We start from the raw sequence: 288,358 nt of genomic DNA, 5'->3' as shown, positions 1-288,358 counted from the left end.
GTTTGATTATAATAGAGAAAGACAGTTTTTGTCTTTAGGGAGTCTGTACTTGAATAGACAAGAAAGATAAAAGAGAAACAGAGACTGAGGGTGAAATAACTCACCTAAGCTCATACAGCAGATCAAGGGCAGAGCTATATTTTACTTTACTTCTCCCTCCAAATGTTCCCTGTCTTTCCTTATATATTTTTTGTAAGACACTAAATTCATTCGTTGATTTTTAAACTCCATGTGAATTCTGGGCTCAGGAGTAGCGTGATAAACTCAGGGACTAAAATCTCCTCAACAGCTGCAGGAAGAAGTAAATTCAAACTCACTTGTCAAATGCAAGCCTACTGCTGGGCGCTCTGAGCTCTCAGGGGCTGTGTGTGGATTGTCTCCACATCACCCTGTCTGCTGATTAAGCAAAACACATGTGCTTGAGTCCATTCAGCCATTGAGACCCATAGAAAGCTTGTCATGTGGAAAGCTGTAGAAAAGCAGGGAAGAGGAATAGAGCCAAAAATCATATTTACTTCATATTTTAGCAGCAATTCAACTTGTTCTCTTCCAGACCATGGAAAGAGCGTATTGGCTTCTCAATGGCTGGCTCAGCAAGTACATTGAAAATGTTCCTGGACCTTCTTCCCCTTGGCTCCAGCCGACCATGGCAGCAAGACTGAGCCCATTCTGTTTACAGTATTTTAGGAATAGGGAAAAGCAGCATATTCCCTGGTGATCAGACTTTTATTCCCTTCGAGAGATGAATTTAGTGAGAAATATGTGTTTATAAAGAAGAAGATATGACTCATGGCAAGGAAAATCCTAAACATCTGACCTTGTCATATAATCTTTCCTATTCCTTAGTTTCATACAGCTGAAGACCAAGGGGGATTATTAAAGTAGCAGCAAGGGGGCAACTGGTGCCACAATTACAGAATTAAACAAACAAAATAAAAGTGATTTTTAAATGTCAGGATAATCCCCAACTGCTAAAATGCCCTAATCTTGCAGTGGAATAAGTTCTGTCACTTTGGGAAAAGGCTGTTTTGCTGCCTGAACTGTGCCTGTCACAAGCCATCAAATATCATCTACTTACCTCCACACAGAGGTCAGTCACATAGTCTCAGATCACTATCCTTTGTCCCTCAGGAGAAAGCAAGAGAAATCACAGTGCTACCAATGCTCACAGCCCAAAATAGCTTTGAGGAAAGTTACTCAAGTAATGCTAACAGGTAAACATTTCCCCATGGTCTAGATGAATGTAACCCCTTTTCCTATCCTCACATTCCTGCTAATCTTGCCAGAAAGGGAAAGGGAGGAATTTTTTCCAGGTTCCAGATTATGTCCTACCTGTACTTACAAGCAAGGCACAACTAAGAAAGGTGGGCCTTGCATTTTCTGAGGGAAGGAATCCATTCTAGTTACGGTCCTGCACCTGGCTGTGTCCAAAGCCTGATGCTTTAGAAGGTTGGGAAGGAAAGATGAGGGGAAAAACAGAAGAAAAAGGTTATCTGGACAGTCATGCTTTGGAAGGAAAATTTTTTTTTGTTGCTTGTTAAATACAAATAGATCAGTGTCCAGTTAACCAATTGACACCCTTTCAAATCCACCCCTTGATCAATCTTCTTAGTTTAGTACAAGATTGTTCAGATGAACTAACATAACACTTCTAATAAACCTATGTAGCTTAAAGAAAGGAGAGCATGGAAATACTGGAGAGGGTGTATGCGTGTGTTTATATATACATTATAGAATTGCATATATTTATGTGTAAGAGGTTTATGTGTCAGAATCTAAGTAAGTTTCATCTCCTATTTTCATCCTCAGATTAAAGTGTAGTCTATTTTCAAAAGTTTATTCTTAAAGTAGATTTTGGGTCTCTAACTTTAACAGATAAAAGGATAGAAATGTTGAGATGCCTCCTTATTATGGGAGCCTTTAAAGAGCAAATCAACCTAGCTTGTTAGAGGTCCTTGGATGGTCTTAATTAGACAAGATTTAATGCTGGGAGAAAAAATCTGGCTCCTGACAAAGCATGATGCCTTATCTTCTATGAACTTGACTTCCCATTAACTGGGCCTTCCCTAACCTGGATGTTGTCCACTAGCCCATTAATTGGCTTTCTCTCCTGCGTGACACACTTAGCACATTTCACACTAATAAGGGTTCAACAGTTCATTAACACTCCAGTTCGTGGGGCCTTAGATATTAATAGCAACAGAAACTTGTAGTACAAGTTTATTAATGGATTTAACATGAATATATAGTTAATGCCCAGAAACTGCATGCACATGCAAGGCAAACTACTTGAAGATACTTTTTTCTACTAAAAACTTAAAGTTCTAGCTTTCACTAGTTCTGATTGCCCAGAGCCCATGTTCACACTCCTTTACCCTGAGGGCAACTGGCTACAGGCTTGATGCATGAGCTTTGATTTTCACTACAGTCTTAACAGTGAGATGCAAGTGTTATCAGTATGCTGAGGACTTTGCATGGTTTTCTGCCCTTTCTGTGACCAAACCCAGAACTGAGCAGAATATTCATAGATCTAGAGCTGCATTAATTCATTCCAGGGCCAGAAGGGGCCACCAGACCCATACAAACTGTAGCTGGATTAAGGCATCTCTCTTCTGACAGATACCCAATTTCATTTGAAAGACTTCAAGAGGCAATGCATCCTTCACAAATATTGTTATTGAATAAGATGTTTCAATGCTTAACTAACTTCACTAATAAGATATTATGTCTTGATTTGTACAGCTTCGGTTTTCAGGTGCCGAATCTTGTTTTCCCTCTGCCAGCAAGGCCGAAAAACAAAAGCCTCCCTTCCATCATCCAGTTCTTTCTATGTACAATTCAGCAGAGTAGAGCTCATCTAGCTTCATGTTGCAACGTTGCAACTTTCTAATCTGTGGATCATTTTACAGGGATCCTTTTGAGTACCAGTATTTTTGCACTCTTCTTGACATGGGCAAGATAAGTGGGCAAGATAGATACTCTATAGTTATCACTGCTGTGTGAATAGAAACCACAGTTGAAGGGATTCCCTATTCATCCACTAAATTACAGAAATTCACTAAAGGGGGGTAGATTTAGACTAGATAGAAGGAAGAAATTTTTTACGCTGAGGGTGGTGAAACACTGGCACAGGTTGCCCAGAGAGGTGGTGGATGCCCCATCCCTGGAAACCTTCAAGGTGAGGTTGGACGGGGCTCTGAGCAACCTGATCTAGTTGAAGATGTCCCTGCCCACGGCAGGGGGGTTGGACTAGATGGCCTTTAGAGGTCCCTTCCAACCCAAACTATTCTATGATTCTATGATGATTCTATGATTCATATGTGTGGGATGGTTTTAATCCTTCAGACCACAGAACTGCACTGAGAGCTCACAGTGAGGTGAGTACAATTCCAAAGTCTTTCTTTAATTTATTTCTTTCCAGCAGTCTCCGGTTCTGCAAGTGTAATGTGCTTTCTCTGTTCCTGTATTTAATCCATCTGCATTACTTCTTCTGCGTCATCAAACCACTGTCAACTGCAGGTTTAACCAGTGTATATTTTCTGTTGCTGTACAGATCATTTATCATTTATCCTCACAACACCCTTCTGGAACAGAGATGTTCCTGTCCCATCTTTGGAAACTCTTTGAGGGAATAGTAAGAAATACTATGGCTCATAAGCAAAGAAGAAACTTGGTCGAGGTTTTATGTGACCTCTAGTGAATAACTGTGTTTTGCTTTGGATTAAGCGTAGCATTAGGTCTCCTGAACTGGGCTGCCTGGGCAAGATGGGCAGGATCAAAGAGGAGTTGGATGTAACCTGGAATCCAAATGGATTAATCCTGTCAGGGCTAATGTTCTTCTAGGTATCTGGCATTCAGGTTTATAGAAAATGTTCTAGCAGAAAGGTAAACACTTGGAGAGTTTAAACAGCTGAGTGGAGTGTCAAGATCTGAAGTCAACCTGGAACAAGGTTATTAAAACATACAAGGTTTTTGTGGATCTACCTTGTGTATCTTGATTTTATGATGGAGTTGGGAAGAAATCACATGACGGCTAAATCCACAAGAGGCAGAGTGTCTCAGGTGACTCAGTGTACTTCCGCATTAATTAATAAGAGAACCGGGGATGTCAGCACTGGACCCCTGCTCATTTCCACTGCTTAGTTGCTAGCTCACTCCCTGCCTTTTTTTGAACTTTTCCCGCTAGCTCTACCAAGGCCATGACCGAAAACTGTTCTCAAGTAGTTCATTAAAGAGTACTCCTAAAACTCAGTAAGAATGAGACCACTTTAAATTGGCTCCTTCTTCCATGTACAGGTCTTACATGTTATCCCAGCAAACTTTGCGCCCTCAGATACCCCAGAGCATGCAACAAATGCTATCCAGTGCTGTGCTATGAAACCTCCACTCTGATGGGCTGCTACACTGATCTCACATTATTTCAGAAAGCTTAAAAGGAAAAAAGAAGAAAAAAAAATACTTCTGTCTTTGGGCAACCACATAGGGCACAGAAGAGCTGGTAAGTAGTATGAATGCAACTGGGCCATACCACTTAACCTCAGTGCCAGAGAAAAGGTCCTTGCTCTTATTTTATTTATCATTATAGGTGTAACCAACTGTTTCCACGCAAAACTACAGAGGCCCACTGAAAAAAACTTATTCTTATCCACTTGGGCTGTTCCCCTGACCGTTTATGTGTTGACACCTCTCAGCAAGAGAGAATTCTCCTGTAGGGAATCTCAGCTTCATTTTGTAAGCTTTTGGTAAAAGGCGAGATAAATTATCCACAAAATTTATTGTTTTAAAGTGCTGCTAACAGCTCTCAGGAGTCTCTCTCGGCTCTGTTTTGGGCCACTTCGGTGCTCTCTCTCTCACATGCTCTCCTGTTCTCCAAGACAAATCCAGGAAAGCAGGATAGCCCCAAGAAGAGATGACCTAAGCCAGTCTGTGCCACTTTTCCTCAGGGACAGAGATCTTTTCCTGCCCCTTTTTTCAGTTTAGCAGTAGAGGCAAGGCCAAAAACCCAGAAGTGATAGTATACCAAAATTGTTACCTCTTACCCATATTAGTGCCTATGTCCCTCCAGTGCCACCATGCATCAGGATGTTCAGATCTCTAGCTACCCTAATTGTCTCCAAGCCTGCAGCATGACCTTCCCCCTCTGCCTGACCCTGGAGGTACTGGGGATCTGCAGCTCGTGGCTTGCCAAGGAAAAGGCAGGAGTGAATTGAGCAAGCACACTGACAATCTGCCTGTGGCTAAACAGAAAAGGCTTGGGTAATTAATAATTTATCTATGTCTGTCTGTTTGCACTGCATTCTCTCTCTTTACAGCAGAATGAGGACTTAGAGAAAACAGTAACAAAATGGAATTGTTTAAGTGGATGTTTTCTTGAAAGGGATAAAACGTGACTATGCTTCTTGCCAAGTTGTAGAGAACATTTCCACCTGAAAAGTAACCAGTCTGGAACTTCAGAAAGTTGAAAATGTAAGGCTAGTTTCATTCAGCTGCTGGGCTCCACCGAGGTCAATGAAATCAGGTGGATTTCAGGGCCACTGAGTCACATACTCAGCTGTGTCCAGCTTTCCACTGGGAAGGCTGTATTGTACATCATGGAGGCACAGGAAGAGATGTGTGCTTTGTCACCTTCCCCGTCAAGTGATGGATGTGCCAATAACATAATGGGACATGTAGACAAACATCTCATGACCAATGCTAACATTAGCTGGTGTCATCTGATCAGTGCATGTCCTTCTAGACACATAAAGCAAGGGGTGAACGGGGACCTTGACATGGTTTAACCCCAGCCGGCAACTAAGCACCACGCAGCCGCCCGCTCACTCCCCCACAGTGGGATGGGGGAGAGAATCGGAAGGGTAAAAGTGAGAAAACTCGTGGGTTGAGATAAAGACAGTTTAACAGGTAAAGCAAAAGCCGCGCATGCAAGCAAAGCAAAACAAGGAATTCATTCACTCCTTCCCATCGGCAGGCAGGTGTTCAGCCATCTCCAGGAAAGCAGGGCTCCATCACGCGTAACGGTTACTTGGGAAGACAAAGCACCATAACTACAAACATCCCCCCCTTCCTTCTTCCCCCAGCTTTATATACTGAGCATGACGTCATACGGTGTGGAATATCCCTTTGGTCAGTTGGGGTCAGCTGTCCCAGCTGTGTCCCCTCCCAACTTCTTGTGCCCCCCCAGCCTACTCGCTGGTGGGGTGGTGTGAGGAGCAGGAAAGGCCTTGACTCTGTGTAAGCACTGCTCAGCAGTAATGAAAACATCCCTGTATTATCAACACTGTTTTCAGCACAAATCCAAAACATAGCCACACACTAGCTTCTATGAAGAAAATTAACTCTATCCCAGCCAAACTCAGCACATTCTCCACCCCTTATTCCATACCATTTATGTCATGCTCAGGTCCCACACTATCCAATACAACCTTATTAACCACCCCCGCCCCTTCCCATCCTTTGATATAATACACAGATACAATTCCCTTAGTCTATGGGCCACCCCTGTGAAATGTCCATAAAACACCCATAAAAAATGTCTACAAAATGTCCATTGAGTTCATTTAGTCCATGACTTTGGGCTCCATCTGTGATGGTGGTCACTCAGGACAGGAGAGGTAGTGTGCTGCTTGGAGTTACTGGGCACCAAAGCCAGCTCAGGTCCGGTCACTGCTGCACTTGCACTGCTTCTTGTAAGGCTTGTCCTCCATTGGTTCAGGTGGTTCTTGCTACAGTAATTCCTATAACATGCAACTCAAATCATGGGTTACAACAGTTTAAAGTTACAATCTCCACCCCTGGTCCCTTTGGGCCAGGTTATAGGGTTTAACATTGCAATGAACTCCTCCCCTTGCCCCTGCTCTGGCTTGGACTTATACACAGACTGCAGTCCCTTAGAGGAGTACCTGCTCCAAGTGGAGCCTTATCTATCAGCCGCAATCTTAGACTTATCCACAGCCACAGTCGCTTGGAGGTGCACGTGTTCCAGTGTGGTCTTCTCCATGGGTCATAATGCCTTCAGAGATATACCTACTCCAGCGTGGCCTTACCCACAGCCATAGTCCCTTCAGAAGTAAACCTGTTCCAACATGGCCTTACCCATGGCTGCAATCCCTCCAGGGCTGTACCTGCTCTGTCGTGGGCTTATCCATGGCCACACGCTTTGAGGTGCTCCAGCATGACCTCATGCACAGCCACTGATGCTTCAGGGTGTACCTGCTGCAGCATGGACTTATCCACAGCTTCTCCAGCATGAGAGGTAATCCCTCAGAGGTATGCCTGCTGTGGCACAGACATAACCACGGCCACAGACACTTCGAGAGGTACCTGCTCTGGCATGGGCTTATTCACAGCCACAGATGCTTCGGGGTGTCCTGCTCCTGCATAGATTTATCCACAGGTCACAGTCCCTTTGACTCTAGTTCACATTGGAGATCCAGCCTGTCCAGTACAGCAGCACAGAAACAGCAGTGATGCCCTGGCCATCTGCCAGCCCAGGCGCATGGCCATTGCTGTTATCAGAATGTTCCCAGGCACAGTAGAGTACGATGATAAGCAGCACAGCAGTACAGCAAACAGCAAAAGCAAAAAGCAGCCACTAACGAGCAACCCCGTGACAAGCACAGGAGCCTGCCAATTAATAGCTAAACAGCTGTAACAGGTATAAATTTGATCTAGCACATTCCAATCAAACCTGTCATTATCTCGAACCCTTCGAGCTCCATGTTGGGTGCCAAAAAGGACTTGACTCTGTGTAAGCAGAAAAGGCCTTGACTGTGTAAGCACTGCTCAGCAACCACAAAAACATCACTGTTTTCAGCACAAATCCAAAACATAGCCCCATACTAGCTACTATGAAGAAAATTAACTCTATCCCAGCCAAAACCAGCACAGACCTTCAACAAAGGTGTAAGGGAGTAGGCTACAAGGCAGCAAAAGACCTCCTGCTTCCCTTCCCTGCCTGAGGAGCTTGCAGGGACAAGACACCAGGGATCCCACCACAGCTTAGCTGAGTTGTTCTGAGGCTTGGTCACCCCATCCCAACCTCAGCTGTGGATCATGCTGTGTGCAGGAATTTGAGTTAACTGGTGTCCTGGTTTCGTGGTTTCTATTCCCCATTTTTCTTGTTCAACAGGCCTCTAAAAGGTCAGAGTTGCCCCAGACCTCAATCTTACCTCATCTACAGCTGAAATCCTACCCACCCTCTAAACCTCCATTCCTATTTTTCTGCTTTTCCTTCTTCTCCCTCAGAGGAGAGGAGAATGAGAGAAAATCCATGTGTAAGGTATAAAGTATATGGTTTTTATTTATTTTAGCTTTCACACTATCCTCTGTGCAACTGTCTACATAAAACTTTTTTAAAAAAATCTTATCATTTCTCTCATCCCACCCAAACATACCTTTAAACTGAAATGTCAAATGAGTCGTATTTTTCTTCCCAACTGCAGACTCACTACTGCCAAAAATATTCGCAACACTTATGTAACCACTGTGTGGTTATCCGCGTGAAGGATTACTGCAGGTCTCTGTACACGCTAGCCTGGAGAGGTCAGTCTCCACAGACCCATTCATCCTGACGATGGCATTGCTTTGGCATGTGTTAAGAGCTCCTCATTTAAAAATGTTAGCTGATGCATTTTAATTTCCTTTCAGCCTTCCATTTCTCTCATGAAAGGCAAGAAGAAGGGACAAGTTTTGGGTTTTCCTTAATCCATTTCTGCAGCTTTCTTCTAAGGCATTTAAAAGGCTGCTACAAGCGTCTCTGTTGTATGCTTAGGGCACAGAACAGCTCATTGACTTGCCAAAGGCCACAGAGGAAATAAGTGGCTAAACTGGTAAATTAATCAATCTCTTTACTTCTTTATCTACCACCCAGACTCCATCTTCTCTTTCAGATCAAAATTAGCATTCGTTTGTATAATTGTTACAGAAAGATCCAAAGAAACATGATGACAGTGAGGTGTTAACATCAGTACCCAAACTAGGCGATGAAGTTTCCTTCATTGGTATTAAGCTGATATCAAGAATGATCTTAAGAAAAAGCTTTTGCTTTTCCAAAGTTTGATTTTTAGTTTTATTCTTTTGTTGTTGAGGTAAATTATAGGTCACCTAAAACACCCATTTTTTTCTAATTGACATTTGTTCTATTAAAAGAAAATAACAAAGGCATTTCTGCAGAGAAAGAGAAGAGGGTGAGGGCAGATACATTTCCAGAATTTTTCTTTCCTGCTTGCAGCATGTAGCCTGACAATTAATGTATTGTCTTGGGAGAAAACAGCTCCAGGGCTGAGGAGGAGTGTCTGGGATGAAATAAAGGTAAGTCAAGTCTCTCACACCCTAGTTCTGATAACTCAGCTGTTGTATACCTGCAATAAACATGTTTCTGTTGTGTTTACAAGGAAAGCCATGGCCGTGACTTTTTGAGGAGCTTGGTCTTGTCAGCATGCCTGATGTGGTCTAAGAATTGTGGCTAGGCTGAGTTGCTCAGCTTAAGCAAGAATTGCTCAGGGTGAGATTTCTCTTTAGTTACAGATGTTTATAGTGTAGGCATTTACTTCTGAACTCATCCCACGTGCTCCTTTTTAAAGCCAATGTGAGAAACGGGCACCTTCAGAATGTGGTTCATTTGAACTATTTGAACTAATTTTTTGACAGATTGTTCTCTGAGCTGATTCAGCTCACTAATGTGGAAGAAAAAGATCCAGTCACTTTTCCTTGGTTACTTCTTTGCCAGGTTAGTGAGTTAAATTAACTCACAAAGGGGTGCCAATAGAAGAGATGAAAATAAGGATGAAGAGAGGTAAACAGCTAGATTAGTGCATCCTGTTTCTTCAAACTGCAGCCTTTGACACCTAAGTTCTGTTTATCTCCCCATTTAGATGGGAATTTTTCTCATATATTTATGTAACAACATACCCAGCTGTTTCTACTGATGGGGATAAAGAGTTTGACATAGGCAGTGTTGTTTCCAAGTCAAATGAATGAGTAGAAGGTACTGAATATTGAAGTTTTTATAGCTGAGATGAAGGTATGAATGAGAATGGGGAATAGATTCAATGATAATACATACAAAATATGGTTGTAAATAATTTAGGTGTCTCTGAAAATGTAATTACACATTTGGCCTGTTTAACTTTTGGAAAGAAAGAGGTAAGGGACATACTGTAGGCTCAGAACCAGTCCTAGTCAAACTCTCATTGAAGACAACAGGTAAATTCTCTTTAATGTAAAATAGAGAATAGATTTGGAAAGATAAATATCAAAGCATTTGTTGACTGAATGAATATGCATTTGACAATTGGTTTATATAATACTTGTTCAGAATAAAACAGTATAATAATAAACAGACTACTTCACCAACCAAAGATGTAATATGGAGATGTAAAGATTTCATTTTTATTTTATATAGGAATGTAGGTTTGGGACATAGGCAGAGATAGACCTACGGAGTATTTTGCTGATGGCATGTCCAGTCTCCTCCATCTCAGCCATATCTGAGCTAACTCCAAAGAATGAACTACAATTTATGCAGTTCTGAAAGGCAGACTATGTTAGCTCCAGCTCTGAAATACAGCCACATACCTACCAGGCCTCTAGTTTACAGCTGGCAAGTGCCACAGGTCTGTAATTTCAAACACTTGAGAAACAAAATTAACACTGGAAAATTAACATAGGGATTTGTTCCCCACCAAAACCTACTTCAGGATTTTTTCAAGGCTATAAATATATCTAAGTAACTAAACCCAAGCCTGAAAAACATCAGTCTTGAAAGTATGCCTATTCACCTCTCTCACAAGGGTATTGGGAGAACTGATTTGACCTAGACATGTAATAGGCATCAGGGTTTCTAGAAAAAAGGCTGTATCTATTCAGAGTTCTATTACAACGAACTAGCTGAGTATGCTGAGAGTGCTGTTGTAATTTTAATAAAATTAATTTAATTTGAATTGGTAAGCAGTTGCTGAGAGACAGCAGTTCCCACTCCCACCTGTGAAGGAAACCAGATCTTAACGGAACTTTGCAAGATATATAAATGTTATAAAGACTTCATAAAAAAAGTCTACAAATGAGTTGCAAACCAAGCAGCAGAATGCTTGGATCGCGTCTTTTCCCAGGCTTGATTTAAGCTAATTTTGAAAGAAGCTTCCCATAAAGAAAGTACAGACTTTTTTAGATAGCAATACTAAAGTAAGCTAAATACTTGTAGTAGGCATTAGTCAGGCTTGCATTTAATCGGCTCCCCATTAAAGGTATACTTACATGAATACTCTTTGTCTGGATCTAAAAGCCAAGGCACGGTTGTGATGGGATGGATAGTTTGGATAGTGTGATTAATTGTACTGTGAGGAAATTGTATTCAACATAATCAAGAGGTAAATCTAGACTGTAAAGGAAGGATGCTCTAAGAGACCAGAAAGAAAGGAAGCATTGCCAGCCAATGTAACAGAAAAAATATGATAGATGAGATGACAGGCTAGGCAGAGGTAGAAGTTTGCAAAAAGGAGATGGAGAAAGGAGAGAAGACTTCCTGGGAAACGGGAAATTATACAGCTGTAGGAAACGGTCCCTTGAAATTATTCTTTTTCCTTCCTATGCTATTCTCAAATGGAAATGGCAGCTTTGCAGGAGGGAGAGTTACACTGAAAGATGTTGAAGGTGTTCTTCAAGGCCTTAAATTAGGAGAATAAGCTTGGACTGGTGGTAAAGGAGATGGTACAGAAGTCAGAAGCTGCTTGAAAAAGCAAGCCTTTCTTAGCCTGAGAGGTCCTGTGCCCAAGTCACAAATACCAAGAGACTGCTTGAACCAGGAGGGTGGGAGCTCCTCTGGAAGGGAGGAATACCTCTCCTGCTTGGCAAGGAAGCAATTCAGGACAGAGAAAGATAGAAGGAGCAAGAAAGAGGCTAGCTTTGCAGTCAAGTATAAAGCCACTTGCTCTAAAAAAGGCCCCAGCTTCCCACCTCCTAAGTCCATGAAGTAACCCCAGAGCTACTAAGCACATTCCCTTCTTCTGCCTGGCTCCCATACTGTGAAAACTGCTTTTTTTTTTTTTTACTTCAGTACAATTTCAGCAGGAGAGGTGGAACCTCTGTTTACTGGGAAATAGCTGCAGGCTTGGTAATTGTGGTTCTCCTTGGTAGATAAAAGATGTTGGGATGCACCTCCTCAGCTGTATAAGAGCCTAGGGCTTGTTTTCCCATCAGCAGACTACATGGACTGTTGATTTAGTGTAGAAGTCTGGGGAAGCTGTGTTGAAAAGGAGAACAAATATGACCACTGTATTATAGAATGAAACAAAACCAATGACGTCTTCCAGTCTTGAAAGACACTGCTGAGGGCATGTAGTCTGCCTGCAGTGGTAGCAAATGGTAGCTAAGCTCCCTAAGAAAGTATCTAGCTCTAGACAAAGAGCTTGGCATCTATTTTACTGCAAAGATCAGAGTCAATGTAGATGTACCTTTGGACACCAACCTACAGCCTGTGAACGCTGGTCAGATTTAGGAGCTTTCCTGTGACCCAGTATTGAGACACCCTCCATTGTTCTCCACAAACAGTTCTGCTTTCCTCATTGGTTCCCATAGTGTAGCTTCAGCTGCTCCTCACACAGTGCTCCTAAAAGTTGGGAAACCCAGTCAGAAGGGCTTGTCTCTCCCTCTAATGCAGGACACAAGTTTCTGCTCAAGGATTAGGGCACCTAAATGTTGGGTGAAATATCTAAGTCACTTTGTCTCACAAAGGCATTGTGACAATAGATTTAGTAATGACTGTGAGATGCTCAGGTAATTCGGAAGTAGGAACTCTCTAGGTGCTTTTAATAGCTGTGTTTTAAAGTACATCTCTGTTCCAATCCCTTTAGGACCCACACCTCCTGCAGCCCACTTCCCAGTGCAGTATAAGTCAGGAAACGGGCTGTGCAGCCGAATAGCTCTGGCATTGCCTCCCCTCATCAGCTGATGGCATGGCTCCTACCAAACCTGACTGACTCTCTTTGGAGGCTTTGGGCCAATGCCATGTCTGTTTGGGGACAAAGCCACTGCCCTAACACTTTCTTCTCTTAACTGAACAAACCTTCATAAAACTCTCTATCAGAGTGACACCTGGACCCACTACTGGTTCTTGTCTTGTTTCTACATATTGCTGTTGTTACATTTGTTTTAATCTCCTGTGGCTCCTTGTATTTGCACAGTAACTGGTGCCATTATTGCTGAGCTGTGTAATTACACAGTGGATCTCTCAGTAACACTAAATGTATAATTATGAAGTTCTCCAAAGTAGAAGGACAAAACAACTGTTCAGTGTTTGCAGCCAACGGAGTTTTACTGTATGTGCTTTCCATACTACTTAGTTTACTGCCTACTTAACTTTCCATAAAGTGTAATTAGGTTCTGGGTAAGGTTGGAAGACACATGGAGTATAATATATTAACTGCACTTCTTATTCATAAGAGTAACAAAGACTCTGTATCAAGTTAATGCCAACAGTTTCCCTTGGAAATAACACAAATAATTTGTCACTGCTCATTACTCTCACACTGCTATACCACTGCTGGCTTTTGAAAAGACAGTTTCTAAAATTATCCAGAAGAGCTGATTACTGGTTTTAGTATTGTAATGTTTAAATGGACCAAAACAATTCAAGATCTATGCATTTAACCCAAGCAAATAGAAGTGTTTTGTTTTTGCATTTGTCTTTCTGGCATATATGGATTGTTTTCTTTCTTTCTGAAGGATAAAGGGTACCCAGTGGAATAGAGAGAGCAGAGAGCCAGCACGAGGCCTCTGTTTAAGTGGGGTACAGACCTTTGTCTTTTGAACAGAGAGCAGTCTGACCTGAGCCTTTTACCAATGACAGGAATATTAGCTCTCTGAAAGCAGAGACAGCAACAGGGGTTAGGCCACATTGCATGAGAGGCTTTCACAAACTCACTGAGATTTCTCTGTCTGAAGGGACAAGCTGGACAAAAAGAGATAAAACAACTTCTCCAAGGTCACACACAACAGCCTTATAGCGGAACAAGGAATAAAAGTGAGATTTCCTAAATGCTGTGTTTGTGCCAGGTCCACTTGGACATGCTGTTTAGCCTCCATGTAGCCCCTCTAGCCCACCCCAAAAGAACACACACTTCTTTTGGTAAGAGGTCCTTATGAATCTGGCTTGATTCAACAATCACTGAACATTTTAATGCTTCCTTTGGAGACACAGCCAGCTACTCTCCATGCAGTGTTTGCACTCGGCAGGGCTGGAAGGGGGAACTGGTGCAGCCCCCGCTTGCACACTCACAAGACTGAGGGAGCTGATTAACACGTCACTTGTGGTTTGTCTGAATTGTAGGAATGTTCCTTACAACTGAAATGGTATTGTATCTGAATTCATAACTCTTCCCTCCCAAAAACCATGCCTGGCTGGGATGGCTGGGGATTCACTCCCCTCCTGTTTCACCTTAGTGCATAAGAGGCTTCATATACTGCGTTATCCTGGGAGCAGGTCAGAGGACAAATTGTGATGGAGAGACTTACTTCCTGCAATTTTGGAACAGAGAATGATCTGTTTAAGATATAACAGCTTTCCCTCTCTTACATTCCCAAGTGTGAAGGGCTGGCTAGAGCCAGGGCTCCTGCAGCTCTGTAGCAGATGCCGTAGGTGGGCTTCCCTTTTCCTCCTCCTTGACCTTGGAGCCACAGACTCAGCCGAGAAGAGAAGCAGGAGCGCTTTCTTGCATATCTGAATAGAGATGGGAATTATTACCCCAATGAGCTCACAGTACTTAGCCTCTTACAAAGAAAAATGACTTACACGAGACTGGATCTTCAGTCTCCAGTCCCGGTTCCATCCTTTTGCTCTTCTGACATGAAATAAGCTGACTGCTGAAATCTGGCCCTCTATTACACGAGTATCAGCCCAACATTAGCAAACCCAGGGGAGACTGGGGGAATAGCAACTGACTTTGAAATGATCTTTTCTAGTACAGAACGAAATGTTTTGTTGGACTATTCTGAGTTACCTGGTACTGTTCCACTCCAGGTTTCCCCAGCTGCAGTGCCTGCTTTTGCTCTATTAAATCACTTCACAACAATTTTGGAAGAAAGTGCTGTTATAAAGAGATGCCATTTGAAAATTACTCTCCTAAACAGTAAGCTTTAATTTTCAAAGCTGTCAATCTCCTCCATTTCATATGTGATAGGTACAAGAAAAGGTAAAACAGTAGGGTTTAGATACTGTTTTCTAATACTTTTCTTCAGAGACAGTGTATTTCACATTGGGCTTGTTTTTCCTCTTTCTTATCTGCCTTTTTTTCCTTTAAAAAAACCTTTTTACTTTCAGAACATGAATCCTTCTCTCTTTTTCCCATTGTTGCTTGTCACTTGAAGACTCACCCAAACAGAATCAGTGTGGTACTAGCTCTCTTTAGTAAATCCATGTTTCACTTGAGCTGAACTACCGTTCACTCATTTAAAGAGTTAAGCTTCAATTTGGCTAAGACAAGTTGATGACATGTTAAACAGAGGCATGCTGCAACTCTCCCCAAAGCTGCAGGAAATTCAGATAACAGACAGTAACTTCTCATTTCAAAAGTCTTCACATAATAATAATTTTTGATCCTGATAGAGAGAAAAAGTTGCTTAATTAACTCTCTCTGCTTACCTGTCTTCCATCACATTTGAGTATATTGTGTAGGACTCTACAGCTTTATATACTGCAACACAGTCTCATCAATAGCGATTACAGTTCCTTGCCTGTCTTCATATCTTTGTTCAGCAGTGATCTGAAACACAGTCAAAGCTGAAACAGCTACCAGCAATGGCACATGAGGACAAAAGAACAGCATGAAAGCCTTAAGTAAGCTTCAATACCATAACAATACTTCTCAACAGCATGGCCTATCAATATGAAGCTCTTAAAATGCAGTTTAGAATGCTGAATAATAGCCTTATCCCCACCAGCAACACATGTAACACTGAACTGAAGCAACTGCTAATTTCAATAGCTTCTAATTAGAGATGATTGACTTTTTGCATTAAAACCACTTTTATTTTAATAGGAGACTAATTGTTTTCTTCTGAAAATTATTTTCTTCACATACTTCTTTGGCTTTCAAAAGAGTCCCCACTCCAAACCCGAACTTATCATTCTTTTCTTCCAAGAATCAAATTTTATTTGAAAAGTAAAAATTTCTAACAGTCAATTTTAAATTGTAATTTTCTGTAAGAAAGCCATGTCCAAATTATTTTACCCATTTCTGTGTATTACAAGAAATCCTTGTTCTGAGGCAAGAGCTCATTGTGTCTGGTTATTTATTCCTCCCCAGGCATCTGAATTTCACATCCTCTATGAACTAGATGACCTTTAAAGGTCGCTTCCAACCCAAACTATTCTATGATTCTATGATTCTGTGAAACCATTACTGTTGTTAAAGCAATGTGTAGTGGGTTTTGCACTGCAAACTCTGGATCCTTTCATAGAGTTTGGCCTCACTCCTGAAGATTTATCTGTTTACTTAATTGTATAAGGTATGGCAAGTTCCATTTCCATCAAATTCCAGGCGAACCCCCACCTGGCCTCCCTCACCTTCCCAGGTGCCCTTACACAACAGATATAGGGCCCTGGAACTTGAAGGCCAGGCAAATGAGGATGTAGACGAAGGTCCATCCAGGAGGTTCCCTAGGGTGAGGCAGTCAGCCCCACACATTATGACTGCCGCTGCTAAGAAAGAAAGGAGGGTAATTGTTGCAGGCGATTCCCTTCTGAGGGGAACAGAGGGCCCGATATGCCGACCAGACCCATCCCACAGGGAAGTCTGCTGCCTCCCTGGGGCCCGGGTCAGAGACATCACTAGGAAGCTCCCTGGTCTGGTACGGCCTTCTGATTACTACCCACTGTTGGTTATAAAGGCTGGCAGTGATGAGGTTCCAGAGAGAAGTCCTGAAATGATCAAAAGGGACTTCAGGGCACTGAGGAGACTGGTTGAAGGATCGGGAGCACAGGTAGTGTTTTCCTCAATCCCTACAGTGGCAGGGAAGGATACTGAAAGGAGCAGGAAAACACACCTGATCAACATGTGGCTCAGGGGCTGGTGCCATCAGAGAAATTTTGGCTTTTTTGATCATGGGGAGGTTTACACGGCACCGGGCCTGCTGGCGACAGATGGAGTTCAGCTGTCTCACAGGGGGAAAAGGATCATCGCTCATGAATAGGCAGGGCTCATTGAGAGGACTTTAAACTAGGTTTGAAGGGGGAAGGGAATAAAACCAGCCTCACTAGAGATGAGCCTAGGGGTAGCATGCCAATGCTGGGGGTGAAATCAGTAGCCCAGCTCAAGTGCATCTACACCAATACATGCAGCATGGGCGACAAACAGGAGGAGCTGGAAGCCATTGCGCAGTGGGAGAGATATGACTATAGCTATGACTCCCAAGTAACTAGCAATAGGACGAGAGGAAATGGCCTCAAGTTGTGCCAGGGGAGGTTTAGATTGGACGTGAGGAAAAATTTCTTTACTGAAAGAGTGGTTAAACATTGGAAGAGGCTGCCCAGGGAAGTGGTTGAGTCCCCACCCCTGGAAGTATTTAAAAGACGTGTAGATGAGGTGCTTATGGACGTGGTTTATTGGGCATGGTGGTGTTGGGTTGACAGTTGGACTTGGTGATCTTAGAGGTCTTTTCCAACCTTAATGATTCTATGATTCTATGATTCTATGACTTAGTCGCCATCACAGAAACATGGTGGGGTGACTCTCACGATTGGAGTGCTGCAATGGATGGCTATAAACTCTTCAGAAGGGACAGGCGAGGAAGGAGAGGCTGTGGGGTGGCCCTGTATGTTAGGGAGTGTTTCAACTGTCTAGAGCTCAACAATTGTGATGATGATACAGTCAAGTGTTCATGGGTAAGGATGAGGGGGAAGGCCAACAAGGCAGATATCCTGCTGGGAGTCTGTTATAGACCACCCAACCAGGATGAAGGGGCGGATGAAGCATTCTACAAGCGGCTGGCAGAAGTCTCTCAATCGCTAGCCCTTGTTCTCGTGGGGGACTTCAACTTCCCGGATGTCTGCTGGAAATACAACACGGCAGAGAGGAAGCAGTCTAGGAGGTTCCTGGAGTGTGTGGAAGACAACTTCCTGACACAGCTGGCAAGTGAGCCTACCAGGGGAGGTGCCTCGCTTGACCTGCTGTTTACAAACAGAGAAGGACTGGTGGGAGATGTGGTGGTTGGAGGCCGTCTTGGGCTTAGCGACCATGAAATGGTAGAATTCTCAATTCTCAGTGAAGTAAGGAGGGGGACCAGCAAAACCGCAACCATGGACTTCCGGAGGGCAGACTTTGGCCTGTTCAGGACGCTGGTTGAGAGAGTCCCTTGGGAGACAGTCCTGAAGGGCAAAGGGGTCCAGGAAGGCTGGACGATCTTCAAGAAGGAAGTCTTAAAGGCGTAGGAGCAGGCTGTCCCTGTACGCCGTAAGAAGAACGGGCGGGGAAGACGACCGGCCTGGCTGAACGGGGAGTTCTTGCTGGGACTCAGGAAAAAAAGGAGAGTTTACCACTCGTGGAAGAAGGGGCAGGCGACTCAAGAAGAGTACAGGGATCTCATTAGGTCATGCAGCGAGGAAATGAGAAAGGCAAAAGCCCAGCTAGAACGCAATCTGGCCGCTGTCGTTAGAGACAACAAAAAATGTTTTTACAAATATATTAATGACAAGAAGAGAGCCAAGGAGAATCTCCATCCTTTATTGGATGCAGGGGGGAACATTGTCACTGAGGATGGGGAAAAGGCTGAGGTACTTAATGCCTTCTTTGCCTCAGTCTTTAACAGGCAGACCAGTTCTCCTCAGGGTATTCAGCCCCCCGAGCTGGAAGACAGGGACGGTGAGCAGGATGAACCCCCCATAATCCAAGAGGAAGCAGTCAATGACCTGCTATGCCACCTGGATGCTCACAAGTCTATGGGGCCGGATGGGATCCACCCAAGAGTGCTGAGGGAGCTGGCGGAGGAGCTCGCCAGGCGACTCTCCATCATTTATCAGCAGTCCTGGTTAACGGGGGAGGTCCCGGAAGACTGGGGGCTTGCCAATGTGACGCCCATCTACAAGAAGGGCCGGAAGGAGGATGCGGGGAACTACAGGCCTGTCAGCCTGACCTCGGTGCCGGGGAAGATGATGGAGTGGTTCATCTTGAGGGCACTCACAAGGCATGAGCGGGACAACCAAGGTATCAGGCCTAGCCAGCACGGGTTCATGAGAGGCAGGTCCTGCTTGACCAACCTGATCTCCTTCTATGACCAGGTGACCCGCCTCGTGGATGAGGGAAAGGCTGTGGATGTGGTCTACCTGGACTTCAGCAAGGCCTTTGACACCGTCTCCCACAGCATTCTCCTAGAGAAGCTGGCGGCTCACGGCTTAGACAGGTGTACTCTGCGCTGGGTCAAAAACTGGCTGGACGGTGGGGCCCAGAGAGTTGTGGTGAATGGAGTTCAATCCAGTTGGCGGCCGGTCACGAGCGGTGTTCCCCAGGGCTCGGTTTTGGGGCTGGTCTTGTTCAATATCTTTATCAATGATCTGGATGAGGGGATCAAGTGCACCCTCAGTAACTTTGCAGACAACAGCAAGTTGGGTGGGAGTGTTGATCTGCTCGAGGGTAGGAAGGCTCTGCAGAGGGACCTGGACAGGCTGGATCCATGGGCCGAGGCCCATCTTGTATGAGATTCAACAAGGCCAAGTGCTGGGTCCTGCACTTCGGCCACGACAACCCCATGCAGCGCTACAGGCTTGGGGAAGAGTGGCTGGAAAGCTGCCTGTCAGAAAAGGACCTGGGGGTGTTGGTCGACAGCCGGCTGAACATGAGCCAGCAGTGTGCCCAGGTGGCCAAGAAGGCCAATGGCATCCTGGCCTGTATGAGAACTAGTGTGGCCAGCAGGAGTAGGGAAATGATCGTGCCCCTGTACTCGGCACTGGTGAGGCCGCACCTCGAATCCTGTGTTCAGTTTTGGGCCCCTCACTACAAGAAGGACGTTGAGGTGCTGGAGCGTGTCCAGAGAAGGGCAACGAGGCTGGTGAGGGGTCTGGAGAAGAAGTCTGATGAGGAGCGGCTGAGGGAACTGGGACTGTTTAGCCTGGAGAAAAGGAAGCGGAGGGGAGACCTTATCGTTCTACAACTACCTGAAAGGAGGTTGTAGCGAGGTGGGTGTCGGTCTCTTCTCCCAAGTAACTAGCGATAGGACGAGAGGAAATGGCCTCAAGTTGCGCCAGAGGAGGTTTAGATTGGACGTGAGGAAAAATTTCTTTACTGAAAGAGTGGTTAAACATTGAAAGAGGCTGCCCAGGGAAGTGGTTGAGTCCCCATTCCTGGAAGTATTTAAAAGACGTGTAGATGAGGCACTTAGGGACATGGTTTAGTGGGCGTGGTGATGTTGGGTTGACGGTTGGACTCGATGATCTTAGAGGTCTTTTCCAACCTTAATGATTCTATAATTCTATTCTATGAAATTTCACAGAAATATTTTCAGTACCGTAACCTAAGACAGGATTTGATACCAGCCTGTTAAGATGTCCCAAAAGGTAAGGGGAGGTGATGACAGTATTTCAGGAGGAATTAAATAGGAGGCAAAAGAAATCCTGAAGAACACTAGTCAAGTGATGCTTGATACAAGAATCTTTTGTGGGTAAAGACTGAAAGATGTTTGAAAAAGAAAGGGCATAAACAAAACAGCAGAATCTGTACTCCCAACTACGCTAGATTTCAGGCTTTTTCTAGCAACACTTAACATCTTTTCTTGTCCCCAGTCGGTGTTTCCACCTTCCAAGTATTTCCATCACACATCTTTTGCTAGGTTAAATGATACAAGGGAAGACTGATCTTCAGGTTTCATGACATAAAACAATCCCTGCTAGGCACCAGGAATCAATGGTTCCTATTTTACCTTGAGATGACAGATGTGCATCCAGTTGCCTTGCTGGCTAGAAAAGGCTTACAGAAGGAACCATGTTTCCTGCTTAGCATGCTGAATAAACTGCTGTCTCACCATGAGATACAGCGGAAAACTGCTACCATTGCAGAACTTCTTCAGTGGAAAAAACAAAACTGGCCAGCAAACAGAAACTGAGCCCTGTGAAATGCAAGGTAATTTGTAGACTGGAAAAATATTTTGTCTTGAAGCTTGGCTTGCTATTTGCTTTTCATTTAAATTAAAAAAAAACCAAACCAGGCATAAGGCTCATTATCCTATTTCCTATTTATAGGTAAAGACTCCAGGTACAGAAAGTTCAGAGTGCCTTTAGTTGAGTTATAAACTAATTCTAAACTGCATGTGTCCCAGTTCAGTATCTAGTATATAAGACCTTTGTTCTTCTCAGGAATCTTCCAAAAAGACTAATGTCCTCGACCACAACTGGAGGAGAGAGGAAGAGGGAAGAAGAGAAGGACAAGGAGATTCCAGTTAGTTTCTTTATTCAATTCTAGAGATTCTCCTGCTCCCTTCAGTGAGAGAAAAATCTATTCCTAAACATATGCTGAAGACCAGATCAGACATGGGACATGATATTTATTTATCTGCTACTTAAAGACTGACAGTATGGGAGGTGGCTTCTTTTTTGTAGTCCTTAGTGAACAGACTGCAGCAATCCAATCCTCCCCTTGTGTCTCCCACAACTACCATCATCATAGAGAGAACAGCAGTAGTCATTGGTCTTTAGACCCCACACTGTGTTTCTATTCAGAAAAAAAAAGGAAATCAAAGTTCATAGTAATATTTAGATAGGAGATAACTTTTTTTTTACATCCAGAGCCCACAGACATCCAGGAAACACAGTGGAGAGGGCAATCCTCTCTCACTGGGTCAGCAGACAGACTGCTTTACTGGTCAGGGAAAGTTTAGACTGCTTCAACACAGTGTAAATGACCCCACATCATTTGTGAACAATATTATCCCATGGGGACATGTCTACCGGTCAAAAACATCTATCATAGAATGACAGGTCAAGTCAACAAAACTTATGAAGGAGAGATCATCATGAATATAAAGAGTGCAACTGCAGCAAGACTTTTGACTGGTATTGCACAGCTCACACATATCTCCCATGTCTACCCCTGTCAGCCCTGGTACCTGAGTAATTTCCCACATGGGAATGCTGTGATGTTCGGTGCTGTACAAACAGCAAAAATGCTCCCTTTGTCCCAGAAAAAAATCTTATTTTATTGTACCATTTGTGTTCTCTCCAAACTTAGCAATAGTACTTCCCCTGGCTTTGCTCAGGTTAGAGCAGATCTCAAGCCATGTAGGATCTCAGGACATATAATCAGAGAGAAGATCTAGTTGTTTAAACTTGACTTGCTATTATTAAACTGATCTAAGGCAGACTGATGCCAAAAATGGCTTCCTGCTGCCTGCCTCTCACTTTAGTCACGCAGTCCTGACTTCTCCCTTGGACTGGCACTGATTTGGCTGCATGGTGAGTGCAGGGTGTTATGAACACCAGAGGGATTATTTTCCATTAGATCAGCAAGCTGTTTGCCTCATGCCTCAGCTGCGTAATCCCCAAAGTGAAGCAGGATAGCAGCAGGACCATAATCCTGGCTGAGAAGGTGAGGAAGAGGTGGGAAAAGTAGGAGTGTGGAGGACTCCTTCATCAGTAGCACAGTGGGATCACATAAAGCCTAACGTGAAGCTACATTGCTGGTCTCAACCTGCTCGAAGCACATAGGGAAATGTTTAACCAACTTTGCACTCATGGTATCTAGGGCTTGCTTTACCTCCACTGTAAGTGCAATCCCTAGGCAGAACTAAATATACTCATCTGATTGCAGTACACATGATGTATCCTTTCAACATCCACCTCTTAGTAGTCTTTCACATTGGCATCCCAGAAAGGCACCACAGTTTTTACTTGCATGACCCAGAGTCCCTTTCCACAGGGAGCACTGTAGCATTTTAAGAAGAAAAAAACGCTTCGGACTATATGCTTATACTTTTAAAAATTCCTTTCTCTCCTGAAGCAATAAAATCTTGGGAAACAATGTTTATATATTATTTAGGAGTCAAACACATATTGAACTCAGTATGACAGGCTGTGTAAGCAATTTTAAAAACTGGTCCTATGAAAATGTATAGGGGCAAGAACTGTAGTTGTGTAAGGCCAATGGCTAAACAGCAAGAAGGAAAAGAAAGAAAAAGCCAGGATTTTCTTTTTTGGTGTCTCAGTAACAGAGGGGAAAGAAGCCATGCACAAAATCTGTTCAGTTTAAAATTTTTATTTGATAATATTTGTGGCATCACTTTTCAAAGGGAACAAGTCATAAAAAATTGAGGAAATTTAATAGATTTTATAGGTATTAAAATTGGGAGCAATTAGTTATGTCTAAATGTGCCTGAGTAAATGTTCTCCCTAACCTAAAGAAGGCTTGCAGTGCTGGGGTATAAAGGTCATTGGGGAAAGTAAGAACTAAGAATTCTCCTTTGAGCAACAAGGTCCTTGAGTAATCCCATATGCTACATGAATTGCTGTTAAAGATGAGAAATAACCAAAGAACGGGTGTTATTGCTGGAAGTGTGGGGTTTAGATGAAACAGTTGGAAGCTCTATTAACTGTAACAGAGCAGATGGAGCCGGGTAGAGTGCCTGGCTGAACAGGAACAAGATCACAGAATTACAGAATGGTGGAGGTGGGAAGGGACCTCCTGAGATCATCTAGTCCAGCCCCTTGCTCAAAAAAGGGTGAGAGAGAGCAGGTTGCTCAGGGCCACGTCCATTTGGGCTTTGAATACCTCAAGGATGAAGACTCTGAAACCTCTCTGAGGAACCTGTTCAGGTTCCTTACAGTAAAAAAACAAAAAACAAAAAACCTTATTTTTAAATGGAATTTCTTGTATTTCAGTCTGTGCCCATTGCCTTTCATCCTCTCATTGATCACGACTGAGGACAGTCTGGCTCCATCTTCTTTACTCCCCCCCATCAAGTGTGAGTACTCCTGCCACCTTTGCTTACCTTCCTGCACATCAGGATGCTCCAGTCTTGAGCTTGGAGGAGGTGATCCTTGAAAATCAAGCAGCTCTCCTTGACCCCTCGTCTCTTCAAGACCATCTCCCAGGGAAGAGCTGCCTGAAAAGGCCAAAGTCTGCTACCTTCAAGCCCAGGTTTGTGATCCTGCTTTTTGCCCTGCTCACCCCTCTCAGGATCCTGAACTCCACCATTGCAAGATCACTGCATCCAAGCTGTCCCCAGCTTTCACATCCCTGACCTGTTCTTCCTTGTCTGTAAGCATCAGATCCATCAGACCATCTTTTGTCATCAGTTTGTCAATCACTTGTGTCAGGAAGTTGTCAATAATATACTCCAGAAACATCCTGGATTGTTTGTGTCCTGTTAGGTTGTCCCTCCAGCAGATTATAGGGTGGTTGAAGTCCCTCATGAGGACCAGGGTCTGCAAACATGGGGCTTCTTCCCTTTGTCCAAAGAAGGCCTCATCTGCTTCTACCTGATTAGGTGGCCTGAAGCAGGCACCAACAACAATTTTGCCCTTTTTGGTTTGTGCTGTGATCCTGACCCATACTCTTGACTGACTCCTCTCCTATCCCCAGGCAGAGTTCCATTCATCCCTTCTGCTCTCTCAAATAAAGGACAAATCCCACTCCCAGCCTCTCCTTCCTAAAGAGCGTGCATCCATCCATCACAGGACTCCAGCTGTGCAAGCTATCCCACCGTGTCTCTGTGATCCCAACGAGATGGTAGTCCTGCAGCTGCACACAGACCTCTAATTCCTCCTGGTTTTCCCTATGCTGCATGCATTAGTGTACAGGCACTTCAGAGAGGCACCCACTCATCCTGTCCTGTTCCCAGAAGAGGTACTGAGAGTTTACCCCATCATCCTTTCCTGTAGGCACTTCTTTTTTTGTGTACATAACTTGGAGAGGGACTTCTTCAACCCTGTTTTGTTTTTTCAGTGTCTCCTGTCCAAATCATCTGTACCCTTTGCTTGCCCACCTGACCTGCCACTTTCTCACTTGGCTGTGGGCTGTCTTCTCCCTCCCCTGTCATTCCTAGCTTACTTAAGGGTTCAATAACTCTATGTAAGGTAATTTATTCAATCAGTGAGCTCTTTAATAAAAATTAGTGCTCAATCAATGAGTAATCCAGGACCAACCATGCACACAGTACCGTCTCTATAGAATTTCATAGATGCCAGATTCAGCCACCTGAATCTGAAAATAAGATAAGAGCCTTTCTTTATCCTTAATATTCCTTAATATAATTGGTTCCATTCAGTCTTTAGAAAACTTTGTTTGTTTTTGCAAAAATACATTGCCGTTGTGTCTCTACTATGCCATAAGGAACATTGAAAGCAATTCTAAAAACAGTGTGAAGCTGTTTTGGAAACATTGCTTGACCCACTCAGAGTTTCTGTTCTGAATCAGTTCTTCTCTCTTGTTTCCTGTTGTGAAGACCGACACCCATACCAGCACCACATATGCAGTTACGGATAAAGCTCTCCTTACATATGGACTTCTACAAGTGGCAAGTTGAGGGAATATGCTGCAAGCAATGAGAGAAATATGACTGAAAGCAGAGCAGTGTCCTGGTCCATGAGCAGTCATTCTGCTAAGACTGAGGTAATTCACTTCAAATGTTAAAAATTAGAAGGAAGTTTTGCATGTGGCCTTACAAATTCTTTTGGGTTAGACAGGAGAGTCAGTTCTTGCAGTGGCTCTTGCAGTTGACTGTCCTAAAGGGCCTTGATATATATAATCCAGTGAAAAGTCATCGTCACAGCAGAGATATCTGCTCTCAGTAAATATAATCGCTATGCACCCAAATTAAATTCCAGCTATCAGCAAATAGAGAAAACAGATTTTTTTTTTTTTTTTTTTACTGATCTATCTGTATCTATGGGACCTATCCTGAAAATATTTCAGCCAGAGGTTGAATGGGGCTCTCTCATGTGGACAAAAGTACTCATATGCTTGGATTTGGACTTAGATATTTCAGCAGAATGGTTTGATTTTTCAGGGCCTTTACTGATCTTAGAAATAGCTTGAAAAAAGTTGATCAAGTCTGAAAAATTCCATGCTTTGAAGACTGCAGTGGTCATAAAGGACCCAATCAGACAGTCCTTCACATGGAATGCTCTTGCATTTGTCAGCTATTGTCAAAACCCTGAAATATTCATATGTTTATACTCTGTTAATTATCATCCTTTAATTATTTATAACAACCTCTATCAGTTCCATTTACTGATAGAAATGAGGAAAAGATCCTTGCTATGCTGTGCTTTTAGTCAATTTGAACAGATAAAAAAAGGTGCCCAGGGCAGAATAGAAAGGAGGAATTATTTCTCATCAAGTCAGAGGTTGAATGAAACCTGAAAGGAGTACAAGAAAAAGAATTAGACCACAGGGCTGGCTTCTTTCGACAAAGGAATCTGGGGGCAGAAACTTAACTTGGAAGCAGTTCTGATAGACCAGATGGAGGGTCAGGACTATTGCAGTGTTGATTTCTCTGTTAACAATTTCTATGTGTGCACGAAGCTCAGACCAAGATAGGAGAGGGAAAAGAAGTCTAACATGGTAGGAATCATTTCATTTGTGCTTCATATTCATACAGACTGCCCCAGAACCAACCTGACCTGCTTCTGCATTTTTCAGATTGTGCCAAGGAGGACAACCATTCAGGAATGACCCTCAGAGACCTTGTTTTCTTTGTACTCTTCCTCCTCCTCCCAACTTACTTTCACTCCAGCGAAGGCTTTTCTGCCAGAAATCAAGTAAGGGACAATGGCATAAGTGCTCAGAGAAAGAGTCCAAGAAAGTGGCAGAGATAGAATGACTGTCTCCATGGTTATACATTCACATCTTTCAGCAGTTTAGGAATTCACTGAGCTGGAGATTGCATCTGGGCCAACATTATTGCTTTAAATGTTGCAATCACTTTTTATTGCTTTAGTCATTTATACATTAAAAGCCCTATGGGGTCCTCAGTGCTAAGTCAAAGGATAGTAACAATGCTTGCCCTTTTGTGGGGATGCAGCAGCCAAAAGGATGTATACCCGAGTCCCCAGCAGAAAAGAAACACTTCAAGGTAATATTCATCTGAAGGAAGGCTTTTAGGGATAGAAAAAAAAAAACCAAACAATGTTTTGCTGCTTCACAAATACTGTGCTTGTTACAGGATATAACAAAATGTTTAAGCAGCATATAAAACAATAACAGGATGCAACACATCATTATAGGAAAATATTTGGAACATAATGTGAAATTGCAGCAAATCCCATCCCTCCCACCACTCACTCTGTTCCAGCCATCATCATAAAGATATCTGCTCTACACAAAGGCAGTCAGTTCTTGGTTTTTCATAAGTGCATTAGCAGCCTGCACAATAATCTAGACCACATTTCCTCCCTAACACTATAGGCTGGAGAAAAGTCTACAGAAAGCCCATACTGCCTATATCAGGCCATGTCAAATTGCTGAAGAAACCAATTTACAGGATTTACTAACCCAAAAATAGATGCATTAAATATGTTTCTACAGATTAATTTAAATAAGCTTTGTATTAGCTACATCCTTCCTTTCTTAAAAATACCCCATACCACTGTGACTCCAGATTACTAAGAGCTGACTCTACCCATGTATAAAGAACACATTTTTAGCTTTTCCCCCCTCCTACCAGGAAAGGGGAGGACAATTTCAAGATAAACTTGGTGGTCTACTTCAAATCCTTTCTTATAGCTCAAAAGTCTTAGCAGTTAAGCTGTTTTGCTGTGTGGTACTAGAAGTGGGAGATTTGGAATGACCAAATTATACAGTCTTCCTCTTTGCATTTCAAATGTATCTGACTAGGTCCTGCAAAAAGCTTGTTATAGAGAGCTCGATTAATATGGTTTTATACTTTTTATGACCACTGACTTGTAATTATCTCTTTATTCAGTATCTCCAAAGCCATCACAGCTTTTACTCAATGCACAGCAGGAAAATAGATGCAGTAAAAATCAGTTACTTGGGTAAATCACAGAAGTGAGAGACTTCTTAAACTTCAAGTTCCAAAATCATCAGATTTAGTACCATAAAAGTACAGAAAAATGGTGAAAAACATAAGGAACAACTTACATATTAAGAATTACTTTTCAGTTGGAAAATTACATATTTCAAAGAAGACATGTCTTAGGTCTATAAAGCCAGCAGTGACATGGAAAAATAGAAACTGTGGAATGATTGTGCATTGGCTTTTCCAATACAAGAAATAGGGGCATTACATGGAAGAAGTCAATGGAAATTCAAGCACTGTTGTGTTTCTTCAAACAACATGTATTTTTTCAAGCTGTGGAATTCCTTACCCCAAGTTCTTGTGGATATTAAAAGATTATATTGACTAAAAGAAAAATCTGATAAATTCATAGAAGAAAAAGTCCTTCAAGGGATGATTAAATACAAAACACTGACTTTGGCTCAAGAAGTCCCTAAGTCAAATCTTCTAGCAAAGGTATTTCTAAGGAAGCGTCAATTGTCATGTTCTAATACCCTGCCTACACGTCTGTTACTAAAGGCACTATGACAAACATCACGCTGGATGAGGTAGACTTTTGTCTGACCACGTTTTGACCATTATAGTATTTTTATGTGCTAATATGGTTAAAGAAGTATGTAGTTGTCAAGATACCAAACTGGGTCCAGGGAATTAATACACACATAAGTCCAACATGAGACCAAAAAACACTGGCTAAACTGGGGTGTCCATAGCAAGGGATAAATCTCATCCCTAATGTTACAAAATCCATCACAGAGAAAACTGAAGGTCTTCTCCATTTAAAATTCTTCCTAATTTATTAGACAGACATGTACATCAATAGATGTTGCACCAAATAATTTAAACGGTAAGCTTTTTAAGTAGGATGCCCTCTAGAGCTTCATATAAAATGAATCTTTTTAAGCCTATTAGAGAAGAGAAAGGTGTATCTCTTCAGGCACTGTTAGATTTTGTTAAGATGTGGATACAAACTGGAGAAATGAAAAACTGAAAATATATCTAGGATAGAGTCTGTCAGGTAGAGATTTCTTAGAACTGTAAAAACAAACTTGTCTAGAAAAAATCCAGTCACTCATGCCCTTTTAGTTAAAACACCAGTAAAATATTTCTTTAGAAGGTTGCTAATGGGATCTGGAAAGTGAAAGCCCTGTTCAGGTAAACACTGGACACCAATGGAAATGAGTAAGACAAATAATTCTCTTTGCCTTGACTCACTTTTTAAAAAAATAAAATTGCCAGAGGACAAACTCTTGCAGCAATTTCTTGAGAATGATACCAAAACTGAATACCAGGAAGGAATTGAATGCCTGTGTCAAATATGCTTTTGCACAAACAGATTCCACTTAACTATATCAAAAGCCTTTTACTTAGAGAGAAGTCATCAAACTTCAATTATTTTTTTTAAACTGAGAGGAAACAAGCTTTCTTACACTGAGTAGTAAGTCACAGTGGCATTGGGACAACTGAGGGGCAACCTAATTGGTTCTATTTGATTTAGGCAAAAGGAGTGTGAAACCCAAATTTTCAGCCATATTTGCTGGATTTATGAGACAAATTTGGGATCTTTAGGGTTTTACTTTTGAAAGTACTCATATTTCAGGATATCACCACTTGTAGTGAAGCTGTTCAGCAAAAATTCAAGAGGAGTTAGAGCAAAAAGCCAGAACAAAAGTTATCAGTCATACCAATCACCAGTAGTTCAGCTCCAAAGCAGGATTTTCTTTTTTTTTTTTTTTTAGTTTGGATCGGCAAACTACTTTTCTCTAACCAGATAGGTTTCCTATGCTAATCCAAGCATTCTTTCACAAAGACAGAACTCAAAATTAATTCCTTATAGAATTATAGAGCCATAGCTATACAGATTTTTCATATGTAATTCAAATAAAGCAGTGTTTTTCTATCATCTCAATCTTTTCTTAACTGAGAATATTGATGAAGATGGGCTTTTTGCCTCTAGCCAGTGCAGCTAACATTGCTGGTTCAGTAATTTGTTAAAAGAAAGAAATTATTCCTAGAAAAAATACTTTTTTTTTTTTGACTTTTTGTTAATCAGAGCAAAATTTGAACTTGACAGAAAGTGCTGCAAAGTTATTTTAGGGTCAAGACTCGGGTTCTTTTATCCTTAAGTTCTAACGGACTCTTGACTTCTTGTTTTCCAGAGGCATGAGAGATTAGCTCCCCTAAGACTTTGGTTATCTCCCAGAATAAAGGAGCAGAACCATCCCTAATGATATTTGTCTGTGAAAACAGTCTGTATTGATTTTTTTCAATAAAATGTGGAATGAGACTTTCAAGTAAAGCTACACTTGTCCTTCAGAGTTCCTTGCTGTTCCAGCTGGGAATTTTGTCTAAAACACCCATGTGAGGTTACTGACAGTGTCAGGATTAACAACATGGTCAACTAAGTGTTCTAAAACAATTAAAAAAAAATTATATGTAGAAAAAAATAATTGTGGGAGAAAAAGGAAAAAATATCCTCTCAGAGCTTTCTAGTTATCTACCTGCACAAGCCCTTCCTTGTTCTTTGAAAGGGTACGTGTTTGTAACTTTTATGCTAAAGTCACCAGTGTAAATCCCACAGTCCCACATTCTTAAGAATACCTCTTGCAACGTCCATCCTGTTTGATTTTTTTTCCCTTACCACAACATATGGATGTGTTATATACTACCTTCTCCCTGAACACACATGCAACCTAACATCTTCCTTTGGTCATTTCTTATTGAAAAATCCTGTTTCTATTTGTCTGAATATTTTTCAGACAAAGTAAATTTACTCACAGTAAATGAGTTCATTATTAACAATTCTTATATTATCTTCACTTGCTAAGTCCTTGCTTATCAGTCCTTTAGTCTCTTCTATTTGGGTTAAGTCTTTGACTTGGTTCTAGTCAGCAACCTTGTATTCTACATTTCTTTTAGCTAAACTCATTTCCCGTGGGTCAATATATCAAATACTTTTTGAAAGTGCAGATAGATTAGATAGATTTCCTTTGCCTAGAAAATACATAAACTTATCAAAGATATCTATCAAATTAGTTTCATATGATTTACTCCTAAAATGTGTCCTGTTTATTCATCTGAATGGGATTAACAGGTTTTAGATTTTTACAAAGTCAGAATATACAAGCATGTTTTCTGTTTCTCCAGAAGACCCCCTCATATTTGCACCCCAATTTGTCTCAGCCGAATTCAAAAGAAGGATTTAGGCCTCAGAAGTATGAAGTTCTAGCAACTTTTATGACAACTGGTAGGTGGGATGAATATAGAGGGGACAAATCTATTAAAAAAATCCCATGTCATTGGATCTGCTTCCCCCAGAGCAATCTGCTCTATCCATGGTAACACATGTGTTAAAGCTCATGTTTTAGCAGACCTAATTGTCTCATTGTGCCATTGTGACTGTGCTGCTTCCATGCTTGGGGCAATGACTGGGTTGAGAACCTTCACCATAAAGAAATCCTAGAGTCTACACCTACACCCACACCTAACTTCTCCTCAACCGAGCTGCTTCTCAGACTATCCGAAAAATAGATTTGTCATCATTTGCTTTTTTAAATCAAGGACCTCACTTTCAGACTAACTTTTTCTTTTTGTCCTTTTTTTTAAAGGATTTCATTCAATGAAGCTGGATGAACTTGCAATCTCATCACTAGAATTGTAGTGTATGATTACCTAATCTATAATCCCATAATCATTGACTATAACCAATATTATATTGTCATACTTTCTGTATTGCCATAGCAATCTCCCTAGAAAAAAAATACCTTTAATAATGTGATCTTACGTGTTTGAGAAAGGCTTTTCAACATATAAACAATCATTTTTATGGATGTGGAAACAAATGTATCTGATTTTCTTTCATACTGAAGAGAATACTTCCCTCAGCTATTCCTTATATAGCTAAGGAACTCTAAGTAAATAATAATTTATTTACCTCTTCTTCTTTAAACTTTCTATATCCTCGTTCCCTTTGAAGGACTGTAGGTAGATTTCATAGTCTGTGATGGAAATGCAAGTGCCACATATTATTCAACAGTTTATTATTGCTTTAAACTAACATTACAAAAAGTTAAGAGAAAGAAGAAAAAGAAAGAACAACCCCCCCATGATCCAATTTAATCTGCAAGTGACATTTAAATAGGCAAAAAGCAAAGATATTATTTGATCAAGATTCAGAGATGATTTATCACTTCTCTTGTGATAAAAGCTAGAGGCTTTCATCATGTATGAATGCTCCATTGTGCTGGATACTTTACATAGCATAATGAAATATCAGGCCCCTTCACTCTTCCATATTAAGAATTTGTTAGAAGATAATGTAAGGATTGTCCAGATTATAACTCCCTATGCTAGAAACAAGTATCTTGAAACTTTGTCGACTTCAGTTTTAAGACTCCTCTTATTAACAAGGAACTGACATCTAATAAAACAAAAGACAAAAGGTAGATACTGACAGAGGAAAGAACAACAAGAAAAACTGAAGGAATCCTATAACAATCTTAGTACACAAGGCACTGACATTCATCTTATTTCACTTCAGATAGTTTAGACACCCAAAGTTGAACTCGAAATCTAAGGTTTTCTTCACAATCACAAGAAATCAGCATGTCTAGAATGAGATTCATGTAAGTCATTTCAATAATTTCAACTCTAGTGTGATGTGTATTACACCGTAAAAGTGCCCATATTTTTTCATAAAGCAAGCCTAAAATTACTAGCTCAGTGTCATGGTTTAACCCCAGCCGGCAACTAAGCCTCACACAGCCACTCACTCACTCCCCCACAGCGGGATGGGGGAGAGAATCAGAAGGGTAAAAGTGAGAAAACTCATGCGTTGAGATAAAGACAGTAACCGTTACGCGTGATGGAGCCCTGCTTTCCTGGGGATGGCTGAACACCTGCCTGCCCATGGGAAGGAGTGAATGAATTTCTTGTTTTGCTTTGCTTGCGTGTGCGGCTTTTGCTTTTCCTGTTAAAGTACCTTTATCTCAACCCACAAATTTTCTCACTTTTACCCTTCTGATTCTCTCCACATCCCATTGGTGGAGGAGTGTGCAAGCGGCTGTGTGGGGTTCAGCTGCCTACTGGGGTTACACCATGACATAAATATATATATAAATATACAACTTCAGTAATAAGGCAATTATTTATTGGCTAACACACAAAAGATGGCTAGAATGTAATGAGCTCCTAGCCTAAGCTTTAGTTCATCATTCCAGTAAGCCACCTGAATACTCTTTGCTGGCCAGGCAGGCATCAATCAGGAGCAGAAGTGGTGGCCTCTACTGCTCACTAAAGTATATTCTCCATGTTGCTGAGTTGCCATCTTCACCAACTCTGTCAGATCCTTGATTTTTGCTTTGGGATCTTATATTTTTCAATGCTGATGTTTTCCTCTTGAATTCTGCGAACAATCTCCCTCTCAACAACCCTGCCTCTGTCTCTAATTTTACCTTTGTTATCTTCCATGGCTCTGCTCTAAAGCCTTTCTCACAGTTCTTTGTCACAGCTTAGCAATTTCCTCTGAAGTCTGAGCCAAGGTTGTGCAGCTGGGCCACATCAAACCTCAGCCTTGGATCCTTGGAGCACAGAGAGACGAAGCCATGGGAAGGAGGGAAAGGTTACAGAGGGTTTACAGAGTGAAGAATATAGAGCATTTCTAGGAAAAAATTGAAAGGGAAAATGGAGAAGCTTTGTAGATGTACATGTGGTGTTTCTCCTATCTGTACAACATACCTTGGGTGAGAGAAAGAATTAGAAAATTTGAAAATGTAATTTGTTGAGGATGAGGAATGGTACCTTACATGGTTTGGGGTGGGAGAAAATCACCTGATACTACCTTTCACAGAGTAAGAGAGACTAAGAGACAAGAAGGAAAGGTACAAAAGAGAATTTGAAAATTAAGACCAAAAGCAGTTTGTGTTTTCTATGATGGAGAAAAGGAAATGACAGGAAAGAGACAAAGGAAAATATTATGTGGGTAGAATATGACCTTTGCTTCAATATATTGAACGTAGGAGGTGTCAGTGGAAAGATTGTTCCAGTGGTAGAAATGCAAACGCAGATTACATAGATAAGAGATTTTACCTACGAACAAAACATAAGTCTTTCAGATGCCGTGGAAAAAAGTCATCAGCATTGAAAGAAAGGCCTTTCCAAAAAGGGGGCCAACATACTGGACTCGTTGACAGTGAATATGATATTTTAAAAATGTCTGAGTTACTGAGAAAGAAGAGTAAATAAAAGAAAAGGTCAGTAAGATAAAGGATATCCAGATACTTCAGTTGTGATGAGTTTAAACTAAGAGATGACATTCATGAGGAGACACCAAAATGACAGCCTGAAACCAAGCACTTTCCTTTAGGTTTCATTGAAATCATAACATTGATGTGTGACAAGAGTTGTATTTCTGCCCTTATACAGGGAAATGCTTATGAACCTGCCTAACCTCAAATATGTTCTCACATCTCCCTTGGCACTATTGTCAACAATCTGCAACAGCTTGTCTTGTGATCCAGATCTGGGATTCAATGTCTTTGAGGGGACAATTCCTTGTTCATTTAAATAGCGCATGCTGGGAGGATGGTAGCAGGAATAGGCAAAAAACTGTAGAGAGAATGGACAAAATCAGGGCTTCCAACCCAGCAAAAAATTAATATTCTCTAGGTAATAGTTCTGCATTGTACTTTATTGCTGTCTAATTAGTATTCTTTTATCGTGCTTTATGAGAGAGACTGATGTGATTATACTTTAGCCGCATTAGTAAAAACAAAAAAAAGGAAGATGATAAGATTCAATTAAAAATTATGCTAATTTGATAAGATGGAAAATTGCTTATGTAGGGTACAAACTTATTACTAATATATATTGGCTGTCCTTAGGAAAAGTTTCACAGTGCTTATGAGTATTTATTTTACAATAGTTCATTCCACAAAAAGGAACAGAGAAGGGAAAAGAAGTCTCTTGTAAAAGCTAACACCACTCTCAATTTATTATTGAGTTCAACAGAACCAGTTCTAACAATAAAGCCTGGACTGGCAGTTTGGGTATGTTTAGCCTGCCATGCCACAGAGATACTGGAGTTCATTACGGACAAGCTGGTTTGCCTTTTAGGAGTAGGTAATATAACTGTCCAGATTGATGTGCCTTGTTTCTTGACAGCTCTGATGAGTCCACGCCAAGCACTGTGCTAATTTGGCTCTACTACATCTCTTTCCTTAGGCCTCTGAAGGTTTAGAAGCTTTTCCTTAAGGCAGTTTCAGGCACCACGCACATTTGCTGTGCTTGGAAGAATGTTCATGCTCTTGAATTGTTCTGCACAGTTTTAAGGTTTGTTTTTTTCTATTTATAAGTGAATTCATGTACACCCAGCAATAACCTGAGCCTATGACCTTGATCATTTAGCCTTACGTAAAGATGTGGTAACTCTGATATATTTCTAAAATAACTATATACTCAGAAACACACACAATATAGACACCTTGAATAAAATTAAACTACTTACTACTAATAAGAAGCAAGATAGCATGAAAGATATCTACGTGACACTCTAATTACTCAGTGTTCTGTAATTTAGACTTTACATAAAATTACTTTAAATATGCATTTGTAGAAACTTTATTTCCATTGATTCAAAGCTTATGCCTTAAATATTTAATCTAGGACATATTTGAGCCTGCACAAGAAATAAAAAAGTATGACCTGAACTAAAAACAGTTTTTCAGGTTTTCCTTCTGAAATAAAAATTTGACATTTTCTAGCATACTCCATTTCCTTCTGTTGCTGGTAGGAAACATTCTCCAAAACAGAAAGATGAAGGCTGTCTCCTTCCCACCTGCCCAATAGCCTGACTTTCATGCAGGACAAAGAGACTGTAGTTCCTTCTCTCACTGGGAAAATTCAAACGAAGGCCTACCACAGCAATATCCTGCCCATCAGGTGAAAGCATAGAGTGAGGATGGACTAGCAATCTCTTCTGTATGAGTTTTTCCACTTTGCACGGTATACCTAAGTATTAACACCAAAAAGGAAAAAAGAAAGAAAGCTTCTATATCTTTTTTGGAACACACACATACAAACCAATCCTTGCAAACCACCTGCAAAGCAAAACTTGATCTAGTCTCTGCCAGCAAATCGGGAGAGTATGGATTGGATCAAGTGGCATTTAAATCCATTCCAAAAGACCTGGAAGCCCAGAGGCTGTAGCACTTCTCCAGTAGCAGTGAGATCTTGTTTTAAAGATCATCTATGAATCAAAAACAAAAGAGATTTGAATTTAGATTTCCAGGAAACTGCTTTAACTTCTAGGCTACATTCCAAATTTTGGTTTATACAACCTGACTCTTCACATGAAACTATTTGAAGAGTGCAAACAAATTTGAGCATAGTCTCCGGAGAAATAAAGTACCTTTAATCAATAAATAGATTAATTTATAAGAAAAAGTCCAGTACTAGCCCAGCTGGGTAGGATATACTTCATTTAACTGAAATCATCTGAGAGCCAGATGTTTAACACCTCTAGGGTTAGTGGAGAGAGAGAGTTAATTTCAGAGGGCAATTTATCCTACCCAGCTTGGTCACCTATTTTATAACACTGTGAATCATACCCTTGAAGTGCTTACCAAGTAGCAGAGAGGAGCTGTTTAGACATGCCTCTTTTTGATGGCTGATGATAGGGAAAATGAATACTACAATGATTCTTATCACTGCCCACTTCCAATACTACAAGCAGTAGCTTATTCGTCCTTCTCCACCTGCAAAGCTGCAATTCCTGGACTTGTGTAATGGTCCAGGAACAAGAAAGAACAAGACCATCAGGGCCAGGACCAGCTGAGCCTGAACCATGTGTTCACATTGAGAGGGAGAAGCTGACAGGTGACAGTCCTGCAAAGTGGGACAAAGCTCCTGTCTACAAAGCTGCCCTGATATCTCAGGGGGATTGTTGACTGCCAGGAGGCCTCCAGCCTACAAATTCTTGCTGCTCATCCATGATACTGCCACCAATGACACTGCCAGGTATGATCTTGAGAATATCAGGAGTAACTATTGATGTCTGGAGATGAGGTGAAGCATCTCCAGTTTCTCTGAATTAGTTTTCGTTCTTTCTCTCTCACAACCCCTGTGTTACTAGGAGGAATAGGTCCCCCCAACATAGTCATCTAAATCTGGCAAATGTTTTGTTTCAGTTTCTGATTGATTCCTAGGGAGAGGCTGTTTCGGACAAAGAGATTAAGTTTGCACTGCAATTGTCTGTTCTGGTGGAGCTGTCAGTTGTGGCCATCACCCCAGATTTAGATAGCTCTTGAAGATCTCACTACTGCAGGTCAGTCCAAGAATTCAAATAAGGACCTTATAAAAAACTTGCTATAATTTGCCTCCAACTGCTAAGTCTGCATCTCTGTTTGAAGGAGGGAAGGCAACGGACATGGATTTCCATACGATCAGCAGGATTAAAATTTGTCTATATGTTCTTTTGTATCAAATTAAATGTCAAAATGTGATAAGGTTACTGTATTTTATTCCTGTCAACATCATTCTCAATAGGAAGGATTTCACTCATTATTTGTGGATTGCTGTTTTACAATTATATCTTAATTGACTTGATCACCAACTTGAACACTTAATATTACAGTATCATTAGCACATTTATTATTCACCTAAATCATACAATTACAGCAATTAAATTGGTTGCCTTTTAAACACTTGGTTCACTGATCTTTAATTAGACGTCTATGAACTGAATTACATGGAAAAGGTGTTAAATGTTACAATAGTAGTGAAGGGGTTTATTTGCCGTATTATACAGGACTGATTTAAATAAATGTCATATGTATTACAACATGCCACCTCCTTGATACTTCCTGGTTACCTACTGATTCAGAGACTACCTATTAAATAACATGGCAAGAAGCTTCATTCTTTTTTAAACCCGGTATAGGCTACATATCAAAGGAACATAAACATAATTAAGCAATTCAAATCCAGACCTTAACCTGCAATATAATAAATGTTTGGTGTTTTTTTTCTGTCATCCATTTTCACAGAAGGGAAGATCCTGATTTCATATTTACGGGCTATATGTGCATCTTTGGTCCCTGCCTACATCCTCCCAGATGTTATTTTTCATGTGTACTATTCTTCTATCTTAAGAAATTAAATTTCTAGTGTGGTAGGCAAGAATTTTCACTTTAAATACATAGAAAGAAGTACATGGTTTGGTAGGAATCTCTCTTTTTCCATGAATACACCAGCTCAGTGTTTCCTCTCAGTCAAAAGAGTAAGTTCAAGGAACAGAGAACAAAACAGGAAACATAATTATGTCACTGTATAAATCCATGCTTTGTTTATATCTTAAATTCTGAGTGCAGCTATAATCCCCTAATCTCTAAGAAAATAATAGAACCGCAAAACACTGAGGGAAGAACGATCAAAGGTATGAACCTTTGTTTCCTCCCATATGAGGAACGACTGAGTCACTAAGGGTCTTCAGTCTGGAAAAAGAGATTATTCAGGGGAGATATACTACAGGCCTATAAAATCATGAAAAGCATGAAGAGGTTGAATAAAAATTCATTATTCATTTTGTCTTCTAATGCAAGAAAAATAGTAGGAGCTATTAGTCAAAGTTAGCTGAAGCAAGGTGCAGAACAAACTGGAGGAAATGGTTATTCATGAAAGGGCAGTAGACATATGGAACCCCTTGCCAATGAATACGATGAAAACCAAAGGCTTCAGAGGAAACTGGAGAAGCAGTTGGAAGAGGGGTCCTTTATTAGACAGTGTAGAAAGCTGAATATTTTTAATAGGGAATATTTAAATTAATTTTTTAAAAAAAATCTGTTTTCACAGATAATCTAACAAAAAAAAAAAACAAAACAAAAAACAACAAGTAAACAAAACCAAACATTTTGCTAAGAAGCACCGTAATATATTTTGGATGCCTTATGTCCTACTTGTCCTCTTTGAAGCAACCTGTTTGGGCAAAGTAGGAAGTCTGTGACGCATCCTAACTTCTGTCTCACTTGGTTGTTTGGCTATCTAGTCTGAGACAGTCTGACTATGGAAACAGTCAGAATAGGGACACAGGACACCTGAACTGCGTTCCCTATAAACATTTCCGACACTATTTCTCAGCAGAGTATTTTTTGTTTCTCTGATGAAAGTCCATCTATTACAGAAAACGTGATTAAAAATATTCATCACCCTTCAGTCAGAATCTTCAGTTTATGATGTTTTGCTGCAAATTCAGCATTTCCAAAGCTCAAAAAATCTGAAGAGGTGTAGTCAGAAGCATGGGCTAATTTCTGAAATGCTGAATAATGTGATGTTCAAGAGACATATAGTCAGCCAGAAGCTGAGCTACAGTTTTGTTTTTTTCTTTCCATATTATCTTGAATAGTCTACTTAATCTACTCCGTTTCACCTCTCCTTATACAGAGTAGGGATAATATTTCACTATTTCCCATGGACATGAGAGGACAAAAATCCATTAATGACTAAGAAGTGTTCGGGTCTTATGTTCATGAGGATCATACAAGTGCTTAGCAGGATAATACAATATTCTGGCTGTGCTCTTTTAATGAAGCCATTAACAATTCACAAAAGCCAATGAGTTTTAAGCAATGAATAGAACTAGCAGTAGTTAATTTCAGAAAAGCTTTGATAACATTCTCAAGCTGCAAAATGAAGAGTATCAAATCATTAGCAGGGAAGTTAATTAGAAATGATGCAATAACACAGGAAACTTGATAGGTGAGATCATTATATGAAGTCTAGTGATACAAAAATTCTCAAAATCAGGTTAATCTTTCTACTACTGAATGAGAAAAGGAAAAAATTTGCTTTATTAAATTTCTTCTTGAGACTTCTGCAGGAGTACAACAAAAACTGAAAGATCACAAGAATGGTAGCTATGAGCAGGAGCACTTCCAAGAACCTCAGGGTACTTCAAGCTAACTTCAAGTAGCTCAACTAATGATACATTTTTCCACCTCTTTTTTCCCCAACTCCTTATAACCTTCACCTTCTTCAGCTTGGGAGGATATTCCCTACTAATAAGTCTACTCTCTACTGTGTTGCTTCAGAAAGGTCTTTATCAGATTAATCTTTCAACACCATTTTCCATAATCTGCCTTCTTCCATTGTGTCTATCTTTTCTTTTGTGTAGGGAAAGTCAAAACAAACTTCAAAATTCCATTTCCCTGTTTAGATTTTGTACTACAGCCTTCCTACCAAGACTTACAGACTATGCCTACGCTACCAGTGCAAAGAGGCCTATGAGCCAATTCCTAGCCTCAAGGGCAAGTGGTACTAATTAACTTGCATTTACTTTTGTTAGTCCCCTCTATAGAACGTTTTTCTTGCAGACAGGGAAAGTGAAGATCCCTTACGACCCTTTTCGATCTAGTAGTGCAGATGTGTCCTCTGCCTGAAAGTATTGCTGTTTATTTTTAAATAGTTCTTTATAGAAAAAAAAAGAACAAAATCTTTTTTATGAGCATATTCACTGCAATAACAGTACCTACACAAATGTAATTAAGTATATGCATGACCAGGCTTATAAAATTATATAAATTCTAGAAGATTCTTAGTCTTAAGTGGTTTATGACTCAACTGTGTACATTTAAAAGTAATAGCTTCATTAATATAAAAGAAGTGAGTAAAGTTATATAGCATGAAGATTTTAATTTGTTTCCAATAGTTTCATGCATTTTGGTATTTCCAAATTTGTTTTGGTTTTTTTTTTTTAAATTTCAGGTTAATTACAGATATGCATCAGATTCTACTCAGGTAGATAACTATCACTCAGTCATGTGAAGAAGAGCTCTTCAACATATTAAAAAAAAAAAAAAGCTTTGAATACATCGAGTGATATCTTCCCTTAGATTTAGACATTTCTTTAGTTATAAAAAGTTCCCTCAAACAACAAGTCACATAAATCACTTCAGAATCTGTAGATTGATCCAAGAAAATATTAAAAATATCAACAGGATTGAGGTGGTTACATGCTCTTGAAAATCTCAACAGAACTCAGACTCATCCCACTTCTTTAGCTACCCTGCTGGTGTTTCTACCAGAAGCTAATTCTCCCCTCTGGCCCATGTAGATATTATAATTGCCCTGCAGAAGTGTCTTTCTCTCTCTGTCCTAAGTTCCCTACTAAGATTTGATGATCTGATCCTGGTTTTAGGTACCTTGGTTATATATCTATGGTTAACTGGAAGGAAGAGAAACCTGTGTTTTCTTTACCTCAAATACCTCTATAGATGACTTACATTTGCTCACATTCACTTAGTTGGTTTCTCTAGATCCCAGCTGCAGCCATAACCATATAAAGGTATACACTTCCTTAAATAGTTTCTCTGTGCAGCAAGGTTTTATTTGACTTGAGATCTTTATAATGTCTCATCTTTCAGTTATCAATGTAAAGACTGGCATGGATGAACTGATAAGAACACAAGTGTGCTCCTGTCTGAAAGCGAAGTAAATTCACAGTGTAGTAATTCAACATGTGTAAAAGTGTGTGTGGGCTTATTTCCAGTACACAGTATTTTGGCAGTGATCCTGTCATCATTCTGAGCTGCTTTGTATTCTATCTAGGACCAACAGCTGTGTTTATGCATTTGCCTTCTGCTGTTCAGGGGTCACAGTGACAGGATGGTATTTCCATCTTTAAATATTGATGCAGAGTTAAGCTACCTAGTGGAGGTCCCAAATCTTCTCTTCCTTCAGAGTGAGGCAAACTTTTGGGAAGCTCTGGAGATGAAGGATATTTTTGAGGATATCCTTAAAGGGATTGCCATGCAAAAGTATAACCAGAAGTTAGGTGATGAGCAGAATCAGAAATCTTCTCACAAGAAAGTAAGAATGTGGTGTGCCGTAGTCCAGGGGTGCTCCTGCCGCCCACCCATATTGTGAACCAGCTGGCACAACCTCATCATGTAGTCTGGTATCCCTCATCAATGGGCAATCCAGGATGGTAGTGTTAATACAGACTTCCTCAAAGACCTCACTCAAACCTAATGCTCATTCAGTGTGCAAGTATCTGGACAGATACCACAGGATCCCCTAACAAATCCGAAATTACCCAACCACCCTCCTCCCATGCCTGTTTAAAAGCATGGTCTTCAGTCTCCCACAGGGTTTTCAGTTAATACTTTTTTCTGGTCTCATTAGATTTGAACTTATCATGAGTATTTTGCATTTCCTACTATGATACATGGGAAGTATTTAGTTATTGTATTTTCATGTTCAGTGGATAAAAACTAGTGTCCTTTGAGTGACCCCTTGTCCTCTCTACCCTTCGTCCCAGTGATAAAAACAGCTACCACTCTGCTGGATTTGCAGAATTACCGTGTGAGCTGTCTGCTCTTAGCAAGCTACTCGTCTTTCACTGACTTTCCCACCCTCCTTCATTTTACTGCTTCCACTCTTATTCTGTCAGAATAAGACAGGCCTGACTTCTTGCCTCAGGCAGAAAAAGTGGCTATCCCCTTCCAGGGGTGCACAGACATATGACTGCACTAGTGGATAACATCAATGCTTAGCTTGAATATTCGCCTTCACTTATTTGAACTACTATTTTCTATACCTCCTGAGCCCTCACAGTGATGAAATGGCTTTCAGTGTAATAAAGTTTTGAAGAGAGGCAAAGTGGAACCAGTAATCTGCCCCTTCCAAACCACTTTCTCTAACATGCCTGAAGTCCTGTCCTCCAACTGATGGCAATACAGAACACTTCTGAACCATCAGTCCAGGACACCCCTCACTGCCTACAATCACTGCTAGAGAGACTGTTGCATATAGACTCCATCCATGTGTGGATGTAAAATATAAAATTACTGGCTGAAGGATCCCCCAATCCTGGGTGGAAGATGGGAGAATGGTATCTCTAGGTTGGCTGGCAACCCCTGCCCCCCCAACAGCAAAACAAATAATCCTCCAACCCATTATGGTGTTCGGTGGTATGTAAAATGGACAAAGGACAAAACCAGCATTGTTATTTTCCTTGCTTGCACAGCACATCTGACAGCATTACAGCTCTCTAATGACACCTGAGCTAATGATCACTCAATCTCTGTGTCATCCAAGGAGGTAGAGGAAAAAATCAAAAGGATAAATGTATGGCAAACTCTCCACTTTTTGAAATTTGGGAATGGAGGGGATGAGAACTTTCTCAAGGCTGAGAAAGAGAAGGACAGTAGAGTTCAGGTCTACCCTGAGAACTGGTAGAGGTGATCTTTGTAATAGCCACTAAGCTGGCCACGAAATGGCCAAGAAGCATCTTGGAGTGGTGCACATGGTCATATGAAAAGACAATTTGGAGAATCATAGAATCATTAAGGTTGGAAAAGACCTCTAAGATCATCGAGTCCAACCGTCAACCCAACACCACCAGGCCCACTAAACCATGTCCCTAAGTGCCGCATCTACACATCTTTTAAATACCTCCAGGGATGGGGACTCAACCACTTCCCTGGGCAGCCTCTTTCAATGGTTAACCACTCTTTCAGTAAAGAAATTTTTCCTTGTGTCCAATCTAAACCTCCCCTGGCGCAACTTGAGGCCATTTCCTCTTGTCCTATCGCTAGTTACCTGGGAGAAGAAACCGACACCCACCTCGCTACAACCTCCTTTCAGGGAGTTGTAGAGAGCGATAAGGTCTCCCCTCAGCCTCCTTTTCTCCAGGCTAAACAACCCCAGTTCCCTCAGCCGCTCCTCATCAGACTTCTTCTCCAGACCCCTCACCAGCCTCGTTGCCCTTCTCTGGACACGCTCCAGCACCTCAACGTCCTTCTTGTAGTGAGTGGCTCAAAACGGAACACAGGATTTGAGGTGCGGCCTCACCAGTGCCGAGTACAGGGGCACGATCACTTCCCTACTCCTGCTGGCCACACTATTTCTGATACAGGCCAGGGTGCCATTGGCCTTCTTGGCCGCCTGGGCACACTGCTGGCTCACGTTCAGCCGGCTGTCAACCAGCACCCCCAGGTCCTTTTCCGACAGGCAGCTTTCCAGCCACTCTTCCCCAAGCCTGTAGCGCTGCATGGGGTTGTTGTGGCCGAAGTGCAGGACCTGGCACTTGGCCTTGTTGAATCTCATACAAGATGGGCTTCGGCCCATGGATCCAGCCTGTCCAGGTCCCTCTGCAGAGGCTTCCTACCCTCGAGCAGATCAACGCTCCCACCCAACTTGCTGTTGTCTGCAAAGTTACTGAGGGTGCACTCGATCCCCTCATCCAGATCATTGATAAAGATATTGAACAAGACCGGCCCCAGTACTGAGCCCTGGGGAACACCGCTCGTGACCGGCCGCCAACCGGATTTAACTCCATTCACCACAACTTCCATTTTCACGCCACAGCTTTGAGTAGCTACAGTTCTACCAATCTCAGAGATGCTTTCTATTCGATCCACTAGCTATGAGACCACTTTTTCTTTCCCATGTGGCATTAGATACAGCAGCTTCTGCATTTCCACCTTTGAATTTTACTTGCCAGTGAAATTTAATTATTTCTGTCAAGGCATTCCAACCCTCGTGGTTCCTCAACAGTGGCTACACAAAAAAAAAAAAAACAAACAAGCAGATGAATAAATATAAATTAACAGCACAGCTACAAAGTGATGTTAAAGAATAATTAAAAAGAATTCTGGGTTCACCCCAGGCCTCAGAACCGCACTTCCTTCCAGAGCCTTTCCAATATATCCCATACTGCATCACAGAAAAATCTTGCAATGCCAATGACACAAATAAGAGGGCAAAAAAACCACTGTGACCCCACCCACCTGGCAGGCAATTCATGCAACAAAAGTCCCCATAGCCTTTGAGCAAAATCAGTGCGAATTAATACCCTTCTTTGTTTCCCCAACAGACAAGCCCTTTAGAGTAAAACCTAGGACTATGTTCTGGAAACTCTTTGTTAGGTTTATTTTGTTGGCATGTTTCTTACAAGAGTTATCTTTACCAAGCTGTGCCTGTCTGTAAACACAAGATCTAAATGGCCATTACCCCACCTGCAAAAATAACAATTTTTGAGAGTTTTTGTCAACAAAGGTTTCAGAATGTGTGATTTTTTTATTACTCTAAAGATAAATGTAAAGGTTACTTAAATAGCATTTGGCTGGCTAATTAAAAATACAGCTCTGTCTATTTTTCAATAGTAGGCTGATCAATAGGATTTTGTTCACTCAGTGTGTGCGGGATATCTGGAGAAAGAGAGAGCATCATCTGTACAGTAAGAAAGGTCTAATGGACAGTTCAAAGGAAAGTACTGTGCCTGACCATCTGTGTGATCTTCAGGCTCTCATTTCACCTCTCTAACCCTCTGTTTCCCGTCCCACATTTTATTTCATCTCTCAGTCTAGAGATGTCTTTGTGATGGACTGACAGTGTGATTAAATAATGCCTAGGAAAACAAAATTTCTGTCTTGTAGAAGTCCCAGTATATTATTTTAATAAAAACAAGGAGTAACAATGGCATCTGTTATTAACAATGGAAATTCTACTGCCACTTTCCTTATTTCCCATGATAAAGTCTATATGTTTGTAAGTACTTCAGGGGTTTTCCACCTAAAACCTGAAAAATAATATCTAGGCTCCTACGTGACATACATGTTTTTTGAGAAATTATCCTAATTCCATTAATTCAGCTTCATTGCCAAATTTTGAAACACACTACCAGAATTGCATTCATTCTTCATTCTCTGCACTCTTGATCCACTAAAAAAGAGTTTGTGCACTTAAATAGTCAAGCATAATTTGTTAGGAGAGTTTTACAGGTCGTTTTGAAAATGTGACCTTTAATGCTGCTATGCTTTGGAGAAAAATGTCAAGTTTTTATGATTCATTTTTTCAGTTAGCATAAATTGCAATACACTGACAAGGAAAGATAAACTTTGACTGAACAAAAAAAGTCACATTTCCAAGTAAAACAAGTGAAGTTTTGCCTAGATGAAGGGGCTGTCAAGCTTTAATAAACACCCCCCCACCCCCCCACAACTCATCTACTGGTTAAATGAAACTGTGTCTCATGCTAATACTGCAGTAAGCTGTAAATCACGCATGCCAGAGGTGCAGATGGTTGTTTGACTTTAACCTGGCTCTACCAAAATTACCTTTCCAACACTTCCATTTTACAGAGCAGAGTTAAATAGTTGCTTATTAGGTTGCACGTGCTAAAGGCTAAATAAAATCACCAAAGATATAGCAATATTGATGTAGAGATATAAAGCTAGAGATAGATATTGGACCATTGTCCCTTACAGGCACATGTTCATCAATGGCAAAACTAACTGACAAACACTGAAGATAAAAGTTACTGGTTTGTTCAAAATAGATGGTACTTTTAGTCCTCTATTTTGTCTCCTCTGGTGACCAGAAACTTTTAAAAGTAACTACAGGAAGAATCCCATAAAGGGCAATTGTTAAGATGTGCCTAACACAGAAAGACTTGCTCAAGCCTGAGGCATTCTATGGAAGTCTAATGCCCTGAAGCATAAAGCTACATCTCTCATACATTTTTGTTAAAGCAGATACTTGCACCAAAAAAAGACACAGTATAAAGGTAAAGTAAAAATAAAAAATGTTCTAAATTTTCTCCCTGTAACTTTATTATCCTGCAGGGGTGTTTACTGAGAGGTCGTCTTGCTCTTCTCTGTAATCTTGCTGGCCACAACATGCCTTCAACACATTAAAGAGACATAGAAATTAGATGGCAGGATTGAAACTCTCACTTTTATCAGCTTGTGCAATGTGCATTTTGAGAGTGGTAACTTCTGTCTAGAAATATTCCTGGATGCTTAAAATCTGTGCCACAATGACAGGCAACCAAGAACCCCTGGCAGTTCTTAGCCCTCAGCCCTCGGCCCTCCCATGAATGCTTCTGTGGAGGACTCTACAGTACAAATACAAGGAGACTGAACAGTACCCCACATGCACATGTCCACATGACCACCTAATAAATGCTTATTTAGTCCCAAGTGTCTGACATCATATTTACTGCACATTTGTGACTGGCCCTGAGGGCCTAAAAACATGGTACAGGTACAAATCTTGGCCTGTCATTAATTCACACCATGGAGGCAATAAAATGGATACTATAGAAACCCTCTAAATATGCTGAGGAGAGGAGAAAAAAGTTTTTATCATACAGTGCAACATGTCAAACCAAGGTGAGTTGACTGTAACCTCATTTTTTTACACTTGGTTCCAGTCCAGCGTGAGTGTTCTCCAGGGCAGTGAACTGGTTTTGTGTATAGTTGCTCAAAGCTGTTACATGCAGGCTATTGTTTCAGTCTTTCTTCCCATGGGCTGCTCTGTTCATGTGGTGATTATTTTACCCTTGCTGTAGCTTAAGCATTTTTTGAGGCTAATTCTTCAAGCCTAAGAAGGATATCAGCCAGAAAATCAGGATTTCTCTAATATGTTAGTGCTTGCATATGTATATTTTTATCACAATATAAAGATAGAAGGAAATTAAGTTGTTTTTTTTCTTCACTCTAATCCTTCTCAATTTTTTTGCAGAGTGGGGGACATTGGCTTTTTTTCCTCATTGTTGCCATGTAACTTTCTTAAGAGGACTGTTTTATGGCTGCAGAGATTTGGGGTAATGAGAAAATTATTGTACGTAGGGCACGCATCGCAATTCTTTCATCCTGTCTCCAGCATTTGTCTTCCTGTCAAGCTCTTTGACTTTGAACAGGCTGCCCAGGGAAGTGGTTGAGTCCCCATCCCTGGAGGTATTTAAAAGACATGTAGATGAGGCACTTAGGGACATGGTTTAGTGGGCATGGTGGTGTTGGGTTGATGGTTGGACTCGATCTTAGAGGTCTTTTCCAACCTTAATGATTCTATGATTCTATGACTTTAAGGAGGTACCACAATCTTACAGACTGCTTCATAAAAATTAAAAAAAAAAAAAAATTATAATACGTTCTGTCCTGGTTTTGGCAGGGATAGAGTTAATTTCCTTTCTAGTAGCTGGTACAATGCTGTTTTGGATTTAGGATGAGAACAAAGTTGATAACACACCGATGTTTTAGTTGTTGCTAGGTAATGCTTACACTAGCCAAGGACTTTTCAGCTTCCCATGTTCTACCGACTGAGAAGGCTGAAGGTGCACAAGAAGCTGGGAGGGGGCACAGCCAGACTGGCCAAAGGGACATTCCATACCATGGGACGTCATGCTCAGTACATAAACTGGGGAAAGCTGGCCGGGGGGGGCCGCTGCTCGGGGACTGGCTGGGCATCGGTCGGCGGGTGGTGAGCAATTGTACTGTGCATCACTTGCTTTGTGTATTATTATTATTATTATCATATTATTATTATCATCATTTTATTTCAAATATTAAACTGTTTTTATCTCAACCCATGAGTTTTTCTAACTTGTGCTCTTCCAATTCTCTCCCCCATCCCACTGGGCGGGGGATGGGGGGAGTGAGCGAGCGGCTGCGTGGTGCTTAGTTGCCGACTGAGGTTAAACCACGACAGTCCTTTTTGGCGCCCAACGTGGGGCACGAAGGGTTTGAGATAATAACAGATTAACCGGAGTGTATTAAGGAACTTATATCTGTTAATAGTTATGAGTGGCAGGGTGTGTGGGACAAGATGGGCAAGTACCTAGGCCAATGGGCACCCCCAGTGTTTTGGAACTTCACCCCTGAGCAAGTGCAGAATCCTGAAAAGTTAGTAGAATATTTGGAAAAAGTATGCTGTCACCCTGGCAACTCCAGAGAGGTGCAGATCATTGCAACGTGCTGGGGCCTGGCCCATGCCTACCGAGCCCTGTTCAACACCATTCAGTGCCCTCAAAGGGAAGGGAAGGTCTCTGGCTCTGACAGTAAAACGACAGGCCCTGCGGCCACTCAGACCTGGGCAACACGCCCTGCGGCCACTCCGACCCCGGTGACAGGCCCTGCGGCTACTCAGACTCCAGCAACAAGCCCTGCGGCCACTCAGACCCTGGCAACAGGTACTGCAGCCATTCAGACTCCGGCAATAGGTACTGTGGCCACTCAGACCCCAGCAACACGCCCTGTGGCTGAACCAAAGAACCAGCCTGTGCCGGTATCAGTCGCCCCTGTACACAAGAAGAAATTTTGGAAGCGGAAGTCGGCTCGTTTAGTAAGGGAGGAATAAGCTGCTTCCAAAAGGGGGCTGGAGGAAGAAGTGTACGAGACAGATGACCCTGGAGAAGGGCCATCACGAGAACAGGAGGAGGAGAGCCGGCTGCTGATCGGGGAGGAGGAAGAGGAAGAACTCATAAACGAGGCAGTGACCACCCGATCTCTATCCCTGAGTGAGCTGCGAGATATACGAAAAGATTTCAGCCGTCGTCCAGGTGAGCATATTGTCACCTGGCTGCTCCGATGCTGGGATAATGGGGCCAGTAGCCTGGAATTAGAGGGTAGGGAAGCCAAGCAGCTGGGATCCCTTTCTAGGGAAGGGGGTATTGACAAAGTGATTGGAAAAAGGACACGAGTCCTCAGCCTTTGGAGGCGACTCCTGTCAAGCGTGAAGGAAAGGTATCCCTTTAAGGAAGATGTCATATGTCGCCCAAGCAAGTGGGCCACCATGGAGAAGGGTATCCAGTTTCTGAGAGAATTAGCTGTGCTGGAGGTGATTTATGATGACCTGAACAATGAACAACTATCCAAAGATCCAGACGAAGTCAAGTGCACACGACCCATGTGGCGGAAGTTTATAAGGAGCTCACCATCGTCATACGCCAATTCATTGGCAGTGATGACCTGGAAAGATGGAGAGGAACAAACAGTGGATGAATTGGCTAGTCAACTCCGGCAATACGAGGAAAGTCTTTCTTCCTCCCTCGTCTCGGCTGTGGAGAAACTGTCCGAAAAACTGTCCGGGGAGATCCAGCAACTCAGAGAGGATAGGTCCTACTCCTCACCTGTACGGACCAGTATCTCGGCTATTAGGAGTCAGCGTTCTTTTGCTCAAGAGAGAATATAAAGGGTACACATCACGGGGCACCCTATGGTTTTACCTGTGTGACCACGGAGAGGACATGAGGAAGTGGGATGGGAAACCTACTGCAGCCCTAGGGGCACGGGTACGCGAATTGCAAGGGAAAACAATCACAGAAAGAGGTTCTTCCAGGAAAATTGCTGCTCCAGTTTCCAGCGGGCAGTTCCCCAGAGAGTAGAAGGGCTGATCTTACTCCTGATCTTAATGAAGAAACTTCTGACTCGTACGTACAAGAAATGAGAAATGAGTGCTGTGATGAGGATTAGAGGGGCCCTGCCTCCAGCCAGGGGGAGGAAAGGGACAACCGGGTTTACTGGACTGTGTGGATTCGATGGCCTGGTACATCAGACCCAGAGAAGTATAAGGCTCTAGTGGACACCGGTGCACAGTGTACCCTAATGCCATCAAGCTATAAAGGGGCAGAACCCATCTGTATTTCTGGAGTGACAGGGGGATCCCAACGGCTAACTGTGTTGGAGGCCAAAGTGAGCCTAACGGAATGGGTGGCAGAAGCACCCCATTGTGACTGGCCCAGAGGCTCCGTGCATCCTTGGCAGAGACTACCTCCAGGAGAGGGTATTTCAAGGACCCAAACGGGTACCGGTGGGCTTTTGGTATAGCTGCCTTGGAGATGGAGGAAATTAAACAGCTGTCCACCTTGCCTGGTCTCTCGGAGGACCCCTCTGTTGTGGGGTTGCTGAAGGTCGAAGACCAACAGGTGCCAATCGCTACCACCACGGTGCACCAGCAGCAATATCGCACCAACCAAGACTCCTTGATTCCCATTCATGAGCTAATTCGTCGACTGGAGAGCCAAGGAGTGATCAGCAAGACCCGCTCACCCTTTAACAGTCCCATATGGCCAGTGCGGAAGTCTAATGGAGAGTGGAGACTAACAGTAGACTATCGTGGCCTGAGCGAAGTCAGGCTGCTGCTGAGTGCTGCTGTGCCAGACATGCTAGAACTTCAGTACGAACTGGAGTCAAAGGCAGCCAAGTGGTATGCCACAGTTGATACTGCTAATGCGTTTTCTCAATCCCTTTGGCAGCAGAGTGCAGGCCACAGTTTGCTTTCACTTGGAGGGGTGTTCAGTACACCTGGAACCAACTGCCCCAGGGGTGGAAACACAGCCCCACCATTTGCCATGGACTGATCCAGACTGCACTGGAACAGGGTGGAGCTCCAGAACACCTGCAATACATTGGTGACATCATCGTGTGGGGCAACACAGCAGCAGAAGTTTTTGAGAAAGGGAAGGAAATAGTCCAAATCCTGCTGAAGGCCAGTTTTGCCATAAACCAAAGTAAGGTCAAGGGACCTGCACAGGAGATCCAGTTTTTAGGAATAAAATGGCAAGATGGACGTCGTCAGATCCCAATGGATGTGATCAACAAAATAACAGCCATGTCTCCATCAACTAGCAAAAAGGAAACACAAGCTTTCTTAGGCGTCGTGGGTTTTTGGAGAATGCACATTCCAAATTACAGTCTGATTGTAAACCCTCTCTATCAAGTGACCCGAAAGAAGAACGATTTCAAATGGGGCCCTGAGCAACGACAAGCTTTTGAACAAATTAAAGGGGAGATAGTTCATGCAGTAGCCCTGGGGCCAGTCCAGGCAGGACAAGATGTAAAAAATGTGCCCTACACCACAGCCGGGGAGAACGGCCCTACCTGGAGCCTCTGGCAGAAAGCACCAGGGGAGAGTCGAGGTCGACCCCTAGGGTTTTGGAGTTGGGGATACAGAGGATCCGAGGCCCGCTATACTCCAACTGAAAAAGAGATATTAGCAGCATATGAAAGGGTTTGAGCTGCTTCGGAAGTGATCGGCACTGAAGCACAGCTCCTCCTGGCACCCCGACTGCCGGTGCTGGGCTGGATGTTCAGAGGGAGGGTCCCCTGTACACGTCATGCAACTGATGCTACATGGAGTAAGTGGGTCGCACTCATCACACAACGGGCTCGAATAGGAAACCCCAGTCGCCCAGGAATCCTGGAAGTGATCATGGATTGGCCAGAGGGCAAAGATTTTGGAATATTGCCAGAGGAGGAGGTGACGTGCTGAGGAGGCCCCAATGTATAATGAACTACCAGAAAATGAGAAGCAATATGCCCTGTTCACTGATGGGTCCTGTCGTATTGTGGGAAAGCATTGGAGGTGGAAAGCTGCTGTATGGAGTCCTATGCGACAAGTTGTAGAAACTGCTGAAGGAGAAGGTGAATCGAGTCAGTTTGCAGTGGTGAAAGCCATCCAGCTGGCTTTAGACATTGCTGACCGAGAAAAGTGGCCAGTGCTCTATCTCTACACTGACTCATGGATGGTGGCAAGTGCCCTGTGGGGGTGGTTGCAGCAATGGAAGCAGAGCAACTGGCAGCGCAGAGGCAAACCCATCTGGGCTGCCGCATTGTGGCAAGATATTGCTGCCCGGGTGGAGAACCTGGTTGTAAAAGTCCGTCACATAGATGCTCACGTACCCAAGAGTCGGGCTACTGAAGAACATCAAAACAACCAGCAGGTGGATCAGGCTGCTAAGACTGAAGTGGCTCAGGTGGATCTGGACTGGCAACATAAGGGTGAATTATTTCTAGCTCGGTGGGCCCATGACACCTCAGGTCACCAAGGAAGAGATGCAACATACAGATGGGCTCGTGATCGAGGGGTGGACTTGACCATGGACACTATAGCCCAGGTTATCCATGAATGTGAAACATATGCTGCAGCCAAGCAAGCCAAGCGGTTAAAGCCTCTCTGGTATGGGGGACGATGGCTGAAATATAAATGTGGGGAGGCCTGGCAGATCGATTATATCACACTCCCACAAACCCGCCAAGGCAAGCGCCATGTGCTGACAATGGTGGAGGCAACCACCAGATGGCTAGAAACATATCCCGTGCCCCATGCCACTGCCCGGAACACTATCCTGGGCCTTGAAAAGCAAGTCCTATGGCGACATGGCACCCCAGAAAGAATTGAGTCAGACAATGGGACTCATTTCCGAAACAACCTCATAGACACCTGGGCCAAAGAGCACGGCATTGAGTGGGTGTATCACATCCCCTGTCATGCACCAGCCTCTGGGAAAATTGAACGATACAATGGACTGTTAAAGACTACACTGAGAGCAGTGGGTGGTGGGACATTCAAATATTGGGACACACATTTAACAAAGGCCACCTGGTTAGTCAACACTCGGGGATCTGCCAATCGAGCAGGCCCTGCCCAGTCAGAACTTTTACGTACTGTAGATGGGAATAAAGTCCCTGTAGTGCACATAAAAAATATGCTGGGGAAGACAGTCTGGGTTATTCCTGCCTCGGGCAGAGGCAAACCCATCTGTGGGATTGCTTTTGCTCGAGGACCTGGGTGCACATGGTGGATAATGTGGAAGGATGGGGAAGTCTGATGTGTACCTCAAGGGGATTTGATTTTGGGTGAGAATAGCCAATGATCTGAATTATGTGATGTTAAGTACTAATTATAGTTATAATAGTTATACTAATAATACACAGATATACTAACCATACTAATAATATTATATGCCATACTAATGTTATTACAATAAGAATCACCCAGACTAATGAAGAATAACTTCAGTGAAACCAAGCAAAGCACAGTGATGATGGAACCAGAACTGACTTCAACATGAAACAATCCGACAACCACATACCATCTCCATTTTTCCCACCCTGGAAGATTATTATGACAGATGGAGCCCAAAGTCATGGACTAAATGAACTCACCGAACATTTTAGAGGGATGGCCCACAGACTAAGGGAATGATACCTCTGTGTGTGTGTGTGTGTGTGTGTGTATATATTGAAAAAAAGGGGGTGGTGATTAATGAAAATGTACTGGAAAATGTGAGACTTGAGCATGACGCAGATGGTCTAGAATAAGGGGTGGATATTGTCCTGGTTTCAGCAGGGATAGAGTTAATTTCCTTCCTAGTAGCTGGTACAGTGCTGTGGTTTGGATTTAGGATGAGAACAAAGTTGATAACACACCGATGTTTTAGTTGTTGCTAGGTAATGCTTACACTAGCCAAGGACTTTTCAACTTCCCATGCTCTACTGACTGAGAAGGCTGGAGGTGCACAAGAAGCTGGGAGGGGGCACAGCCAGACTGGCCAAAGGGACATTCCATACCATGGGACGTCATGCTCAGTACATAAACTGGGGAAAGCTGGCCGGGGGGGGCCGCTGCTCGGGGACTGGCTGGGCATCGGTCGGCGGGTGGTGAGCAATTGTACTGTGCATCACTTGTTTTGTGTATTATTATTATCATATTATTATTATCATCATTTTATTTCAATTATTAAACTGTTTTTATCTCAACCCACGAGTTTTTCTCACTTGTGCTCTTCCAGTTCTCTCCCCCATCCCACCGGGTGGGGGTGGGGGGAGTGAGCGAGCAGCTGCGTGGTGCTTAGTTGCCGACTGAGATTAAACTATGACACGTTCCTATTCAGCCAGTCTGAAATTTCCTACCAAAGAAAGTGCCGTCAAAAAATAAGAGTGCAGTGAGCCAGAAATATTGATTTCAAAGTGGCTCAGATTTGAGGAACTTTTAGTGGATTCAAGGCAAGATTTCAAAGAAACTATTGTTGAATTCATGGCAAAGATGACTTGGTTACATAATACCAAAAACTAAAAGCTATATGTAGACCTCACAAGTAACAACTAGGTTTACCTTTCTGTTGCTTTTTAGTTTTGAGAATGCTATTGGAAACAGGGTCAGGATACTTGAGTGAAACCTAAATTACAAAAGAAAGATAAGAAAAAAAAAATATCTCTACAGAACTAGAAGTTTCATCTTGGCTATGTCTAGCCTGCCATTAAAATGCTTTGCTGCTACATGAAAACACTCAGGTTCTTACTGAAAAGAACCAATTTTTAAAGACAAAGCATGAGTGCAAAACAAAATTGCTACGGTGAATTCCTCCAGACTTCTCTAGATTTTCCCTTTCTGTCACTCAGCTCAACTCATTCTAACATTATTAGTACTGTGAAATCTGTACAAATAATCAAACATCATATTTCCTAATTATCAATGCCAGGAAGAGTCCATCAGGAGTCACGTGAATGCAGGGAATCCCACTGTCTTTCTGTTTCTTTTAAGTTTCTAACAAAAGCTTGAAAACATACCCTAAACATATCTCGTTAACTCAGACAAGAAAGAAACTAGAAGAAAGGACAAAATGCTGTAATATACGTAGGAAAAAAAAAAAAAATCTCAATTTGTATTGCACTTTATGTAACATTCTCATAATTGGGGTGGGGAGGAGAGAAGGTAACTATTGATTTTTAAATGGCCCGGAATACTGCAGCTGGAAAAAGAGGAGAAGCAGGAGGTTAAAATCACTTAATAAATTCGTTGTGAGTTTGGCACAAGGCAAATGGGCACGAACTAGCCAGCAATACATTCAGGTTGAGAACTAGAAGATATTTTCTGCTAACAAAAGGAGTGAAGCTCTGGAACATTTTTATCAGAGGAGCTAAAAAAACGACATGCTTTTGAGGTAGGGTACAATTAGCTTGTAAATTAAATTCTGCAGTATGGCTGCCTGGGATAACAGCAAGCTGGCTCACATACAGACCTTTTCAATCTTCTGCCTGTAACCTCATGCTGACTCCTACCATTCCAGGATTACATCGTCTTTTTTGGCTATGTGGGACTCATCATGAAAGGTTTTAGTTTTTTATTAAAATTGGAGAGCAGGATTTGTACATAGAGAATAGGAATTGTTGCATGTTTCTGTATCCATCCACAGATGCTTGCGTGTGGACAGACTAGAGTACTGTACTGCATCTTCTACAGCATTTGTCTTACTGAATTTCTTCCTTTTTAAACTGTGGGTATATTTATGGTATATTTCCTCTAGAATTGTTTAGCTGATCCACTGGCAAAAAAAAAAAAGAAATAATCTTTTAAGTGTTACAGCAAATAGCATCCTGTCAGCTGCAATGTATAAATGAACCAGGAAAGAAAAGTATCTTCCTTATCTCCTCCACTTCAGGGCAATGCAAGCAGTGTGAGATACTTTTCTGGCAGAGAACAATGTAGGGACATTGTCCTAGGAGGCACAGACTTCTTCACAAAGTTAATATTTAGTATACTTTGACACTTTTATCCGTTGTCTGTAAAGGACAGGAAGTTTTCTTCCTACTCTACTAGCAGAGAAGTTGGGTTTCAAATTTCCAACACTAAACTGTGAGCATTAGATCCACCAGCTTTGGGCAAGCACATGGATTGAGTTTGACTTTGTGTGCAAAAGATGCTGTAGATGTGGACAACATTTAGCCAGCTCTGGATGCTCCTAAAATACTCCGGTTGAGAATTATATGCAGAAAGAGGCAGACGTTAAGAACACTGTTCCCATCTAAATTTAAGCATCTAGGATAGGAACTTAGGTGCTAAAGACTCCCTCTGTATTTAGTGGGAATAAATGATGTGATGAGTAGCAGAGCATGAAAGTTGCTATGCATACATCATGCTCATTTAGGATAGGTAATATATACCCTTATGCTGTTGTGCAAAAGACATCTACTGCGCACTGGCATTACAGTCCTTGCACTAGGACTATGAGCATGGTTAAAAGCTAGTAATAGAATCATAGAATCATTGAGGTTGGAAAAGACCTCTAAGATCATCGAGTCCAACCGTCAACCCAACACCACCAGGCCCACTAAACCATGTCCCTAAGTGCCGCATCTACACGTCTTTTAAATACCTCCAGGGATGGGGACTCCACCACTTCCAATATGAACACTAATCACTGAAAAGAGGTTGGAGGGGGGGGCACTTCATTGCCTGTAGTCCTTTTTCTCTCCCATTTGCCCCATACACAGTGAAGCCTTCTCTCCTGGAGAGAAGTACAGTCAGATCTTACAGTGTATCCTGATTAATGCAACCGCATTTCCAAATAAGTGAAAAATAGAGAAGAGGACCTAAAAGAAGTAGGGGTTAGGAGGAGTGCATTCTTGTCCTGTGCTCTCTCCTGAAAAGGAACTGATGAATCATGTCCAAACCAAAATCACTGTGTCCAAGCAAACACCACCACATCACACTCCTGTTCACCTATGGAGCATCACTCCTACCCACAGCCCCACATCAAATCTCTCTTGTCCCAAAATGCCCAGGTCCCAGGATTCCTGCCCCAGAGCTTCCCACATTTTCCAAATCCAACCCAGAGCCCCAGTACCTCCATCTTTATTTGTCCCAAGATCTCCACCACCAACCCAAATACCTTCCCCTCCAACCCTCAGTAACATAATACCCCTCCATCCCCCTGCTCCCACCACCCTGACCTCAATCCCTTCCTATACTGAACCCACACCCTCTCTGTGGCAAGCTCTGCTCCTCCCAGCCCCAGCCTTGCTCACATCTGCGGCTCTGTGGACCCAGGCCAAGCGCAGCAGCTGCCAGCACTTCAGATCTAGCACTGCATGCACATCTCCTCCTCCTGCCTTCTCCTGTTCCCTGCCTGCGCTCACCACTGCCCTGCCATTGCCTGCTGCAGCCTGCCAAGTCTGCCCCTTGCAAAGCTTCTGCTGGAAATTCCCAAACCCCAGACATGGGCTGCACTTGTTCAAAAATCTGCTTAGATGGTGCTCCAAGGACAGAAAAGGAAGACATATCAGGGAAACCCAGGCAGCTGATAGCTCTGCTCCTGCAGGGAGGCAGTTCTGTTTAGTAGCTACTAAGGACTCTTGTTTTAATAATAGAACACAGCCCTGAGATTTAATTAGCACTTATAGCAACATATGTCAGATAGTAATAGCTTTCAGTAGGCACTCGTGAGCATTGTCAGGACTGCAGACTCGGCGCCAGGGTGATTCTCTACTCCTGTTTGTGGTGATGTAAGTCCCACGTAACTTTCATTATTGATCTTGTTTTTCACTCGTTTCACTGAGAAAAAGAAATAAATATCTGGGCCAATTGTTTATCTATTCAAACCATACTGTCTGTCAGTTTGTTATCTCTTCCTGCTTTAGGTGATAACTTTCAGCTTTCCACCCCAGCCTTGGCTGTTGAATGATGAGTAAGTGGTAGTACTGATGCTAATCAATTGCAGCTCCTGAATTAAGATTTTATGGCTGTCTGTGTCAAACTGTGTTCTGCCATGCAGCAGAGTATGGTATCACATCGTTTTCTCATTTGTTCAGAGGTAGGAACCATATTCACTATCAGAAAATGTAATTAAATTGAAATATAACATCGCTGAGACCCCAGATTGGTTTTAATCACCAATAACGTGGTAGATGCTGTTGTTTATGTGAAGCTTATCTGGGCTGTACCATTGATGAGAAAACACTGGGCAAACAACAAATCAGGCATGATATTAGGTAGCTTTGTTATGAATGAGACACAGGAAAAGTAGTCAGGGGATATTTATTTCTCAAGGTGCATTTCTAACCTGTATCTTCACTGCTGAGCCTATGGGGGAGGGGGGAGGGGAACATTCCCCCAATTATGAATCCAACTTCTGTAGCCACTGCATGCACCTGTGAATGCCCTGCCAGACACTGAGAACTCAGTGTGTGAAGGACAAGAAAAAAAGTGTGAAAGGACTTTTGTGTGGCTCATTTCAGTCTGATTTTTATGTCAATGGGTGACTCTCAGAGAAAGAAAACCAGTCCTCCGTTTGGAAGAATGTGACTGAGTGTGCAGCAGAGTCCTGTCTTTAAAGGGGATATGTTGGTCTCCATGCCTTTTTTTTATTTTACACAGAAAACTGCAAAACATGTTCAACCTTCATTACTCTCTGAATCCAAGATTCTGATTCAGGTCCCACAACTAATTCCATTTTTCTTACTTGGCTTGTACAAAGCCCTGGAAGTAGGCTGGGTATTTCTATTACAAACACATCTTTAGAAAAAAAAATCTTTTGAAATGTTTTAGAAAGCCAGCCTTTTAGTTTCATATCAAACTGTTGTTCTGATCAGAACAAAGTTTCCTTTTTTTCTATTTTCCTTTAGTTCTCAGACTTGTAAATAGACAGGATCATTATGTGCGCTTCACTTGCAAGATATTGTTCCTTTCAGAGCACATGCATAAAAGGGGAACTTTTTCCTCCTAATTTTAATTTAATTAAAAGCCAAGATGTGTCGGAAGCTTTGAGCTGATCTAGTGAGAAGATGACTGATCAAGGATATGTTAGCACAGCTGCAGGCAGCAAGGTTACAGCCCTTCCCTCAGCTGCGAACAAAAGTGCAGGCAACAGGTTAAAAAGCAGTCTCTTGATTTTCACAAAACAGGTTTATTAAAACTAGTCAGGAAGGAGAAGACAAATAGGAGTTTGAAGACAATGAGATCTTAGAGTGTTCGAATATCCAGAGGTGAGTGGACTTGAATGGCCTGCAATCATGCAGACAAAAGAGAAGGCTGTGATGCTCACCTAATGACATTAAGGGGAAAACATGCTGCCTAGGTTCCTTAATCCTTATCTCATGCACCTTTCAAGATATTCCCCTCTCAGAAGTAATTTATCTCAGAGATTTCTAGAGTAATCCCAGACTACACCGACCATTCTTATCCATTTACATCTCCTCTGCAAACTGTGCACTATCTTACAGCTTCTGAAGAAGTTGCCATGATTCTTCTCAGCTGCACTGGCTGCCTCCATGCAAGCTCTTCATCTACGATAAATGTAACATGGTGCTTTTTCACTGAAAGTTGAATTGTCTTGCATTTGCCAAGACCAAGAGGAGTGTCATAAGCATTAGAACAGTTTTAAATGACTCACAATTACTTTTTAAGCTATAGTAATTTCATCATGTCTACACCTCATACTACTCTTTTTACTTAAGGATATTCGAAGATCTAGGCAACAACTCACTGGCTTTTCAATCTGAACAGCTATCTGAGTGACACACAGCCAGCATGAAGATAGAAGGTTCAAAAAGGATAGTAAATGATACTGTGAGGTTGAAAAATTCCATTCATCTACATTTTCTCTCTCTAGAAAATATCTATCTGGAATTTCAGTGGAGAACTTTAAGAACCATAGATGGCTGCTGAGGTTTGTCAAAAAATGCATTCACAAATGTGAAAGTACATTTGCTACCTCTGGCAGCAAATGGCTGGCGCTAATGCTGGTTAATGTGATTGCCTAAATGCTCTTAAGACTTTACTGGAGAGTTAGGATCTTAACAGGAGAAGTTAGAGAAAGTCTAACTAGTTTAATAAATAGGTTGAACCTGGCAAAAAGCTGCAATATCAGACTAAATATTGTAACTGTCCCTTCTGACCTTTAGATGCAGGAAATGTCATACTCAGGGTTACAGAAACTGCAAAAACTTCAAAAAAATTCAAACAGAAAAATCTGTTTCCAAGACCTCTCAGGCTCTGTACTGGAACAGGATCAGGTGAGATGAGTATACTTCCCCCAACTCTTTAAAGCAGTGGCTGGAAACCTATGTGCAAAGGTAATATGAAGAAAACTCCTGCTAAAATTTTAACAGAGAGAAACATTTTTAAATAAAGCAGAGTTATAGAAGACTGGGGAACTGCTTGTAAACTTCATATATTTGTTTGGAAAAGCCATCTGCAATCAACATAACACCTACTGACATATTTTGTCCTGATAATGTAGAATAACAGCATTTGTTAACAGGGCTGTCAAGCAGTGTGCCCATACTCAACTCGGCCATATCAGCTCCACCGACATGGCTTTTGACCATATCAGTAAAGGAATCAAAATCATAGGAAGCTGAGATAAATAGCACCAATAAAGCATGTTTTTACTCTTGAAAGTAAAAGTTTACTTTTAAAAGTTTACTCTTAAAAGTTGAAAAATTATTTTACAAATTTTGGTGTTTATTTTTCCAACTTGTAGGGTGTATTTGCTCTGTTAACAACAGAAATGCCTTTTTTTTTAAATTTTATATTTACACCTTGGCTTTTTGTTAACAGAATAGTTTATCCAACTTGAGCTCCAAAAAGTATTGTGTGTTCTTACAGGTATAATATTTAGGTCTCTTCTCCTTTTCTTACACCACTGTAGTTCCATCATCTTCCTTGGGACTATACAACTCTCAGAGAAAAACTCTGTGTTTGTGGAGGTAGTCACACAGCCCAACTTTGGGTGTCCACTTTCTGATAGCTAAGTTGGGAAGCCAGGCTTTCTAGTGAACAGAGAGAGAGAAGCTCTTCTAGGGGGCAGTTCAGACCATGTCCAGACTCCTGTGCCAGGGCACATTCTGAATTTCTAGTTCTGTTGCAGCATATTTTTCCTATCAGACCTGACCTGCTTCCCTGAATTTTCTTTTAAAAGAAACCAAGGCACCAAAGAGGAGAAGAGAAACAGAAAAGGAAATTCTTGTATCACCATTATGGTCGGTGCACACCCAGGGTGCACACAATATTAGGGAACGCTGTTGGGTTTGGTTATGAAGAAGTAATCTCATTAGATAGTGCATAGGCTTCTTGTCTAAATTGTCCTGTGGAGGAGTCTAGTATCTGCCTCCTACTGTTGTTTTTTCTGACAGGAACTAAAGAATATCAATATTATCTAAAGTCTCACACTAGGTCTGTGTCCCATTATTTATCTTTTTTCATGGAACAGACTGGAAACATTCATTAACACTAAGAGAAATATTCATTATTTTTATACCTTTCATAATCAAAGTGAACATTCATATGTATGCACAGGACTCTCGCAATTTACTTCATATCTTATAGGCACTTCTTCAGAGTATACAGAAAATTCACCAGACGAAAGTTATGCACCTACTACATCTATTAGTGTCTTACAGCCACTTTGAACAGGTGCTGTGTTCAGCAGCTATGCTGTCTAAGTTTACAAGCATTTTAATTCCATTCATCACTCATGTATCTGTTAATCCATGCTCTTTCAGCTAGTCTACCATTATTCACCATAATTTACCGCAATCCTCTTCTTAGCATAGATTTTACCCCTGCTACACATCAGTATTGTGTTCAGGTTGTACTCTACCCACCATCTAGACTCATTGCAATGGTACACGAGCCAGTTTCCAGACTGACAGCTGCTTGTCTAAAATATTATCTAAAATAGACCTCAGCTAAAAAACCCTCTAGAATATCCTCACTCAAGCTATGTAACCTCTACTTTGCAGTTGATGTTGATTTGTCAAGATTAAGTGCAAAAGGCATCCTGCTTTTCAACTGGCTGTGACTCACAAAACACCCCAGGTTTAAAACATCAGATTAGAAAGGTATCACACTGTCAAGTCATACTAAGACCTCTTTTTTGGGAGAGATTCCCAAAAGCAGTAGACTGCTTTCCCTAGTGCAGATGACAGTTAAAATGTTACAAGTCAGAAGAAACTTGTACTTTCTATCAGCTGCTGAAATGTTTAAAAAAACAGTGTCTAAGTGCTCAAGGTTTTATTTCCAAGGAGGCAAATGAATCTACCTTGGGGAACTGTATTCAGCACCTGTAAAGGCAGCTGCAAACCTACAAGACTGTGTGACAGCAGAGTCCTGGGCAGAGATGCAAGCACCCTTCATTTTCAGAGCATTTAGCTTATTTAAAAGTCTCCCCCACGCCCCCAAATCCTCACAGTTTAATCAGTTTATCAAACACATCCATGTACCTTGAAGCCAATCGCTTTTCCCAGTCACTTCAGCAGCAAACATATGGTTTCAGTTTTCTACAAAGCCTCTGGGGTATCCACGGTGCACTTTGCACGGCTGTCATTCCAACTCCTGTTCTGTCAACAGCACCTTCATGCTGGGAGTGCTATTTATGGAGATTCCTGAATTTTTTATGGAGACTCACACCTCTGTTTTGGCAGCAGAGTCACACCCTGAAAATTAGCAGTATCACAGCTGTCTTTACCAATTTGGTATATAATTTGCACAGGTGCTTTTCTTTGAAACAACTTTCCTTAAACATCAGACTGCAGCCTATTTGGATGTACTAAAAAAAAATGCATCTCAACATATATGATTTTGAAAGGGAGATCATTCTCCCCTTCCAATTTTTTTGGTTATTCTTTTTTCCAATCTCAAAGCTGTGTTCAACAGGAAAAAGAAGGCATTTATTTCATGTAAAGGTTGCTGCCATGCTCTTTCCGTACCCATGCAATAATCTTTATTGATAGAAACAACTACTAGTTCATTCTACCACCAGCTGTCCTGAAATCCCTGCACATACTACTCATCAAAATATCAAAGCATTCACACTTTAATACTTACATGAGCAAAAAAGTTAACCTTAAATTTAATATCCATTCTATTTAGGAAAAAACTTAAAGCCAAATATGTCTTAAGTTGTATCATTAAACTAATAATTTACAGTGAGTTTTCAAATGGCTCAAGACACCTACTTTTGGGTAAGTGATCTGAGCCCTAGTTCTCCACTGACTATAGTGGGAATATAGAAGTCTAGCTCACATTTTGACTGTTTCATTTAAGCAGTTTGGTATGATGAGTCCTATTTCAAACTGGATCGTATCCTTGACATCTTAGGCAGATTCCAGTAGAAATGGAAGATTTCAGAAAGTCAAATATTACAGTCCCTCTTCTTAGTTTGGTTTTTTTTTCAGGTATCTTTAGGTGGGTAAAAAAAGACTCTGCCAGCAGATTATACACAAGTTAAAAGTACAAAACATTTATTTATTGACTAACAGATAAAAAAGATAGCTGAGATTTAACTTTAGATGCTCACCACTGCTGACAAAGCACTTAAGGAATTGACCTGGCAACTATCAGACAGGCAGGGAAGGGTTGCCCTTTGCAGTTCCTTGGAAGGGACCTCATTGCTGCTGAGTTGTCATCTGCCACCAATCCCATCAGCACTGATGACACCGTGACTCTACCTAATAACCCAATGCTTCCTGACTAGTCCCCAGTTAGACCAGCTAGTCTGACTAGCATTCCTGGGGGCGGGGAGAAACTTGGGTTTTGTTTCCTTCTTTTTTTCCTGTCAGACGTTTCCATGTTGATGTTTTCCACCTTAAGCCAATTCCAATCTGGCATCACCAGTCCTAGCTCTGTCCATGATTTCACCTTTCTTATCCCTCTACAAACTTTCTCTGCCATCTGAGTCAAGGTCACGCAGCTGTACCATATCAGAGCTGGATCTTGGATCCCTGGTAGACAGACAGCTAAACTCCTAGGGACAGGGGCAGTTTACAGCAGGGTTACAGAGAGACAGTTACAGGGTGCCTAAGTCTGGAGGTCCCTAATAAACTTTAAATCTACGAAGTTACACAATTTTAAAACTCTGTCTGAAAGGCACCTATCTTTAGAAACCTGTCCATGAGCAGAAGTACCCTTGTGTGGACAGCTAGACTCTTAGAATTCCATTCAATAGCATAAATATAGGTTCCTACTGTCCTTTTCAATTTACAGACACATCCAGTGCATCCACAAGAGAATATCAAATATGAAATAGGACACTGCAATGTCTGAGAGGAGAAAGTTGAAGTTGCAGGGGAACCTAGAGCATCTCAAATGCCACTTGGCACCTTGGTTGGACAACTGAATCAAGTCCTAATATCTGGGATTCATCTCACCTGCTTTTAGATATCAACAATGTTGACATCCATATCTGAGTGGTCAACTGAGAGAAAGGTGCACTTTTAATATAAAAGTTGTCTGACATCTCTTAGGTATCTACCTTAAGGTGAGATGAATCATATCCTATAAATGCCTAATTTTTCTCATGTGATTACTTAAGACAGGTTATAAGGCCAGGTCAGATACGATGCTGACACTGTAAACTTCTAAATTAAGTGAAATTAAGCTCAGCTGCCACCAGTTTAATTGCAATACAGAGAGGAGGCAGAGAAAGAACAAAGTTCCATCTATGCTCTGGAAGATGACTGATATGTCAGGATTGCAGACAGGGGAAAAGACAAAAAGAGGATACATCTGTTTTTCTTTCTTCCTACTTACAAATTATCTTTAAAAAAATCCAAACTTTCTGTTTATTTTCAGCATCATTTCTGTGGTAACTTCTGATCTGTAGATAATTTGGTAATTATTAATTTTGTTGCTGAGTATTAAGAATTAAAAATATTTTATAGGTTGCATGTTATATTTCTGTTCCTTCAAAGGTTAAGCTTAAGATTTCTGATGGGAAAATTCCTGAATAAAAAGTCAGTGATTGATAATGTCCTATGATATTTGCTTAACATTTGTTACTTAAGCAAACTACATACCATATGCACAGAAATTTAGCACAAGAGGCAGAGGAAAATATTTGTGATAATAAGTCAGATTTCATTGGCAGGTTCTCTTTAAATTAACTATTGGAAAAAAGTTAATTATATTTTTTTTTAAATTATTGAAAGATAAATGCAATTCAGTACCTAGATCTTCATTTAGTCATATGGATACTAATACTACATCTCATAATAAGACCTTAATTTTCTCCTATACAATAATTAAAACCAAATTTGTTACTACTAATAATTTGTATCACTGGAAAAGTTGTGTTACTAGGAGAACCTGATTATCTTTGGTTCTTATAAACACCTTTGTCCTCAAAGCTGCACACTGACCTCAGAACTCAGCTGGTTGGTGGAAATTCATGAGATGATGAAATCACAAAATACATGGAATTGGTTATAATGCCTGGCACTGCTTGATCAAAGTGAATCTGAAGGCTCTAACTGATAATCTGAAGGAATTTTCACCTTGCCCGACATTCTGCCAACATTCTGCCTAATGTAGCTCAGGATGCTGTGGACCTTCTTGGCCATGAGGGCACATTGCTGGCTCATTGTCAACTTGTCCACCAGGATGCCCAGGTCCTCCTCAGTAAAGCTGCTTTCCAGTTGGTCAGTGCCAGCCTGTTTGTGCCTGGGGTTATTCCTCCCCAGGTGCCAGACTTGGCATTTCCCATTGTTGAATTTCATGATGTTCTTTTTTGCCAAATCCTCCATCCTGTCCAGGTCCTCTGAAAGGCAGTCTAACCATCTGGTGTTTCACCCACTCTTCCCAGTTTTGCATCGTTTGCAAGCCCGCTGAGAGTGCACTCTGTCCCATCATCTAGGTCATTAATAAAGATGTTAAACAGTATTGGCACCAGTATCTAGCCTTGGGGTACACAAATAGTGACTGGCCTTCAAGTGGACATTGTTCAGCTGATCATAATGCTTTATGCCCAGCAGATCAGCCACTTTTCAGTCCAACTCACTGCCTACTTGTCTATTCTTCATCAGTTTGTCAATGAGGATGTTGTGGGAGAAAGAGTTGAAAACCTTGCTAAAGTCAAGATAAAGAATATCAGCTGCTCTCCCCTCATTCACCCAGCTAGTCATCTCATCACAGAAAGCTGTCAGGTTGCTCAGGAATGATTTCCTCTTCATAAATACATGCTGACTACTCCCAATCGCCTTCTTGTCCTCCATGCTTTTGGAAATCTCTACAGCTTCCTGAGAAGGGGAAGAGGAGAGGGAGGTGCTGATCTCTCTTCTCCCTGGTATCCGATGATAGGACGCATGGGAATGGTTCAAAGCTGCACCAAGAGAGGTTCAGACTTGGCATTAGGAAGCATTCCTTTACCAAGAGTGTGGTCAAACACTGGAAAAGGCTTCCTAGAGAGGTGGTCAATGCCCCAAGCCTGTCAGTGTTTAAAAGGTATTTACACAATGCCCTTAACAACAGGCTTTAACTTTTGGTCAGCCCTGAATTGGTCAGGCAGTTGGACTAGATGATCGTTGTAGGTCCCTTCCAACTGAAATATTCTATTCTATTCTATTCTGTTCTATTCTATTCTATTCCATTCCATTCCATTCCATTCCATTCCATTCTAAATCGTTTCCAGGATTATTTGCTCCATCACCTTCCCAGGGATCTTGGTGAGGCTGACCAGCCTGTAGTTCCCTGGATCATCCTTTTTGCCTTTCTTGAAGATACAAGTGACATTTACCTTCTTCCAGTCTTTCACGGAAGTTCAAGAATTCAAGCTAAAATGGTGGGTTTATCTATAGTGACTAAAGCACCAGCATGTGTTCAAAGAGAAATCCCTGGCACAGGGATGGAGTGGACAGAAACATCAGTAAAGTCTCAAGCCATCTGCAGTAATTGTGTGTCAGGGTCTCATTGCTATTACTGCTCATCATAAAACATATGGTAAGAGCAAGTCAGGGCAGGGAGAGCAAAGTTCAACAGAAAAAGTCTGCAAGGTTAATCCGTGAAGATGAAGACTGGCATGTCACCCAGCTCTGCTAATTACCAACCCCGTTAAAATGCTTAACTAAGACTAGATGGGAATGCAAAACAAATGGAGGCTTAGCTTTAGTAGTATTTTTAACTGAAAACAAACAAACAAACAAAAAATCCAAAGAGCAGTTCTGAAACAGAGCTCATAACTGTCACTGATGCTTTCACAGAAAAATCTCACTGAACCTGTAAAAGGGACATTAATGCTGCCATCCTCCCTTTCCCGCTGTTTGTTCTCTCTGCCCTCTTCACCCCAGTTGTCCAGCAGAAAATTTAGTCCCTGAATCAATAACACACTTCTACATTCATTTATAACCCAAGTGCACCTTTAATTATCCCAATTAATTAATTAGTTTCTGTTACTAGTACAGTGATGACAATTTAGAGTGACAAAATACCCTGTTAAAGTATTTATTGGCATAGAATGCAATTCCAGAGGAACAGGAAGCTTCCTCTAGGAATGTTAAACTATACAAATTGTACACATTTTCAGGGTTATCACCATAAACAATCCTCTCACTTTTCACCAGACATGCAGAGATTTAAGCACTTAAACCTAAACAAAATACTATGACATTCAAATCTGCTGAATATCTGTTTTTCCCCTTGATATCTGGTGCTAATCCTCTGAAAATTAGGCTTTTTATATTAAGTCCTTTAAATCAAAAAGCAGAAGTGGGATATATTTCCCCAACCATCAGGAGACAGATATAGTTGTCCATGCAAAGTCATCTAGTAACATGTGAAGGCTCCCAGGGTATCAAAGACTTCTGCATGGGGCTGGCAGAAATGTCACAGGAGCTAGAAGAGATCTGTGCCCTACTAGACTGATAGCTGAAGGCAAAGAAGGATACACTTGCCTTTCAAATGTCAGTAGATGTGTGGACAAGTGAGTTCAGCCCCAGTTGTCCAGATATCAGAACAAAGCTGGTTGTCAATGCTCTTCCAGAGACACAGTCTACTCCAGAAGGAGATTCATCTTATCCTGTAACGGAGCTAAAAGAGGTGGAATGAATCATAGTGTAAGGTATTTCTCTCTTCTTCAGGAATTTGGACTACTAATTCAGGCTATATAATTAACGTTCAACCAACTAAATTTAGGAGATACTAGTCCTATTCAGTCAGTTATTCAGGACTTGATTCAGCTTCTCTAACATAAGTGTTTCATGTTGTTTGACATACCCCAAGGAATCTTGCCTGGTCTCCACCTGTTGCTCCAGAAGGACATGGTCTTCCTCAGGCCTCATCTGCCATTCGCATGCAGCTGTCTGGGATATCTCAGAGTCTTACAAACGGAACTGGTGCCTGTATTTAAGCAACCAAACCTGGACCCTTTTAGTAGGGCAATGGGAAAACAGTGCTCATCCTCAGTGTATAGAGAATTATTCACCCAACCACTTGAAGTCAGCATGATAAATGGAGACAGAATGTGTTGCGGGACTCTGAAAGGTGCTTATGCCCTTGGACTCCCCGGTCTAATCAACTTTCGCAGATCAGAAAATTATGCATGACATATTGAGTACTATCCAAGGAGTCATAAATATAAGCAGAACTAGAATTCAGATGTCCTGACTTCCAAACCTCTGTTAAAATATGCAGCACTATTCAACATGGACCAGATGCACTACTCATTAAAGATCTACACAGAGAAGATTTCCATTGATTTCAGCTATAGGTCTGACTCAATATGAGCTATTCCTTCCAATATAAATACTTGCGTTGTACCTTCAAAGGTCCATGAGGACGCTCGGGAAATATTCCATGCTGTATGATGATTGCTCTATCTTTTTGTTGTTTGCCTCTTGTTCTGGAGATCAATATTAGAGATTTGCTCTTGCAAGAGTTAAGAGCCCTGTTCTTAGTGATTGAATTACTCTATGCTAATCTACCCCCTTGAGCTATTATAAAAACTGACTTAACAGTGTTACCTAAATGACATTTGAATATGATGCAGCTGTCTGAATCATATTGTTATAACTACCTTTTGATTGCCAGAAAAACAATTCCAATCATTCTTTTACCATTCCCATTACTATGATGAAAAAACACCTCTCTGAAAAAAACCCAACAAAAAGCATAGCAAAGAAAAAAAAAGACTTCTAAAAACACTTTTTTTTTTTTTAAACTGGGTGATTGTATCCTTTAAACAACTTTTTTGCATTTCTTAAGCAAAGCTTTTGAATGCACTGCATTGACATTTTTCTAAAATACTCTTCTCCTAATCAGATCCAAATCCAGATCATTAATGAGAAAAATCACCATTAGTGTCCAAGTCATTATGGGAGCATGCATTCCCAAATTAAATAAAAAAGCATGACTACTAAGAGTAACAACTTGGAGAGACTTGTATCAAACTACTGTTGACTAGGAAAAATAGGCCAAACTATAAACTGATGTATCCACACTGTACATGCTGAGCTGAGACAAGTCCTCTGGAGATCTCTGCACTTGCCCCCAAGGACAGTATCGAGGACATCTTCATGACTAGAATGAAGGCTGCACAGACAAAAAAACTGAGCACCCATACAGGATGTTTTCAAAGCTCGCACCCCTGAAACGGTTTGTCTCCCTGTTTTTAGCCTGTTCAAATGAAATCACACGTTGCAGCACACCCAGACAAGCTGTCTGCCAGCACCCCGCAGAAAGCCCATAAGGCAGCTATGTGGACAGGATGCTAGTGGCAGGTGTGACATACCATCTGCACAGCCATCTGGAGACCACCCTTCCTCAGGGTAAAGGCATAACACCAAGGCCTGATTCTTCTTCCACTGACATGAGAGGGAATTTCAAACAACTCTATCAAAGTCACCGTCTACCTCCCCTCCATGAAGGTTTCATTGATGAAAACAGAATCAGGGCCCTGACCTAAGCTAGAGAGAAGGGTGCTCAGCACTCGGCTGAATTTTGAATTTTTCCTGCTATAGGCTGTGATACAGCAGCAAGGAAATAAAACCTAGCTGACAGAAAGAATTTATCAAGCTTATTATTAAATATTTAGTATAACCAGGCAAGGTGCCTGGAAAATATGCCTCCAATGCAAAGCATATGTACAGAATAGCCCCTTATTTCTAAAAATCCTTTTCCTGTGAAGGCAATTTCCAGAGTAACATCTTTCATCGGATCCAAAACAGCCTCAAACTTCTTCCTTTCTATTCTGGTCCATCTTTAATACAGCATTAATTAATATGGGATTACAGGATGCAGTGATCTCAGAAACAAGGATACTTTCACGGAAACTAAATCTGATGCTGGAACAAGAATAGCAGTAGTTTAGGAACATGGCTTTATTTCCTGTATATAATATAGTCTAACCTAGGATTCCTTTCTTCTGTATTCAGATCCTTTTAAAATTTCTCTGTGATACCAGTAAAGGAAGAAAATCTAATGAAGAATTCTTGCCTACAAAACCAATAAAAATTGTAATAAATCCAAAGGTTCTGATCCCATTTTTTTCCCACGTCCCATGACTGTTCAATGAAGTTATCTTATGGCAGTGATGCTGATTCTGTGGCACAAATGCTAGCACCAGTGCACAGTGCTCCTGGCTATGTCAGTAGAATCTAGCTGACTTAAAGCATTCATCAGGCCTATGAATAAATATTTTAATATAACCAGGAAAGTATGCCTCCAATGAAAAATGTATCTACAGTAACACCTTATTTCTATAAATCCCTTTGCCCTGAAGGTAATTCCCTGAATGTATCTTTCACCAGATCCAAAAAAGGCCAAAACATCTTCCTTTCCATTATTCTGGGGCTATTGTGGCAGGTGCATCCCACAGGACATCCCAGAGACTTATTCCATATATCATGCAAGACTGAGGAGCACCTTAGAAAGCTCTGGTTTCTGCTCCCCACTCTGTTGACCTGCTGAGATTTTGCCCCACTAGGGGATTTTGAACACCCAGATCTCAAAGACTCTAAAATACACTGGAAAATTAATGCGATGGGCATGTATGTTTCTAAAAGCCAGGCTTCAAGTTAAAGCAAGCACTTCTACTTCCTCTATGTTCAACCAAGAGAGACTGGCATTTTCATATATTCATTCAACCTCTCAAGAGTTGTCTGCCACAGGATGACTTATTTTCAGGAGAGGTTCTCTCATTGCACCCACTACTGACTTAGAGGAATTGTACATAACCAGTTAGGGACAGGTGCCTAACTTCTGAATGCATCAAGCTCAGTGAGATGATTCTCCAGTTATTATTCAAATTAGTTTTTTGTAGCTAACTCGGTAATGACTTTCAGGTTTGCTCCTTTGTTATGTATAAAGAGATAGCAGTAATTCTTGACCCACCTAATACATATATTAGACAGTAAACACATAATTAATGCAATCTTCCCCCTCCAGATTGATATTCAAAACCATCCTTAATTTTTCTTGACCACTTAGTTGTATCAAATAGCTTTCCAGATCTCTTTAGACTCACCAGAGTTCATGCAGAATTATTTCTGCACACAGGACCAGTGTCACAATTTTGAAGAACATCATTGAGTATTCATCTAATAACCTGGAATATTCTTCTCTCCCTTAGTTAGCTGCTCTATTGTCTCCCAAAATATTTTAAAACCTGAAACTGTGGAAGCTAATTCCCCACTTAAAAGCACTTTATTGATCATAAAGACCTTGGCACACGACAGCCACAAAACTTTTCTAACATGTACTAAGCTATATTGGCAAATCTGAATGCTGGCTGCATTATTCCGCTTTCTGCTAGTGAAATAAGCTACATGGGCAAAAAAAAAAAGGATGTTTTTGTTAATATAACTACAACCACATTAAGGGGTTTTGTTGCCTTGGCCAAAGATCGCACCTCATCACATGCCTGTTTATAATAGCTGTACAAGTAGGAGGTTGTAATGCAGGCATATGCATAAACAGGTAACGGACAGATGTTTTACTAAGAGACCAAATGTTAAGATATTGAGCATCCTCAGTTCCCATGAATAAATAGATTTGGCCAATTCATACAATGCATCTCTGGTTCAGCAAAGTGTCTAAGTACGTGCTTAACTTTAAGCATATAGCTAAATCCCACTGAAAACAATAAGAGTTAAATATGTACTTAAACGCATTATTGTAGAAAGACTGGATTACTCATGTACTTAAGGGCTTTGTTGTATCAGACCTTTTGGCCACCACAGAATTCCCAATTTCATCTATTGCATATCTGTATCCAACATTAAAATAGTCAGGTAAAACATTCACACAGGTTAGCACAACATACCAAAACTTCATCTGCATCCAGAGGGTAGGCTACACTAGCCTACCTGTGTTTCAAAGGGCACTCCTTGTATGTCTTCCAAAAGTTTTATCACAATAGCTAGTGATACCAATGCCAGGAAACTAAAACCTATAAATTTCCTGTCTGGTTAGATGCAAACTAACCCCCCCCACACACACTAATTAGTTTATCCATATGCAAATGTTACAGTTAAGGAGTATGGCTCTGGAAAGTTAATAGCTTAATCAGTGTATCAGAAAGCTAATGACATCTCCTGCCAGTTTTCTCAAAAATGCATTTCAGAGATATTAATGTTATTACCAGACTGATAAATAGACTTTATCCTCTGAGCTCATATGAAAGTTTAAGAGGGGGGAAGTAGAGGACTAGGAGAACGATTATATTTGTTTTATACACGGGGGGAATCAAGGACTATGCCATGGCTCCCCTTGAAATAAATTGTATTTGCTCTTTTTCCCACTTTTGGCATTTCCAGGTGCCTGTCTGTTTTTAACATCTTCTTCAGCCTCAATAAATTTGTTGAAACAAGACTCTGTCATACATTCCTTGAGTCACAGCTGAAAAATAAAAGTAATCCCTAGTGGGATAAATGCACTTGAGCTGGAGATCAGGAAAAAATGTATTAGTTTTTAAAATTGATGGTGATACACTTTAACAATTTTTTTCCAAGCTTGTTTTGTTTTGAAACTGTCAGAGAATGTTCACTGAATGTTTTGTAAGCAAAAGAACTTTCTCCTAAGGCTACAAAAATATTATTTTGGAAAAGAGATACTTTCCTAATGATGATTAAAAGAATCTGTGAATTCAAGGGAATCATTAGTTCAGATCAAGCTCTCAGGCCACATTTTCACCTGAGGAGGCATAAAATATTTGTTGTGCTGATTGCCTGAACCACCTCCCCACCAGGTCAGACATGGGAGGTCAGGCAGAAATGGCATTATCTTCTCACAGGGGCAAACACAGGGCTCAGGCATGAGCATGTTGTGCTTTTTTTTTTCCTGTTCATGTTCATCCCTTGCAGTCCCTCAAAATACCTGCCTCAATCTCTCTCCGTATGCACTCCCACTATCTTATTTTCAGGCATTTATTGGGCACTTGAGATGACAGCATATGAACCGCACAGATAGTCATGAACATTGCATATCTTTGCAAACCTGGGGTAGAAATTTTAGGACTGAAAAGAGTCAATGACAAAACAGACTGAAGAATTTGTCTAAGGACAATTTTGAGGAACTCCTGTTCTGCAAACAGGTCAGGTGAGTTTGGGCCTTGGCACACAGCACAGTCCCTCTGAAGGCTCAGGGCTGCATGATTATTTGGTCAAAATTCTGAACAACTTCAATGGGAGTGTTGTTTGAGCAATGTCTTAGAACTGGATTTAATTAGCAGTGCCTTATTGTCTAACCAGAGGTGGTGTGATGATTTGTATTCCAGACTTGAGCCTTCAGGAAGCTGACACACGAATCTCTCTTTTTTTCTTTCTATTTCTACTATCTTTTGCCATCATTTGCAGATGTTTTTTAGTATATTATGCATAGGCAACAGTAAGGTGGTCTTCTTCATAATCTTTCTTCTGTTTTATTCACTTTAAATATTGTCTTATTATTTGTTTCATCCCTCAGTGCCTCCCACATATTCAGCTGCTCCAGTTGTTCTAGAGTTGCTCCCTCTGTTGCAGCATTGCACCAGTCTACTTTCCATTCTCTTTTTTTTTATCCTAACCTATGAAAAAAACAATACCATAGTTATTTTGGAAAAGAGTAATTTCTTGAAGTTCCCAATATACCACAACAGATCTGTAAGGGATCACTGAATGAGTCCAAAACACTTATGTGAAGTAACACAGGAGTATTGTATCTACGTGAAAGGACAGGATCTCCCATTGTAACCCCTCTGTAGCAATGGCAAGATAGAGTTCGGCAAAACAATGAATTTTAAACATTAAATAATATGAGTATGTGTCTTCATAGTAATTTATTATAAAATAAAGGGTAGATTTTCATGACAGTACATCCAACAAGGTTTGAATATGACAAGATTCAACAGAATAATTAGTTTTAAAACCTACATTATAACAATATTTTGTATCTTTCATAAGGATATCATAAACCTATTAAGAAACTCCCAGTTGCTCTAAATACCCTCTTGTCATTCTCTTGAGTGTGTAGTTATTATTGCATAATATACCTGTTCCAGCTGGAGCTCCTGAAGTAACTATAGCTTTAATCAGGCCAGCTCTTAAACATCAGCTTCAGTGGGTCATATACACACATTTACTTTTTGTACGTGCTAAAGAGCTTTTGTCAGAAGCCTTTTGCTCAAGTACAGCCACATTTACACTCTTGGTATTGCTGACGTAGGTCAGTGCCAAAGCTGAGAAGAGTTTTGAATTCTCATCTCCTTGGAAGAAATTAATCTCATGTAACTTTAAGGATGAGATTCAATGCCAGGTACAGACAGTTGACTTCAGATTTCTACATCATTGGAGTCTACATGTAAGCTCCAACTACCATCAATATAGACACCTACACTTGATCAGATAGATGAATCACTTTCTAGACTCTATTGATTGTATTGACTGGAGAAGCAAAACAACTGCCTAAACATATGTTCCTAGTACTATTTAACCCTCCGTAGAGGCTTAGAAAAATCTGTACAATCCTGGCAGCTATGACACAAGATACATGGAAGGCATCTGTCATTGTGGAGTAAAATACAGAGGCCAGCTGATACCCTTAGTGTGTTTCAACTGATATTATATGCCTATGTGCATATAATAATAATTCTTGACTGAATCAAGATTTCCATTGACTATACACACTGGAGAGTTTAGAAAAGTGTATATCCCTACATGGGGGATATTTAAATTTAGGTTTCTTAATCTTATGCTGAATGCCAGCTAGGCTAGGTTTTTGTCTCCAACTCAGAATGAGATATCCAGAACTGGTGTCTTGCATTCCTCAGATTGCTATCTATCATGATATGGGATATGGGGGAAGGAGTGCTGAGACTGAGATCACATTACCATTAACTCAGGGTTTGCACTAGGCAGTCAGCCTCACTGTGTTGCAGAATCTTAGCAAATATATCCTGACTTTCTCCAGATCTTGTTATCCTGGCCTTGGTACTGCATTGCTCAGTGATGTTCTGGTCAGAGCAGAGCATAAGCAAAACTACAGATGGTTTAAGACTTCTCACTAGCATATGCAAAAATTAACTTCGCAGCCTCAAGGATAAAGACAAAATAGTTACTATGCACCTCTTCCTGCTCCTCTCTCCTTTAACTCCACTGTTGGGATGGTCCACTACCAGTCAGGAAGGTAAGGCCAGGGAAGACATTTGTGTACTGGGTTGTCCTGGTTTTGGCTGAGATAGAGTTAATTTTCTTCCTAGTAGGTGGTATAGTGCTGTGTTTTGGATTTAGCATGAGAATAAAGTTGATAACACACTGATGTTTTAGTTGTTGCTGAGCAGTGCCTACACTAAGTCAAGGACTTTTCAGCTTCTTATACTTCCCTGCCAGTGAGGAGGCTGGAGGTGCACAAGAAGCTGGGAAGGGACACAGCCAGGACAGCTCACCCAAACTGGCCAAAGGGATATTCCGTAACATGTGACATCATACTGAACAAAAAACTGGGGGGAGTTGGCTGGGGGGGGGGGGTGTGGCCGCTGCTCGGGAACTGGCTGGGCATCGGTTGGCAGGTGGTGAGTAATTGCATTGTGCATCACTTATTTTATATATTCTCTTATCATTACTATTATTTTCTCTCCCTTTTCTGTCCTATTAAATTGTCTTTATCTCAGCCCACAAGTTTTACCTTTTTTCTGATTCTCTTCCCCCATCCCACTGGGGGAAGTGAGCAAACAGCTGTGTGGTGTTTAGTTGCCTGCTGGGTTAAAACCACAACAGTCCTTTTTGGTGCCCAACGTGGGGCTTGAAGCGTTGAGATAACAACAGATCTGACCAAAACATGTTAAAACAAATTTATTATAAGCATTCATTATTAGGTTAATAGTCGCTGGTCATAATGTTGATTTATTTGCTCTCAGAGTTGTTGTGCTTGTTCTCAGAGTTGTTATCTAATACCTTACTTGCAGTACATGTTCCCTGTTGTGCTGTTTATCACCTCTGGGGGCTGGATTAACATTAGCATTTTGCTGTATTGTGTAACACTGGCTTATGATATGATAAAATTACTGGTGGTGAGACTAATCTGGTGTTTGTACTCAGCATTGCCATCAGCTCCATACTTTGGGAACCATCTCTCAGAAACTGTTAATAATTACACTCTTTACCTTTTCTTCTCAGAAAGCCAATTTATGGGGGAGAAAAGGGGGACACACTTTCCCCTGCTCCTTCACCTTCCCCTTCTCCTCCAGGCTAGTTACAATAGCACTTGAGAATTTTGAATATCCTTGGGATGTTCAAACTGGCACGTTCCTATTGCTCCTACTCCTGAATGTGGTTCAGGTCTTGTTTAAGGTTAAACAACTATTTAAGAATACCACTCAGAGATCTGCCCCGAGGCTGGATAGTTATGAGTGGCAGGGTGTTAGGGATAGTGTAGGCAAGTACCTATGACAGTAGGCACCTCCAATGTTCTGGAATGTCACCCCTGAACAAGTGCAGAATTCTGAAAAACTAGTAAAATATTTGGAAAGAATATGCTGTCACCCTGGCAACTCCAGAGAGACACAAATCACTGCAATGTGCTGGGGCCTGGCCCATGCCTACCAAGCCCTGTTCAACACTATTCAGTACCCTCAAGGGGAAGAGAAGGTCTCTGGATCCGACAACAAAACGACGGGCACTGTGGCTACTCCAACCCCAGCGATAGGAACGACGGTTACTCCAACCCCGGTGACAGGCACTGCAGCTGAACCAGAGAACCAACCTGTGCCAGTATCAGTTGCCCCTATACACAAGAAGAAATATTGGATGCAAAAGTCAGCTCGTTTAGTAAGGAGTTTTAGAAACTCCTACTAAGAAGGGGAAAGAGGAAGACGTGGATAAGGCAGGCTACTCTGAAGCACGGCCATCACGAGAAGAGGGGGAGGAAGAGGTAGAACTCATAAATGAGGGGGTAACCATATGATCCTTATCCCTGAGTGAGCTGCGAGATATGCAAAAAAATTTCAGCCATCGGTCCAGGCAAGCACATTGTCACCTGGTTTCTCCGATGCTGGGATAATGGAGCCAGTAGCCTGGAATTAGAGGGTAGGGAAGCCAAACAGCTGGTTCTGTTCCCTTCTTTCTAGGGAAGGGGGCATTGACAGAGTGATTGGAAAAGGAGCACAAGCCCTCAGCCTCTGGAGGCGACTCCTGTCAGGCGTGAAGGAAAGGTATCCCTTCAAGGAAGATGTCATGTGTCACCCAGGCAAGTGGACCACCATGGAGGGAGGCATCCAGTACCTGAGGGAATTAGCTGTGCTGGAGGTGATTTATAGTGACCTGAACAATGAGCAGTTATCCAAAGATCCAGATAAAGTCAAATGCACACAACCCATGTGGTGGAAGTTTGTACGGAGTGCACCATCGTCGTATGCCAACTCATTGGCAGTAATGACCTGGAAAGATGGAGAGGGAAAAACAGTGGATGAATTGACTAGCCAACTCCGGCAACAGGAAGAAAGTCTCTCTTCTTCACTTGTCTTGGCTGTGGAGAAACTGTCCCAGGAGGTCCAGCAACTCAAAGAAGATATGCTCTACTCCCTACCTGTACAGACCAGTATCTCAGCTGTTAGCAGTAAGCATCCCTATGCTCAAGAAAGAGGATATAGTGGATACACACCATGGGTCACCCTGTGGTTTTACCTGCGTGATCACGGAGAGGACATGAGGAAGTGGGATGGAAAACCTACCTCAGCCCTAGAGGCACGGGTATGTGAGTTGCAAGGAAAAACAATCACCAAAGAGGGTTCTTCCAGGAAATCTGCTGCTCCAGTTTCCAGCGGGCAGTTCCCCAGACAGAGTAGAAGGGCTGATTTTACTTCCGATCTTAATAAAGGGACTTTTGATTCTCATTTACAAGAAGTGAGTAACGGACACTATGACCAGGACTAGAGGGGCCCTGCCTCCAGCCAGGGGGAGGAAAGGGACAACTGAGTTTACTGGACTGTGTGGATTCAATGGCCTGGCACATCGGACCCACAGGAGTATAAGGCTTTAGTGGACACCAGTGCACAGTGTACCCTAATGCCATCAAGCTATAAAGGGGCAGAACCCATCTGTATTTCTGGGGTGACGGGGGGATCCCAACGGCTAACTGTATTGGAGGCCAAAGTGAGCCTAACTGGGAATGGGTGGCAGAAGCACCCCATTGTGACTGGCCCAGAGGCTCCGTGCATCCTTGGCAGAGACTACCTTCAGGAGAGGGTATTTCAAGGACCCAAAAGGGTACCGGTGGGCTTTTGGTATAGCTGCCTTGGAGATGGAGGAAATTAAACAGAGGAGAGGTCCCCCTCTCTCGGAGGACCCTTCTGTTGTGGGATTGCTGAAGGTCAAAGAACAACAGGTGCTGATTACCACCACCATGGTGCACCGGTGGCAATATTGCACCAACCGAGATTCCCCGATTCCCATCCATAAACTGATTCATCTACTGGAGAGCCAAGGAGTGATCAGCAACACTCGTTCACCCTTTAACAGTCCCATATGGCCAGTGTGGAAGTCTAATGGAGAGTGGAGACTGACAGTAGACTATCGTGGCCTGAGCAAAGTCAGGCTGCTGCTGAGTGCTGCTGTGCCAGACATGCTAGAACTTCAGTACAAACTGGAGTCAAAGGCAGCCAAGTGGTATGCCACAGTTGATATTGCTAATGCGTTTTCTCAATCCCTTTGGCAGAGGAGTGCAGGCCACAGTTTGCTTTCACTTGGAGGGGCGTCCAGTACACCTGGAACCGACTGCCCCAGGGGTGGAAACACAGCCCCACCATTTGCCATGGACTGATCCAGACTGCACTGGAACAGGGTGGAGCTCCAGAACACCTGAAATACATTGGTGACATCATCGTGTGGGGCAACACAGCAGCAGAAGTTTTTGAAAAAGGGAAGGAAATAGTCCAAATCCTTCTGAAAGCCGGTTTTGCCATAAAACAAAGTAAGGTCAAGGGACCTGCACAGGAGATCCAGTTTTTAGGAATAAAATGGCAAGATGGACGTTGTCAGATCCCAATGGATATGATCATCAAAATAACAGCCATGTCTCCATCAACTAGCAAAAAGGAAACATGAGCTTTTCTAGGCATTGTGGGTTTTTGGAGAATGCATATTCCAAATTACAGTCTGATTGTAAACCCTCTCTATGAAGTGACCCGAAAGAAGAACGATTTCAGATGGGGCCCTGAGTAACGACAAGCTTTTGAACAAATTAAAGAGGAGATAGTTAATTCAGTAGCCCTGGGGCCAGTCCGGGCGGGACAAGATGTAAAAAATGTGCCCTACACCGCAGCCGGGGAGAATGGCCCTACCTGGAGCCTCTCGCAGAAAGCACCAGGGGAGACTCGAGGTCGACCCCTAGGGTTTTGGAGTTGGGGATACAGAGGATCCGAGGCCCACTATACTCCAACTGAAAAAGAGATATTAGCAGCATATGAAGGGGTTTGAGCTGCTTCGGAAGTGATCGGCACTGAAGCACAGCTCCTCCTGGCACCCCGACTGCCGGTGCTGGGCTGGATGTTCAGAGGGAGGGTCCCCTGTACACATCATGCAACTGATGCTACGTGGAGTACATGGGTCGCACTGATCACACAATGGGCTCGAATAGGAAACCCCAGTCACCCAGGAATCTTGGAAATGGTCATGGACTGGCCAGAAGGCAAAGATTTTGGAATATTGCCAGAGGAGGAGGTAACGCGTGCTGAGTAACCTGCCAGAAAATGAGAAGCAATATGCCCTGTTCACTGATGGGTCCTGTCGTCTTGTGGGAAAGCATCGGAGGTGGAAAGCTGCTGTATGGAGTCCTATGCGACAAGTTGTAGAAACTGCTGAAGGAGAAGGTGAATCGAGTCAGTTTGCAGTGGTGAAAGCCATCCAGCTGGCTTTAGACATTGCTGACCGAGAAAAGTGGCCAGTGCTCTATCTCTACACTGACTCATGGATGGTGGCAAATGCCCTGTGGGGGTGGTTGCAGCAATGGAAGCAGAGCAACTGGCAGCGCAGAGGCAAACCCATCTGGGCTGCTGCATTGTGGCAAGATATTGCTGCCCCGGTGGAGAACCTGGTTGTAAAAGTCCGTCACGTAGATTCTCACATACCTAAGAGTCGGGCCACTGAAGAACATCAAAACAACCAGCAGGTGGATCAGGCTGCTAAGACTGAAGTGGCTCAGGTGGATCTGGACTGGCAACATAAGGGTGAATTATTTCTAGCTCGGTGGGCCCATGACACCTCAGGTCACCAAGGAAGAGATGCAACATACAGATGGGCTCGTGATCGAGGGGTGGACTTGACCATGGACACTACTGCACAGGTTATCCGTGAATGTGAAACATGCGCTGCAATCAAGCAAGCCAAGCGGTTAAAGCCTCTCTGGTATGGAGGACGATGGCTGAAATATAAATGTGGGGAGGCCTGGCAGATCGATTATATCACACTCCCACAAACCCACCAAGGCAAACGCCATGCGCTCACCATGGTGGAAGCAACCACCAGATGGCTGGAAACATATCCCGTGCCCCATGCCACCACCCGGAACACTATCCTGGGCCTTGAAAAGCAAGTCCTATGGCGACATGGCACCCCAGAAAGAATTGAGTCAGACAACGGGACTCATTTCCGAAACAACCTCATAGACACCTGGGCCAAAGAGCACGGCATTGAGTGGGTGTATCACATCCCCTATCATGCACCAGCCTCTGGGAAAATTGAACGATACAATGGACTGTTAAAGACTGCACTGAGAGCAATGGGTGGTGGGACATTCAAATATTGGGACACACATTTAGCAAAGGCCACCTGGTTAGTCAACACTCGGGGATCTGCCAATCGAGCAGGCCCTGCCCAGTCAGAGCTTTTACGTACTGTAGATGGGGATAAAGTCCCTGTAGTGCACATAAAAAATATGCTGGGGAAGACAGTCTGGGTTATTCCTGCCTCGGGCAGAGGCAGACCCATCCATGGGATTGCTTTTGCTCGAGGACCTGGGTGCACTTGGTGGATAATGCGGAAGGAAGGGGAAGTCCGATGTGTACCTCAAGGGGATTTGATTTTGGGTGAGAATAGCCAATGAATTAAATTGTATCCTGTTAATGGCTATAATATGCTGTATATCATCACTTCTGTGGTGGCTATATGCCATATCAATGGTATCACAGTAAGAATCACCCAGATTAATGAAGAATGAGTTTTGATGAAACCAAGCAAAGTGCAGCGATGATAGAACCAGACAAGCGCAGCGATAATGGAACCAGAACTGGCTTCAGCATGCAACAGTCCAACACCACACACCATGTCTCCTGCCCTGAAGGACTGTTATGACAGATGGAGCCCAATGTCATGGACTAAATGAACTCAACAGACATTTTAGAGGGATGGTCCTTAGACTAAGGGAATGATACCTGTGTGTATATATCAAAAGACAGGAAAGGTAGTGGTGATTAATTGGGATGTATTGGAAAGTGTGGGACCTGGGCATGACATAGATAGTTTGGAATAAGGGGTGGATATTGTCCTGGTTTTGGGCTGGGACAGAGTTAATTTTCTTCCTAGTAGCTAGCATAGTGCTGTGTTTTGGATTTAGGGTGAGAGTAATGTTGATAACATGCTGACGTTTTAGTTGTTGCTGAGCAGTGCTTATACTAAGTCAAGGACTTCAGCTTCTCATACTTCCCTGCCAGTGAGGAGGCTGGAGGTGCACAAGAAGCTGGGAGGGGACACAGCCAGGACAGCTCACCCAAACTGGCCAAAGGGATATTCCATACCATAAGATGTCATGCTGAACAAAAAACTGGGGGGAGTTGGCTGGGGCGGGGGGTGGCTGCTGCTCAGGAACTGGCTGGGCATCGGTTGGCAGGTGGTGAGCAATTGCATTGTGCATCACTTGTTTTGTATATTCTGTTATCATTATTATTATTTTCTCTCCCTTTTCTGTCCTGTTAAACTGTCTTTATCTCAACCTACAAGTTTTACCTTTTTTCCAATTCTCTCCCCCATCCCACTGGGGGGAGTGAGTGAACGGCTGTGTGGTGTTTAGTTGCCTGCTGGGTTAAACCACAACATGGGTACACAGGTGGCAGGGCCATGGCCATCCATTATTGTAGCTAGGAGGCTCAGTCCTTCGGCCTTCAGAGATGACGACATGTGGAGGTGCCACTGATTTCACTGCTACATATTATCTTCCTCCCTAAGAAAATGCTTACAATGTCTACATTTAAAATCTGGAAGAGGGACTAGCAGTGGACTTTGTGCTTGCATCACTGCTTACCCTTCCAAATCTTCCCTGTGAAACTCCTTATAGCCCTCTAAAAATGTCAGTTTTCTTTCTCTTTAGATTTTTAATTATTAGCAATTATTTCTTACACAAAAATATTAGCATAGGGGGAGTGGGCTGGAATCTTTTATCTATTCAAATACCAACCTTTTTACTGACATCTGAAGAAATTATGTCTCTGTTTTACCCTCGTCTCTTTACTCAGAAATTGTCTGAAAGAACTTGAGTTCCTCTGAAGCAGTTGCCCACTTTTGAACTCAAGTCTATTCTTTATCATATTAAACATTTCTGAAATGCTGCTTAATCCCCACCTCTTATCAAAATTTCCAGCATCTTTCCTACAGACAAATCACAGGCTTAGGAGCTCTTCAGTGTCTGGAGTTAATCTTACAGATATCTGATGTCTGGAGTCTGTCTGAAGCATGGACACAAAAATATGTTCCCTGCTGCAGAATCTGTTTGACCCTTTTGGTTGTCTGCTCTGTATCCTTGGACTTCAGCACAGACCTTTAAAAATAACAGGTGCACTATAGCTCCTGTAAAACAGGCTTGAGCTTCGATTTAAGGGAAAGGGAAAAACCTTAAGAATAGCAAGTCTGAACATTATGTGCTTTGTCCTGGGAAGTGGTTTTAGCACATGTTATATCAATTTAATATTCAGCGTAAGCCACTAAGGAACTGTGAAAATCCCGACTCTATTTATGGGGAAGCAGTATGTAGGGACCAAAGACTCTGTCCAGAATCAGGAAGGATTCACATGGGACTGCAGTGTATCAAAATTCAATGAGCTGTTCTCCCAGGGTGTTATCTGACAAATAGTAGGTTGGCATTCTGAGAACTTGTTACATTCACAATATTTTTTAAATTATTACTTGCATTGCAGGTGTACCTAAGAGGCTCAATGAGTCATATTTATTATCTGTAGTAGGGGTACATCAGAATCAGGTGTTCAGAGCAATCCATTCTTCCACTTAAGGAAATACTCAGTTTTAGTTTAAAAGTTTTTCTCTTCCCTTTTAAGATAAAAGATTGATTTAAGCATTCATCTCGGGATTGCCTTGAGCATGGCCTACTGTGGCTTTGGAAATACCCACCTTTGATTATTTTAACGTATGTATTTTATTTGTAAGATACTGGTGCAAAGAATTAATGGTGAACAAGCACCTTTTGCACTGTAGAAATACGAACAAAAAGATGCTCACTGCCCCCAGGAGTTTGTACTTGCACTATAGAAGAACAAATAGCAGGTGGATAGAAGCAGACCGGGAAGGCTGACGATTGAGCAGGATTTCTTGTTTACCTGCCAAAGTTCTGAGTAAACAACACTGCAATTCTTTCAAATGAAAGGCATAAGTTGTTATATTTTTACTGCCTTAATCTTGTTTGAACACATCCTCATACTTTTAAACTGCGATCAATATACATTTTTATTATGTTTCCATTCTGATATTTTAGGTTTCAAAAAAACTTATTTCTTTCTCCTGGTCTTATAACCTCTTATAACAGACCACTCACACTGGTTTGTTTTATTTCTGTGTTTATTAGCAAAACAATCTTTATGAACAACATAGTTTTTCTCTGAAAGGTCTATCTCTCCTTCACTACCTCATCCCGTTTCATTGTATTCAGTAAATCTGAAGTGCCCTCCATGTATAATGTTCTTATCAAAGTTAATGTTTTTTCACAGTACTACACTTTCTACTGATTTTTTTTCTATGGCTATTTCATGGTCTAGTTGTTCTTTCTTGTTATTGGATAGCCTGGTGTATAGCCTTGTTTATTTTCTAAACAAGCTCCCACCTTTTAACAGCCACTGTCAATTCAGTCCCAAGACTGAACAGTTAAACTGTGCAGTATTGTATTGCACACAATAAGGATAACAAGGACGTGAGCGACGTGTTTCTAAAAACAAACAAACAACCCTCTCAAGTAGTTATAAAAAATTCCATTATGCACAAAAATTTGGATTTTTTTTCTCTTAGAATTGAGCAATAATCACCTTATATGAATGCATTTTCCTTTAATTTTTTCCTGTGGTTGAGAAAGGCAAATACAGAGAGCAGAAGGTACAAGCTCCTATGAACCCAAGTCCCTTAATTAGGAACCCAGCATTCCTGATAACATCAAACCTTATGCAATAATATTCTGCTAAAAGAAAAAAAAGTCATTAAAAAGTTCATTTTTAGCTCTTCTTAATGGAGTTTGTTAGTGTTTGAGGAGTCTGTGACACGCACATGGGGCCCAGAGGAGATCCATGGCAAAAGGGTGGATCGTAACAGCAGAGACCCAGCCTGTTTGCCCTGTAGGACTATCATAAAACTGCGTGGACCTGAACCAGTCCATGACCGCTGACATGCAGGGCAGGGTTTAGTCCTTGTGCCTTTCTCATTTAGCTGTATAGACATAGCCACAGCATCTCCAGCTCTTTTCTCCTCTCTCAGCAGAGGAAACTCAATTCAATAAATGGCAAAGCAACCAACACAAGATGATTTTAATGATCCCTTCTGGTCATGATCTCTTCCTGATGCCTTCATAATGATCCTTACATCCATCAAGCTAAAAAATAATTCTGTAAGTAGAAATATTGAGGGGGATAACTAAAAATTAAACAATATTGACTATTTCATACCCATGGGGCAGTCTAAACTGTGACGGACTCATAACAGAATTGGGTGGCAGCAAGCTCTTTTAACTCCAAAACATTATCATCAATAGAAAGGAAGTCTGTGTATTTACTCTCTTTTCTAGTAACATATGCCTTAGGGATCAAATAACAACAGTCCCTTAATCACATTCTTAAGACAATTTCACCAATGTGTAAGTCATATACAACTCTTTCAATGAGGGATTGTCCTGGTTTCGGCTGGGATAGAGTTAATTTTCTTCTTAGTAGCTGGTACAGTGCTGTGTTTTGGATTTAGGATGAGAACGATGTTGATAACACACCGATGTTTCAGTTGTTGCTGAGCAGTGCTTACACTAAGTCAAGGACTTTTCAGCTTCCCATGCTCTACTGACTGAGAGGCTGGAGGTGCACAAGAAGCTGGGAGGGGGCACAGCCAAACTGGCCAAAGGGATGTTCCATACCATGTGACATCATGCTCAGTACATAAACTGGGGGAAAGCTGGCCGGGGGGGCCGCTGCTCGGGGACTGGCTGGGCATCGGTCGGCGGGTGGTGAGCAATTGCATTGTGCATCACTTGCTTTATATAATCATGATTATTATTATTATTGTTGTTGTTGTTGTTGTTATATTTCAATTATTAAACTGCTTTTGTCTCAAACCGTGAGTTTTCTCACTTCTACTCTTCCAATTCTCTCCCCCATCCCACTGGGGCAGGGGGAGAGTGAGCAAGCTGCTGTGCGGTGCTCAGTTGCTGGCTGAGGTTAAACCACAACAGGGATCCAGAATAAAACTGATATAACGGTTCCTGTTATATCCTTCTGAGCATTCAAAGTTACATTTTCTGTCTCACTATGTTTTCTGCCTCTCTTGTCATATACGTAAGTTGTCCATAAACCCATAAGATCATGTTCTCCTAGAGTGCATGCCTGCTGTTATTATATCAATTCTCCATAGCTCCTGGTACTTGCATATGCAAATTGTAGCCATGATGCAATTTTCTGTTGATGGACATATTCCTGCTGTTAATATCCACAGAAATCTTGATGCGTATCTGTTGTTTTATCTGTTGCCTCCATTCTATCATGTCTCCAGCCATATTCATTAGATTCAATTAGTGACATTCTGCCCTGTGAGAATCTGTCAATATAAAATAGGCACAGTAACGCTCAGAAAATTGTCAAAATAAATATTTTTTTAAAATAACATCAGATGACTGAAACCACAATAGACTAAGATTCATCAGTTCCTATGTACTTTACAGATCATTCTGCAAAATTCAATAGCATAAATAAATATATATAATTTAAATAAATAAAACCTATAAAATAAATAGAAAATATGGAAGGAATATGGCAGGACCTAACAGTGTCATTTAATCCATAACTCTACTTTAAGACAGGACTGCTGAAACTTAAACCTGTGTTTGATGGGTTTCAGCATTTGCTAGTGTTTATTTATATCTAGCATTTCTGGATGATTTCAGAATTTTCATCCTTCTCCCTCTGTGTGCCTTTCAATATTTCCATTCTTCTAATTTCACCTGATCCACATTCACCATTGCAGATGTCTCTCCCCAGAGTTTTCAGCCTCTGGTCAATTTTAAAGAGTGAACTTTTATTGTTATTGATTACTTTTGGTCAAAATTCTATTAAGAAATGGCAGAATATTTCTGTCTATTTCCTGGTTTCTTTCAGATGGTTTCTCTAATTTATTAAGATCATCTTCAATTTTAGTCTTGTCCTCTGACATCCAGTTCCTATAAGCTTGATGTCATCTGTGGATTTAATAAGCATAGCCTTGATTTGACTGTGTAATTTATGTCATTAACAAATCAGAGTGAAGGGAACTATGTTTGCAATTTGACAGGGAACAAGTGATAACTTTACCTGGTTATGTGCCACTCTACAATCTTCTCCAACAGTAATTTTACTTTTAATATGTCTCCCCAGTTCGCTTACAAGAATGCAGTGTAAGGCAATGTCAAAACCTTTAGTGACAAGATATATGATTATTGCTGCTTCTTTGTCTACATGACCCCTTATGCATTCATAAAATAAAATTAGATTGATTTTACAAGATATCTTCTCCTTGGCAAATTTATCTTTGCTGCTCCTCTTCTCCTTGTTATCTTCCAAGTGCTTGCAAGTAACTTCTGACTGGTTTAGATTTTTTCTAGGATTTGAAGTGAAGTTGACGTCTCTATAAATTTACATTTCATTTTTTCCTCCCTTTATACAGTTACACATTAAGATTGCTCCTTTCCAGTCCAGCAACACCTTATATGTCCTCCACAAGTTCTCAAAGACAACTGCTAATGTTTCTGAGACTGCTTCAGCCCACACTGCAATCAGGATCAGAAGGCCCAGACAAACTGAAAACCAAAATACTCTCAAACATGATCTGTTTCTGTTCTAGGTTGAGCTGTTATCCATTGTTGCTAATAATGAGTTTGCCGCTTGTCATAAGTAACCTTTATAATGAACAGTGAAAAAAAAACATCCTTTACCTTTTCAGTTTTTCTTACGCTATTTAGTGATAGCTATTCCTTTGCACTGAATAAATGTCTTAACACTTTCCTTTGGGCCTTCTATTGCTACTAATCCAGTCAAGGAATGATTTCTTGTTACCTCGTTCCTCTTGCTAGCTACAGTTCATTCTGCATTGTCCATTCTGATTTTGCTCCTACCTGCTCCTGATGCTCTGTATGTGCGCTTAATGATCTGTGCTTGCCTCTCCTTTATCCATACCCAAAGTTTAGCATGAATAAAGACTTCATAATTTAGCCAAAGGTCTTTAATATTTTTTCCTAACCTTTCTCTTCACTGAAATACTGTATGATTTCTTGGGAAACCACAGCTTCTCCTGGATTCATTTTTTTTTTTCTTTTATGAGATCTTCCTTACTCTTTATGTGTATCTATCAAAACCTCCTGGATTTAGAAGTTATTAGTGGCACATAGACAAAAAGACAGAGAGAAAGAGACAAACTTTAGGAAACTGCACTGGAAATACCCCTGAGGGATCCCTCTGCTCGCACTAAAGCCCATTTACAGGTAAGAATGCAGTCCTAGCCTACCTAGCCAGCTGAGTCAAGTCTATACAGTTACAGGGTTTCCTGCTGCTGCACTAACCACTTTGGAGCTGTGGCTCCCCAAAGCACTTGGCATCAACAAATGAAAACAGCTACAGCCTGCTGAAAACAGCATGTTCGATTTTGCATTCAGTGTGTAAACTGTAAGCTGGTTTTAACCATATTTTGTTACCCTTTGAAATGTTTCCTCAATAGTAGGTTGCACCATCTGTTGCACTGTTTGCCTGCATGTTTTGCTTGTTAAACTGCTCCCCCAGCAGCACACAAAAGAGGAGAAACAGTGGTGATACCTTTCAGGAAGATCTCTCTGTCCTCTGCCTACTTCCTCCCACCCCAGTGTTGCACAGCACACAACAGATGCTCCTCTAGTCCTACCTCATGCTTATCTATTTTAGGACCTAAGCCAAAGTCCACTATAAAACCTCAGAGACTTTAACATCTGGCCATCTCGTTCCTTGTGAAGTCTATAGGTATGTTTTACGTGCTAAGGACAGAACATCACACATGCCAAAGCAAAATGTTAAGATGAATCACCTCAGGGTTCACATGAGCTCTGCCACAGCTAGTCCTGAACACCCATTTAAATATGGGAGACAGTCCAGTGTTGATCAGATGTCAATAAACTTCCTTTTCTCAATAAACATACAGGCAGAACGATACTTACACCGCACTAGTATGTACTCTGTCTCCTGGCTAAATGCTGACATACTGTCATGACAGGAAGAATACTGTGTCTTGGTACAGTAATGAAGCAGGGTTTTTCTTTCCTTTCCATCAGTTGCCCTTCATCCTTAGTATCTAAGCAGCAGGAAAACCTTATATCAGCTTTTCTTCTTTCCTTCTTTCCTGGTGTGTTTATTAAACCTGAGCAAATAGCATGCAATGATTTTACATGAAATATTCTCTGAAATGTGTTGACAAAGCCTTGCACTATGCTGTATAATCCCAAATTATTAACTTCATGGACTGGATGAATGATGGGGAGAAGGGGAAATCCAGTGAATAATGCATTCAAATGTGACTGCAGAATGCTCTGAGTAAATTATGCAACCCAAACATGTTCAGCCAGCTCTGGTCTGAATAACATGACATAGTTTCCTTGTGGCTTTAAGCCACCCCAGCAACAGGGACCAGTGAGGAGCTGAACTCATTGAACAGGAAATGCTTTTTCAGGATGTACATTTGCCTTGAGAGAGCAAGTCCTCTGTCCCAACTCCTATCAACAAACTTCATCCTGCAGGAATACAAGACCTGAATATCCTTTACATAGAAGTTAACATTTTTTATTGTGCCAGCTTCTGCCCAAGGGTAATTCCCATCGCACGTGGCCATAGGATTGATGTGATACATTAATATGACTCTCTAATTTCTCCCTACAGCTGCTTAGAAAAGTAATGTCACATCCTTGCTTTTTCTTTAATTCCCAGACAAGAGACTGTCATGCAGACAAACATAAATATTAACCTGCTACCCAGTCGTGGACAGTAAATCAATTTTAAAAACTCTGCAAGGTCACCACAGTTGAAGCTTGATGGCAGCATCTAAAATATTTCTTATGAAACAAGATGGCATCTGACAGATGAAGGAGAGATGTCCATATATGAACTAGTCACTCTGGGCTTTCTTTGTAATAAACAGAGAAAAGCAGGTATTTCTAGAGTGAAATTAGTCTCATTCTGAGTAGACATTTGAAACAAATCAGGTTAATCACATTTGAAAATGCTTATTACTCTCCATTGGCTGTAAATGGAAGCTAAGATGACTTGTCTCTGATGCAGAGACTTAACATGTGCACACCTAACCTAGAGTGAGATGAATCCCACCCACAAACCTGGCTGCACACAGAGGCAGGTGCAGGCTCCACAATAGAGCTGTGTCATGTAGTGTGGGAGCACATACCACACCAGCTGGTACTAATGTTCCCTGAGCTTCCCTGGGAAATCTGTCCCAATTTTTTTGTGTCCAATATGGTGAACCAGATACCAAGAGAAGATCTGGCTTCTTGGAGTTTATTCCCTCCTCTACAAGATTTTCCAGGTGGCTGAGCCTCAATCAAATATTTATAGAACTAAATATTTGTCTTCTCCGTGGGAGGGAAACAGTAAAAGTACAGATCCTAATTTGTTTTTGCAGAGGGCTGGAAATAACGACAAACTGGTCATTAAAACTAAGCCTCTTTTTCTTTTTTTTTTTTTTCTTTCATTCTTTGCAGATGCAAATAAACTTTCCAAGGACAAATCTGAACCCATAAGTTTCTTTCTCATAAGAAGGTTAGCAGGTGAATAAGGTTGTTTCAGGAAATCTGCACTGCCTCTTCTACAGGAAATACTTCTTCAATTATTATCCATAGAATTTGGTAGCTCCCAGGAGTCCCCATCACTGAGCAGGACCCCACATAGTAGCATCTGCACAAACACAGACAAAAAAAAGGCCCTTTTTCCAGAATGTTGATGTTCTAAGGCAAGACACAAAACCAGACAACTTCTCTTCAGAAAGTGAGGTTATTTGAGATCCATTGTCTGTAAAAATACATTGTAGTTACAGCTATTTTAATTAATGAAATTACGTTAGGAGACATTCCTGAGCACAGGAACTCATCCTTCTTACAGAGCTAATACTTTTCAGGGCATGTTTTTGTTCCATGTCAACTGAGTTCATAACAAAAAAAAAGTCTGGGCAGGGTTCAGGTGGACAATTGTGTGTGGCCACCCTGTTTTGGAGAACAACAGCATACATGGTACAGATCAGTATTACCATACATTCCACATCAGTATCAAAAAGCAGTCCTAGGTATATTTTATTTACTAGAAATGACATAGCCTTATGTCAGCTCTTTATCAAGTCATTTGCTAACTAAAATACAGATTCTTTTAGACTTTCAAGAGGTGAAGAGCCTGTCCAGGAGAACATCAGTCATGGATAACGTAGGCAATTTCTTTCTCTTTGAGTAAGTGACCGCTTGTATTACAAAGCCACTCACAAGAATCCCCAACTTTCAAATTCTCAAGGAGATGAGCCACAGACATGTTGAAGACTCTTTTGCCAACTGCAGCCCCTCCTGTTGCATGCCATTTCCTCAGTGATACTGCTTTCCTCAAGGTGCAGCACTACAGACCTCTGTCATTCAGATATTGGTCAAAAAGTCCTCTGAGGAATATTTTTTTTCTGAGTCAGAAACTTGCAATTCACTTTTCTCTAGCAGTTCAATATAAGGAAAAAAGAGATTTAATAATCTTTGGAATAAGTTATTTTTTCTTCTTATGCATTTTTTCAGCACAGGCTATCATAGAACTTGACATAGATCTAAAAAGCCTGCTCCTACCAGCATATGAGGAAAAAGGGCTATGTTGTGACTATCTTCCCTAGTAGTCCCAATTTAGTCATCCTCACTGTCATATCATCTAGGTGAATGAGAGATTCAGTTCAGTGCCACCCACCACTGCCAGACACTTTCAAAAAATTCAGTGAAAAGATGTTATCACAATATGTAAATTAGATAGAAAACAGTCCAGTTTTCTCATAATATCTAGAGTATGTCGTAATTTTTCTAGGTCTCTAACTGGAAGTTTGGGAGTTTAGGAAAATGGATTATTTTGAAGATATTCTACAGGCTTCAGAGGAAAAAAAAAAAGAAAGCTTAAGTATGAGATAAATGTAGGTAGGACCTAACATTTATACGCTCATTCTTTCTACCCAACCTGCTGAAATGATAGAAACTAAATTATACTTTTACAGAGAGGTTTTTTTAAGCAACAAACAATGAATGATTGGAGAGGTAGTATCAGCAGAACTTTCATCATGAATGAATAAATTCCAGCTTATTCCAATACTACAGTAACAACAACCACCAAAAGATATAGAATATTGCAAGTCAGAATGTGGACAAGAAAGAGACCCTGCTCCCTTTTTCAGTTAGGCAGGGTGCCATTAAAAATCTCTTCCTACCAAGCCCCTTTTATGTCTGCAGAGGAGGTTCAGGTCAAGGATGTGTGCTTAGCTGAAAGATACTGGCATTGGTGCTGGGAGAGCAGAGAATAAAGACAGATGGAGAGTAGAAGAAAATTAATTGTTGGGTTCACCTCATCTAACTTCAGAGGTCTACAATGGTGAGTCCACCTAAACTAGTTGCCTTCACTCCCATTATAGTGAGTGGAAAGGAACAGACACTTGTAGGTACCAGCTGAAATTTGGGTCTGATTTACCAGCATGTCATGTCACATGAACCCCACCAGACTGATCAACACAATCTGAGCAAATGACAATGATTTGGCCAGCAGGGAGCTGAGCTAAGCAGTCACCTGTCAGGTTTTTTGTAGCCATCAGGGAACAGCACAGTTTAAGACATCATATGAAAGAGAAGAACGAGGTGCCATGATGTTCAGGGAAGCCTTTCCAATGCTTTTACAGTATAGCAACTGACACCTCAGGAAACCAAGGCACAGCATGGAGGATTTGAGCAAACAAAAAAAAATCCTTGTGTTGGCGAATGCAGATCTTGGTTTCTCAGGGGATTTTCAGAGAAAAAATACTTAAAAAAATTGAAGGACTACTATTCCAGTTCTTAAGATTTTTAAATCATGAGCTTGAAAAAACCACACAGCTCAACAAGCATTGGCAGGTGCCATGTCTGATTTCTGTTTAGATTTCACACTGTGCTTTAACTGTCACATAATGAAATAATGTATCTGTAAAAAGCTCATTGATTTTATTTACCTTTCTGACAAGTGGGAATTCAGTGCTACTTACCACCCTGTATTTGCATACAACCTTTTGTGGAATTTCATTTATTTTGATTTATGAGAGTCCTGAAATCATTTGACTCATGTTGATAGCGGCAAGAACAGATCAGTCACCATAAACAGTCCAAACTTATGCTAAAGAAGAGACAACATTAATTCCATCCAAGCAGTTTTATTTCAACTTGAATCATCTTTCCCAAGGCAACCCACACAGTCTTCACGAATGTCCCAAAGACCTTGGACTAAATAAAACCAAAAAATATGAGGAGATAGGACTTACAGTACCTTCCATTTTATCTCCCTCTTTTTTTTTTTTTTTTTGCCCTCAGTACAAACTGAGCATATAGAAAATTGAATTTAATTTAATTAAGGATTGGGGCATTCATGTTGCACTATAATTGTCAGGGAGCAGCAGGATCCAGCTGCTCCCTAAGGGATGGAGGCTGGGAGTTAAGTGTGATAACCATGGTGGGGAAGGTGCCCAGTCACCCCAAGGGGTCCCAGGGGCCAGGTGAGCCAAGGGGAGAAGGAATTGGGCTCGTGTCAACCCTGATGGATGCCAGAGTCTGTGCAGCACTGGGAAGGAGGGCAATGGAGGATTAGGATCAGGCCCAGTGAGGGTAACCAGGATCAGACACAGCCCTGAGATGGCCTGGCAAATGGGGATGGGAGTGTTGGCCCATGGCTTGGTGGGGCCCATGGTCAGGCAGGGCGGGACTGTGGGGAGCTGGAGACCAGTGTCCTGTGGTGTCACTGGGGCAGGGACTGATGGCCCTGGGGGCTGAAATGGGGTCCTGGGCTGTGGGCAGGGTGGGGGGAGGCCCCAGGAGTAGGCAGGGCCATTAAAGCCTAGCAGGGCCCTCCAGCTCCTGACAATAATTAAGTACCGTAACACTACTTTTGTTTATGAATAATTGGTCAAGTCAAATGTGTCAAGTATAGATTACATACATGTGGAAAATTGCTAAAGAAAGACTTTTTCTGACAAATGTCTGAGTAGCTAATACCTTATTCCTCTTCAGTACTGATTATATATTATCCAGGAGACTGGATATTCCCAACCTGCTGAGAGTTAAAGGTTAATGTTTTCTAACTGGGGAGAGAGGAGAAAAGTTCAGTTAGCACGATGCCATTTCTAAAATTGAGCTTTGACTGTTAAGCCTACTTAGCCAAATTCTCAGGTTAAATATAAAAAAGATTACCTTTTTTTTCACGCTTAGCCTTAAGTTGACAAAATCAGAAAATTCAAAGTCTGAATTGGCACTGTTTTCTTAAAATACTTCTGAAGAATTATCAGTGACACCTCTTCTTTGCAAGTTTTTTTCCACTTTCTGTAACCATTCTGACACCACGGGTGCCATGCAAGCACCTAGTATACAGACATACAGGGGAGAAGGGACTGCAAACACGTAGATTTGGGGTGTAGGACACAAGGCTGTTGCTATCCCTCAGTGCACTTACACACCAACTGCAGCAGTGGGTGGAGGTCAGAGGATCTGACCTGTAAAACCTGGGCAAACAGAGCACTGCTGTGGCCTTACACTAATATGTTCAACCAGAACAAATCTTTGCGCAGAAAGTCACCCTCTGTGTAGCTATGGGGAAGAGGATGGTGTTGTAGGATGGCTTGTAGCATTAATGTCATAGTTTTAAGGAGCATTGAATGCTATTTCTGAGTGGTTTCTTCTTAGGTAGCAAAAATGATCCTTTACTCAGAACTTTCACTTTTTAGTAGCCTACAGAGGAGATCTGTTTTGCTGGTTTAAAACCTGCAGAAGATGCTGAAGATTCTTGCCTTCAGATGATCAACTGCAGTGGGCCTTTGATTCGTTGCTTTGCTGGTTCTCCATTGAATGAGGGATTACAGCACAGCTGTGATGTGCTGCTGAACAGAAACTGCCAAACACCTGAACACAACATTGTGCTTCAAACTCAACCCTAACTGATGCATGAAACACAAGCATTTGTGTTCACACTAACCTCTTTATGCGTGAACCTCGCCCAGCACGTCACCAGTTTTGAAGGCTCACAGAGGTTTGGCATAGAAGGAGATTCTCCTTTGAAATAAATGGAATGACAAATTAACTCTGTCTGAAGAACCCCTTGCCACACTGAAGATTGCTGAAGCCCCACCTCTTCAGGAACCATAGACTGTTTCTTGTCCTTCACTTGATGTGATGATAATTATATACCTGTCACTTTACCTACTTCTTTTAGCATGCAACTTGCACATTTTCTGCAACAACCTACCACTTAGTTCTCTTCCACTTTTTAAATAGTGCTGACTGGTAGTTTTTAATTAAGACTTGACAGTTGAAATTTGCATTCCAAAAGCCAGCTGAAGGTGTTGGAATTGGATTGTCTATTATTTTATAATGTAGAGCATTCTACTTGCACACAACCCTATCTAGTGAGCATGTCCTTACCTGGACCTTCCTAGTTTCTAGAGACACTGTGTGCAAGGGTTTAAGGCTACTTCTCTGACAGCATCACAAATTGGCATTTTATGCTTTAATGCTTAGTTAATGGAGTATAAGTAAGCATGCTGAGTGATTTCTGTAGCTCTAAGAGGAACATTGTTCTTGTCTGATTCGTTATTCATTCGTACATGCCAGCTCACAAAATTGCTGTGAGCAGACATACAAACTGCTAAGAGCAGTTTTATCAGTTTCAAGATTTAGGGGAGAAGTGACCCAGGGAAAGACCCAAAGAATGGATTGCTACAACTTTTAAAGAGCTACAGTATACTCCTCAGTTTTTTGTAAGAGGCTCTGAGTCCTGCTAGAAGTTCTTGGCTTGACATGCACTTAGCTAGACAAATTTTCCCTTCATATCTATTGACTTCAGTAGATTTTGTGCTTGACAGTGGTATAAGTCAAGTAATTTCTGATTAGGTTCTGCAAGCTAAAGCTTTAAATCCACTCCAATTAATGCTTCTTTTGAAGAAATGAGGCACATGTGCTTAAAGTTAAGCCTCCAGCTTTTTAAGGATTTTCCATAAAATTCCACTGACAATTAATCACTGCAGGTATCTACAGAATGAAACACCTTGTGTAGACTTTATGACCAGTAATAGCACAAAATTGCAATTGTGATAGAATAGCAAAGATGGAGCTTACAACGTCACCTCTTCTGTTTGTAGCATGAATTACGAAGTTGAGAGCATTCCTTGTCAAATTCCTGGGCTGACAGATATTTTGAGAAAATGTAAATAACAAGTTCATGCAATGTATTTGTGAAATTTCTTCTTTTCACCTTATTTCCTATGGATTCACCTTCTTTTTTATGCATTCTTTCCTATGGGTGCTATATGACATCTGAAACACAACAGCGACAAGTATAGCTGTGAGGTTAGAGCGGAGGTCACACATCCAAACCAAGAAGCGGCTACTGGCTATCTGTAAAAGAAATACCACAGACAGCCTAGAAAAAATTGTATCCTCTGTATCACAAACCCTATTTGACTTCTTTATGTTCATTGTATCTTTTGGATCAAAATCCAGTAGAATTTATACTGTATGGCTTTTACAGCACTAGATAACGTTTGTTGGATTTGTTTCTTTTAAAAATTAAACGAACAGTAGCCCAGTTTATGTCTGGTCACTGCAAGAGGATTTCATAGCAGCAAAAGTGATGTAAATAAAATTACCAAAAAAAAATTGTTAATTTTGATGTTGCTCCAGGCACCAGAGCAGAGATTTCCCTGCAGCCCATGGTGAAGACCATGGTGATGCAGGTTGTTCCCCTGAAGCACATGGAGGACCATGTTGGAGCATATACCCACACTGCAGCCCATGGAGAACCCCACGCCGGAGCAGGTGGACGTGTCCTGAAGGAAGCTGTAGTCTGTGGACATCTCACATCAGAGCAGGTTCCTGGCAGGAACTGAAGCCTGTGGAAAGGAGCCCACGCAGGAGCAGGTTTTCTGGCAGGACCTGTGACCCCATGGGAGACCCACGCTGAAGCAGTCTGTTTCTGAAGGACTATACCCTGTGGAAAGGACCCATGCTGGAGCAGTTCATGAAGGACTGTATCCCATGGGAAGGATCCCACACTGGAAGAGGGGAAGAGCGTGAGGAGGAAGGAGCGGCAGAGATGAAGTGTTATGGATTGAACTCAACCCCCATTCCCCTGCACTGCTTGAGGGGAAACAGGTAGAAGAGTCAGGAGTGAAGTTAAGCCTGGGAAGAAGGGGGTCGGGGGGAAGGTGTTTTTAGTTTTGTTTTTATTTCTCATTATCCTACTCTGTTATTAATTGGCAATAAATTAAATTAATTTCCCCAAGCTGAGTCAGTTTTGCCCATGCTGGTAACTGATGAGCAATCCTCCTGTCTTTATCTCGACCCACAAGCTTTTCATCTTATTTTTTCCCCCTGTCCAGGTGAGGAGAGGGAGTGAGAGAAGAGCTTGGTGGGCAGCTGGTGGTCGGCCACAGTCAACCCACCAGATATACATAGTATCTATTTTACCTGTTTATGAATTCTCTTATTTTGTGAAGAGAATGAGTAGATCAGGTAAGACCAATGGAAAGAAAGAGGTTGTTCCTTCCATTGGAAGAACCTGAACGTGCCTGAGAAAAGTTCATTTTCCTACTGCAAGGTATGGCAAGGAGGAACAGAGAAATGCATGCAGCAGGAGTGGTGAACCAGCTGTTCAAGAGAAAGAAGCGTCTGAGAGGAGAGAGAAGCAGACATATCCTGGCCTCCATAGGGACAAAATAAAACTTTCTGGAGACCAGAGGAGACTGTGCAATATTTACTGCAACTCATAAACTCACTGAAGTGCCTAAGACCCAGCTTGGTGCAAGTACCAAGTGGGTAAAGAAGTTGTTTATACTCCCCTGTTAAATTTATTCTTCTGACCTAATCATGTTGAGCTTTGTCTGTGTGAAAGATTAAGTAAATATTCTGTAAGTGAACTACCTTTTTATGTTTAAAAGCCCTTTTGGTCTTCATTGGGAAGTTCACTGTAAAGGAAAAACAGTCTAGATGAAGCCATCCTAGAGACCTGGCTGACTTCGGTGCCATTACAAGCCTATTACCTCATGCTGACTTAGCACTCAGACCAGATGACTGAGTGATAATGTGTCCAGCTTTAGTCATAATTCATCCAATGACAAGTTTGACTTGGCCTTGGAAACCTGGAAGCCAGATTTAAATCTCAGATGACCCCTGCTCTGGCTGGGTAGGATGGCCTTTCTAGTGCACAAGGATGACAAAAGGAATAGAAAATCTTCTTCCCAAGCAGAAGTAGAAGTAAACTCTGAAATGGAAGAAGGGGATATAAAACCAAGTGTTTAATATGCAGGCAGCACAGATGGTGCAGAAGGCTGCAGTGAGCCAAGATGAATTAGCCTCCCCTGGCTTGTAAAAGAAAAAGAAATGCCACCTTTCAAACAAATCCTTCTGTGCAACAGCACCAGCCCTTGCAATGTGAATGCTGCCAAAAGCTTTCTCTTGGAGAAGCCCGGAGTTCATCAAGTCTTAAGCAGCAGCACTCTTTGGATTAGCTGATTCACCGTATGCCCGGGTAATAGCAGAATTACTGGCAGCAATAGGGTAAGCACAGCAAGATGGTCATACACTTTCTGAGAGGGCACGATGAGATCTAACACCAATGACTCAACCATTCAGCAAAATAAGACAGAGCTAAATATCATACAGGGAAAGAGCCTGGTTTGACTTCAGGTCTTACCTGGTCTTCTCCCCTAAGCTTTTGACAGTCAAACACCCATTTCTTCCCGCTGAACAGGTAAGACTTGACTGTTAGCTACAACATCCCAGCTAAATAATCTTTGTAGTTCTTTTGAAATCAAGACCCAACATATTTAAAGTAGACATTGTGAGATTAGGATGTCTTTAATAAATATCTTGGTTGAAGAAAGCAAGGGCCTTTAGACTGGTAAGTCCTAACAAAGATATTTCTCATCAGTCTTTTCTACACTTTATTGCCTGAGACTCATCTGGGTTCATCTGTGTTTGGGTTCATGTGTGAGACTCATCTATGTTTGTCCATATCCCCTGCTATTCTTCCACTCTTGCTCTTCGTGTTTAATACATCATTGCCCATCTTGGCTGCTGAGTGTAGGTGGTGTAAAGAACAAGAGGGGAACCACATCTGATGGGAACAGCATCAAGATCCCTCTTTGCAAATTTGAAACTGAGCTGTCAGTTGAAATTGTTGCCTTAGATTCAAGAGGACAAAAATTAGAGATGGAGAGGCTTCTGTGGAGATATTTCTTTTTAAATAATACATATCTGCCTTTCTGGGTGGAGAGTGAAGTTCCTAGACTCCTGGGGTGCACCCACCATTCAGAGGCACTGAGACAACCAGCACCTCACAGGTATGATTGGAGTGAGCTCTTCTGAAGACTTGCCGAGAACCTTTGATGGAAGCAAAACCTCTGAAAAACTGCATTACAGTTGACAGCTGATAGAAAGTGACTAAAGAATATTTCTGAGGACAGTTGAGCTGGTGATATTACTCTTTTGATCCCACAGGGCCTTAAACCCTTAGAAATCAAACAGTAAAGATCATAAGGAGCTGTGTGGGTAATAAAAATTGTAAAAATATTTGGGACGAGATTAGTAAAACCAGAGAGGCTTAAATGTATTTGCCTGGAGAGGAGGAGACTAAGGGAAGGGAGGATATTCAGATTATGAAGGTCATAGGGACTAAAGAGTTTCTCCTCTTAACTATGTTACATAGCACAAAGACAGCAGGACAGAGGATTAAATGAGAGGGCAGTCCATGCAGAAGAAACAGAGAATAAGTACTATATCCATCCTGCAGCCTCCTTCTGGAATTTACTGCCACAGGAGATCATTAAGTCAGGCACTATGTCCAAATTTTTTAAGGAGTTTGGATAAGTTAGTGCTTAATAATGATATGCACTGCCATGCAAGCTGATGTAATAAAATAGAAAACAACAGTTCATATTTAAAGATGTAAACAAGTCACCTGTGGTGGTCAGTAAAGGAATGTCTGTCCTTACACCTTGTGTATTATTGCATAATAGCTCAGATATTTTACTAGAGAATCTTATTTCATAGAGTCAGGTGTTCACCTTTGTCATGATACAGATCTAGAAGGACCAATGGCTTAATCTGCTATGACAGTTTTTAGGAACCAATGCATGATCTCTGTGGATGTAAGAAAAGCACACAGTAGGAAGGCTTAGAGTTGACTTCTTCTGTAAAACCTATAGTATAGTGCAGAAAAACAGAAGCAGGTACAAGAAGGTGTAACTCCACTGAAGTCTATTGCCAGGTGCTGAGGATCTAACCTGTTATATTTCAAATACCATCATGGGGTTTTATTCCTAGTGTATTCTTTACCTGTCGAACATGCATAATGGTAGGATACTTTATTTTGTAAATGTGACAATCAATGTCTTCTCCACATTTTGTAGAGGATTAAAAGCAGGAGCTGGAGGCACCAACGTCATTGTCAGATTTCCCAACAAGTCAGTCAGAGATAGCAGGCACTCTCTATTGACATAGCTCATCTTTTAGGTTCATCCTCCACATGCAATATTGAAAATGTTTGTAGCATTCTCAGCAGGTGTCATACCACTACTCAGTCCCAGGTTATAATTAAAGCTCATTATTTATCTGGGACAGGTAAAAGCAAAAATTAAAAATAATAGAAAAAAATCCAAAAACCAACCTATGCAAAACTCGTCTTCAGAACTTCTAGTAAACTGGAAAATTTTGGGCAAACTCTCTTCATTAACAGGAAAATGCCTTTCCCATCAGAAAAGTTGCTTCTGGTAGTTTTAGAGATAGCCTAAGTGCTAACACAGTTAAAAGGAAAGAATTAAGTTAATGGAAGAGCTTTCCTTCTCAAAGTTAGCTGATGAAAAATATTATAGTCTTTCATGGAAAACACTATATAGATATGGGTCTAACACTGAAATACAAATGCTGGGGTGCCTTGAAGAAGATTAATTGGAAAACCAGACATTTGAGTTTCATAGGAAAAAATATACTTCATGAAAAATATTTTAAAACTCCTAAAAGCAAAAAACATTCACTTAGTTTTGCAATTGTTTATTTCTTTTTAAGGGAACCACTGGCATACTTCTTTCAGACATCTTTTTATTTTTGTAGCTTTTTCTCCTTTCTCTCTAATTTGATTTTATTCTTAGGAAGGCAAGTAAGAATTTAGAAATCTTATTTTAACAACTTGACAATTGTTTTTGTTTTATTTTGTTTTTCAGTGTGAATTTAAGGAAAACTCAAAATTCTTTTTTACATTTCAAAGAATTAAAAAGTGAGTATGAAAATTTTAATCACTTCTGCAAAGCCTTTTTTTTGTGGCATGAGAGAAATATTTTTATGAGGATTTGCATGTCAGCTCTCCACAACACTGAGAAACATACCGTCTTTCTCAGAAGCCTGAGTACCTGAAAATTAAGGATAATTCCAATCCTTAGTTGCTTTGAGCAAGACACGATAAGCATACTCCCTAAATCGCAGTGTAGGAACAGCCAGCTTGGAATCAAAAGGAGACGTGGGTTAGAATGCAGATGAGCTCAATTTACCAATGTATTGATCTCACTAGAGTTATTCTGAAGTAAAACAGCAATAATGAATGAGGATTCACTCTTTCTTAGAGTGAACCTATTACCAGTAATGACTGGTACAGCTTGGGGTCTTGTAGTCTAGTCTCACCATCTTGCAGTTTAAGCAAACAACGGTTACAGCTGCTTTGATAAAGACTCTTGAGACGACCAAGTGATCAGCCAGGAAGTAAAATCAGTTCACCCAGGGAAAACCACAGGCTCTTGTCCACTACTACAGACCTAGGGAAGGAAACTGATATCACTAATGGAGGACTCTTCCTCTGTTTTTTTATAGACTGAATCAAGAGAAACCTGCTTCTAATCCTCAACGAAAGCTGAGATCTCCTTAAATGCATTATCTGTGGATAGTAACCTTTGGCTGATTCCCCGTACACACATCTTGCTTTCCTGCAGGATGGTCACAACTGCACCTCATTTAAACCTTTCTATTCTCTGGCAGGAATTCACAAGCAGGCATGGTAAAGGCTGCCAGGAGAATCTCAAATTCATTGCCAGTTTACAAATTGACTTTATGAGTTTCCTGATGCTTTCTCATCACCCACAAACAAGTCAAAACCGAAATCAATTGAAGAACTGAAAGCAAGATGTAATGCTCAGATCCATAACAGCATATTTCACCATTAGCTTTCAAAATGCTTCTAAAGAGGGTCAGAATTATCAGCACCATTTTACATGTTGAGAAAGTGAGGTATGAGGACGTGAAGTGATTTGCCTCATACAGAAAGCAATCTCACATGTCCTGAATCCTAGCCCAGTTCTACTGAAATTAATTCAGAAAGTCTTAGAGGTAAAGAGAAACGTTCAGATGTAGAGTCCCAAGCTGTGAGTTAATAACAGGAGAGAAAAAAAAAGAAAAAAGAAAGATACAGTAGCACTGAAGGAAACCTCCTAGTACACCATGTACCTAATTTGTTAGCAACAAAAGGTCAGGATGCTTCCTCAGCCACTGAATTAAGATATTAAGCTCACCTCAGTATACTGGAGCCATCGGCTACTAGCAGCATTTGACAACAAATCAGCCAAGCTCCACTGATTTATAGAGTAAACAAAGTTATGCACTCACTCAGTGGTGGTTTCTGTTCACCTCCAGACACACCCCCAAAATGGAGCCATGGAGAGCCTATGGAGGGAGAGGAGGGAACTGCATCTGAAAATTCAGATTTGATCCACCCTGCTAGTTGATCACTTGCAGTGACAAGCAAGAGTCCAAATCATTCAGAAAACACCAGAAAGGATTAGAGGATATAGACTCTAGCTTAGTCCTGTCATTGGCTTTACCAGCCTGGACCTTCTTCTCCACCATGGAGCAAATTATAGGATGGTTTTTCCACCTCCCATTGTTGCTTATATATGCAGCTGGTGATTACTGTCTTCCCTTTCAAAATAGAAATAGAGAGACACTTGAGCAATGCATAAACAGGCTGATGCCCAGAACAGCTGAGCCTTCCTCATGATAAGCCCAAGCTAATAAACCCTTCTGGGTGATGGGGCTCACTCACCAGACACAGCACCTTAAAATGACCCACTATTCCCCTTGCACAGTTTTGCTGTGAATTCAGTGCTGTGCTGTGAGGACTCTCTGGATGGGTCCCTGTGCCCTCAGGGGTCACTGAAGCATGGTACCATCACTTTTAAACACATAGGTAGCACTTGGGCTGAAAATGGCACTGGGGTCCTGATGAACTCTAGGCTAAACATGTCAGGACCATGCCCTGCTAGCTGTGAAAGGTAGCAACACACTGGGCTATATTGATATGAGGATAGCCAGTAGACTGAAGAAAGTGATGATTCTTCTTTTACTCAGCAGTCGTTACGCTGCATCCAGAATACTCCATCCAGTTTTCAGCTCTTCAGTACAGAAATGATGTTTGCAAACTGGAGGGAGTTCAGGAGATGCCACTGAGATGGTCAGGGCTGGTGCACTTGTCCTGTGAGGAGCAGCTGGGGAAGCTGGGCTTGGTCAGCCTGGAGCTGAGAAGGTTTTGGGGGAACCTACCATTTGGAAGAGGTTACCCAGAGACATTCCATCCTTGGAGGTTTTCAGGACCTGACTGGACAAGGCCCTGAGCAACCTGCTCTGCACTGAGCAGAACCTTGACCTAGATCTCCTACAGTCTCTTCTAACGTGAATCAGTTGTATGATTCTATCGAAAACAGTCACAAAATGATGGCCTAATGGATGAGGCTCTATATGTGTGATGACTGGGCTTGGTGGTCAGTTCTGCCACAGTTTTCTTGTGTAATCACAGACAAGTTATCTAACCTAAGATCCTGAATGACATTTAAGCATCTAACTCTTCTTGCCTTCCTCTCTTCAGGAGGAGTTCAGTGCCTAGGTAAGAGTTAGAAACCTATACACATTTGTGGAACTAGTTGTTCCTTTCTGTAGAACTAAGTTGAAAAGGCAAAATACTCCAGAAGATCATTGTGATGATAAATTGACTGATACTTTTATTAGAGTGATGGAAAAAGTCAAAGGATCTTGATAATAACAGTAAAGTTCAATTAAGTATTGTTATGCTGCAGGGTTGCTGATGGACAAATAAATCATACAACCTATAATAAAAATTAAAAAAAAAGCCCCAGACCTTCAATGTGTCTAAGTCACAGATCATAGATCATCAAGAAAATCAAAACACCCACTAGATTTTCCATAGTTTGGGTCAATCCCACCCACACCCAACCCTCTGTTTCAAGATGCAGAAAAATTAGCAGGTTGTTTCTCGTTATCAGGAAGGCCTGATAAAACTGACTTCAGGGGAAAAGAAAACAATCCCTGAATTACAGTTAAAACAGGCCAGCCAGCCCTTGAAAGATGAGAAGATGAGACATCACCCCCCTGTTTGTTTGGCAGGAAGAGAGAAAAACAGGTGATAAAGTGACGAAACTGAGACCAGAAATGTGAAGTATGCTCAGCATTCTGTACTTTAGGTTGAACTCAGATTCCCAGTAGACACTGCAACAATTGCTGTATTTAGTTCTGAATGATGCTTTGCTCCTTTCAGTTAGCTAGCCTGGCTTAGCAGTGTGCACCTCTCATTTCATCACCAACAGCTAAGCCCTGGCATCTTGGGCCAGAGAAGGCAGAAGAGAGTACTTAAGACATCACCTTCTCTGCAGCCCCTCAAAATGCCCCAATCCCTGCTGCTCTTCCCTGGCATATTGCGTGGTTTTAAAGTGAACATACAAACTCTGTGTGCTTTCTCGTTGCCAAGGGAACTTGATGTCTAAGTTATTTGTACCTAACACACTGGATTCTCCCTGAATATTTATAGACCTTAAAGAGGATCCAATTTTTTACACCAGAAACATGCTTCAGACAAGACAATTCTGAGCACAGGCCACATAGCTGATGTGCTACATTTATGTTTATTTATGTATTTGTTTTAAAACACATCCTACAATTGCGGTCCCTACAGTGAAATGACTGATTAACAGGTTTGGCAAATTGACAAGCCTTCACAGCAATTACAGGCAGGACTGGAGCTGCTAGAAGACCAAGAGAGCCTTCCAGTGTAGCCTCTCCATTTTAAATTAGGGCAAGGTTGTCCTAATTTAATCTTTAATGTTCCTTGGCACAGATTAAGCTGTCCACCACATTTATATGATTTTGCTAACCAGTTATTACTGATAATTGTTCCTAAAGACAGGTCTCTATGTTTTTATTTCTAGCTTTATCTGTCAGTAATACCTTTCCTACAGAGTTAGGTCCTTCCCTGACTATTCACCAATGCTACTGTGATTCCTTCCATACATGGAAAAGCATTTGCTAAGGAAGAGTCAGTAGCACATTCTCATTTTAAATCTTTTCTGCATGCCTTCAGATAAACCAGAGCTTGTTTTCCAATGCCTTGAGTTAAAAGCTTAAACATCCCCAGCTCTTGTTAACAGCAAACTGTAAGTGATAGGTATTTCTGACAGCGAGACCAGATGTTTTTGAACACATCTGTGAAGAATCAGCATTTGTCTGTGAATTCTGCATGCACAACAATTTATTCCACAAAGCCATCTCAGCTGAATTTCCTAGAAAAGTAGCCTGTAAAACAGATGAACTCATATATCTTCCTAGGTGTGATGTCTTTTTTGGCAGAAGGAGCACACTCTTCTATAACAGCAAGGTAAGATACTGCTGGAACTAAAGTCTGGCTATTTTTCATTCTGATTCTAGTTACAGTAGTAAAAGCCTTCATGGTATTTTCTTAAGAGTCATGATAAAATAAGGGGGGCCATATTTTTACTTAGATCAGCCTGTGCAATCTTAATTATGTGTAATGTTCTCTTTTGATTTACTGTGTGTTCTTACATATAAACAACATAAAAAAATGCAGGACATACACAGGAAAAAAAGAACAAAACATGGGAGCATGTGGCTGTCAGGAAAATATCTGAGTTTTATTCATTGCAAGTATAGAATCATAGAATCATAGAATAGTTTAGGTTGGAAGGGACCTCTAAAGGTCATCTAGTCCAACCCCCCTGCCATGGGCAGGGACATCTTCAACTAGAGCAGGTTGCTCAGAGCCCCGTCCAACCTGACCTGGAATGTTCCCAGGGATGGGCCATCCACTGCCTCTCTGGGCAACATGTTCCAGTGCTTCACCACCCTCAGCATAAAAAACTTCTTCCTTATATCTAGTCTAAGTCTACCTCCCTTTAGTTTAAAGCCATTCCCCCTTGTCCTGTCGCAACAAGCCCTGCTAAAAAGTCTGCCACCATCTTTTTTATAAGCCCCCTTGAAGTACTGATAGGCTGCAATAAGGTCTCCGCGAAGCCTTCTCTTCTCTACGCTGAACAACCCCAACTCTCTCAGACTTTCTTCATAGCAGAGGGGTTCCATCCCCCTGATCATTTTCGTGGCCCTCTTCTGGACCCGCTCCAACAGGTCCGTTTCTTTCTTCTGCTGAGGGCTCCAGAGCTGGACGCAGTACTGCAGGTGGGGTCTCACCAGAGCAGAGGAGAGGGGCAGAATCACCTCCCTCGACCTGCTGGCCACGCTTCTTTGGATGCAGCCCAGGATACGCTTGGCCTTCTGGGCTGCGAGCGCACATTGCTGGCTCATGTCCAGCTTTTCATCCACCAGTACCCCCAAGTCCTTCTCGGCAGGGCTGCTCTCAATCCCTTCATCCCCCAGCCTGTACTGATACCAGGGGTTGCCCCGACCCAGGTGCAGGACCCTGCACTTGGCCTTGTTGAACCTCATGAGGTTCACACGGGCCCACTTCTTGAGCTTGTCCAGGTCCCTCTGGATGGCATCCCGTCCCTCTGGCGTGTCGACCGCACCACTCAGCTTGGTGTCATCTGCAAACTTGCTGAGGGTGCACTCGATCCCACTGTCTATGTCACTGATGAAGATTTTAAACTGTACTGGTCCCAATATGGACCCCTGTGGGACGCCACTCGTCACCAGTCTCCATCTGGACATTGAGCCGTTGACCACTACCCTCTGGATGCGACCATCTAAGCAATTCCTCACCCACCGGACAGTCCACCCATCAAATCCATACCTCTCCAGTTTAGAGAGAAGGATGTTGTGGGGGACCGTGTCAAAGGCCTTACAGAGGTCCAGATAGACGACATCTGTAGCCCTTCCCATGTCCACTGATGTAGTCACTCCATCATAGAAGGCCACTAGGTTAGTCAGGCAGGACTTGCCCTTGGTGAAGCCATGCTGGCTGTCTCAAATCACCTCCCTGTCCTCCATGTGCCTTAGCATAGCTTCCAGGAGGATCTGTTCCATGATCTTGCCAGGCACAGAGGTGAGACTGACTGGCCTGTAGTTCCCTGGGTCTTCCTTTTTCCCTTTTTAAAAATGGGGCTTATGTTTCCCCTTTTCCAGTCAGTGGGAACTTCACCGGACTGCCACGACTTCTCAAATACGATGGATAGTGGCTTAGCAACTTCATCTGCCAGTTCCTTCAGGACCCGTGGATGGATCTCATCGGGTCCCATGGACTTGTGCACCTTCAGGTGCCTTACATGGTCTCGAACCTGATGTTCTCCCACAGTGGGCGGCTCTTCATTCTCCCAGTCCCCGCCTTTCCCTTCTGCGGCTTGGGTGGTGAGGCTCAAGCACTTGCCAGTGAAGACTGAGGAAAAAAAGTCATTGAGCACCTCTTCCTTCTCCGTGTCCTGGGTAACCAGGTCTCCCATTTCATTCTGGAGAGGGCCCACATTTTCCCTTGTCTTCCTTTTATCACCAACATACTTATAGAATCTTTTCTTGTTGCCCTTGATGTCCCTGGCCAGATTTAATTCTATCAATCAGGGCTTTGGCTTTCCTAACCTGATCCCTGGCTGCTCGGACAATTTCTCTGTATTCCTCCCAGGCTGCCTGTCCTTGCTTCCACCCTCTGTAGGCTTCCTTTTTGTGTTTGAGTTTGTCCAGGAGCTCCTTGTTCATCCATGCAGGCCTCCTGGTGTTTTTGCCTGACTTCCTCTTTGTTGGGATGCATCGCTCCTGAGCTTGAAGGAGGTGATCCTTGAACACTACCCAGCTTTCTTGGGCCCCTCTTCCCTCCAGGGCTTTGTCCCGTGGCACTCTACCAAGCAGATCCCTGAAGAGGCCAAAGTCTGGTCTCCTGAAGTCCAGGGTAGTGAGCTTGCTGTGTGCCCTCCTCGGTGCCCCAAGGATCTTGAACTCCACCATTTTGTGGTCACTGCAGCCCAGGCTGCCCTTGAGCTTCACATTCCCCACCAGCCCCTCCTTGTTGGTGAGAACAAGGTCCAGCACAGCACCTCTCCTCGTTGGCTTCTCTACCACTTGGAGAAGGAAGTTATCATTGACCTTCAAATGTTAAACTTCATAGTAACTTCAAATGTTAAAAATGGGTTATTTTCCATGCCATGTGGAAAAGTGAAAAACATAAAGGCAGGACCGTCTACAGATTCTTAGACAGCAAGACTCACTCTGCAGACCATATCACTCCAAATTAAAAGCTGCCATCTCTCCGTGCTTTATGATTTGAGAGCAAAGTTGAATATTAAGCAGCACAAACAACTATGTCTAGAATTAAACTTCTTTCACCCTTTCCATCATGAGACCGTTCCATCGTCTTCTAACTGCCAAATTTTAACACTACAGGCTTAAATCTCCATGCTGAGGTTCTGCCACAAGTTAAATAATTTTGAATTTTTAACTAAAACAGTCAAGCTATATCCAAGTGGAAAGTATATTTTCCCCATGCTTAAAAGAATAAAAAATGCATTTATCCTGCAACCACTTCACTAAGTTCTAAAACTTTGACTTAATGCATCAAGAACATGAAATTTTGCAGGGAAGGGAAGGGAAAAGTCCCAATATCAGAGATACACCTTTTGCTTCTTCTAGTTAAAATGAAAAGCAGGAAACAAGCAAGCAAACTGCCCGAGAGTTTCTGCCTCTGAAAAGTTTCCAAATTGGATTTTGTTTCAGTTTGGCAGACGCATTCTCCACAGATTGTGACTCTCCTGATCATGTTCCCACCGCTCCCAGCTTCTTCCTGCCATTAGATATTCCATACACTGGGCATGGCCCTCCTGCAGGAGCTGAGCAAGAGCTTTTCAAGCAGCCATTTGTCTCCTCCTCAGCAGCATGCCGTTGTAATGTGGTGTTTTCTAAGGGAAAATGAGGAACTGTATATTTATGCAATATACATATTAAAAATGTTAAGACCGTGAATTCAAACACTTAAAAGTTAGGAGGTTGTAGAATTAGTACTGCTTTTGCAAATCTTCATTCAGCCCCAATGTGTAACTCTATCATAGTAAGAGGGATTATTTAATCATGGTTTCCTGGGATATTATTCATCTAACTTCATGTTAACTGCCTAAAATACAGATGTCAAATTGAAACATACTGCTTTAATGGACAGCAAGACATTGGCATCACCATGGGCAACTTATCCCATACCATAACAAATGTCTACGGTATTTGAATAAATAGGGAATTTAGACACTTCTGAAGAGCATTGAGTCTACTTAAGTTAAGGATCCTTCTCTTCTGCTGTAAACATAGGAAACAGTGGGAATCTACTCCCATTCTGCCAAGCCCTTTTCCATAATAGCCAGATGGTTAGAAGAGAAGCAAGAGGTCCAGTAATTTCAGCTCCATTTAACCTGGCGGGACTGAACTCATATTGCTCCATAGATCATAGTGTTTTCTAATGCCAAGTGATATCCCAGATTAAAGTGTTCCTATTCATCCCATAGAGTTTGGCCTACCTGCATGACCCCAGTGAACTCAGAAAAACAGCAAGCAAGAAGACATTCGGAGGCTTATAAAAGGGATATAAACTTTCATTTTTCTCCCCAGGGCAGGCATTTTTGCATTTCAGTGGGTAGCTGAAGTTAGAAATTTCAGAGTAAGTAGGGAGAATCTTTATAAATATAGTTGCTTATAGGATTAACTAAAGCGAATTAGATTGCTTTTTGAGACCTCGGGTCAGTTCAGGGCCTAACCCTATACACGGGGAGGATTTAGGCATTGTGTAAGCTACCTCCAGTCATTACTAGTTATGCATACTGACTCCCTGCTAGTTACCTCAGAGAATTTCATCTTTTTCTACATCTCTGTTCTTGAACTCTTCTTCCTGTATTTCTCACAGAGATATGATAAGTGGAAATGCTTTCTGAAAGATTTTTTAGAATTTCATTGCAGTCTCTTCCTACTGTTGAAGGAGTAACACCTCAAGCTTTGCTGGAATATGCAGGAAATGCTAATCTAGATGCAAATGTTTGTGTACCTTAGTAGCAATTCATCCCAAAGCTCCAGTACCAAACTCCTGCAAACTTTAACAAATCTGATTTCCAAATGTGATTTATTTTGAAACCTTGATCCTAGCATGCAGTACTGAAATAGCTAGTGAAGGAGTGCAGACTCTGGAGAGTCTGAGATGTCTGTACCAGCCAGCTGGTGGAGGATGGAAAATAAAGTATATTGAGCCTGAACTTGACAGGCGAGTTAAGGTACTCTGCTATTTTTCTAATGACCTCTGAACATCCCAAATCCCTTTTCTGGAGTCTGTATCTTGTAGTGCTTTTTACAGCTACACTAAGAATTTTTTCTCTGGGATAAATAAAATTGAGCAGACAAAAGGGGTATTTCAAAGGCTGTTTTTTGTGTGTGGAGGGTGAAGTGAAGAGATCAGGTCAAATCTTTGCTATGTCTAAGAATTTTAAGATGTTCATATACCACCATTCTTATTGCAATCCTCTCTACTTCCCACACTAAGTAAGTTGTAGAAAGACTGTTTTGTGTCTTCTCTCTCTATTCCATGAAAGCAAAGCATATGTTCATTTGTTTAAATATATGGATTTCACAAGTTATAGATATGCATTTCTGGCAGTTCTGAAAAGAGGCTTCCCATTTCTCTATATTTTGCTTGTCTCTTCTTCCTTTCTGCTCTGAAGACAAAAATAAACCTTTTCTTTGGGAAGGAGAATTTTAAAAATGTGTCTGTTACTGCATAAACAAATGCCAGTGTTGTGTAACCATTCCATGGAAACTAAACAAAGTCATTTATTTCATCACTGTGTTAAGTACAAATAAACCCACATTTTAGCAGTGTTGCCTGTCTTTCACCCGAACATTCTTGCACAGTGGGATAAGATGTTTTCTTAGTCTATATCCATATTACTAAACTAAATAGGACCTGTGCATAAACTCAAGCCTTTGCACATGATTATCCACAGATAATCCACGTCCAAAGATAAATTCTTAGCACAGTCCCTTGCATAGTTTTGGCCAGGATCAATTTAGCATTCTCCCAAATAATGGCCTAACTCTTTCCAACACACCTTCTTATCCGCCAGTCTAGCAGTACAACAGATAGAATATCTACTTTGAATCTCAGCAAGTTTTTCTTTCTAATGAGCCTGGCAGTTAGGAGGTAGTGTAGAAATCCCAGTTTTAGTCCCAGGTGTACCACATACTCAGCGGATGTCAAAAGGCCATTGGAAGGATGCTGTGAAAAGTGCCTGATTGATTACTTGTTGAAGGGGGTGAAAATGTCATTTACTACAATAGGAACTGGACAATAAGCCAATGTCTTGCCCTGAGACTCCCTGTGGCTTTGGGAATTTATACCCTATACACTGGGAATAATTTCATTCAATCAGCGAACCTGCCTGCATGAATTCACTATGGCCAGAGTGCACCCTCCAGAGCATTGGGATCCGTGTACCCGAGCATACTCCTGGGCTGGTACTCTGGCAGGCATACTGGAGCAGGCAGGCCTGTCCTTTGGAGGGCTGGAGCCACCTTTGTGGCTAGAAGTCAGGGCTTGCAGAGCTTGGATGTAGGCTGGAAACTGCTTCTTCAGTGCAGCAGGGTCTCTGGAACAGGTTTTTCTCAGCAGTAAATAACTACCAGGCTTAAATATTTCAGTTTGTCATTTTGAAGTAACAGCATGCACCTCACTGCTATGAGGCTTAATTTACCTGGAACTTTGATTGCTTTCAGGGGAAAATTCAACAAAGGAAAATTGTTTTCCAAGCGTATGAAACACTGAGGGACTAATGTATTAACAGGGAGCTTTAGTTCACTATAGCTTTGGCAACGTGACATATAAAAAGCTGGGGCTGAAAAGGAGCTGAGAAATATTCTTAAGGGGAAATGTTTTTCACAGACCCCTGTCTCTCTTGGCACAAAAACAATATGTTCTAATTACTGAAAGTATGTAAGAACAGTCACACTTTAATGTTAGGACTGAAAGAGGCTAAAGAAACTCCAGTGGAAAGTGTGCTGGGTTTCTCCCAGGCGCTGCAGAGCATAAGTGTTCCATTTTTGTTTCCAGGCTTAATTCATGACATTGTTTTTGGTTTTCACTCTGAATCTGTGAAAAACCCAATCTCTGCTCAGCTCTGACAGTCAAAAATATCCCATACAGCAAACATGCCGGGAGAATGTATTTGTCTCTCTGATGGATGTATTAATCTGTTTTCCATGCGTCTTGATGCATTTTTCTTCTTTCTATTTTTCCTGGTTTTCTTATTCTCCCTCAAATTAGCCTTAGAATTTAAATTGTAGAAATCATATAAGTTTTTAATGATGCTTGACGAGGTGCTGGGAATTGCCATGGGGCACAAGCAAAGGGGCAGTGTCCTTTCAGATTGAACATGGTGATCAGAAGTGCTTCAGTAGTAACTTTTTCAGAACTAGTTGGGGCTTTTTAAAGTATTCCACCTGTTAAATGCTTTTTATTAAAATGAAAATAAGTACATCTAACAAATAAGCCCATAAAAATGTGAAGGAGAGGAAATACTGAGGTTGCGTATATTCACCACACTTAGGCATTTTATTCACATGCCAGTCGGCAGACTTTTCACTTGAACTCCCCACTGGAAAGGTGACATTGAGAATTGCTGAATGAACTCGGAATTTTTCCTGTGCAGCCCAATTACAGAACACCTGTGCTAAATCATGCTGTGCTGATTCACTGCGATCATTCATAAAGCTCAAGAGCCCTCAAAATGTCTCTTTCCTCATCTGTAGTGAGGTGGTGATGGTGGGCGAGTGGCTTCAGTATGAAACATGAAAGATTGCTCGTTCAGATGCTCCTAAAAGGGCTTTTATTTTATTTAATTTTCATGGCAGCATTTGCCAAGAACACCTGGGCTATTCCACTTGCCTCTCACATATAATTTATTTTTGCACCAATTTTTAACACCCTTGAAAGAGGACAAGAGCTGCTACTGGCATAATTGTACGTCATAGTTCCAAGTCAGTCTGAATGTCAATGGTGCTCCCACACCAGAAGAAATCCATCTTTTTCCCTGTGCTGCTTCCTAGAGAAACTTCCTCTGGATTTGCACTCGTACTGTGGAGCTCTGAGTCACCATGTACAAGGGCTAATGTCTTATTTCAGCCAGCTGATCTGTCAAGGCCTGTTTGCAAACTGAGAATGTGAACTCTGTTTGGAGAATCACTTATGCCTCACAACACACCTGTACCGCATTCATCCTAGAACAAAGAGACTTTTATACACCTCATGATGGAAAGAACATGACCTCACACTTCTGTCTGTAGAGTAGTGTTTTTCAACCTTTCTTTTCCCCACTTTGTGAAACCCTCAGAATTTTCCAATATAGCAAATTTGTGCTGTCTGACAGTACTTTCTTCAGCTATGTTTTCATAGCTCCCTTGCAATTAGTCCACATCCCTGCAAATCAGAAACTGAAAACCACCATCTCATTGTACTCCAAAATATTTTTTTCTTCACTCCAGAAGGAATCTTAAGTTTCCTGCAGGGAATATCCCCTGTAAAACAGGATTCAGCTTTGAAGTGTGCCATGCTCCATGCTGTTCCCAGCCATTCATAGAGATTAAAAAGTAAAATAGGATGCTGAGAGAACCTCCTTGGTTTTTTACTGCATGTTACTTGATCAAGTAAGGCTATATCTGCAACAATAGAAATTGCCACTCCAGAAAGAAAGTCCCATATCACAGGCCAAGTAGTACAGAATAAGTATGTTCATGTCATTCGTAACACATGACCAGTTCAGGTGAATAGGCCATGTACACCATGGCACTGAATTTGGTTTAGGTCCTATGTTCTAAAAATAGTTATTACTTTGCGGGTCATTTTCAGTTGAAGGTTCTCAGATCAAGAACAGAACAATGTCACAACCTGATGGACTGGTATATTTACAGCATGAAATCAAGGATGAGGATTATATGCCCCGAGGAGACTGTGGAAATGCTTGAGAACACAAGGCATGCTTGAGTAATATCAGAAGACACTACAGGGCTCAGAGCCAACAGACGACACAGTTCCAGCCATGTGGCTAGCAAGAGGGGTCCATAGAGCAAACTACCCCAAGAAAGAATAACAGAGTCATTCAGGTTGGAAGAGACTCTCATCTCTCCTTTTATAGTCCAAGTCCCTGCCCTAGAAGGGTCAACTATAGCACGTGTCCCAGGATTGTGTCCAGTCAGGTTTTGATTACCGCCACAGACGGAGACTCCACAACTTCTCTGGGCAGCCTGTCCAGGGTTTGACCACCCTCACAGTAAAAATGTGTTTTCCTGTGTTCAGATGGAGTTTCCTATTGTTTAAATTTGTGCCCACTGCCTCTTGTCAGTGTTGAGGAGTCTGGGTCCTTCTTCATTCCCTCCCATCAGGTATTTATACACATTGGTAAGATTCCCCTGAGCTTTTTATTCTCCAAGCCTAGAAGGCTGTTGGCATTCTTCACCATGAGGGTACCTTGCAGGCTCATGGTCAGCTTGCTGCCCACCAGGACCCCAAAGTCCTTCTCTGCAGAGCATCCTCCCAGCCAGTCAGCCCATTTCTCCAGCCTGTCCAGGTCCTTCTGAATGGCAGCACCCCCATTTATTTGCCACACTCCTCCCAGTTTTATAGCATCTACAAATCTGCTGAGGGTCCACTCTGTATCATCATCCAGGACATTAATGAAGATATTAAGCAGTATTGGCCCCAGTATTGACCCCTGGGGTATACCACTAGTGACTTGCCTCCAAACTGATTTTGTGTCACTGATCACATCCTTCTGTATATCTGGCTCTTATATAGGCCTCCCCTAGCACAGGCTTAAATGTTGTTTGATCCTCCCTAATCAGTGGTCAGCTAGAACAAAGGCTGCAGGCACCCTTTGATCAAGGACAGCTGACAGATTTTGTTAGAAACTGCTAGACCTACCATTACCTTACCCTTAGCTTTAACTGACAGCAGCAGATAATGTCCCATTCCTCTGAGAGGTCCCAGATCCTACACAAAGTGCCCAGAAGCTCAAGAAGATCTCAAAGAAGCAGAGCCTAGAAACTGCTGCACAAACTGGAGCATCTATTAGATGCATTCTGGACCTTGCTCTTATATAAACGTGAGAACAGGTTTTGTTTTAGATAAACTTTAGAAGAGAACCCAGGAATGAAATGATTTCCAGGGAATATTGACTATCAGTGAACCAGGAGCCATGTGTGAATGTTGGAGTTACATTATTTGACATTGGAGACATGCCCCGTCTTTTCCAGGAACAAAGGAGTAATGATCAGTCTATGAGCGCAAATGGCAAAAACACTGTAATCACACTGCAAGCCAAACTAGTACCTGCTATTAGGTCCTTTCCTTGTCCCCCTCTATCTGCATCCTTCATTTATTTATTTTTGTCCCAGATCTGACACTTTGTCAGTAATAGGGACATCTAGGAATGGAAAACCTGGTCCCACTGAAAGCTATGCCAAAATTCCCGAATTCTGCAGTTCAGTGTCAGGCCATCCCACCGCATTAAAGGAATTACTTTTTTTCTGCTCTACTTGCATTGTTATACTGCACCCATCACTGTGGAATCTCAAATCCTTGACCTGAGTATGGATAAAATAATTCTGAAGCTGTTTTTGAGAGCAATGAACTGAAAACAAAAGGCCCAAGAATTTTTGGAGGCAGACAGCGGAAACAGAATTTCTGTCTTGTGCCCTCAGGAAAACAAGAATTCAAAATTCCATGGCATGCTTTGAAAAGACAATATTCAGGGTAAGATATGTATTATTTGACTTTAGCCATCAACAATTCAGTGATGATAACCCAAGCAAGTAATTGGTGATCAGACTACTGTCAATGGAAAGTGACAGACACATTTATAGGAAAATTCAACTTTTCCACAGATAAGCATGGAAAATTTGTGGGATGAATAACTATGTGTAGATATCTCTCTCCTTTGAGTATAGCAAGAAAATATACAAGTAGCTTAGACCAGACACCTACATTTTAGAAAGCTAAAGTGAGATGAACATGCTTTGGAGAGATAGCAACATAGTCCCATAGGTTTTGTTTTCAATATGTCTTCAAACAAAGCAAACCTGGTCAATATTGGAACGGGTGACTGCTGTGGATCACAGAAGCTGCAGCAAACAGAATTAGTACTAAAAACACTCTTCAGGAATCATCACTGAAACACTATACCAAGTCGTTAGATGCTAGGTACTCTGTTTAAGATGAGCCATAAAACACAGGCAATGATCTTTTATGCACAATAAAAATCCTGTGTCCTCTTCGCAAGAGGAGTAGTGAAGTTGGCCCCCGTGGCTTGGTTTTCTTCCAACTGAATAATTGCATACTACATGCTACTTTTTCCTGCACTGGAGAAGACACTGCTTGCATAACATTGCTGTGCTTTTGTTACAGGCTGCTACACTTCAAGGTTAGGCTTCTTCACTGCATATGTCCTGCAGTAAAATCTGACCCAAGAGAAGACAGAAAACTGTAGACTCAACAAGAGGCATTTCTTTTTGATATTCTACTAGAGGAAGAATTATTGAGTGGTTTCCTTGGGAAACCATCTCCCAAATCCACTGGTCTCTGGGGTCTATATCACTGAAGGATTGACTAATCACATTTCTAAGATCTTTATTTCCTTCCCAACTCCTCCAGAAGCAGAGCTGCTGTTGGATACGTTCCTGTCACAGGCCCCAGTGACATCTGCATCAATTAGTTGTGCTTTTACAAGTATTAACTACAGCATGAACTTTGAAATTTTAGAAATCTGTTGTGCCTACAGGGTAATAAAAGACGAACCATCTCCAACATAATGTCTGTTCATCTCCTCAATCAAAATCCTATTGCCTCTTGACTATCTCAGACAGGAAGGGGAGTATCTGGGAAGTGAGAGGAATATCATGAAGACTGTCAAGAAAACCTTTGTACTTGCATTTCTCTTTTCTCCCTCCTCGAGTTGGTTAACGGTGAGGAGTGGACTTTGCAAGATTTGTTCCAGGATCTGTGGCTGAAAGGAACCCTCCCAGAAATATCACTCAGTCATTAATGCCTGCAATTCCCCCTTGTCTGAAATTATATAAAATTAATATAGGTTTTAGCCATTTCCAAAATGTGTTCATCCAATATTTAAGCTTTCAAAGTGATTATAAGGTTGGATGGGGATGTTCTTTGGCTTCTGGCTCTAGAAACCAGAAATACCACTGTATAATTTGAGAAAGAAAATCAGATGTTCTGATATATAAAACCCAGGCACATGTCTGTCTTTGAATAATAATATATCAAGGATCTCAGAATAAAATCTCTTAATAATTTAACCATCAACCCAGAATCTTCCATTGTGGATATCTGCCAAAAAGAGATAAGGGCAAGATGGATGTTCAGATACACCTTTGTACCCACTGATGTTAAAGCCACCTAAATGGATATAAACCATGGCTAGTGAGATTCCTATCTCAGCTCTGGACTGGTGGCAGTTTAACACAGAGGAGTCTGGTTACTGGGAGAAAAAAACAGCACAGGTCAGTGAGCAAATCACTGGTCTGGGAATTGGAAAATCTGGGCTGTATTCCCAGTCCTGTCACTGGCCTATTGTCCAACCTTCACCAATTCCTATTTTCCTTCTTTCCCCTTACACAGTTTCTTTATTTAGGTGGTAGAACAGAATTGAAGAGAGCACTTCTGTGCCTATGGGCAAAGACTGCTCCCTCAGCTGATTCTACTTTATCTAACGTAAAATGAACTTGTGGTCCTGGAGAAAGGGACCAGGCAGTTGCAATGATCAGTGGAGTACAGGATCCTTCTTCAGCTCCATCTCCTGCTCTGGGCCCATGAGTTTTACATTGCTGGCTATGTGGTCATTCAGTTTCAGCAGGGGAGTGAAGAAAAAAGATTATCTCCTGTTCCACCCCGCTACCAGATCCACTTCATGCATTGTTACCCCACTGAGAGGTTATTACACGGCTATGTGTAGCAGCCATCTACCAGCCACTCAGCAGTTACAGAAGGCAGAACTTCAGCTACCTATTACCAAATACATGACTTAGGCTCCTAAGCCAAGGAGCAGTGTCAAGCTCTGCAACTCAATTATATATAGCAACACGTAAAACATTTTATGTTTTACTTAAAAAAACAGGCTTGGCTTAGAAATCTAATTTCATGCGCTTTCTTTTGGGTATTTCCTATTGGATCATAGAGTGAAATTATCCAGTATGCTGGCTTTGGTATTCCCCTTCCACTGTCCTTCATCACCGTAAGTCTGTTGAAGGGACAGGCAGTAAACAAATCAGGTGTATGGCACAATCCCATAACAGTTATAGCAACACCATTAAGATAGCGGTGAACTGGATCATGACATGAGAACAAGCAGCAAGAGAGAATCTTCTTGTGACAGCTTGACTGTCAAAGCAAACAAATCTCATTGATTGCACTTTAAGTCATACAGGCAACTGTAAGCACAGGTTTTGGAAACATCAGCACCAAGAAGCCAGAGAAGGCAAGGGAATCAGATGACTCACATACCTTCATAAAAAGCAAGAATTTCTTTCCATAAAGAAGTTCATTGTTCTGCTGATTTGCTATGCAAATCACTGACTGTTGCCAAACATATATTTATATTTATATTTATATTTATATTTATATTTATATTTATATTTATATTTATATTTATATTTATATTATCTGTCTTAATTTCATTTTTTTTTAACTCAGAAGCTCATTCAATCCTGAAGTGAAATGTTTCATTTCGGATTCAAGCTTATTTTGGAATGAAAGTGGAAATCTGAAGCAGAACACTTCATCTTGAATCAAAGTGATTTAGCATGCCCTGAATGGCTTTTGCTGCTTTTTATATCTGAAGCTGCTAAAACTGAGACAACTGAGAAAAATATTTTAATGTTGACAAAGCTTCATCTTTTTTTTTCCTGAAAAATGGATTCAATTAATAGATACTGGCTAGTTTTATTAGGATTGCACACAACTATCGAGATCTATCCAGATACCTGAGAAAAATCGATTCCCATTGCTCAGCTCTATACCTGGAATTTGTGGCTAATGTGGACACAGCAAAAAATTACTAGAGAATTTCCCCTCAACAGGCACAGAGGCCCTTCTATATTCTCAGATATTGTTAACTTGCTTCTCATAGGATGTGTAACAGCAATTCAACCATTTCCAAAATAAGCCTTCTTTGCTTAGGTGCCACTCTACCTTGTCAGGTTGACCGGACCTCAGTTTTATCCTTCAAGAACAAGGCTAAAGAGGCAACTGCTCCTTAAAACCACCCTGTTCCAGCAGAGAAACCACTGACTATTTAGGTCCCAGTGCTGTTTCCTACTGTTCTCTGGGTGGCTCCAACCCAGCTCAGTGGGGCCTGACGAGCACTGCCAGGTCTGGTAGTAAAAGAGAAAACAATAAATAATTTCTAGGTGTGAGTGATCCCAAAAGATGCAAAAAGTTACAGGAGTCTTTCTAACAGTAGTCAGTAGCATCATCTATTTTTCCCATATCAAATAGCAGTTTGTTTGCTTGTTTGTAATAGCCTGGTTTGCTTGTTTTCCTGTATTTATTAAAATCAGTCGTTACAGGTAGGTTTTGGAAAGGGAATAACTGAACAGTTTGTGAAATAAAGGCTGAAACCCCAAAGTCCCTCAAGCAATGGCTCCATTGTAACAAATTTTCCAGTGCTGGAACTGTTGAGAGATGCCCCCTTCATTTGTATTTGAATAAATCTATCCAGAAGTGACATGAAAAGAGCAAATAATGGTTGATGGAGAGCAAATGCATTAGACAAACTCTCCCACAACTACACATATTAGTACTTTTGGAGACCAGAGGGATTAATCCACAGATGGTAAATTGTCTGACATGTATGCAAGCTGACAAGGATTTTCAACCTTCAGTTATTGTACTAAATAATTTTCTGTTTAATGCAAGATTTCTGCCCCTGAACTTTGCTTTATATTATTATTTGCTAGAGGACTAATGTCAGCTTCAGGGCTAAAGTACTTCTGAGACTGAAAAGTGCCATTTACAGCTACTGGTTGAAAGAGAGAAGATAAAATTAGAATCTGAGATGACTTCACTTGTTCAGGTGAAGTCACAAATCAGCCCTAGAGGCAGATACTCTGGAACAAAATCGACCAATAGAAAATGTTACTGAGATGCTCTTCAATCATAATTTCACCGCAGTCAGTACTGTAAACACCAAGCACACAGATGGCAAAGCATCAGTGTCAGCTGCGAACGCTGCCTGTAAGCTATTGGAAACACTCATTTTCTCATTCTTCCTTCCACTCTGGTGTAACTCTGCTGCCGCAAAGCTGACACAGGCCTGCGGGAGGGGAACCAAATTCACAACGGAAAGCCTAGGGAGCTTTAGTTTCTAACCACAGAGTGGGAGAGGGCTTGCTGCATCCTAAAATCCAGGTCAAAACAAGGAATTATTTCTATTTTCAACTTGTAAAGGGGCTAGCTCTTTGGGGAAAGGCAGATTGGACAAACACTTTGTAAGACACAGCTGCAGTGAATGAACCGTCAGGCAGTGAGTTCCCAGGGGCTCCGGAGGCAGATGCGTATGAGAACCTCAGAGGAGAAAAGGCAGTCTTGGGAGACTGGTGCTGCTAAGAGCTGCTGTAAATGTGAACCACAACCTTACATCTGTTATAAGGCTCTTCTGTTGTTCACACAGTTGGTGAGATGTCTTGTTGTTGTGTATGTTCTTCCCCTTAGGAAGGAGCAGAAATGCTCCCTATCTATTTTCAATTTGAAGTCACTTTGAACTCAAAATGGTCAAAGCACCCTTCAAAAGCCAAGCTCATCACTCACTATCTGCAATGTTCTTTCTTTTCATCCTACATGGAAAAAACAGCATGGACCGCTTGTCCTGAAGCTTTACAAAAATAAGCACTGCTGGCACCACAGCAGTGTTTGCTTGGTTAGCTAAAGGACTTCATAGCACAGCATACAAGCAGTAACAGGTCTTAACCTTACTCAGCATAGAAAGTGTGAATAATGTCAGCCAAACATTTATGAATCCAATCAAAATTAGCCTAGAGACAGCAGTCTGTTATCTGCTTGCCAGTAAATCTACTCTTTGAATAGGAAATAAATCGCTGTGATAATGGTACCATATTTTTTGCCATTTTTTGTTAAATCTTTCCTTTCCACAAGGGAATAGGTTGACTCTTCAAACTAAAACAAGTTTGCAGCAGATGCTGCAAAATATAGAGTGTGAGCTGACAGCCAAAGCTGCCTCTGCAGACAGATAAATGCACCTTAGCACAAGCAGCAACACTGAAGTTCATTTAAGGACCCAGCAAAATAGCTGACCAGAGACAGAGAGCAAATTTCAAAAGGAAAGGTAGAAGCCTGTGAAATGTCCTTTCACACCAGCATACGAACTGCTCAGAGGAAAACAAATGGATCATCAGGGTGCTTCCCACAGGTTTTTTTTGCTTGGCAATGTGTAGAAATGGTGTTGGAGGGATGACACCTGTAACCAAGCTTATGCCCCATTATTTGGCTGCCATTGGCTGGCTTGAATTAATCAGCCACTGAACCCTAAGTATAAACATGCACTTGGCCTCTGCACAAAAATAAGTAAAAAAATTGGCATATGCTCAGGTGAGAGCTCTGCTATGGCATGTTGAAGTAGAAATGGACAAGATTAATTCTGATGCAACCCTACCCAGTCTTCACTGGTGTCACCTCTTCTCGTTGTACAGCAACTTCTTATCCAGCACCTTTCCACAGTGTCTATGTTTAGGGTACGTGGCTTCCTTTTAAAGCTAGCATTTTGCTGTATTGAGGTGTTTTCAGGTGTGAAGGGAAGGAGAGGGAGCAAAGGGAGCTCCTTGCCACTAATAAACAGAATCTATTACCTTTGGCTCAGTTTTTTGTTTTAGTGAGATTATTCTTATCAACAGTACAGCCATAAATGAAACAGCTATACAAATAGGACAACACACTGCACTTCTGAGACCAAAATGAGCAGCAGAATGGGATTTATCTCAGCCTGGAGAGGCTTTGTTGCTGGGGAGAAAAAAACACTCATTTCAGTATCTAGATGTTATGTGGGGATTTTTTGCAAAATGCTCCTCCGCATGCTATAGCTCCACTCACCCTTTACTGCAGTGTGCTAGCAACAAAGCTTACTGCTTTCAGCAAGAGTAAAGCTTATGCTGATGCAAACTTTTCAGATCCACTCATTAATCTAGCATCTGGAAGCCTGTTAATCAGAGCTACAAGGTTACTTTAACACTCCCAGTGGCTTACACTCCTCAGCAAGACTTTCTATTTTGTGAAACGATTAGTTACTGACTGTGTTACACAGAGAAAGAAGCTGAAATTTGTTACTGATTGTGCTCTCAGCAGTCATCCAGTTATAAAGCAATGCACCTGGAAATCACTTGTCTGAAGTGCAACACAATGAAGGTACTAAGTCGCCTATTACAGCTCCCTTCAGTCCCAACTTGTGTTTAATTTTTAAGGTTATTGAACAGGCCATTTGAGACAATGTTAACACTTATTTCAAAAATCTTTGAAGTCTTCATCTTGAATGCCAGCAGACTCATTTGAGCCTGAGAAAGTACTGACATCACTTATAATCTCTTGAGGATGGACAAAAAACCCATGCATTTATGTTCATTCTTCCAAAGTTGTCTTTAGTATCAGCCTTTTGTTATCATTTAACTACAAAGCTAATCAAACCCAAAAAGGCAGACTAAAGGCTGTTTCTGGATGTTACTCTAGTATGATATATAAGACTGTTGAAAGAAACAATGAAAAAATGTAGACTGTTTTTTTCTGGAGCCAAACTGAAATTAGGATTTGTGGGCTAATCTAAACAAGACAGAGAAGTTGAGTGCTGTGGAAGAGAAATTTCCCCTGAAGACATTTCCCAGATGCACTTGGGCTTTGTTAAATAAAAGATTTTTTTTCTTTTGACTTAGTAGACATTCACTCATGTCCTGATCCAACGATTTCAGGAGTACCTTCAGACACCTTGCTGCCTTAGGACACAAGTGGTCTCAGAAACCGCCAGCATTTCTTCACCTTTACACCTGATTACAGACATATATTTTGGGCAATGGAGAAAGCATGCTCCTAACTCTAACAAATTAGTACCACAAGAAGGAGTTATTCTGAGAAAAACCCAGCACTGCCAAGAAAAAAAAAATGTAATCATGAAACACATTCTTGTAAATCTTCCCTAATCCAAAAAAAAATATTTCAGGCCCAATCCACAGCCGTTTCTAAAGCGAAGTAAGTATCTCCTGAGACAAATGGTTATCTGCGCACGGTTTCCCCAAAGCTATTGTCTCTAGCTTTTGCATCAAGTCTTCTTATCTTCTGGCAATTCAGGCACTTTAAGCAAGGAACATTATTCAGAAAACAGCTTTGAATAAGTTCTGGTCACATTCCTCTGCGTCATCACTCTGCACTTTCCGTCCTCTGGCTGCTTGTGCCTGGTCCTGAGAGAAAATCCTTTGCCATACAGCATTGCAGCTTGACAAACATTTTGGAGGGGAAGGCAAGGCCTTGGGACATTATAGTGTCTTTAAGAAGTAGAAATGAGCACTAGTGTGAACATATTTTTATAAAAATGAGGGAATTTTAAATGCAAAAATGTATTTTTATTAGATGAACAAATGCAGCCTTTACTCTAGCACTCTTCTTTTTGAGGAGAAAAACCCCAAAACCTCTTCCTCATCAGAAATCATGAAAATTACTTGTCTTCTTGTGAATTTTATATCTAAACATCAGGGTTTTCTCTGTGGTTTGTCAGCTTTTGGGGAATTCACAATAATAATAATTAAAAAATATTTTGTACTATGGGTAAATGCATAGTGCTATATACTATGTCAAAGTCACTCCTAACTATGGAATTAAGCTGGTAAAGAAGTACAGAGTAGGCATCCCAGCCAAAATGGAGAAGGGAAGGTGCATCAAGGAGCCCTCTGCAGAGAAAAAAACAGAGGGAAAACACACAATAAACAATTTCTAATTCCTGTATGTTAATATTAAGCCATTTATATTTGACTTTGACATGATCAGCAAATATTATTTAATTATTTATCTTTCTCTTTTAGAAAATGAAATATGGCCATTTTCCCAGTTAAGAAGGATCATCTGTAAATCACCAGTACTCAATCTTCCAGGGGACATTTCAGTTCCCTCCCATTAACTTCCCATTAACATCTCCTCCAAATATGAGTTGGAGGTTTTTTCAAGAAGCAAATTGTTACTAAAGGCCTCATACTGATTGACAGAAAAAGTGTAGTCTTCTCACCTGTCCTCAGACATTTATAACACAGCCATCAACATGTGAGCCAGTCACCTCAAACTATAGTCACTGGGAAGAAGCAGAGCCACTCAGATCCATCTGACTGGTTTTAGGACAGAATGAATCACACCCTATAATTTGCAGTTACTCTGCACTGAGTGCAAAGGAAGCCAAGACAACTAGCTCAAATGTATATGTCTACATCTGGTCAAATGAGCCCCTATAAAATTGTCCAGTGAGATCAGCAGACAGAAATTACTCCCAAATCTGTACTGAGATTAATGAAGAATAGTAATATTTCTACTGTTGTGTAAGGAGTGTATAAGGGGAGTATTACATTATATGGTCAAAAATTACAGGAAGGTTACTGGTTTTTATTAAAATCTAGAGGACAATAATCCATTTTGCAGTCACCAGTCTCTCCTTCCATTTGCTTCATATACATTTGCGACCCAAACCCACTTAATGTAATCCCAGGAACAGTCTTTCCTGCATCTTTCATCTCCCTGTGGTGTTGTTCTTCCTTTGTTATAATCTATTATGGAAAAACAGTGGTTAGAAAGGTCTTCATAGCTAACCAGAAACACATACAGAGACTGGAGTGGGCCCTGGGAAAGTTGTCTTGCACATAATTAACAACAGAGTAGGGCTGCCATCCTCCCTGACAGTTTAGATTGAGGAATTTAGTTCTTTATCTGAACGCATGCCAAAGACAAGGGATTTGCCAAGCCCCACACAAGATACAGGGAAAAATACACAGAAGGGACATTTCCCTACCACTTCAGATGTCTTCTTGCTAGGCAGTTCAACTGAGAATTGGTACATCATTTGGATGAAGCACACATGTGCCTTTAGGTGGCAAAATCAGCTCTTCTAAACTGGTGCTGAGTCACAGAGAAATAACATGACTTTCCTATGGCTCCACACACTTCCTCTGGTTACTTACTCAGTGCAGGCTACGGGGTAAGGTACTGGATGTAATCCCCCACTCTCCATGCGAGTATCTGGATGCTGAAACCCAGAGAGTGCCAGGTCATGTAGTTTTATGTCCTGTAGTTTCTTGCTTACAACCCCACCCTGCACTACCCCCACAGAAGTGTAACTAAAAGTAAGTTCTTCTACAGGTATGCCACACACAGCCAAAACATGCGGCCAATTCTATGCCCTGCTTCAGCTTTTCCCACAGATTTTTGGTGGAAAAACAACACCTGGCCTAGGTCTATTGCGGTGGGTGAGTCTTATTTTGTGAAAGTGTGTTTGGCACAATTTTTATATAGATTCTAAACCATATTCTTGAGTGTACTGAGCCATTAATGTCTTCGTCTTTTGGTTTTAGTACTTTACAGTCATAGCAGATGTTTAGAAAATTGTGTTCATAGGATTGGATCTGTTGCATCTGCTTCTTCTGATACATGCTGCTTTTCTAGCTCATTGCACTCTCTTTAAATTAAAAGAAAAGCCAAGAAATCTGATCTCACGCTTGACATTAATCAGAAAACAAAAAGGAAATGATGCTTACATGTACTTATAGGAACTTTTTTGTAAACCAGGACAAGAATCAGAATGAAAAAATTGCTCAGGTTCTCTGAATTATCATTGTTTATCCCTGTCAGTTCACTAAAAACACCATTTAAATAAGGAGAAAACATATTATTAAATGATGGTTGGGATTAACATAATCACACAACAATTATCATAGGAGGCAGGGTAGCCAAGTCAGCAGCAGCGTACTGTGGGCTGCCTTGTCTTCAGCCTCTTCTATGGCTTTGAACTCTGGGCTTCATTTTAGCTATCTGTAGAAAGGAGAGTAGGACAATTGTTCTTTCTCCTGCTGTTAAAGCACTTCTTTGATATCACTTGGTAATAATGATTTATAAAAGAGCTAGCTGTCATTACTGCTTTGTGTCCTGCAATCACATTCTGCATGCATCTGTTTCCCAGCTCTCCATTTTATCATTTTGGGACAAGTTTGCCTTGAAGGCAAGGGAGACCAAGGACCTTGTTTGTCTTGACTTGTATTTGCTCTGTTCAAATTGTCTATACTATAGCCACTTCTTGTGCAGCTAAAAGCATACCAGTAGTCAGTCACAATTCTCTGATCATGTGGAAACAACATACCAGAGAAACTTTGACTTCTCCCCACACAGGATTTACCCAGAGTCCTGCTGGGCCAGGAGACATCCCTTGGTAAGCCATTTCAAAGCTGCTTACTCTGAATCTTTAAGCTATGCCCTTTTGGCTTCAATTTAATGTGAGGAACCTAAGATGCTGACATTCTGACTTGCCCTGTGAAGGTACCCATCTCTCCCCACTGGTTATGCTCCAAGGCACTTTGTGTTTTATCTATATATTGGACAAGAAGATCACTGGGAGGGTATAGTCATTGATCTGTAGGTAAAACCAAATAAGATGGGGTTTAGACTGGAAACATCAAGCATCGCAGTCAAAATATATACAACAGGTGCCTATCAAAAAATACTTAATGGATGACTTCTGGTTCCAGAGATACCAGGTTGTTTCAGATTCATTCCATTAAGATTCTAAAAGTTAGGTACCTATTATAAAACATTTCTGTATACTTTGTCTATATTACTGGAAAATCAGAGGAAGCTTTATGGAACAATTCATTCTACCGTCTCAGAAAGCTTCCTTAAAATGAGATGGATAGCTCTCTGGAGCTCACTTTATCTTTTTTCCCCTCTCTTGTCTACAAAGGAAGCCTAAGAAAGATACTCAGTTGCCCACACATATGTATTTCATCCCATTTCAGAAACCCTAGATTATCTAAGACATCCATAAGGGACTGGCAGGTATGACACAGGATCTACAGGTGTACTTCTGGCACAGTAAAGAGAGACAATGTGAAATATCTTAGATCATCTCAACTCACAGAAAACACTTTGTATGTGGGCAGCTGAGCCCACCCTATATGAATGATTAGCTTGGACTAGACTTCTACCTTTAGATGGCTAAATTTGGGTGAGGTTAATCCTGCCTCCAGTGCTCAGTTTGGGTGTCTTGGGCTGGACTTGGTTGCACGCACAGTCTAGTATCATTTGAGATGTTTCAGAGTATCCTGTCTGGACACCAGCTGCCACTCCAGGACAGAGATCTTACGTAGGTCCTGCATCATATCTGCCAAACAACATATCCAATTACACTAGACACCTTTGTGTTAGCAACTAACTCAAGTCAATGTCTACACTGTCTCAGTTCAAGAGATTCAGTCCTCTGTTATCCAGGCCTACAAAATTTGGCTCTGTTTCAAAAAGAAGTAGCCAGGCATAAAAACTAGACATCTATTCTGCTTACAACCAGACAACATTTCCTATAGTATTCCCTCTTTTCAACACTGGGAGTATCTGTGTAGCCTGTAATTTCTGCCAAAACCCATAAAGTGCTATGTTTTTACATTTGCTTGCTGAAATTCAAAATGTTTTTGTGATGCATTATGCTTCCCAAGCTGTGATTCAGCATGAAATATAAGGACACAAGTATACTCGGATCAAAATGGCAGGAAATGGTCTCAAATACCTCTGCAAAAAGAACCTCCATTACACTTAATTTATGTATAAATGTAAGTAGAGAGGGACAGAAAGGACAGACATTCCAACAATGAATAGCAAGAGGAAAGAATGCTGGTTACAAGAGCCATGCTGTGGCTGAAGAAACAGAAAAGGAGACCCAAGCAAGGACCAAAGAGCAAAATGTGGAACTACAGAAAAAGTTTAAAAATGTATAAATAGCTGGGTGATGGAAAGTATCGATGTAAACATCCCCTGTAGCAAAGAAGGCATATGGACTTCCAGGGAGAGGCAGAACTGTACACAGTAAATTATGTAAAAGACAGGAAGAACAGCTGACATCAGTCTGGCATGTCACTGTTGAGCCTGGTTGAGGCTTAAGTGAATAACAAGCTTGGGTTATGCACTTTTCTTTTGATCAGCATTTTGGAAATACCACTGGAACACTTATATGGCTATTGGAAGTCAAATGCAACAAAAGTGTTAGTTCGGAAAGTGCTTTATAAAATGTCATGCACATGCTTACTATTGATAATCACATAAAGTTCATAACTAAGAGTACAAGTTCATAGCTAAGAGTACACTTTTTCTCAGTGCCTGGCACTCAGATGCTGTAGTCTGTGAGCACTGGAAGTTTACAGAAGAAATTAAGAAAGTTTATCCACAGAAATAATTTGTAGATCTGTCTCTAAAAGGTTAGTCCATAGATAGGAGTAAGACTGTTCAAAAGTGCAAGGTTTATTAAGAAAAACAGAAAGCCAAGAAAAGGAAAATATTCCAAATATCTTCCCATTTGGAAGCCCATTAATCTTAACATCGTTTCCCTCAATAAAATATCCCAATATGTCTTTTCTGATGCCTAGGCAAAAGTTACATAGACCTGATTCAAGTCATGATCAGTCTGCCCTACTCCCATGAACTCAAATTTTTGCAATAACTTCAAGATCCATGGTTGCAAATGTCTTGGTTCTCAGCGACCCTAAAATCTAAGGACAGATCTTTCAAAGTCACTTAGGAGCTTCTATATCCAACCATACTACCATGCTAACATCTATGGGATGTTACTGGACTTGACAGGAAAAGAATTTCTTATGCTGTCAATGCTTTTAAGATTTCACCATTTGGTGTTTTGGGTTTTTTTCCCCTCTGCTTCCAACTGGTATGTCAACAAAGTTTTTCTCAATGGTAAAGGGGGGAGAAGAGGATACAGAGAAAATGCCATGAAGCCCATTGATCAGCTGCTACTGATCCTACTGCTACTGTTCTTGAATGCTGTGTCCTCTGAATTTGCCCTGAGGTTGCTGTATCCTGAGCTGATTTATGAACAACGAAACCACTTTCCTCGGTCCACTGCACATTCTCAGGCCCTTCAGATCCCTTGTAAAAGCCAAGCCCCATTTCAAAAGCGGAGGCAATATCAGAGGTGTGAGAACTGACTACCTATTTCCCGGATGGAAATTTAGTAGAGAAGGAGGACATGACAAATTAGTACGTTAAATTTTTGCCTTCGGTAATAAGAGGAAAGGTTTATGTGACTATCATGAGATAAAGATGAGGAGTGGCCTCTCTAAGTGAGACTTATTTATTAGAGAAAAGAGCAATGAACTATGGCACAAAGAGACAGTCTTCACAGTGATCAACTTCCAACTTTTGTTTTTCTTGTTTACCAGGGTCCAAATGCCTTTTTTTTCCTGAATTTTTCTACAGCATCAGAGACACCTAGTGGCTGAAAAGCATAAAAGAAGGACATATCCTGACAGGTCCTACTCCTCCCTGAAATCCAGGAGGAAAGATGGGCCAGTCACCCAGTCCAATAGAGCTGAAGGAAAAGAAAACACTTTTCCTCCTGCTTTTGCCGCTCCCAAAATATGGAGCTGGGAAAAGAGAATAGAGGTGCGTGAATGATGGTACAAAGTACGTGTGGGCAGGGGAATGAGAGAGTACTGAGAGATATTGGTATCTTAGCCTGGAGTATAAAGCAACTCAACTGAACCCTGTGACATGTAAGCCTAAATCTCACTCCATTCCTGTACTAAATCTAATGCAAAACAAAAAGGGGTGTTTTTTTCACAGCCCTTGGAATTGTCAACATAGAACATGACTGGAAATATAACTCAGGTCATCAGCTGTTACATGGAAATCAAAGAGGTTTCTGGAAAAGCCAAGCAGATGATCTCTTGCCTACTGCTGAGAAAATCACCCTGTTGCAAACTAAAAAGACTGTAAGAGGCTGGAATTCAACACTTTGCTGGACAAAACAGGACAGTTTTCTTCCTCCTGCAATTCTGTTGAAATCAGGGAGTTATACAGCAGATCAATTTGGCCCAGTGTATTTCAATAACAACAGAATTGTTCCTGCTTAAAGAAAAAAAACGAAAACAACATGTAATTCAAATCTTGACTTCTATTATCTGTAGTTAAAAGTTTGTCTTAAAAATGGGCTTCCATTCCTGTGCATTTGCAATTCATGATTCCTAAGGGAAACCAGAGTTCACAGAGATGTGGTGCACACATACATCTTATCCCTAAAAGGAAGAGGTACATTGATAAGCACACAGTGCTTATCAGCTCCATGTGTAGATGAAATCTACAGACTCCCCAGGCGGTTTTGCTATTTAAAGCATACGGAGATTGTATAGAAAATGAGATAGTTCATAAATACAAGCACACACTTCTGTACATTTTCCTTTAGGCAGTTACACCCAGTCCATTTGGGATGAGATAGAATATCTGTTCTTTTATGTTGTGTCTAAGTTTCACAAACGTGTATACATGGATCATGACGGAAGGTGGATGAGTTTTCCTGACTTGCAACATTGTGTTCCTCGGTGTAGACTGGGTGCTCATTTTCCTTGCTGCTTCACCCTGGGATATGTGCAGCCCTTCGGGGAGAAAAGACAAGGGCACCTACCTGAGGATGCTGAGCCAGGAGAAACCTCTGGGATTCTGGGTGAGGTATGGAAGACACAGGAAAGGAGAGTCCCAGCTGAAAGGGAGCCTGCAGTACCCACAGAAAATGGGAAACCACTGAAAATCTTGGGGAGGAAATAGCCCTGCCAAGACTCAGAGGAGATGGAAAGCAACAGAATTTTCATAGGTCATCCTCATAGTTTGTTCCAAAATAAACCCTAACATTGAAGATTCAAAACCCTCCCTGTGTCTTTGGTATGCTCTACTTAAGGGTACAGTGAGGGTGGATGCACTTTCAGAGTATTGTACGCAAGAGGACCTGGTTCTGCCCAGTGTACTACAAAGCAGAGTGAGGCCATGGTGGAATGAATATAATGCAGCCCGCTTCCCCCAGCATAAGCAGACAGTTGTGCAAGGGAGGTAATCTAAGACTGGATCTCTTTCAGCCTCTCTGATTAGGCTTTAGGCATGCACATTATCTGTGCTTTCCAGAGAACAGAGGGTAAAATTGCCCCTGGCACTTTTCCCTTCTTCATGCACGCCGGGGCAAGCCAAGCCTGTAAGCCTATGTATAAACTGCAGAATGATTTGATACATTGAATCTACAGATTAATAATGAGTTCTAAGTTTTTAAATTAATGAGAAATATAATGGGCTTTTTCCTAGCCCAGGTGCTTTGTTTATTATTTTTAGAACTGAGGATTTTGTTTCATCTACCCAAATTATCCTCTAATTGTCTCAGTCTGATTACATATAAGGATTTAGTTCAGGTTATCAAATGCAACATCTCAGGTACCTATTCACCCTACAGACCAGCCTTCCAGTGGCAAAGATGCAGTGGCCCTCATTCAAAAAGCGTTAAAAAATCACTTGGCTCTGACGTCACCGTGGATGTCTCAATCTGCTTCTTCCTTTTTTTTCTAAATGCCTCTGTGTTCCTGTCAATACTATAACTGCCTCCCCACAATAACCATTATGTTCTGTCATGTCAGTTATCCCGAGCACCTGTTAAGCTGACCCATCATACAGTAACTCTAAGCCACTTACATCCGATTTTTTTGGCTGGTGACCAAGATGCTCCAATTGATTTTTTTTTTTACTAATTCCCGGCAAGATCAATGCACAACTGAAATTCAGTGCCACGTGACTCTCTTCATCACTGTAATCAGATAGCTGGCTGCAGCATGCAGGAGACACAAGGGCAGCAAACAAAAAATAGCCAGAATTGGAGATAAGGTATATATTATGCTGCAAAATGTTTCCATTAGCCAAATAGCTTTGAGTTTACTACACAGCGCTGCCTCCTCCAAACCAATACTCTCACTTCATACAGGGATTGTTCATGTACCAAGCAGTTTAATTTCTGTGCTGGTCTGTGCCTGTGTAAGGGCTCATCTTGCTTATCTATATCTGGGGACACAATTTGACTACATATAAGTAGAAACTTGCAGATACATGATGCAACATAACAAGGTACCTTACCCCTTATCTTGATCTCTTGATAATAACTCCCTGTTTTTCATCTCTCCAGTGGCTTCCCTTTATCTGTTGTGCTTTGAATCTACCCAAGGTACTGCAGGAGACAGAATCAACACTTTTCTACCTGATTTAACTAAGTGACAAAATTGCGAAAAGATGATGATGACCCTGGTTATTCCTATGTTAAAAAAGTAAACAGGAAGAGCATACAGCTTCAAGCACTGGTGCATGATCACCCATGCTGGCTAACTGTCGGCGAGCTCCTTGGCACAGTTGGGGCCAGTGTCCATGCCTCCAGACCACCCCTGGGAACAGTGAGGGGTAGCACAGACCAACCCAGTGACTGTTCCCACTCACTTGAATGTATGGAAAAAGTGACCCCCCTAGGAGAAAGAGTTAAGTCATGTAGCTATGAGTTGCCCTGTGCTGCTGAACCAGTCCTGGCTTATTTTATCTATTAAACCCAGTGCAGATGACCAGTATCAGTCCTGCCCAACAAACAATCCCTCGCTAGTCTGCCAGACCTCTTGAATAGAGCTAATGATAACTGATAAGGTTTTTTTTTCAGCTTGAGGGCCCAAGAAGCCTTTATCATTTATAATGTTGTTCTCCTCTTGCATTTATTCATTCAACTTTCCAAAGAACAGGAGCAGCCATATAAATAGATTGATCAGTTTTGAAGATGTTGTTGTGCCTCCAGTGTCTTTGGGCTATTTTCAAAATTCACCCCTGCAGGTTTAGGGCTTGAAGAGAGACTGAACAATATCTGACATTGCGTTTTTGCAGCAAAGAAGGAGTTGGGGTATACTAACTGTACTATGTAGCTTTTAATTACTCTTTTTCTTTTTAAATAAGGGGGCATGAATCATAAAATCACCCACATCCCCTTACTGAATGGCCGGCTCTAGGAAAAGTATTCATCTGAAGTCCATTGGCTACCACATGGCTACTTGTTTCCCCCTCAGCAAAATTAGCTATAAGATCAAAGCATATTTCAAACAACTGATAAGTGAAGCAGGCTTGTACAAAACAATTTATACCATCTGCTCTGGCATGGCAACCGTATTTTTGGCAAGCTTTCAATACTCCAGGTATCTGCCTAAACAATCTATGCTATACTATTTGTCACAACATTGCCCACCCCCTGTAACTGCGTTGCTCCAAATTATGTATCAGCAAAACCCTGTTGGGAATTTCCACATTTGCTTTGCTGAAATTTTCCATGTAGATGATAACACAGCCGTTCTTATAAGCCTATCTGCTGATGTTACTAGGAAAATAAATCAGATCAGGTCTATCTCAGAAATAAATCAAGTACACCAGCTGACACTTACAAACCTCACTGCTTTCATTAAATGTCAGCAGGCTTTTCACTGCTTTTGCTTACTTTTATTTAATTTTAAATTTTCTTATAAATTCTCTGTACTTAATGTCTTCCAAATCCATTAGTCTCCCAGTTCTTTGATACATAGTATATTTCCTCTGCAAAATCATACGTGGAGCCCTTGGGTAATATATTTTTCAGCCTATATCATAATATTCTAATTACTGTCTAATGGCTCTTCCTAGGAAAAAAAAAAACATAAAAAAGTGTAATTAAGCAAACCATCCTAAGGCCATACCAATCCTAGGGGTTAACACAAAAATATTCCCATATATAATGGCCTCTAAATTATCACCCAATGAAAATTAAAATGTAGCTTTTCAGAGAACTGAAGGTCATTAATCCTTGGTTACATGTAGGTTCCCACAATGAAAAAAGAATATAAATAATCATTCCATAGTTTATATTAAATTGCATATTGTACCAATACAACCAAGACTCCTCTCTTCAAATGAAATGATAAATATGCTCATAAGGTTTTCTCTTTAGCACACCTCAGCCTACAACACTTGCACACATCTCACAGAAATGATTTCCTGACAGATTATTTGGAGTGAAAAATATTAGCTCCAAGCTGTATTCAAGTGTGCCATTAATAGCTGCAGAGCTTTTTCAGTAATCTAATGATTCCAACATTTTAAAATTCAATTTTCCAAAACCTATGTTTGCACATTTGGATCACCCACTTACATAATTTATTATTTTAAAATTATGTTTATATACATCAAATTGTCCATTCATCAAGAGAAAAATGTCATATGAGTCACTGGGTACTGGAGTTGAGATTTTTTTTAAATAAGTATGTTTCTCTTGTATATGGAAAGTAGTATTAAGAATACTAAATCATCTTGTCTCTAGGAACACACATGAACTGTAAATGAATGAGGTAGGCAATTTTGCTTAATTAGAATCAATAGTATCATCCTTTAATTAAACAATATTGATTGCATTATGCAGAGGGCAGCCTTGTAGAGGATATGTTTTAATGTGATTTCTGTTTGACTTGCAAAAATATGTCGAGGGTCAAATTGATCTTGTACATGGAATATCCCATTCAAGGAGAGCAATCACTCTGAATTCATCTAGGTCCTTTCCATAAAGTACACATGAGTAGAAATCCAATGTTAAATCTTTACAAAGAAAACAGAAGGCTTTAACTGAGAAAAATGTGAGCTTTTTTATATTCCTCCTCCAGAGGAACTTCAGAGAAGTACGGCATCCTATTTTTTTTCCTGTTTCCAGTGTCAGGAAGATCAATAGAGGAGTGCATGGATCAGGAACCTCATTGCTTTTGCAACATCTCCCATACACATACCACACATGATTTCATGACAGTTCAAGGCATGGTATGATGAGAAAACAAAGTGGTCTCATGTGTCATCATTTTGTTTTAAGACCTGAGTGCAGTAGCTTCCAGCTATTATTGATATAAGAATGACACGTGGTCCCCAACGTTCCCATTTTCCTCTACACAGCCAAAGTGAAAGTAATCTCAGAATTGCAGAGTGCTGAACACTGAAAACATATTAAGCCACCAGTTAAGTGCTGAAACACACACCATTTCATGTCAATAACAGTGACAAGAGGAATGCTCTTTAAAAAACAACCTATGCAACTCCCAGACATTCCTTTACAGTAACCACCTAAGCCATACATCATGGGCAAAGTAGAATAAAAAATTGTGAAAAGCTTACTGTAAGCCTATCTATGAAGTCCCTGCAGACTGAAATTTAGCTGAGCTGTCCAGGGCAGGGAAAAAAGAGTGTAAGTATATATAAGTATGTTCCAGGAAATATTCAAACACCAAGGAAAATTTCATGTTTGAACATATGTGGTCACTAATCAGTAACTGCAGGTCTTTGCAGCAGCTACTTGTTCGTACACTGTAATTCTTATCATTATTAGTCATTACTAGAATTTCAAGGCTGTAAAATTCTACTCAAGATGAGACCAACATTATTTAAAAAAAAAATATATATATATATAAACATATACAAAGAGGCAGCCCTGGTTCCCAAAGGCCTTTTGGAAAAGAACTGGAGGAGGAAGGGAAAAACTGACGCAGAGAGATGAAAAGAGTCCCAGTCTCACAGTGGATTGCAGATGAAAAATCTTGCAGTCTTCAAAGTCCCAGTTTAGTGCTCTCAGACTTGCTCCCCTCCTTTCTTTCTGGCAGCAGGGACTAATACCTCAGATTTTGTCCTGAAAACACAGGTAGTTATGCCACCAGTTAAATGTGAACATGTACTAGCTTCTCTCATTACAGAGCCCATGTCCTATAATGGACACGCAAACATGCACAGACTTCCCCTCTTGGAGCACATCAAGAGTGGGGATCACAGACACGCAAAGCGTGGAGGCACATAGACCCTTGCATCTATGGAGCACGTATAGAGGATTTCCATGTGTCAGTGTGCACAGCATTACACAGGACAGTCTGTGCAACCCTCCGCTGCCTGTCCCAGTCCATCAGCAGAAATGATAACGCACACGCTCTCTGCACGGCTGGAACACGGCTGTGCATTCATGGACTGTAAGAATGGGCACCTACTTTATGTGGAAAACATAAAGGCCAATAGTTACTTCTGTCAATAAATGGGATAACAGTGCAGCATCCTCTCCATCAGCAAACAAAAAGGTGGTATGGGCGTGATCATCACGCCATCAGCAAAACAGCAAGGGCAGCAGTGAACAGAGATACCTCCGTTCATTTCCATGTATATATTGATTGGGAGTAACATTCAGGTCAATTTTTCCTCAAGTACTTTAAATTAAATTATATATTTATTTGATTGATCGCATTCTAAGTACTCTCCATTTCAAAGCTTCCCTTTCTGGGTTATTTTCCCCCAGCTATCATTAATACAATGCCAAGTCTGATGAAGCACCCAGTACAATATAAATACTAATGAGGTGTACTGGACTCACTAGTTAGCAGGCCTGTGGGGGGAAGAGAATTAAACATGTGAGTGAAACCATGTAAATGCATAGCTGTTATGCATAAGACAGTCTGGATGGTGTTTAGGTTTGGTTTTTTAATCCCTTAGTCCTTCATATTCCTTTTTCTTTAGCTTCGGTTTGTCCACATGAACCTTTAGGTTGGTACAAGCCCAGAAGATTTCTAGGTAGAAAAGCTGTTGCTGAGTTAGTTGCACAGGAAAATAGATGTTGCTCTTTTGCCAGTGTAGATAAGTCTTTCCCTACAATGGCATGAGCTATTTAAGCAGAGTTCTCTCTTACTGCCAAAAGCTAAGTGTATGGAGAGCTTGCCGACACAATTATGCCCATTAGAGACCAATATTTTCATGCCTCTTCCTGTCAGACAGGCAAAGCCTTGCAGAGTACAACTGATGCTTGTGGGAAGCCATCCTTCATGTACTCCTGCCGAAGCTCAGCTTGGTTTTCTTCAGCAAGGAATGATGCTGTGGCTCTGCAAAACCCAAACACAAAGAAGTGCCCTGGAAGGTGTTCAAAGTGGCTTTTAGTTCCCTGTGTGGCAGTGATCAGAAAAAATGAGTCCCTGCATGCACTCCTCACTGGTTACAAGAAGAGAAACCATCAGCCAAAAGCAATCTGAAAAAGTCCAATTAGACAAATAAGGTAACATTTTGCCTCTGTAATGAATGTGGTTTAAGTTAATCTATTTCCCTTTGGCTCTTACCTCACTAGTGTCCTACAAATGACCAGTAATCCCCTCTGAGCAGGAGAGGTGTTAACTAACAGCTGAGTAGCAGCGCCTTGTGAAGACAGTAAGATAATCGTGACTGACTGCTGATATCTTAGATATACTGATTTCCCAAAGCATCTCTTTACCTACTAATGAGGAACATATCTCAGTGATTAGACTCAAGTACAACATATCATTTTTTTCTTTTCTTTGATACAGATTTAGGCCAGGCTCCAAGAGAATTATTTCTCTGTACCACAGTTTCTCAACTGTTATTGTAATAACCCTGCCACCTTCTCACTAGTTTTCAGGTTGGATTAGCATACTAGGTGTACCTGTACAAAATCTGGCATAAAGAGGTTGAAGTTTCAACCTAGAACTGAAGGTGGTACTGTAAAATTAGACTTCTAAATGGCCGTAGAGAACATGCAAGTAAATCTATGGGTTGGATGATAATGTGGGTTTCCCCCCCGCCCCTTTTCTGTGTTGGTCCAGTTCTACTCATGGGAAACAGATTAGAAAGGTGCGCAGGGTACTTGTGAATGGTTTCCCAGCAGAGAAAACTCTCAAGCAAAGCATGAATAAGGTATTCTCCATGCTTTCAGCAAGCACTGATGTAATGACCCTATCATATAACCCAAATCAGTGAATTAATTCCCCACTTTGCCTGTTAAAAACATTTGTTCTCTCTTAGGTTCTTTGGCAAGAACCATGAACTAGTCCCCCACAAAAAATCCTACCCCCCCAAACAAAAAAAAAAAAAAACCACCTACAAGAGATGTCAGTCTCAGTCACCATACCATCTCCTTTTATTAACAGAGCCTTGACATGGAAGAGTTTTCTGGCCAGGCATTTTTCACACCCCAATAGGCTCAAATAAAAATTATTGCCAGCACAATGATTTAAATGTAAGATGTAACACTACAGCACTTGCCTAGCTTGATTTTTTAATGTCAGCTCCAATGTGTCTGACACATGCAAGACATAAATGAATATCCATATTTCTTTGGAATTAAAGGTTCCCTGACAACTCACGGTATGGAGCATACGGCAGTCCCGATGGGTCGTTACTGTGGACTGGCATTATTTTCACCTCCTTCATTCTTCCCCAGCCAGCTTTACTAGTGGGAGCCAAAAGACTCTCCCCGCTAACCTCAAGGGCAATTGTCTCAAAATATTTGATATAAATCAGTCTATGCTATATTTGCTAATTGCATTTGTCAATCTCCCTTGCCAAAATTTCCTCAAGTAACAGAACCATTGGCAATGAACATGGACATCTATGTATTTGGGTAGAGGGAATGTTTTTTACTGTGCATGAGCTAAGGGTTATAAATGAGAAATGATTCCTTGTTTCATAGAGTTGGTCCATAGAGCTGCCTCAGCCCACGCAGTGTCAAAATTGGCACCTTTCTCCTTTTTAAAATAACTTTTTCTGATGTATTTCTACTCAGCTTCTTTCTCCGCCTCCTAATCTCTTTGTTCAGTATTTCCTCGCAACACAGAGTCATCACACCATTCATCTGCATCAATCTGTCTGCCGCTCACAGACTTTGCTGGGTCTGCCTCATCAAGTGCAGTCACTAAATTCATATCTTTTTTCAAGTCAGTAATTGCCTTCAGCTTCACGCTGTCATTTTTGCTTGTGTTGATGTCTATTAGATTTTGGTCTACTGTTTCAGGAATCTGTGCCGGGTTCCTTGAGTCATGTAAACTCCAGCTCTGTCAGTGATTTACTGGCCCATCTTGTCTGAAGCTGTTGAAATTATGTTTGTGCACATACAATTTGCTGTTCATGAGAAAGTAGACATATCTAGCACCTGTAGCCATGTGCCCAGATTTCAAGCACAGGATTTATCTCCTCCAACTTCAGGGTGTGATTCAGTTTGAGATAAAACTACTACTAACTTAATAGGCCTGCATGTAGGTGTCTACATGTGAGGCCGTGTCCAAGTTCCTATTATAGCAGCACAGACTAACTCAATTCACTTGTCCTTGCATAAGCCTCTAGTGCTATCTGAGATGCCCTTAAGCTTTCTGTCTGGCTTCCAGCCACAGGCCTCGAGTCCCTTGTCAATATAGGAAGTAGAGTCTAGAGCAATTCAGTTTATCCGAAGTCTGGCTAAAGCCAGCGGGTCAGCTGAATTGCTTTTCAGGCTCCAGTGTAGTGATTAAATTTTCATTGACTAAAGCAGGAGCTTAGGCACTTAACTCACATGTAGACACCTACATGCAGGCATCTGAATTTAAATGTCTTAATCTGGAGCTGACTTCCACCTTACAGGCTCTGTTCAGTTGCCCAAACATATGGTGCAATTTGCAACGCTTTGGAGTGTCCAAATCATCCACAAAAGGCTGACAGATATGACACAAGCTACAGGAGTACTACTCAGAGCCACATGGAATACCCTGGGGCATCTCAGATGGCACTAGAAACCTACATCTAGGCTACTGAATGACTACATGTCTGCAATATAGATGCCTAAACAGAGCTAGTTGGCTTAAGCTCTGCATCTGATAAGGAAGGTGGGATGAGGTTTGAATTGTGCCTAGGAAAATTCAGTGTGAAGAAGGCATATTCAGAAAAATGAAAAGAAGCTTTGGCCAGAAACCCTTGGATATATTTGTCATCTAAAAATTAACTACCAAGCCTAAGCTAATTACCTAGACTCACTCCACAGTTAATACAAATATAGGTTCTTTCAGTTGACAATTTATACCACAGTAAGAGAGATGTCTAAATTAGACAGGACAAATTGCCCTCTAGAGAGGTCTATCACTCTCTACAGGTTGTGGAAAGAACCCAAATAAGTATCTTAGATACCTAATATTTAACAGGCTAATGCTGAACAAGATTACATTCTGCCTTTGCCCTTACAAATTCGTATTAATTACCCAACTCCCTAAGTGTTAAATATGTGAAAATGCTTTTCAGTAGGTGGAAATTTTAAGTATTTGTATAAAGGATGAGTTTCTGTTAACTGATTGTATAACATCTATCATTGTAAGGTAGGCGGCCAACATCATGACTTCCCCTTATAAATCTACTCTGAGTATATATACCTGCAATCAGTATTGCTGGTTTTGCAAACATTAGGGCTACTCAGTCACGGAATTCTTTATCATACACTAAAGATTTCCCTCTACAGAAGGACTGAGCTGTGAGGATTTGTGTTCACCTAACTGGCCAAAAAGCCACAGATGTATACACAGAATATAGCAGACAAGGTAGCATCCTGATAAAACCAAACCTTTGCACAAGAATGATGGGCCTTTCTCTTTTGTTGTAAGACACAGCCAAAGCTGCCCACCTTTCTCTAAACAGAAAAGGGAAAGATGAAGGACCTGACTTGTTAGTAAAACCAGCATGAGTCACCTGCTGTCCGATAAGATATCCTGAACGTGTTACCAATCCTGACCATAAATCTACTGTCTACATAAAAATAACAAAGAACAACATCCACTTGAGTGCAAGCTCCCAAGAAATGAAGTAGAATTCAGTCTCTTTGTGTGTGATGACAATTGCCTTCATCTTTTATTTTTTCCTTATTATTTTTTCAATTATATTATATGCATGTGTCAGCATATGCATAAACAATGCCTTAAATAATTTTCTTAAAGTAAACAGCACAGAATTAATAGATTTTTCAGGTTAAAATGGTGTTATTCAAAAGCAGTTAATGTGTATGATTTATCCATCACCTCTGTGTGAAGTCTTTGAAAAGGTTCTTTTGTTCTAAAGTTAGGGGGTGGAATATGAACAACCACAATAATGCATAGCAGTGAGATTTAAGGAGGAGACATTCAAACGGCATTCATCTAGTCACACTGCTAAAACGAACAAAGGGACTTCATCACTTGTATTTTCTGAATTGTGTTGTCAAAGGGCTAAGCCTAGAACAAATGTTCAGGCCCAGATCAATTTTACCTAACCTTAAAAACCAAATAAAAGGTAGATGTGTAAAGCAGGATTTTTCATACCTAAAATAGTTGTCTAGTCCAAGCTAATCCTGTACATGCTCTTTGCACAAACTGGGGGGAATGAGAGATTTCCAAAGGGCAATTCACCTTGCCCGAAACTGAATGTTTATTAGAAAAGCAGAATAGATCTCTGGTTTGTGCCTCTCTTTTTCTACATAACTACTTTAAACTTGATGTCTAACATTCAGATGAGCAAAGTTAAGAGAGAGAAGCTGCACTTACATTAAGTACAGTTCCATCTTGTGGGAATCTTTTTCCTTCCCCAGAAATATTTGTACATGTAGCTAAGATAATAAATGAAAGGCATCTAGCTCCTCCTTAAATTTTTCCAAGGCAAAACTAACTTAAACTAATTCAAATAGTGTCAAACTCATAATTTGATTTGATTACCTGCACTATTAGTTTGAAAGTTTAATCATTTGAACTCATTGATTCATTCTTGGTTGTGACCTCAATTTGATCATTGCTTTGTGCCACTTTTGATTAGCTTAGGGAAACTGCAATTTATTAGGCTTAGCAAGATGTGTAAGTGTATATTTGCTTGTTCATATTTTTTTACAAAGTCTTTTAAAATATTCACAATAGGCTTATCCATCTAAAATACCATATGGATCACAAATGCTGAGAGAATGCATTCCTTTGTTTAAGAAATTTGCGAACAACTCTGCCGTGATTCTAAATGAATGAATGATTTTGTTCAAAAACTTAGAACTTTATGGATTACAGCTGATATGTGCCAAAGTACAGCAGTGGATTATGGTCATTTCCACATCCAAACCTTCAGGGAGATAATCAGCTGAGAAAAGGATCAGGAGAAGAACTGGTCAAAAAGAAAACAAGAAACCCCACTACCCCCCAGAAAAAATCCTACAAGGCAAAAAAGACTAAATAGATTAAAACCCCAATTCTCATCAATTTTGAAATGAACCCTAGGAGAAAACTGATTTTAAAAACCTTTTAAAAAAGAAATCTCAATAAATTTTATCTAGGTTCTTGTTCTATTCTTAAGTTGTCATTCTCATTTTTTTCATGTTAATTGTGTATTACAGAACCAATTGTAACTCTAATACACATTGGAGATGGAGTTACCAGTGTTCATGACATTGAAGTGTAGTATCAGAGTGTATGCCATGCTGGCCAGAGGTAACTGTAGGAAAATAAACCCCTTTAATCCTCGTCTCCTACCAACGCCAGTAAAGAATAAGCTCCATTTATGGGACATCGCCAAATTTCTTTGGAAACAAGGGTGTTGTTCAGCATGCTAAGGCAGAGAAAGGAAATCAGGTACAGCAAAAAGCAACTTTGCTGAAGCTCACTGAGCTGTGAAAAGCAGCAGAAAAGAAATAAGCTGACTGTCACTCTCTGACACGCAAGGTTTCATTTCACCTCTGGAAAGCTGAAGTGGCCTTGCTGTAGTCATAAAAGTCTAAAGAGATGATGGAGAAAAGGAGGTAGTGCTTTTGATTCGACCAATACTTCTGGATAAAACAAACAAGTTTGGGGGGACACAGTATATAGAATATTCATTATTCCTGTTCCAAATAAATAGGAGCCACAACAAAGCAGTGAGGATTTAGGTCAGAGGATGCTTGAGACAGTGTCTCTTTGGGGCAGATCAGACATGTAGTTCTCGACCTTTCTAGATTTTCCTTCTATTTATTTCCTTTTTTTCCCCCCCCTTTTTTTTAATCTTTTTTTCCTTTGGCACTACTGCCTACTGCTGTTCTATCCAGTGAAGATGGAATTCGCTCTTTTATATCCTACTTGAGTCCTTGTCCAGCTAAAAAGTGTGATGGGCAGTACAATCAGCATCCCTCACAGGTTTCTTCCTTCTTTCTCTTGCCTGTCTGCGATCAGGTGCTCAACCTATTCCCTCAGCTATGATTTTCCCTTCCCCTGCCATCAAACATGTCTGTTCCCTAGCAGTCTTTGTTCTCTCTCTTTTTCACTAACCCATAGGAAAAACCAGTGACGCCCTACAACTGGGAGATCTATGATTACTGTGCACATGGGATTTTTCTCAGCTCTGGCAGGTTACTCCACTACTGCACCTGAAATCAGTGATATCTAGGCCTGATAGTCTATACTTCTCAATTTTTTGGTCTTAAAAGGAAGATTTCTATTACTGACTAATGCACTTTTATTTGGGGAGCAAGGAAGAGCAAGAATCACTGGGACTCTGCTAATGGCATGTCATATTCTGTTATTGTGCTGCACTTGTGTTAAGAACATTCAATTCCAGCTCCTGAGGATATTGGTTCCATACCAATGAAGCTAAAAATATTTTCAAAATGCCCATGGGGTGAATATTTTTATGTCCTTCCACTTAGATGAGGCTCTTTCAAGATGATGCTGACTCACACACAATATCTCTTGCATACTAATCAACGCAACAATAATTCAGGTCATTTGATTTCAAAGCATGTTCCCTAATGCGTTAACCTTTCACTGTTAACCTGCAGTATCCTTCTTCATGTGGCACAAAGGGATTGAACCAAGCAATGGGAGGATGGGAAAAGACAAACGAAAATTGAAACTAAAGGATGAGGCTTAGATTATTTGTATTACAATACATTTAGATGCAGGAATTGAATTCTGATATCCTGAGTCACAGTCCAGTAGTTTAATCACAAGGTTATCCTTCCCTTATGCTCCTTTTCTGCAAACAATGAAAGCTTGATGGCAGTGATAGTCCCTCCAACACTTCTCTGAATATTTACACTACAGGCAACCTAATTAAGCCTTTGTCCTGCTTATACATGTTTCATAGAGCCATATAAAGAGGAGAAACACCAACACGTCACTTCGATAACCAGCAACATCGGTTGAAAAAAACACATTCAAAACCAGCAGCACAAAAAAAAAGAGTTTGAAACTAATTCATCAACTGAAAGCCGTCTGTGTGAAACATTTGGGGAATCACTTCAGACACACATATATATTCCCAAATGTATTCACAGGTCAGTTGCACTCAAAAAATGGGGAAAATAGTTTAATGAGTTTTGCATTACAGCTAGACTGCTCTGCTCTACTTACATGTGTTTATGGGCACTGCCTTTAAAGCTTTTAAAAGTAAATGTAAAGGTTCTCAGTATTCAAAATAAGGATTTAGATGGTGGTTCTTGTATATTTTTGCATGGGTCAAATACATTCATTGCAAAATCAGATCAGAGTGAAAAACTTTTAACTCCCAAAGCAGGGGAAATTACAACTCAGTGTAGAGAAATTGACATCATGTAAAATTTGTCACATATTTTCTCCTCAACTGTGTTAAACAAAGGAGCTGAGCTTATAGGAGAGGGTTTCTACCAAGACCAATTTTACTTTGCTGGAATGAATAGTCCCATTCTTTTCCAAGTCAAATTCAGTGTAGTATTCAATTAGTGGTATTCAACATATAGGGCTCAGAAAAGTCTCCTCTGTGTTAAACATCCAACGAATGAGTCTATCTCAGGTTTTTCATGCGTTGCTGAGCCGATGGGGCCACTGAGCCAATTTTTTTACATATTATTTTAATTTAGTTTTTTCTGTGGAATATATTGAGGGCATATCTAGAGACGACTCAAATCTTAACAGTGTATAAATCTGTTTCCTTTCTAATTTTGTTTTTAGTAACTGATACTGCCTAGGTTTTGTATTTACCAGCTTTCCCTAGATAGAGGAAATACTTAAGCTTTTAGGGAGACTCCTACTTAGTGTTAAAAATTTATGTGTTAAAAGAGATAGCTGCTCACTATCAATTGCTTGGTTAGGAAAAAATCACTGAAACATCTTTAAGATCAAATTCATAGCATGAAATTAATTGAGATGATCCTAACCAAAGATGGCAGTGACAGAAAATTTTCATTTCTGGTTCCATTTTCAGCTTAGAGCCCAGTTCAACCCAGTTTAGAACAGAATTACCTTCTCCAGTTTTTTCCTATGGCTTAAATAGAGAGACTAAAATTACTATGCTCCTAACTTAGGTACTTCAGTTTTGTGTCAAAGTTATGTGGGTAAATCCAGATTTTTGTGGTTCAACACACATTGAGCCACAGAATCATAGGAAAGTGACCCCAAGATGCCTCCTAGTCCAATACTTGCTGCAAAGCAGGATACAGTATATCTAACACTGTGACAGATGCTCATTAACTGGTTCATGATGATCTCAGGTTATGGAGATTCTGCAGCCATGGAGCTGGTGAGGAGCTGGAGTTTACCCTTTTCCCAAGTAACAGCCCTCCTACATAATTCTCTGTTACAAAAGCAAAACTTTTTGTAAAATTTCCCACAAAATGAAATGCAAGTAAATTAATTCCAGGGTGATATAAATGTTCCATGAGAACACAAATCAAAGTTTCTATTCCAACTTCACCTCTTGCATTATGGGCATACATTACACTTAGACATAATATAGACATATGGAAATATGTCATTTTGTGTACATACATCTAAAATAACATTTTAAAATGGAAACAAAACCATTTGGAGGCAGACAATCAAAATGTCCTTTACTGAGATCATTTTTATCCTGTTTTCAAAATGAAATTAAATTAAAATGTATTTGTTCCTATGAAGTATTTACCTTTGCCAAATTCTGACAAGAAAAAGAAACATTTCCACTCTGAAGACATTTTTCAGCACAGATTTGATCTATCCATTGTCTTTTCTAAGTTCACATTTATGGCTGTCTCACAAAGTGCATAGTATTGCTTATAGCACCCAGAGTCACTTGTCAGGATATGAGATTCATTGTGCTAGACACTGTGTAACGTGTAAAACAGCGTAAAACTGTCTGGGCAGGATTCAGCTGCTTTTTTACAGGTTCCTAATGCAATATGGGACACCCGAGAGTGTCCTAAACACATGGAAGACCTGCAGCCTTCAGGAGCAGCAGCTGGAAGCCTGAAAGGATGCCGCTCTGGGCTTAAAATGATGCTAACCTCCTATATTTAGGCAACAAAATCTTACCCTCCGTGTTGTGAAACACAGAGTCTGCAAGAAACAAGGATTACAGGATTAGAAACTATGTATTTAGAAGAAGACAATGATAATAAAACAAGTACAGGAACTCTGGGAACATAAAAGAAGCAGTACAGCATCAAACCTAAGATCCAACTAGCCCATTAACCTCCCTTTGGCAGTGGTCAACAGTAAATGTTATAGAGAACCAGAATAAAACCAGGGTGAATCTACAGAGACACTTCCCTGCAATATAAGACTGTAAATGAAGAACTTAATATAAACAGATTAAATTGCAATCAAAACATAACAATCATTTACCTGTTCTTCTATGAATAGGAAACTTTGGATAGATTAACTGCTAGTAGTTTATCTTGAAAAGAAACAGAAGGTTGGCTTTGCTAACCAGTTCCAGGCATAAAATCCAGTTAACCTGACACCTCTGTGCACTGGAGCAGCACCGTGGCAGAGGACTCCAGTGTTGTCTTAACAGTGACAGCTATCAAAACCCCAACTGAGGACACAGCTAGGAACCTGTCTTTAGCATATAACACTAAGTAAATTTAAATGGTACCATGCCACACAGACCACCTTTCACATAAGTGTTAGGAAATATTGTGTCTTTCAAAGGCTTATGACATTTTTATTAATAGAAAATTTTATTATTCACACAAATATATATATATTTTTACTTAGGTTAAATATTTCAGTTTTATTTGAGTTTGTCCTTTGGAAGCTCTGGAACATTTTCAAAAACCTCTAAACTGAAAGTGTTTCTGGTGATCAAAATTTGGAAATAAATTTGTTTTTTGTTTTCTCTCTCCAGTTGTTGAAAACTAAATGTTTTGAGGTACTAATGTTCATAACCTTAAAAAACCCTTCCGCACCAAAACCCCATAGGATTGCAGTTGTAATTCTAATGTTTAAAATAAAAAATTCTTGTGACTTCTTAACTGGTAACTTCAGGACTGCAAATCTCAAAATAATTGTGTTTTTCAGGATTTACATGGTCTTCTGATGATGACATATCATATTCTAAAGACATAGTGCTTTTATTCTGCTCATACATTTTAAGAGCAAAATATTGATCTTGCCACAGAACAGTGATTTTTGGATGAAAGATGATGAAATGTTCCAGTTTTCAAATGTTTCAAAAAAACCCACCCTGCTTACCTTATGTCACTGCTGCTAAGTGTCATTCCATCAATCCTTTTCTCACTGCTCTGATTCATTGGTGCAACACTTCCAGCATTGATGGTCTTCTGGCTGAACCGGCTTCCCAGGGTCACCAGGGGTTTCATTCTTGCTCTATATCAAATTTGCTTAATTCACAGCTGGTAACTCTAGCATACACCTGGATGTCTTGAAAAAGAAGCAGCACATCACTGAGGACTGCAAGGGTACTAATTGACTTCTAAAATCTAATCCACTGATCTCCTCACTGGGCAAGCAGCTCCTCATCTGTGAGCAGTGTACAGCTAAGGAGCACCCGAGCTGTCCCTGCTTCAGAGAGGTGACAAGCTGGTAATGACAATATCAAGGACTGGTGCATGTAGGTAATTTCACAGCTTTCGGCCACATTGTGGGAAGGGCAGCCCAGGTCCTCCCTTGAAAAGAGGTTAAATATTGATAGACAGGGTTCCTCTGAAGTGTGCCATCGTTAATATCCAGTCAAAGCTATTGTACATGGTTGTACGCTTACAGAAGGACTCAGAAGACCAAAGTTTTTGACTTCTGATCATTTGCAATTTGTTGTATTAGCAAGTATGTCAGGCTCCTCAGTTTAATTGCATCAATGCTTTGAAAGAGAATTCCTGGTTCTACCTGTCATATTTTTATTAACAGGCCTACCACAGTGGTGCCTGGGGACAAACGACACATGGAGGTCTGGTGTTGCTGGGCATTGCACAGTCTCTGCCCTGACAAGAGAACAAGATGACCTCAAAGAGAATTCAGCAGAGACAAATACAAAGAAATGACTAATTAAGGAAAGAAATAGTTATACAAGGAGGGAGTAGTGAGAGAAAAGAAGGAAAGTTGGCAGAAGAGATAAGTGGAGAGTCAGCCTGAGATACAGAGGCTGGGGTAGGTGCAAACAGCCCATCGGCACCTCTGCACTGACAGTTGTTCAGATGCTCCACATTGACACCATTTGGGTCTACTGTTTACTGGTTCAGCTGGTCCTGTAGCTGCTTTTCCAGGCTTGAGCCTCCGACAGACACTTTTATGAATTTTCTTTCTCCAAAGTCATGAATTAGGTGGTGCTATGGGGCTAATATGAGTAGGTTTGCTTCTCTGATGGTGATGTAACATGGGAAAAGGTATGTAGGATGGGAGGTTGGCAGTCCTGTCTCTGAAAGCAGAAAGTATTAATTGAAAGTAGATAGTATTAATTGAAAGAGCTGAACTTTACATTAGCAGAGCTTATAACAACCATGTATTCTTAAGTATTACGTGTACTTACAGTAACTATTACCCCCTTACAAGCACCAGAATATAAAATCTCAGCTAAACTTTTCCCCTGGATGACCAGCAAAAAAAAAATTAGAGGCAAATAAGAGGAGAAGGGAGGGACAGGGATTAGTCTATGGGAAATCAGAAGCAGGGAGACTATTAGGGAAGAAAAGTTTCCCAAATGCTCCTTTTGCTTCTTGCACTTGAATGTAATCCACACTGTTGCTGAAACACCAGCTTTCTTTACAGATAACCCACAGGTTATATGCATGCAAATTGGTAATATAGAAGAAAGAATGTATTAGAAATTATCATGGCCAGAAGCTTTGAGTCTTTGGACACTGGAATTGAAGTAGAATGAACAGTGCAGAGCTTTTTAATAGATTAACCTCTTTTGTAAGCTTATAAGACTCCCTGAGAAAGTGAAGAGATGGCTCTAAGTTGACATCTGTTTTGGAAATGGATGGGATACACATCATGGAGTAATTCTCTCCCTCTATGCAGTAATGATCGTATATGCTTACAAAAGAAGCTGATATTTGTATGCATGAATGGATGCACTATCTATAGAGAAGTCACCTCACTTTTCATTTCTCAGTATAGATATGAGTCCATGGAAGCTATTAAATGTACAGTGGAGCTGGAAATACTTAGTGGAGAACCTTTTTTATTATACTGACATATGTGAAAAAAATTAGCTATGGAAAACTAATTTTTAAAAAAATAAAATTTTTAAAATTTAAATGTTTCAAAGTAGGGTTTTTTCCCAGCAAATTTGCTGTAAAAAAAAATAGTTCTTCAGGTGAGATCAGCTGCATTCAGTTTCATACAACAAGTTTTATTACATGGCTTTTCCTCAAGACAATCAATATATTATCTTTGTTCTGCTCCTTGTATGACCAAGAATAAGATCTCTGGCTTTCTCCCGCTGACTCCTTGTTGGGAGTCGGGGCCTTGGCAGTTCTGCAAGGCAGGGTACCTGCTCCAAATCCTGGCCTGGCTCACCTGAAAGTAGTCTGGAGAACAGAGTATGGATTTGACTGAAGTTAAAAAGGGATCTTACCTTCTCATTAACTGTAACAAATGAAGCCTCTTGTTTTTCAGAAGGTTATTCAGGGAGAGTTTTGTGGAAGATTTGAATAAGAAGCAAGATTTCAGCAAGCCTGGAGTAATGTGCCAAGAAGTCGGCATGCTGGGAACAGTCTCCAGTTGGGAAGTGCTCTGAGAAGGACTATGGGAGACTGACAAGGGGAATTAACTCCAGGTTTGGGGCTGCAGTTTGAGTGAGGGATCCAGTAAGCTCATAAAATATGGAGCAGGATCAGCACATAAGCTGCTTTGTATATGTGCAACAGTGGAAATTTAGGCATTTAACCCTCTTGAGTTAATCAGCAGCTAAGCAGTGGGTTTTGAGGGCTTTAGGTAGCTTAAGATACACATATGCGTCTCGGTTCATCAATGGAAAAAAAAAATCACAGCCGGTAATAAAGGAAATAAAATCCCATGTGCTTCTTATGTCCAGGCTGTCTCGATGGCATGGAGTTTTATTCAATCTCCTCTGGCAGGACTTATCAAAACAACAGATCGCTTTGGCTAATTAGCCAATATTAGTTAGAGAACTGTGACTTCTGTATTCTTCAAATAGGGATGTTAGTTGTGGCTGCCTGTTAAAGAAAATGCATTGCCCTGAAATTAGCAAACGTGCCAAAAATCAGCAAGTATATATATTTCTTTGACTTTTGGAAGGATAAGACACTGTGCTGCAACCCATGACACCATATGACAGGGCCAGCCAACCCTTCTATAAGTGGGGCAGAGAAATCTGTGAGCCACAACACACATCACCATTTCCTCACGGTGAGGAGCAGGGACATCTGAGGTGGATGTGGCAAGATGGTGCTGGACTCAGAATGGAGGCTGTTTCAAGAACAAGCCCACACATACCTGCTGGCTCACCTCCTCCATATGATGGCACCACCCTGAAGTCCCCATGCCAGTATGGTCTTGTCACCAGACATGTGAAAGAAACCTGTCATAATACCTGCACCTGACTCACTTGTGACTCAGGAGCAACAAAATGCTCCCCATAAAACTTCCTGTTCATGTATCTGAAAAGTCCATAGCACTCAGTTAAGAGTTTTAATAGTATTTCCCTTTCAGTTGTGGTTATATGGGAATATAGAATCATAGAATCATAAAATCATTTAGGTTGGAAAAGACCTTTAAGATCATCAAGTCCAACCATTAACCTAGCACTGCCAAGTCCACCACTAAACATGCTCCTAAGCACCACATCTGCACGTCCTTTAAATACCTCCAGGGATGGTGACTCAACCACTTCCCTGGGCAGCCTGTTCCAGTGCTTGACAACCCTTTCGGTGAAGAAATGTTTCTAATATCCAGTCTAAACCTCCCCTGGTGCAACTTGAAGCCATTTTCTCTTGTCCTGTCACTTGCTACTTGGGAGAAGAGACTAACACCTCACCGCTGGCCTCATCAGTGCCAAGTACAGGGGCACGATCACTTCCCTACTCCTGCTGGCCGCACTATTTCTGATAGTGTCAGGAAGTTATCTTCCACACACTCCAGGAACCTCCTAGACTGTTTCCTCTCTGCTGTATTGTATTTCCAGCAGACATCTGGTAAGTTGAAGTCCCCCATGAGAGCTAGCGATTGTGAGACTTCTCCCAGCTGCTTATAGAATATTTCATCTGCCTCTTCGTCCTGGTTGGGTGATCAATAACAGACTCCCACCATGATATCTGCCTTGTTGGCCTTCCCCCTGATTCTTACCCATAAACACTCAACCCTATTGTCACCATCATTAAGCTCTAATATCATTGCATCTACTTTTGTCTCAGACCAAAAATGAGAAAAAAGCCCCATTCAAAGAAAAGGAAGTTTACACAGTAACACAAGATCCAGAACTACAATAATTACCCCAGTACAGGTCTCTGAAGAGTAAAAATGAGACATCACAGAGGAACAGATTATGCCATGTCTGCATATGCTGGGGTTCATGTGTCTTCCTCTGAGGCTGCCCGTCCTGGTTGCTGTTAGAGGCAGGATGCTGGGCTGGACAGACCTGGAGTGTGATCCAGTCTGACAATTTCTGTGTTCATAAGACTACCAGATAGAGAAAACATATCTCATTTATTTAAACTACCTTAATTTTTCCCTTTCTTCCATGCAGATTTAATTTCCTTCTGGAAAGCAGTTACCCAGCTGTGGATATGAATCTGGTAATAAGTGCACAGCTTCGGTTCAAAGGTGATCAAGCACTGCTCCTATGTTTAAAGTAATAGAAGATGGGAAAGACAGGAATGGGGGTAGGTAATGAAGGCACTTTGTGGTGTTTGGACCAAGCATCCAGGGAGTACATGATAGCTGTCAGAGTGAAACAGCAAGTTCTGTTCTTCTTCAGATCGAGCCTTTTCAAAGCAGACACAGAAAGCATGTCCTTTCTGCTAAAAGTAAGCCAGGGGAAAAAAATCTAAGTAGCTACATGCAAAATCATTTCAAAGCTAATTTCACTCCCTCCTGTGTAACACTTTTGCCTTCCTTAATAACAGCAGAATGGATTCACATAAAACTTTATGTTTTTAAAATTATCACTCCTGCCTTTGAAACTGAGGGCCAGGTCTTCTGTTGAGGAAAATTGAAACAGCTACATTGATTAAATGCAGGTAATCCAGCTTGTACTGACTGATGTTCCGGCACTGGTTCACTTTTTTACAAAAGAAAATGCATATGGAAAACCTGGAAAAGCTCAAGGGCTGAAAATTTTCTCTTTGCAAGTCTTGCCATTGAATTTAGAAGAGCAAGGATCTCATGTGTATTCTCCAGTCCTTTCATTCCTTGTCCAAAACAAGTTAAAAACAAATAAAAAACAAATATTACCAGAAAAACAAGGCCAAACATTAAGTTCTTTTACTTTTTGGAATACATTTTTTGTTTCCCTTCTATCTGCAGCAAACTGTTTTGTAGTTGCAACCAGAAATCATAACTTCATATCTGAGCATGATGAGTACAAGGGGGCAGAGACCTGACTGAATCTGAGCTGGTTACTAGAGGTATAAGGGGGTCCAGGACAACTGCTGGAGAGACTGTAGGATCTGGGGAGTTGACTGAGACACCTGTCTGCATCTGTGTGTGTGTGTGTGTGTGAGGGGGGTACGGTCTGAGAACCAGCAGCTGGAGTGAGGCTGCAACCTCCAGGGCTCATGTGCCCAGGTGCCAGAAACTGGGGAGACTGGGATACAGGTTCAGCTACTGGGCAGACAAATGTCTGTGTGCATCTGCTGGAGGGATCCACATTGTACATATGTGTGTATATATATGTATGTATGCATACATATATATGCATATATATATTTTTGATGCATTTATTTCTAAATATATGAATTTATATACACACATATATATATTCCTCAGTATCAGCCAGAGAAGAGAACAGGATAAAACATTTGTGTTTGCATTTTTGTGACCACTGTGTTTTCTGTCCGTATTGGTCTTTGTGACCAACCATGTGTGCTTATGCGTGTTGTATAAAGGTGCTCTGTGTGTATGTGCCTGCTGGGAACCTGTGCTCAGCCTCACTACTGGTTGGTCCTTGGGCCATGGGGCTGCAGCAGCCTTGTTTCCGTTGGGCTATTGGATTCAGCAACTGTGCCTCTTGGTAGACTGGTGCTGTTCTGCAGTAACAGGTAGACCCAGGCAGGTTCCCATGCAGATGTGTAGGTGATGATAGGTTCTTCCATATACCTGCAAAGCCTCTGGGCATTTATTTCAAGCATACAGGTAGCCGTAGATACTTTCCAACAGATGGGGAGCAAGAGTCAATGTATGTTTGCAAAGAAAAGCAAACTCACCATCCTAGGAACTTACAAATTAAAAAGATCAAACTAAGGAAATTATTGCCCATTTCTAATCAATCAGATAGTGATACTAATAATAAAATATATATATACTACATCTATCTGTGTGTGTATAAGTAGCCTCCCTCAACCTCCCATCCACCCCAATCCTTCAAGTTAATGTTTTTCCTGAATTTCACCATCTCTGCTGTGGGTAGTTGACAAAACCTTCTCAGGCCAAAACACTCTGCTCAGTCTCTCAAACAACAGCAAACACAGTCGCAGTGTTTGAGCACTAACAATAGTTCTTCCAGCTCTACCTTGGTAATAAGCTTTGAAGGCAAGCCTAGGATCTTGAACAATAGAAGAGAAAATAAGATGTCAATTATCAGTATTCTACAGTATTAATACATTTCCTGTGCATTTAGGATTAATGTATCGTACACAAAACTACTGGTTCCATCAATACTTATAAAAACATGCACAGATTAACAGAGACAAAGTTCCACTTTCCTCAGAATTTACACATTATGAATCTTACCTTTCTCATCTGTGAGGCGTTTAGCAGTCTGAATTACTAGTGTATTACTAGATCAATCAATTATAAACATTTATGTAATGTCAAAGATTCACATGAGTCTACATAACCGCCTCACAAATATCCTTAAGAGCATCTCTACTGCAACTGACAAATATAGACACAAATCAAAATGGAGTCCATGTCTTGAAGGGTTTAGACTCAAATTCTCTTCTAATCAAGCAAAATTTCAGCTGAAAGTGCCCAATCCTTCAAAACATCTCATCTTTGTCACTCTGCAGCTTCCACCATCACTATTCCATAGGCAGCAGCTGAGAATTATATATCTGATTTTGTGCAATTAAGTGTGACTTCAGAATCGCTGAGAAGGAATCCATTTTCTGCTCAGCACTCCATGAGATTTATCAGTGAATGCATCATGTCCCAAAGCGCACTGCTACTGGGCTATAAAATATTCCAATATCTTATTAATAAAAGTTAATTGAATCTATTGTAATTTTCCTAGTATTCATGCAGCTCACTTCATCATTGATTGACAGAGATGAATTTGAAGATATTTAAGAGTTTCACAAGCAGATGAACAGCTATACCTGAATTATCATGAAAAAGGAATAGTTAATAAGGGACTGTAATAATCTTTCATTAGAAAATTTGATGTAGTAACCACTGCAAACCTAATCCTGTTCCCACTGACAGCAAAAGGAATTCTGCCTACAGATTCAATGCCATTTTGAGTTAAAAATGACTGCATTTTTTCCCAGAAGTCAAGAAAATTGCAATGAAATGAGATAAATATCAGTGAAAAGTCCGTCAAAGCCAGCTATAACTAAATCATGTGGTTGCTGAGTGACTCATACATTTAATTTCAAGGTAGATGATTTATAATCCAGAATTTTAGTTTTTCAGGGCTTCAGTAGTATCACAGGCACATTAAAGCTTCCAAAACTTGTGTGGGGATCAGTCCTACTCACCATCTCCCCACTTAACATCCAGCATCAGGATGCAATCACATCAATGAGTTATAACTTTGCCACTGTCCTGGGGCAGAGAGGACCCATTGCACTCACAAAACCAAGACAAAATTCCCATCTGAATGCTCTGAAAACTCTCTTTTTAACTCAAAACAAAACCACCACTTTGTATCAGAGAGAGGACATTTCTCTTCTTACAAGGGATTTCCTCACCTTATCATTGTCTGGCCCCATGAATTTGGTTTCCAAAACTTTGGTCAGTTTTTGAGAAAGTTTTGTTTACACGAGAGGGATGTGGCACCAAGAACCTGCCAGATGCATCCAGGACAGCTCACTAACAGCATGTATGCTGCATGTATGGTGCATAACTGCCCTTGAACATCTTGAAGATCCGGATGTCCTAAAGATCTTCTCAAGATGTACCCTGCATTCACAGGCCACCAGCCTAGCAAAACATGTCAGTTTTAGCTCAAACACAAACACTATACATCAGTGCCATGATCTCCATATAGGAGTTAATGATGGTTTATATCTGGTTTTATATTGCATTGGTCTGCCACTGCTAACATAGCACACACAGGACACTGCTAACCTAAAACAGGACAAGATAGCTAAACATCTCCAGTTGATCTTTTGAGCAGCGTTAAAGAGCACTGAAGGCACCAACCTCATCCCACATCACCCCTGCTTCCTACAACACCTGAAGGGATCCACTATGAGCACAATCCTGAGAGCACTCAGCTATACATCTCAGCTGTCACCAATAGTGAAAGGACAGTGTACCTCCAGGAAACAATCCTTGGGTTAAAGAGCAGCCAGCTCAGAGTCCAGGCAAGATCAAAGGGGAAATGCCTCAAAAAAGGAAATGTTCTGAAAATGTGTAGAGACTGTTGGGGCAGCAAGTAACGACTAGGCCAATGTCTATGTTGTGGACTGAGGTTAAGCTAATTCAACAGCATGTGGAAAACTACTGGGCATGACGAGAAATTGCCAGATGTGACAGAAAGCCATGTGAGAAGCTGGCAAAATCACAGGCAGAGCCATGAGGGATGACAACATTTCACCAGCGGGTAAGGGAGAGTTATGTGAGAGACAGCCAAACCCCACTGACACTGGAGGGGAACACCATGGACCTTCAAGGAATAGAGCTGGCAAGGCCTGGGAAACCACCTCAGCAACAGCAGGCTACACTGAGATGACCACAATAACAGTGTTAGAAATACCCCATTAGGATACAGATGTATCAAAATTGGGACCAGTGGAGAAAAGTGATTGGGGTTTTGAGTGGCTTATTTGGGAACAGGTCTGGAGATACAAGGGCAGCAAAAAGGAGGGTAAAGAAACAATAAATGGGATAATAAGACATGTAAATTATGGAGGTACCTGTCTGGCAGCTCTGTACCCAGTCACTACAGCCTGAATCAGGGCAATAACCCAAATGCACTGTTCTAACCATAGCATGCTTGTCAAACCTACCTGTACCATCAGAAGGATGGGTGAGAACAGGGTATTTCCACTGCTGTGTTGGTACACATTGGTTTTTAGTCTTTATCTTACACTCACAGTGCAGGGCATCACTTAATCCATTCCTCTGCCTCAGCATTCCTAAAACTCAGCTGTGCCTTTTGCCATCAAGAGGTGACAAAGAGGAGGGATAATCCTCAGTAAGTGTTAGGAGAAGCTTAATACCGCACCATTCCTCACGTGTTGCAGAAAGATTGTTAGGAACTGAGTGACATGAGAAGAACTTTGTGGAGAGGGTCTCAAAGAGCCAGTTCTGGCTAGCAGAGAAGCTTGGAAGAAAGAGACGAGCAGTGGAGCAGGATGACGTTAAGCTGCTCAGGGCATCCCTAGTGAGACTCCTTTTCCTGGGGTGTAGGGTATGGATTCACAGTTCATGCCTGGAGGAACATGAGTTCAAAATGTACCGTGTGATATTTCAAGCAAAAAGACAAGCAGATTCCCCAAATACACACATGCGCTCAGCATCCTGAGGTGGATTGGTTATTTCAGCAATGCTGATTTAACCAGCTAAACCAAAGTGTCTGGCTTCTTCTGCATATCTTCCAGCCTGTTTTCCAAACAGCATAAAAGAGCAGCTAACGAAACAACTCTGCTGATTCCCCGCTTTCCCCAGCCTCCATATTAGTCACAGAGTCTCTCTTAATAAAGGCAGTGAAAATAATTCAGCTTCCATCCTAAGCAAGTACTATCCTAGTCAACACCGAATCCTGCTGTAAAATTGAATTAGATCTACCTTTGTTTTGGTTTGTGTAAGGATAAGGGAGTGTTGATGCATTTGTAGCATATAAGTATTCTTATAGCGTATACATATATATATATTCTTGTAGCGTATACATCTTCTATGTATAAGTTTGGGTCTCCAGCAAAGTCCTCAGACTTCACCTGCAGCAAAGCAAAGGTTTATAAATTAAAACTGATGCCTACAGTACAGAGGAGACTGATTTAACTCAGGAGAGTTACTTATTTTTGTAAGTGTCTGCAGAGGCTGGCAATCATTATGTTAGAGAATACAAAAAACCCACACCCCCATTCACATCATCAGGATGTCCATTTTCTGCTTACAATATATTACACTGTAGTTTATTATTTTCAAATTATTGAAGGAAAGCTGCCAGTCTGTCGCGGAGGCTCACGTAATCAAATTAGGCAGGTGATACATTAAAAAATAAACTTTATTTTAAAAAAATTGTTTAGCAGAAAACTAACTAGAAATGAGGCGTCAACACTCCGACAACCACAGTAAACCACAGGTTCAGGGTGGTGTACAAGGGATTAATACTGCACAGCTGGCTTCAGAAACGAGGATCCAAAATGTGCACAATCACTCACCTATGAGATGAGGGCTCTCAACCTCAAGGAGTTTCCTTGGGCGGCGTCCCGACCCAAGGGGAGAGTCCCCGACTGCAGACCCGCTGCTCCGAGGAGGACCGGCTCCACTTGCCCTCCGGCGGGGCTCCATTGATACCCTAGTCGAATCTGATCTGTGGTCAGTTCTAACTGGCTGAGGGCCTTGACTTTCTTACCCCTCGCCCGAGGTGTATACGTGACCGTAATCACTGGCCCAAAGCGTGTGTGATGGTCAGCACTCGCCACTGTAAAGGCACGAAAGTAAGGGCGCGAAAAGTGAGGATGCAGCGGTCTTAATGCCCCCAGTCTTTGTCAGGGCGGGTGCACCTGCCACACAGTCCCCTGCTGCGTAGCTAATGAACTTACTAAAAAAACCTTACAGTTCTGATCAGATAACATAAATAACCTAAACAGCTAACTTGCTATTGAGTATGATCTGTTTATCTTTGGGAGCAGTTCATCTGAAGTTATGTCATAAGCTTAAGCCATTAGGAATATTCCAAGATCCAGAATTGTTAGTTCTATAAAACTGAGGTGCTGCTTCTCCATTTTCATAGGTACTTGTAAGTAATTTCTACAGAAATTAAAGGCTGTAACTGTAGAACAGGTGCTTGGAAACTCTGGACACACAGACACGAATTCCCTGGGTAGGTAAGAAGCACCAGTTGGGTGCTTCTCTTCTCAAATGCTTAGAAATGTTGTTCTGTACTAGTTTAGTCCCTCTTAAGGAAAAACCAATTTCAAAAAAGAGGGAACCATTTGAGAATGACTAAATAGTACCTAATACACCCAGACAGTTTTTCTATTATTTTCACTACATTTGCCCCCAGGACTTTGTTTCTCCAACCTGAAAGGCCAGTGGTCAAAATCAAGTTATGTTTGTGGAAACTGTAAGTGATTCATGTCCCTGTACAACAATAACCTGGGCAGGTTCCTTGTATGATGCAAAGCAGTGCTGATTTAACTCCTGAGAAACGCTCCTTTCGTGAGTAAATCTTATGAAGAAACTTACATTCAGCACTTCCCTCAGAAGAGTGAGTTAGATAAAAATTAAATTTTTTAAAGAGAAACAACTTCTTTCTGATGTAAAAGTTAATGTCCCATAAGGAATTTAAATTTAATTAGACTTATGATAACATTCTGTCTGTGGGAATATATTTCAGTGCATATTTTAAGGTACATAACAGGGTATACCTGAAGGAAAAGCTTTTTTCTATTTAATTTAATTTGGGTGTGCATACCTTTCTCTGCTGGTTTAGAAGAATAATATAGGGCTCTTTGTATTCTTTTCAAAGGTGATGTTTCTTTCCTTTAGAGTTTGAATTCGTGATCCAGACTCCCAGTCTCTGAACGGTATATTTCTCCACATTTAAAGCAGTTCACAACATTTCTATTAAGAAGGTAAACATAACTGGCAGATGTTATGTTGAGGAATGGCTCTAATGACTGACATGCAGACTGCTTTCAGGAGCTACGTCTGCAGCAATAAATGAAACAAGACCAGGGGAAACCTCGATTCCTGTCTCATGGCAGCCCATTTTCTCATTATTAGCATGCTCCTGAAACGGTTTTATCCACCTTGCAGTCCTCCAGCCAATGCCCAAGCATGGCTCAGGACATCACCAAGGCAAGAAACTCCTTCCAGTAGGCTCCATGGATGAGGCCAACTTGCCTTTGGGGAAAGGAGGGAATTCAGCTGTCTGGGTACAGGCTGTGTCTTGCCACTTGCTTTCCATATTAGAGCATGGGACTGATCAGGTTTATCTGACTGGCTTAGACACGTCCAGGTAGGGCCACTGACACCACAGGCTGTAGCTGAGACAGAGCTTAGCCAATTTAAGTCTGTTATGGGTAACCCAGTACTCTCATATGGATATGTTACATTATGGGTAACCCATACTCTCTCACTGGAGAGGGGTAGGTGTCTCCAAAGGACAATTGAAAGAACTTGCATTAAATGCTTAAGGGTAAACAACTTGACTACTGTGTCATCTCATTTACGTGAAGGGATGTGAGCTCTGATTGCACTGGAAATCTTGACAACACAAGAACTACAGCAACTACTACTACAATTACAACATTTGTAATGAATTGAGAGGCATTTCTCTATCCATGGTCACAAAGTCACTGACAAGGAGATGCATTCTGCTCACTGCCTACGCACCCCAGAAGATTTATCAAAGTGTGGATCATATCCCAAAGCACAGCACTAACAGGCTCTAAAACATCCTGATGTCTTATTAATAAGTTAATTGAATTCCACTGTAGCGCTCTCAGTATTAATGCATCTATGCTTGTCATTGACTGATAGACAGAGATGAATATGGAGATATTTTAATAGCTTCTTACACGAACAGATGAACATCTATATCCACATTATCATAAAAGGAGAAAAATTATTTGGGGAGTACAACTCAAATTAAGAGGAAGTTGATATGGTAACCATTGCAATCAAAGTTTGTTTTTCTTGACGTCAGGGGAAAAATGCGGGTTGACTGCAAGAGGACTGGAATCATAAGCTACAATTTATGGCAGCAATTAGCCTTAAAATAATCTTAGTAGGAGACTGTACCACTGCCTTTGGCAGCTGAACATCTCAAAAAAGAGGAAGGAAGACTGACTGGTAAAGAAATGTACTACTCTGGTGACAGTAGGCTTTCTCCATCCTGCTATTTTTGTGGTGGGTTTGTAGCTGCCCATGGTAATTTTAAGCATCTAGTTGGATGTCCTCCACTACGCAAGCTGTTGGATATTCCTCTGGGATTTCGGCTTTGAGTCCATAAAATTGTGACTGAGCCAAACTCAAGCTTTGATTGCTCCAGGAATGCAATGCAAAACACCAGAGGAAAACCGAGATGGCATGACAGACAATGATAAAACTCTTTCTTATGCTGGTGAGTGATGAAGTAAGGGGCCCAGAGTGAAGGACTACAGCCAAAGCATGGGCACTGACTAGTGCCCCCAGCCAAATAATAACAAATTATAATCCTTCCCTGCAAGAATTGCACCAAGAGTACATGTGATGGCTACAGGAGTATACCATGGGAAGCAAAGTCTGACTTCGTAAAACATTTTCAGAGAGACCTTGGAGCCCATGTGCAGAGGTAACAGCTCCCTGGAAATGAGCACTTCACTCACTTTTCCCCCTCATTCTCCATGTCTCTCTACTGAGCTGATGAACAAATTGTGAGCCCTCCAGTGGCCGAAAGAATGTACTTCCAACTGCGTTTATAATTCTGGTCCGCTCCTCAAAAGCTGCAGCTGCTCAGACAGGTTTTCCCCTGTGCACTATAGCCATGGCTATGATCTGAAATCAGAGTCAGCAGCCTGATATCCAGCGAATGCTGGAGAAATATTGGAAGGACCTGATTATTCAGACAGCACATGGAGAGATCAACACTACTGGAGTGTGTAGCAAAAATTTCCATTGTATCTGCAGAGTTTAAAAGGAACAGCCTCTGGGACTGTGTTCCAGGATAAGAAAAAGGGACCCTCATTGTAACACCAGAAGGACAACAGAGAAGATCCTGGATGAAAGGCTCTATCTCAGCAAAGCTCTTCCATGTTTTCCCACCAAAAGCATTGATTATCCAGCATCTGAAGTGTGCTCAGTAGCTCACAGGATATGGAATAGGCTTTGACTTTATTCAGAAACACTACCATTGAAATTGGACATTCACAGAGAAGGACTAGAGGAGAAGAGGGAAGATAAATTAACAAGCAACTACACACAGTCACTCTGTGGGTTTTACCAGCCTGTTTCTCTGTGTCTTTCTCACTTCACAAAACCCCTTCCCCAGACTCACTCCTGACACCCGTTCTCTGAGAGCAAGGGAGTGTGAGAAAAAGGTTTTCTTGTACCTTTTTTCCCCCTGTCCCTCAAAGCTCTGTTCCTCTGGCTTTCTGTTCCCTATGAAAAGGCACCATTATTCCAGTGCCAGGAGATACCAGGGACTGAGTGATAAAGATGAGGTTTCACAAGTTAGAGGTCATACTTCATTGATGTAGGGGTGGCATTTCGGTCAGTATGTGGCTGTGTAATTTAGAAAGAAGGGAGTTTTGCAATGAGTGCACCTACTAATCACAACACATGGAGGGGGTCACAGCCTCTGGTGAGGAAGCTGCAGGGTTTATTTATAGTTGCACCTCTGCCATGCACTCAAAAGAATTTAGACATAGGTGCATTAGAATAAAAACATAGGCTAATTATTATTATTACCACTACTTTTCAGGGTTAATGGCTATAAGGTAAAGACAAGACTGTGGAGGCTACAGGTTAAAAGACCATCTTTTGATTCAGAGGTATTAGATTCCAGTCCTTTTAAGGTTGTACTTTCATTACAGTCTTAACTCCTTTTTTTTCATCAGTGCAATTATGGAGTAATTCAGACTACTTTTCTAAAGCAAAAACTAATTATATCTGATTTGAAAATTCCATGGTGGTTTGTTTTTTTTTTTTACAAGTGAAAACTCAAAAAAGAATAGGTAATATATCTAAAGACATAATATCTATTTTTTTAAGCCTCATTACAAATGGAGCTAGCCATTTAATATGTCACCTTACATTTAGACATAATTAAAGCTGACAGCATCTGTAGCACTACATCAGAGTATCTATGGAGTTACAAACATAAATCTGAGTTACACAGGGTGAGAACAGTGTCAAAGTTATCACTACCTTTTTTTGTATTACAGAGTTTGCATGGTAAAATATTTCCATGGTCAGGGAAAGAAACTAGAAGTCAGTATTTGGGGTTCCTGTGGCTCCGACAATGATTTACCACGTCAGGTAAGACCAGGGCCAGACCCTGACCCAGGTGCTCAGTTACCCTGCCTCTCCATGAAAAGAATCAAGGATGGCAGCTCCAAGCATGCTCCAATTAGCTCCAAAGATGTGGTCTACCAAGCTCAGCAAGGTACTTGCATTCCTCTGAACAAGGAAAAGAAAGATGCAGACATTCAGAAAGGCAGTTATTCCATTGTCTCTTCTTTCTATGACCATGTTAGAGTTAGGACCATACATCTTTTGACGTATGGTCCCATTCACGTGAGTGTGAAACACACCAAGTATGTCTACACTGCAGACTAAGCGCAGGACTATCAAGCTCCCACACCTGAGTGACTAGGTTCAGGAGGCCTATACCACTCCACCAGATTTATCAACCCAAGGTAATGCTAGCTGAGTCTGTGCTGGTGCAGATATGTCCTGAGTCATGAACCAGGACCTGTCACACCAGATTCTGTGTATGTGTGGTCTTTGAGGATTTTCTGATGTATCATGTTACCAGGTATAATAGAGACCTAAAATACCAATATAATACTAATGATTTTTTAAATGTGATTTATTTCCATTCAACTACTCAAGCTACTCTGAACAATTTTGATTGAACACTCAAGGTGTGTCTGTAAAAGGAGGAGCACAGAGCATGGAAATTCCACTTTTGCAAAGGACTTCACAAAATCTGCAGACAATTCTGATATCTCTGGCATTAGATTTTGCATCACTGGAAATGTTTTGTCCAGATCAAAATATTTCAATTTTTTCCCTTTTCAAACTACATCATAAAATATGTGCAATGTGTTTACAAATATATAATATAGCATATTATTAATCTAATATACTAATATATAAGAATATAGAGTTAAATGCAGAAGCCAAAAATTAAAACTAAAAGTGATTCCTAAACAAAAAGACAGCAGATTTTGCTGGAAAAGTGAAAGGGGATATTTTGACACTGTGGGAATTTTTTAAACTTATTCCCAAAATAATATTCCTCTGAAATCAACACTATGTTATGAAGTATTTTCACTCTGATGAAACTGAATACATTGATAGAAAAATGGTTCAATCAGTTTCTCTTTCCAATTAGTTCTACTTTCTAGCCCTCTCCTCAGATCTGATTCTCATAAGCTTGAATTTCAAGGGAGATAATGGTAATAAAACAGTGGGAATTTGTGGTTTCCATGGGGTCTTAAAACATACACACATCCAATCCAGTGAGCAGCCACACCACAGGCACAGGTGAAGCAACAGATATCTGCCATGACCGGGCAGTTTGCAAGGAAAGAGAAAAGTGAGGGAGATGTACATGAAAGGGAAGAAGGCTTTGCACCTTTCTCATTTCAGCCTTTGCCCTGAAAGGTATTGGCTCACAAGGTTTGGGGTTACATTCACTTGCTTTATTGGGCATTATAGGTTTGTTTTTCAATTTTCCCTGAGCTATTCTTACTGTGAATACAATCTTTTATTTAAATTATACTATTACAAGACATGGACCCAATGAGTGGTAATGAACCTTTGGTATCTGAGGACAGAGAGAAAGGCAGGGTTGTGTTGTTCTTATTAAAGCATAAAATGTTTGAGATTAAAAACTGTATAATTTTCATTTATAGACTGTTTAAATAAGGAAATGAAACTTCAGAATGTGGTGTTTCACTGCAACTTATATGTCCTTTAAATCTGGTGACCAGCTGTCCAAAATGCAGGCTGTCTGCAGGCTCTGCAACCTTGTCCAGGTGCTTACAATAGGCAAGAGCTATTGTAGCCCACAGCAGAGACCAGAAGATAGCTTCAGTGGTTTGGCCAATGGCCCAGGCTACACTGTCCCATTCCAGGACAAGCTGGTGGTGGTTGGCCTGCCATGATAACTCATGTCAGCAAGGACTGGAAAAGTGAATTTCAAGATCCTGTCCTCTAACAATACTATAGAAAAGAAGCAAAGTAATGAGAGACTAAAGTCTTTGAAAGGGAACTTAAAAAACAAACAAACAAACAAACTAACCAACTAACCAAACTCCACCAACCCCAAATAACTAAAGGAAGTGATTCACAGTTCTAGAGATATTCCTCTTTGCCTTGAGCCAATCCTGGTAATATTTAGGCATCTCTGCCAGTTCAGTGAAATCCTAAAGAAAAATTTCTGAACAGCCCTGATCTTTGCAAACATAGTCATCCTTTCTAAGAATCGATTTAGTTTATCACTGTGTTCCAACCAAATTCTACCATGGGCAATTTTATTCTGTTGATCTATAGTTTGCAAGAATCTACTTTCTGGCTTAGATTTCTGCCCATTATTGCTGTCTCATTTCCAAAGCAATTACACTTCAACAGTCTCAGATTGATCCCAGAATTTCTGTACAGCAGAGTCCAATACCCTTTAATCAAGTTCTTTTAGACTTTCCACACGTGGAGAGGGTAAGGTGTAATATCAAATTTACTAATTTAAAGATGGGATTTCTGATTTAACAGTGATTAAAAATATATAATATAACACAATACAAATGTAAGTTACACAGCAAAATGTATAGCAATTACAATATACAGTTCAATCACAATACCAACATCATTCCCATTACTCGACCCTATAATATGCTCACCGTCATGACACTGGGCATCCCCAGTTGTTGGGAAGGAATACGTGGGTTGAAGCCAGCTCAAGCCCGTTGCTCTCTTTGAAATTATTTTGTTAGTTGTTTCGTTTTTATACTCTGTGTTGGGTTAAGCCACGTATTCACTCTCCCCATGCTGGTCTGGCTAACTCAGGGAGACATTCACTCTCCTCTAAAAAACTCAGGGAGAAATATTTACACCACCAGTTGATCCACTCAGCTGTTGATAGCTGTTTATCTAAAACAAAGGCCACCCTCGGGTCCCCTTTTTGTGTTGAGATAAAATTCAGATTCTTTGCAACAGCTGTGGTCAGTCACACCCTGCATTATTCCCTGAGCTTCATGGGCACATTGCCCTTACCCATCTCCTCTGAGCCTTCTTCCATTTTAGGGCTTTATTGGTCAGTCACAGCTGTCAGCATAGATATGCTTAAAAGTACAACCCATTTTCAGGAAGTCAGTATGCAACAACGTACTTCACACCCTGAAGACACTGAAAAGATTTTACCTTTGTGAGTTGTGCTGGTGAACAGCACCAAAAAAAGGAAAAAAAAATCAAAGGAGGAAAGAGAAGAACCTTTAATGTATTTAATATGGAATTATATTAAATCCAAACAGAATTATTTCATTATTACCAGCTTTTATTGGAATATTCTCTTGGTAACAGACTAATTTTAATGCAACTGCATATTAGATTTCAGGCTAGAAAGAAAATGCAGATTCTCTTGAATATATATATTCGCCAATAATTGCTACCTAGTGAAGAAAAGGAAAAAAGTGGATATAATTAAAATAAAATGTAATGAGTTTTGTAACTTCAGTGACTTTTGAAAGAATACGAAACATTTAATGTGCCTATAGGGACTGAATGAGAAATGATTTTGTGTTACGCTATCTCATAGTCCTTGAAGATTTAAGCCAAAAAGGAACTGTCAATCATTTTTCACACAGTGCTCTGAAAGGTCAGCTGCAAATACTGCGCTTTCCCCCTGACCCGTCTTGACACTCGAAGTTAGGAGCAGTACTATGTTTATAAAACCTACAGCTTGCACTGCTACTTAAAGTAGCATTTTGGCTGAAGGAAGAGGGAGGGGAAGAAAGAGTGATTGGGACAACTGTCCTGAGTGGATTAGAATAAGCATGTGTTCCTCTGTCTTGTATCTGCCCCACTTACTTCTAATTAGATGATTTCTGTCTTCCCAACTCCTCCTCATAATAACCTTAGAGTCCTGCTATACTTTTGTTTCACCCTACTAACTCCAAGCTTTATTTCTTATAGGGTGTTTAAATAAGGGCTTTTTTTGCTTTTCCCAGATGAAAGGAGCACAGTGTGATAAAAACTATCCAGAAAGACAAAAGGAGATGAATTTCCAACAAGGTTTCTCCTGCTGTTGCTATGTAGTGCCCTTTTCCCAGCTATGAGTAAGGGTAAGTAGATATTGGAGGCTTCAGCTACTCAGCAAGGACACAGCACTCTCACCGTGACATATTCCACGGCAGGTGTGGTGAATGTTACCATCCAGAGGTACCTTGTATTTCATAGCAAATTATTGCCAATTTAAAGGTGGTTACTGGATTATCGTCCAGAGGATACTATCAGCATCACAGATCCAGAAGAAGACATGCACCCATGTGACATGGCAACTATGCATAGTGACAGGCAGTCCCACAACCTGCAAGCGTGCAGGGCTTCGATGAATCTGGGAGCATCTTTGCTATGTCCCAGCTGGTACATGCAATGCCAGCAGCTGACCCTCTGACTGAATGTTACAGTGGGAAACCTCTGGTGTTATTTTATTCTCTGTGAGGCCAGTTTGACTGATCTTTGCAATTTTAGATAGAACTGGTTGGATACAGAGGAAACACTAACTTTTTGAAAAAAGCCCTAAACTAAAAAAACATTGAATCAGAAACTTGCCTGAGTATATTGACATAGTTTTAAGTGAAAGAAAATGAATTTAAAATTCCAGTTATCATCCCCTTTCCTCTCCTTCCCCTAAAAAAGAAAAGTTTAGAAAGAAAAAAGAAAATACTTTTTAAAGGCTCTGCTTAGATGTTTAGGCTCAGAACCTTCTCTGTGTGTTACACAGAGGAAACAAAAGGGAGATACTGAAATTATCAAAAGGAATAGAAAAAAGAAAAACACCCAGGGATCTTTCCCTCCACCTCATCAAACACAGGGAAAAGGGAGACAGGTGCCTATCTACTCTATTAGTACACATTGCAACATGACTAAATACAGGAGTGCTGTTGGCAAGATGGCATCTAGACAAATTGCCCAACAGATGGTACAACCTATTAGTGAAGAAACTTTCTAAAGGATAACAAACTACAGCAGGAAACGTAGACCTTTTTATATTTCAAAACAGGCACTCTGCAGGGAGGTGGAACCCTCTGAAATATGTGAGTCCAATTTTTCTTCTCAGATGTACCTCAAATTATGAAGTGCCAACCTCTGTGCTCCAGAGGTAGAAAGGGCTCTCCAAGATGTGGTGCTCAGGGTTTTTAGGCATATTTGAGGTGAAACAGATATAAGACAACACATCTGCAATGTAGATGATTAGGGAAAAGGCTGCTGAGGATTTGTTGTTCTTGTGTTTTTGTTATTTCTTCAGAAGGGGCAAATCTGTTTCCCTGTCTCATGGAAAAAAAAAAAAAAGGCAAGAGAAATTTAAATTCTGGATAGGATTCTTAGCTGTAAACCCTGTTAGCCAGAGAAATTCCACTGATACTAATAAAACTGTTGATTTCTGCCAGCTGAAACCCCTTTGCACTCAAAACTGAATAAAAAAAATGAAAGGAAAGAAAGAAAAAGTTTGCTTATTCAGTATTGTTTTTCTTCTCACAAAAGTGTCTGGATTATACTTACAAGAGCCACCAGAATGTCGGCCTCTAATTAGCCTCATTCATTTCATACCGTAACTATAGGTACAAAAAAATCTTAGCAGTAGTCTCCTCCTATTTTTCTGTCCTCTAACCACTGTATATAAGGCATAGCCGAGCATTTGAATTCACTGGGCCAAAAAAAGCATCACTTCTTTGTGAAAATGAATATCTACACTGTAAAATGAGTGAAAGAATCTGCCAGCCCTGCGTACACTAGTACTGTAGCCAGCCAAACCTAACAATGCACAAACAAAAAGCACCAAATACAAGAAATAGAGTTTAAGTCACAATGTAATATTGTAATATAAGCAACAGCAGTCTGGCACAAAGTGTTTTATTGCTGTTGGCAAAGAGTTCTTTAAGTATGTGTGCTTGTTTGTCCAAATGAAAAACAAAAATGCAGTGCATGAGAAATCATAGTTGCTTCGTTTATTCTCTGGTTACATACTCAGAAAACAAGAGATTGTTCTGTTACTGATTCAAACAGTCTACTCTCAAATCTTTTCCTTAGGAAAGCAATCATTACTCACCTAAATATTCTCACTGAAGCAAATTCTGTTCTGAGAAAAATCCAAGTAGGATAAAGCAGAAGTAAGTTTTCAAAGTCTATATATCCCAGTTTTGTACCACTGACTTCAGTGTTGCCTCTTATGAGCTTGACCTGTGATTTGTACGTGTTTAATTTAAAGTGTGATATATATATAAAAATTGTGCAAACTCTGATTTTATATGTGTTTATATAATATGTGTGTAATTAATATCTGCCAGCAAACTTGTATTGGCCATCATGAAAGGCTCTGACTCTCCTCTCACTCACTGAGGTTTACAGCAGTTGCTCCACCGGGCTTGATGCTCATCTAAGGTACCTCATCTGAGAGCTATTAAAGTATCACCAGATGAAACTCTAGCCCTTTGCTTTCAGTGAGCATGAGCCCAATTTCCATCAGCAGAGGTGAGGACATGAAGGACAAAACCACCAAATTGGTACACCTGGACTGAATTAAATGTTCCCCCAGTTCCTTTGCCATCTTAGGCAATAAAGGTATTTAGTTCCTTGTCTGAAGTACACCTGGATTTCTCTCAAGAACAAGTATTTGGTCCTGCAGGCAAATTCCGGCAGCAGTTTATATACACATATATATTCTGCTTTAACAGTCAGGGCATCAGAAAGAGGCTGAGAAACATAACAATTTACATTGGGTTTTCGCTACCATTTAAATGTGAATATTTCCTTTTAAAATATCAGAAAGTTATATTGTACAGCTCAGCAAATATCACATTCTTAATCCAAAGCCCATTGAAATCTATGGAAAAACTTCCACTAAACTCAACAAGTTGTGGATCTGTCATTTTATCCAAGCTAAAAAGAAACAGCTTGGCAATCATGCTCAGATATGGTTTGCTGTAAAAAAATCGAGTCTCTGGCCTTGCAGTATATGGATTCAAGGATACAGTTATCACTTCATTAGACTGAGGTGGTAGCTTGAGGTTATCGTTAGAATATCTAAAACAAGCCTTTTTTTAATGCTACAATTAAGTTTGTCGTTCAGGCAGCATTATATTCTGGGAAGGTATGTTCTGCCATACTGTCTCCATCCTAGGGATGCACCACCCTTCTCTACCTGCTCCCACATGTGGGTTTCCAGTTTCTAAGCCCCAGCTGCAGAGGGAACGGAAGGGGACTGCAACTGGGTCTCATCCCAATAAAAGGTGGCCACACATTGCTGAACCACATTTAGGCATAACTTGTTTTAAGAGCAAGATTAGCAAAGAAAGTAAGATTCGCTGTCTCTGGTCACATTCAGTGATTCTTTTGGTGTACTTAAACCTTTCAAAGAACCATGTCCTATGCAGGTTGCACCACCTGATGTGGGTTTTCATTAAGACTCATCTGCGGGATGTCAGGGTTCAAAAGTATTACTGCCCTTGTCCCAGTGCAGTAAAAGTAATGTATGAGACCACCAGTGAGGAGTTCATTGTAAATGAACACCACCTGGATGCTCACAAGTCTATGGGGCTGGATGGAATCCACCCGAGAGTGCTGAGGGAGCTGGTGGAGGAGCTCGCCAAGCCGCTCTCCATCATTTATCAGCAGTCCTGGTTAACGGGGGAGGTCCCGGAAGACTGGAGACTTGCCAATGTGACGCCCATCCACAAGAAGGGCCGGAAGGAGGATGCGGGGAACTACAGGCCTGTCAGCCTGACCTCGGTGCCGGGGAAGATGATGGAGCGGTTCATCTTGAGGGCGCTCACAAGGCACGTGCGGGACAACCAGGGCATCAGGCCCAGCCAGCACGGATTCATGAAAGGCAGGTCCTGCTTGACCAACCTGATCTCCTTCTATGACCAGGTGACCCGCCTAGTGGATGAGGGAAAGGCTGTGGATGTGGTCTACCTGGACTTCAGCAAGGCCTTTGACACTGTCTCCCACAGCATTCTCCTCGAGAAGCTGGCGGCTCACGGCTTAGACAGGTGGACTCTGCGCTGGGTCAAAAACTGGCTGGACGGCCGGGCCCAGAGAGTGGTGGTGAATGGAGTTCAATCCAGTTGGCGGCCGGTCACAAGTGGTGCTCCCCAGGGCTCAGTTTTGGGGCCGGTCATGTTCAATATCTTTATCAATGACCTGGATGAGGGGATTGAGTGCACCCTCAGTAAGTTTGCAGACGACACCAAGTTGGGCGGGAGTGTTGATCTGCTCGAAGGTAGGAAGGCTCTGCAGAGGGACCTGGACAGGCTGGATCGATGGGCCGAGGCCAACTGTATGAGATTCAACAAGGCCAAGTGCGGGTCCTGCACTTGGGCCACAACAACCCCATGCAGCGCTACAGGCTTGGGGAAGAGTGGCTGGAAAGCTGCCTGTCGGAAAAGGACCTGGGGGTGCTGGTCGACAGCCAGCTGAAGATGAGCCGTCAGTGTGCCCAGGCGGCCAAGAAGGCCAATGGCATCCTGGCCTGTATGAGAACTAGTGTGGCCAGCAGGAGTAGGGAAGTGATTGTGCCCCTGTACTCGGCACTGGTGAGGCCGCACCTCGAATCCTGTGTTCAGTTTTGGGCCCCTCACTACAAGAAAGACGTTGAGGTGCTAGAGCATGTCCAGAGAAGGGCAACGAGGCTGGTGAGGGGTCTGGAGAACAAGTCTGATGAGGAGCGGCTGAGGGAACTGGGGTTGTTTAGCCTGGAGAAAAGGAGGCTGATCATCGCTCTCTACAACTCCCTGAAAGGAGGTTGTAGCGAGGTGGGTGTCGGTCTCTTCTCCCAAGCAACTAGTGATAGGACGAGAGGAAATGGCCTCAAGTTGCACCAGGGGAGGTTTAGACTGGATATTAGAAACATTTCTTTACTAAAAGAGTGGTGAAACATTGGACCAGGCTGCCCAGGGAAGTGGTGGAGTCCCCATCCCTGGAAATATTTAAAAGACGTGTAGATGTGGTGCTTAGGGACATGGTTTAGTGGGCCTGGTGGTGTTGGGTCGACGGTTGGACTCGATGATCTTAGAGGTCTTTTCCAACCTTAATGTTTCTATGATTCTATGATATTCAAACAGTAAAGAATGATGGCATTAACGCTTGTTTGAGCAAAGCACAGATTCTGCTTCCACTCCTTTGTTCTGCTTGCAGCCTCTCAGAGCAACGCACTGGCTAGCTGAGTTTTACCAGACAAATGCCACAGCTCCTCTCCTCCCATTCTGCAAGGCTCAAAGAGGAATTTATGTATGCCATGCAACCTTATTCACTATTTTAGAGAGAAAGACAAATAACAATACCCATAAATAAAGAATAAAATCAATAACAACAAAACAAAACAAAACAAATAAGCAAGAATTAAGCCTGTGGAAATAAGAAAGAGACTGGATCACTGCTAGTGACAGCAGTTTGTGCGACATCCAAAGAAAATATAATCCAGTATTGTGGTTGATATTTCATGTCAGTTCTGACAGTAACAATTGTTACTGTACATGTTGACACCTGAAGATGAGGGGTGAAAAAGGAGACATTTTCTAGACTCATTTCAGAAAGCACCATTACTTAAGTCGGTGGAGACAAGTGACTAGGACTTAATTCAGTAATTTTGAACGTAAGCTACATTAAGCATTCAACAAATTGATTCCCATTTTTTTCTTCCTGACACCTAATATTCAAAGATAATCTTTGCAAGCCATCTGGCCAAGTCATAATCCACTTTTGTTTCATTTGACAGATCAATGAAAGAACATTACACAACAAGAGGTATACAAACTAATGAACATGCTCAAAGGCGTGTTTTTTAATTTACTTGGAACAAAGCACAGAAAATTGTAGACCAGTCTGAAGCAATTTACTCCCATGGACCTCTACATTTACAAGTTGGTAAACACCTTTGTTATTATTCCTGATTTATTTTACACTAGCGTTCAAACGCGTGAAAGACAAATCCAGACACCCACAGGAAGATGCAGTATCTGCTCCCAAATTTTAGTCAGATCTATTCTTTCATCCATGCTCTTCAGAACTTTTTTGTCCAATTATTCTCTTATTTCTAGATGGCTTCTGTGGCCAAAGTACTATTTGTAAAGCACATTAATCACATATAGAGGGTGGACATCAGCCCTGAGACATAAAACCAAGGTTATGCCATTTATAGTCATTAAAGACACATGGCAGCTTCTTTAAAACATGACATAAACCCAAGGCCTTGCCATTTGCTGTCAGTAAAGAAGCACAGCTTGGTGATGAAGGAACTGCTGTGGCTGGCTGGCAACTCATTAATTTTGAGCTGAATAATTGCATTCTGCTTCCATACAATACATTGTCCTAAATACATTCCCCTACTGTCCTGGTTTTGGCTGGGATAGAGTTAATTTTCTTCCTAGTAGCTGGTACAGTGCTGTGTTTTAGATTTAGTATGGGAATGATGTTGATAACACACCTTTGTACATTCTTCTCTGTTGTGACAATGCTGCCAAGCATTATAGGAGCAGGTTGCCTGATTGCACTGCTGTTCACTCTGTTAGACTTTCTGGGCTTAATTTTGAAGAGGCAATGTGGGCTAGAGGTGGGCAAGAAAGATATTTATCAGCACATTGGATCACATGGATAAGCAAGCAGAGAAAAAGGTTTAAACAGTGCTGACACTACGCATAGTCTTCTAAGTTCAGCCCTGAAAACAAATGTAATGCCTCTGAAGACATCACTGCCTAATGATTTTCTCTTACATCAAGTGACTCTGTTGATTAAGTCTGTGACCATGCTTTACTTCATGAATTTTTGGTTCATTGTGTATGGCATACCTCAATGTAATGCATAGGATGATTCAAATGATCTGCCTGCCATGACTGTGTCTAAACATATGTTTGACACACTGTAACTCACCTCTGGCTCACAATTCTACGCTTATTCTGCAGAAACGTGGGAGGGAGATGATGGTTAAGATAGGTCTGAGTTTCAACCTCATAGGAAGTCAGAAAGTGGATGGTGCATGTGCCTTGACCCAGGGAGTGGCAAGCTCTCCATGCTCTGATGGCAAAGGTATAGCCCAGGCACTCAAAGGTGGCAATGACTTCTTTCATCTCTCACTCCCAGGGACTATGGTAGGGGATACCCACCCACTTAATCACCTGTGTTTGCCAACTCAGACTTCCAGGAGAGGAGCAAAATGGTTTGGGATGCTGCATCCTCTGTTTGCAGCAGATGACCTGTGTCTCATTCTCTATACTGTTTAAGAGCCAGGCAATGAGGTGTTTTCTGGGGCTTGGGTGCAATGCGGTTCTGAGCAACAAAGAGTCATTGAAAGATTAATCCAGGTGAAGCCATTGCAATGTTGCTTAAAGGAAGCAACCCAAGAGATCAGTGAGTACAGCATTTTACAACCACTGCAGAGGGGACCTCTTTCCTTTAGGAAAGAGAGGTGTGGGTGATCTGCTCTAACTGCTCCCAGAGCTCTGAAAATCACTTCTGTTACTAATGTCAAATAACTCAAATATGGAGCAAAAATAGCTCAGATTTTGCTAGAGACATTTCCAAGTTTATTTGTAGTTGAATTTGTTATGACAGGTATCTATTTTTTGCTTATACTCAGAGGAAAAAGAGATGAGTGAATTTTTAAGTCCGCAGAAATGAATAAACACATCAAATTAAGAAATTATTTCTCAAGTTCTGTCAAAAATATTTGTTCTCATAACTGTATTGTTAAAGAACCATTGCCTTACACCCATGAGGTGGCAGAGTTCCAGTGGCTCTAGAAGTTTAATAAAGTTTGTAATCAATGTATGATGGGAGAGAGAGATGCACAAGACTAGTTTTGTATTGAAGGCTTGTTGGAACAAAGGTGTCAGGATAATAATATGTCCACACAGACATGTATGCCGGCACAGACATTTATACGTCTCAAACTGGTTCCAGTAAACCAATCCAGCCCTTCCTGTGCAAAATTAGCCCTCTCTATATTACAGAGAGGTTTGGGGTGTTTCAGTCTGGAAGGAGTCCAGAGGAAAGGGACATGTGAAGAAAACTACAGCAAAAATACAAGGATTATTTAACAATGCAGAGTTTGAAACAGCTTCTTAATATTAACTTTGGAACTGCTACCAAGGTAGGTTTTAATGCAAAGGTGAGACGTAAAATATTATTACTATAAAACATATGAATTTTAAATAGGGCGGAAAATTAACAGCTCATTTAATGTATAACAATAGTAAAAGAAACAGTTACTCATCTCCTCTGGGAGTGTATCATTGACCAAAGTTATTGCCTTGTACAGACAATGCACCCTAGTATAAAAGATCTGTCCTCTCTGCCTGGTGTTTTATGGTCAGGGAACAGCCATGCAGGGAATTCCAACAGGGAATCACTTGACCTGGGCACACAGAAAGATGTTTCCTTAAAAACTTCTGAAAAGAAGGGGCAGATAAACTGCCTCTATTATAATTGTACCCACCATTCAGCATGAATGACTGACCCCCCTATAACCTGGATATGTAAAGGTCTACAGGAGAGCTAAGTAACTGCTATAACACAGAGGGTGGGTTGAGCCTTGTAGGAAATAAAAGCAAACTTATAAAATTACATTTAATCACTATCAGCTATTCTTCAGCGCATGAAAAATGCTCCTGGGTTACATCTAGTCAGAAAATCACATCATCATGTTATTCACAGGAGTCTGAAAACATGAATAACTCTCGTCAGTGATCCTAATTATTCCTACAGGAACTAAAGGTCAGTTACTAAGTAGAAAGCGTTGATAAAAGAAGAATTAGTTTCTGGCAGAACACACTTTACTAGCATTCAGCAGATAATAGACAATTACTTACGCTCCACTGTAATATTTTGGTATAAATAAAATCTTGTTCTTAAGATTAATAATGGGAATCTTTCATTTCTATGGTGGGTTTAATCCTGAAGCTTCCCAGAGTGTTTTACATATTCTTCTACTGGATTTAGAAATTATAGATCTGGTCCAATGACCTCTGAGGGATTTTTTTGCTGTGGTCACCAAATTAGTCCTTATTGCAGGAGTTTATAAATAAACCAGTGCCATATCTGTATCTCTGTAGAGGAACGCAGAACTCCTCGTAAAGGCTCTTATAGCAATTTTATCCAGTAACAGAGGATAAGAAATTAAAAAAATTGTCTTGCATTGAAGTTATCAGTGGTATATAAAGTAGGCAAAATATTACTACAGCAGCTGGAATGTACGCCTGGCAACTGTCTTTATATGGAATGGGCCAAAGGACTTTTCCAGTCACAAAGAGCTGTTGTCCTCCATGAGGAAACACCACAGCCTTCTTAATACCATGTCAAAGCTTCAGCTTGTATTAACTTGGGTTCTGGGATCAGTTCTTATCACAGTTAAGTAAGCAAATATCATTTACTCCTTGGCTGTTTCTCATAAGCATATTTAGTGGTCGAGGCACTGAAATCCATAGCTGTTCTGCAATGCTCATTTGTGAGATCAAGCCTGAGGTAATTTCATTCTTGAGGCTTTTTCCTCGTGAAAGTAGCTAAGCTGGCTGTTGAACACAGAAAACAGAAACGATTATTGTAATGCATTACATGGACCGTTCTGAATTATTTTATTTATTTATTTAATTATTGAAAATAGGTGATCCTTACAAAATCTTCTGCATATCTGAAGCTTATGGAACAGATTGTAAGAAGCACGTAGGAGCCTCAGGCAAAATTTAGACACATTCAAGAGAAAATTAAGGAAAGCTCTAACTATACTGCTGAGGCACTTCAGAAGGGAAAACTTTTTGTAGGGTCATAAAGTCGAATCCTTAGGCACGCCTAAAAGTTTGCTACGTTTCATGAACTGACCATCTAGGCACTTCAGGCCATCTGGAACCCCAAAATCATAAATCTTTGGTTCTAAGTCCCTTTGAGAGTTAAATAAGCTGGGTGTGATCAGAGCATACCAAAACTTTTGGGCTGTTTTCAAGTAACTTTAAAATGCTGGTAAAACCACTGGTCTCAGAAATGAGGCAGGTAGATTCTAAGACCTGTCAGTCTGAAGGATTTTAGAAATACCAACCTCATCATCAAGGAGAAAACCGCAGTCACTGTAGTATGGGGTTTCTAAGTAAGTATCTTTGTTGTGTTAGAGTCCTTACTGTAGGCAGCAGTGAAAGATTTGGGGATCAATCAAGCTAGACACAACAGGTACCTGATCCTCTAATCTAGTTGTTGAGTTGCTCAGCTGGGAAAGTCATCGTCCTGCTCCCTTGCCTACCTTTGCTTCACGTCAATACTGTAAGCAAGGAGAGTGTGTGATGATTGGGAACTGCGGAAATCAAAATCTTGTAAGGGAAAGCAGCTAGATTATGCAAACTCTGAGAAAAGTACACAAGAATATTGGGTTCTTCCCAAATACACATTTTCCTGCTCTTGTTTTTAAATAAATTAACATTCTCTTTTAATCTAGGATCTCTTCTCAGTCTGCTGGGTGTTCCTCTCACAGGGTCTTCCAGTAAAAACAGTCAGCTAGCATACTACTGACTTTAGGTTTTGCCACAGCTGCCAAAACAAGTACTCTGAAGCCACTAATGCTGTTCAGTTCAGCTCAACAGAATAATCATACCATTGCTAGGTATCCATCATATTAAAACAGAATATTTCATTAAAATGGATATATGAGCCATTAAAAAGTTTCTGGTTTTAGATCTTTTTCTTCCATAGCTAGTATCAAGACAACAGTCACCCTGTGCTACACTGATATCAGAAAAATCACTTGTATTTTGGAAAACTATGTAATATTCATGGCCACATATGCTTGCATATGAATCTCACAGAGAATACAACAGCTGGAGAGCATAAATGTTGATGATTCTTCCAAGAGCAGGATCTTGCATGACCTGAATCCCTTCAGGCCAACTTTTTATTCCCTTGCTGTGAGAAGAGATAACCTGCAGTTTGAAGAGCTTTTTACATGGATCATGAAAGAGAGAAGCAGATCCCAGCAGGAATTTGTGATGAGCTGGCTGGGGTGATCTAACCCCAGTCCCTGAGTATCCTTACTCTCTCATCTAGTTTTAATTTTCATCTCTTTGCTCACAACCCTGTACGCACTCTCCAGTTCAGACTCCTTCTGTCTTTTCTTCTCACACCTCTTAGTAACATTTCCTTTCATGTGTCTCAACATCATCCCATTTTTAACACAGAGAAAAAAGTTTATAGTCTTCTCCTATTATTCTCTATTTTAGCTAATAGCTTTTATCTACACTAGTAAAACACCAAATTCAGCTCTCTTCACAAATCCAAATCATTACCCAGATTTCTTACCTTTCTCTAACACAGTTTGTAGCTTCTTTCTTTCCTGATAATGCAATTGTTTTTCCAAGCTGTGAGGTGTACCATCTCCCTCAACAACCATTACAAGCTCTATTTGGTCCTCTAAAGACTGAAACTGATTCTCCACCTCTGCCCACAATTCCTTGTTGCAGGCAACTCCCTGGCTGCACATTTTAGCACACAGTCTTTAATATAGCACAGGCCATAACCCCATATAAATAAAATGAAATATATCCCTCCTATTAAATATCCAGTCAGGGGAAAATTATTTGAGAACATTGACCATTAAAGTAAGGATAAACTTTAAGATGGTTTAGAGATTTTCTTCTAATGGATGTTCTGTTATCCCTCATTTCAAAAACTTAAGATGTTATATGGGGATCTATCGTTCATTGTTTTGGAAATAAGAGGAAGTACATTAGATATTGGAGAAAGTTTAAAATGAAACAAAAACTCCGGTTTCAGAAATATCTTATAATCCAATTTACTGTAACCTTGTACAGCAACTGCAGAAGAGATATTGACAGACCCAGACAGTTCAGCGTTCTGCTCATCCTTCTGACAAGGTTAGCACATAAAAGCTAAGGCACTCTGGATGAGAGCATCAGTGGGTATAAATCAGTGTCATGCCTTAGGCCAATGGCAAACGCGGCCATGTTTCCTCAGTATTACCCCTGTAGATGTGGTCTTCGGGTCTGTGATTGTTCTGAATTGACAGAGAAAAGCAGACATTGGGAGGACTGAATTGTTTGATGGATTTTAGGTTTCTCTGTAGAGAATGGGAGATTTTTTTGCTTTTTGCAAGCTCAGAAACATTACTGCATATTTTTTCTTTTTTTTTTTCCCATCTGTTGCAGTATTGAAAACAGTTTGCCAGGGGCTGGTTCTGATACTATGCAGCCCTGTGAATTCAGAGATGTTTAATAGATATTTGAGCCTGAGATGGAGTGGCTATGCAAGAGTGTGCCAAACTGCCACTTTCTGCATTGAACAGCACCACACCATTGCTCCTGCATGAGAATGCCATATTGCTGATGGCTGTGACAGCTCAGATGAGCCCCTGATGAGATAGTTTCTACTTGTTGTGGAAAGCAGGCTGGCTCTGGAGACTCTGTGAGAGTCAAGTTGCAAGCAACTGCTTGAACCACTGCTGGCCTGGACAGTACTAACTTGCCATAACAGATGACAGTCTGCATCTGCTTTCACTGTGAAACAACAGCTCCAATTGAGCTAGAAACTCATCAAGAAATGAAATTTCTATCCAGAATATGCCTTTTGACATTCCCATGGAAGCATGCAGAAGTTCAGAACTTCTAATAAATCTGAATTCACATCAACTCACTCCTGAGGGGCTGGAGGAGTGTCCTGGTTTCAGCAGGGACAGAGTTAATTTCCTTCCTAGTAGCTGGTACAGTGCTGTGTTTTGGATTTAGCATGAGAACAAAGTTGATAACGCACCGATGTTTTAGTTGTTGCTAGGTAATGCTTACACTAGCCAAGGACTTTTCAGCTTCCCATGCTCTACTGACTGAGAAGGCTGGAGGTGCACAAGAAGCTGGGAGGGGGCACAGCCAAACTGGCCAAAGAAACATTCCATACCATGGGACGTCATGCTCAGTACATAAACTGGGGAAAGCTGGTCGGGGGGGGCCGCTGCTCGGGGACTGTCTGGGCATCGTTTGGCGGGTGGTGAGCAATTGTACTGTGCATCACTTGCTTTGTGTATTATTATTATTATCATATTATTATTATCATCATATTATTATTATCATCATTTTATTTCAATTATTAAACTGTTTTTATCTCAACCCACGAGTTTTTCTCACTTGTGCTCTTCCAATTCTCTCCCCCATCCCACCGGGTGGGGGGGGGGGGGGGGGCAGGGAGTGAGCGAGCGGCTGCGTGGTGCTCAGTTGCCGACTGAGGTTAAACCACGACAAGGAGTCAGCAGTGAAGGACACCATGCTCTTTGAGCATGTTCTGTCTCCTGTCACAGCTCTTACTTGGTACTGGACATTGCATATGATTAGCACACTCAAAACCATATTTATGAAAGGAAAGCCAGAATCGTCCTGTAAAGGGCAGTTCCTATGGGTCAATATGGACCCTTGACCTTCAAGCAGCTGTGTCTGCTGGTTCTCTGTCCTTGCTCAAGAATCTGGATGACAAATCTGACTAAGATGCAGAAGGATCAAGAGAGGTGGTCCAAGGGAAAAAAAAAATGCAAATAAGGACAATCTGTAAAACTACAACCAGAGGAGAGAAACAAGCTTGCTGGTCATGAGGACTGCAGCTGGAAGCCATAGAGAGAACTAGGGGTGAAGTTCTGTACATGTCTCCTTAAAATAGCATTCAGAATAATGCTTAACATAATCTGCAATGTAATCTCCTTTATCACTCCAGTACAGAGTTGGAATTTGTGTATACATGCTGAACATACATGGAAACAGGCAGGTAAAATAAGTATAAATTAATAATTACATGATGCAATATACATGAGAAAGTACTCAGAAACTCATTAATAATGGAACATGTGCAAAAATAAACTATAGCAAAATCCAAATAAAATTAACCTGGAGTGGTCTTGCAATGTAATATTAACTGATATGATTAAACAAACATGTGACGAAGTAATAGTAAACACATGCATTCAACTACTGTAGAATTCAGGACTGGCCTCTCAGTCCCAGAAATCACAATTTCACATCATTACCTTTTTAGGAGAAGCTTATGCCAAGTGGTAAAATGTTTTCTTTAGTAAGTATCTAAATATTGCCCTGGAAGAGCTGGTGTTTGCAAATCACTGTTAAAAAAAATGTTTCTTTTCCTTTGTCAGTGATGCAAATCAACATTTTTTTCTTATTAACTGTAAAAGCATTTGTCACTGCCAGAAAAATGAGACCAAACATGTGTCTAAAATGTAAGTGGTGTATATGTATTAACTGTAGGATTGAAAAGAACAAGAAAGAACACAACCTAGACCTTAAAAGACAATTTTTACTATTTTTACAACAAATGAGCAACCTTATTGGAATCTTACCAAATATACTTTCTTTTGAAACTTAATACAGGCACACACTGGAATACCTCCATAGTAAATCTATTGTTTAGCCCACATGTCACGCAGGATCCATCTTCCCCTAACTGTTGCCAGAAGACGACGCAGTTTCACACTGGGCAGATATGCACCTCCTCCAGTTCCCACCTCTCACATCTCCTAACCATTAAAGACCACCAAAGAGAAATATTTAGATTTTGCAAGCCCTTATGCACTGAGGATGCCCTTTACAGAGTCCTCACAATCCCTAGCTGCCAGGGTTCCTCTCACAGAGCTGCTTTTCTGCTTTGTCACCCCACATTATCTGTTCAATGTGCGGTAAGGGAGGTACCATACTCACAGGCAAAGCCTGCTGTCATCACACATCTTCCATTGCAACTTACTGCAACAAGACCTATCATGGGATCAAATATGGGACACGCATCCTCCATTTTGTGATGCTGCTGCCTTTTATCAGAATGTCGAGAAATCTAAATATTCTTCTCAAAAATGTAGAAAGTTGTGTATTTCTCCACACCTACAACTCATGCAATTCAATGTCTGTGCACACCCCGCTGAGTTCCCAGGTATGGATACACACCTCAACCACATCTCTTTTCCATGTCATGATGAAATCTAGTGCATGCTGTTACCCTCATCCCCTCAATCACAGGCCTACGGTTATGTCAACAGAGCCTCCTGTTATTTCAGGAATTTACAGCCTGTCAATAAACATTTTAGGGTTAAAAGTTCAAAGATCTGGGATAGAAGATGGCAATCGAGAGCAGCATGGATTTCTATGCACAAATTTTGATGGAAATAGTTGAATAAATCTTTAGGGCATGATACTGTTTCCACAGAAGTCACTGCAAAACTATCAACCATTTCACTGTGACAAAGTTCAGCTCCAGGTATAAATTAATTTCTACATAAAAGTTTGGAATTCTCTTTTTTCATTGGAAATCTCCACACAGAAAATACAAGCTGTATTTGGCTTACAATTCAAGGGACATGTTATTGTTAAACAATGCAGTCAAGCTCAATTTAGGCTTATTATGTTTTATTAAATCAAGAACATGTAGGTAAACTATAAAGATTACAAATTGATTTCTAACCCTGACAACAAGGGGTTTTTTTTTCAATCTTTTTTTACTTTTAGCCACATTTTTGAAGTACTCTTCTCAGTGTGAACACGTCTGTCACGAACATGGATATTATATACTAGCATGAGGGAAGACTAAATGATGAAGAAATTTTGTTCTTTGCTAGCAGTGCCAAAGAAGCTAGCATGGTCTGTTGTATCAATGTTGTAAACTAAGTACATGCTGGCTACTAGGTAGCATGAGAGATTAGCAATGGCATGGTCCATGGCTTTCAAAATAAAGTAATTAGATAGAATTTAAGACCAGGACAGTTTTGATCAAAAGTGACAAAATTTCAGCCATCTGCTGGCCATTTAATATGGAAAAAATGGTGCTCTTAGTTCTGGTTTTAGAAACTGTTACCACTGCTTAAAAAAAAAAAAAAAAAAAAAGAAAAAGATTGTATTATACAGGTTATTTAAATAACTCCTAAGAGCCAGTGAATGTAAAAATCCATTATCAAAACAAGCTCACCAAACAGAGTTGGAATATTTTAGTAAGAAAGATCTGTAAAGTTATAGATTTTTCTTTTCTCTCAAATAAACTAGAATATATCTAATAAAACTGCTGGTGCTTTTTCAGTGTAAGATTAAACGAAAATGGTACATTTGAATTATGTGGAAAGGAAACTGGTGTAAAACCACAGGTGTAAAACCTAGCAGGGAGGTGTTGAATTTCAGATATACCAATGATAAAACACAATATACATTACTCAAATGCTTATCAATCATTCACATAAGAAAATAAATAAAGTGAGCACATATTTAAGTGTGTAAGACCTGCACAAGAGCGACACTGGCTCCTTAGAGTCAAATGTCAGACCAGCACACTCAATGGAGCACGATATCTGATGAGCAGATACACGTACGCACGACCACTCTGCCCTGTGGACTAGATAAAGCAATGTATTCACCTGTGGATCAGCTCATAGACTAGTCTGATGAACAGGAGTATTTGTTAAATGTTTATCACATGAGTATTGAAAACTTCATGATCTGGCCCTGTGTGATTCAGTATGTCTTTAGAGAGAACGTATTACCAGTGCAGATAAATACAAACCTCTGAGTGTCTAATTACATGAAGTGATAAATACACCCACAATTCCTGCCATGCCTATAAGACTGTGAACATTGTAGGATTTACTCAGGCAAAACATGGAATTTAATGAACAGAACTTATCAGTACGAAAGTCTTACATGTTATAAACATTGCTAGCATCATGCTGCCAGAAGAATGTTTGACATGAATGCTTGGAAACAAAATACTCAAGAAAAAGGCCATTTTTTACTTTTGCTTCTGAATTGCCTGCCTTCCTTCCTTCTCTCTTTGTAATAGGTCTTGTGAGATCAGACCTTCTACAAGTGAATCCATGCAAATTCCTGGCAATTTTTAATACAGGAGAGCTCTTCAAAAACACAGTGAGAGCAATCAAGGGAAAAAGAAATTAAAAACTAATTCTGCTATTTATTCTCCTCATTTATTTTATCAGTCATCCCACTGTCGCACTGAATAATAATCAACAAGACTTGATACACACACTTAGCACAGGGCAGACGTCTTTGTGGGATTCCAGAGAAAACTGCAAACCCAAGGCAAATACTGATACTGAAGGAAAGACTGGATTAATCACAGCAAACATGACGCCAGTATTAACATTTCTGTTCACTCAGCTATCCAGGCAGGTGAAGTATGAAGCAAGTTTACCTAACTAATCATGTCAATACAGGGGGGGAAAAAAGGCTTCAGAACAGTTTACTACCACAGACAGCTGCTGGTATTTGGAAGGTGAAGTAGACAGCATGTCTACAATGAGGTATAAAATTACAACAGAAGTATTGTGACAGACTACAGATAATTATTGCTTATAATGTCTGGCTGCAATTATATGATTCTGTACCATTTCAGATTTAGTAGCTTAGTGCTGGAATTAACAGGCTATGATGACTGTTTAGAGGAATCCCATTTAAGTCTCAGTCATTTTGTGGGGTTGATTCAGAATGCTTCAGACAAAATGCAAGATCAAAGTAAAACCATCGTTTAGTTTTCATTTGAGATCCATTCTTGCTGGGGAAACCACACAAGCAATTTTAGCCTTAAAGAATCTTAAAAGCCTGAAGGGTTGGGGTTTTTTTGTTTGTTTTGCCCTTTTTTTATTAAATCAGTTATGAAAAGGGTGAATTCAGTGGGGTTAGATATGACTGCACAGAAACTTGGGTGTTGAGTGGTGCCTGTATATGCATTTAAGCCACAGATGTAATTTGTGTGAAGCATATCTTTAAGAAAGACATTTTCACTCCTGCATCTCCTGATGGAGGAGCATGCAGTTCGGCTCCAGAAGGAGCATTTATTTGAGTGTAAGAGCAGAAGTACTGCAAGTGGACAAAGCAGAACGGAGTGAAATGTCCCTAGCCCTACAGGGCTAGAATTACAAAGGTTCCTTAGGACACAAAAGGGCATCTCTGAGACTTTCATGAGTGTCCATGTTCTCTAACTCCTTTTAAAATTAAAATTACACAACTAGAAGCTCTTGAAAACCTCTCTAGATATCTAGCTGCCTTTACATCACTGTCTAACCACCTTCATAAACCTGACCCTTAGAAAGTTTGTTCCTACAAAGGGGTACTATTTTCTGTACCCATTTTTGTATCATTTTCTGTACAAAGTTCTGAGACACCATTTAGGAAATTGACTTAGGCCACAGACTGTCTTTCTCCTCTGCACTGAAAGGAAGCAGATTACTATTTACTGTGCCTCTAAGTGCAGTATTTCCTTGAACCGTTCTACAGAAGCACGCCTGTCTATGCCATTTAGGAGCTTTGTTTTCATCAGATGCCAAGGCTGACTGAAAATGAAAGACCAAGAAGAAACAGCTTGATCAGTGAAGCTCCAGATATCAGAGCTGCCTTATTTCCTGACAGTTTGGCCATCGGCTCCTCAGAAGCCCTTTTGGAAAGCTGACAAGAAACAGAGACCACTGAGACCAGTAGCTCTTCACTTGCCAGGATTTCTAAGCATGGAGTTGAGACCAGAGGGTTTCTGTGCCTTAGAGCATGTCCCACCTACTGCCAGCACCAGCTGACCCTTCACAGCAATCCCCTTCTTACAGCAAATTTTGGAGTAGTATATCAAATTTCCAATACAGTCAATTTTTACTGTTACCTCTCCCAGTCCTACTCTGCTTCAGGAGGATCCAAGGAGGAGCTGATTAGCCCTACCTACCCCTGCACAAGTGCTACCCATTTCAGTGTATCCAAAGCACTTACAGGAACTTGCTGGAGCCCGTTCACTCAGATTCAGAAAACCCAAAAATGCTTAAATTTCACTGCTGTTTGCCCTTCTCCTTTCCTCCCAGGAGTCAGTCTCTGTGCTCTCAGATGTTTTTATCCTTTTCCCTTGGTTCCAGAAATCTCTTTCCCACATCCCTCCCCATGCTTTTTCTCCTCCAAAACAGCCCAGACACACGGTCTGTCTACATCCCTCACGAAGCGCAGCTTATAACACCTGACTTTGGAGTACCAGATAAAGGACCACAGGAAGAGCGCTGGAAGGCACTTAGCGAAGGCACTCAGAGAAGCTGCTAGAACTCATTCAAAAGCACCAAAGCACCCTGGTTCTTACCGCTATTACTTCCAAAGCATTCGTTGCCTTTGAAAACCTCACTAGATGCCTGTCTCATGCAAGACATATAAATACTTTTTCCAAATATAGCCCCAAACATCTTTACATGGAATAAAAATGTCCACTGCAGACAAAGTCTCTATGCAAGTTTAGTGGCAAACAAATATTATTAACACAATTAATAATGTCCCTAAATATACATCAAACATTTCACAAAACAACCGACTGATCTTTAAAGGAAATTTACCTTTTCCCCTGGATATAGTTTTCTCCTAGCAGAGGGAAAGAATTATGCTGTCCAAACGGAGAGTTATAAATTTTACTACTGGGCTAAATACAATGTGTGCATAAATCTGGCAACTGTGAAGTGTTGTTAAATAGATAAACGTTCAGTTTTTTAGCCCTGCCATATATCAAAAGGACCTTCCCCTACACTCTTCATCCTGACAGCTGTGAGTATTTTTAATGGTGGAAGAAAACTTGTTTTATTGTTTGAAAAATACCTGTAGAAAACTAAGCTCTCCCAGCTGAAAAAATGCTGGCCTTCATAGTTTAATGTGAGTAAGCAGCAGTCTGTTAGGTTTCCCAGCCTTAGAGAGGTTCACGGCCACGCCTGAGTCTCTTCCAAAGCACACATTTTGTTCTCCAACACAAAACTGAAGAAAAATGCAAAGCAAAAGGCCTTTGTCTTGCCTGGACTACTGCTAGGGACACCTCCTTCCCACTCTCATGCTTCAGTTTCCACACTATGAACCTCCCCAATTATTGCAGATTTTTTGTGCTGATACAGTCATCCCTTGCATCCTTTTCATACAAGGACACATCCTGTTAGCTAATGGTTATAATCTGTGGATTTGCCAGTAGCTGGCACTCCATGACCAGAGGTGAAATGGAGTCCTGTCCCGTGAGCTCATGGTCTATCTACAAGACATGTTGTAATGTGCATCCATGCCAACTTCCATGAGCTACAGCCTACAGCCCAGCTCGAAGACTTTCTTCTTATCACTTTCCAGCGATGAAGTCTTTCCTGGGCATCAGTCCACACTCATATTTCCCCATATGTTACTTGATAAATTATATGTAAGAGTGAAGAAGGAGTCAACATGACCCATAGGTTAGTGAATATATAGCATTGCCCATTCACCAATGTAGCCATACAGATTTCTTTAGTTTATAGTCTTTACTAAATTAAATCAAGTATACTATCACAGGAACCTGTCATGTCACTTATCCAGAAAACACCAATCACAATTTAGAGCCCTATAAAAATGATAATAAGAAAAGAAATTATATTTCTCATTGACTGTCACAGTTGAAACGAAGCTTATTTCTTTTTATTAAGTACTTATATGGTCCTCATATCCTCTTATCTATTGCCTGAGGCCCTCATTCTCTCCAAGAAAAATCACTATTAATCTTTGTTTGTGCCAAGTCCTTGCAGTACAACAGTGTGTCCAGAAAAAGGTGCCATTTAATAATGAAGTTTAAGGTTATTACAGTCAGAATCAGTGTGGGCAAGCATAGATCACTGGGGGGTTTTGCTTTAGAATGCCTGGAAAAATGTTTTGTAATAAAAAATCCCCAAATATTAGGATTATTGTATCGGAAAAGATACAAAAACAGAGAAAACTGGCCAAAATTTGATTACACGTTTTGGAGATTCTGGTTATTGAGCTGTGAATCTTTACAGTTCATAGACTGAAACATATTAAATAGAGCTTAAATTTATCTGATGTTTTTGGTATTTTGCAAATACCACCTTGAAGGAAGATATTTCCCTCATGTGGGAGACTTTTTTGTGGTTTATGTGGACTACAACTGTCCTGTGCAAGGAATGATTCCTTTATGTGAGAAATTTGCATTGTCCTGAAGCACCGAGTCCCAGGATCCCACCAAGCAGGGAGAAAGATTGCACACCCTTGTTTAAAATCCCTCTTCCTCTGAATGGGAAGGGTTTGTGTTGAATGGATACTCATTTATAGAGACAGAGTGAGAAAAGATCGTCATGACAAAGACCTGTTCCAGACATATAACTGAGGAAAAGTGTGAGCAAAAAAAATCACAGTACTAAAGAGACAGGAACATCATCAATACAGGCTGGGGGATGAAGGGATTGAGAGCAGCCCCGAGGAGAAGGACTTGGGGGTACTGGTGGGTGAAAAGCTGGACATGAGCCAGCAATGTGCGCTCGCAGCCCAGAAGGCCAAGCGTATCCTGGGCTGCATCAAAAGAAGCATGGCCAGCAGGTCGAGGGAGCTGATTCTGCCCCTCTACTCTGCTCTGGTGAGACCCCACCTGCAGTACTGCGTCCAGCTCTGGAGCCCTCAGCAGAAGAAAGACACAGACCTGTTGGAGCGGGTCCAGAGGAGGGCCACAAAAATGATCAGGGGGCTGGAACACCTCTGCTATGAAGAAAGTCTGAGAGAGTTGGGGTTGTTCAGCCTAGAGAAGAGAAGGCTTCGGGGAGACCTTATTGCAGCCTATCAGTACTTCAAGGGGGCTTATAAAAAAGATGGTGGCAAACTTTTTAGGAGGGCCTGTTGCGACAGGACAAGGGGGAATAGCTTTAAACTAAAGGGAGGTAGATTTAAACTAGATATAAGGAAGAAATTTTCTATGCTGAGGGTGTTGAACCACTGGCAGATGTTGCCCAGAGAGGTGGTGGATGCCCCATCCCTGGAAACCTTCAAGGTCAGGTTGGACGGGGCTGTGAGCAACCTGATCTAGTTGAAGATGTCCCTGCCCATGGCAGGGGGGTTGGACTAGATGAGCTTTAGAGGTCCCTTCCAACCTGAACTATTCTATGATTCTATGATTCTATCTCTGCCAGAATTTGGTATTAATGTTTTTTCCCCCCCTTCCTTCCTTCTTTTCTCTCTCTCTTTCTTTTTTCCCTTTATTTCTTTTTTTCCTCCCTTTCTTTTTTCCTCCTTCCTTTCTTCTTTCTTTCTTCCTCTTCTTCCTTCCTTTGTCCCTTCCCCCTGTGTGTGTGCATACTTATAATCTTAGTAGAAAAAAATGCCAGAATAATTTGAGACTTCAGACTGAATTTCCCCAATGTTTCTGGCCTAAAAGTGGAGTAAAATGACGTAAGTGGTGAGCCTTTTACAGAACATCATACCTGGAGCGTTCCTTAACAGCATTTCCTCATCCACAGAATGGGAGAAATAGTTCAGATTCCTCCTCTTCTCAGGCAATATGAACACACCAACAGCTTGAAAAATGATTTAATCTACATGAAACAGGAAATTCTGTGTGGGATGCTCACTTCTTTTGAAGCTGAATAATTCTATATAAAATATTTAGCTTTTGGGGGGAGTCAGACAGAAAGACTGATTGTAGGAAAGCTTGTTACTTAGGGAATGTATGAAGAGTATCAAACTTCCAATTCATATCTCACAGAGGAATTAGAGGTTTTCTAAAGGTGAAACAACACATGACATTCCTGTTCTTGAATGCCACTAAAGTTAGCGCTTTCTGAAAGGCAGACAACTGCATTTCAGGTTGGTGCTCTGTATCACAGTCAGTTTGCACTTGGATATTTTGTATGCCACACAGTGAGTCACACTCTATTTCCTTTTTTTTTTACATATTTTATACAAAGTATAACAGCAAAACTGAGAGCAGCTTCATCCACAAATGCCCTATGTGATATTCAGCTCACAAAGAGAAACAGACCCTCAAAACAGCCAACATGCAAATAGTTAATGAGTGATGGCTAAAAAATGAGCACAGAGAATAGACATGATTGGAATTTTGCCCTTCTCTGGAGCCTGGAAATCTCAGAATAGGTCCATACCGGCAGTTGGAGTCAACCTTAGCACTACCTTCTGGTAAATCCACAAAACATTTCCACAAAGCATTTTCACAGGAAGTTTCTCATCTCGGGACCTAGAAATCCTGATGCATATTGTTGCCTGGTATCAAACATTTCTTGCTGGAGAGTGCCGTGCACATCATAAAATATGGGTTATCACATCCTCCTCCTATGTAGTGCACAAGAGGCATACAGGACCAGGCTTTTCCTACACTTTTTCTTGTTGGCCCATATCTGCCCACTACAAGCCACATCTGTGGGAACTCTTATTTTCCCATGTGGCCATGGGGATCCCAGGCACAGTGAGCCACTCTTTAAGACATCTGTCATCCAACTTGACACAGGGGGTACGTCTCTGAGATCATGAACCAAAGGGGGGAGAAAAAGTACCCTCTGCCTCATCAGACTGTCTGCCCAAGCCCCAGCTCTTCTGAAGTATACATCCAACACAGTCCGGCAGATCGAGCTGTTAGAAAGCCAGCTATTAAACAATCCCAAAATCCCTGCTTCTGTTACTTTAAGGCATCGTCCCCTTTCTTATACAGCCTGTATTTAGAGAGGAGCCTGGAAGGAGGTTGATTCCTGTGACTCCCCTGAAGGACCCACACATCATGGGGGCAGCTGCTGTGAAATAAAGAAGAGGTATGTGAAGGCTCGGACACCTTGGTGGGGATGACGTTCACGATGGACCCCAATATTAACATAGACCAATCCTAAAAGACTACATAACTTGTGGTTTTGATAGGAGTTTTAACCTCCTTCATTTTCAGTTATTTTGTGTAAACGAGGTAGGCATTCTTGAAATACAGCAAGGCGAGCGTGAATGTCTGTCACACTTGCACAGTGAAGTGGAGCTTAAGCTCAAGCTGTTACTGTATGAGTTAAAAGCTCTTTACTAATGACCTCGGATATTGTCTGAAGACTGGACACAAGGGAGGATTTTCCAGTGCACCGCAAGAACCATGTTTGAGACAGGAGAATACGTCAAGATACTCAGGACTGCCATGGCTGCATCCTCAAAGGCAAAATCTGTGTGCCCTGGGACAGGATGTACAAACCCCAAAGGCAGATTTGGATGGGGTATTACAATCTTTCTATTTTCTTCTTTTCTAGTCCCTCAGTCACTTTTTGTGATGGAGCGAAGTTCACAGCTGCATTACCTAAATACAGGAATTTTCAGGGCAAAAGAGTGAGGCCAGCTGTGGTAAATTAGTTAATTCCTCTGGCTCATTATATCAGAGACATGCTCTGACAAGTTGAGACTGGCTGCTATTACAAATGTACAGCCTGGGAGGAAAAAAATACCAGTGTGAAGGTTTGGACCTTTTCTTCATAAAGTTGCTTTAATTAGAAAACCAGACTCTAGGAGGCTTTGTACTGTGAAAGTCCAATTGTTAAAGAGGATTGGGGGTGGGATACTCAACGTTTGCCCATCAAGTTACTGAGCTGTCCATCCCATATATCTCGGTTTGTGTCCTTTGTCCAAAAGTGGCTCTTATCGCCTGGGCCCACAAAGGGTAGAGAGAAGAGACATTTATTCCACAAGCACAAAGAACCACTTTGAAGGCATAACCCTTTGTTCACCTTCAAACACTCCTTCTGGTGTCAGTTAAGGAGTATTGGAATTTGTCTGCATTGGTTTAAAAAAAAAAAATTACACAGGTGGCTGAGAGACAGAACAAGACCTTGTCCCATACTTCTGCAATAGTTTATGCTGCAAGAAGTCAGCAGCAAACAGTGGCAACTTACCCCAAGAGGAAGAGAATGGGTGACAAAATGGTCATGGTGCCAGCCCAGGCTGGAGGAGAGCTGTGGCTCCTCGTGTTGTTACTGGTCCATGTGTTGTTGCACAGGCTATGGATGCCTATGGACCTGCGCTTTACAATTCATGTCCTTCACCTCTTCAGTGGTGAAATGGCCTTATTAGCATTTTTCAGCTTTATTCGGTATAAATAAATGAGGGACTGTGAGACATTCAGGGAAAGATCTAAGAAAACATATGGGTGCTTGAAAGAGTACAGTACAGTATGTATTTCACTCCAACATAGAAATGCAAATCTCTGCACGTCAACAACTACCTAAATGCCAGAGGTATCTAAACTTGCTCCATGACACATGTGGCAAAGCTGATGCTTCCAGAAAATAGCAAACCTTCTGCAGGTGGTCAGTGCATGTGCAATTACTGCTAATGCTTTTGAAACCTCTCAGACTGTGCATGTGCATAGACCAGACCATGCACAGACAGCTTGGTACTTCCCAGAGGTAGCAGCCTCTGATATAATGATCAGAAAACAAAAAAGCACAAGTAGCCTGACCAACTCAAGTTATGGGCAGAGAGAGCACACTCGTGCAATATGTCATGAATCTCCCTATGCACAACTTTTTGGGATCCACTACCGCAGGCCATACATCAAAAAAAGTAATAATTGTATTTCCTCAGCTTGTTGTTAATACTGCAGTGACTTATGCCCTTGTGAAGCACTGGTGGGAGATTTGTCTGTATTTCAAAACTCCCAGGATGTTAAAAAATTAATTATTATTTTGAACAATCTCAGATTAGCAACCCACTTTGAAAAGGGCTGGGGAGAGAGAGAGAAGAATCCAGCTGAAAGAAAATTAAAATAGTATCGGGCAAGAGAAGAAGGAACACTGTCAAGTAGACACCACCTTTCCCTTGAAGTTCCAACAGAAAGTAGAATTCTTAATAGAAAACACAAGTTTCACTATTAAGTAGGAGAAAAACAAAATATATTTACACAGTTTTTGTTTTGTTCAAACCACCAAAGGACTGAGGAAGCAGATGTGAGGCATGAGGAGTGCATGAGGAAGGAGGAAATATCAGACTAGCTTGGCATCCCTCCAAGACTAGTTAGAGATGTTCACAAACCCTCCAGGACCATAAAATTTGCCCAATTTTAATGATAACACAGTCACAGTACCTCATTAGCCTTATTATAGCCAATGATTTCTCTGCCCTGGGATTTTACTCATGAGCCAATGACTTTTACTGTGCTAGGAAATAGGAGTGTTCCTCCAAACTGTTTTAAACACTGCTGTCACCCAGAGGTATTGTATCAGCAATCCACATTGCTATGAATATTTTTGCAAGGACTGCCCAGGAATAAAACTTCTCTCAGACATTAACACAATTCATATAGTGGGTATGACTGAGCTGAAAGGGAAAAAAAAAAGATGAAGGAAGGAGTAAGTTTGACTTTTCCATGGAAGATAAAGCAGGATGAAGATAAGAGTTAAAAGCAGTGGGCAAACCAAGCTGTGCTCTGATCCTCCAGGAACACATTTAATCTAATTTATTGCTTGAGTGTAGCTCCACTGCTGTGTTTTGGGAGTCTTGCTAAGGTTCTTCTCAAGACCATAGATGATGGGACCTTTCATTTCCAGACAAGTTTGGAAACCTACACCATTAGCAAGTGGCTTTATATGTGACCACACAAGGGTGCACAAGACATCTGTGGTGTGTCTGATGTAGCAGTGGGTAGGAACAGGGGGTAGATCAGGGAACATGAGAATAAACACCTGTACAATGTCCATGAACAGTTATGTGGGCAATCTTTGAATAAAGATTTTTCTTATCAGTGCCATGAGAGTGTGTTTCAGGGCGCTTTTTAAGCAGTACTTTGATAGAAATCTTTACAGTTTATTCCTATATTATATACTGATTAAAATAACAACTCAATAAGGAGCTAAACTCCTGTTTAACAATACAAGAGGTGGATTTGGAGTGAACTGATGCTCCAGGAATATTCTAATATTGGTTTCTTTGATGTCATTTTTAAAAGCACTTAAAAATATTCTCAGAAACCTTGATGTAACTCACCTCCTATCCAGACGCTTTACTAATATAAATTTATGCCTAATGCTCTGTATTTGGTGAAAAACTGTGTAAAGAGAAGCTCTCAGTAGTATCTGAAAAGTGCCATGACTTTTCCATCCTGACATTCCTGGGTCAAGGATTTAGAGGCAGCCAGAAATTTTGCCACATCCAATTAGTATACCCTGAACAGGCTGGGCTCATTGACCTTTTGTTCTTCTTGGTCCCAGCCTAGAAGGTATCAGGTCACTGTCCTGATTTTAACATAATGAAGCAAATTGTTAAGTGAATGATGAATCAAGCTTTGGCCTAACCTCTTAAGAGACATCCCATGTATTTGGGTGCCAAACCCCAGGTAATAAAGACAGGGCAGGCTTTGATAGGTTTTGAAGAAGGCTCAGCCTGCATATTGAATAACTGTCAGTGTACAATGAAGACCAAGGATTTATGGCACCCTGCTTGGGAGGACTTGAATGTATCGGTAACACCAAGACAGCTAGCCAGCTGGAGCTGCCCAAACCTCCCTGGGGATAAGCAGTTTTAGATCAGGATAAAAAGTTGTACTTTATCTGAACTTCCAGGTGATGAGATATGGCCATCACATATGAACAGAATCTACATGGGGGATGCTTCATTTAATATGTTCACCTTCATTCAAAATTGCTCACACAAATACAGAGAAGACTGAGACTTCTCCACAGATAGGTGTTTGCTGTTTGTCTCAGCTTATCAATGGGAAAGAAAGTTTGTGCTGCTGCTAGCTTTCAGTAGCTACAAAAGATGGCTTTTCAGAAGGGGAAGGTATAATCTTGCTTTCCTTACATAGCAGTATTTCATTTAGATTCCAGAGCATTTACAGCTTGAGCAGAGGGATATCAGCTCAGTCGCTCAGTTCCAAGTAAGTTTGCAGCGGTGGCATTTGACAACGACAATTAATAGTTAACCAGCAAAATTTACACAGAAATATCTGACACTGAGTAAACAGGAAGATTCCAACAATTTAGTTTAACATATCCAGTTTTGCAACTGCAACCGTGTTTGATGGAAAATATTCCCAGTCATTTTCTGCCAATATCTACAATGAGAATCAGAAATGTGATGGTGTAGCTTAAGCAGTTTGAGAACTTACTGGTTCCTGAGTGTTCATAACAGCTTCCATTTCATAGCTACAGCAATTGCCTTTAAGATGGACAAATACACGTGTGTTTATACACACATTTAAAAGTTTTAAAGAAAAGTTCTGGGATCAGATTTCTCCATTTTGTAGGTTGCTGTGGAAACAGATCAGCCCTCTGGAAATAAAAACCCATGTTTGACTATAATGCAAAGAACAATCCATAGCATGAAAGGAAAGAACAGCTGGGAGTTGGAATAGTGTAAGCTGACATGTCAGACAGTAGCCAGACAAAGTGAGCCAGGAACTGTCTGAAAAAAAAGAGGGGGGGGGGGGGGAAGAAAGGACTAAGCACTGTCAACAAAGTCTGCAAAACGGTCCAGCTGTTCACTCTCATCATAACTAAGAAAATAAGGAGAGAATTCCAGGGCTGAGGATTAAATTTATGAAGAGAAGAAAACCTGAATGGAAAGAGTGAATAGGATTTCAGACAAAACAGACCCCGCATGGAGGTCTTTATTCGGAAATAACTTGGAAAGCACAATGCTGGGTTCCGGACAAAACACACATCCCTCCGCAACCTTGCTTATAAAAGGCCAAAAGGAATCTTAATACACTGCATCAAGGAGACTTTTACAGAAAACATCGTTTGTATAATTTCATTGTTTCAGGCTGAGCATTAATGTCCTAGGCAGTTAAATAGATTTAGAGAATTTGAGAAAAGACATGTCCAGCATAGCAGAAAGGGCTAAAAGGTGAACAAGTTTCACCACAAATCCCTGCTGAAACCTGAAATGAAAGCCCAAAGGACTTCTGATATACTGTAAATAGCCAGTCAACTCCTAGAGCCTTAAGTGGTGTCTGGTCTTTTGTTCTGACAATGGACAATTGAATCCAAGATGAACAGTTCCCAGGATTAAGTGTGCACTGAGCAGCATAGAGGGAAAGAGAAGTGTTAGAGAGGTTAATTCAGAGACATGCTTACCTCCCAAACAAAGGCATTTAGCAGTACAGAACCTGATTAGGGACTCTTCAGGAAATACAAATAATGTCATTCATGTTGCATAAGCAGCTGGGACTATGCATGGGTGCATAGTTAGAAAATAATAATGAATGCACTTTCATCGCTCTGGTTTTTTTCTTTTCTTTTTTTGAGTAATGGCCTCTCTGTCCAGTGATCTCTTAGGAGCAAAGCCAGCTAAATAGCTAGCAAGATGATTGATTAAGAAGATGCTTTGTTTCCATTGTCTGTGTGATCACCCCAGGCATTCAGCAATCTAATCTGTTAACTCCTGCATCAGTAAGTACTTTATAAATCAGGAATAAAAACCATAAATGCCTAGTGAGGAAACTTCATATTCTTTAGATGAAACTAATTACGAGTGTGGATTTCATTAGTGATAGGACAGCTCTGAACTACCATTCACAGTTATTCATCCGTGCTCTGGTACCCAAAGATAACGCTTGCAAATGCCATGGTAATAATAGGATAAACAGTTTGAACTAATATCCAAAATAGCATGTCATCTGGGTTTTCAATATTTACATTTGATGCCACTTAAATGAGCAGAGCGTGATGAAGAAGTGCACAAGATATACTAAGCTTTCATAAATCTCTCACTTTTATTATGGTCACGGTGCATTTGTGTATGTCATCTACCAGTTGCTGCTTTTGTTTATGTCCGGCAGCATAGTCACCTTTGCCAAAGATGGTCTTAAGTATCTTAATCTGCTTGCTATTTTCCTTTTTTAATTTATTTTGGTAGATAAGGAAACACACCATCCGTCACTCCTGACTTTCAGTCTTTCTGCATGTCTCCCTTGCCACTCTTCTAACCTGCAATGTTACAGCTCTAATCATAAAAAAGGTTAGGATTCCAGGGGAAATGTGTGGCCTGTGGTTTAGCAGGCAAGGAGGCATCTCCAAACGTGATCCTGGCCCCTTCACCTGCCAAGAAAAGATCCCCTTGCTACAACTCCACAGCTCTCACTGTTAAAGTCCTGCAATTTCAGCTTTGGTCCTGTGAAAAGGTGTCCTGACATCCCATCAGAACTGCAGTCTCTTGGGGATTATCTTTCTTCACGTTTACTCAGAGCTGAGGCTGGTATGAGCACTAAAGCAAACAGCCCACAGGGGCAGGTTGGCAGCTGTTTGTGGTAAAAGCCCCTTGATTCAGACTGGCAAGCAAAAGCTGAGACCAGAGGACACATCAAATTGCTCAGACTTTTGCCCCTATGTATGGGCTGAAGAGAAGAACAGAAAATGGGAGGACAGTAGCTTAAATTGTATCATGTCCTGGAGAATAAAGCTTGAGATTCTGCAGCATTCCCTCATAGGGGCATTTTTCAGCTTCTCTTGCTTGGTGACAATCACCTTATCAGATGAGTAACTGCACTGGATCAGAGTTGAACACATAGACACTGGCCCACAGAAGGAGTTGTGTAGCTTGGCTGACTCACAGGTGCTCCAAGGGAAGTGAATCTCAGATACGTACACTGACTCCCACTGCAGGCTGCTGTGCTTTAAATCAGGGCAGAGTATACTGTTTCCACAAGCACTTTGGTGGAAAGTGAAGGGGGATGGGGGACCACCAGATCCCTTGCCTTCTCTGCAACACTGCACACAGTGGGTCAAGTCAGCCTATGCCCTGTGTCAAAACTGCTTCCATAAAGAAAAAAGAAGGGTCATTCTCATAGGAGACTCCCTTCTGAAGGGAACAGAAGGCCTCATATGCAGACCGGATCCGCTTCTTAGGGAAGTCTGCTGCCTCCCTGGGGCCCAGGTTAAAGATCATAGAATCGTAGAATCATAGAATAGTTTGGTTTGGAAGGGACCTCTAAAGGTCATCTAGTCCAACCCCCCTGCCGTGGGCAGGGACATCTTCAACTAGATCAGGTTGCTCAGAGCCCCGTCCAACCTGACCTGGAATGTTTCCAGGGATGGGGCATCCACTGCCTCTCTGGGCAACTTCTGCCAGTGTTTTACCACCCTCAGTGTAAAAAATGTCTTCCTTATATCTAGTCTAAATCTACCCCCCTTTAGTTTAAAGCCATTCCCCCTTGTCCTGTCGCAACAGGCCCTGCTAAAAAGTTTGCCCCCATCTTTTTTATAAGCCCCCTTGAAGTACTGATAGGCTGCAATAAGGTCTCCCCAAAGCCTTCTCTTCTCTAGGCTGAACAACCCCAACTCTCTCAGCCTTTCTTCGTAGGAGAGGTGTTCCAACCCCTGATCATTTTTGTGGCCCTCCTCTGGACCAGCTCCAACAGGTCCATGTCTTTCTTCTGCTGAGGGCTCCAGAGCTGGACGCAGTACTGCAGGTGGGGTCTCACCAGAGCAGAGTAGAGGGGCAGAATCACCTCCCTCTTGTCACCACCTTGGACATTCTTCAAGAAGGAAATCTTAAAGACGCAGGAGCAGGCTGTCCCCATGTGCTGAAAGACGAGCCGGCAGGGAAGAAGACTGGCCTGGCTGAACAGAGAGCTTTGGCTGGAACTCAGGAAAAAAAAGGATAGTTTCTGACTTTTGGAAGGAGGGGCAGGCCACTCAGGAGGACTACAAGGGTGTCGTGAGGTTATGCAGGGAGAAAATCAGAAGGGCCAAAGCCCAGCTAGAACTTAATCTGGCTACTGCTGTAAAAGAGAATAAAAAATGTTTCTATAAATACATTAGCAACCAAAGGAGGGCTAAGGAGAGTCTCCATCCTTTATTTGATGCGGGGGAAACATAGTGACAAAGGATGAGGACAAGGCTGAGGTACTTAATGCCTTCTTTGCCTCAGTCTTTAATAGTAAGACCAGTTGTTCTCCGGGTACCCAGCCCCCTGAGCTGGAGGACAGGGATGGGGAGCAGAATGAAGCCCCCATAATCCAAGGGGAAATGCTTAGCGACCTGCTACGCCACTTAGACACACACAAGTCTATGGGGCTGGATGGGATCCACCCAAGGGTACTGAGGGAGCTGCCAGACGTGCTCACCAAGCCACTTTCAATCCTTTATCAGCAGTCTTGGCTAACCGGGGAGGTCCCAGTTGACTGGAGGTTAGCAAATGTGATGCCCATCTACAAGAAGGGCCGGAAGGAGGATCCAGGGAACTACAGGCCTGTCAGCCTGACCTCGGTCCCAGGGAAGATTATGGAGCAGTTCATCTTGAGTGCCATCACACGGCACGTACTGGACAACCAGGGGATCAGGCCCAGTCAGCATGGGTTTATGAAAAGCAGGTCCTGCTTGACTAACCTGATCTCCTTCTATGACAAGGTGACCTGCTTAGTGGATGAGGGAAAAGCTGTAGATGTGGTCTACCTGGACTTTAGTAAAGCCTTTGACACCATTTCCCACAGCATTCTCCTGGAGAAACTAGCTCCTCATGGCTTGGACGGGCTTACTCTTCGGTGGTTAAAAAACCTGCTGGACGGCCGGGCCCAGAGAGTTGTGGTGAAGGGAGTTAAATCCAGTTGGCGGCCGGTCACGAGCGGTGTTCCCCAGGGCTCAGTACTGGGGCCAGTTCTGTTTAATATCTTTATCAATGATCTGGATGAGGGGATTGAGTGCACCCTCAGTAAGTTTGCAGACAACAGCAAGTTGGGCGGGAGTGTTGATCTGCTCGAGGGTAGGAAGGCTCTGCAGAGGGACCTGAACAGGCTGGATCGATGGGCCCAGACGAATTGTATGAGGTTCAACAAGGCCAAGTGCCGGGTCCTGCACTTCGGCCACAACAACCCCATGCAGCGCTACAGGCTTGGGGAAGAGTGGCTGGAAAGCTGCCTGTCGGAAAAGGACCTGGGGGTGCTGGTCGACAGCCGGCTGAACATGAGCCGTCAGTGTGCCCAGGTGGCCAAGAAGGCCAATGGCATCCTGGCCTGTATCAGAACTAGTGTGGCCAGCAGGAGTAGGGAAGTGATCGTGCCCCTGTACTCGGCCCTGGTGAGGCCGCACCTCAAATCCTGTGTTCAGTTTTGGGCCCCTCACTACAAGAAAGACGTCGACGTGCTGGAGCATGTCCAAACAAAGGTAAAGAAGCTGGTGAAGGGTCTAGAGTACAAGTCCTCTGAGGGGCAGCTGAGGGAACTGGGACTGTTTGGCCTGGAGAAAAGGAGGCTGAGGGGAGACCTCATCGCTCTCTACAACTATCGAAAGGAGGTTGTAGGGAGGTGGGTGTTGGTCTCTTCTCCTAAGTAACAAGCAATAAGACAAGAGGAAATGGCCTCAAGTTGCACCAAGGGAGGTTTAGATTGGATATTAGGAAAAATTTCTTCACCAAAAGGGTTGCCAAGCATTGGAAGAGTCTGCCCAGGGAAGTGGTTGAGTCACCATCCCTGGAGGTATTTAAAGGACATGGAGATGTGGTGCTTAGGGACGTGGTTTAGTGGTGGGTTACCTAGCAGTGCTAAGTTAATGGTTGGACTTGATGATTTTAAAGGTTCTTTGCAACCTAAATGATTCTATGACTCTACATAGGAGACTGTCCTGGTTTCGGCAGGGACAGAGTTAATTTCCTTCCTAGTAGCTGGTACAGTGCTGTGTTTTGGATTTAGCATGAGAACAAAGTTGATAACGCACCGATGTTTTAGTTGTTGCTAGGTAATGCTTACACTAGCCAAGGACTTTTCAACTTCCCATGCTCTACTGACTGAGAAGGCTGGAGGTGCACAGGAAGCTGGGAGGGGGCACAGCCAAACTGGCCAAAGGGACATTCCATACCATGGGACGTCATGCTCAGTACATAAACTGGGGAAAGCTGGCCGGGGGGGCCGCTGCTCGGGGACTGGCTGGGCATCGGTCGGTGGGTGGTGAGCAATTGTACTGTGCATCACTTGCTTTGTGTATTATTATTATTATCATATTATTATTATCATCATTTTATTTCAATTATTAAACTGTTTTTATCTCAACCCACAACTTTTTCTAACTTGTGCTCTTCCAATTCTCTCCCCCATCCCACCGGGTGGGGGGAGTGAGCGAGCGGCTGCGTGGTGCTTAGTTGCCAACTGAGATTAAACCACGACAGAGACGCACACATAGGGTCCCTTAATCTCTCTCCTGGGTCCAAGACACCAGAAGAGTAGTGTCACCCCTGCTGATGCACTGATTTTCCCTGAACCTTACTCATTATGACGAGTGTAATATGTCCTCAGCCTGCTTCTGTGACGAGCAGGCAATAACCATTTATTCACAATTATTTATTGATTCAATAAATTGGCCAGGAACTGGCCCTCTTTTTTTCCTTCTTGAGCTGCTGGCAAATATATTACTAGTTCCAGTGTCTGAGCATCACCAGCAATATCTTTTTAGACTGTTTTATCTGATGCAGTGATGCAGTAATTCAAAATTCATCTGATGCAGTGATTCAAAATTCAAGATACGTTGGTAATATTAGCACTGTCACCCTCATAGTATTTTTTTATTTTCCTGTTCTTTGAGTACACCAGTTTTTCTGACACGGCTACCCACAGGACACTTTTGAATCTCCACGCTCAGGCAAGCAAACTGACACATGTGGAAAGCCAAGACAGACCTACACATCATTATCTCTTTTTCCAGAGGGACAAAGGGGTCTTCTTGGACACTTGGACAAACTTACCCTATGAAAAGGGCTGAATTCCACACCAGGTAAGAGATAAGTATGTTAAAACTCAAACAAACTTTCTTTTTGAAAGTAATAATTTGCCAATTGCTCATATCGGCATTGTAAATAGGAGAAAAGAACAGTCAGTCTTCATCTCACTGTGACTTGGTAGCAACCTGATCGTAGTGCCTATGATCAAGCTTTGTCCTGTCCCTCCTACAAACATGCTTTTGAAGTAAGCTATGTAAGGAAACAATCCCACAGAAATAATGGCTGTGTAAAGAAAAGCCAGGAGCAGGTCTGGATCAGGCAGCACCTGCATGGTTTAAATTACAGGTGGGAGTGTAACAGTGCGAAATCAGCACACTACAGTGAAAGAGGTGTGAGCCTGTGGGGACACAGAATTTCTCTGGGGGACCACGACTGCAGTAGCAGCCGTATGAACTTTCAAGCTGAAAATGCACAGTGGCCTTCAAAGAATCTCAGTGATGTTTCAAGCTGCTCATGTCGCCGATATCATATCCTGGCACTGACATGACTCACTTAAAATGAACCCAAGACTAGATCAAAATTTCAAACAATCTCAAGTTCTGGGATGTTTCACTTCAGGGTTTTGGTCAAGGATGTTAGAAAAATAAGTCTTTTGCTAAGATTGCCTTTGTGACATCCATCCCCAAAACATTCCTGCTGTTCTCAGAGAGAAGAAATCACAACTTTGACTTGCATCTTCTGAATAGAATAGAATAGAATAGAATAGAATAGAATAGAATAGAATGGAATAGAATGGAATAGAATATTGCAGTTGGAAGGGACCTACAACGATCATCTAGTCCAACTGTCTGACCACTTCAGGGCTGACCAAAAGTTAAAACACATTATTAAGGTCATTGTCCAAATGCCTCTTAAACACTGACAGGTATGGGGCATCAACCACCTCTCTAGGAAGCCTCTTCCAGTGTTTGACCACCCTCTCAGTAAAGAAATGCTTCCTAATGTCCAGTCTAAACCTCCCCTGGAGCAGCTTTGAATGATTCCCATGTGCCCTGTCACTGGATACCAGGGAGAAGAAATGCCGCCTCCCTCTCCACTTCCCCTCCTCAGGAAGCTGTAGAGAGCAATGAGGTCACCCCTCAGCCTCCTTTTCTCCAAACTAGACAAACCCGAAGTCCTTAGCCACTCCAAGGTCACACATTTTACAGACCTTTATTCCTATTGACTGCTTGAAATTTTGTCATGCTGTCATTTATACCTGTGTTGAAACCCATTCAGTGGGTTTCAAGCCCACTCGGTCAGCCCTGCATAGTGCTTTTGATACCTTAGGATTTTCAAAGGCAGCAGCCACTATCATGGCAGCACTTGCAGGTTCAGGGTCTTGGGTTGACAACTGTGCTATAGACCCAGAAGACGCCATAATGACAATTTTATGTGTGGTACTTCTTGCATGTGGAGATATAAGAGTTATATCCATACCCTCTGGAAGATTTTCAGTGCAACTATTGCATTGTCTGTTTAGGATTCATCTACAACCTCAATGCCAGAGGGCATAAGAAATGACTTCACCTTCATGAAGTCATGAAGTGAGTATCCTTCTCCAGCTCCAGGTGGATGAGAGCTGTAGTTCCTCTTTAATACACATGACAGTGTGGCCATGCTGTTCCCTGGGGAACTGTGTGTAACATGTATGAATCCCCAGACTGGGTCTGGATGAGCAAGGAGGAGCAGGAAGGGATGTGTAGGATGGAGGAGCTGGTGCCGAGGACCCGGCATCCACACTGTACACATCTAAGGGACTCACTGCAGACTACCTCCAGTCTGGTCTTCTGGAGCCTGGCAGATGGAGTGTGCTAGCTGTGCACATTTTCTGGGTTAGTGTCATCCAAGAAGAATCCAGCTCAGGTTCTCCAAGCCTTCTCTGTGATGTGAACCAAAGCATGGACAGGGAGATTCAGTTCAAAAGCAGGCTCCTGATCTAAATGGAAATCATAGAATCATAGAATCATTGAGGTTGGAAAAGACCTCTAAGATCATCGAGTCCAACCGTTGACCCAACACCACCATGCCCACTAAACCATGTCCCTAAGTGCCTCATCTACTCGTCTTTTAAATACCTCCAGGGATGGGGACTCCACCACTTCCCTGGGCAGCCTCTTCCAATGTTTAACCACTCTTTCAGTAAAGACATTTTTCCTTACATCCAATCTAAACCTCCCCTGGTGCAACTTGAGGCCATTTCCTCTCGTCCTATCACTTGTTCCTTGGGAGAAGAGACCGACACCCACCTCGCTACAACCTCCTTTCAGGTAGTTGTAGAGAGCAATGAGGTCTCCCCTCAGCCTCCTTTTCTCCAGGCCAAACAGTCCCAGTTCCCTCAGCTGCCCCTCATCAGACTTGTACTCTAGACCCTTCACCAGCTTCGTTGCCCTTCTCTGGACACGCTCCAGCACCTCAACGTCTTTCTTGTAGTGAGGGGCCCAAAACTGAACAGAGTATTCGAGGTGCGGCCTCACCAGGGCCGAGTACAGGGGCACAATCACTTCCCTACTCCTGCTGGCCACACTAGTTCTGATCCAGGCCAGGGTGCCATTGGCCTTCTTGGCCACCTGGGCACACTGCCGGCTCACGTTCAGCCGGCTGTCGACCAGCACCCCCAGGTCCTTTTCCGACAGGCAGCTTTCCAGCCACTCTTCCCCAAGCCTGTAGCGCTGCATGGGGTTGTTGTGGCCGAAGTGCAGGACCCGGCACTTGGCCTTGTTGAACCTCATACAGTTGGCCTCAGCCCATCAATCCAGCCTGTCCAGATCCCTCTGCAGAGCCTTCCTACCCTCGAGCAGATCAACACTCCCACCCAACTTGGTGTCGTCTGCAAACTTACTGAGGGTGCACTCAATCCCCTCATCCAGATCATCGATAAAGATATTGAACAAGACCGGCCCCAGTACTGAGCCCTGGGGAACACCGCTCGTGACCGGCCGCCAACTGGATGGAACTCCATTCACCACAACTCTCTGGGCCCGGCCGTCCAGCCAGTTTTTGACCCAGCGCAGAGTACACCTGTCTAAGCTGTGAGCCACCAGCTTCTCTAGGAGAATGCTGTGGGAGACGGTGTCAAAGGCCTTGCTGAAGTCCAGGTAGACCACATCCACAGCCTTTCCCTCATCCACGAGGCGGGTCACCTGGTCATAGAAGGAGATCAGGTTGGTCAAGCAGGACCTGCCTCTCATGAATCCGTGCTGGCTAGGCCAGATCCCCTGCTTGTCCCGCACGTGCCTTGTGAGCGCCCTCAAGATGAACCGCTCCACAATCTTCCCCGGCACCGAGGTCAGGCTGACAGGCCTGTAGTTCCCCGCATCCTCCTTCCGGCCCTTCTTGTGGATGGGCGTCACATTGGCAAGCCTCCAGTCGTCCAGGACCTCCCCCGTTAACCAGGACTGCTGATAAATGATGGAGAGTGGCTTGGCGAGCTCCTCCGCCAGCTCCCTCAGCACTCTCGGGTGGATCCCATCCGGCCCCATAGACTTGTGAGCATCCAGGTGGCGTAGCAGGTCGTTGACTGCTTCCTCTTGGATTATGGAGGGTTAATCCTGCTCACCGTCCCTGTCTTCAAGCTCGGGGGGCCGAGTACCCTGAGGATAACTGGTCTGCCTGTTAAAGACTGAGGCAAAGAAGGCATTGAGTACCTCAGCCTTTTCCTCATCCTCGGTGGCAATGTTCCCCCTCGCATCCAATAAAGGATGGAGATTCTCCTTGGCTCTCTTCTTGTCATTAATATATTTGTAAAAACATTTTTTGTTGTCTCTAACGACAGCGGCCAGATTGCGTTCTAGCTGGGCTTTTGCCTTTCTCATTTCTTCTCTGCATGACCTAACGAGATCCCTGTACTCTTCTTGAGTCGCCTGCCCCTTCTTCCACAAGCGGTAAACTCTCCTTTTGTTCCTGAGTCCCAGCAAGAGCTCCCCGTTCAGCCAGGCCGGTCGTCTTCCCCGCCCGTTCTTCTTACAGCGTACAGGGACAGCCTGCTCCTGCGCCTTTAAGACTTCCTTCTTGAAGATCGTCCAGCCTTCCTGGACCCCTTTGCCCTTCAGGACCGTCTCCCAAGGGACTCTCTCAACCAGCGTCCTGAACAGGCCAAAGTCCGCCCTCCGGAAGTCCATGGTTGCGGTTTTGCTGCCCCCTCTCCTTACTTCACCAAGAATGGAGAATTCTACCATTTCATGGTCGCTAAGCCCAAGACGGCCTCCGACCACCACATCTCCCACCAGTCCTTCTCTGTTAGTAAACAGCAGGTCGAGCGAGGCACCTCCCCTGGTAGGCTCACTTACCAGCTGTGTCAGGAAGTTGTCTTCCACACACTCCAGGAACCTCCTAGACTGCTTCCTCTCTGCCGTGTTGTATTTCCAGCAGACATCCGGGAAGTTGAAGTCCCCCACGAGAACAAGGGCTAGCGATTGAGAGACTTGTGCCAGCCGCTTATAGAACGCTTCATCCGCCCCTTCATCCTGGTTGGGTGGTCTATAACAGACTCCCAGCAGGATATCTGCCTCGTTGGCCTTCCCCCTCATCCTTACCCATAGACACTCAACCGTACCATCATCACAATCGTTGAGCTCTATACAATCAAAACACTCCCTAACATACAGGGTCACCCCACTGCCTCTCCTTCCTCGCCTGTCCCTTCTGAAGAGTTTATAGCCATCCATTGCAGCACTCCAATCGTGAGAGTCACCCCACCATGTTTCTGTGATGGCGACTAAGTCGTATCTCTCCCGCTGCACAATGGCTTCCAGCTCCTCCTGCTTGCCGCCCATGCTGCGTGCATTGGTGTAGATGCACTTGAGCTGGGCTATCGATTTCGCCCGCATGCCACCCCTAGGCTCATCTCTAGTGAGCCTGGTTTTATCCCCTTCCCCCTTCAAACCTAGTTTAAAGCCCTCTCAATGAGCCCCGCCAATTCATGAGCGATGATCCTTTTCCCCCTGTGAGACAGCTGAACTCCATCTGTCACCAGCAGGCCTGGTGCCGTGTAAACCTCCCCACGATCAAAAAAACCAAAATTCCTCCGACGGCACCAGCCCCTGAGCCACGTGTTGATCAGGTGTGTTTTCCTGCTCCTTTCAGTATCCTTCCCTGCCACTGTAGGGATAGAGGAAAACACTACCTGTGCTCCCGATCCTTCAACCAGTCTCCCCAGTGCCCTGAAGTCCCTTTTGATCACTGCAGGACTTCTCTCTGGAACCTCATCACTGCCAGCCTGTATAACCAGCAGCGGGTAGTAATCAGAAGGCCGTACCAGACCAGGGAGCTTCCTAGTGATGTCTCTGACCCGGGCCCCAGGGAGGCAGCAGACTTCCCTGTGGGATGGGTCTGGTCGGCATATCGGGCCCTCTGTTCCCCTCAGAAGGGAATCGCCTATGACAATTACCCTCCTTTCTTTCTTAGCAGCGGCAGTCATAATGTGTGGGGCTGACTGCCTCACCCTAGGCGACCCCCTGGACGGACCTTCGTCTACATCCTCGTTCGCCTGGCCCTCAAGTTCCAGGGCCCCATATCTGTTGTGTAAAGGCAACCAGGAAGGTGAGGGAGGCCGGGTGGGGGTTCGCCTGGCACCCCAAGCAGGGACCTGTTTCCATTCCCCCCCATCACTTAGGTCCCCTCTTCCTACCTGGTGGCAAGAAGGCAGGGGATCCTCTGCCCCTCGCGGAGCCTCCATCTGCTGCCTTTGCCTCAGGGACGGTAGGGTGCGGCTCCACCAATCTATCTCCCTCTCACACTCCTGGATACTCCTTAACCTTTCCACCTCCTCCTTCAGCTCTGCCACCAGGCCAAGCAGATCATCCACCTGGTCACACCGCCCACAGGTGGTGTCTCTGCTGCCCTCTGGTACAGCTGACAGGCTCAGGCACTCCCTGCAGCCAGAGACCTGGACAGCTGTATGCTTGCGTGTGAGCTCCGTCTGGGTCACCACATGCCTTCTGGCGACAGCTTTCGGCCGAGTGGAAACCATAGCTGGTCCTCTTCTCGGAAGCCGACGATTACCAATTGAGTTGGCCTCTAGAGACAGGAGGGGGGCTGTGCCCTGCCCGCTCGCCTTCCCTGCACGCCCTGCCTGCGCGAACTGCCGCACCCACCTGGGGGTGCTGCTCAAAATGCTAATGCTGACACAACATTAACTGAATCTCAGACTGTTTCTTGGCACGAATGCCAATGTGCAGAGTACTGTGCAGTTCCACAATATTATACTCTTTCACCCTTCAGAATATACTGACTGCATGCACACTGTCTCCTGGGAATGGTGCTTTGCCTATGTTTGCACCTGAATAACTTAGGAGAACGGTATTTTGACATGAGCCAAAAGCATGCCAAGAGCCATTCTGAAAATGTAACATTTAAACAACATAGATGACAAGATTCAAGTACCCTGAATATGTTGCTTGGCAAGGGTTTAGTACTGGTACAGATGCAGTCCTGGTTTCACAGTGTCCCCCTCAGGGTCCTCCTGAAACCAGATTGCAGTACTAATGCCCTGATGCAAGTCTCATAGCAGAGTCATGAACAAACACAAAGCTGTGGAAGGGTGAATGTTACTTTCCTCATTTTGTTGGGCTAAGCAACATTAAGAACAGTATTTGGCCTTTAGTGACAAAGCGGTAACTGAGCTAAAATTTTAACTGTGATCTGCACTGAACTGCTTTGCATTAAAAATGTCTGAAGTTTGTATTGCCATTTTAGAGGGATTGTCTTAACCGAGACCAATCAGCTCTTAGAGTGAGTTTACAAAGACTTTAGAAAAGTGGCAGAAATTCATAGAATCATAGAATGGTTTGGGTTGGAACGGACCTTAAAGACCATCTAGTTCCAACCCCCCTGCCACGGGCAGGGACACCTTCCACTAGACCAGGTTGCTCAAAGCCTCATCCAACCTGGCCTTGAACACTTCCAGGGAGGGGGCATCCACAACTTCTCTGGGCAACCTGTTCCAGTGCCTCACCATTCTCATAGTGAAGAATTTCTTCCTTATATCTAATCTAAATCTACCCTCTTTCAGTTTAAAACCATTACCCCTCATCCTATCACAAGACTCCCTGATAAAGAGTCCCTCTCCAGCTTTCTTGTAGGCCCCCTTCAGGTACTGGAAGGCTGCAATAAGGTCTCCCTTGAGCCTTCTCTTCTCCAGGCTGAACAACCCCAGCTCTCTCAGCCTGTTCTCAAAGGAGAGGTGCTCCAGCCCTCTGATCATTTTTGTGGCACTCCTCTGGACTCGCCATGTCTTTCTTATGTTGGGGGCCCCAGAGCTAAATTGATTCCTCTTTTTTCCTTTCTTTATCCTCCCAAGCAGCAGTCATTTCACCAGAATAACTGATAAGAAATACTAGGATGTGCATCTATAAGGAAAATGCCACTTTTTCATAGTGGGAAGGACTGAAACACCACTCTCTAGCTGCCCTCACAGTAGCAGACATTTTTCCAGTGCATAGCAGGACATGTCATCTCCTCCCAAATTCCTGCTGACTTCTCTCCTCCTGCACAAAGGACAGCATGATTACTTCCTACTGCCCTTCCATCCTCAGCGTTTGGATCTATAAAGGCAGAAACAACAAGACGCACAGTCTCAGCCTGCAGTAAAAAGAAAATGACCTTGAGATCCTGCTCCCAGTAAGCTTAAAAGTGGGGGTTTCGAGGGCAAAAGATGAAAAGTCTGGATTCAGCTGAATATGAATGTATTATGATTTCTTTGTAGTAGGGCATGCTGAAACCATGATGGCACCTCTTGATCTGTACCATTATCTCAGCTGTCCATATGAAATAAATAAAAGAGGTTTCTTTGCAGAGCAGACTGCCTGAATGGCATATTCTTGCTCTAGAAACTACTGTGTTTGGAGGGGGGAAAAAAATAAATAATTCCCAGATAGAAGTCAGGTATCCATAAAATAAGGAATGAAGAAGAGTGTGGTATAAAAGTTGTTTCAAACAGTGTTTTAATTTTCAGGTTCTGTAAATAACACAGGGGAAGAAATTCCACATACTGCGTTGGACTGATAAAGTTGGAGCTGTTTCAGAAGATGATGGATGGACCCCATCGTTAGCTATACTAGGCTAGGACAGAAGAGATATGAATCCCGCTGACAGCACTGCCAAAGATTTCTGTCATGACGTCAGACATTCCACTTAATCTCTTGCTACCTCAGCTCCCCGTCTCCAAGATGGGGATGCTGATGGATTATTTTCTTTCTTTATGCTATGAGCGGTCTATCGTGTATTTGTACAGCAGCTGGTGCAATGGACCAAGCCTGGACTGGGACACCTGGGGCTGAGGGTTCAACTAGAGGAAACCAACACAGAACCCAGTCGAAACACCAATATCTACCTAAATTGCACATATGCAGCCCAAAGTACTGTAGTAATCTGTTTTAAGTTAGACTGTTTTTCATTTTTCTCCCTTCAGCCTCCACTCAGAATCATGCAATATTTAGCAGGCTTAGCTCTCCACCTAGCTCTTAACCCAGGGCAGTTAACACATTGCTGGACAATTATTAAATCTTTGTGGGAAGAAGAGCCTCTTGTGTTTTGTTTCTACTGCCACCGCACTGGAACCTCACCTTCTCCTCATGCCAGAGGGGATTTCGAGGCAGATGCTACCAGAACACATTGATTTCCTCTAAATAAAAACATTGAGTATCTCTGCAGAGCAAGTGGCTTTTTAAGCCATTGGGGTATGGTGAACTCCTTAGCAGTTCCATGCTCAATGAGTCTCCAGGGATATACTGTGAGAAGGGGCAGACAGAACAGGTGTGTGATGAGATCATATATTTTGCTGTTTCCTTTGGATTCCTTTATTTTCACAAAAGACTAGGTCATGCCCTGTGTTGCTCTTCCCTCTTTGTTATTAATTTCCACAGTTCCTATCACCAGGGAAGCCTGACTTCTCAGTTCCCAAAATTGGAAAAAGCACATAAATTACATGTACCACCCACCCTGGCATTTTCCAGATTAAAATGACTGTTGCTGCAACTGTTGCCATCAAGCATACCCAGACCAGCTGTTAGAGCCGATAAAATACAGTCACAGACAAAAAAAGCCAAAGCCAAACCAGAACAAAAAGTTCAGCCCAAGTGATGGACAAAGTTGAGCATCCCCCAGCCCACCCCATGCTCAGGCTGAGGCTCTGCCTCAACAGAAACAAAGATCCATGGTCCCCATCCTCAGTGGGGGGTCCTCTCCCTCCAGCAGCCACCCCAGACCCAGGATGCCAAGGACTCTCTGCTCTCCCCCGTGGCTGATAAGGGTCATATTTATACCATTTTGGAGGAAAAGCATGAATTTGCAAGGGCTGCAGAAGGCAGCAAGCGGTGAAGATTCCTGGTAGCGGTACCCTCAAAGGGCAACAAACACCATCAAATCTTACAACACCTATTAAACCTCCTAGAGGAGAGGTCCATGGTCCATGTGCTGATAAACAGTAGCCTGGTCATCACACTAGCATCACCGTTGTGTACATTTAGCATTCCAGTAGATGTACAGTATTGATACGTTTCTAATTGTCAGCTACTTGTTTCTTCATCTGCTCTTTCTTTTCCATCTTCAAAAAATCTCTAGCATTTCCCTGCCACTCCTCATTTCCTCATCAGAGTCCAGGGACTCCTGTTACCAGCCTATTTCTGAACCTTGTCTTCTAACTGTCTTGTACCTCTTTCTGTCTATTTTAGGTTGAAAAATCTCCAGACCTTCTCTAATCCCTGATCTTACAGTGCAGTGAAGCTCTTGGTCCCAACTCATTCTTCCAGGTATTGCTGGAACAGGCAGAGTAATAAATAAAAAGTTTATAATTGAAAACAAAATATTTTTTTGTTGCTCTTACAAAATAGTCACCCAATTTACTCCATAAAAGGAAGGAGCTGAAAATGCCAGTATATGGGGCCACTGTTACAGTATTTTATGTGTATGCATGAGTACTAGTTTGCACTTTTTCTTATTTTTCTAATCTACATAGTGTGGTTGGCTTCGGGGACACTTTATTGCAGCCCATCAGTACTTCAAGGGGGCTTATAAAAAAGATGGCGGCAAACTTTTTAGCAGGGCTTGTTGCGACAGGACAAGGGGGAATGGCTTTAAACTAAAGGGAGGTAGATTTAGACTAGATATAAGGAAGACATTTTTTACGCTGAGGGTGGTGAACCACTGGCACAGGTTGCCCAGAGAGGTGGTGGATGCCCCATCCCTGGAAACCTTCAAGGTCAGGTTGGACGGGGCTCTGAGCAACCTGATCTAGTTGAAGATGTCCCTGCCCACAGCAGGGGGGTTGGACTAGATGACCTTTAGAGGTCCCTTCCAACCCAAACTATTCTATGATTCTATGATTCTATACTGTCTGTGAATTATGGATTTTCTTTCCAGATATCAGCACATCCTTCCAGGGTCTGAGGCAGTTAGCAGTTACAGTAATTTAGCTTCAGATTTAGTAAGGCTTTATGGTTTGTGGGAACAAATGAATTTTTGATACAGTAGCCAAACAAAAAAAAAATGTAAAGAAAAAATCAATCAGGTTGACTTAACAGATTCCCTTCTTTTGTCTCTCTCCTTCCACTCCTCAAAAAATGATATCATGTATTTCAGATCAAACAAATGTCTTAGTCAACTCTAAAGAAAAAATTTGGTTAATTTTCAGGTATTTATTTCTAAAGTTGGGTTAGTTTGGGTTTTTTTTCCAATTTAAACTTATAAAGACATCCTTTCAAAACAGGAATTCAGTTAATTTCATTTAGAAAATCTTTTTAAAAATCGACTTTATTTTTTTCATTTTCAGAAGGCAAATTATTTGCTGAATTTAACCTGAACTAACACATCTTGATGTTTACTTTGGGTTACAAATTATTATTGACCACAAGAACGTTGTCATACTCTGCACATTCCTGGAAAGTGTGTTGAATGAGACAGATCTGTGTTTCAAAACATCTTGTGGTGCATCTACAAGGGAGGCTGCTGACAGTCCTTGCATTGACTGTGCTTGAGCTCTGCAATGCTATGAGCAGCCAAGCAGGTGCATTAACAAAGCCTCACCTCTGAGCACATAGGCTCTTTTATATCCCCAGATATGATCTCTTGCTATTTAATACAAAAGGAAATGGAAGTGAATAAGGGATTTTAAAAGGATTTTAACATTTCTAATCATGACCCATCCTGTAGCCAGGTCCTTTCACTTCCAGCAAGGCATGGAGGCTGTAGCAGGAGGGGAAAACTGAGATAGGCACACAAGAAGGTTTGCCCCAGACAAGGGATAAGGCCAGGTAATTCGGCTGTAAAGCTTCGGAGCTCACTCACCTCAAAACAAGCTCCTGGCCTTCTCTGCTGGCCTTTTCCATGTAGAGTTATTCCCCCTAAATCTCTGCACCACATGCTAGGACCTTTAAATCTGTCATAGTCTTCTCAAACCCCTTCTCTTCTGGCATTGCTGTGTGCTAGCTCTCCCCCTAAAAATGAGAATAAACAATAGAAACAACAAGAACAACAAGAAGAAATTAAGCAAAAGGCAGAAGAGGGGTGTGAACAGCTATTTTCTATATGCTGAAGGAATACATCCCAGTGGAAAAAAAATAATAACTGCTGCACAATTAACAGAGAAGAGATTCCTGGTTTGAAAGCTCACCAGGCATATGTCACATAGTCTTAATGATGACATTTATCACACCACAGCCTTTGAAGAAGGAAAGTCCAGAAAATAAAACAATATATTTTGAAGGCAGCTAATCCCATGGTTATATTAAACAATGCTTCTCGACTATCTAAACCCAGCATGGTTTCTGGCGAAGTCAGGTTCGTTAGAAAGCTCTTCCCATTGCTAAACAGCAGGAGCGGTGCACTGTGACATTAGCTAGCAACCGTGGTGAGCAATCACCTCTTTTACACAGCTGTGGGTGTGCATGATTAAAAAATAAATACGGGATCCATTTTCCAACTGCTTCTAAGACAAAAAGAAGAAGAAAGGAAATATTGCCAAATGTAGGAAAATTTCTTCCTTTTTCTTCTAGCCCAGCTAAGTTTAATTTAGTTTTTTGTAAACCACAAGCATAGAAAGACATATCCGTTAGATAATGTACCAAGTGGGAGAAAAAAAAATACTGAAAAAGATTTTAAAATGACAAAGAATGTACTGTGCCCTCAATACAGGTATGAGAGGGCTGTTAGGAGAGGGAAAGCAAGTGTTTATGGGACCAGGCTGAATGTCTTCACTGGGACTGATCAAGTTATTCCAGCAGAACAGATTTTCCATTAGCAAATGTGATTATCTCCGTATTGATATATTCTGTGAAAACATACAGAATTTGATTATGTTTTTTGTGGGGAAAAACAAGAAAATCTTTCTAATGTCCTTAAAAGTTTATTTTGTTATAGCAAAAATACTTCAGATCTTGCTTCAACTTTTATACTGTATTGAAGTTAATCTCATTCTTGCATATAGTTATAATTAATATTTTATAGCATGTTTACCTTCTTATGTTAGAATGCTGTAAAAAATTAAACACTTGTAACTAATTGAACTTAAGTATACTGGCAACTTTATTCCATGAGAAAGTCCATATTTCATATCTTGATTTTGCTTCAGAGCAAAAAAACAAGCGTGGTTTTAAGTGTTAACATCTCCCCTTTTGCAAGCGGGTCTGTAATTTAGGCACATACAGGTGCAGGGGAACATATACCAGGATTAAAACATATTCCTAGCAAGGAATTTGCCTAAATCAATAATGCTTTTGTAAAGTCCAGGTCTACAGGTATTCTAAGGCATTAAAATCCCTCAGTAAATCTGGCCAAGGGAGGCTGCTGCCTGAAGCCATTCAGTGCCATCCTTGTTCTCCCAAGGAAAAACTTATTTCTGCTGGTGGTGGCAGCTGCACCTGACAGAGGCAAGAGGCTCCATGCTGGTTGTCCCCCCACCAGTCAGCAGAGACAACCCTGACTACCTGGCTGGCTGGACACTCAAGCCCGTCTGCCCTGGAGGCACAACCTCCCCGACGTCCCTGGTGCCCATTTGCTCCTGAACATGTAGGGAATATCTATATGCACCACCAGGAGGTAAAATATCTGCTTCAGTTTCTGCACTGGTGTCCTTCAGAGCTGGATGGTGGGGTTTGGCTCTTGCTTTGCAACCACGTTGGCATGGAATTGAAGACATGAGCGTGGAAATGGGAATATGCAGGGGCTGCACTTGAAGCCCTGGGACTAGAAGCCAAGCTTTGAAGGGATTAGATAGCTAATTCTCACTGAAAACAGTGGGAATTCAGCATGCAAACACCTTTAAAAATGTCAGCCTTCTTTTAGCAAACATCAAAATAAAACATGTGAGTCTTACAACATATCCTCAGACTTAAAAAAATAACTGGCTTAGTTAAGTAAGTTTTCACTGGAATTTTCTCAGACTTCTGAGTACCTTTTTGTATCATATTTACACATATATATTGTTGTAGATAGCAGAAATGTAAATAACCATCTGGAAATTCATGCAGGGCACTAGCTGCTATTTTTCCTCTTAATGATACAGAATTGTTGACAATCACACACAGCTGTGTGTCTTCAATGGCACCTTACCCCTTACCAGACAGAAGGTGAAGTGACAGGTCTCTTTACTCCCCAATCCAAACCTGTGATGGTAGCATTTACAGGTGTACCGAAGCCTGCCAGCACGAGGTTCAGTCCAAGCTTCATTGTGGCCTTTAGTGGCCATCTGGCCTGCTGGATGGGACCACAGCACCTGGACTACATGGACTACACACCCGTGTTCAGGCAACAGAATCTCACCTAGACATCTATGTTAACATAAGTGTCTTCTCTCCACCTAGCTCATAGAATCATGGAATCATTAAGGTTGGAAAAGACCTCTAAGATCATCGAGTCCAACCATCAACCCAACACCACCATGCCCACTAAACCATGTCCCTAAGCGCCTCATCTACACGTCTTTTAAATACCTCCAGGGATGGGGACTCCACCACTTCCCTGGGCAGCCTGGTCCAATGTTTCACCACTCTTTCAGTAAAGAAATTTTTCCTCACATCCAATCTAAACCTCCCCTGCCGCAACTTGAGGCCATTTCCTCTCGTCCTATCGCTTGTTACTTGGGAGAAGAGACCGACACCCACCTCGCTACAACCTCCTTTCAGGTAGTTGTAGAGAGCGATGAGGTCTCCCCTCAGCCTCCTTTTCTCCAGGCTAAACAACCCCAGTTCCCTCAGCCGCTCCTCATCAGACTTGTTCTCCAGACCCCTCACCAGCCTCGTTGCCCTTCTCTGGACACGCTCCAGCACCTCAACGTCTTTCTTGTAGTGAGGGGCCCAAAACTGAACAGAGTATTCGAGGTGCGGCCTCACCAGTGCCGAGTACAGGGGCACGATCACTTCCCTACTCCTGCTGGCCACACTAGTTCTGATCCAGGCCAGGGTGCCATTGGCCTTCTTGGCCGCCTGGGCACACTGCCAGCTCATGTTCAGCTGGCTGTCGACCAGCACCCCCAGGTCCTTCTCTGCTGGGCAGCTTTCCAGCCACTCTTCCCCAAGCCTGTAGCGCTGCATGGGGTTGTTGTGGCCGAAGTGCAGGAACCGGCACTTGGCCTTGTTGAACCTCATACAGTTGGCCTGGGCCCATCGATCCAGCCTGTCCAGGTCCCTCTGCAGAGCCTTCCTACCCTCGAGCAGGTCAACACTCCCGCCCAACTTGGTGTCGTCTGCAAACTTACTGAGGGTGCACTCAATCCCCTCATCCAGATCATCGATAAAGATATTAAACAAGACCGGCCCCAGTACTGAGCCCTGGGGAACACCGCTCGTGACCGGCCGCCAACTGGATGTAACTCCATTCACCACCACTCTCTGGGCCCGGCCGTCCACCCAGTTTTTGACCCAGCGCAGAGTCCACCTGTCTAAGCCGTGAGCCGCCAGCTTCTCTAGGAGAATGCTGTGGGGGACGGTGTCAAAGGCCTTACTGAAGTCCAGGTAGACCACATCCACAGCCTTTCCCTCATCCACTAGGCGGGTCACCTGGTCATAGAAGGAGATCAGGTTGGTCAAGCAGGACCTGCCTCTCATGAATCCGTGCTGGCTAGGCCGGATCCCCTGGTTGTCCCGCACATGCCTTGTGAGCGCCCTCAAGATGAACCGCTCCATAATCTTCCCCGGCACCGAGGTCAGGCTGACAGGCCTGTAGTTCCCCGCATCCTCCTTCCGGCCCTTCTTGTAGATGGGCGTCACATTGGCAAGCCTCCAGTCATCCAGGACCTCCCCCGTTAACCAGGGCTTCTGATAAATGATGGAGAGTGGCTTGGTGAGCTCCTCCGCCAGCTCCCTCAGCACTCTCGGGTGGATCCCATCCGGCCCCATAGACTTGTGAGCATCCAGGTGGCATAGCAGGTCATTGACTGCTTCCTCTTGGATTATGGGGGGTTCATCCTGCTCACCGTCCCCATCTTCCAGCTCGGGGGGCCGAGTACCCTGAGGATAACTGGTCTGCCTGTTAAAGACTGAGGCAAAGAAGGCCTTGAGTACCTCAGCCTTTTCCTCATCCTCAGTGACAACGTTCCCCCCCGCATCCAATAAAGGATGGAGATTCTCCTTGGCTCTCTTCTTGTCATTAATATATTTGTAAAAACATTTTTTGTTGTCTCTAATGACAGCGGCCAGATTGCATTCTAGCTGGGCTTTTGCCTTTCTCATTTCTTCTCTGCACGACCTAACGAGATCCCTGTACTCTTCTTGAGTCGCCTGCCCCTTCTTCCACAAGCGGTCAACTCTCCTTTTGTTCCTGAGTCCCAGCAAGAGCTCCCCGTTCAGTCAGGCCGGTCGTCTTCCCCACCCGTTCTTCTTACGGCGTACAGGGACAGCCTGCTCCTGCGCCTTTAAGACTTCCTTCTTGAAGAACGTCCAGCCTTCCTGGACCCCTTTGCCCTTCAGGATCATCTCCCAAGGGACTCTCTCAACCAGCGTCCTGAACAGGCCAAAGTCCGCCCTCCGGAAGTCCATGGTTGCGGTTTTGCTGGCCCCCCTCCTTACTTCACCAGGAATGGAGAATTCTACCATTTCATGGTCGCTAAGCCCAAGACGGCCTCCGACCACCACATCTCCCACCAGTCCTTCTCTGTTAGTAAACAGCAGGTCGAGCGAGGCACCTCCCCTGGTGGGCTCACTTACCAGCTGTGTCAGGAAGTTGTCTTCCACACACTCCAGGAACCTCCTAGACTGCTTCCTCTCTGCCATGTTGTATTTCCAGCAGACATCCGGGAAGTTGAAGTCCCCCACGAGAACAAGGGCTAGCGACTGAGAGACTTGTGCCAGCCGCTTGTAGAACGCTTCATCCGCCCCTTCATCCTGGTTGGGTGGTCTATAACAGACTCCCAGCAGGATATCTGCCTCGTTGGCCTTCCCCCTCATCCTTACCCATAAACACTCGACCTTATCATCATCACAATTGTTGAGCTCTAGACAATTGAAACACTCCCTAACATACAGGGCCACCCCACTGCCTCTCCTTCCTCGCCTGTCCCTTCTGAAGAGTTTATAGACATCCATTGCAGCACTCCAGTCATGAGAGTCACCCCACTATGTTTCTGTGATGGCGACTAAGTCATATCTCTCCCGCTGCACAATGGCTTCCAGCTCCTCCTGTTTGCCACCCATGCTGCATGCACTGGTGTAGATGCACTTGAGCTAGGCTATTGATTTCACCCCCAGCATTGGCATGCTACCCCTAGGCTCATCTCTAGTGAGCCTGGTTTTATCCCCTTCCCCCTTCGAACCTAGTTTAAAGCCCTCTCAATGAGCCCTGCCAATTCATGAGCCATGATCCTTTTCCCCCTGTGAGACAGCTGAACTCCATCTGTCGCCAGCAGGCCCGGTGCCGTGTAAACCTCCCCATGATCAAAAAAGCCAAAATTCCTCCGATGGCACCAGCCCCTGAGCCACCTGTTGATCAGGTGTGTTTTCCTGTTCCTTTCAGTATCCTTCCCTGCCACTGTAGGGATAGAGGAAAACACTACCTGTGCTCCTGACCCTTCAACCAGTCTCCCCAGTGCCCTGAAGTTCCTTTTGGTCACTGCAGGACTTCTCTCTGGAACCTCATCACTGCCAGCCTGTACAACCAACAGCAGGTAGTAGTTGGAAGGCCGTACCAGACCAGGGAGCTTCCTAGTGATGTCTCTGACCCGGGCCCCAGGGAGGCAGCAGACTTCCCTGTGGGATGGGTCTGGTCGGCATATCGGGCCCTCTGTTCCCCTCAGAAGGGAATCGCCTATGACAATTACCCTCCTTTTTTTCTTAGCAGCGGCAGTCATAATGCGTGGGGCTGACTGCCTCACCCTAGGGAACCTCCTGGATGGACCTTCGTCTACATCCTCATTTGCCTGGCCCTCAAGTTCCAGGGCCCCATATCTGTTGTGTAAGGGCAACCGGGAAGGTGAGGGAGGCCGGGTGGGGTTTGCCTGGCACGCCGAGCAGGGACCTGTTTCCATTCCCCCCCATCGCTTAGGTCCCCTCCTTCTACCTGGTGGCAAGAGGGCAGGGGATCCTCTGCCCCTCGCGGAGCCTCCATCTGCTGTCTTTGCCTCAGGGATGGCAGGGTGCGGCTCCACCAATCTATCTCCCTCTCACACTCCTGGATACTCCTCAACCTTTCCACTTCCTCCTTCAGCTCTGCCACCATGTGGTACTGCACTGATGGATCCTGTTATCAAAACAAGTTATCATTTTCCTGGATTGAGCCAGCTGAGTTTCCTGGTTCTTACTGGATGAGGAGGGTCCTCAAAATAATTGGTGAAGCCGTGACAATCACAAAGTGTAACTTCAACTGCTGGTCAATGGCAAAATGCACGTGTTCTTGGTCACCTCCGAACTGCAGTCCCAAGTATGATTTCTGCTAAGAAAAGTTGTGCTGGAGTACAAACAACAGGATAGTTCTGGCAGCAGGAACAGTAGTTCCAGCTAACCCTGTGAGTACTACTAGCAGTAACAGTACTCACAGCTACTAGTGTTAACTGCTAACACACCTGTACACATCTATATGTAGACATCTAAATTTAGGTGTCTGAATCTGGAGCTGGAACCACCCCTACATTGTAGACACCTTCAGGGAATCTAGTTGCCTAAAAGTAGGCATCTAGCAACATTTGGTATGTGGCAGGGTATCTCACCTGGCCTCCAGCTGCCATTCCAGAAAGGTGTGCAACTTGCCTAACGTTGCCATATCTGCGAGCCCCATCTGGAAGTCTTGATAATCCTTAGACATCCAAAATAGGTCTAGCAACCTGTGTTTAAGCAGCTGAAACCCATCCCAAAGCTATATGAGATGAACCCCAAACTGAGTAACTGTACCAGGACAGAGAATATTGGTTCAGTCCATATCCTATTGGAGTCAATAGCATAACACGCATTTTTATTGTTTTTTTAATATCCTTTTCTTCTTGCATATTCCATTTCTTTGATGAAAATAAATGCAGATAAATACAGAATAACACCATCTATATAAAATATAAGATAGTCTTCCTCCATCAGGCTTTGCTAGAAATTTAATTTTAAAATACTTTCACATACCGTATATGTCACTTCTTGTAAGGTCCAGTTCGATTTTAGTTTAAGTGACATTTAATCATTGTATCATTGAATCGAATTCATCAGTACTATCTGGAAAGCACTATCTGTCTTTTCCAATATAAAACTACCTCCTTTAATGTTCTCTTATATTATTTCATTTAACCCACTACAGACATCTGTCTGTTATTTCCTCAAAAACGTACTGCAGTTTGCTTACACCAAGGAAAGTGAGTAAAAAAATTAAACTCATAATACTGGAGACAGTCAGAGGCTTTCTTTTTGGTTTGTATTTTTCTTTTTTTCTTAAACAATCATAAAATAATTCCCAGCAAGCCTGCTGAAGAGAAGGAATTAGATAAATAGCCAGAGTTCAGTAAAAACAGCTTTAAAATGTAGTGGGGCTGTGTTATTACACAGTGCTCCTGCTTACAGCCAGCATATATTCTCTTTATTGTAAGGCAGAGTTCAGGCTGCATATATTTCCTATTGAGCCAGACACTGCTCCTTTTCCATTTAACACTTCTTTATATGACAGCATTTTACCTGCCAGTAGCTTTATTATTAAGACATCTTCCTCATAACTTGAAGGATTTGTTTATTTGAGGTTTTTAAAGAATGTTCCAATTTTTATCTTCTTTGCTTGTGGTGACAGAGATCAAATCTAGGTGAGATTACCCCCGTGTTGTATAGAGTTGCATCAACTTTTGTGACTCCATAGATCCAGTTGCATTACCTATGCATCTTAGATGTGCCTGCCATACCTATCAGTGTACTATCTGCGATATGATGGATTTACAGGGCAGTCGTGTCTCAGAGATCCAGTTCTCATCCACAGTGAGAGAATCCATGCTAGCAAAGACTAAAAGTACATTAAAAACCCATACCATTTCAGGCTTTTACAATAAGTGGTTGGTGAAGAATCTAAAAGGGGATAATGATAGCGCTAAACTAAACAGCAAATGAGTGCAGTCTCGAGCCCAGGCTGACAGTAGTGAGTAGCATGGCCCTGGTGCAGCTCTGGCCTGTGCCAGCTTGTGTGCTCCAAACCCAGTGGGCTGCAAGCCAGAGGAGAGCCCCGGGGCTGCCCCCACTTGGTGGACAGCCACTAGTTTTAGGGGAGAAGCAAGCTCAGCCACAGGCATTTGAGCTGCAAGCTGTGCCATGCCATTCCTCAGTGAGCCAAGAAAATAGTCCCTCACCCATTTTATTTACTGGTATGAACATCACCTTAGCAACTAAATCAATTTTCTGCAAAGATCCAGCAAAATCTCTAAGCAGGTGCTTCATCCAGATGAGTTCCTAGTCACACCTTCTGGCAGGGCTTTTTTTCACATGCTTTACTGGCTTAAAGGCTTTGTTAGATTGAGAACTAAACAAATGTTGAGACCAGAACTGGGCATAACCTTTCTATGTAGAAATAACCACCATGCTTTCTTCAAAAACTCAGGTTTTTATTCTTTAACCCAACATAAAAAATATTTCTTATATTCCTTCCCCCCATTCCTGATATTTTCTTACATGTTTTACCAAAGCAGGCTTCTTCTCCGCTCAGAGTAGCTTTTCAGAAACTTCCATTCTTCATTTTTCTTTTCAGATCAAAGTTGTAGCTTTATCAAAGCTCTAAGGATCTAGTCGAGACGTACTAACCTCAGGTGTAACCCAGCCTAAATGTACAGTTCTGTGTTACAGTTGAAAATGTTCCTTATTGCATGAAATGTAGAAAGTTTAAACACGATCATTCACAGTCCAAGCAATTAAAACAGCAAACAGATGTCCATGTTGTGAGAACAACACAACTAAAGCTAAGGAACCACCTGGTTCATTTATCACAGGTTATCAGTTTGAGATTCCTCCACCCTGAGACTGCCCAAGTTTTAGCTCGCTCCTGAGCCTGTCTTCTAAAATGGGGGTTCATCTTCTGTTCCTCAAGTTCAACTAAAGAGTCTCAGACAGGACAAGCCAAAATTGCCACTAGCATTATAGTAAGTCTGGGATAAATGTTAATTTAAAAGTGCATATGGGTGGCTTTAACAATATACTTTCTTTGCCTAACTTAGCCTTACCCTGACCCGTGTGGCTCAATCCAGTGATATTTGACACCATCCACCCCACCTGGCCTTGTACCCCATCCCTCTCGCTCCTGCTGCTCCCCTTCACGCCCTCTACCTGCTCTGGGAGGCTCCACGCATCGGGGTTTGTTTCCCAGCTATGCTGCTGCACTCTCTGGGAACCCTTTCTTCTCTCTGACCCTCTCCATACCACTGAGTCTGCTTTAAACCGTCACCTTAAAGCTTTCCTGTTCACTTTAGCTTCTGATTAACGTTAAGCACCATTTCTGTTCTTTGTATTTCCCCATCATTTGTAGCTAGTCTGCAAGAATACTTTTCTGGCACCTTTGCTGCTTTTAAATTCCAACTTTTTCTTCCTTCATCTCCCTCTCTGTCTTTGTACATTATTTTCCTTGTCTAGCAGCACAAGTGCCTTTGTTACCCACTCATTTCTCATCTCTGTTCTACCAATTTCTGTAAAGTATTTTCACATATCATGTACCAGGGATGTGAAGTAAAAAGAAATTGTGTTCGACATGGAAGGCATTTTCTAAGTAAGTGCTACACTGGTTTCTCCCTGTATTTGATGTTATTTTCTAGCCTTGGGAAAATCTATATAAACAGGAAAAAGCATATCAAGTAGGCAAAAAAAAAAAAAAAAAAAAATAGGCTTTTTGACCAGAAATGATGGAGCACAGTAAAGAGGAAGACAGAGAAGGTTTAAGTCACCTCAGTAATTGCCATTTCTGGACCGGCTTTGCATGAGGCAAGGAGCTGCTGGGAAGCTTTGACCCAAGTCCTGTTCCTGTTGTTGCAGTTCTCTATAGCAGCATCAGCCATAATTGGATGTCATTGTGCTAGAGAAGTGGCACAAAGCAAAAGATTCAGGAAGCAGAGAATTATTCCCTTGTTAATTCTCTGTGATCAGAATTATGATTGTGGTAAAAATCCAAACAAAGGTTAAACACCTCTAATAAACCTTCCAAGAGCCCCAGGTTGGCTTCCTGAAGACGCAGTGACAAATTGTGCATCCAGTTCCCACACCCAGCTCTGCTGATCTGCTTGCAGAAATGACCAGATGCACTGGTAATTATACAAATACATCAGCAATGTTATCAGCACATACCTTTCCACAGAGCTTTAAACTATCTGCCCTCTGGACCAAAAAGTAAAATCCCCAAGTATTGTGATGATGGCATATCCTTTTAATAGCATATATTCCCTGGAGATCCCACTGACTGTTGACTAAACATTAATTCGTTGACATAAATTGACTTATATCTGCAACGGGCATAGAAATGTACCAGTGAAACTATGACTCATATCTGGAATTTGTGTGAAAAATTAATGAATTTGAGAAGCAGAGAAGGTGACAGCATGAGACCTTCTTTTATATGCATTCTCTGTGGCTTGGACTCTGTGTTAATCCTCAAAAATAACATCTCAGAAGTCTGAAAAGGTGTTTGTATGAATTTAAGTTATTTCCTTGAACAAATGAGCAACTTCAGGAACTCTATAATCACTGCTGGTCCTCATCATGGTACGAAACAGGAAATTGGAGCACCCTATGCCTTCAAAACTGAAGGGAAGAGTTACACAGGGAACATACATTATTCATAGAACATAAAATACACATTACCAGTACAAGAGAAAGCTATTTTCTTTGGCACAGTAAAATAAGGCAGCCTGAAAAACATGCGGTGGTATGACACTTGGGTAGAGCCCCGAGTTAAACAGCATTCCCCGCCTGTCAGGACCCACGTTTCACACGCCTGCTGCTGGAATGAACAGGGATTTGTTTCTGGTAAAGACTTCAGGTTCATCGACCATAGTACAATTTGCTTAATTTTGTATTCATATTCTGTAATTACAGAAGTGAAAGAGATGGCAGCAGTATACAATAAACCTTTTGTTGGTGTAAATTTGTACTGGAAAACTGCAGTGTGAAGAAGTAAAAAGTCCTTTAAAAATAAAACCGAGAAAAATAAAATATTAGGTGAAGGCAAAGCTTTCAAACAACAGGATCAAGTAACATTTTAAATCAGATCTATTACTTAGGCATTCACATGTAGGTGGAAAAGTTTAAATTAAGATGTCTTTATGTGCATATGTACTTGACTGTATCTTGGATTTTTCACTAATATCTATCTGAAGATCCAAATGCTGTACATCTAGGATATTGAAATTTGTACTGTGTGCCAACGAAATAAGTTGGGATTCATCTGAACTAACTTCATTAAAAGTTAGACATCTAGTTGAAATTAATTATTTAGTTTCCTTCTGTAGTCAAGTGGGAAGGAGAAGCATTGCCAGAGAACAGTTCTTCTCTCCCATATTGTAATATGCTGTCTCAGAATGGGATGAGCGGCTCTTTGAATATGCCTCTGCATAGACTATGGCTGGATTTAGATGTCTAGCTCACATTCAACACTAAATTTGTACAGACTGAAGCTAAATGAGTTGAATCCCTCCCAAAGGCATGAAACTGAGAAATAAAAGGTTAGGTAAGGTCCAGTCCAGTTTCTCTGCTGCTTTGCTCAGTGAAAGTAGGCAAGTCATTTCATATATTCATGTTTCTTTTCCTCCTTCCCTCCTTCATTTATCTAAATTGTAATCAGCTAATGCAACAAGGTCCCTTGCTCCTGTCTGTGTTGTCTGGATGCTGTTATAACAACAGCAATGTCTGGATAAGGCCAGATATCAAGGATGCTGTGCTGCCTTAGCCATTTACATATGCAGTGCTTTGGTTATGGTGGTGATTTGCAACATAGGCACCTGCCACACCAGTTTCTGTTTCTTCATTCTGGTGCAGCTTTTCATGGCCAAATGCAATATCTAAATATGCCTGTACAACTCATGAGGAAAGTCAGAAGGAGCTGTACATGCCTCAGTCAGACAGAAACTAGATGTTAAAGCCTCGATATTTTGTCATAGGTCACAAATATTAAAACACAACAACAACAACAACAACAACAAAAACCCAAAAAAAATATAGCAATAGGCTTGCACAGCCTCACACTAGTATTTTCAGCACTGTTTTTATCCTGAGTCCTCTCTCACAGCAACAACAGTTAATGGAAGTCCTCTGTCTCTGTTAGTGGAATTATATGAATAATGCAACATGATATTCATTTGCTTTTTTCACCCCACCATTCTTCCACTAAGCCAGCTGCCAGCTTCAACTGTTATTTCCAAGACCTAAAGATCAGGTGGGATTATATACTCAGGTTTTTCTGATTAATAACTGTGTGAATCAATAAGGGCTAAGCCATTTAGCATAATATACCTATGAAATACTAAGTTCCCAAGTTTATAACAGCTCAATTTTTAGTTCCTATTTCTTATGCATCTTGATATAGATGTGCCTGTTAAAGTCGAATAAACTGTCATAGCTAGGGAGTAGATAGATTTCTTGCATTATGCTGAATACTTTCTTCTTGCTTTGACAAAATACATATATCCTTCAGGAACTGGAAGCTTTTAGTTGTGTTATTTACAAGCTTTTTATTTTGCAAGTATGCCAGCAGATTTTTGAATGAAATTATGAAGAGAGGGATTCATTAACATGGTATTAGGTGCTACACTTTTTTTTTTTCAGTCAGTTCAATTTCTTTGGATCTTTCAACACTGTTTTTTACCTCTGGATCTTCATAATTTAAGATTAAAAAGGAATCAGAAAGCAGCAACTTTAAAACGGGAAGCACTTCACTGCTCAGCAGCTATTTGGGGAGTGGAAATCTGTCTTATCTTACTTACCTGACTCCCATCCTAGCTCTGTTCTCTCACCTAAACAGCTAAGTGGGAAACTAAAAAAGGGTAAAACAGATTCACTGAGAGGATTTGAAGCAGTTATAGGGAGCTAGATTTCCTGAATAAATACTTTGATGACTAGCATACTAGTTACCCCTTCCTGCATCCAAGCTATCTGGCTTGGAGGTGGCAGTGACATCTCTCCAGCCAGTACAGCAAACACGCTTGAAGTTACTTCTGCAGAGGCAGACACAGTAGGCAAAGATCCTTGCTGCCACGGTCCTCATCAAAGTCTGAGATTGATATAACTTCTTCCCAGAGTTTACGTGATGCCTAAAGGCAAGAGAGCTGCAAGAAAGGCAGGTGCATTTGACAAGACCAAGGACTGGTCAGTTCTGCCATGATTTTCTCTCTTTCCATCTCTTTCTTCCTGTTCTTGCTACTTCGCTGCTTAACGTCTTTGTTCTCTGGGGCTCAGTGATTTAATGTACTGTCACTAACGGCAATTCAGCCCTCAGATTACAAGTTACACTACAATTCTAGGACTGTACTTATGAAATGGGCAGGAAAAAAAAGCAAAGGTTACTAACTAGAGATCTCGTTAGAAATATTGTTCCTAATTGGAGACCAGCATTAATGAACTAACTGGGACAAAGGAAAAAAAAAAAAAAGAAAAAAAAAAGACAGTATTTGGAAGAGCCAGTTTAGTAATGAACTGTCAGGGCCTACTCTCTTCTCACCTAATTGAAATGTTGCTGCTTCTTCTGCCTTTCTTATTGAGTTGCCTTTGGCTTTCAAAATACTTGCCACAGACAGATTGACAGGTGGATTTTATATTAACTTCTAGATTTGCTACACTTCACTTTTATAACGTTGTTTAGGTGTTGAGTGGTTTTTTCTTTTTTTTTCCCCTAAATAAAAGAAAGAACATTTTGACCTTATTAATAACAGTGAAAACTCACAAATTTTCAAGTCATTTTCAGGCCCACACAGTTTGGCCCACACACACTTATTCGTATACGAGCACAGACTACACATAATCAGGGATCTCGTTGTTTTTTCCATCTAGAATGGTGGTGACACTAGCTGATGACATTAAGGATGGATTAGCTTGTTTTGCCTCCCATTTTCAAGTATTTTTTGTGGTTTTCTCCTTCTATCTTTTTAAGTTTCTAAGTGGCAATTTAAGGATTGCTGTTCTGTGTCTATAAATTAAAGTTTTTGTACCAAGAGGAGGAACTGAAAAGACAGACTCACCCAAACTCCTTATACTAAATGCTGCTACTTACTAGCATTTGTGTTTCATCAACAAAAATTATAATTGAATCTCTCATGAGAAATAAAAAAGAAATCTGGTTGCCCTGCCACAGGCGTGACCATAGCATGGTTACTGATGAGAGAAAACACTCTTTTTCTGGCTTTTTTAGACCCCAGAGTAATTCTGCAAAGTGTTTGCTCTAAAATAACATGAACCATAGTTTCACCTCCTAAGGTAACCCAGTTACGTTAGATCTACAGGCCATCTTGGCAGGGAAGAGAATTGTCTCTGTGTAGGGTTGCAGCTTCTTGTGCACTTCACCCTTTGCTGCAGCTGCCCTGTGGGCCCCAGGGAAGATTTGGAGCTTCCTTGGCTTTTGTAACAAACACAGTACAAGTCTGTGAAATATATTAGTCCTAGCAAAGCCAACAGAAGTTTTATTATAGGTTTCAGTAGGACTAAGGTTTTCTTACTTGCTTGCTCCATGGTTGATGTTTCCTACACGTAGGCTGCTGGGTCTTCACCTCATATGCTGGGATGGAAGTTTCTCCATCATCAAATTAGAAAACTACTGGTGTGTGCCACCAGGCTGATGTTTCCTTCCTGTGAAAAACCTGGGACGAGGAAAAGGAGGATAAGTGTCACTGGCCTGAGTCTCATCCCAGGGTGAGGGCACGAACTATCCGAAGATTAATATTTATGAAAATAAAGGCCTTTCTACAAATAGGGATACACTTTCTTTGGAATGCAGCAATAAAATGGATTCACTGGGGAGTGGGTGGGGTAATTTACCCAAAATAATCAAATAAAATGTTAGAAAAAATCTGCAAAATACAAAGTAAATAGTAACAGCATAAGCAGCTCAGATTCCTTCCTGGAACTGCCTAAATGAAGCAAGGTAAAATCCAACCTGCATTAATTGTCATTGTATCTGATCCTCTTTCTTAAGCCTTGGTGTTCATTATATAGCACAATAAGATTTTCTGTGTATTTTGTACTTACTTATCACCATTTAACTACAAGTCTGAGAATTACTAACAACATAGGTTTATCATAGTTTAGTGCCATTTCTGCTTGTATCATAATTATTTTTTATGTTTCATTAAGTTTTTATGTGATTTTAGATATTCTCACAAATTGTTTACTTCATATATGTTAATTTGTTTTATTTGCATATCTCTGTGATCCCTTTACAGCTAACTACCAATTACTATAGAATCAGATATTAATTCCATCATAAACTATGATATTTATTGCATATAGTTCAGAATAAATAATAGATTATGCACATTTAAATGACTCATTTGTCCTTTAATGTTGTCCACGGACACATCTCAAAACGCTCTAAACATCCTGATGTAAGTAATTATTAGCGGTCCCCATGTGAACACATAAACAAAGGGGCTCAGGGAGATAAAGTGACTTGCTCATAGATACTAATTTTAATGACCTAATTCAAAGCCCTGTCGAGTCTACCCATTGCCTCCCAGGATTTGAATTGGTCCCCAAAAGTCAGCAGGAAGCACAAAGCAGTCTCCTGTATCCTGTATCTATGTTAGGGCCAGGACTTCTAATTAACAATCCTGAAAATGATTCATCAGAACAATAATTTAATTTTATTTGTTGTAGCAAGAAGTAGGCTATTAAATTCCAAGGTCACTTTGGTGTCCCAAAGGATCATTAGCTGCCAAGGCCATGAAAAGAGATCTCACTTGTAAATTCTGACTGATCAGTTTTGCTGCTGAGATTTTCTGTCATTTACTGTCCGGTAGCTCATAAATTCATTCTATCACCAGTTACTGTCAATGAGTACTTTCTTCCAGCCAGAAACTGTGTCTTGGAGACTGAAAAAGAGTTTAGTGTTCTGCCATCCACTTCACCTGGGTGGTTTCATATCTGCAGTAGAAGATGTAGTACCTGTATATAGCAGATGAAGTGCAGATGTACCATAAAACATCCCTCATTTATCTTTACTTGTTAATGATCATTACTAGCTGAAAATTGATGGATTTGAAGCCAAAGCTCCATCTCTCAGGTCATCAGTAATGATATAACTAACGGCATTTGGTGACCCTTCAATACTTTTGAATTAACTACATCAGGTTGAACCCATGTCAGAGTGATCACTCGGTAGCAAAAGGGCACCACGGGGCAATTTTTCCTTACTGAGGGGAAAAAAAGTCAGGGGACTAAACCAATCCCTTAGGATTCCCAAGCAGAAAGGGGCATTCCCCATTTTAAAAACAGTTATCACATAAGGGACAAGAAAGGACATTTTCATGTCTTCATAAAAAACCACAGGCCAAACACCATAGCAGAGCCCGTTACAGACTCGGGAGTGCTCTGGCAGACCTGGGACAGCTGAGCATCTTCCTTTGGGAGCCACAGGAAACCTTTGGTAACGCTGCGCCTTTTTGCAAAGCCTGCAGTTCCCTGCACAGAAAGGCAAGCTTGTTTTGTGAATCCTGCAAGACTTTTGACAATATTAGCATTTACTCTGTTTGGGATGTGCAGATCTTTCTCAGTTCTTTTTTTAGCGCAGAAGCAGTGTCAAAGATACATATATCTCTCTCCAGCATGCCCACGCAAGGATTACGATAGAAATTTTTTTGAGACATTTAGCTCAAACTGTCATATACAGTTTATTTTTTCAGAAGCAAGTATGCAGCTGCATTTCAATCCAATCACAGTAAACATTATTCCACAAACAACATGATCTCTACTCTCTTTACAGTGTCTAACTAGTGAACAGCAATCCTAAATCCATCAGTAAGTACGTGTCGCCTTCCCTAAATAGGCTTTCTGCAAAATCCTAGGAATGTAATAAGCCCTCAGCAACTGAATTACTTTATTGCCTACTACTTCACATGCCATTGAAAATTGCTTAAGACAGAAGATAACACTGAAACAGAGCAAGAGCACAGGAATATAAGAACTTCTGAGGCAATGCGGACTGCTGTAGACCTGCTCCACATATGTTGTATCACCGTGGAGAAGTTACTTCACCTCTTTTTCTATTTATCACCCATTGCCTGATTTATCTGTCAGGCCTTGTTCATCTTCCAGGCAAAGAATGGCTCCTGCCACATAAACATGCAGGCAGAGGCCAGCACAAAGAGCCCCTGGCTGACACTAAAGAAACATACTTTTATAACTGATCCTCTGTCCAATTTTGATACGCAGGTTGCAGATAACTGCACAGTGTGTCAACATTTTGAGGAGCAAAGTCCAAGATCATAAATAATGAACTTAATTTGGGCAGTTTAACAATTTAGTAACTGCTTGTTGTCACCCCCCCCAGCCTATCCTTCATAGAAGTTACTGAAGCAGGAGCATACTCGTATTTCAGCACAGAGTGTGCCAAGGCTGAGACTAAGCACGCTTTCACCTGTAGTTAAATTAAGCTGCTGGAGTTTGCACTGAAGCAGCAGAGATTCATACATCCATCCTATTCTGCTATGTGTGCCAGAAAGGAGAGAAGAAAATGAGAGAAAATTCCAGCAGATGTGCAGTCATGAACAAGTTCAGTTCCTCAGCTGTTTTCTAAGACCATGGAAGACTAAGATCTGGGAGCCATACTTAAATACAGAGCTACATCGTCACAAAACCTGAAAATACATTGTACGGCCCAAACCAGTTCTCTTTTGAGTGTGCACACCGTGCAAGAGGGCCTACTTCAGGTCCCCCAGTACTTCTTTACCACAATACTGATCCAAGCTGTGGCAACTCTTAAAACCCAAGCAAGTCCCTCCATGCTCCATTGCATTTATGTCTACAATATGCTAAGATTTTGCCTGGCTCTATTTCAACCTGAATATCTCATTTGTGAGGAGTTTGGGTATTTTCTGCATCTGTCCAAGATGGGGGGCAAGCCAGGCCAGAATGTCCAGCACAAGCCCAGGAAGGGAAGGAAGGAACCATGGTGCCCCAAGCCCAGCACCCCCAGAAGTCACTGGACATGCCTGCAGGTACTCAGAGCATCCGTGTTGCCACGGCACGCTATAGTCAGCAGTCTCTGTCACCATCACGCTCACCATGCATGTATCACCCCGAAACATGTGTGGCAGTATCTCTGTCCAGGATTTGCAAGAGGAAGATAAGGCAGTCAGTACGTCCACCACACCTTGCAGAGTTGCTTCAAGCCACCTTGGGGCTCTCTTCAGCACACTCCATTGCACACTGTTCTTCGCACATCTCCAAAACGCTTTGCTGTATCTCACACACATCTCACAAGTGGGGAGTTTTTCCACTTTTCTACCTGCAGCCTGTCTGACTTCTTCAACAGAGGTGGTATTGGCATGGTTTATGCATGTTTCTTATCTAAGTGCAGGCTGCATGGCCAGACCATGTTTCTGGACATGCACTTCAGTTTGTTCTCATGACAGATTAAGTGATTACTTTGGAGTATGTCACAGACCATGTAGTCATGGCTGAGCTAGTTGCTTCTTCTTCATAGAGTAAGAGCATGTGTACGAGAACACTGGTTGCAATTACTGCAAGACAACAACCAGACTTTTTAATGAAATCTTTCCATTTTTATCCCTAGACCTTTTCTTGTTTGAATTTTTTTCCATGTCAGTTTCATACATTTTTGTTAAAACTATCTGCTTCCAGGAGAAAATAACCCAACTGGATGTCAAAAAAACATTTTTGACAGAAAATTTTTGGTGACTTACAGTAGCTAATTAACATTTAGAAAGTATTTTGAAGATGGAAAGGATTACAGTAATGCTAACTACAGTAGCAGTTATCCTCTTCTAGTTAGTAACAATTATTATGTATCAGCATTTTTAAATGACATATCCCCACACTTCTCCCATTGACAGATAGAGACATACATATTGACAGTAGCATAAATAACTCATATAACATTCTTCAGTCTTTACATTAGTGGCACATGAAGAAGAGGGAAATATGCAAAAATTGACTTTTACAGAGCTACGGAGAGAAGTCTACATCAAAGCATAGATATAATTAAAGTGATATTTGAAAAGCTTCAGTCATGCACGCTTTCTCTCTGTCTTTTTCTCCCTCTGTTGGTTCTCTGACATTTATTTATTTTATTGATCAGATGATTCTGTGATATGCCAAATAGACTGTTCAACACATATTTATATAACATGCCCTCTATGTGTTCCTTGGCTGCTTGGTGGGCCTTCATAGCCTTATTTTCAGCATTTTGGTTGTTGGAGAATAATGTCAAGAGTGACCTGTACAGCAATTTCTTTTCTGTCAAACCTCTTTTATTCTTAATTAAGTGTTGCACTGCAATGTGTTTGGATATATTCACTGACCTGTAGAAAGAAAAAAAAAGGTGTATTGAAAGAATAGCTTGCCCAGAATAGATCCCATCACTGATAAAGTATTCTTATTTCCTGTAATTTATTGCTACATGTGACTGTAGCTATAGCGTCAAGTGGTGAGACCTCATTAGGTCCCTTAAGGTCACTCTAAGATTGTGCTCAGACAGAAATATCCAATACAGACAGAGATATCCAGGAAAAGCTTAAAGCACTTGGTTCATTTTTCACAATCTAAGTCACAGCACATATCACACGGCCCCCTTGACACTGGCAATGGTAAAGGTGCCCAACTTACCTTCAGCCTACAGTATGTAACTTTTTTGGTCTTAGTTACTCTGATTGTGCTCCATAGCAGTCAAGCTAATTTAATTAACCCCTTCCATGGAAAGGGGAGAGATGTCCCCTCCACAACTACCTTCCACAAGTCCTTCTTCTCCCCTTCCTTGCTTGCTGCTGCTCTGCCCTCCTCCCTTCCATCCCTTGCACCAACTTTGGTACCCAAGAGACATCATTAAGTCAGCCCACAAAAGCAATCTAGCTCTTTTGGCTCTATATTAATGAATTAAATCAATACATCTGTTGTGCACCAGAGTTGGCACAATGCAAGTGGTGGGGACACACAGCCAGAAGTAAAGAGGAAAGGTGGAGATAGCAGGATGGAATGGGAACTCCCACATTCAGCTGCAGTGACCTTCTATCCAGACCCACCATGTTTCATATCAATACACCAGGATTCATCTCACTTAACTGCAGCCAGATGGAAACAGGATCAGTTTTAGGCTATTTCCTCCCCTCTGTAATCAGAGGAAAGAGAATGGCACCTCTGCAGAATGATTCATCTTGTCTCATCCCCCTCCACTGACTACAGAGGAGACCTTGATGGCAGACTTCAATTAGACTTCTAAAGAGCAATTTGAGTGTCTAAGCAAGTGTGTCTTAGTGCCAGATGAGACACCCTACGGTGTCATATCTGCCAGCCTCATACAGACATCTTGGATATCCCAGAGCATCCATAATGGTATTGATTCCTAAATGTAGTCACCTAGATCACTCTCCCAAGATCTCACTTTTCTAACTGCAGTTACTTTAAAAATAAAGGGAATGATTCTTCAGTTCCCCCTCCTTTAACACTGGTGTCACATTGTGGACCCAAAGAGAACTGAAAATATACAGAGACATCAAAACTGAGCACACTTTCCATCTTTGTTCCAGGAGTCTAGTCTAGCAGAATTACTCAAAGCGGGGAGCTGATCAGGACACTGTACATTCTTCCTCTCCTGTCTGCAGAAACAAACACTTGGGGGTTTTTTGTTACTTTTCTGAATCCCCATTGAAAGCCATCCACCCAGACTGAATTGTGCCCTCTCCAGAAAATCTGCCCATGGAAGTTAAGTCACCATGATGTTGCTGATTCTGCTCAGTAATCTAAAAAAGCTATCTTTGCATTTTCCTCAATGGCTCCCATTGCTATGGTGTCTAAGTTTCTCACCATACATTCATCCTCTTGCATCTCAGTGTTCAAAATATCTCAGGGTCCATAGTGCTCACGTACTTGCACTTTAATATGTCGCCGTTTAACTGCATATACTTTAGAGTGTCTCCATACTCTGCCCAGACTTTCTGACTAGGATATTCAGCCTTTGCAATTATACTTCCCAGAACCACAGCCTCTCTCTGAAGGCAAAACCTCCAGTACTTTAAACCCACATCAATACAATTCCAAATACAAAAAGACAGGGATATTTTTAGTAAATATGCTCTTGGCCAAACAGCGCAGTCCCTTCATACCATGACCATAGAGAACTCAGGTCAAAACCACAAAATAGGTTTGAGTGGGGAAAAACAGAACAACAACAACAAAGGAGGAAAACAATTTGGATAGAGACGCTTTTACCCCAGTGCACATGATACTTGTTCCAAGCACAGAAGTCCAAGTTCACTTCTTTGGCTAAAGAAGGTTTGAACACTTCTTCCAGGTTACAAAACAGATTCATACACTGGGTTCAAGAATACTGCTGAGAGGGTACTTTCAATATCTCCAGCTAATGCTACCTGACTTTAAACAATGTGCTCAGATATTAATTTAGGTAGGTATCAATTTTCAACACAAAGTATATCCTAAAAAACTATAGATCTGTTATTTGTATCATTCAGGCAAGGTCTTCAACCAACTTCCACCACTTAGGGTATTGTCTTAACACCCAGGCTAGTGAGTCATTCCCTCTCTGGTCCTGTTATTTTCTTTTATTGCTGTGTGTTACCGTAGCACTCAGAATAACTCTTGCCAAACTGGACAACATCTGAATATTTTTATCTTTGCAGTATCTCTTGCCTATAGACACAGCCTGTATAAATATTTCTCATTTGTCCTCTGCAGTCTCCCAAGCGCTTCAACTAGACTAAATTGGATAGAAACCAACACAAACCAAGATTACACCTGGCAATTGGGAAATCCAGAAGGAATTCCACCACTTTGCAAATATGCGCAAGTAGGAACTGGTACTCCAGTGGCAACTATCTTTCATATATATATGTATATATTTAATTTCTGGGACTATGAGATGTGGGGTGACCATTTAGTATGAGTGTTTATATAACTTTTCAACTGTCTCTGCAGAAACAGCAACCTGAACTTTTCATTCCCAGGCAGACCTCTGTCAGGAAGCTTAGAACTTAAAAAGGCATGGCACATATACCAGAATGATCATAGAATCATAGAATAGTTTAGGTTGGAAAGAACCTCTGCAGGCTGTTGTGTAGTTCAGCCCCTTGCTTGGAGTTGGACCCAGTTTGATCAGGTTTATCAGGAACTCATCCAGATGAGCTCTGAGGATCTCCAGGAATGGAGATTTGACAACCCCTCTGGGCAACCTCTTCCAATGTATTTCCTTACATCTAATCAGAATTTCCCATATTCCAATTTGTGTTTGCTGACCCTTGTCCTAGGCACCTCTCTATCTGTGCACCTCTGAAAAGAGTTTGGCACTGTCTTCTAGACAGCCTCCCATTAGGTAGCTGCAGACAGCAACAAGATCTCCCCTTGTCTTGTCTTAAGGCTGAAAAAGCCCAGTTTTCTCATCATCTCCTTTTACATCCCATGCTCCAGCCCCATGACTTTCTTAGTGATCTTCTGTTGGACTTGCTCCAAAATGCCCATGTCTTCCTTGTCTGAGGAGCCTAAATCTGGACATGCACTCCAGATGTTGTCTCACCCATGCTGACAGGAAAGGAAGGTTCACTGTCCTCAGGCTTTTGCTAATTTCTCTCGGGCATTTCATACAAAGGTGCAGCTTTGACTATGTGATCCAGAAAGCATCTGGAGTGTTCTTAATGTCACATAAAGTGTGAAACCACAGCAGAAATGTTCCAGTCTTATCAGGATGGAAGGTTCTCCTTAATCAGAAATAACTATCCTCTCCCCAGACAGATTCCATTTGGGGAATGAGATTTAGCTGGATATTTCTTTTTACATGTCTCCTGGTTTCTTAACCAGAAATGATGGACTTCATGCAGGAACCTGTCAAACAAAAGTTACAGTCTATTTCATGTAGGAAATCAGATAATATTAAGGGACCCTTTTGACCCTAAATTTACTTTAACTTTCTTGCTTCCAGCTGCTACTGGTTGCTTTGGGCATAAACTGCACTTGATTCCTCTGTGTAACAGGACTCATTTAGCAATATTCAGACAAATAACTGTAAGAGTGAATACAGCTAGTTTTAACAATACTTGCAACAGAAGACAACTTGAGTGCCATAAAAGTACAGCTTGATATGTCCATGAGCACTGCATAGGATTCTTCAAAGCAGTTCATAAACATGAAGCTGTTCCCTGCACAGGCTCACAAGGACAATCAATTTTGTTCCCGTGGACAAGCTGTTCATTGATCATCGGTGTCACTTCAGACAGAAAAGAAACAGAATTTATCTCTCTCTCTCCTTCACCACCAAGACATTAAGAGAGGCAAGGTAGGAAAAGCTCTGCTTCATTAAGCGACCTGGCTAATGAAAGCAGCACAGTAAAGAAATCAGGTCACTGCAGATGACTGTACCAAGTGGGCTCTTGTGCTAAACCAGGGCTCAATGAGACATATAATCTTACTCCAGGTGCATCCTCTTTGAAGTTTTTCTCTATAACATCATCATAAAGTGCCATGTTCTCCCACCAGAACAAGACGGTCACGTTCCCATTTGGTTAAGTAGCCTGAGAATACCTACAATTGAACCAAGGATATTTATTCTCTTTCTAAGGATTTGCATTCACTGCAAACTGCACAGCTTTGTGTTATTGTTCTTTCTGCTGGCCCCTTTTTCAGATACTTAATTGCTTCCTGGTGGTTTTGTAAGTATTTGTTTTGTTTTATCATATTGCTACACTATACATAAAAGATAAGGCAATTCACTAGACATCTCTAACAGTCATCTCAGCATCTCCTCTCTCCTAATGCTGATTTAAGACAGGACTAATTCCAAGACAGGCCAGGGCTGCACAATATTATCCATGATGCAAAAGTGGTTTAAGTGGAGAGAGTAAGCCAAGGACCAGATTGGAATAACTTCGAGACTCATCCTTTTTTATTTAAAAAAGGAACTCCAGGAAGTCCTCAGTAGCATTTCCAGGTTGTGATTTAGTGAATTGAGTGAATAACTACTGGGGGTAGCATGTTGCACTTTTACCTTTGCTATCTCTGCTCTATAGGAGTTTGACCTCCATGGCTGTCAGTCATTTATCATTTCCTGTTCATGTCCTCACTTCTTTAAAATAATATAAACAACCTTTTAAGCACACGCTGACATGACTGCATTTATAGAAATTTTCAAAACTAAGCTCATTGTAAAAATGTTCCTCTATCTTCAGTTAAAAATCCAAGAGATTTTTAATTTATGTTTTTCACAGTGTTCTTAATGGTACAAATATGTCTATGGTAAGAAAAATTGGACAGAAGTATAACTTATCAGGCAGCAAAGTAAGTTGTAAATGAAAGGCTGCATGCCTTCCTGTACCCCCACCAGGACAATAAACATAAATCTCCATCAATATAGGGTCTTAAACACAGTAATATGACTTGCAAATGCAATCCTGTTTTATTAGGCAGAATCCAGGAAGTCTGAATAATGGCAGCTACTGCTGGTATCTACCACAGCACAGCAGTGGTGGTCAAAAGGGGCACAGGACATGTTGTCTACTACAAAGGTCAAGAGGTTTTGCTGTTGTTGGCAGCAGTTCCCCTTCTCCCGTTCCTTGCTCCTGCTCTTGGGTAGAGCGCAGCCAGGGGTTCATTCATGGCCCTTTGCACATCTCTGTGTAGCCCTGGGTATGAACACTCAAAACCATTGCCATGAGGTGAGCTGACAAAACAACAGATGTACTGGGTCACACTGAGGTCCCAACTAGCCCTACACCCTGTCTCCAGCAGTGATAGAGCAGATGCCTGTGAAATAGTTAAAAGTCAGGGCAATTATCATCACAACTTCCCAGAATATTCTTCTAGTGCTCCACAGTCTGTAACACAGGAAGCCCCTGAGCCAAAACTAGTGTCTTTATAATAGCTTTGAATATGTTTTTTTTCCATGAATTTATCCATGCAATCCATTGAAACATTTAGCATTTATGTAAATGTTTAGCATCTGCAACAGCCTTTGGCAATGCATTATACACCTTAACTTCATGTTGTGTGACTATAACCACCTCCTTTTATTTGTTTTCAAAACGTTAAATGGAAGTATCTTTTGATAATCTTAATTCATGTATAGGAAAAAGGCAGGAGGACTACCTCTAAGACCACTGCCACTCACTAACCAACCAGCCAAGGGAGGGAATACTTTCAGCCCACTCTTAAAGTGGGCTGAAAGTTCTTAAACTTTCAGCCAGTTCTTAAAGCAGATGGGCCAGGAAATCTCTACAGTGAAGATGAGTAGCTATTTGGGCTTATCCTAGCACTTCAAAGCACAAATGGAGTAACATGTTGTTACCTAAGGTGTAACTTTATTGTCAACAACTACAAGATATATCAAATTAACTCTATTACTACAAATTATCAGAGCTACTGATAAGCAGGATTTCATGAGATTTTATACTTCTTTGTACCGGAGTCCAGGTTCTTGAGGTTTTTTTCAGATCCTGATGGTACTCAGACAGGAATTTCTTTCTCGTTTTTTTTTTCCCCCTCACTCTTTATAAACTCCTAGGTGCTATGCAGAGCAAATTTCTATCCAGTCTGAGGCTTTAGCGTGTCCATCATGGACAGACCACGCTCACTTAGCCACCTCCTTTTTATGGCCTTCAGAACTGACTCAATCCACTGTATGTTACTTTAGGTCAAGGCAAGTAACATGGTCTTTGTTACAAGGTCAACTTTTCATCCATTCCTTGCTTTCCAGCTTATTTGGCAAGTGGTTTCTGAGGCCTACAATAATATCTCCATAACATTACCTTCAGATGATTCTCTAAAGTGCACTTGTAACTTACGATGTGCTGCAAAACTTTCTACCTACATTTCTCCATACTCACTGATGATTGTATGGACCTTCACCATCTCCTTTCTGGGCTGAAGGGTTCTGATCTGTCCAACCACTATTTGTACAAAAGCATTCTGTATCTTTGACTGATTTTTTTTCCCCTGCTTAGTATCTTTTTCTGGTTTTACTGTATCTTTTAGTTGGATTGAGGGGGCTAGATCCCACACTACGCTGAAGATGAGGGCAAATCCTGGATTTTTGCAACCACATGACAGCTTTTTCTGTTTTGTTTTGCTTTCTTTTCCTAACAGTTCCTACCTTCCCATTTTCTATGTATTTTTTACTACTACTCAACCCTGAGCTGGGGTTTCCATATACTTAACCATCTTAGTCACAAAAATTTCATTCTTGAGTGTTGTTAGTCAGCTCAGACTATCATCATATTTGCAGAGCTGGGGTCCACCTCTCCCCTACATATGTATCTAAATTGAATTTCATTTGCCATTTTTTCACCTAGTCACTTGGAAAGGCAAGGACTTTCTTCAATTTTTCAGTCAACCCTCAACCTTGAATAACTCAGTACTGTCAGCAAACTCTGTCACCTCATTGCTCAACCCTTTTACTAGATCATTTGCAAATGTGAGACATCACAGGCCCCAGCATAAATCCTTGTGGGATTATTTTGGTAATTTACCTTCCCTGTGAGAAATGAACATTTATTCCTACTTTGTTTCCTATCTTTTAGTGAGTTAGTTATCCTATTCTTTTATCCTTTCACATTGTAGTGTCCTTATGAGTCTTCAGTGAGAAACTTTCTTGAATGCCTTTTGCAAATGCTAGTAGACTCTTACACTTACTGTTGTCCATGGAAAGTTTCTGTTGCTTGTTATCACACACTTACCACAGTAGATAAGTGATCTGTAGCATGTTTTTCTTGGTCAACTACAGAATTTATCAGCAAAATGGTTCACATACACAGTTCAAATGTTGTTTACTCAGAAAGAATACTCCCTGCCAAATTCTTGAACAGTATCTTATTCTATTAGCCAAATGTTAATTGTTAGTTCTTACTGAGTTCTAGACTAAATGTTGAGCTTGTTTGGTGATATCCAGTCTCACCAGGTAGGATGTCACATGAGTCAATCACATTAGCCCCTTCTATCATGATCACAGTAGTTCTAAAATCTATTGGCAAAGTCCTGGTGTCATAGAAAATAAATAAAAATCACTCTTGAATTAGCCTGTGATGTTAGTGATAAACAACACAGCTGCCTTAGTGACCCATCTTGCTGGGTTTTTTTGGTCACCTTTGTGAAGTAACACTCTAAGAGCACTTGAAAGGAGTAGTCCATGCATACAGGGGAGAGCAAGTACTGACAATATGTTTGAACTGGCACTGAAACCATAAAGAATTTCCATTACTGCTCTGCATCCTGCCTCCCAGTGGCCCACCTTTGACAGAAGAGGTCACAGTATAATCCACGATCAACTAACAAACCTCATATGGAAAGCAGGAGTAACAAGAGGTACTATGTGCAATGGAGCATAGGTGCTTAGAAATTCTGAGCAGGAACCTAATCAAACTCTCTGTGTAAAAAACAGAGGGACATTTGACAGCTGAACTGATCAGACGTGCTGAAAGATGGATGATAACTATAATCCCATAGCACTTAGATTTTTGGAGAGCAGACCTAACTCATTCACTCTTTCTATTCTGTTTATATTATATATTTTTAGAAAAATACAAGCCTGTTATCAAAAACCTATCTCCCGGCTCCTAGCAGCTATGGGACATGTAAGAACCTTAACTTTCCTGCCTCAATCTGCCACCTAGGATGAAGGGTTTGTGATGGTGACATCCAAAAGGATCTCAGAAGAGGGCACCAAAATATTTCACTGTGTTTCTGTTTTTCATTGCTGCACAGCCTGATGCCAATGGAAGTACCAATCTTCTAACATACCATAGCTCATAATTTTGCCTCATGGCTTAATGGAGGAGTCTCTGAATAATAATGAAGCTGAAAACATGAGTCAACACTCGTACACATTATGCAACTGTTATTATTCTGATGAGAAAACATTGGATCTGAGAATTCATTTCACTGATAAAAAGCAAAATAAATCTTTTTAAAATTATTTCAATGTGATAGCTTCACTAGCTGCTTTAAAATAAAAAATCCCCCAAACTTAGATAAACAAACAAAAACATCAAGATGATAATCAAGATTCATGAAGTGGAGAAAGGGTGCAAATGTAGTTCTAATTCCATCCATAAGCATGTATATTCTGTGGTCCTAAATCTGAGCATTATTTTGTACTGTTTAATAGCCAAAGAATGCAGTGAATGAACACCAAACATGAGACAAGATTCAGACCTGGAAAATGTTGATCCAGAAGGATTATTGATAGGAAGTTACATGAAAAATATTGTAATGTTCTTAAAAGAATCCATAGCAGAAGCACCTCTGGATGGCCATGTGTGTTACAGGCCACATAGCTCAGAAGTGATATGGCAGAACTAGAAGAGTTTCAGAGCAGAAAAATGAGCACAAGTCTAAAGACTGAGTTTGAGAGAGATTCACTTTTTTTTTTTTTTTTTTTACCTGTGTAAATGGGAGATAGTACAATGAAAATAATGAAAAGTCTGAAGACAACAGAAGGGGAAGAAAAGGCCATGCAAATTAACTGCTGGGAATTCAAAGCCCATGCACAGAAATACGTGTCTAATACATGCCTTGTGATTAGCTCATTGCCACAAGAAGCTCTTGTGGCTATAAATTAACACAACCTAAAAAAACAGTTGATATTTTATCCATACCAATATCAAACAACAAAACTATCCAATTATGATCATTAATATGAACCAAAACTTTGGAAGTCTATTCATTCTTGTATTGCAGAGCAAAGAGAAAATTTAACATTTAGAAATCAGGAAGGCAGACTGACATGTGTCTGTCTGCTACATGGTTCTTTCTTCTAAGTTTCTGGTTGCAGGCATGCTCAGAGACATTGTAGAACTGCAAAATGTCACGCTGAAGAGTACTTGAGCTCTAATTTGCAGCCCTATACTTATCTTTGTTTATTTGTTCGTATGCCAGGAAGCCAGACACATCTATAAAACTTCCAATGCCAGTATATTCTTGTAGGTCAAAGAGATAATGTGAAAATGCTTTTATGGTGAATACTTCTGCCCTATATTCCAGAATCTGCTATGCCAAATATGCCTTTTCAATTGACAACAATGAATGGACTAGTTCCTCTGTGGATATGAATCAATGTAGCTTCATTGATTTCATTTTACTTGACTGATTCATGCCAGCTGAGAACCTGGCTCAAGACTTTAATTGGCTCTAAACAGCAAGGAAAAATGAAAAAAAAAAAAGAATCAAACTAATACAGGTATATTTAGTACTTATTTAATACACTAAATCCTCTACTCTCACCAGCAGGTCTCTGCACCACCCAGTTCAGTGTCTTTTGGATGTTGCATTTCAGTCAATTAGTGAATGCAAACATGTAATACCCAGATAGAGTTAAAGTCCTGCAGAGTGAGGGAAGACAAAGGAAAAGAGGGAATTGTCTGTCCAAAAAATGCTACTTCTGTGAGTAATTGACTTGAATTTCCTAATCCTCTCTACTTAAACTCACACACAGAGAAGTCAGTCAGACACTGCCTTTTAATAAAATTCCTTATGACACCACTTTTTATGGCCATGATATATTTAAGCTCAAATGAGAAACCTTTATTTTGTTTGTGCTTGTTATTAAGCACTCCTCAGTGGAGAGTGGGATAGAGTCCTGGTTACACAGGTGCTGTGCTTTGCAGCCCAAGGTAAGATTAGAGTCCAGCTAAGCCAGGCGTTGAACAGAACACAAAGAGAAGACTTTAGGGACTGTGGAGCGAAACACACAAGAAAAGAAAGAGCAGCGCCCATCTGTACAAAATCCATGAGCATACAGAGGCTGCAAGATTGGCTCAAAGTTCTTACTGAAGACTCCCTTGCACTGTGACTTGGCTGGTGTCACCAGGAAAGGCTCCAATGGAGCTAAGAGCAGCACTCTAAGTCAAAAGTCTTCTCTCCAGTCAGAGTTTAAAAGGAGAAGAAGTAGTACAAGGGGGTATAGACATGAAGATAATAGTTGGCGACCAAAGTCTTTCATTTTATGGATGTGGATTAAAGAGGGAGATTGAGGACTGTAATCCCCTACACATACACAGTCCTGCCGCTAGTAAGGAATACGGTTGTGCAAACCCATCACTTGACACGTTGTGGCCATGTGACAGCTCTTGTTCTCCATTTGCACTGGGGCCATGAAAGGATTTTGGCATGCTCTTTTCAAAACATTTATTTTGCAATTCTGATTTTTCCAAATGCAGCATATTGTGCCTTTCCAGGAGCTCAGGTCCCTATCAGATATTTATTTTAGGGATTTCACTAGATAAACACAGATGTGGGAGAGTCATCCAGGCAAAGCATTTATTTTTTCCAAGAAGATGCTTCCCCTGTAAGCCGATCAAAGCTATTGAAGTTTGAAAACACCGTGTAGTCCCAATAAACAGGTGTCATCACAGCAGGTTCATCTTTTGGTTAATACAATCTCCAAACCCCTCTGTGTATAAGATGAAAACCTATTTAAGAACAGTCACAAGCCCCAATAATTAATCATAACACTTATGTGTTATAATGTTATAATGGAGATTGTTTTATATAGAGCAAAAAGAACAAACCACTTACTTATCAAATCTATCAAATTTCTGAAATTTACTCCATGTTCATGTGACTCTGACCAATGAATTGACGTTTTGTGGTGAACACAGCAAAGAGAAGAAGTTATCAATACTGATATTTTGCTTCCATACACCTCAGTGGGCCAAATTTTCTATTGCTGTAAATTGGTTTTGCACCAGCTGTGTTTTCAGCTTCTTATCCTTACTTGAGGTTTGATTAAAATTGGCTACTGGAGCTTCTTTAACATATTTAACTCATTTTTTTAATGGACTTAATGTGAGCCAGACACTTTTCTCCAGCTGATATTGGTGAATGGAGCAAAACCTGGTGCAAAACTGAGTCAGAGCAGGTGGCAACTTCTGCTGCTTTCTTCCCTCTCACCAGTATTTCAGCTTCTTTCCATGACTCCAAGAGAGCTGTTCCTGGATTGCTAACCAGTAGCTACACTATGTGGTCAATAAAGCCAAGCATACATGAGCTGATTGTAGATCTGGCCCTATGTTCTCAGTACTTGGCAACTGCAGGATTTTTCAAAGCCTATGCCATAGGCCAGGCATGACATGACCACGAATAACAAACCAACCTTTACCTTCTCCAACCACCTCTTCAGGAGGCAACAATTCAAGAACCACGTGAAGCACTGTACTGATATCTAAATGAAGCTCCAATATTTATTCAAATATACTATTCTGAGCTCTAGGCAGGTCACTGCTTGCTTCACGACTGTAGACCAATCTTGCATACTAATACTGAAATTTCATAAATTCTGTCTTAAAGAACACCAGATGTGCCTGACTGTTTTCAGGCTAAGTTAGGAATTTGTTTACTTGATTTATTTCAGTGTATTGTCTTTATGTTTTATATCTGCTATCTTGTCTGGAGAGTATCTAGGATCATTATCTCATAGAGCACATTTTAATAATATGGGGAAAAAGTTTCCGGTCCTCAGTTATAAAACTCTGGTGTGTAACAAGAAATAAGTATGTAATAAATATAAATGGATTCATCATCTGAAGGAGAATAGCAGAGTTCTTTTAGATAATTGGTAGTCTCTTTGGAAGGGAGCAAAGGTGACACCTATTCAGATGTCAGAAACTGATGATAATCTGCTGATTTAATGGAATGTATTCAGTTTATATTTGGCCCATCAAAGTTTAGAAGCGTAAGTTCAGTAGTCAGGACTGGAAGAGGACTTCTAAATTATTATGTCCAATCCTCTCCAACTGCAGATGCCATGGGTAGCACCTGGACCAGCACCAAAGGGACCTTAAATTAAAAATACTCAAAGTCTTTAAAATGTCAGAGGTGTCCCTATTCACACCATGCTATACTTCTAATTAAAATTCTACTTCTAAGTGGTTTATAAAGGGTTAATAAATGACGAGTGGAGCTTTAAAGAAATGGGGAAAAAATGGATGTAGAATTTATGCAGTCCAATGGCTTGATTTATTAGCTCTTATAAAACTCAGTATTGTCATCTATTGATGTGCTTATAACTAAGACATGGCCCAAACCTATAAAATATTTATAGTTACCATCAATCACTTATTAACCCTTACATATGTTTTATTAATAGAATCTTACTATAAAGTCAAGTTAACATCCTATAAAATTCTTTGGGAGAGATTGATATCAATCAAATGTTATAGAATAAGTCAGAAATAGCCATCTCTTACATTGCATAGGACTACTTCTAAAGGAATATTGAGATTCCTTATTATTTCTACCTTCTTACAATATTGGGGGATTAAGGAAGATGCAGGCATTGAATTTCTATGACAATATGTAATAAAAATCCATTATGATGCTCTCCATATTATTTTCAGGAAAGTAAAACCCTCTTTTATTTTTTTTTAATCTTCAGTTTACATCAATGAAACTCTCTGAGGCAAGCTACATGATTTAAGGTCTTAGATACTGAAACGAAAAGAAAGTGAGGATCTGTAGGCCCTCTCTTGACCATATCTAAGGCTCTTCATCCTAAGCTGATGAGCTCTAAAAAGCACTTTTGAGATTCAAGTACTATTGAAAATAGCATTGCACACAGAAGGGCTAGCACTTGTAGTTGGTGAATAAAATCCGTATTTCCATAAGAAATTCCCCTTACCACAGAAATACAGAATCATGGAGGTGGGAGGAGACCTCTGGAGATCTAGTCCAAGCCCCTGCCCAAAGCAGGGCCAGCAGGAGCAGGTTGCTCAGGGCTGTGTCCAGTTGGGTGTTGAATATCTCCAGGGATGGAGACTACCCAATCTCTTCGGGCAAACTCTTTCAATGCTTAGTCACCCTCACGGTGAAAAAGCTTTTTTCTTTTATTTGAATGGAAGTTCTGTGTTTCAGTTTGTGCCCATTGCCTCTTGTCCTCTCACTGGGCACCACTGAACAGAGCCTGGCTCCGTCCTCTTTGCACCCTCCCTTGAGGTATATGTAGACATTGGTAAGATCCCCCTGAGTCTTCTCTTCTCCAGGCTAAATGGTCCCAGCTCTCTCAGACTCTCCTTGTATGGCAGATGCTCCAAGTCTTTAATTACTTTAGAGGTCCTTTGCTGGACACGTATGTCCATGTCTGTCTTGCAGCAGGCAGCCCAGCACTGGACACAACACTCCAGATGTGTGTCACCAGCACTGAGCAGAGATGAAGGATCACCTCCCTCATCCTGCTGGCAGAGTTATTCTTTTTCTGCAGGTAACCACAGCTATTCTCACAGTTTTACCCACTGCCTTTATACCAAAGACAAGCAGATTTACCTGTCTAGACTCTTATTTATTTACTTACTTCACTTCTGCCCTCTCGGCTTTTCACTGCTGCTTCCTTCTATGTATTTTATGATCCATCTATGCGAAGAAGGACAAAGCCAAAGTCTCCTTCCTAATACCAAATCTCCCTGAGCAGCCTTCTCAGTCAGACCTGCCATGTCTCCCACTTCACGCACGCAACAGATGCATCTCACCCATGTTTCATGCTCTTTCACTGACTATCCATGGTGCTCACATTTCAACCCTAGCACCACCCGTCTCTGGAGCCAGGCCAGACTCTTCCTCCCACGATATAGCTGAGCAGTCAGATCTGGTACCTTTGCCTCTGGAGCAGGAGAAAAGCTGAGGTGCAACCCAGCCCCCAGGCAGAAACATTTCAGTATAATAGATGATATTGGGGCAGTTTGTCTCTCCATGGTATCGCCCTTTCTTTGACACATGAACTTGTTTCCACAGAAATCAATAACTATAGTACAACTGTCTTCCATAGAGCAAAACTCATTTCAAAGAATTGCATAAGTATAACTGTAGACGATCTGCCTAAATTTCTCCTTTTTTTTCCCCTGAGTTTAGCTATGAACAGGGAGAGTATTGCAACCAAGAAGTTACTGATTTATCTTTTTTTTAAGTGCTTACTAGTCTGAATGCATTTGACAGGACACTGCTAAGGAAGGTATTCAACAATGTTTTCAAAATACATTTTAAAACCTGCTGGTTCAGTAATTACTAGAGGAGAAGTAAGATAGAAGGATTTTTTCTTTACCTTAGAACTGATGCTGTAGCCATCAGGTATTAACACAATTAATTCTGATTGCCATGGTATTCACAGCTCAAATCCCACACATGCAAATCAGGGCTTCTTGTACTGCACCCTTTGAAAGGCAATCATGCAAACGTAAAGGCTGAGCGTGAGAGCCTGAAAGAGGACAGGTGATCTTGGAGATGGTATTAGGCATCAGCTAGCACAGCAGCAAAACAGCAGTCATAGGCCAAGCAAGGACAAATGATGACAAATTTATTTGAGACTGTCACATTTTTTCTCCTTATAAATTAACATGCAGATGCAGCTGAGCAGTAGACTACCAGTAGATATGTTATGCCCAGCCCCATACACTGCTTCACAGCAATGGAGATACAGAATCATAGAATCATTAAGGTTGGAAAAAACCTCTAAGTTCATCGAGTCCAACCATCAACCCAACACCACCATGCCCACTAAACCTTGTCCCTAAGCGCCTCATCTACACATCTTTTAAATACTTCCAGGGATGGTGACTCAATATGAACCAGTAAGAGATCTTACTGCTCTGTATGAGGACCCAGTTGAGCTTGAACTGGAGCCTGCAGTCTTCCAAGGACTATCTCAATTTTGCAATGATTGTGCAATCTGAACTAAACCTTTTGAACTTGACCCACCATTCATCATGCTGTCCTGGCCAGATGCCACGTCTTAAAGAGACCCAGGCAAGACACACTTTAAATCATCAAGGGGCAGACAGAATGAAGTGGGCGCCAAAAGCCATGTCATCTGCTGCATCTGCCTTGAGTTTTCTGTTGACTGGTTCCCCAAGTTAGGATAGGATTTTAGTCAATGCCAAATGAGTTCTGAAAATCTTAAATGGTTTTGCAGTTTCCTTTTTTTTCCAGAATTACTTTCCACCCACTACTTTCCAAAGTCTATTTTTAATTCCTCACCAATACATGCCACCATTTCACTAGTTCCAATGCAAAGCATGCAAAACCAAATTGCAAGGGTGAGAGGCAGTAACATACAGAACAATCTAGACAATAAACTCTGCACAGGTCCATAGAATCATAGAATCATAGAATCATTAAGGTTGGAAAAGACCTCTAAGATCATCGAGTCCAACACCACCATGTCCACTAAACCATGTCCCTAAGCGCCTCATCTACACGTCTTTTAAATATTTCCAGGGATGGGGACTCCACCACTTCCCTGGGCAGCCTGGTCCAATGTTTCACCACTCTTTCAGTAAAGACATTTTTCCTTACATCCAATCTAAACCTCCCCTGCCGCAACTTGAGGCCATTTCCTCTCGTCCTATCGCTTGTTACTTGGGAGAAGAGACCGACACCCACCTCGCTACAACCTCCTTTCAGGGAGTTGTAGAGAGCGATGAGGTCTCCCCTCAGCCTCCTTTTCTCCAGGCTAAACAACCCCAGTTCCCTCAGCCGCTCCTCATCAGACTTGTTCTCCAGACCCCTCACCAGCCTCGTTGCCCTTCTCTGGACACGCTCCAGCACCTCAACGTCCTTCTTGTAGTGAGGGGCCCAAAACTGAACACAGTATTTGAGGTGCGGCCTCACCAGGGCCGAGTACAGGGGCACGATCACTTCCCTACTCCTGCTGGCCACACTAGTTCTGATACAGGCCAGGATGCCATTGGCCTTCTTGGCCGCCTGGGCACACTGCCGGCTCATGTTCAGCCGGCTGTCGACCAACACCCCCAGGTCCTTCTCTGCTGGGCAGCTTTCCAGCCACTCTTCCCCAAGCCTGTAGCGCTGCATGGGGTTGTTGTGACCCAAGTGCAGGACCCGGCACTTGGCCTTGTTGAACCTCATACAGTTGGCCTGGGCCCATCGATCCAGCCTGTCCAGGTCCCTCTGCAGAGCCTTCCTACCCTCCAGCAGATCAACACTCCCGCCCAACTTGGTGTCGTCTGCAAACTTACTGAGGGTGCACTCAATCCCCTCATCCAGATCATTGATAAAGATATTGAACAAGACTGGCCCCAGTACTGAGCCCTGGGGAACACCGCTCGTGACCGGCCGCCAACTGGATGTAACTCCATTCACCACAACTCTCTGGGCCCGGCCGTCCAGCCAGTTTTTGACCCAGCACAGAGTACACCTGTCTAAGCCGTGAGCCGCCAGCTTCTCTAGGAGAATGCTGTGGGGGACGGTGTCAAAGGCCTTACTGAAGTCCAGGTAGACCACATCCACAGCCTTTCCCTCATCCACTAGGCGGGTCACCTGGTCATGTCCAAACACAGCCTTTCTCTTTTTTTCACACAAACACATTCATACATATGTGAAAGACTAATGAGTCAAACAGCCATGTGAATCTTAAAGCTTCTGGTTGTCCAGCCTGCCAAGTTGGTGCTATAAGAATGGGAACTATTAATTTAGCATGACTTTCTGAATAGGTCCAAAATTAGTTGACTGGGTAGCATGGCATTTGCCAAAAAAAATGTTTTTAGAAGACCCAGAGATTATGAAAACAACATTTCTGGACAGCATCCAATTTGCCCAATGATTGGTCTGCAATAGTTTTTCATGCAGCGTGCATTAGAAAACCCAGAGCTGAGCTTTGAAAACACCCAGGATTACCTGTGTTAATGTACTAACCACAGAGCAAAAATAAGCACTAAATGCTGCCTACATCTAGTCCCTATTATGTGGTGAGATAACCTGATCACTCTTTCTCTGTGTCCAGCAGACTTCCTACTGGACTGCTATTGAGAATGCATGGTAAAGATTTTTTTTTTCATGCATATTAAATTAAAATTGGCTTAAAAACAGCAGTCTTAAGCCAGTATGCAAGTTTCTCTTCTTTTCCCTGATGTGCCTGTGCCCACAGTAATGCCAAGTGAGAACAATCATAACCCTGGTAAAGCATCAGTGAGCTGATGTTTGCATCATGCTGACAACTTTAATAATAGCCAAAGTGTCCATACATTGTCACAGTAAGAAAAGGGCAGACAGTTTTTCAGATTTTGCTTTGTCCCAGTGCTGCTGGCTAGATGCAACATGACAGCAGTTCAGATACATACATGCAGGGTTAAGTAGCTGCAGGTAGATATAAAACAGATATAGTCCGCAGAAGACAGAGTATGCAAATGTGTGTTGCAAGTAAAAAGGATTCAGCTGTAACAAAACCAAAACCGTACATGCCTCTGTCAGCAAATGGATTTCCTCTTGGAGTTTCTTCTCCCTCTCTTTTCTGCTGGGTTTTCTGTTTGCTAATCAAACAAATGATTAGAAACAAATGAACTGTCAGGAAACTAAATAGCAGGACAATACCCTACACCCAAGTCACATTTTATTATCTGCCACGTCTTTCCATGCAAGCAGACCCCTCCCCACCCTCCCCCTGCTGTCGCCACTGCTACCAGCTCCTGCCTCTGATGAGACTGTCTGATGGGAAGCATCATCCATTCAGCATGGGATTTATTACCTGTAGAAAGGCTACTGTTAAAGCCAGCCATGCCAGATTATCATTTTAATAATCAGAATCAAAGTGATTTGTCAGGCCAGTGCAGCCCCTTTTACTGTGGAAGGTTTCACCTTACTGCTGATTCCTGCTCAACCCCCCCCCAAGCAGTGGCAATAAACATCTGAGAAAGGGAACTGTTTGTGTCCAATTCTGTTGTCACCAGCCACATAAATTAAAGCAATATCCCCAAGCTACTGCATGGTATTTATTCAAGGGCCAGAGAGGAATTCTATTTTGAGAGAACATTAGAATGTAAATGGAGGTGAAAGTCTCTATTTCTCTCTTTCTCTTTTGCAGAACAAGTCGCAGACATTGTTCAGTGCTTCAAAGCTAACAATAAAAGACCGTCTTCTTATTCAAGTTGCAATGTTCAGCGCTTTTGTTCTCCAAATCTTTTTTACCACGTGGAAAGGCTTTCTGAGGAGTTAATATACACTGTACAAGAATTGTCTCCTTATAAAAGAATTACTGCAGTGTAAAAATAGTGGCAGCTTTGTTATGTGCATTTGAGATTTTGTCTGATGTTGGGATCAAAGTTTGCAACTACTGAACTAAAAATCATTTACCGTTATGAACCGCACTAGCCTATAAGCAAGACCATTATATGCTAGAGGAATGTGAGCATGGCCCATAGCAGGTAAATAAGTCATACCTGTCTCTTTCTTAATTATTGAATAATATAATATAATATAATATAACATAATAGTACCATATATGCATAATATGTTATTATGTTGTAACATAAGTCCATGTCTCTGTCCATGTGCCTTGTGCATTGGATACACTGTCACGTCTCCAGAAATCCTGAACTGTTAAGATCTGTACTGATGTTCTTCACATATATTGATAGAAAGATAATTGCTTCAATGGAGTTGAAGGACTTTTGCCTATCAACTGAGTTTAAAACTTCATTATTTATCAATTATGATGCCTCCGTACAAGATCATGAAGGATATCTCATTTCCATCAAAGCCAGACACTTTTTGTCCCCCAGGCTTTTAAATTAAAAGAAATATAGAGCTCTTACAGCTGCAAAACGCAGCAACCACACTTTGGCAGTACAAGGGGTTAGGGACAAGGGGAGCAAGAGAAGGGTTTTCCTGGGAAAAGAAGTCCCCAGAAGGAGGAAGGACTACTGATTTGGAGCCAGTTTCCAGTGCATAGTCTCATATAAAAACCAAAAGAGGCAAGAACAATAGAGGCCAATATTTTAAGATTGTCCCAAACCTCTTGGGAGGTCTACAGAGTCTCACTTGAATGGAGCTATGCACTAACCGTCACCCCGTGGGTACCACAAAATGTATCTGTAGACACACATGTGTGTGTATCTGTGTAAGTAGTTTTCTTGGGCCTTGTTTATTACCCATAGTTTTGCTTATGCGACCAAATTTTACGTGCTGTCAGAAGGCCAGCCAATGGCTGGGAGATTGGGCATTTAGGGTCTCTAAGTTTTTGTCCTTGCTCTGATGCTTGATCTTCACCAAATATTTAAGACACTTTTGCAAATGTTATCCAATGCATTCATTTTTAAGTCCACTAATTCAAATAGGAATGATATCATATTGGTTCTCCATTCAGACAGCAACTCTGGAAGCCTTTCATGAACAAAGAAGCATCTGGGATCTTGTAAGTTCAGAAGTTTCTGTCAGTATAGCATGCTGCCAGGTACAGCCAGACAAAGCATCCTCAGGCAGTCAGCAAAATAGCCCTAAGGATGGGATGGGATGGGATTGGTGAGGTAGCACAGAGATACTATTGACTCGAACTGACATAACCAGATTTGGAAATAAAACTTTGCCTCCCAAGTCAGTCCAGGCTTTCAAAAATGCTACTCTTACTAGGCACATTTTAAGAAAATTCATAAAACACAATTGTGTCACCTGGGGTTAGACCAAAGGCCTAGCTGACTCGGTCTCTTGACACTGCCTGAGGCATTAGTCAGTATTTACAGTGAGAGACAGGAATAGGAAAGAATGATCCTTCCCTGTGTATGTCCTGCCTGCATCAGGATCATGGGCTGCTCAGAGTACCATGAGAATACAGGGGTAATACAGAGATATGTTCCCCAGCTGAAACTAGTTCTTAATACACATATATACTGTGTTCACTGTGTGCCACATCTGCCAAAAAGATGCCCGGATCTCCATTCAAGGATCACAAAAGAAACAGCAATTTATTCAAAATTAATTTTAAATAGTGTACTAGATGAGCCACAAATGGCAGCATGGACTCAATTCTGATCCCTCTTGTCTCCACGCGTACCCATCATTCACCTGTTAGCTGTTATGGACATGGACTGATCCACAAGCCCCCATACATGCCCCTATTTTGGCAGTATGGCAGGTAGGAAGTCTATTACAGTGATAATCACACAGCATGGGAGAGTCAAACTGTTCAGCAGCCCAAGTGTAAGGGCTGCGGGCTATGGCCCAACGCTTTTCTCTCGGTTATGATTTCCCCTCATGCAATTCTGAACAAGTTCAATGCTTTGTCCACACGCTCTTAACTCCAACCACTATTAGCATCGGTCGTTCACACTCTCAGACCTCTCTCATTCATTTGCAAGCTGCCACCCACATCCGTAGCTGAGCTGTTTTCCAGAGCATGTGCTCTTCACGCGAGTGATCTCTTGTGTCACAGCTGAGTTAGCTCAGCTTTCTGCTTCCAAAGCCTTACAACTGACATGCATCTTGATCTGAAGCCTGGGATTTCCCAGTGCTGCTTAGCCTTGCCCTGTGTAGCTTCACAGAGAGATAGGGAGTTTGTTTATTTCCTGCAGGCTGATTAGGCTCTGTGTTGATTTAATGTTAAACAGCTTATTCTCCTCACCAAATTGTAATGTATAACTGAACTGTCCTGGACATAAAATCCCCCATTAGTGCTGGTGGGATTTCACAGAGGCACAGCAGTTTTATTTACATGCTTTTTTACAGTCAGATCAAGTCCTTAGTTTAAGCAATAGGTTTTGAATCGTATTCTTCATAGTAATAGGAGTTTTTGTTACACCTTCAGTGGACATATGCTTAGGCTGACAGATTGGTCTAATCAGGATCAGATGATGGTCTTTTATGTATTTGGAAATCCTACAGAACTCCTTCCTTGCCAAGTAGTTTTCAGTAGACCTTTCATTATAAAGGAGAATGTTATAAATTTTTTTCTATGCTCCCAATTCTGGACATGCTCAAAAGCTGGCATAAGAACTGTGGTGGCTCAGTAGCTGGATGACTCAGTGACTTACATGGAGAACAAGATCAATTATTTAAATCTTTTCAGCAATATATGAAAACTGTTACCATGAAAGCAGAGATGACCATTTAGATAGTTTTCCTACAAAAAAAAAGGAAAAGCAATCATAATGAAAGTAGTAAAGCAATATGAAATATTATTTTTAGTGAAATTATATTCTATGTAATAAAGACAAGTTTTTAAAGAAGGACTTGTATATAAGCTGATGAAAATTGCAATGAAGAGAGCAAAGGGGTAACCAATGAGAAGAGATTCCCACACAGACAAATCACTGTGTACAAACAAGCCAGAAAACAAAACACCAAAAATAAAATAAAGATGTGGTAGCCACCATGGCCTAAGGCAGAAGGGTTAGAGACATGTGGTATCTCTTAGTAAACCAAGCAATACAAGCAAAAAAAAAAATGGACAGGCTTCACGTTCAGAGTCCTGGTAAGTCAAAGATGCAAAGAAGAATTTCTGAGCATAAAACAACATACATTTTTCCCCAGCTCTGTCAGCTGGTCTGGTAAAAAATATCCCTTCTCCCTTAAAAGCTTGCATTTAAAAATAAAGACAGATGAGATTCTCAAACAAATGACACTTCTTTTGTGTCCATCCATGATGCCAGGTATCAGGAATGTCTGAAACAGCAAATCATCTAAAAATCACCTTCCTGCAACTATAGAAAAAGACCTGGAACAGAACTCTGTTAACCCACCCATCCTTGTACCGCAGAGTAGGATTATTATGCATAAATCTATTCATGCAAAAGACTACCCCTTCTCCTATTACTCAGTAGAAACTGTTTAACATAAAATACAAGATAGAAAGTACATAAAAAGGTAGTACTCCCGACTTATTCAAACCACCTGTCTAAGCATTTAAATGAATAAAAGGGGAAAAAGAATCAGAAAGAACATAAAAGGAAGAACTTCCCATTACATCACCACATGATGTTGGACTCTCAAGGCGAGAGGATATTACAATTCACTTAATAAAACATCTGTAGTGTCACACTGAAGTAGCAAAAGGCAAAAGGCAGTCAGCTATTGCAAGTGTGTATGCTCTTCTGCAATTATAGAAAGAACAATCTGGTTTTGGCTCCTTTAGCTTCCAACTAAATATAAGAAAACAAACACCCACTTCCTTATGTATATTTTTGCCTTAAGAAAGACAAACACTGCAATCTCTTGTCCTTTTTTTTTGGTCCGAAAGAAAGGAGGGAGGTCTTTCTGTTTATTTGCTGTCTTTTCTCAGTTTCTTTGTGTCACACAGTTCACATGTTTGTGTATAACATCTATGTTCTTCCAAACTACTATTTATCACTTACCATCCCAGGGACCCAAGTTAGTAGGACAGACAAATTTAATGTCTTTTCACATTCTTCTTCCTCTTGACTCTTTCCACCAGGAATGGATACTTCCTAAGGTTCATTCTTACTGTGCATGTGCTCTTGGGTGTTTACATGCTTTCTATTTAATTCCCAGGAAAATCAGAAGGAACTACATATTGTCATAATTTTGGCGTTTCAAACATAACCCTCTCCCTAAGGCTGATGAACTAAGAATTAAACCTACAGAAATCTCCATTTCTAACTTTGAAGGCCTCCTGTCCTCCTGTCAACTATAGACCTTCTTAGTGACTCCTTTGAAAAATCTTGTCAACCTCTTACATTTTTATCCAGTATGGAAAATGTGTTTTTCAAATATCATTTTATATTTTCTTTAATACAGCATAAATTGTCAAGCAAACTGTAACAACTCTTCAAACTGCACTGGGACCACCTGGGTAGTAATGAAGAATTGAAAAGTATCAAGGTCACTACTCTATTTTCTGTTGACTTGTCTCAGCAATCTTGGCTGATTTCAAGTCTTATATAGTCTGCTGATGAAAAAATGCAAGGCAGGCATGTACACATATATATTTTTGTGTGTGTGTATGTTTGTCTATGTATGTATTTTATTTACCAACTCGGATCAAAGAACAACTATGCAGCAGCACCCCAAACAAGCTCTGAAACTGAGGAGCCCTGCAAAGAGGTTACCGGAGTAATGAAGCTGTATGTTTGCAAGAGCATGTACTGCAGTTGCAAGTTTGTCAATGGCTGTGCAAAAGCACAGGCCTTGCAAGCTGCAGAATAAAACAAACTACTACTTCTTGTGCACAAGTACATCGATGATGGAGATTATAGGAAGAGCTTAAAATACAGAGAGAGAGATAACAGCAAATCATGACTTGCTTTCATATCTCCAATAGATGGTACAGCCATTTCATTGGTCTCTGGTCTCTGCTAATTACATGCTGTGGTTTGTTCTGAATAGAGGAGAAATAGCATCCTCCTGGAGAGTAATGCAGCTGAGTGAAGTTTCTGGAATGCAATAGGACAAAAAGGAATTTAGAAATATACAGTGAGTCCAAATGCAGAAGAGGAAACTCCTGAACATAGCTGGAGGGTTGCTGGCAGCAGAGAACATATCTGAAGTCAAATTAGAAAAGTGATGGAAAGGAGGCTTTCCTAGGGATCCTGAGAGTACTGTGGAGTTTGCTTACATCCACAGAGGATTGCTAGAAAGAAAAAGACTTACACTGCAAGGACAAAATGGGTAGGGGAAAGGGACAAATTTCTTTTAAGCCTTTAATTTAATCTGTCTCGCTCCAAGTATCCTCTATGTAAAGAGTTATGTCATGGTAGCTTGTTATTTTGTGTTCTAACAACATAAAAGCTTTAAAGATTAGAAATCTTTGGTGCTTCTTGGCATGCATGTCTTAAAAGTTAGAAGTTGTTCCATCTCAAAGGCTTTAGCCAGCCCACGATTCATCCCAACATCAAACACACTCCTTTCCATGAGCCATTTAGAGAAGAAATTGGTTGGAAGGGGCTTTCAAAGAAATGCTTCATTCTAAATGGATATTAAAAGAATTCACAGAGCATGAGATTAAGGGACTTGCAAATGAGAACATTTATTCTGGGAAAAAGACTCTTAAGAGCTTATCCACTAATGCAAAAGACATATAAATTACGGTTTCAGACAATACTAGCAGGTTTGGGTTCAAAACACTGCTATGCCACCTACAGTCTACCTATTCTAGACATCTACCTTAAGACAAATAATGTCCTTTAGAAGGCACCTCAGTTGACTAACTTGGGTTTAGACAGCTCCTTTTTGCCAGATGAATCCCACCTCACCTACCTTAGTCACGGGTACAAAAATTATTGCTGTAGGCAAATAGAAAGTTGTTTACCGGTGTTGTGGTTTAATCTCAGTCGGCAACTAAGCACCACGCAGCCGCTCGCTCACTCCCCCCCACCCCCCGGCGGGATGGGGGAGAGAATTGGAAGAGCACAAGTTAGAAAAACTCGTGGGTTGAGATAAAAACAGTTTAATAATTGAAATAAAATGATGATAATAATAATATGATAATAATAATAATAATACACAAAGCAAGTGATGCACAGTACAATTGCTCACCACCCGCCGACCGATGCCCAGCCAGTCCCCGAGCAGCGGCCCCCCCGGCCAGCTTTTCCCACTTTATGTACTGAGCATGACGTCCCATGGTATGGAATGTCCCTTTGGCCAGTTTGGCTGTGCCCCCTCCCAGCTTCTTGTGCACCTCCAGCCTTCTCAGTCGGTAGAGCATGGAAAACTAAAAAGTCCTTGGCTAGTGTAAGCATTACCTAGCAACAACTAAAACATCGGTGCGTTATCAACTTTGTTCTCATCCTAAATCCAAAACACTGTACCAGCTACTAGGAAGGAAATTAACTCTATCCCTGCCGAAACCAGGACAACCGGGAAAGTTTTTTTTCTCCATAAAAGGCTGGTTTATTCTCTGAAGGCTGAACTGAAGAAATAACAGATGATGGCATTTTTTCCCCAATTTTGAGAAGTTCATACCATTTCTATTTTAAAATATGTATTGTAGTTAGAGTTAGTAGAGAGTTTTTCATCAAAACCACTTTCCTCTGGAAATACTGTTTGTTTAAAACAAAATGCTTTTTCTTTAGGTTTCCTGGTGACAATAAAATGTTCATTAAGAAAGACTTCTTGGGTCCAAGATTCTACATCAAAATACAAGACAGAGAAACCCCAAAGAAGTAATATCCCAAGTGATTGTCTATAAATTAAAATATAAAGAGTAAAGATTTATTCTACATAAGAATTATACAGTCCACATGGGTACCATTTGAGTACTGAGACAGCCTAGTTATTCTTTTGTGAGAAATTTCCAAATGTCTAGTTTCACCAGGAAATAAGATTTTTTTTAAATCTTAAAAAAAAAAGCTGGAAGAAACGTTTATTGCCTAGCTCTAAGTATAACACACAGCACATTGGCTGTGATGTAATTTAATGAACATCAATGAAATTTTGATTGAGGAGTACTTGCAATTAATTGTTTATAAACAATCCAGAAAAAGAAAAGTGTTTATCAAAAATATTGAGAAAATGAATTTAATTAATTTAGAAGTTCAAATAAAATCACAGGCTGCTCATTAACAATTCATGAACAGCAAAAAAGACTGAATTCATTCTATGAAGGACTTGATATTAGTTGTTATTATCTCCTTATTTCCACCAGAATGTGTTTGTTCTAGAACAATCCTGGTCAAGCAGTTCATTTTAACACCCTCAGCTGCAAACAATCAAAAACCAGTTTTGGCCCCAACCCAAAATCCCAACCCAACGTCGTAACAAATGCTACCAATTCCTCTGACTTTACCCAGATTCTCAACATTTCACAGAATTCAGATGATCCATGAAAGTGTTATTACAAAACAAAATAAAATGGAAAAATGTGTTTCCTAGACACATTAATTTATGTTCCAGGAAAATGAAATCATTCAACCCAAGTTAGTTTCTCTCAACTAGTAGTCAATAGGAGTTTACCATGGATTGCAACAAGAATTGTCTCTCCTATGTCCTATTGCTTTTTGGCTTTTTTATAAAATCCACTTGACATTGTGGGAGGAACAGTGTGATATGAAGTGCTTACAACAGTGAGTCCAAAGAAGTTTGAGTCCAACGTCATGTTTAAATATGTACTAACATTCTTAAGCGTACACTAATTTAGGCTTATGAAGGTACATTCTTCTAGTGTACTCTCTCAGGACCTTGTATAGGGACCCTTTAGAGCTACCTAGAACTAGATATTGATTCACTGGGGAGATCTAACGGCACCTTATTACCTCCATTAGCCACCATCTCAAACTCTCCTAACGTGGTGCCAGGTAGCCCTGGATATCCAGACCAGCACAAACACCCCTTGAAATCCTCCCTCCAAAATTGCAGGTGCCCCAAAATATAGCACTGTGCAGACTTGTGTGTCGTGTCCCCCATCCTGCCCACATTTCCACTGACTGGGCTCCTGGGAATCGGTGCCTGGGAGAAGGATCTCAGCCCCCTCATCCACACTCCCTCCATGTCTCCTCCTCAGCTAAAGCCCAGCATTTCACTTTGATTCCAAACTAAGCAACAATTAATTATTAAATCTTTACTTCAAGCCCAGTCTTTGTTTCAGGATGATTCTTTTCTCCAGCATTTATGTTGAACGGCAGCTGTTCAGTCTGTTCTAACTTGGAGCTACGAGTACAGGACCCATTATTATGAATAAGAGTTTTCAACCAAAAACCTGTCCCTGCAAGACTTACATTCAGCTTCAACATGTTTCTAATTTGATCATTCTCTCTTTTTCCTTTCCTTTCTCCCTTTTCTTTCCTGTAAACGATCCAGGTGTTTACAATGATTATAATGAAAGCATATTCTTACAGTGACATTGCAGTGCCTCTCCAGAGCAGAGCTGTTAACAGCTACTACTTCTCCGGGGTTAGAAAGAAGTGAAGAAGCTGCTTCTAATCCACTAAGACTGCATCGTCACTGCTCAGGAGATCTGCGGAAGTACAATACATGTTGGCTTCCTTTCCCAGGAGATCACATACATCATCCAGACTTATTGCCTCTGATCTATAGCAAGAATTATGACTAATCATCAGCTTCATTAGAGTGACAGAGAGGTTGTGTATCTTTGTCTCAATGCAGTAATATTTCCTATTTACATGCACTGATAGCCGTTGCTAGTTTTCCCCCTTTTATTTAGGGGGAAAAAAAAAAAAAAACAAAAGAAAACAAAACACCAAAAGCCTCCAAGTTTTTTGCACAACTTAGTTTCACAGAAGTACTGTCCCCAAAAAGTCTGCAAGTAAGCATAAAAGATCATTTGAATGGCTAGGAAAAGTAATCAGACCTGCCAAGTTGAAAAAAAGTAGGGCAATTGGATCCAACCACACAAAATGCTCTTTTAAGAGGTAATACATGTACTGAATAAAAAAAAGAATCATCAAGGAAGTTTGCTGAATGCAGTCACTTAGACCTTATTCTGGACAAGTGGCAGTTTGAGGACTAAGACAAACAGATGGATCAGAAGTGTTCTTCATGGCTGACTCTTGCCTGTTATATGGCATAACAAGGTGATCCTGCCAATAGCTTCCCTCCTCCGTCACTTTAAAAGGAGCTTGTTCATTCAGGGTATATGAGCAGAGGTCACTCAGTAAGATCTGACAATTGCTATATGCATTCTGCCTCTACTGAAGGTTCAGGATGACTTGCTACAATCCACATGCACTAAATCTGGGTGTCAAAGCAAAAGAACATATTTTCACACGTGCCATACACGCTCAGTTTTCCTTGATTTTTTTGAATTGCCAAGTGCCAGTGAAAATCCGTTCATTTATCACAGCTGTTAAATATTAGCATGGGGCATGCAACCTTAGCAGTCATTATTAAAAGAAGGAACCTTAATGTCTCTCAGACCCTCTGGCTAAAGAATGTCTAAAGTACCTACCAAAGTGTCATGGTTTAATCCCAAAGTCATAGAAAGTTAGCAGTCTTTCAGCAGGCATTTATCATTCTCATTAGACAATCCTCTCTGAAGCCAGATAGTCCTTTCTAAAATGCAAAACACAAAAGGAACAACCAAAGTAATTGACTGTACCCAGCAAACAAGCAAGCTATATTTCATAGCTCATGTGGGTGCAAATTTCTCCTGTCAGCAAGAAAGACGACTCTTTCTGTGACCACACTGGTTTTAAACTAAATAGAGCATCCTTAACCATACTTCTCAGTAGTGAGTGTGGTGCATTATAATTGTTCACAAATCTCCTGCAAAGACACACACACAGAAGAAACCAGAACCGAGACTATTTTTAGTTAGCTGCTTGTAAAACCAAAATCTCATGGCCCTACTGTACCTCAGAGAAATCACTGATAAGCAGTTCACCACTGCGAAGAAATGAAGCCACCAAGGTCAGTTCAGCAGGAGCCTGTTAGTTGTAGTAGTGATGGGAGACTGCATCAGCTCTTACACCTGCCTTTCTCTGGGTTTTCATTAAAGATGGACTGTCTTGTGATGGTTAGTATATATTCATTGTTTTCTTTTTTATCTCACTGCCTCATTACATTTAATCTATTTATTGATAATTACAGAGAAACCTACAGTAGCAAAGACAAACCAAAGGGCTTCCAGGCAACAGTACAGGAACACATACAGAAGATCTTATTCTCTCATGAAGACCCAAGTGGAAACCACTAGCCTATGCTAAGCTTTCTAATTCTTTGTTCATATGGTATTCCTTTAATTTTTTCACCTTTCACTAACTCCACCAGTCCCTTCCTCATTTCAGTTCCTTGAAATCCTCTTTGCACTGTGTAAAGTTAAATGACATTTCCTCAAATGAACAGTGCCATCTGAAACATACCTCCCAATTTATACACAGACTCTAGTAATGTCCCTTACATGAAAAGTCAATGACTCACACCACCTTTGTTTCATGTTATGGATGAAATATAGGCTGACATGTAGTGCTATGGGGAGTGGTTATTTTAACTATACAGAAAAGAATAAATTCAATAAGAAAAGAAACAGGTTATAGCAGCCATTTCTGACATGAAATACTTTCTTTTTTATGTTGGATAGTCAGGCAATTCCTAGTTTTGGATATGCCAATAGTAAAATCCAAAGCTACAGTACTCATTGTCTATGAGATGGCACTTAGCAATGCTGTATCACGGAAATATGAAACAGAGCAAGAAGAGGTCCAACTTTGGAGACATAAATAAAACACTAAATGAAAGAAAAAAAAAATCAACCCAGAACTGCTCAAGAAATTGAAAGTTATTTCTGAAATATTGTTGCACTGGAAAGGCCTCTTCACACCCATCTTCTCACTCCATCACTCAGCAAACACAATAAATATTGTCTATGCTGCTCAGGGTACATGAAGGTCCATCCTCTTTTTCATTCTATTTTTTTCCTGTTGATGCTCAGAAACTTTCACAGAGCAGAGCAAAGAGCTAAGGAGTTTGAACTGGGGGAGGTTTAGAGAAAGGAAAAATGCATGAGAAACATAAAGACAAGGACAGAGTAACAGGCTAGGCACGCTTTGTATCATTGCATTAAACAACATTGTAAAAATTCAGAAAACTGGAAGAATCAACAATAAAAAACATCAAAATGCATAATTTTGAGAAAAAAGAAATCATTAAAATATTCTTCCCAAAAGCTTTTTCATTAAAAAAGGGAATATTAATTTTCAGAGAGTTCTAGGAAGAAAGAATGCCAAGAAGGATCACCATTCTTTAAAAAAAGTAAAATATATATAAAAAGTAAAATCTATTTGGGGAATGTCTGAATGAACAGAGGACATAATGTGACACTGGAGGAAAGGAGAATATTAAAAAAATAGTTTTGGGTTGATTCAAAAACAATAAAAAGGAGACTGATAGTAACAATAACTGCTCTGCTGTTGTGAGTGACTCAGAGCCCCTGGCTGGTTCTTATCCATCCTCTCAGACCTCCAGCAAAGACCTGCTATTCCCTATTAACTTTTCAAGAGAATCAGTTTCTCATAAATAAAACACAAAAGAAAAGAGACTACAGAAAAATGAGGCAATTGATCCAGAAAAGCAAATATCAACATAACCTAAAGGGAATAGACCAAAAACAAGAAGTCTATAAGCATCCTGAAGGCTTTTGAAAAATATTGTATTAGGAGCACAGATAAAATATGTGCCATAATTCAAAAAGAAAACAAAGCAGTCTAATAATCCCCCTGCATGGCTCAATGGGAAAGTTAAGGACGTTGTCACAGGGAAAAGGTCAGCAGTTAAAAAATTGAAAGCTTGCTCAAATAAGGACAACAGGTCAAAAGTAAAAGAGGTCATTAAAAGGGTTAGAAGGACTGTGAAGCATGCCTTGCACGGGGTGGGTTTTTTTACTGATTGTCACAAGTTCATTAAATACTTCAAAAGCAGGAAGCAGGTGACATAATCAATGGGACTGCTTGATGACAAAAGTATGAAAAAGGGACTCAGGGATGGTTAGTCCACACTGGAAAAGCTCAATGAACTCTTTGCATCAGTCTTTACTACACAGGGGAAATGCCCACATCCAACTTTTTCTGTAGTAGGTAGGTCAGAGAGGTTTGACAGGATACAGATAAATACACAGGGTGTTTTAAACCCTAGAGACAATTAACATGTCACCAGGACTGGATGGCATTTACCTGGGAGTACTGAAGAAACTGTGAAATGGCAGAGCGCAGCTGGTACGTCAAATACGCCACAGCTAGGATCCCCGGTGCTACTGGAGTGGTGGGGTGTCAGGGTGACTTGTCTACAGAAAAGGGTCAAGCAAGGTTTCTGAGAAGCACAGACTGCCAAGTCTGACTTCCAGCCTCAGTGTGACAGTAGAGTCTGTAATACAGAGAAAGGTCACAGAGCAAGTGAATCAAGACAGCCTGTTGGGAATGGGTCAACGTGGCACCTGTAGAGTGAATTCCTGCCTCGGTTCAATAAGGGTGTCTGTAGACTGATACAGGGGACCCAATGGACATCATAGATTTGGTTCCCCAGAAAGACTTTTGGAAGGTTCCTCACCAAAGACCATCAAAGAAGCAGAATGAGGTTGGAGGAAAGGACCTTTTATGAATAGGAAGCTGTTTAGAGGATGGGGAACAGAAGGTAGGACTCAATGATCATTTCACAAAGTGGAGAAAAATCAGGAAATAGGTCCTCCAAGGATCAGTTCTGGGACCAAAAAGCAACAGGCATAATCAGAAAGTGCTCTGAGAACAAAACACAAAGCTTTATATTGCCACTGTATAAAACCTTGGCACACCCACATCTTAAATACTGTGCATGGTTCTTATCTCCACACCTCCAAAAGGACATTGCAGAGATAGAGAAGATACAGAGAAGACAATTATGATAAGGACAGAGCTGTCTTATCTGGAAAGATTAAAAATATCTCTGCTCTTCAGTTTGGAGAGAAGACTTAGCAGAGATATGATTGAAATCTGAAAAATCACTAAGTCAGTAGATTATCAGGATGCAGAACTATTTTTCAGCAAATCCCACAATTTTAGAACTAGGGACACTCAATGAAGCTGGTTGGAGGTTGGTCTAAAACAGTAGAAAGGATGTAGTTCTTCATGTAGCCAGTAGCGAAGTTGTCTCCAAGGGAAGTTTTGGAAGCAGACAGGATCAACAGGTTCAAAAACAGACTAGACATAGGTAACAAAACCACAAACAGATATTAACATGCTACCGACTGCAGCAGTGCACACTAGGGGCGTACAGGGGAAGGGAAAGCATACCACAGGTGACAGCTGGGCTCACATTTTCTCATCGCACAGTCTCACTTTCTACCACTGTCAGAGGCAGCAGCCTGCGCTACATGGCCACTGGTCTAACCCAGCAAGGCATTTCATTTTTTCTTACGAAATGAAATAATGTGACATAAGCCCTTCCTTGAGGACATCTCTATAGCAATGCTTTATTTATTCTTTTCTTCTTCTCTCCTGATATCATCCATCAGTCTGGTCTACAGCATCAGTATCACCAAGACGTCAAAGCAGCAGTCTAGACCTAGATAGATGCTTTATCAGGGTGGAAGATTCCTTGCCATTTCCCAACTCTCACAGTTTTTATCCCCCATTTATTATCTTGAACAGACAGGATGTTTCTGGGAGAAATGAAAATATACGGAAAATACAAGAATGAAGAGACCTTTCATTCCTGTTTCATTCCTACGTTTCATTCCTGTATTTTCCATAGGCTGCCCATGGGGCTGATGCAAAACGACTGAAATCGGAAAGGAAATTTTCCAGGGTTTGTTTGTTTGGGTTTTTTTTCCAGTTTGCCTTGATTCCTGGCATAGCTATAATACAGAAGAAAATAACAGGCTACCTTCAGGGTAATGCAGAATTCTTGCCACTCAAATTTCCTTCCAGTCTCTGCAATGCCTACCAATGTTCACGTTCGATTTTCACAGGGTCCAGGGTCCCCTACCACTTTGGCTTTATTCAATGTGTAAGCAACTCAGGACAGAAAATGTCTGATTTTCTGTGTGAAAGGCATACTGATGTTTATGGCATTCTTGATCTCAGCTAGGGAGGAGGAAAAAAGTCCCAGACAGTGGGGACCTAGACATACACTTAGACACGTGCATACACTGATCAAAATGGAAATTACAAAGTTCTGGTTTGAAAAACTGAGAAATATGGGTAGAAACATTTATTCATCTTGCAATCTATGTTTGAAAAGTGCTTGCATGAATGTATGAAGTGTTGGCACGGCACACTGTCACGTGTTAGCCTATTTCAATGACAATATCAGTTTGAATTAGATATTACACAGAGTGGCCTTATTTCTGTTGGTCTGCATTAGAAGATTGGCTTTACCGTACAATTTTCTTAATTCTCAATAACTCTGATTTCCCTCCTGCTTTACATACCTAGCCAGTAGAAGCAAGATGCAACGTGACAACTCAGATAGATACTTCAATTTTGCAAGATTCATTTTGCTAAGTCATCCCTATGCATCTGAACCACTGTCTATTTGTGTCTAGCAACATCTGGCAAACAAGCACTGATATATTATAATGTTTATCATGCCAGATGGCAATATGTCTTCAATGTCACCTGCAGGATGAAATAAAACCTTTGTTATCACTATTTCTCACCCACCCACCCACTTCCCCCTTCCCTCCCTCTCCAGTAATCACAGGAGAGCTCAAATCTGTGCCTGCAGAGCATGTGTGGTTAAATATTAAAATAAATGTAGGAAATGGCAACAGGTTACTACACAACCCTAACTGCTGAAAGGTATAAAGCATTTAATTACTATGAATTTTACGGTAATTCAATGACATACCATTTTCACTATGAACACCACAATTTCTGCACAATTAAAAATTACTAGTAAACTATCATTCCGGACAGTTTTAATTGTGTACTGCAGGGGATGAAAATATCCAAGGTCATGCCTATTTGAATGCATGCACATGAAGTCAAAAGGAAGCATTTCCAGCTGCCGTCCATGGAATATCAAGTGCTTTCTTCTTCCACTTGGGATTCCCCATATGTTTCCTCCTTGAACAAGGGCAGTTTGAAGTCATTTTAATCTTCTATTGATGGGGTTTACCTACCAGTCTGTTTTCTGGGAACGCTCCTCGTGATGGATTTAACCTAGGGCTGCAGAAAGAGAGGGGTGGAAAAAAAATTGAGCCATTCTCTTAGCTTGTTCATCAGAGAGGTTTTTCTGCTCATTTCCTTTTGTTGCCAAGTGAATATTCTATTATACTTTATCAACAAAATCTTGGTTATCTTCAAGCACAGTGTGATTTATTGTCTACATTTTAGACCAGTTGAGATGAAAGCTTTTATGGATCAAACGTATATTTTAAGCCTAAAGGATATTTATTTTCAAAAGCCAGTATTGGAAACCATCACACATTGTAAGTCTCACAGCTTTTCATATTTTAAGTGTTCACTGTCCAGAAAAATTAATACGCTGTGTTACACTAGAAGTTCCCTATCTGTTAGCAAGCAAATTAAGATATCTGCCATTTATCAAAGGACTCAGCTTCCACAGAAAAAATGCAAAACTGAAAACCACCACCCTTCTAAAGTGGATTGTTGCTAGTATTCATAGATGAAGAGGAAGATTAGCAGCACAGTTATCTTTGAATACATTTCCCAAGGCCTGAAATAGTAGCACAAAAATGGTGAAGCGCTCATTCTTCCTTTGGCATTTTTATTCAGGATCTGTAGTCGTTGGCCTACATGACATAGGACCAAAGAATTGCTCAGTTGTGTATTTGGTCCCCTAATTACTCTTTAATTTCATTTACATTCTCACAAAATGAGTATTAAAAATGAAAATGAAGTAGCAATTAGGGGGCCAAATGCACAATTGTGCAATTCTTGGTAGCTAGTACAGCTACTTAATAGTGGTGGCAAATTAAGCATGACATCCAAGCAAATGAACCCTACTTTTGATCATCTGGAGAAGGCCTTATGGCCCTCAGCCTAGAATGCTGTTCCTGGCATTTGGAAATCAATGCAAGTCCTGCCTTTGACTTTAGAGGTATGGACCTTGCTTCGCAAAAGGAAATCTGGAGTGGCTGTGAAGAGGTGTGTTTCCTACTTAGTTCAGTGCCTGTACTGAAATATCTAAGTCCAAAGCTAAGGATTTAAACAAAATCAGACCAAATTTCAGGCTGCCTTGGTACCTACCTCTAAAAATTAAAGCAGGGCCCAGGAAATCTGGAAATTAATTCCTATTTATAAAGGTGTGTACCTTCATCTGTAGATTGTTCAATTTTTAATACCTAAGCTTGACAGTCTGGCTTCCTTCCTCAAGTTCAGAGCTGCATCCAGTTTAGCTCCAGGTGATGGAAGAAGTGAGCAGCTTCTGGTAATCCCAAGAGTGTGCAGGTGAGAAATAGGATCAACTTTATCTTTTTAAGAATCTATTTTTTATAAGTACATATTGTTTTCTTATGACATATATGCTTAAGTTGCATATACTAAACTGAAAACAGTAAAACAGTAAAAGTTATAATGAAAGAGCTATTCTATTTCTACAGTATAGTCCTTCTCAGCCTGTCTGATTGCAACAGTGCCCAGAAAACAGAGTAAAGGACTGTGACCTTCTTGTAAAAATACAGAAGATAGATTTTGTCACCATTGGAAAGTTTCGAAAGATTATTAAGATTAGATTTCCAGAGCACAAAAAAGGAGTTATTTTGGCCCAAATATTTCTGACTAGAAGCAGATAAAACAGAGGAAGGAAGGCTGCGAGTGCAGTTTCCCCTGCTCTACAGAGATGCTAAGGATAAGATTAATTTCAGATTCATTTCTTCTCACCTTAGCAGGTCACAAACTGGGCATCTCAATCTAATCATTTTATATGCTTAGACGGGTTGGGATTAGTCGCTGGTAGAGGCACCCATCTCTGAGCACCGCATAGATGACACGGGGTTGGGTTAGATGCTTCACTTTCCATCAGCAATTGTCTGGGGAGAGGTATTCCTCCCACCGTGACAGTCCCAACGTCACAAACTCTGGTGTAATGCTATGGGGAGCTGGACTTGCCTCCCATGAGCAGAGGGGAGATATATGCAGAGAATGTACGTAGAGAAACTCATTTTAAACCACCCAGACAGTGACTGCTAGGCTGCAGGCAACACTGAGCTCTCTTCAGCAGGGGTTAAGCTGTGGGTTGCACCCAAGATACTTAGCTGAAAGCTTCCAGGATACGGTGTTGTGAGCTGCTCTGAGGGCAGTGCAGATATACCCTGAGTCCAGTAAGTCTCTGTGGGATCATTCTTTGCCTTACACAGCATGTCAAAGCTCACGGAAAGCAATTTTTCTTTCAGTGCCTCCTTTTCAGCTGGGGAGCATTTGAAGGGAAGCACTTGCCCCTTGAGTGCTCAAGTGTGTACTTTGTATTGCCAAAGAAAGGGCACTCCAATAGCTCTTCTGGGAAAGAACACCATATTTCACATCACCCCATGCACTTTCAAGGGGCTTTGCAGAAATGGCTTGTTCTGGGACATCTATGAAATATAATTAGGAAGAAAAATAAAGAAGCTTTCTTCTCTTTCAGGTTGAGATAATCCACAGTCAGAAAAATAAGACTTTTTTTTTCTTTCCTTGCCCAAAGTGCTCTCTCTGCTGAGAGGTCATCTTTGAGACAGAAGTGTTTTAATTTCCTAACTTATAAAGCAAGCAATTATGATATTCAGGGAGACAGTGTGGGTTTTGTGCTGTTACTTTCCGAGCAAGTGATACATCAGTGGTCTGTATCCACATACCAGCAGGCATATTCCTCTAAGGCACCATCGGGCATGGGCTGGTATCTGCAGGAAGAGCAGTGGCTGCAGCTGGTACCAAGGTGGTTATGCTACTGTTTAGTGCAATGGGCAGGGTGGGGGTACTAAGGCCAGAAATGACTGTTGTCTCCTTGGTCAGTTCTTGGGCAAAATACATGTAGAGCGAAATGGTAGTGGGTGAGGCAATGTGAAACTTCAGCTTTTTAGGCAGGAAGGCAGGAAGACAGGATGGCAAGGGGAGGGAGGGTAAGACTCCATCAGTCGTCTGGATGTCCCAGCCTCTGAAATGAGTAAGCTGGGTGTTTTCTTGTCACAGCTTGGAGGAAAGAAAATAAAGCAAAATGGGGATACATGTGGCTATAATGGGAATGGGGATGGCCCCACTCATTGGCAGAAGCAGCTCAGGAAGGCAATAAGAGGTACCCTACATGCTCCTGCGGCTCATGAGTCCATGCCTGCATGGGTATGGCTGCACCATGCACCGAGACATGAGCAATGAGAAGGACATGGACTGGCGAATGTTAACCAAAATCTCTCCTCTCAGCCTGGAGCGTAACTTGGAAGCATCAGACAGCATTTACCAAGCAGAATAAAGCAGCATCTGCTGGTTCAACCTCTGCTTATTAAGTTAGCAAAGCACTAAACGTGGTGTGTGTTTGAACTGCCAGATCTGCTGGTTGGATGATGGGGCTGTTAGGAGTGATCTCCCCTTGCTGGGTATGCACACAGCTCTGCACGGGCTGGGGCGTTCGCACAGGGAGCTCTCTGCCCAGCAGATCAAGCCTGCCGCTTGCATAATTTCTGACCACCGATCAGGTGCCTTTTGTGACATAAACTCAGACACCAGTTAAAATTGTTTTTAAGAGTTTCAACAGGGAAAGATTGGACACTTTGGAGAAAATGGAAGGTGAGTCAAAATACTAATAGAAGAGGTTTCATTGCAGCCTTGTTTTCATCTCTAATTAATAATATTTATAGCAGCTCAAGATATTCAGCTGTTTACTCAATAATATTTCTGCAGTGCTTGATACAGCTGTTTTATATGAGCATTCACTTAACATAGCTTAATGCCAACCCAATAAAATATAAGTAGGAATTGTTTTCTTTTTTCTTTTTTTCGAACTGGTAGTAACAGGGCTCAGAAAGGCTTTAGGAAAAAGGTTGATTGAGAAGTGCAAAGAAAGATGAGAATTTATAGAGATAAAATGGCTTTTTTAAATTGTAGTATAGTTTGTTTGTGCAGTGTTGGAAGAAATTAGGTCTTTCCATGGTGCTTTGCTTTGGGTTTTTTCCATCACTGTGAGCCATAGAGTGAAAAGCATGTATGTTTTGAACCACCATAAACAAAACAAATTGCAAGTGATGACGTTTAATACTCTTTATTATTTTTTCTCTGGTTATGTGTTTGTAAACACATAGAGATCCTTGGGAGGAAAATTGTGAGCACTTTGGCTGCTGCCAGCCTTTCTTCTGTATTTGTGCAGATCACAGCATGGTAATGTGGGTTGCAGGGGCTGAAGGACTCATTAGGACTGTGCTGGCTGACCTCCTGCGCAAGGCTGGCCCCAGCTGAGCAACCGTAATGATAAACAACAATACCAAGGTGCTACGCAAGGGCAAAGTACCACAGCTTGTATTATCATTTTTTTGTTTATAGCTAGTCAGTCTGTCTCCTTTCAGCCTTCTTTCCTTGTATGCAAAGAGGCCTCTTTCTCTTGAACTTCTCTGGAAAACCTAGAGAAATTTTCTTTCACAAAACTTAGTCTGCATTTGTTACTTTTCCTCTGAAATCTCACTAATTTTTCTGTGTTGGCTTTGAAAGAGTAATAGACTGGTGTATTCCAATTATAATCCCAGCAGTGCTAGGTAGAGCAAAATAATTATTTTGCTTCTCTTATATGCACATAACCATCTTCCTCATTCCTCTTGTCACTGGCCTGAAATGCAGAATCTCATATCTATTGTAACATTTCTTCCAGTTCAAATCAAAATGTCATTACTTTTCGTAAGCAGTTTTAACCCTGCAATATTGAAACCTCTGGAATTACTGAAATTGAGAAGTTGTCACCCAGCGTGTTATAGCATGCCTCAGACTGACAGCTATTGCCCGTCTAAACAACACAGCTATCGCTCCTCGCTGCAAGCGCAGCTCAGCGCGGCTCGAGGGGAATCCTGGCAAGAAGAGCAAAAGGCAGCAGAGGAAAATGTTCCTCTGGTGGTCTGGAGGGTGGGATGGACAGGAGAGCACTTGTAAGAAGTTCATTACAGATATGGAGAGTAGAAATAATATTTTCCATCATGTAGTATGCTACATATACCCTGAAATGAAGAAGATGGTATGTCCAAGAAGGAAGGGGAGGAGGGACTATGTCCGTAACTTTTGAGCTGGTCTCAAAGAGGCTGGATTGCTCTGTTCAAAGGAGAGAAATAGGTGGGGTAAGAGGAACTGGGGAGTCACTTCTACAAATGCCTGTCTTGGCCTGGATCACTTTCTGGGAGTGACTTTTTTGCTCTCACCTGCAGTGGACATGTAGGCAACTAGCCTAACTTTAGACAGCTAAGCATAGGTGACAAGGACTTCATCCTCCAGTGTAAAGCATCTACCTGCAGGAATACCTATGTTCTAATCAGCTGAAGATCATGGAGACACAGGACTTTAATGTTAGAGTCCAGTATAAAGAAAACTTTCTTACTAAAACTAGGAATGATATTACAAAAAACACGTCTAGACCAGCATGTATTGGTATTACCAAGGGCTTTGCTATGGCCATCAGCAAGAATAGGCCCTGGACCAAAAGTCAGACTAGTCAAATGCAATGTTTATGCTCTGCTGCTACAGGGTTTGGTCCTAATCACATTAGTATAAAACAGTAGCAAGCCTACTTATGTCATTATAGTTATATCAAGTAAATCAAGGTGCCTGGGCCCCGTTTCACCTCCTCTTACTAATGTTCTGCCAGGATTATTGATAACACTGGTGCGTAAGCAAGAAAACTATCAAAAATATTCATTTCAAGCTCCACTGCAAGCAGAGTAAAATAATCAATATTCACTTACCAAAAAAAAAAAAAAAAGGAAAAATAAAAGAAAAGAAAAGAAAACTTGCTTTGGAACCGGTCTTCTAGAGACTTACAAGTAAAATGTAGTGTGAATAATTGGAAGAAAATAGTAAGTATACAATTAAAATAACCTGTATAAAGGAACATTCTCCCGATAAATAAAATCCATACCTAGTTTACTTCCACTTTTTTTTGCTTGCCTGTTTGCTTTTTCTTTTAACTTACTTTTTTTTTTTTTCCCCTCCATTGAATGCAATTTTTGTCAGTTTGGTTCTGTTTTAAGTCAGTTTCATTTCATGTTCTTTGCTATTGGAACATAGTTTCCTGGCCTTGTCACAGATACCTTTTTAGATGAACAGGTACCTGAACAGAATGATTGAGCATTTTGTGCCTTCCCATCCTTTCAGTTTGCACAAAGATTTATTTTGCCTTTTTTTTTTTTCTGGGTATCGCCAAAATTAGTCCTCATTTCAATTGGAAGTGAAATTTCTACCAGCAAAACAACAACAAAACTAAACTTGAGTTTGGAAAAAATCAGACAGACTATTTAGTCCCAAGTGTTCCAATGCTTTATTTGAACATTGGTTTTATTTGATTGCTTAATACTGTTTTCCAAAATTTCTTCAAAACATAGCCTTATATCATCTGAAATAGTGAAGTTGTTGGTCTCTTTTATATAGACCATAAAACGCAGATTAATTTTGTGATTGGATGCTCAGCTGGAGTTATTCCTTACTTACCACAGAAAAGCAGATGTTTCATACCCTCTGGGTAACTGTACACCATACAAAGGCATTGAAAATTTTTTCCTTTTAAAAAAAAAAACCACAAACTAACAATATTGCTGGTTCCATGGTGTTTCCCACTCTAAATACAGGGACTCATTCACCAAGAATACTGAAATGTGGCAACCCTATATGAATTTGGAGCAAGCCTCAATAGCAGAGTCTTATTCTTTAATGCTTTCTCTTATCTACCCCTATGAGCTGTAAATATTTGTTTCTCTACAATTCAAACATATTACTCAGTCACTAATGAGAATGCAATACTGACTCTCAGTGGGAGAAAAATACTTTACTGGGAATGCCCAAAAGACGAACTGGAAATTAAGACAGCTGCAAAGAAATATTTTTTTAGAGCAGGGATGTATGGACAGGTTCCTTTGGATAATCTTGGCTGTGAACTTGTTAGGTAGAGTATAAGTTGGTCTGTGATGTGCTTATGGACATGCTTTTATCTGACATTCTATACCAGTTACTTGAGCCGCCAATGTAAGAGGAGAAAGATGACTCTCATTTCTTATGTCAGAAACATTTGTCCAGGACAAAGAACAAATCATTGTGGACAATTATTGCAGACCATTCAATATGCAGCAAGTTCACACTCCACAGCCCAGGATTTGCTCTTGATCTCTCTCCTGAATTACCATTCCTCATTCCTACTGCAGGAGAAATTAACAGCCTAGAGGCAAAAAGCACGGTCCCGTTAAGCTGCACACCAGGCAGGGCAGTAGCAGTGGGAAGCCCCTTCCCATACAGAAACTGTACTGAACAGGGGGGTGGCCAGATTCAGCAGGGAAATGAGACAACATGTGGGAAGATGAGATAGGAGAGGAAATGAATGGGGAGAACAATCTTGTTTCATGTGTTGGACTGTAGCCTCTGTGTATTGTCTGGCACTATCCCGTTCAGCCTGCAGGCGTTTGTCATGCTATCTGGTACCTGATAGAGGCTCTCGACACTGTGAGCTCTTGGACAGCCCTGAATAAATTTGCAGGGTTGTACCCTGTCTCTTCCAGTAACACTGCATGTGCAGGGCTGGGAGTTTTCCTGGCACACCCACCAACCGTTTCATCATCACGTATTCTCCACGGGAGGAGAGATGACCAGAGACAATGAGCTTGGGCAGGGAGGACAAAATGCTCTGTTAGAAATGAATGAAGTAGAAGCTTTCGCTCATCAGTGGGAAGCAGTTACCTGAAGTATTAGAATGAAAATAGATTTTAATATTATTAGTCAGGGAGAGCTTAAGCTATCCCTCTGAGGAAAAGTCTACTTAAACCTACTTTACATCAATTAAATATTGATACAAGCACTGTTTTCTTTTTACCTGAGCCAGAGATCTCAAAGCACTCACTAAAGTTGGTTCTGCGTTACTTCCTTTGAGTTGACGGTTGTTTCTCATTGATTCCTGGGGTTCTCCTTAGTGTCTGCAAGGCCACACTGCCCAAAGCTCTGTCCAGGATTGGAGCTCCATTTGTCTTACAACTTTTTAGAACAAACAGCAGGATGACAGCCCTGACTTTAAAAGCTTTTAAGTTCAAGCTAAATCCTGGTGACTGGCAACGTGCCGCTCCCTGTGCTGGCTCTCTATTGATTACAAGAAGGCCTCTGTGCAGAGACAGCAGTGTTCTCCATGATTGCAAAAATCAGAGCCAACTTGAGCAGAGGTTGATAGTGAAACAGAAATGAGAGTGGAAAAGAAGGAAAAGTAAAGTCACGGCAATAAGAATAGGTGGTTGTGTAGATGAGATGTGCACAGAAACTAAGTCCTGGGCAGATGTTTTATGCCAGTGGAGTGGTTAAGCAATGTGCCTTACCCCACACAGCCAGCTGGTAGCAAGGTCAAAACCAGGCACCAGATCTTTTATTCTTTTCCACTAACACCCTCAACACCGAGTATCGCTGAATACCTGCTAGAGCATTAGCAGTGTGGTGATGCACCTGCGTCTGAAGCAGTATTGTTTTGTCATTTGTGCTCACATTTTTATTCTCTTTCAACTCACACGAGTTTGTGACTGACGGCAGAATTTGGCCCATTGGATACAAATCAGCAAGTATCTGTATTTTAGAATTTGTTTTGCCAGAACCTTACGACAAGGTTAAACAGATTTTTCAGCCACAGCATGTCTCTTTTCTTCTTTCATTTCTCTTATTTCCTTTAGCAAAGCCCCTGTTGAAACAGTGAAGAATTCCACACAAGGCAATGGAGATTCAATATACATTGCTTAGAGAGAATTATTTCCCTATAAATTGATTTCAAAAAAAGATCTTGGCATTTTGACCAAAACCACATCTCTTAAATTATCTCATATCCCTCCAAACACACACTCCTAAGCCCTTTTTTGTCCATACTAGAAAGACAGTTGTACTTTGGCACAATTTAAAAGGTTTTGAGAATGATGATGATTTAAAACAAAGTATTCCCCAAGCAGACTGTGGACTTGAGCAGAAACAGCCGCAGAGTCCTGCGGGGACTTCACAACGTAAAATTGATTTAGCAGAGAAGTGTGTAGATTGAACAGTGATGGATGCTATAGAAAAGTCTGTGATATAGAAGATAGATGCTCATTTGAAAAAGATCAAGGAAAAACACACTGAAAACCAGAAGAGCCTCCAGCTTTTTGCAAATTATGGTCAGTAACAGGCACAGTAAGGACGCAGACAAAAAGTGCATGGATAAAGCCACGCTCTGCAGTTTTGTGTCTCTTCAGTAGGGCTGCCCCAGTGCAAAAAAGTTGTTGCTATAATAGATTTTGTTAGACATTAACACAACTATACAAAAACTCCTCTTATACAACATGAGGACATGCACGTGGTGTGTTCACACACTGAAATATTGATATTGCTAGTGCCAGATAGAGGGAAAATAAGCAGCTAACATCCCCTGGCTTCTCCTGGACAGGGGCTGGGCCCCCCAGCCATGCTCCCAGATCCTCTTCCTCCCTGCACTGGGGCGGGTGCTGCGCACAGGGCACCGCACGGATGATCACCCCAGGACCAGGGGTCTTGCCCAGCTGATGATGGCCAGCATGGGAGAGGAGGGAGCAGAGGCTGCCCTGCCCTGCTTGGTGCCAGGCGTTCATTAAATACATCTCATTGTTTACTTTTTTGCAGGAGAATTGTTTGCTTGGCTGTGGAGACTAGAGATGAAGGCTATCCATCAGTTTTACTCTTAGCAAGCACTTTGGGCCCTTTTATGTTCTGCAAGCAGAAGATGCTTGTCTTCAAACATTCCCTGTCCTCTCATGAAAATATATCCCAAGACAAAATGTAATAAACAACCACACTTTTTTGATAAATTCCTATCAGCCAAATAAAATCTCATCACACTGTAAACACCAGAGAATGTACTTTTTTTAAAGACACTAACAGAAAATATGTACATTTACGCTTGCAAATTTAAGTTAAATTCGAAGGGCTCATTTTGAGACTCACTTCCAATTCTTAATTTTGCAGTTGCTGTTAATACTTTCAACACCTCATTAGCATATCCTGTATGCTCTTTAAATTATACAGGCACTGCTATCAAAAAATTGCCGAAGGAGATTCCAAAGAACCCCAACACACAAAAAAGATGCTTAATATCTACCATTTTAGCGTTAGTCAGAGCCTACATAGATCAAAGATATATTCTGGGACAGTATGATTATAAGCCTACACAAGTGAAGAAAAAGAACCAAATGAAAGGGCAGGACTCTGAGCATCTGCATTTCTGTAGACTAAATACACTTATAAAGGAAAACGCATTGGGAGACACTAATGAGCTGTACACTATAGCAGTGCCAGAAGAGCTGGGACGGAAAACTGGCACTGGAATCCTAAAATTATAGCAATAAAAATTAACAGTTTTCTTCCTCTAAGTTCGTACTGCTTTCCATCTGGTTCTTCATAATAGCAAAATTCTCCATTTATTATAATATTTAAACGAAGATGCCTCAAACATAGACAAGCAAAAAACTTTGTCCATGAAAAATTCCTACAAGTGCAAAATTTGTAACAGGAAACTTTGAAATATGATACATTTCTGTAAAGCCTTTAGAAGACATTGTGTGAGCAAACACAGGCTTCTCTCAGAACATGTGAGCAAAAATAGAGTGGATTTTGAAAGGGTTGCAAATGTTTTCATGCAGGTTTTCTTTGCATTTTCAAACCACAGGAGTGGCTGAAAATAATGTTATACTTAAAAGAGTTCATGAAAGAAGACGGAATACTTTTTTAAAAAGGAGCCATAAAGTAAACTTTCAGCCTTGGAGCAATGTATCTTCAGGAGTTTAACTCAATGACCGTGCTACTTGGCTCATTTGCTGATTGCCAATTTTGCTGATTATTTCTTGATCTAAATACCTCCCCTTAGGAAAAAAAAAAAAAAAAAAGTAGGTAGCAGACTCATTTATCCGCCTTGTAACTACTAAACAATTGACTGATTTCAATCCCCTCATTTGAATTTACAAATACAGAAAAGCCTGTAAATGCCAATATATTCCTTTCTACGCTCATGTTCCAGAAAAGTTCGCTAACATTTTTCATTCCCAAGAAGCGCAAAGAGTTTTACAGGTTGTGAACAAAGATCATTTTGCCAGCTCATAAAATAGTTTTATATGAGGAAATACAGCAGCAATTCTCTTCTATTTCAGAATTAAGGAATGGGAATCTTAATTAGACATAGGGATAATATCAACTAGTTACATAAAACAGAATAAAAGTGCATAAAGGGTATAAAATCTCATGCTTCAGGACATTAGTCAAGCAGTAATGAATGGGTTAGTACAAAAATACCCCCGGGGAGTCGGCAATTTTTCCATTTCCCCCTTCATTTATCGCCTTTGAAAGTTAACTCATCTGAACAGGTGTAAATGAGTCCAGTGGGTCTAATGAGACAAATGAAAAAGAGGATGGGAGTTACAGTGAGGATCACTAGTTTGGAAACGAAGCTTCATGAGAAGAAATAGCTGAATAATGCATTAGTCTGCCTCATAGCCACCTCTGCTACTTTTCCCCCTGCTCCTCGCCCCACATTTTGTCACCGATTACCAAGGTGAAGCAATTAGGCATGTCGATTCTCAACTACCCATAACCTATTGCTAGCTCCCCAACAGGGATGAGCCTATTATGTACATACGAACACAGCAGCTTTCCCATTTGTACGGACCAGTACATTTTTAGGATCAATTTAGCTCACTGTTATAATGTGCAAAAGAGATGTAATGTGTCTTCTTACTAAACCAAACAGTATGTATCAGTGTATTTTTCGTCTTCATCCCAGCATGTGCTCTTTCCATGGGGGAAACATGATGTGTTACACGAATTTTGGTGTCAGCTATGGCTTGTCTTCACTCCAGTGATGGTTGTTTCTATGCAGAGATCACTTTTGCTGCAAAATCCTAATGACAAGGCACAGACTGTAACCTCAGTAAAACTAAATGAACTGAGCCCTACAATCCTCACCTGCAATTGATTTTGGCTACTTATTTGCAGCAAAAACTACCGGCATCCAGCCTCTACTAGTATTTTACAGCAAGATAGCTGTAAATCCTGCAGAAACACCCCTCTCTGCACTGAAGACAAAGCCTATGTGCACAAACCGAGCTGCCAATATATTCAATGCAAGCTGTACATAAGCCAGATTCTCAGCTGGTGTTGATTGGCACAGCTCCACGCATGTCGATTACAAGCAATATGATGTCTGTCTCTGCTGGTGGTGGGCCATGTACTAATTTGCAACAGGAGAGGACACATCACACTGGACGGCTCTTGCCGGGCTGCAACAGACCATGGTGAATTAACTGTTTGCACGGTTTGATGGTCACCCCATTTTACCTAGGATCACAGTGTCTGGGGTTTTGACACAGGCTTGGTTCCCAGCTCTGCTGGAGAGGATCAAAACATCTCCCTGATTGCATTAATTGTCCCATTAGACAGGACAATGTGGTGAGTAGCTGTCAGCTTCTCTTGTGGATGTTGCTCCAATGTGCACATTGCAGTGTTATATTTATGAAGTCAGAAGAAGCAGGGGTGTGGATAGCCCTGTAGCCTGCCTGGTGCAGAGGCACTGCAAGCAGGACTAAAAAACATTTTATGAGCTCACAACAATTATTTATCAGTTAATACACACAGCAGGCAGACAGGTCTAACAGGCTACTAGGCTCAGCACGAGCACACTCGCTGCCCGTGATAGAGGCACCCCGTGAGTATCTGCTGTCCGGGAAGCCATCAGTTAGATGGGGAAGCGTCAACCTCCTTGTTGGAAATGACTGAACCTTGACCTTGCTGAATTGCTCTCATTTTATTTCTTGGAGTTTTATACCGTCACATGTCAGCAGTTTTCTCCTGAGTACTTAATTTATAGCTCAACAATTTTGCTTCTGTCTGTGTTTTTACTTTTCTTACTTTGCATCGCTTTGGCTTACGTTTCCTTAGAGCTCAACACCAACTTTTTTCAATAAAGCTGATCTGAAATCAGAGAGCTCAGCTTCACAAACCCAAGCCTTGGGTCACAGACAGCTAAAACCCTGGGCTGCATGCTCCATCACCATCTCCAGCAGTGCAGTCACACTTTTTCCTTCGCACCAGCACTAGCCCTTGGGCAGCTGAGCAGCAAGCCTGGAGACATGATCAGATCCAGCTAGAAGCAATTATTTTTTTTCTTCTGCGTGGATTTAATTTGCAGCTAGGTCATATTCCTGGCCACACAAGTGTTAGCAGCAGCACTAAGGAGGGAAAGGGAACAGCCATCCAAGGACAAGGTGGAGGGAAAGCAATCCTGTAGCTTTCAGCAGCAAGGTGATCTTCCACCAGACTCTACCAATTATGAAACTACAGTTTGAGAACAACCCACCCAAAAAGCCCAACAGCAGGTCAACTAGGGAAACATCCATAGGAGATGTGAGTCCTCCTTTCCCTAGACAAAGTAGGGAACTGACCTCAAGTCTCTCAGTCCTGAAAAAGCTCCCTTGATATTGAGCTACTGATTACAAGGGACACATTTCCCTTTCTTCCTTTATTTTGGGAAAGGGCTTTGAACAAAGTCCTCCATACCCATCGGTATCATTTTTTCTAAGATGTCCAAAATTAGAATAAGGATCTTCATTTCAGGTCAAATGAAAGGTTTCGAATGTTTCATTGAATTCTTTTTTTTTTTTTTTTTGACAAGTTAAAAAAAAAAAAAAGTTGCAGGTTGAAATAAAACTTCCTCTTCTGTTTAGCAGCCAAACCAAGAAAAAAGTTATTCATGGAGTCTTATCCTGGTGTGTTGCTCTACTGTGTATTTTATAGAAAATATTTCCTACAGTTTGCACTGTTCTCTGTTTTCTCAGTGAGGTGTCCCAAAGGACAGTCTTAAGGAATTACTTGACCTCTATGTCCCTGTGACTTTCAGAAAGAATCTGCTGATGATGCTTACTCAAACAGAAGATCCAAAAGAAAACAGATTGAAGACAAGTTCTACTGTTTAAGGTTATTTCAGAGCACGAGTTTAAGACCACCTTTCCATAAAAATATAGGGACAGCCTGATTTTCCATATCAATATCTTCTCCTGGGGGTAATAGTAGGAAAAAAGAGCTTTCTGATCCTTCTTTCATCTGTACTAATGCTTCTGAAGGAAGACTACATACGGACTTCATCACCATTTAACATAACCAGTTTTTAAAACTTTTGCTCTGACTTAATACTCGTGAAACTTTTCACCATGAGAAAAGATTACAATTTCCAGACCAAATCCTGAAAACAACTGGACAGAAGATTGAACTGATGGAAAGATTTATTTATTTGTGTCTGTTGTCATTGAAATGTTCATGTTGGTTAGACTGTAATTAAAAATTCTGTTTTGACTGATGCACAAGGGAAACTTTTTCAAAATTTTTCTACATTTTAGAACCCCAAAGACCCACTTTAAAAGAACCAGGTCTAGGGCCTATAGCACAGCAGGTGTGCACACACAATCTAACAAGGCTGAGTTATGACAGGTGAACAAATTGCCACTATGCAGCTGAGCTCCCACAGCTGGCCAGTTGTGCCTGCTCGCTTATCCCAATAATGAAACAGAATATATTACGTGAAGAAAAATGTGTTTCCCCAATGGTGGGGAAAAGCATGAAGAGTTGGTTATTACCACCCAGCTGCTGGGCAATGATTTCTTACACCGCAGTGATTCAATCATTCTTGATTGTATGCCAAAAAGGTACGTATAATCAGTGCTAGGAGCTCAGATGATGAGTGGTAACTTTCCGAGTTTCCATGGCTTGATTGCATTTCATCATGTGTAACTTTAGATTCATTCTCAGGAATAACACAGTCATTTGTGCCCACATTGCCTGAAGAGGCTCATGTGGGCTTTTCAAAAACATCTTGGAATATTAGAAACTTAAATTCTATTGAAAACAGTGAAGTATTTACTTATGATATAGTACTTGTACCAATGTATACCTGCCAAACTGCTTCATCTTGTAACTTGTCACATCAACGTGTTTCAAGATGCATGACAAGATGTGTTACAACCTTAAGGTGTTTATGTTTGTGAATTATTTTACACTGAAAGAATTTGTTCAATCTGATTATTTTTGTGCACAGCAACTTGCAAAGTTTTCTATTTCTGCACTCTTTTGGGGAAAAAAAACCTTTCAGTCTACGATTGCATTGAGCATAACATTATAGAAATTATTTCCACTATCTACTTTTCATTTCTTTCTTTTTCTCCTACCATTTTTGTGACAAAATCTCTCAATAAGGCAGGAAGCACAAACAGAAGTGTGTAGTAGCCATTTCCACTGGAAAGCCAGTGTTTTACTTCTTGGTCTTTGTTGTAAGATGATTTGTTGACTCCTTGCAAATACTCTAAACAGCTATAAAGAGCTTTTTGGTATACATTTTGGCCTTTTCATTAAGCTGGATTTCACCTGACTAAATGTCTTAAGTGTAGACTTCAACATACAAGGTAGATTCCTAGCTTCCCCTTAAAGGTTTTGGAGAGAAATAGGCATTGAAATAGAATGGGTTATTTTACCCTAAACTACACATCTAAAATGGGACGCCTAAAATGAGACATCTGATTTGTGCCCTTAAATGCCTAACTCTTTCTACTGACTAAAGGGAGCTGATGGTGACTAGCTCAGACACAGATTTATTCAGAGCAGGCATCCAAACTGATATAAAGTGATCCAATGCTTTTGCAGGTTTTTCCCAGGATCTTGTTGATGAAAGGAAGTGGAAACTGTACACAATTTGTCACTGATGCCAGATCTCTACCATTCCAAGCTTCACCCCACCTCCATTTAACAAACTTTGCTGATCAGCATGATGATAAGGAATTAAACATGTGCAGTGCCACTGTCCCAACCTCCACAGCTATAAAAATATCCTGCCTGTGAATATCAGTTATAAGTATTCAAGTTGAAATGAATTACCACTAGAATGTTAAATAAAGGTTATCTAATACTTTATTTTGGGGGTGGGGGAGGGATTTCTAACCTCAATCACATAATGATATTGAACAAGCTGCATTTCAATCTTGTTGGCCAATAAAACATTGATTACACAGCTGATGCCACAGTACAAAAAGTATATCTCTCTGAAAGAGCTTGTGAACGTTTCACACAACAAAGAAAGTGTACTATGCATAGAAATATGCAATGTGTTACACAAAGCCAACATAGCGTGGAGTGTATTATTTCCTAATATTTGTTTTTATGGTACTTCTAAGAGGTCTGTAAGTCATCTGTTTAGCCTGAAGAAATACCTTCTGAGTGTTACAAAGCCAGGAAAAATCTGCAGCTCAGAATTCATAGGCTTTTCACTAACACTCCTGAACACTTTAGAGGCCAGCTAAATTTCAGTCCTGATGGAGCTTGTGGCAAGCTCCACAGATCCAAATTCTGGCTTCTTCTGCACAATGTGTTAATAGGCCAAGCCTGGTCTATTAACCCTTGGTAAGGCACATTTCATAGTGCTTCTGATGCACTCATGCATTGCCACTGCAGAAATTCCTTTCTGAGAGGAAAAGAGTAACTCTGTGTGTTCTTAACAGTTTTCTTATTTGGTTCATATTTGGAAAGACTGACAAATATTTTTTCCTTTTCTGGCAGAGGAAGATTTTTAGAAAACTGAACAGACATATTGGAGTCCATGGAAACTGTGCTCCTAAGTGCTCCTCTGATAATCCTCTGTCTATTCCTTAGCTGGCCATGCCCAAGGAAATATAGCTTCCTTTTTTCTCCAAGGAGCAGTGTTCAAAAAACATACAAATATATTTCTCCCTGAGGTCTTTAGCTCTTCTTGCAAAGAAACTTAATGAGCTTTCTTTTTGGCCAAGGCCTTCAAAACACATGCCACCTTCCTTCCCTCCATTGACATTTGAATGCTGTTTAATCAGTGACAAGAAAAAGGGAGCAGAGCTAAACAGAATGAAAGGACCAGAAGGGGAAATGTGGGATCAAATTCTCTAGTTCTTTTCATGCCTTACTCCAGAAATCATCAGTGAGAGATCGTCTGATTGGTTCCAATCTCATTTAATAGCCAGCTAAAGACGTTCCTTAAAGAAGGCAGTAATGTTCAGTGACTCTGAGCACAAAAGGGCATTCAGGGATTTTGTTTCTCAGTCCAAGGAAAGTGTTCAGAATCCTTTCCGATAAGATCATTCTGTAGCTTTAATTTCTCATTAGAGGGGTTTTCAATAAGTCTAAAGTCAGATTTCCATTCAGTCGCATCTTGTGAATACAAGTTATTGTGCTGTTAAAGTGTTTGTTAATTTAAGAGAACATGTGGTATGGATGCGTGTGTTCTCTTGATCCACTTTAGATAAGTGTGCATGTGCTCTTTGGAGCATTGTGGGGTGTGTTTTACTGTGCTCTTTCTCAGATGAGGCAGCTAATGACTTGTCTGGCCATTGGATGAAGAGGTGCCGAACAGTTCTCCAGGTTTATGGGTATGTTTCTGACTTGATAATAAACTGCGGAAAATTCATATATCATTAAAGAAAGGGGCAAAGGAAGGGAGAAATTCAATTTGAGGAATTCAAATCTGAGGCAACAGTGGGTCTCAACTCACATGTACAATGATAGCACTAAGCGCTACCTACTGCTCTTACGCAAACTTTGTTGTTTGCATCACGCTGTTGTTCTGTGGACTGAGAAGAAACGAGCTACAGAGGGGATGGTTTTCCCACTCCAGCTCTGGGGTTTTGCTGCAGGAGAGAAGGAGTGGGGAAAGTATGCGACCTTGACTTACATCTCCCTCACCTTGTACAAGATGAGTAGATGTTTGTGTCATGAGGTTTGACTTCAACCTTAAAATAGATAATAGAAAACATGGGCTTTCCAAATAAATGCTCCTGAACATTAGCTCACTCCCTTTGCTAAAGATTTGCAATGATTCCCCAATTTGACCCTTGAGAGAAAATAAAAAAGAAAAAAAAAAGGAACAGTCTTTTAAAGCCACTCCCTTGCAGCTCCATCGCACCCTCGTTCAGCCATAGCTGAGGCGAGAAACTGCCCTTGCAACATTGCCTTGGGAGCTCGGCTGAGCTGGAGCCGACAGCTCTCCCTGCAAAGGCTCCGCTTTCGCTGCCAGCCTTCAAATGGCCGTGAGGCACTCAGTAAAGTGCGAGACTCTAAAACAGCAGGGCCCCACACCACACACCAGGAGCCCATATTTGTGTTTGTAAAGGAGGAGGAGACAAGGGAGCGAGATGCCTGATAGTTGCTCAGATAGGATGGGAAATATCACTGATAACACATTCAACATAAATCCTTATGCTTTTTGCTGTGTACAGCTGCTGTGCTCAATTGCAGCCTGCTCACCATTTTTATCATTTATTCCTGAACAAGTGCTTCCTATTGTGTATCACATGGAGTGAAGCAAGGTCTTCCACAGAGATGGTAGAGGTTTAGACCAACGGGTAGCTGAGCACCTTAAAGTACCCAGATGGATTTAAGTTTCTAAAAATTAACTTCCTGGCAAACTAAGGTTCTCAACAGAGTAAAAACCACAGGATTACGCCAATGCATTAGCTTAAACCTGACTCTCCTAAAATCTCCAAGCAAAATTATGAAACAAGACACTGCACCTATGGTAATAAATCCAAGTGTGCCCAGGAACGATCCTGTGCCCTGGATCAAGGTCATCTTTGGTAATAAACCATTAGACTGTTCCCTGGTATGTGTATGGGCTTTTCACACCATCTCTTTTACGGAAAACCCAGGTATGTCCTGGATGTTAAACTGCCCAGGGACCATTCCCAATAGATAGCTGGCATTTAGGCACCCTCTCTTCGTGGCTAGAGCAGCTAACTAGTGTAGATGTGAGATATTCCAGGGCAATTGGCCTCCACACCCAGCAGCTTTCCCCAGCATGTTTAACTTGGTGGGATGGCCATAGACCGAGCATCCAAATTAAGGTCCTAAATTCATATCTAGGCAGCTAAATAAAAGTGGCTTCATTCTCCAAGTTGTGGAGTACCCCAAACTCCTGCTAAGGTCAACGGCAATGACAGGTCTCTAGTGCTTGTGAAAATTAATCTCATTTTATTTGTGTAGAGTTTCAGAAGTCTGATGTTAAATTTGGAAATTTTGACCAAGTTATGTGTGACAGTCTTTAATATTGCATGGATTATTCCCATAATCCCCCTGGAAAATGCAAACATCCATCTGCAAACAAAAAAAAACAAGCTGACATGTTTGCACTAGCAGAAGTTGAATGTGGCTGAAAATTTGTCCTTGTGTGGCACCAGAAGTATATTATTTGAATCTTAGCTGCAAAAGGTAGTACCTATGAAGTCTCAGTCAGTGAGATAATAAATTCTGAAACAAAATAGAACAAAGCCTTTGCAATTCATGGTTTGCATCTATTTCTTGAAATAAGAAGCAGGTTGTGGCTATTCTTTGTCACATCAGGTGGTATCTAAAATGTGAAAAGGATTTTTGGATTCCAGTCCATGGCTATTATTAATGTCTTTGAAAATCCTCTGTTTATGCCTCATTTCCAAGTTGAATGTGGTTTCTACAGGGACTGCACACGGAATTGCAGAACAGCCATTTGCTACTGATATTCTTTAGTTTTGAAAATGGCTTGCAATTAACCAAAATGAAACCCATGCACATTTTTAATATGGTATCCCATTTCTTCCTAATTATTTAGTGTAAACTGTATAGTGATTTGTTAGCATGATTGGGTTACAGTTTGCTTGTCACATAAAAGCACAGAATGGCTTACAGAATTGACAATATTTTCTAAATTTTAATTTAATTTTAGACTTCTCACTTTAAAAGGTAAGTTATATGTTTGTCACCTGGATATTAAATCCTACTTTCTCCATAAACATATCTTTCTGAATTATCCTTATTAATCATTGTTGTCACAGCAAAGTGACTGGAAATAAAACAATGAGTCAGCAGCGATTAAAACAAATGATGAGAGAAATGGAGCCATTGCATGGACACACTGCTTTTAATCTATAACGAAGACTGATGTTTGTACCGGAAACAAAACTATCCTGGTGGTCTTCATCTCTTCCTCAATCGATATCCCATCTGCATCTTAAAAAGCAAGCTCGACTCTGTCTCTCTCTTCACAGGAGGGATGTTTATGACTAAGGCTGTCAGCTGGCTCTAAGCGGTGTCATTCTGTTGGCTTTCATAGAGCTACGCTGCTTTAGGCTGGCTTAAGATCTCAATATACATACTAGGGGTGTCAAAAGGGCAAAGTAAAAGTATGTGAAACACCTGTCTGAATACAGCGGGATAATCACCTCTTTTGGCTGGCTGGTTATGCTGTGTTGGATGCACCCCAGGATGCGGTTTGCCCTCTTGGCTGCCAGGGCACACTGCTGACTCACATCGAGCCTGCTGTCGACCAGCACCCCCAGGCCCCTTTCTGCAGGGCTGCTCTCCAGCCACTCCTCTCCCAGTTTATACTTGTGCCCAGCAGTAGGTGCTTGTTTTGGCACTTTGTCTCCTTCCGTCTCAAAACTGCTGTTCTTCAGCCCTGTGTCAGTGAAAGGAGATATCACAGGGCTGGTGTTTTATAAATACTCGATTCAACACTGCTTTGCTCAGGTCTAATAGCAGTATAACTCCATTGAATTCCAGCCTTAATTTTAGGACTACCTGAAACAGCTGAAACTGCTGTTATATCATGTTTTACCACTTGTAAAACAGGGGTAGTGTTACCTGCCTTCTTTGTTCTGCACCGTGGAGCCTCCATAGGCAAAGTGTTACATAAATGCTCTGCATTTATTATTTCAAATAGTAAATCAAGGGCAGGACAAGTACAGCAAGCTGGAACAGGTCTTAAATCTGCAGACATAAGCAGAGTTGTGTGCATGAAATGTTTCAAAAATAATATAAAAATGTGAGACTAATTCTCTGTAGTGAAGGAACAAGAGTAATTGCAGAAGTGTAAGGGTGAGATGGGAATCATGGGAATTATCACTCGCACAAAATTAACTGCAACAGTGTTTTGCAAGCACACAGGACATGAATATGAAAGATCAGTCAAAAGGACTGGAAAAGTGATCCAGCAGAGCTATAGCAAAAGCTAGAGTCTTGGTGGCTACTGTCAGAAATTGAGGCCTTTACGGTTTTGCTTCATATGGACTAAATGAACACTACTGACAGGACTCTGCTTATATTGGCATAATTCATTTCCCCAGAAAAAATTCCTGCACCAGCTAAATCCATAGGAAAAATTTTATGAAGTAAAGAATTAGGTCATTGCGTATGGCTTCAGCCAGCCATCACATCAGTGATATATGGGAATATAGTGGTGCAGGACTTCCTGGAAGTCAGGCGTTTTGATATCCTTAAGTTGTCTGAAGAGCTACAACTCCATTTCCAGATGCAGGTCAGGTAAATGTGCCTTACTTCAGAAGACGCAGAGGAAGGTCAGTTTATGTTAAGTAGGATAAAGTATATTTCTATAGAAAATATACAGAAGTACATATAGAAAATATGAGGTGGCCCATCTTCCTGGCTTTAAAAATCACCATGCACTTAATCCTAGCACTGAGGTCACCTATTCTTGATGGAGAAAATTGATGCCTTGAGTAAAAGGGGAGATCAGTCTTGGACACATCAGAACCAGTACTCTGGAACTCAGCAGAACCATATATACTCTGGATTTGAAGAGCATATACAAAAGATACTCAGCTCCTGGATGCTATTCAGTACGGCTCTATTAAGGACCCTCTGATCACAGGTTAAAAACATCTCTTAATCAAAAACATCTCTTCACCAAAAGAGAAGGTTTACAGGAAGGGTTGCTTTACTTTATCCAAGCTTTATGGGATTTCCATGTGGTTTAAGAAGAAAGGCCTGAAATACTTAGCTAACTCATGTGAAAATAAGATAAAATGTTACCTATTAAAGCTAATTAAGGACAGATTACGTTCCACTTCCTTAAAGGGATAGTTGTGATTTTAACCCTTTTAACAAACATCTTCCT

This window comes from Aptenodytes patagonicus, chromosome 1 (assembly GCF_965638725.1).
Source record: "Aptenodytes patagonicus chromosome 1, bAptPat1.pri.cur, whole genome shotgun sequence".
Classification (NCBI taxonomy): domain Eukaryota; kingdom Metazoa; phylum Chordata; class Aves; order Sphenisciformes; family Spheniscidae; genus Aptenodytes; species Aptenodytes patagonicus.
Note: the sequence above shows the minus strand (reverse complement) of the source record.